At 36.6% G+C, this 274,451-nt stretch overlaps 28 protein-coding genes and 5 long non-coding RNA genes across 49 annotated transcripts; 17 read left to right on the forward strand and 16 right to left on the reverse strand.

Moving 5' to 3' along the window:
* The first annotated feature begins 5,130 nt into the window (after positions 1–5,130).
* Positions 5,131–12,494, forward strand: LOC106175222 (kelch domain-containing protein 10). Its single transcript, XM_087016327.1, has 10 exons — positions 5,131–5,305; positions 6,241–6,383; positions 6,657–6,741; positions 6,893–7,050; positions 7,363–7,505; positions 7,892–7,979; positions 8,178–8,244; positions 8,666–8,713; positions 8,988–9,127; positions 10,026–12,494. Exons 1-10 carry the CDS (start codon positions 5,146–5,148, stop codon positions 10,251–10,253), a joined length of 1,260 nt encoding a protein of 419 aa, XP_086872453.1. The 5' UTR covers positions 5,131–5,145; the 3' UTR covers positions 10,254–12,494.
* Positions 12,207–19,433, reverse strand: LOC106157336 (transmembrane protein 116-like). The gene is made up of 13 exons (XM_087016329.1): positions 19,277–19,433; positions 18,361–18,404; positions 18,032–18,095; positions 17,550–17,684; positions 16,706–16,822; positions 16,399–16,433; positions 16,009–16,107; positions 15,099–15,138; positions 14,836–14,922; positions 14,544–14,595; positions 14,158–14,250; positions 13,647–13,720; positions 12,207–13,513 (listed from the first exon to the last, which is right to left on the reverse strand). Exons 1-13 carry the CDS (start codon positions 19,331–19,333, stop codon positions 13,376–13,378), a joined length of 1,035 nt encoding a protein of 344 aa, XP_086872455.1. The 5' UTR covers positions 19,334–19,433; the 3' UTR covers positions 12,207–13,375.
* Positions 19,434–19,600: 167 nt separating this feature from the next.
* Positions 19,601–23,512, forward strand: LOC106157334 (piercer of microtubule wall 1 protein). Of its 3 annotated transcripts, none has more exons than XM_087016331.1 (5): positions 19,601–19,785; positions 20,252–20,363; positions 20,963–21,034; positions 21,397–21,527; positions 22,939–23,512. In XM_087016331.1, exons 1-5 carry the CDS (start codon positions 19,753–19,755, stop codon positions 23,005–23,007), a joined length of 417 nt encoding a protein of 138 aa, XP_086872457.1. In that variant the 5' UTR covers positions 19,601–19,752; the 3' UTR covers positions 23,008–23,512. The 3 variants fall into 3 exon arrangements, with proteins under 3 accessions (XP_086872457.1, XP_013388414.2, XP_013388415.2); XM_013532960.3 differs by having other exon boundaries at positions 19,602–19,785; positions 20,252–20,303; XM_013532961.3 differs by lacking the exon at positions 20,963–21,034 and having other exon boundaries at positions 19,602–19,785.
* A 315-nt stretch (positions 23,513–23,827) lies between these two features.
* On the reverse strand, positions 23,828–44,910 carry LOC106175215 (TBC1 domain family member 25-like). 2 transcript variants are annotated; one of them, XM_024075918.2, is made up of 5 exons: positions 44,720–44,910; positions 41,746–41,855; positions 29,015–29,163; positions 28,435–28,578; positions 23,828–28,074 (listed from the first exon to the last, which is right to left on the reverse strand). In XM_024075918.2, exons 1-5 carry the CDS (start codon positions 44,771–44,773, stop codon positions 25,985–25,987), a joined length of 2,547 nt encoding a protein of 848 aa, XP_023931686.2. In that variant the 5' UTR covers positions 44,774–44,910; the 3' UTR covers positions 23,828–25,984. The 2 variants fall into 2 exon arrangements, with proteins under 2 accessions (XP_023931686.2, XP_013412566.3); XM_013557112.3 differs by lacking the exons at positions 41,746–41,855; positions 44,720–44,910 and adding an exon at positions 30,304–30,470.
* Positions 30,469–32,245, forward strand: LOC147761171 (uncharacterized). Its single transcript, XR_015335307.1, has 3 exons — positions 30,469–30,882; positions 31,099–31,261; positions 31,786–32,245. It is a non-coding gene; the product is annotated as an uncharacterized LOC147761171 (long non-coding RNA).
* A 3,469-nt stretch (positions 44,911–48,379) lies between the features above and the next one.
* On the reverse strand, positions 48,380–55,911 carry LOC106175220 (F-actin-capping protein subunit alpha-2). The gene is made up of 10 exons (XM_013557117.2): positions 55,756–55,911; positions 53,931–53,994; positions 52,953–53,004; positions 52,358–52,421; positions 51,978–52,048; positions 51,534–51,749; positions 51,283–51,367; positions 51,040–51,111; positions 50,706–50,768; positions 48,380–49,622 (listed from the first exon to the last, which is right to left on the reverse strand). The coding sequence occupies exons 1-10, from the start codon at positions 55,792–55,794 to the stop codon at positions 49,482–49,484; spliced, it is 867 nt and encodes a 288-aa protein (XP_013412571.1). The 5' UTR covers positions 55,795–55,911; the 3' UTR covers positions 48,380–49,481.
* LOC106175195 (nicolin-1) lies at positions 51,369–61,667 on the forward strand. 2 transcript variants are annotated; one of them, XM_087016330.1, is made up of 8 exons: positions 51,369–51,422; positions 56,033–56,197; positions 58,546–58,621; positions 58,865–58,965; positions 59,289–59,402; positions 59,827–59,910; positions 60,381–60,485; positions 60,966–61,667. In XM_087016330.1, the coding sequence occupies exons 1-8, from the start codon at positions 51,384–51,386 to the stop codon at positions 61,005–61,007; spliced, it is 726 nt and encodes a 241-aa protein (XP_086872456.1). In that variant the 5' UTR covers positions 51,369–51,383; the 3' UTR covers positions 61,008–61,667. The 2 variants fall into 2 exon arrangements, with proteins under 2 accessions (XP_086872456.1, XP_013412528.2); XM_013557074.2 differs by lacking the exon at positions 51,369–51,422 and adding an exon at positions 55,821–55,906.
* A 38-nt stretch (positions 61,668–61,705) lies between these two features.
* Positions 61,706–79,858, reverse strand: LOC106156078 (uncharacterized). Of its 4 annotated transcripts, none has more exons than XM_087016324.1 (32): positions 79,408–79,858; positions 76,291–76,397; positions 75,268–75,408; positions 74,734–74,874; positions 74,248–74,403; positions 73,877–74,041; positions 73,520–73,663; positions 73,021–73,152; positions 72,595–72,735; positions 72,144–72,272; positions 71,729–71,851; positions 71,312–71,458; positions 71,035–71,166; positions 70,781–70,912; positions 70,411–70,542; positions 68,816–68,941; positions 68,461–68,598; positions 68,008–68,133; positions 67,726–67,866; positions 67,181–67,321; positions 66,798–66,926; positions 66,403–66,528; positions 65,945–66,067; positions 65,421–65,540; positions 65,013–65,140; positions 64,518–64,758; positions 64,187–64,330; positions 63,868–63,934; positions 63,550–63,593; positions 62,940–63,262; positions 62,591–62,692; positions 61,706–62,166 (listed from the first exon to the last, which is right to left on the reverse strand). In XM_087016324.1, exons 2-32 carry the CDS (start codon positions 76,364–76,366, stop codon positions 62,080–62,082), a joined length of 4,197 nt encoding a protein of 1,398 aa, XP_086872450.1. In that variant the 5' UTR covers positions 76,367–76,397; positions 79,408–79,858; the 3' UTR covers positions 61,706–62,079. The 4 variants fall into 4 exon arrangements, with proteins under 4 accessions (XP_086872450.1, XP_086872452.1, XP_086872448.1 ...); XM_087016326.1 differs by lacking the exon at positions 79,408–79,858 and adding an exon at positions 78,667–78,924; XM_087016322.1 differs by having other exon boundaries at positions 61,707–62,166; positions 75,268–75,411.
* Positions 79,859–80,594: 736 nt separating this feature from the next.
* LOC106156079 (uncharacterized) lies at positions 80,595–90,491 on the forward strand. 3 transcript variants are annotated; one of them, XM_087016254.1, is made up of 14 exons: positions 80,595–81,294; positions 82,539–82,634; positions 83,030–83,173; positions 83,382–83,522; positions 83,999–84,160; positions 84,362–84,526; positions 84,740–84,883; positions 85,124–85,255; positions 86,250–86,396; positions 86,562–86,693; positions 86,845–86,976; positions 87,446–87,577; positions 88,212–88,357; positions 88,627–90,491. In XM_087016254.1, exons 2-13 carry the CDS (start codon positions 82,571–82,573, stop codon positions 88,241–88,243), a joined length of 1,527 nt encoding a protein of 508 aa, XP_086872380.1. In that variant the 5' UTR covers positions 80,595–81,294; positions 82,539–82,570; the 3' UTR covers positions 88,244–88,357; positions 88,627–90,491. The 3 variants fall into 3 exon arrangements, with proteins under 3 accessions (XP_086872380.1, XP_086872381.1, XP_086872379.1); XM_087016255.1 differs by having other exon boundaries at positions 88,212–88,299; XM_087016253.1 differs by lacking the exon at positions 88,627–90,491 and having other exon boundaries at positions 87,446–88,353.
* A 1,007-nt stretch (positions 90,492–91,498) lies between these two features.
* Positions 91,499–96,720, forward strand: LOC147761172 (uncharacterized). The gene is made up of 5 exons (XM_087015202.1): positions 91,499–94,144; positions 94,466–94,609; positions 95,412–95,552; positions 95,928–96,089; positions 96,512–96,720. The coding sequence occupies exons 1-5, from the start codon at positions 94,075–94,077 to the stop codon at positions 96,718–96,720; spliced, it is 726 nt and encodes a 241-aa protein (XP_086871328.1). The 5' UTR covers positions 91,499–94,074.
* A 102-nt stretch (positions 96,721–96,822) lies between these two features.
* LOC106156092 (uncharacterized) lies at positions 96,823–108,175 on the forward strand. Its single transcript, XM_087016348.1, has 26 exons — positions 96,823–96,977; positions 97,214–97,345; positions 97,622–97,762; positions 98,026–98,154; positions 98,429–98,551; positions 98,717–98,863; positions 99,039–99,170; positions 99,294–99,425; positions 99,956–100,087; positions 100,516–100,641; positions 100,853–100,990; positions 101,293–101,418; positions 101,557–101,682; positions 102,114–102,254; positions 102,477–102,605; positions 102,798–102,923; positions 103,247–103,369; positions 103,609–103,728; positions 104,074–104,192; positions 104,630–104,870; positions 105,116–105,259; positions 105,511–105,577; positions 105,826–105,869; positions 106,170–106,492; positions 106,738–106,839; positions 107,086–108,175. Exons 4-26 carry the CDS (start codon positions 98,076–98,078, stop codon positions 107,197–107,199), a joined length of 3,054 nt encoding a protein of 1,017 aa, XP_086872474.1. The 5' UTR covers positions 96,823–96,977; positions 97,214–97,345; positions 97,622–97,762; positions 98,026–98,075; the 3' UTR covers positions 107,200–108,175.
* Positions 108,176–109,363: 1,188 nt separating this feature from the next.
* LOC106156081 (uncharacterized) lies at positions 109,364–110,871 on the forward strand. Its single transcript, XM_013531199.2, has 3 exons — positions 109,364–109,522; positions 110,079–110,235; positions 110,479–110,871. Exons 1-3 carry the CDS (start codon positions 109,403–109,405, stop codon positions 110,775–110,777), a joined length of 576 nt encoding a protein of 191 aa, XP_013386653.2. The 5' UTR covers positions 109,364–109,402; the 3' UTR covers positions 110,778–110,871.
* A 1,043-nt stretch (positions 110,872–111,914) lies between these two features.
* LOC106156086 (sarcoplasmic calcium-binding protein) lies at positions 111,915–115,516 on the forward strand. The gene is made up of 3 exons (XM_013531204.2): positions 111,915–112,392; positions 113,035–113,191; positions 114,403–115,516. The coding sequence occupies exons 1-3, from the start codon at positions 112,309–112,311 to the stop codon at positions 114,819–114,821; spliced, it is 660 nt and encodes a 219-aa protein (XP_013386658.2). The 5' UTR covers positions 111,915–112,308; the 3' UTR covers positions 114,822–115,516.
* A 927-nt stretch (positions 115,517–116,443) lies between these two features.
* Positions 116,444–122,966, forward strand: LOC106156074 (sarcoplasmic calcium-binding protein-like). 3 transcript variants are annotated; one of them, XM_087016274.1, is made up of 5 exons: positions 116,444–116,566; positions 118,004–118,160; positions 118,533–120,484; positions 121,761–121,917; positions 122,053–122,966. In XM_087016274.1, the coding sequence occupies exons 3-5, from the start codon at positions 120,401–120,403 to the stop codon at positions 122,457–122,459; spliced, it is 648 nt and encodes a 215-aa protein (XP_086872400.1). In that variant the 5' UTR covers positions 116,444–116,566; positions 118,004–118,160; positions 118,533–120,400; the 3' UTR covers positions 122,460–122,966. The 3 variants fall into 2 exon arrangements, with proteins under 3 accessions (XP_086872400.1, XP_086872401.1, XP_013386646.2); XM_013531192.3 differs by lacking the exon at positions 121,761–121,917.
* Positions 122,967–128,657: 5,691 nt separating this feature from the next.
* On the forward strand, positions 128,658–139,582 carry LOC106151922 (sarcoplasmic calcium-binding protein-like). The gene is made up of 4 exons (XM_024075794.2): positions 128,658–128,862; positions 135,199–135,314; positions 137,674–137,830; positions 138,160–139,582. Exons 2-4 carry the CDS (start codon positions 135,231–135,233, stop codon positions 138,561–138,563), a joined length of 645 nt encoding a protein of 214 aa, XP_023931562.2. The 5' UTR covers positions 128,658–128,862; positions 135,199–135,230; the 3' UTR covers positions 138,564–139,582.
* A 1,944-nt stretch (positions 139,583–141,526) lies between these two features.
* On the forward strand, positions 141,527–155,118 carry LOC106151921 (sarcoplasmic calcium-binding protein-like). 4 transcript variants are annotated; one of them, XM_087015694.1, is made up of 4 exons: positions 141,527–141,674; positions 142,784–142,896; positions 143,541–143,697; positions 146,663–147,870. In XM_087015694.1, the coding sequence occupies exons 2-4, from the start codon at positions 142,813–142,815 to the stop codon at positions 147,064–147,066; spliced, it is 645 nt and encodes a 214-aa protein (XP_086871820.1). In that variant the 5' UTR covers positions 141,527–141,674; positions 142,784–142,812; the 3' UTR covers positions 147,067–147,870. The 4 variants fall into 4 exon arrangements, with proteins under 4 accessions (XP_086871820.1, XP_086871822.1, XP_086871821.1 ...); XM_087015695.1 differs by lacking the exon at positions 141,527–141,674 and adding an exon at positions 142,001–142,441; XM_087015696.1 differs by lacking the exons at positions 142,784–142,896; positions 143,541–143,697; positions 146,663–147,870 and adding exons at positions 153,260–153,416; positions 153,682–155,100 and having other exon boundaries at positions 141,544–141,674.
* LOC147761173 (sarcoplasmic calcium-binding protein-like) lies at positions 148,887–151,272 on the forward strand. The gene is made up of 3 exons (XM_087015692.1): positions 148,887–149,068; positions 150,054–150,210; positions 150,538–151,272. The coding sequence occupies exons 1-3, from the start codon at positions 148,922–148,924 to the stop codon at positions 150,942–150,944; spliced, it is 711 nt and encodes a 236-aa protein (XP_086871818.1). The 5' UTR covers positions 148,887–148,921; the 3' UTR covers positions 150,945–151,272.
* Positions 155,119–169,082: 13,964 nt separating the features above from the next.
* On the forward strand, positions 169,083–171,167 carry LOC106151920 (sarcoplasmic calcium-binding protein). The gene is made up of 2 exons (XM_013525359.3): positions 169,083–169,519; positions 170,334–171,167. The coding sequence occupies exons 1-2, from the start codon at positions 169,381–169,383 to the stop codon at positions 170,738–170,740; spliced, it is 546 nt and encodes a 181-aa protein (XP_013380813.2). The 5' UTR covers positions 169,083–169,380; the 3' UTR covers positions 170,741–171,167.
* Positions 171,168–177,810: 6,643 nt separating this feature from the next.
* LOC106151919 (sarcoplasmic calcium-binding protein-like) lies at positions 177,811–179,501 on the reverse strand. The gene is made up of 3 exons (XM_087016200.1): positions 179,149–179,501; positions 178,681–178,837; positions 177,811–178,443 (listed from the first exon to the last, which is right to left on the reverse strand). The coding sequence occupies exons 1-3, from the start codon at positions 179,227–179,229 to the stop codon at positions 178,040–178,042; spliced, it is 642 nt and encodes a 213-aa protein (XP_086872326.1). The 5' UTR covers positions 179,230–179,501; the 3' UTR covers positions 177,811–178,039.
* Positions 179,502–179,688: 187 nt separating this feature from the next.
* On the reverse strand, positions 179,689–184,851 carry LOC106151918 (uncharacterized). Of its 2 annotated transcripts, none has more exons than XM_087016342.1 (6): positions 184,582–184,851; positions 182,976–183,165; positions 181,974–182,027; positions 181,629–181,748; positions 180,824–180,943; positions 179,689–180,497 (listed from the first exon to the last, which is right to left on the reverse strand). In XM_087016342.1, the coding sequence occupies exons 1-6, from the start codon at positions 184,647–184,649 to the stop codon at positions 180,441–180,443; spliced, it is 609 nt and encodes a 202-aa protein (XP_086872468.1). In that variant the 5' UTR covers positions 184,650–184,851; the 3' UTR covers positions 179,689–180,440. The 2 variants fall into 2 exon arrangements, with proteins under 2 accessions (XP_086872468.1, XP_086872467.1); XM_087016341.1 differs by lacking the exon at positions 184,582–184,851 and adding an exon at positions 183,475–184,556.
* Positions 184,852–187,274: 2,423 nt separating this feature from the next.
* On the reverse strand, positions 187,275–190,385 carry LOC106151929 (uncharacterized). The gene is made up of 6 exons (XM_013525366.3): positions 190,198–190,385; positions 189,678–189,867; positions 188,978–189,031; positions 188,635–188,754; positions 188,155–188,274; positions 187,275–187,764 (listed from the first exon to the last, which is right to left on the reverse strand). Exons 1-6 carry the CDS (start codon positions 190,263–190,265, stop codon positions 187,714–187,716), a joined length of 603 nt encoding a protein of 200 aa, XP_013380820.2. The 5' UTR covers positions 190,266–190,385; the 3' UTR covers positions 187,275–187,713.
* Positions 190,386–191,274: 889 nt separating this feature from the next.
* LOC106156077 (uncharacterized) lies at positions 191,275–194,837 on the reverse strand. The gene is made up of 6 exons (XM_013531194.3): positions 194,193–194,837; positions 193,609–193,795; positions 193,165–193,218; positions 192,820–192,939; positions 192,265–192,381; positions 191,275–191,922 (listed from the first exon to the last, which is right to left on the reverse strand). Exons 1-6 carry the CDS (start codon positions 194,258–194,260, stop codon positions 191,911–191,913), a joined length of 558 nt encoding a protein of 185 aa, XP_013386648.3. The 5' UTR covers positions 194,261–194,837; the 3' UTR covers positions 191,275–191,910.
* Positions 194,838–194,983: 146 nt separating this feature from the next.
* LOC147761174 (uncharacterized) lies at positions 194,984–200,726 on the reverse strand. The gene is made up of 2 exons (XM_087015688.1): positions 199,350–200,726; positions 194,984–198,909 (listed from the first exon to the last, which is right to left on the reverse strand). Exon 2 carries the CDS (start codon positions 198,626–198,628, stop codon positions 195,362–195,364), a length of 3,267 nt encoding a protein of 1,088 aa, XP_086871814.1. The 5' UTR covers positions 198,629–198,909; positions 199,350–200,726; the 3' UTR covers positions 194,984–195,361.
* Positions 200,727–208,883: 8,157 nt separating this feature from the next.
* Positions 208,884–213,182, reverse strand: LOC106151893 (uncharacterized). The gene is made up of 4 exons (XM_013525331.2): positions 212,886–213,182; positions 212,647–212,709; positions 211,322–211,498; positions 208,884–211,053 (listed from the first exon to the last, which is right to left on the reverse strand). Exons 3-4 carry the CDS (start codon positions 211,478–211,480, stop codon positions 209,392–209,394), a joined length of 1,821 nt encoding a protein of 606 aa, XP_013380785.2. The 5' UTR covers positions 211,481–211,498; positions 212,647–212,709; positions 212,886–213,182; the 3' UTR covers positions 208,884–209,391.
* A 4,435-nt stretch (positions 213,183–217,617) lies between these two features.
* Positions 217,618–219,123, reverse strand: LOC147761175 (uncharacterized). Its single transcript, XM_087016268.1, has 2 exons — positions 218,915–219,123; positions 217,618–218,781 (listed from the first exon to the last, which is right to left on the reverse strand). Exons 1-2 carry the CDS (start codon positions 219,037–219,039, stop codon positions 217,878–217,880), a joined length of 1,029 nt encoding a protein of 342 aa, XP_086872394.1. The 5' UTR covers positions 219,040–219,123; the 3' UTR covers positions 217,618–217,877.
* A 1,683-nt stretch (positions 219,124–220,806) lies between these two features.
* On the reverse strand, positions 220,807–222,729 carry LOC106162164 (uncharacterized). The gene is made up of 3 exons (XM_087015203.1): positions 222,677–222,729; positions 222,314–222,431; positions 220,807–221,946 (listed from the first exon to the last, which is right to left on the reverse strand). Exons 1-3 carry the CDS (start codon positions 222,727–222,729, stop codon positions 220,807–220,809), a joined length of 1,311 nt encoding a protein of 436 aa, XP_086871329.1.
* A 568-nt stretch (positions 222,730–223,297) lies between these two features.
* LOC147761176 (uncharacterized) lies at positions 223,298–225,110 on the forward strand. Its single transcript, XR_015334977.1, has 3 exons — positions 223,298–223,609; positions 224,048–224,103; positions 224,604–225,110. It is a non-coding gene; the product is annotated as an uncharacterized LOC147761176 (long non-coding RNA).
* On the reverse strand, positions 224,816–228,448 carry LOC147761177 (uncharacterized). Its single transcript, XR_015334979.1, has 3 exons — positions 227,986–228,448; positions 226,958–227,087; positions 224,816–226,246 (listed from the first exon to the last, which is right to left on the reverse strand). It is a non-coding gene; the product is annotated as an uncharacterized LOC147761177 (long non-coding RNA).
* Positions 228,449–228,538: 90 nt separating this feature from the next.
* Positions 228,539–230,311, forward strand: LOC147761178 (uncharacterized). Its single transcript, XR_015334976.1, has 3 exons — positions 228,539–228,804; positions 229,243–229,298; positions 229,805–230,311. It is a non-coding gene; the product is annotated as an uncharacterized LOC147761178 (long non-coding RNA).
* Positions 230,017–233,701, reverse strand: LOC147761179 (uncharacterized). The gene is made up of 3 exons (XR_015334978.1): positions 233,186–233,701; positions 232,159–232,288; positions 230,017–231,447 (listed from the first exon to the last, which is right to left on the reverse strand). It is a non-coding gene; the product is annotated as an uncharacterized LOC147761179 (long non-coding RNA).
* A 4,183-nt stretch (positions 233,702–237,884) lies between these two features.
* On the reverse strand, positions 237,885–246,865 carry LOC106151887 (neuronal acetylcholine receptor subunit alpha-9). Of its 2 annotated transcripts, none has more exons than XM_013525324.2 (7): positions 246,154–246,865; positions 242,401–242,552; positions 241,782–241,826; positions 241,308–241,417; positions 240,251–240,786; positions 239,748–239,944; positions 237,885–239,232 (listed from the first exon to the last, which is right to left on the reverse strand). In XM_013525324.2, the coding sequence occupies exons 1-7, from the start codon at positions 246,227–246,229 to the stop codon at positions 238,837–238,839; spliced, it is 1,512 nt and encodes a 503-aa protein (XP_013380778.2). In that variant the 5' UTR covers positions 246,230–246,865; the 3' UTR covers positions 237,885–238,836. The 2 variants fall into 2 exon arrangements, with proteins under 2 accessions (XP_013380778.2, XP_013380777.2); XM_013525323.2 differs by lacking the exon at positions 241,308–241,417 and adding an exon at positions 241,478–241,587 and having other exon boundaries at positions 246,154–246,860.
* A 1,991-nt stretch (positions 246,866–248,856) lies between these two features.
* Positions 248,857–259,310, reverse strand: LOC106157758 (neuronal acetylcholine receptor subunit alpha-9-like). Its single transcript, XM_087016042.1, has 7 exons — positions 258,984–259,310; positions 254,754–254,911; positions 254,405–254,449; positions 251,770–251,879; positions 250,460–250,995; positions 249,783–250,003; positions 248,857–249,481 (listed from the first exon to the last, which is right to left on the reverse strand). The coding sequence occupies exons 1-7, from the start codon at positions 259,051–259,053 to the stop codon at positions 249,047–249,049; spliced, it is 1,575 nt and encodes a 524-aa protein (XP_086872168.1). The 5' UTR covers positions 259,054–259,310; the 3' UTR covers positions 248,857–249,046.
* A 7,733-nt stretch (positions 259,311–267,043) lies between these two features.
* Positions 267,044–270,097, forward strand: LOC112041940 (neuronal acetylcholine receptor subunit alpha-9-like). Its single transcript, XM_024075728.2, has 4 exons — positions 267,044–267,051; positions 267,320–267,855; positions 268,211–268,425; positions 268,690–270,097. Exons 1-4 carry the CDS (start codon positions 267,044–267,046, stop codon positions 269,122–269,124), a joined length of 1,194 nt encoding a protein of 397 aa, XP_023931496.2. The 3' UTR covers positions 269,125–270,097.
* The last annotated feature ends 4,354 nt before the right edge of the window (positions 270,098–274,451 follow it).

Genomic DNA, 274,451 nt, shown 5'->3' on the forward strand with positions numbered 1-274,451 from the left:
GCCTCAAAGTGTTTGGAACATTCATATTTTATCCTCTCACACAATAATAATAATAATAATAATAATAATAATAATAATAATAATAATAATAATAATAATAATAAATAATAATGAATGAATGAATAAATAAATAAATAAATAAATAAATAAATAAATAAATAAATAAATAAATAAAAACAAATCAATAAAAAGCCGTGTCCAGCACAGGGGTCCGTTTAAGTGAGTATATTACGTAATAATCTTGTCATTCAGTTGCCATTCTCTGGCGACGAATATACTGCACGGTGTGTAAAGTGAACAACAAAACAACAAAGGTAACAACATAACTTTACCAGCAGTAATGGTGTGTTGCTTTTATCTTTGTTTTAAATCGATTATTTCACCAACGTATGTGGACCCTAGAAATTGAGCTTCCGTCAAGTAGGCTAATGTTAAGCCTACTTTTAAATAAGTAAAAGATCGGCATTTAAGATGGCTTCTTTAGAGCCGCTCTAAAGGCACGCCTCGAAAAAAGTTCCTCAACTTCTCTCTTGCTCTCTTGTTGTATTGTTACTTGCAAAAACAAAAATCTGGTCTGTTCGTATTGTATTGTATTGTATTTTTCCTCTCTGTGCTTAACTTGCTAGACTTAATCACTATGACAGTGGTGCATCTGATACAATACAATTAATCCATCTATATTTCATAACCGTAAACTCATTTTGCCAGCGTGAGAAGCATTTTAATTTGTTAAAACATTTCCCCTTTGCATAAAGGTCTAGTAGTAGGCCTACTCTGCGTAAAAAGGGAATTTTTCATTTCTGTGTAATTTATTTACACTTTCTGGTGACAAAAAGCATAAAAAGAGTTAATAGTCTTAAGAAGGAATATTAATAAAACGCTTAAAAATCTATTTCCCTCCATCGCGATCATTGTGCGCAGTTGCGACTTTATGCGCATGCGCCAGATTAAAATCTTAAAACAACTTTATTTGCAAATAACATTTTAAGAAAACTAATAACAAAATAAGTGCTATCTAAATTTTATATTAATAGTGAGCAACAGTGTTAGAGTCTATTTTTATATAAAATGTAGGCAGTTAAATTTATAAAGCTTTGCAAATGCAAAATTAATCACGACGAAGGTCTTTCGCTCGTAAAATAACACGGCTGATATATAATAACTGGCGGAAGAATAGTCTGCGTTTATTTCCATTTTTGAAAAATTTTTAGGACCCCCCTTGGCCCATGAGGGGGTAAAACAAAAATAAAGTAATTTACGGACCAAGCTACACACAAGACAAATCGAAGTCAGGCGATGCATGCAACTTTGCCAACGCGAACACTGCTCTGCTTTCCTCTTCGGTCCAGGTTGATGATGACCAACCGGCTTTTTCTTACGTTATGAGTTTGCCCTTTCGCTCTAAAAATACTTAAGTTGTATAAACGTGCTGGCAGAATCACAATTTATTTCTATTTTTGCCCAATTTTTAGCAACCCTTATTCATAATAATTAAAAATAAAAAATTAAAAGAATAAAAAATGAATAAAATAAAATAAAATCCAAATAGTCAATAGTCTTTAGAAGGAATATTATAAAACGCATAAAAATCTATTTCCCTGCATCGCGATCGTTGTGCGCAGTTGCGACTTTATGCGCATGCGCCAGATTAAAATCTTAAAACAACTTTATTTGCAAATAACATTTTAAGAAAACTAATTACAAAATTAAAGCTATCTAAATTTTGAATTAATATTGAGCAACAGTGTTAGAGTTTATTCTTATACAGAATATAGACAGTAAAATTTATAAAGTTTTGCAAATGCAAAATTAATCACAACGAAGGCCTTTCGCTCATAAAATAACACGGCTGATATATAAATACTCGCGGATACATGGGCTTCGTTTATTTCCATTTTTGACCAATTTTTAGACCCCCTCTTGGCCCATGAGGGGGTAAAAAAAAAAAAAGAAAGAAAAGTAGTCCACGGACCAAGCTACACGCAAGACAAATCGAAGTCAGGCGATGTTTGCAACTTTACCAACGCGAACACTGCTCTGCTTTGCTCTTCGGTCCAGGTTGATGATGACCAACCGGCTTTTTCTTCCGTTATGAGTTAGCCCTTTCGCCCTTAAAATACTTAAGCTGATATATAGGTACTGGCAGAATCACAATATTAATTTATTTGTATTTTTGACCAATTTTTAGCAACTCTTATTCATAATAATTAAAAATAAAAAATTTTAAAGAATAAAAAATAATTAAAATAAAATAAAATTCAAATAATCAATAGTCTTTTGAATCAATATTGTTAACAAGATTAAAAAATCAATGAACATTGTTTCTATTTCTGAACATTGTTAAAAAAAATTGCCTGTGTGCACGCGCCATATTAAAATATTGTACATTTATTTGCAAATACCATTTTTAGATAATTTATTACAAAATTATTGCTTTCTAAATTTTTCATCAATATAGGCCAACAGTGTAGGGGTTGAATCTAAAACTTGATTTAAACAAATTAATTTATAAACCTTTGCAAATGCAAAATTAATCATAAGTTATGTCTTGCGCTCGTAAAATAATACGGCTGATGTATAACACTGGCGGAACACAAATCATCATTTATTTCCATTTTTGACCAATTTTTAGACCCCCTTTGCCTCCATTAGGGGGTAAAATGTAAATGAAGTAGTACACGGATCATGTACCCGGATAGTTAGAGCACTAAAGTTAGCTTTCTCACTATATATCTGCACATGTCTGAGATACATAGGCATTGCTGATGTGGTTTATACATGAAATCAAGATCGAGCTAGCAATACCGAAATCTAGACGCAAGAGTAGGATCATGCAATACCTAACTAAGGCTTGTCAAAGTAAAGCGATGTCTTCTTCCTTGCTAACGCAGACATTACTTTCACAGTATCACAGTTAGCGAGTCTCTAAATAATCAGGTCATTCAGTCGCCATCTCTCAAGGTGATAGAAGGTTACAAACCAGTATTAAAAATCCCATTCACTTCCATTGTAACGTTTAATTCTCTGAAAAATACTTTCCATGCTTCAACAAACACAACACTTCAGGTTTAAATACTTCTACTCAAGACCTAAACAATATAAAAAAATCGGGGTACATTAATGGGATAGCCTGCCAGTGACATGACATGGCCCGTAAGGTGCTGCCGCCAGTCGGCCAAAATAAGCACTAAAATGCAGCAGGGGGAGGGCATGTAAAACTGGCACCAGGCAGTAAAATTTCACCCTGATATGAAAAATAACACATCAAATTAAAGGTAAATGAACAAATTTATTTCAAAATTTTCAAATGATCCAAAATTGAAAAATTAACTCATTTTTCTCTTATATGCAAATTTTCTTGCTTCAAACTTAGTAAACAAGGAAGGCCGGGAGTGCCGTATAACCTGAACGCTCGACGCCGAGCTGTATGTGAAATATTGCGAGTGTATTGCCTCGCCTGCGGCTCGACAACACTCGAGTAAATTTCCCGTACAGCACAGCGTCGAGTGTTTTATCTGGCTTAAACCACGGCCTCAAATTGGCTACTGCACCAGTGAGTAACGGGAGCAACAGACCGTGGAACGCACTCGTTCTTACTCTCCATATGATAAAATTTACCTTTATTTGCGAATAATGTTTTCGGGTGTATATTACAAATTTTGTGCTATCTGAATTATACATTAATAAAGAACAACAGTATAAAGGTTGAATCTTGTACGTAGTATTATCAAATTAATTTACAAAGCTTTACAAATACAAAATTAATCATGAGTACAGGGCCGTAGCCTGAGCAAAATGCCAGGGGGCGCAGTAAGCGAACACGAGGGGGCGAAGCCCCCGAGGGGAGGGGGTGTCCCCCTACCAGTGTGGAAAATTCTAAATCCCAGGGGGGGCAGCTGCCCCCCCTGCCCCCCCGGAGGCTACGGCCCTGGAGTATGATCTTTCCTTCATAAAATAACATATTGATACATAGCTGCTGATGGAAACAGTAACGAACTAGAGTCAATAAAATTGTCCAATTTTTTTATCCGTTGGCATTAAACGGGGGACACAGCAGAGATATAGAAAAACGTGGAGTGGACCATGCTTCACGTAAGGTTTGTCAAAATGAGGAGAAATCTCATAAACCCTGCTTTTCTTATGCCGTTCTGTATGAAAATATTCATCTGCTTTTTCACATACAACACGCTTTCTCTAACCCAATGACTGACAGTGGTCAGTTTAATTAAAAAAATAAAAAATAAATAATAATAATAATAATAATGAAATAAAATAAATAAATTGTGTATATACCTGTATCATAACTCATGTTGCCAGGGTCAGAAGTATTACCGTTTCCAATTGCCAGGTGTAGTGAAAGGCTGAAAATACCCACTTCCTCTGCCATCGTTATCTTCCATTAACATTAAACACACACTTTATTGAAATTTTGCTTGCTAACATGCCAATGACACCTGGCGAGTATAATTTAACATTTTTATTATCTTAATCATATATGTATATAGAAAAATATTAAAAAGGGGTAATTTTATTAATAGTGTAAACAAACGAATTTTCAAACCTTTGCAATTGAAAAATTATTCATGAATGAGATACTTTTCGTTCATAAAATAACGTGGTTAATATTTAGCTCCAGTCAACGTGTCTAATTTTGGTCATTATGCTGGTACGTGTAAATCTTGGATTCATCCGAGTATCATACTAGCTTATTTTTATAGCCCCTTTTTTCAGCATGAGGGGGGCATTAAAGTCAACTGACACCTCCTTCTAATGTAATAATCCTGGTTCCGTCCCTGATGTCCATATAGGCCCTTTTCAGTAGATTATCCATTTATTTATTACTTTAGTACAAGTAGGCCTACATCTGTACACTGAGTAGCCTATGACTTGACAAAAAACTACATTTTATAGCTATCGTTTTAAAACTACAGGGCACTTTGCTTACCCAGACTGATATTCTGAAAATAATAGGCCTACGACAAAATACTGTAATAAGAACTCGTATATATGCGTGTCAATTAACTACATAAATCATCAAGGGATCACCACCAAAATGTAACTGATTCTTAAGTAGTCCATTTTTAATTTATCCTGAAAATTTCATTAAAATTCACCCAGAACTTTTTGAGTTAAACTGTTTACTATATGGCAGAGGTAGTGTTACTTATAGCTCGAGAGGACAGCATGTCTTGGGTCTCTCGAGGTACGCTTCTCTGTAGGAGCCAGCCATATAGCAGGATAATGACGGAGTCCACGAAAACCTTGAATTTTTTCAAAATATGTCCCAAAGATATAACCGATGCACGTAAGTTTTCATGTGTATTTCAATTTGGGTACCTTTCGTTCATTACGGATAATTATTGAACGCCTGATTAACCTTGCCGTGACATACCAAGATATTTTTGTCGTCAGCGTCCCAATGTTTACATCTCAGTGTGCTTAAGCCTCCGTTACTGTACACTGGGCGTCTTTTCTGCGTCCTGTAGTATGGTCCCATTTGAGAGTAAAATGATAATAATAATGATAATAATTTACGTGCAGACAACTGGTCGATCATTGAGCATTTATTCTACAAGGAAAGCTCCTTTCAAAGACCACAGCGGTGCCAGTATTCATTGGTCGCACAATGGACGCCGTCCAGAGTAAAGGGAGGTTCACGGCGACAGTGATTCTTCCAGACAAATTCAGCAGAATTCTCTTAACCCCTTACTTGTTTTGTCTTTATTTTTGGAAGTCGATTTTTTCTCTCTATCGACAATAGTGACAGATAGCTAGACTACAAGACACAATACCTTGATAGGAATCGTATCCAATACCAGAATGACAAGGAAAGCATACTAGTATGACATCCGCAGTTTGTCTGTATTACCTCAATTTACCTGTCTTTCCTTGTCCTTCTGTATCATTCTGTTATTTAGTATGACGGCCTTAATTTGGTAGCTACATGTACATGTATATAGTGAGAAATCCTATTGCACATAATTAAATATACTTAGATATAATACTCATGTGTCTTTCTCGGTGTTCGAAATTAATGCCGGACCGTCTGCCCAGGGTCAGCAACTTTAAGAAGGGCCAAGAAGTTTTCCCTCCCGGCAGACATTCAGTCCAGCTACTTTTCAAGATGAATGGACCTTCAGTCCAGCAACTAATTTTCCTTAGAGTCAAACAGTTACACTGGTCTTTCTTATTCTAATACTAAAATATTCTTTATATGTTTTTGATTAATTATTTTTCTAGCATTCACACGGGAATACCTGGCACCTCGTAGCGGGCACCGAGTGGTGGCCGATGACAGCAATCTCTACTGTATAGGAGGCTATAACCCTGCTTTCTGGGAAGTAGAAAACTCAGATGAAACTTATTATCCACTTTTTAGGGAGGTAAGTAAGGTAGTTCAGTGTCAGATATTAGTTATTTAGTACTGAAGAGTATAAGAGGGTTGTTTAACTGTGTTTGAAGTTGAAGCTTGAAATGCATGTTTGCAAGTAATCAAAGATCCCTTAAGATTATGTCTGAAATAAGTGATAAAAGTGATAAAAGTGAAGTGATAAAATGCATTTTTAAGAAAAAATCTCAACTCTGAGTATGTTGTAGATCTCATCTACAAGCTTCATCAGTTTCATGATAATATTGTTTTGTTGTTTAATTTCCAGATCTGGAAATTTAATTTTGCCTCCCAAAAATGGACCAAACTGAAAACACATGGAAGCATGCCCAGGGAAATGGCTTCACATACTGGTGGGTTATAAATATTTTGAGTAGTAGCATCAATTGCTTGAAACTTGGCGTGTATCTTTGGACAGTCACATTATATTTGTTAATTTTAGAAGCAATTTATGTGTTGAACCTTTTTCATATTGCTTAAGATTGCTGTCTTTTACACTTACAGCGTTAATGCCATCCAAGCACTCCATCCTGGTATTTGGCGGCACAGGGATCCCGTTCGGAGATCAAAGTAGCAATCGCCTTCACCATTGTAACCTCAGGACTCTAGAGTGGAGGGAGATTGAGTGCACGGGAGTGCTGCCACAGAGAATATATGGACATGTGAGTTTGGGGGGGGGGGGGGGGGTTGATTGCCAGTGGGGTCACATTAAATATCATGGTTAAGAAAATTTTGCCTGCTGACTTTGATCCAAATACTTGGGTTCATTTCAGGGAGTCAGTCAATTTGGTCAATACTGCATATCTTAGAACAAGGAGAACTAATGTTAAAATGCTTTGGGTATAAATTTTGATCTGGGAATATGAATGTTTGTGGTAAAGACATCCCTACTCCCCCAGTTTGAAATAGCTGGCTACTGGCCTGCTTGATATCTTTATTACATATTTATCAGTTGAATTATTTTTCTTTTTCAGAGTATGATAATAATCCGTGACTATCTGTATGTGTTTGGTGGTACAACAGGTTTTGTATACAACAATGAACTCCATAGGTTAAACCTCCAGAACTTTGTGTGGGAGAAAATAGAATCCGATCAGAAGGTAGAACCTGATGTCAGGTGAGTGTTTGCATGATTATTGTATTGCATTGCATTGTTTAGTATCGTATTATATCGTATCATATTGCTATTGTATTGTATTGTTTTATTTTGTAAATTTTTCAACTTTTTCACTAAATGACAGTCTCATCCCTTTGTTTTGTATTATATTGTATTGTATAAAATAAAATAAAATTACAATTTTTGAATTATGATTGTTACTATTATTGTGATAAAATCCATACTTTCTTATCTATTTGTGACAGTGATTGTAATATTCCAGCAAGACTTCAAAGGCACTCCTAATTTTTAATATTGCAATATGGTACTCAGTTTTTATACAAATGTAAAGTGTAGTTTGTAAGAAATTATTATAATAATCATTATTATGTTCCATGTGACTTCAGATACAGACAAGAAGTAGGAACAGATGGGAGACATCTGATTTTATTTGGAGGAGGAATAGATCCACATATTGCATATGGATTTGAAAAGGTATCTCTTTCCTGTGGCTTTATTAATTTTTGCCCTTTAAGGACTTACATTCTTTGATAACCATAATGGTATTCCAATTTCACTGGATTTCCCTGAAGTCTAAAATGTGATAGAATTTAATGGAAAATGTTAGAGACAATTCTGATGAACTTGTTTCTTTTCAAAGTAATATAAAAAAATCTGTGAATTTTTTTTCAGATGCACATGTTTGATACAGAAGAATTGAAATGGAAATTGCAGCCTACTTATCCAGATAGCACACATGGTATGAAACATATTTTCAATTTCAATTTATGCAATCCAGAAAGTTGTTATTTGAGTTTTTTCTTTATATTTTTTATTAAAATCTATAATCAAGTCAGTGTCTTCAGCTTTCCAGCCCGCTCTATGGAAACTTCAATGGGTTTACCTCATTGAACTTCTAGACTGAAGATAGTCTCTGAATGATGGAAAATGATAATGTTAATTCATTTTATGAATAAAGTTACTAAGATATCCAATCATTAGATAGAAGTGGTAAGTGAAATTCCACTTTCCATCAACCATATGCCTTACTAATGATAATGTTTATTCAACCATTGGATATCCATATATATATAAATTGTTTTACCTTAGACTTGTGGTTAAAATGTTATGCTGATTTTCCAAGTCAAATCCATTTTATTTCTTTTTTCCCCCCACTCCAGGTCACCCTCCAGCCAGAAGATGTCATAGCTGTGTACAGCTGCAGACAGGTAAGACTGGGGTGGGGTGGGGTGGGGGGGGGGGCAGTGGCTTGTCTTGTGTCCTATTACCATCTAGTAGAGACAATGTGAACTAAACCTTTTGAGATAATGAAAATTAAATGACTTCTTAAAATTATAACAAATATTACATCTGTTTAAAGTGTGAATATTTAAAGTTTTTTTCATGAATCACAAAAATGTAGTCATAGATCACATAAGTGTGATAATAGTTGTGTGATAATACATGTAAATGTGACAACTCTTTTAAATTCTCTGTTCACAGATGTGTACATGTGTGGAGGCTATGATTCTCAGACAGTGTTTGGAGATGTGTGGAGGCTGGATACTCTGAAGCTCCAGTGGACCAAGCTGTCAACAGAAATGCCCAAACCAGCTTACTTCCACTCTGCAGCAGTTACACCTGTAAAGAAATCTTTTTATAATCATTTTTCATTATTTTCTTCATTAGCTTGTTTCCCAGACTGTCTTACCTGTAACTGAACTCTTACTTTGCTAAAGTAAATTTTCTGAATCTTAAAGAAGTCTTTGTAAAAATCGTTTCTAATTATTAAAACAATGATTTATTAGCTTGTTTTCCAGTCTGTCTAACCTGTAACTGAACTCTTATGTGCAAAAGTAAACTTCCTGAATCTTTGAGAAATTTTTAACTGGTTATGACCATTTTCATGCATGAAATTTAAAGATGTAACTGTCAGAAAATGCATTTTTACTTTAATTTTTAGTACTTGTTACTGATGATTGAAACTGAATATATGACGTTTCCTAAAATTTAATTTTCATCATTGGTTGGCGAATGGTATAAAGAAAATGATGATAAATTATTTTAATAATATGACAGGAAGGACTGACAATTACCAGGTACAAGGCAATAAAAAACAGCAAATTTGTACACATAGTATTCAACTCTGTTGATTTATTTAGTAGAACTTCCATTTCTATTATTTATGTGAATTCTACATATTTTATTTTATAGTACCCATTTTCATTGAGTTGAGGTGCTGCCTTATTAGGCAGGGTGGCCAGGCCCTGGTTTCACAAAAAACTTAAGTCAGGTCCCCTGGCTAAGAACTAAATCACCAAGGTTACATGGTTAAATGGTCACATCTTACCCTATCAGGAGCAGTGTAACAGCACTCTCATGAAAATCCTAGTCAACTAGGCCAGGGAACTGACTTAAGTTTTTTATTTATTTATTTATTTATTTATTTATTTATTTATTTTATTTTACTATTATTATTTTTTTTTTTTGTGAAACTGGGGCCAGGACTGCATAATTACCTGTATTCAATATCTTTTCCAGTGTGGTCTAATGTGTGTCCAGGGCGGAGTAGTCCACATCAACCACAACGAGCGGACGTCGGAGGTGTATTGTGTATGGCTGAAGATGCCCAGCCTGGCAGAACAGTGCTGGCAGACTATTATCAAGACAATACCTAATATTGACACTATGGACAGAAGTGAACTCCTAGAACTGGGAATTCCTCAGAAATATGTGGACAGGATTGATGGGACTCCCACTGCTGCTTAGTACTGGGAGCCGGGTGAAGGACGAGGGGGCAGAGGCAGGGGAAGGAAAAAAATCATCCTCAAACCAGTAAAATAATTTTGCCATGACTTACTGGTTGTCAGCTTTCTACACCACATTTTCAGCATCAAGATGGAGAAGTCTTGTTTACATAAATTGCAAATGGTTAGGAAGCAGTAATATTTTAAATTATTCAGCCTATTTTTTTACATACATATAATTTACCCACCATCTCTGGACTAGTACTTTCAAACAGTGATTGTGCCAAAAAGTGAGTGGCCAGTAGTGCAGTTCATTGTGTTTGTAATTCTGTTGTTTCATCATAATCACTGTGTTGATTTTGTTTACAAAATAATTAGATTAGATTGAAAATGTACCTTTTAAGATCAACTATAATTTTACGTATAAAACACCCAAAAGGGCACTGATAGGGAGCATTATACCTATTATTGTTGACCTTAAGAGATGCATTTTCAATCTAATTCATGTCTGTTGATGTGTTGTAAACAGTAGAGAAACACTGAACAATAACTCACAATAACTTTCATCATTGCTTCAAAAGTGAAAACATGAAGGGTATATGTTTTAAGTTGGCAATCCTACCAAACAAATGAAAAGGTAGAATATTAAGGTTTTGATAGCCTTGCCCACAGTTTTCTATCCATTGAAGGTATTATGCTACTATTTCCTAATGTCTGATTATTTTCTGACCTGCACCCTCCTTTTCTGGTTCTGTCCCTGGGGAGAAATTAGGCCACATTCAGAACAGTGGACTAACTAGTCCATGGGTCAAATATGGAGACCTACTAAGAAGTTTGCCATCTAATCCGCTTATATACACTGAATAGATTCCCCGTGGGGAGGTATTCAAGTGGGTCGGCCATATTTGATCCTCGGACTAGTTAGTCCACTGTTCTGAATGCAGACTTCATGTTATACCTGTGCAATCAGGCATGTTACGTGGCACACTTTTATCTAGCACAAAGAGGTTGTATTTAACGACCATCACAATAATTTTAGTGTCTTTTGTTTCACCCTTTGTTTACAGATTGTTAAATGTTTACTGTTTGAAACTTGTTGCAAGGTGGTCATCTGCAATACATTACCTAGTGTATCAAAAACAATTTGAAGGTTTTAGTAAAGGCCACATTTAGAAAGTGCCCAATTTTGTTTGGGCCATCCTTCAAAGCTGTTCTCTTATGTGTAGATTAAATGAGAAGTGAACACCATTGACCATTGATAAGAAACTGCATCAAAACTAAATGAGTCAACACTTATTGGTGTTTTGTTTTTAATAATGTGACCTACTAGCTACTGCACCAGTTATAACTTTGAGCTGCAAAATGAGTTATTAACTTCCACAACTGTCCAGTGCCAACAATGTTGCAAAATGGGAAATGACAGCTTGAGATTAATCCTGATTTGATCATTTTTATTATGTTTTACAGTTTGCGACTGGTAAAGGATTTTGAACTAGACAAGTATACTTCTCATATTTGTTTTTGATGATTGGCAAATATGCCATTTGTACCTGTAAATGACCATTTGGTTGATATACGGTAAGGTGTTACAGCAACTTTGTAGCCTTAGCCTTATAACATACCTAATTTTGACTCTCTCATATCAATAGAGTAGACAACCTGCCAAATATACTTAATATTGTGAAAATTATCATATGGGTATTTATTCTTTTAAAGATACTTTTCAGCAGGTAATGAAGTTTTTCACATGCCATTATTTACAGGCAAGTTATTGAACACCTTATTACATTTAGAATATAATGTATTCTTATGGAAATAAGAAATTATGTTTTTGCCAAAACCTTACGTATCTCACTTAATCGGCTCATTTTTCACCTTTCACCACATTTTCTTTCAATCCCTTTCTTCTTTGATTCAGGTAAATTAAGTTCATTTTAAAGACGAGTCCAAAGAGGCAAATATTATGAAACAGCAATTACAAATATTAAATGCATTTATTATTTATATATTTGTATGATAAAAATGGCATCTTTTCACTTGAATGTCATAAGGCCAGAAAAAAGCCATGTCAGAGTACTTACAATGTACATACAGTATCCAGCACAGAGAGACATTAAAATTGGTTATTTGACAATACACATGAAATTCACTACTTTTTACATGAACATAAATTATATAATTCTCGAGAATTCTCTGTATGTCACTAGGCGAACAATGGACAGATCTTTGCAAAAAATTTTTAATAAATATTATGACAGGAAAAATTTAAAAAAAAAAAAAAGTACAGGCGCGCATCTTCTATAGATTGTTAATCTGTTTTTCAAATGCCATATTCATCAATAATTCTGCCTTTTTTTATACAGATCCAGAAACATTTAGCATCTTGCTGAGGGAAAAACATATCTAAACACTAACCAAATCTGTGTATAAAATGTTAAGTGTAATGAAAAATATATGAACTTTCGAGAAAAAATTGTAAATGATATCTCTCTGTATCAAAAGTTGAATACTATCAGTGCATTTTAGAAAATGGATTTCTCTATTCCTTTCAGTTGAATATCATTAAGTCAACACTGGAAGAACCAAGTACCCAAATATATTGCACTCAGCTTTATATGGTTGGATTGCAAATGCTTTCCATTTTAGGATGGAATTCCATCTAGTTTAACATTCTTTGAGATTAACTGAAGGAACTGATATTAAACTAATTTATGACAATCTCACTCCAGTAAATTATAATAAAGAAAAGATGGAATATAAAGTATAAAATTCTATACAAACCAGATGAGAATATAAGTAAGAAATATAAGCAAACCAGTTACCCCAAACAATTGCCTTCCTATAATATGACTAAAAGGCACTGATAACATAGAAAAAAACTAAAAAAATGTTAACTCCAGAATCTTGCAGCATGCCCTCACCCTCTACCTTACACTTGTGCACTGTAGAAGAGACCTAAGACTGGTATTCAAATTCTTTCCTCCCAAAACTGGGTTCTCGAAGTCTGCAAAACCTGATCTCATATCCAGTAACCCGCTGAAAACAATCTCAAATTATGCAACCGGAAGGCGAACACCTTAATAGCATGGCCCACAATAATCACGATACCCTAATAGCTTAGAGATTACATGCCTGCGATCCCCATTACAAACTGACAGAGGAGTAAGAAGTGGAAGGTGCTGCATGCTTTAAAAAAGGCTCGGTGATTGCCCTTTTAAAACCGTCTCTGTTCCAGCCATACACGAGGGAATTAAAGAAACCCTGCAGGGGTGCTGTCAGACCCTGGAACAGAGCAAATAATTAAATATAACAATTTTTTGAACTCTTACAAAATGTACAATACTGTGAATCCTTTCAATAAAGAATTTTAATTAGAAAAAAATATTTTCTCAAAAGATAATTTTCACAGACTTACCTGTAACACATACAGCCAAAAATATTGGTTCATGTCGAACTTGCTGGAGATTGAAAACACACCAAGGACAAGTGCTGGAAATAGAAAAATAAAGACCTGCTCACACAAGACTACATTTAGACCGAATGCTGGACAAGCTTGTGTTATCAAACAGCTAGACCCTATACATCCTAAATCAGCTAAAAGAATGGCTGTTGTCTGAATAGTGAATTAGAGAAACACAACTGCTATGGTTAAAAATGCCTTATAAGCAAACGACAGCAAATTTCTTATCTTTTTACATCAGATCAAAAAGACACCTCAAAACGTAAATGTGCAAAAAAAAAAAAAAAAAAAAAAAAAAAAAAAAAAAAAAAAAATTCGCTAATTTCCCAAACATTATTTACCTCCTAATATCAAGTAAATCTATTAACTCTTACTAAGGTAAAATCTTGAAAATAAAGTCCATCTTGAAAATATCTGAATACAAAAGTAAAATATGGGTAAATGCATCAGTAAATGATCTACTTACAAGGTATCCAACAGAAGAAAAAGACCAGCTGGTACCTCATGGCCTTCACCTTGACCTGTCTCTCCACTTTATGCTGCTGGTAGCTCAGAACACCTGAAAGTCACATAAAGACACAGAAAGCTGTTGTTTGGAAATGGAAAAAAAAAAAAAAAACAGATAAAAATAATAATTATTATTATTATAATTTTTTCTTTTTGAATATGAGGCAGTGAAATCTTCTCTTTATTTCCCTTTTATACTTAAGTCCAAATAATCCTTTGTACATAAATGTGGTTATCAATTTGAGAGAGAGAGAGAGAGAGAGAGAGAGAGAGAGGGGGAGAGGGGGAGGGGGGAGGAACGTGTAAAATGAAGCCCTCAGATATGTGTAAGGGTTTTTTACTCACCTCTTGTCATCTGAATCTTTCTGAATGCTCTGATAATTAAGACATAGATAACCTGGAACATAAATGCTATCTATACTCGGCATCAAATAAAGACAATAAAAAGATACAATAAAGCAACAAATATGAAAACAAACTTTACATGCCAATCAACAGATGGCCAGATGAAATGGAGAACTAAGGATGTGAATAAGTATGTATACATCTATTTAGTTATATAACCTAAGGCATTGGTCAACTCATATTCAAAAACTTCCCCCTCCCCCACCTGAAAACTTTTCAACTGCATACTTACAAAGTTGACCAGCATGGTCAGTGTTAGAGGACCTAAAAATAAATACTTCATAGCTTTCTCCCAACCTTCTACATCTGTTTTCTGGCTCTAGAATATAATAAAAAAATATATCTAAATTAATCACCAAAATCATCACTAACAATTGCATGGGCCGACCATCAAGCTTTACATGTGCATCAATGCCTTTTAAAATTCTTTAAATTTTTTTTTATATATAAAACAGTTTAGCTTTACTTGTATTATAGACCTGAATTTTTACTTACCATGCAAAGGTCATCATTATAGTGGAACAGAGGCAGACACCTTAAACAATCAGAAAAACATTCAAAGAAGTTACGAAAAAAAATCATTACTGGTAAGGGCAGATTAATCGGGTTTTGGGGTTCCTCAGAAGACAACTTTAATGTGTTTTCTAATTGCAAAATGTGTGACTAGATTTTTAAATTGATTTCTAAAGACTGCCATTCTGCATAAATTTGCAAATAGTCCTGTAAGACTTAATATTAGGGTGCCTTCATAATAACTCTATTCTGCTAGCTAGTGCACACTAACTCCACAGGGACTGTTGCTGAACGCATTGCCATTAACACGCCTCTTGTTTCCAACCCACCCGTATAATCACCAGCTTTTCTGTACACTACTCAATGCCAGGAGGAGGAGTGTTAATCTGCTTATTTGTATAGATCACAGTAGTATAAGAGAGCTAAAGGTAATTTGCAAACCAAATTTTCTTTGTATTTCCTAATACTTACACCCTGCCTCCAAGGGCAATTTCAAAGACCAATTACTCTATTGATTTTACCTATATTAAAATGAAAATTCTGATTCATCTAGTCACATGATGATTGCAATACCACCAGCAGTGCCACCTGTAGTGACAGTTCCTTACAGATGTCCTTGGGATGAAGATGAAACATCAGAATCTCTGTAAAAATATCTGGCAGATCTAAGTGAGTATACAGTACTAGAGTTAACAATTTTGCTTTTGATTTAGCCAATACTTACGCCTCACACCCTGTGGCTGGAGGTAAAATTGCTTTTGATTAAGCCAATATACTTACACCTCACACCCTGTGGCTGGAGGTAAAATTGCTTTTGATTAAGCCAATATACTTACACCTCACACCCTGTGGCTGGAGGTAAAATTGCTTTTGATTAAGCCAATATACTTACGCCTCACACCCTGTGGCTGGAGGTAAAATAGAATACCAGTCATCCTCTTCCCTTCTTGTCACTAACATGAATGCAAAGGCAACCAAGAGGGGAACAGCCCTGAGACAGACAGTGTATCAGAATTAGGGCCCACAAAAACAGAGTAATTTCACTTAAAAAGTAGAGAATGTGAGATGAATTCAGAAATAAATCGATTCATTTGCCACAGAGAACAGAGTTCAGACATTTGCACACACTGCCATTGCAACAAAAGCACACATAAAAGATTAATTAATTTAGTAAATCTTAATTCTAACAATGGATAGTGACAATGCATCCTATAATGTAACAGTTATATCTGTTTAAAAAGTGAAATCTTAAAATTACAATAAACAGTAAACAATCACTTACCAAGACATTATGTACAAAGGATGCAGTACGTTACACTGAAAGATTAAATAAAGCCAAATGTAAAGGTAATACAGCAGAATCATTGGTGTCTTTATGTCAATTTAAATATTACTTGAAAATTTATCATGTAAAATGCATTTCAACCTGTATGCCAATACAAATTTTAATAATTTTCAAGACAATTGATATCTATTTAGTCATTTCTCAACCTTCTTCCATGTTCTTCTTATCTTTGTAGTGTACTGAATCCATTATATGGACAAAAAAAAGTTATAAATTAATCTCATATTTCTCATGTGAAACTCACTTTCTTTCTAGCTTTTCTTCCTGTCGAATTTTCCCTAGCACTTAACTCTCGCTTCATCTTGTTATAAACTTCAACCGCATACGTCATAGTCAATAAAAATGTTATTATATAAAAACACTGAAAAGAAAATTAATTTTAGAATTACAATGGGCAAATAACATGCCAAACTTTTTCACAACTTGTTAAAATGGAATTTTCTCCATTTTGGTTTTTATTTATTTTAAAAAGCAAACAACGATGTTTTCATTTCATCTTGACAACAAGCAGTTCTTTTTGCTCAAGGTTTATGATAGCTGAACCATCATGGAAAACCACATGTTGACCTTAGATAAATATGTGCTTTATGTCCAAGTGAACTCTGTTGAAATGTGAGTAAATGTGCTAAGTGTAACTACCCTGAATAAAAACATCTTGAGTAATACAAACAAAGATACTCTTTTACTGTGTTAGGTATGACTGGCTTAAATAAGGCTAAACAGCGGGCAAAGTGTATTTGTGTTAGATGGACAAATATCACATCAAGATGCATTGCAAGAGTATGTTCAGTATACCATGTAGAACATATACATTTCATGAATGAGCCAGGCCAAGAGTTGTGTGAAAATGAGTCTTCACTTAATCCCCCCCCCTTTAAATTAAGTTAATTATTATTATAAGGTGTGAGAGTATGATTCACTTGTGTATCTATGTACTTTTTTACGTTCTCTAAACTGTATCACAGTAAATGAGAACAAACTAAACTGAAACTGAACCTAGGTGAGAATGTGTTTGGTGTGAATGTGTTAGCTGAGAATGTGTTAGGTGTGAATGTTTTTGGTGAGACAGTGTAAAAGCACAATCATACCACGGCAGCACCAACAATATAATGGCAGGCTGACATAACCATTGTATGTTCATGTGTCAGATACATGGTGGCTCCGAGCAGCAGACAAAGAGATGCCAGACAATCTGCCAGAGACAGGTGGAAGATAGGGTATACCTGGGACAATTAGAAAACATAAAATTTGTTTTTAAAAAAATTACTATGAATCCAATATTTCATGTTTCTTTAATCTAAAACATAGAATGTTCAGCCTCAAAAAGGCTGATGTCACATACCTCAGCAACATGCTGCAAATCTTATATATATGGGTAAAACAAACTGGCAAAATGACAAGTGCACCGGGATTATTTTTCAATATTAACAGCTATGACTTTTGCTTAAATAACAGACTATATAAAAACAGCAAAGAACAAAATATAAAATCCTTTTTGTGTTTGTACATCAAAATTCACAATAAACTCAACTATATTGGTTGTTGCTTGAAAAGGTAACGTTTTCATTACCTCTGGTATGCAGATTTTTTTCTTTATTCCTGCATACACAAGAATGGAACCTGCTCCCAGTAAACTGAAAAAAAAAAAATTAGAACACTCTAAAGTGTTAATAAATTTATAGTACCATTCTACTCTTCATTAAGATAAGTCAGTGAAATCAGCTTTAGCATAATCCTATAGTCCTCGAAATTTCATCTATAGTACATGAAACTATGCCATTGTTGCACTAGTCAATTTATCCTTTCATAGGTAAAATTAATGATTTGGTTACATGATCATAACTTTACATGTAATAATAATAATAATCATAATAAAAAAAACCAATAATAATAGCAAACCTGAGTAAGCTCATTGCAAGATCAATACAACCAACCACCTTCATCTAAAATAAATTAAAAAATAAATAAAACATTTTGTTTTATGAATATATCCTGAGGTTTTGTGTAACCCTAAAAATATATATAACTTTAATATTATTTAGTGTCACCCTATCAATTTTATTAGCATTAGTGAGTAGTTCAGATAAACATCTAAAAAGAATCTTGCACAGATGCAAATATTTCATTTGATAATAGATAAAATTTCATTTGAAAATCAAATCTGAAGCCACTTAAACATACTTCTAATTACTGTAAAAATAAAAAATCTTCAAGAAAGTAGGTATGATTTCCACAGGTTAAAAAATTCCAAAAACAAATCAAAACAAAACAAAAAAAACGAACTTTAATTTCCCCACCTTAAATCATCATTGTGTTTTCGTACCCCATCAAAACCACATAATAATCAAAATTAGCTAATTATTCTTTAGTCGCTACGTGCAGATTATAAATACTGATAATATACCCGACATGAAATAAAATTTATTGTATTGTATTGTATAACTCCTAATCTGTGCTTTAGCATTTCTTTCAGCGTGACCTAGTTTGAACCACTTCAAGCTGGGTCATCTAAATCCATTACACTTACGTAAAGGGACAAACCAAGTGTACAGCAAGTCATATTGATATGGTCGGGTCACACCATGTCATTCTCCAAAAGGTGTGCAACTCTCACGTGATTTAATGGCATACAACTTTATCAAAATTTTCTAAAAATCGCCGTGGTCAGCAGCCCCACTTTTATTTCTTTAATTTAATAAATAAATTGACGTTTCTTTCTTTTCTTTGAGTTTGAACCAAGCGCCAGGTGACGTGCATAACTTTTCATAACAGTTTTCTTACAATCGTCACATGCATTTCTTTGCATTTTACTTACGTGTTCCTCTGTGAGCATATAAATGTCCAGGGAGCTGTTTGAAGACATGCTGGCCATTTTGCAAATCGCAAAGCGCCAGAGACAACTCCACCTGTCAAGTCACTCACTGGCCTGCAGCGAAGTGCGCTGAAGGTGCGCGAGAGTACGCGTGACTTTGTTATGATCTCGCACTTACGAGATCAAACAACTTTATTTAAGAGCAAATTTAAAGATTAATATATCTGTATCGGTATAAAAATATCGATAGATTTATTTCAGTAAAATGTGAGCTACTTATATGTGCCTTTTATTGAAAGTATAAGCAGAATTCAAATCATAGGTGGCGCTTTTAACAATTTTGTTTACATAGTAACCATCTTGACAACGAGCGAAATAAATAGCATAAGCAAAGGGAAGGAAGCCATTATTGAGAACTAAACGCTTTGCGTGTGTTATTGTACATTTTAAAATTATTTAACTAGAATTATTTAACTACAATGGCCTCAAACCAAGTCACACAGAACCCACAGGTAAGAAAAGGGTACTAATGAAACTGGTATACATTCTTTGTTACTGAAAAAAATACTTTTCCCATAACCAAGTCATCACATATTTTCGGTATTATTTTATGTTATTTCTAAGCAGAAGTATAATGTAGATGTAGTAAGCCTGACGTGATTTTTTGAAACGCATAAATTGATTAAAGGTATAAATTCATCACCATTGTTATTTATGTTGTCTAGACGAAATCTGATTTAGTCCACAGTGATTTTATCCAGAATATGAAGTATTTTTGTAAATTTGATGCTTGCAAGGTGTTTTAGTGTACAGTAGACAGCCTTTGTACGTGTAGGAGAAACCCTTTGATCCGCCCGTCTAATGAAGAGCTTCAATTGGGCCAAAAGAGGTATTGAATTTTGCTCTTCATAACCCTTTTATTCTTGTTGAACTCATGAATAAATAATTACTGACATTCTTTTTTTTTCGGGATTTTAGGTCGCAGCAGTTGAGGAGGTAGTGGATTTTGCGCCAGGAGGAGTTCCAAAAGGTGCGAAGACCTCTGATTATTATAGGACAAAAAACATTCCAGATAGATTTGAACATCCTGGTAGGAATCCATTTTTATATTTTTGTATAGGACCAATATGTATAAGAAGGCAGCAAAAGTTTTTAAGAGCATTATGACCAGAGGAATTGATTGAAGACTTCTATTGCCAAAGCTGGACAAACATTCTTGTGGATCAATAAGCTCAAATACTAGTATAGCATGAAATCCATGTGTTAAGACTCCTATTGACAATTTTTGATTCACGCAGTGCTACATTAGCAGAGTGTACACATAAAAAAGTCATCAATAGGAGTGCTGCTGCATGAATTTCAAGCTATATTAGTATTGATCACTTGTAGTAATTCCCCTGACCTACTGCATACCATTATTCCTGTCACAGTTGCCAATTATCCACCCTGAGTTCCAAGGGCCATTGCACAGTTGTCTCTCTCTCTACTCTCATGCTGGCATACTGATAGTGGTGAGGTCAGTTTCCAACACTGAAACTCGGGGTACAGTTCTGTGACAAAGGGGGGGAGGGGGGGGGGGGGTCACAAAAAATAATGAACGAAGAAAAAAGTGATACTTTTGCTGCCTGCTTTCTTTATTGGTCCTATTAAAATGAGGTGTCGTCTAATCAAGATGTCTCTTTTTTCCAGAACCATATAATCTGGGCAACCCTGTGTATACATGTAGAAACAATTACCAAATGCCCCAGCCTAGAGAAGATGGTCAGTATTTGGTGTAGAATAAAATGTATTGTGTGATGGGGTAAAAAAGTGACTGGATGTTATGATTTATGTTATTCCACAACTCTTCTACCACTAGGTCTTACAGTACCAAACAAGAGGCTGTATTAAAAAACAAAAAAAAAAAAAACAAAGAATATTTGTAACAGATAAACGATCTATTGGTTGTTATAGTGGAGACATAATACTTATTTTAAATGATACTTTTGAATGTGGAATTATGTGAAGATGTCACATTTTCCTACAACTCAGTATATTAGGACAATAATAGTTTACTTTAGTATTGATATCCAGTTGATATTGACCAGCAGGACTAATTTGTATTATTCTTTTGTTTTTTCTAGAGTGCTTTCAAGGCTATGGAAAACGTGAACATCCCCTTTATAGAACAACAGCAAATAACTATGGAATGCAACCCCCATCTGTACATACCATGCCTACCACTTTCCACTGTAAATCTCAAAAGTTCTCTGAGGTAAGATTATAGCAAAGCATTATTGATTTGATGAAAAATGCAGTGTCATTTTATTGAAAAAAATATTGATATTATACTAAATATGATATACATTTGGTTGCTTTAAAGAGGACAGACTGGAAAGGCTTAGAAATATGTTAGAAAGATGTTAGTTTGCACAAGGCTAAGCTGTAATAGTTTTCTATAATGAACTTTTATTTATTGTATTCAATTTTTTTTTTTTGGAGGGGGGGGGTTCAATTAAAGGGATAATAACTCTTCGTTTTGGCCAAAAAATGAATTTTCCTGGAGTAAACAACAATTTTCCCATACTTACCAATGGTTAATGAATCCATTTTTACATTCAAAGTTAGTCCCTGGTTTTTTTCTATAAAGTATTGTTTTTTGTTAAAATCTCTTAAGAGATTATAACAGAGTATAGCCGTCAATGGCGGTCACGTGGTCTGACGACAAGCTCAAATATAAGAATAATAGCTATAACTGCCGTTGTTGTGGTAAAACAGAATATATTATATTTGTATGAGTTATTCGCAATGCTTTTATTGTGAAATAAAGATCTCATACGAAGAGTTATTATCCCTTTAAGTGAGGCTTACACGAGTGATTTTGCTAAAACAGGCAATCAAATGGATAGATAAAAATACATTCAAACAAAATGCTTTAGTGATTCAGTGGTTCAACAACTGCATCAGTATGCAGTATGTCACATAACATTGCAACATTTTTCTATTGTCAGTATCTTAAAGAGAAACATCATTTTTTAGGCCTTTAAATGAAAAAAAAAATGACAATTTCTAGTCATTTTCAGTAAATTTTTTGCACATTTTGATCATTCAGGGTTTAAGGAGAGATGCATTGTTAATGCCCACTGTAATACAGTAATAGGTATGACAGTAGTGATGTCAGCAGTGTAGAGCACCCTCTCCTGAGGGCGGAGATCTATGCTAGTACCAGGGATTATCCCTGCTTCTCTTGTAACCTGACCCTGAAGTTATCAAAATATGAAAAAAATTACTGCAAATGACTAAAAATGGTCATTTTTCTTATTTTTAAGGCACCAGACACAGTAATCACATCCCAAATACTGTATATTTCAAGCAAGATCTTCATGTTTTCTCTTTCTCTTTTTCTCTTTTGTTAATGCCCACTGTAATACAGAAATAGGTATGACAGTAGTGATGTCAGCAGTGTAGAGCACCCTCTCCTGAGGGCGGAGATCTATGCTAGTACCAGGGATTATCCCTGCTTCTCTTGTAACCTGACCCTGAAGTTATCAAAATATGAAAAAAATTACTGCAAATGACTAAAAATGGTCATTTTTCTTATTTTTAAGGCACCAGACACAGTAATCACATCCCAAATACTGTATATTTCAAGCAAGATCTTTATGTTTTCTCTTTCTCTTTTTCAGCATTTAGGAATCTGCGGCATGTACAGAGATCAAGGTCTAAACACATCTACAGATAAAAGCAAAGTATGAAGCTGCCAAAACAAATAAAGACTGATTCATTTGGAATCTTTTAAACATTATTTTTTATGGACAAGATATGGATTTATTTTAAAAAAGGGACTGGAACTGTTTCACATGGAGATTTCAGTTTGCATCAGTTGAATGATGATGATGGTTTCATGTATGTCAGTCCTCTGCAATGGAACTGTGGTGCAACTCCCAAATTATCAATAACAACAAAACATTTATCATGGAGAAATATCTCTTGAGAGTTGCATGGAAAAACGTGAAGAAGGGAAGGGATTTTTTAAGGAGTAAGGGAGGGAACATTTTACATTCAAATAATAAGCAGTGTTGTCGTGAAAGTCACTTTTTGTGGTGCCTATTCTGCTGCTTCACTTGAAATATTTTATCCATTATCGAATTTTCATTATTGTGGTGTTCAAAGGAATTCTTCTTCATTGTTTACTCATCATGTGGAATTGCCATTGTCATTTTGTTGAAAAAGATAATAAATTTATTCTAAATACTGTAACAGTGTAATTTGCTGCTTTCAAACCAACAACCTTACAAGTTACAGAGAAGCATTAAACACACTTTTTTTTTGTGAATAATATTGAGGTAATATGTGATAACACTTTCAGTGAAGACATCTTCAGGTAGCTTTTAGCATTTATTTCTCTTCCTTTTGGCTGTATCACTAAGGCTCTAATTGAAAGAAAGTTGCCAAATGATTTCATCAGTAAATTAACTAGATATACGCAATACCATTTGGTATAACGCAGTAAGAAAGTCGACTAGATTTTAGCAATCAGAGAAAACAGAATTATAACAAAGCAAAACAGAATGCTTATATTTCTTCAGCTTTTATTTTTTTCCCCAATATTTCATCTCTCTTCAAATATAACAAGTATGCAAATTGCAGTTGGTTGACTCTCTACCTCAGCTGAAACATCTGCACAAAGCATGTGTTGGCAATGCTACAATTAATCAACCTTTGTTTCAAAGTACTGACAGTGACTGTTCTTTGTGAAGCCTACAGAAAAGAACTTTCTATAAGGCCCAGTTCAAAATAGGGGACTAACTAGTCCAAGGGTCAAATAGCTTTGTAATGGGTCGCCATATTTTGCCCTGGGTCTAGTTAGTCCACTGTTCTGAATGGTGCCTAAGACTAGGGAACTGTGGATATCTTTATCAGTTAACCTGCAAAAACCTGCACAGAACGAAAATAAAATGGAAATGAATAAATCCTCTCAATGGTATTCATGACACTTTAAAAATCTATTATAATAAATCATTTTTCTAAAGTATTCTTGTAAGACCTCAGCACTGTAATGTAAACCGACTTGATTTGTAATGGTTTATGGCTAAATATCAACATCTGGTACCTTAAATGATTGATGACACCGTTTCAGTGATGTCACTTTTACTTAATCCACTGATAGCCTAATATTTGGGACTGAATTCATCAAAACCTTTTTGATTTGAAACAGTAGGTCGAAGCCTAACAAAAAATCACTTGCAATATATCACATTATCATTACTCAAAGTGAAAATGAATTCAACACAGAAACAAATTCACTGGTATATTATCAGGATATCACAGTTACAAAGCTTGTAATTTTAATTAGAAGAAGAAGAAAAAAAAAAACAGAGTACAACATTGGTGCTAACATGGAAATTTTGTTTATATTCTAAGTTTAAAAGACAAGTCTGCAAGTGCATCTGATGCTTTGAAAATTACATTTATGACAACTATTAACGGCACCTTCATGAAAAACTATTTCCAGCCAACAGCTTTGATTTGTTTTCCAAACTAACAATCTTTTGGGTTGAAAATTCAATTAATTTTTACTTATCACAGCTAACAGTAGGCAAATCATGGAGACATTCCCACTAAAAATTACTTCACAATCAAATCGGGGCAAAAAAATGTAACCAGAGACCTTTTATCTGAGATGGAATTCTTAATTCACAATCAAAATAGCCAAAACCTAGCTTTGAAATTCACTCAATGTTGCCCAATTGTGACTATTTTTGAGATCAAATTTGTGTACTACACATGTATTTAAGGACAGAACTTTTAACTTCTTAAAAAAATAATAAAATAAATTATATTTTTAGAGCCTTATTTGGGACCATGACCGAGTGAGACAGTAAGGTGAGCAAAAGTGCATTTAAGAAATCAGTAAAAAACCTTTCTATTTGAGAGAAAAGAGAAAATCAAACTTCAACAAATGCCAAATTCAAATTTATGACCATTCACATTGAGCTATGGATCAAGAAAGAGACACGATTGTCAGAATTGTATAATACCAATTACCCCTCTCATTACAGTTTATCTAACATGTGTTCACTCATGCGGTGTAAAATTAACTCAAGACTGATCATCAGCAAGATTTAGATCACATACATTCTTCATGTTCAGACAATTTCTTCAGTTTAACAAAAAGGCACTCATTTCTTTTGCATTTTGCACCATCTTGCTCTAAAAAAAAAGAGCTCATCAACCACGGGCACCACACCTCTACAGAAAAAAAAAATGTACCTAATATTATATTATTATGTACAAAGAAGCTAAAATATGATATTTTCACATATTGGCCATGATTGGTAATGCAGCTACACCTGTATGACCCCTGTAAAAACAAACCTGGGGTAAACATGAGCTATATTTCTCCACAATAATACTGGAGCTACATGTATTTACAATAAGTGGGGTGCATTTTTTAAACCACAATTTCCTCCGTAGAAGAGGGAAAATTTCAATGGCAACACATTACACTACCTCTCCCAAATTACAGTGGTTACTATGTAGGTCACACTATGGCCAACAGCATTTTTCTCGTGTAAACTAGCTCATGTGCACTAAGATTTCTGTAAATCCTGATAATTTTAAAATGCCTCCATTGTGCTCACATACATGTCCACAGGAATTGCACTGTTAATAGGTAGACAATGACAATACAAAAGAGAGCAACACTAACTGCAGCTTTTCATATATATATTACAGACTAGGTCCAAAGTCGGAAACCGATTCTGAGCTCTCCTCAAACCAGTTTTGTTGGGAACGTAGATAAAGTTGATACAGCCCTTGTGCGTGCTTCAGCACCGCCTGTACATTATGCTTTCTCACCATCTTATCAAAATGCATCGCAAGATCGTTATAGTCCATTGCGTTCAGCATGATAGTCTCTTTCTGTTGTTCCAGCAGCGTTAGGCACATAAAAACCAGGAATGGATTGCCGCAGCCAAACTCGCTTGGTGGCGGCAACTCGTGAAGCCTACTGGCACAGTCCACCTGTGTGGTCAAATGGTCAGTACAAGAGGTCAGATCTACTTGGTCAGTAAAACCAGAGTCAAAATAGCCTTTAGTTGGAGTTTCAGGCTGAGAGTGAGACGCCTGGGAATTGTTAATCCCAGAATCGCGTGATGCAAGACTTGTTGTGTCAGCCATTGTTAAATTAAGTGGCGCTGGGAGTTTAATGTCGGGTGGCCTTTGCTGGCGAATCTCACTTCCATTTTGACTTTGGGTGGTTCTCTGACCATCTTTAGGCTGGGTGTTGTTATTGTTGTTAGTATTCTGTTTCTGAGACAAACCACCCTGATGCTGAGCCTCTTCTTTTCCCATCTCATTTAATGTGACAAAAAACACAGAATTTCCTTGGCAATCTCCTTTCCAGATATCACTACAATTAGAAGCAAGGGACACTGACGACGAGTTCCGAGTTCCAATGGATTCAAAACTAGATGACTTATCACCAAAAGTGCTATCATTGCACAGTTTTTGACTATCATTTTCTATGCTGTCATTGCACAGCTCCCGTTTACTGGTGTCAGTATCAGTCAGCTCGTTAGAGGGGAATTCAAAACTGCCACTGTTTTCCTCAGCTTCAGTCACATCTGAATTGCACAATGTACTTCCTGTGGTGGACCCCATTTTTCCCATGTCCACCAGGGACTTGTCAATGCTGGCCGATTTTGCTAGTATGGCCTTGGTGACGGGGTCACTGACAGGGACGTACTCATCAGAGCCCTCTAGGGTTTTGCTCTCATCCAATGGGGTGATGGGTTCCACACAGCGCACTGCGCCCTTTGGAGTCGATGCCTTGGAGTCTGGCCCCAATCTTTGAGGGGATGGGCTCCTTGGATTTTTCCCCGCAACAATGACTTTGGGTGGCGGGTTTGAACTGGATGGCGTTGGATGCAGCCGTCTGTACATGGCACGCAAGCGTGAGTAGGCAGTTTCTTTGCTTCCAAATGGAGATCCTGGAGAAAGCGAGGCAGAGCCAATGGTGAAGCCAGGCCCAGTCAGCTCAAGGTCGATCTCGGGAGGATCAGGGGGGATGGAGCTCCATAGTACCTCCAACATGTAGAGAGCATCATTGAAAGGAAACTCCCTCTTCAGTTCCAGCAGCAGCCAGCGATAGCAGAAGAACAAGTCGTCAGCGTCATGGTGCTTCAAGTAGGCATAAAACTCTGGATCATGTTTCTGGAGAAGTAACGACAAGTGTTGGAATTTTGTGGTCATGACATGGCCATCCATCATGAAGTTGTGTTTCATCCGCCTCATGATCGCACAGAAGCAAAGGTACGCATTTGCCTCGTCCTGTTGAACAAAGAGCAGGGGAGACACAACATCTCCCATACCTTGGCAGTAAGACACTTCTGGGTGAGTGACAGCATAGGTGACTAAAATATTAAACAGAGACACAATGTTTTTGTTATCATCAGCACCAGCAAAGAATTTGTGTGTGCGATCAGTTCGCAAGACGTCGCGTTTGACCATGTTTGTAATGTACTTCAGCTCTTCATTAGTGTTCACATGGTCGCGCCAAAAGTCTCGCAATTTGTAATATTCTTGAGATTTCTTCTTGAGATAGCTCATTCTCTCCTTCCCCGACAAGCCATCTGGGAACACATTCAATAGATGGCGCCACACAACTTTGCGCAAAGATGGCTCCACCCCTCCCTGGTAGACACTAAAGCGGAACTCCTGGGGGTTGAGCAGGCATCCATCAGAGTCCAGAAAGTTCTGTAATTCTTTATCACCCATGGGAGGTTTTACTGGCTTGTAATCATCTTCTCCTCTTCTACCTGAAACAATAAATTATCTTAAGTTATATATCCATACTAAAAATTGGAATATAATCATATCATTAAATGGTTTGCTGAAAGAATCATAAGTTACTGTCACACTAGAAGAATTTCTTCAAATTGCACCCTTTTGATATAAATTTCTTAAAACATCCTTTTACTTCCACAAGCTGACAATTTCCATTATGCCACTAATATCTTAAACCAACTACCTCAACTAGTTTTTCATAAATTATTCAACCATATAAAACATATCAAATATTAAGTATGCTCTTTCTCTCACACACAGTTTACTTGAGAGATAATACCCTCATATTTCATTATCAACACAAGGAAGTCTGCCATGCTACATTGACTTACCAATGACTTTCTGAACATGTGAGACAGTTTTCCCGACATGTGTTGAGATGGAGTCAGACAGGGAGGCCAGAAAAGACTGGCTTGTGCTCGGCGCCTGCATCACCGGTACATCCATGGGAGCAATGATGTCCCAGTCATCGAGACCTAAAAGTGTTCAAGGACAGGACATATTACCAACTTGTTTTGAGTCAAGTTTAGAATAAATAAATAAATTAATGAAAAATTCAAAACTTCATACACAATATTTATATGCTTGTTTTGTGTTCAAGGACAGGACATATTACCAACTTGTTTTGAGTCAAGTTTAGAATAAATAAATAAAATAATGAAAAATTCAAAACTTCATACACAATATTAATATGCTATGTTTGTAAAGACAAAAAAAAAAGAGTTCTCATGACTTTTTTTTTTACCTCGACTTGCTTTGCCAAAACCACAAATGGCAAAGTCCAATTATTTTCCCAGTGCAATAATTCGAATGAGTCTGCCTTTACCTTTAAGGCACCACACTAAAATCCAAACAAAACATCCAGTGGTTTACTATGTAGACACAACTACGACTCCTTTCGTCTGTACATACCATCCTCAAAGGGTTTAAGGTCCACTTTAAGTCTAAGGCATGGTTCTGATGCACAAAGAAAGGCTGCGTCGAGGTCCCAGTCAGACAACAAAGCCAGGTAACAATCTTGTCCTCGCTCATCCTTAGCCAGGTAACTCACTGTGAAGTCACTGCAATGAAAAAGAAAGAAATAAATAATTTGAGTGCTTTTTGTAACCACTTTGTAAAAGTTACTGTTCAGTCACTGCAATGAAAAATTAATAAATAAGTAATTTGAGGGAATTTTTCGTACCCTCTAAAATGAAAGTAATTTTTTGTAACCTCTATAAATGTCACTGTAGAGTCACTGCAATGAAAAAGAATCTGTCTTCATTATCCATTTAAGGAGGTATTTTTTGTCCTAATCTCCAAACAAATCTTTGATTTGCTGATCTTTGAATCACTAACTCACTGTGAAGTCACTGCAGTGAAGAACAAAATTTACTCAGTTTGTTTTTTTTTTTTTAGATTGTATAATTTTTACCAAGCTTTCATATAAAACTTCACCCAGTTAACTCCCCTATTACATCAAGACAAAGCAAAATAAATAAATAAATTAATTAAATCAATTAAAAATATCAACCATTAGATATATTTCTCTACATTTGTTAATCACAACAATTCAACAAGCCATAACAAAGTGCCAATTACTCAAGGACATCCAATATACACACATAGCTAAAATTATGCTGCCAAACAACAAACAGGCAGCAGTCTTTATTATGTCTATGTTGGGAACTTATGTTCATAGCAGGAAAGTGCTTGAGCCAAAAATGAAGTATATTTAAATTTTACACCCCATTTAAATTTTTTTACTTTTAGAATTTGATTCATATTTCTGTCACTTATTTTGTTAGAAATTTCTCTTTATAATCATTCCTAGGCTTATGCAAGTAAAAACTTTTCAAAATGCCCAATGTAATTTACTTTGATTAAATAATACAAAATATATATTTTTTAATTTCCTAATGGATTTAACCACATTCTGAGCATGACTCATGAAATCATCCAAAAATATGTTCAGGAAAGGACCAATATTTAAGTCCAAATACTAAAGATGTCTCCCTTCTTTATTTTTTTTCACCAATTAATCAAGATGTACGATATATCAGTGATTACAAAATAAAACATGAGCTCCACTATTCATTTAATGTCTTCAATTTTAACAAAACTGGTTCCTCTCCGTACCTGGTTTTCAAATAATAAATTGATAAATATAATTACTCATCAAAAAAATTCCAGCAATAACTTTTTATTTATTCCAGCGATACCTTTCATCAGTCTCCACTTGCTGTGAAATCTCTGGAGAAAACAATTCTTTTTCCTTCATACTTCTTCTCCTGAAGGGCTTTCTTTCTCTAAACTTGCTTAGAAAATTTTTGCTAAACCTCATGATGCAGCAGTGATACACAAGTAGCAAACTGCACTGCATGCTATTCACCTCACCATGCCGGCTTTATATATATGCAGGCAGCCGGGAGAGTAAACATAGTACATCAGCAAGTTACATTGAGAACAGGTCAACTCAACTTGTGTCAATTGAGGATAACATCATTCAGGTTAGAGACATTTATTGAACACTGAAGTGCTTGTTTTTTAAAATCATCTTAGCTGATAGGAGTACGTTAAACTTTGAACCTGTTGATTGTTTGTTTCAAGGCTGCTGGAAACCCCTCATTGTAATAAATATGAACCAAGTGAACCAAGAAATTCATGAAGGAAAAGACTTCAGCTGATTCAAAAGGCAATATTCAATAAACTTGTGGTCAAACCAGCTATCGATTTGTCTGTCTACAACTCTCTCCTTTTAACTTTATTTGTAGACAGGATGAGGTATGTCTCAAAATGAGGTATGTCTCAAAATAGAAAAGATTCCTGGGTAACCATCTTCATCCACGTCATATGCTGATAAGGTCATAGGACTGATATACTTTATCTGTTGAAAATCCTTAGCTATACAAAAATCACATTAACTTCCCAAGTAAATCTCTCATTTTTAATCTAAATTTTTTTCTTTGATACTTTCTACAAGGCATATACATGCCTTTTAATGTTCCTATTTATAGTACCAGACTAAAGAAACCAGATTTTCTTCCCTCCAACAACAGAAGAACAAACAATCAACATGTTGACTGCCTACAGCATGACCTTGGATCTTCAAACTACATGGAACAATTGATAATTGTCCACTTCAGAGAATATGCTATTACCCAACCCTATCTTTATGAGGTAACAGCGGTGGCATTGACTTAGGGACCATTCATAATAGGGGACTAACTAGTCCGAGGGTCAAATATGGCCGACCCACTTGAATACTTCCCCATGGGATATCTATTCAGTGTTTATTAGCGGATTAGTTGGCAAGCTTTGTAGTGGGTTGCCATATTTGATCCTCAGGCTGGTTAGTCCCCTATTCTGAATGGGGCCTTATATTACTTCTATATATTACTTCTACTCATCAAGGCCATGTAGTTGAAGAGGGCTAAAAAGGAGTGCAACCACGATAGAATTCTTGCTCTTAAAAACATTTATTGATAAGAAGGGGATCCTACTAACCATCAAATTACTGTAGGCCTATCATATCTATTGCAATTCATGGTGGGCCCACTGGGAGATAAATAAAGTTGATCTTGCAATCAAAAACATTCAAATTAATTTCACTGTAAATGATGGAAATATTGGTTATGCTGCATCATATATTATTGTCAAGTATTATCATGGGTTTTTGGTTTATCTTACGGTTTTAAAATCAGGTGAGATTTTGCAGCTTTTGGAGGAGAGTGGGATCAGAAATAATGGCAGCAAATCAAGTCCGTTGCAGCAATGAATAAAAGACGCCAAAATTTATGCAGAGATTTCAATGCAGCAATGAATAAAAGAGAATTTATGCAGATATTTTTTATTTTGGTTCTTTTCTCCAAAGTTCTATTGATTTATAGTCTATTGCACTAGAGTGTAAATCTACCACATTTTGAGTGTGTCGATCACTTCTTTTCTAAGACAATATGCCCAGTGCAGTGTTTCACCTTTAATTATCACTGGAAAGTTAACCTACCCCACCTCAGGCAGATCCCCATGTATTCTAGTTCGGTACCATGTGAATGCATATCAGTCCTCAACCTTACAAAAACTGGTCATCTACGGTCAGTATAATACCACATACCTTGCTGTCACTGTTACCTAAGGGTCATTGACCACCTTCAGATTAAATTGAAATGAAATGATCTATAATTAGAAAATACCAACCTAAATATCAAAAGTGAACTTGAAACAAATGACATCGGTGATAAAAAGCAGATTGCATGTACATTATCAGTCAATGACCACTCTTGAACTGGTCACTGTGAGAGAAAAATGACAGGGACAATCTCATTTTTCTGACAGTGTTATCTGTTGTGAAGGATACAGATGATGCACTGCTCACCAAACACCCCAAAAACGATCATGACTGGTCATATTGGGTAAACTTCAAATGACATTGTTATTCTTGCAATTATAGTAACCATATATGTTAAAGTGTTTGTCATATACTGAAGCTGTGGTACACAAATGAAAATAAAATTCTGTCAATTCTCTAACAGAACCATCCAGAGTAAAATGGTGAACCTAATTTGCTGTTCATTATAAATCCTAGATAAAGCAAAATTGCACAATTGTTGATTACGTAATGACTGACTGGTCAACTTAGGACAGAATGTTACCTCACATTAGATATGGCATCAATGATAAGTTGGTAAAGATTATAAGGCAATGATAATTTACTGATCATATCGGTTATTGACCAAAAGCTCCGTGTGTAAATGGCCATTTATCAGCAACCTGGGAAGCAATTTTGTTGACTGGTCATTTTAGGACAAAATTATATCATGGATTAGATTTGTCTTGTAGTAGATTTGAAGGTAATGCAGACATGTAGGCAGCGGGTATTTCAGAGGTTAGAGCCTGCAATGATAAGTTATTGTAGATCTGGAAGCAATGTTAAGTTTCTGGATTTATTGTTTCACTGATCAAATTGGTAATTTCTGGACATCACATGGTTTCAAAAGAAAGACTAATTTCACTGTAAATTAGTCAATGGCCTAGTAAATTCTGCTTATGTTATAGCATCTAGTTATATGGAAAAGATGGCGATCACACTTCCCCAGCACATAAGATGGTATCCATAACAATGCAAGTGACAACATTGTTTTATTTTCCAACTTACGTATTAAATGAAAACTAAATATTCTTTCTAAAATCTACCAGAAAAGGACTTTTTGTCATTTTAAATTATCATCATTGGATACAAACCTTATATGGATTTATTATATCTTATCATATTTTCCAAGGCCAGTGAAAAATTATTTCAACTTTCACTGGATTTGTTTATCTGGTAAAATTTATTTTGGGTGAATGTGTAGAATCCAAAATCCACAAGTCTGTAATGCAAAGGCGTTATTCTGTTTACTTAGTCCATCTTGGGAAGGTATAAAATTAACTTTCACAGACCTTGAAAATTGCGATAAGATATGAGCCAATGCCATGCTCGTTTTTAAATATGATTTAAGATAACAGGTAAAAATGACGAAATGTCCACATTCAGAGCATGTGACCACTGGATTCTTATCAAATTGAAGAGGAAAGTGAAAGTAAACATGTACCAACTGCACTATAAAGACAAACAAAGCTGTCGCTGCTGCACAACTTGGCCTGTTACCACCTCCCCATTCAAACTTGTCCCCAAATTTGAGATATATAATAATAATACCAATATGAAAGTCAGTCATTATGAGATGATTTTATCAGTTGTAGTTCTGCTGATCGCTATGTTAAACAAATGTTATCATGTGACTACTGAATGTTGTTTTCAGTGAGTAACTAAATAAATAACTATTTCATCTACACTGGAAATATAGAGACCATTTTGATTACTAAACACCGATTAAAGATCACAAATCATAGTTTCTGAATTTCAAATCAAAATCAACATACCATGGACATGTGACATATTGATCACTCTCACTGGACATGAGGGATTTGTAGAAAGTGAAAACAAACAGCCAAACACAGACATCTACTAGTATCTCCCCAATTTTATCAAAAGATCAATACATTCATGTAACATGAAACACACGTGATGCTTAATCAGCCGCAGTTGGCCTGATCACATTAGCCAGTGAAAACACGCAATATCCAATACAAACTTTTAACTTTATCTCAAATGATGCAATGATACACAACAGCAACATCGTTACATGTATGTGTCATCAAATGCTCTGCACTGGGTTGCATGATTTTGATACTAATCACCCAGGAACCAATCATTTCTTTTGGTTCATATCAATATCTATAAATCAGAGTATGTAAATTAATGGCTTAATATAGCTTATCTTTATCAAATCAGACTGTGAAAACAAAGTTTTCAAAACAAAATTCAAAACGATGCAATGATAGACATCAGCAGTATGCTATCTAACATATTCATCATGCACTTTGAAACAAGTGTTCTGCACAGTGCTGCATGATTTTGATACCAATCGCGTGTTTCAATTCATCAATATCATCAAATTTTGTTCTGATATCCCTCAAGGTTTAGACATAGAAACAAGATAAACTTAACCTTTCAAGTAAAGCTACTTATTAAACTTTGTGTGTCTTCATTCAGTTATATGATAACTTCAACTTCCTTCTTCTACATCGCACTGAGATTCATACTCTGATGTCCCACTGTTCCTTTATTTTATTTATTTTTTTTTTTTGGCAAAACTACAACTTTTTTTATAACAAAATTCCAAGGACTGAAAATGATCTTATGTGGCTCCAGTTTAGTGTTGATTTTTTTTTTGCCTGGGTGCCTATGTGAGAATTGTAAGGATTTAATTATGTATAGTTTGAAATTCTTATTTCAGTATAAATTAGTATAACATTAAGAAGAAATTAGTATAACATTAAGAAGATATAAAATGTGGACAATACTTCAAGGTCAAATTGCTCTTTCATGCCCCCCCCCCCCTTCCGTCTCCCACAGCCAAACACTGGTTTGAGGTCACAATTTACGTTTTGTCAAAATCATCACAACTATAACACACAATGCATGTGACATTGATCATTCTCATTGAACGTGATGAATTTGTAGAAAGTGAAAACAAATATCCCTACACAGACATCTATCACCTTTATCTTTATCAATGGATTAATACTAGTACTTTCATGTACCATGAAGCACACGTGATACCTGATCAGCTGAAGTTGGCCTGTGAAAATTAAACAGTGAAAACGTGTCTGTCATGAAATGATCTGCACTGCTTTGCATGATTTTGATTCCAATCACTTGGGCACCAATCACTTTCACTTATTCATGTCAATATCTATATATATCAGAGTATGTAAATAAATGATTTAATTTAACCCATCTTTATCAAATTGGACAGTGAAAATTAATTTTCCACAACAAAATTCAAAACTAATGCACCGATACGCATCAGCACTATGGTATCAAACAAAAACGATCTGTGCTGTGTTAAATGATTTTGAAACCAACAACCTGGGAACCAATCTCTTTTTCAATTTTATCGTTTCATCTGATCACCATTCAATATACTCCAATGAGAGAGAGAGAATATATATGAACAATCAGTAGACAATATCGCACATCTTCAAGTAATGTCATGACAGTTCATGGATGAGGAACGTGTGTGCGAGCAGATAATTTCAATCTGTTCTCCTTAACTAACCAGTGAAAGTGCACAGAGTCACAGTTTGCCATTTATACCTCAATTCACACCACGGATATAGGACAAGACAGTGACACACGTAGGGATACATGTGCACAAGCGCATGTGCATGGTGATGCAGACGTTTGCACAGCGTTATCCTTTCTTTTTATCTCTTCACCCGACATTCATGTCACGTGAGATCAGATAAGATTATTGTTATTAAAATCGCTTCTATTACACAATCAGGCTTTGTGTGGATGATCCTACATGAAATAAAGATATTCCACAAGGGATATTCTGTAGTAGGAATTATTTGAAGATCAAGTAAATGAACTTTAAACAATTTTTTTAATTCTAAAAGTGGGTGATCAAACATATTGGTCATGTTATTTTTTCACCAGTTTGTCAATGACTCAAGATTTCTTTGTATAGATTATTACATCATTTTATTTATTTATTTATTATTTTTTTTTTTTTAGTGATTTTGGCAGTTAACAATACATTTGGATTGATCCTTGAGGGCAGCTTGCAACATGTTACTGAGTATGATATCCTAACTTAGGAGCTAGACAATGAGATCAATTATTAACTAAAGTCAGGTAACTATATTAAGATTATGACGTCTAGGTCTGTTCTGAGGGAAACAAGATAACACATTACCTTAAACTTAGTAATAAACAGGTACAGGATAGCAATTTTGTGTAGAATCAATATATACATACTCAATTCATTAACTTGTGGTGTTGATATTTACAAGTGGAAAATTACACAATTCCGAGCTTTGAATTAGTTGTAAACATGTAAGCCTTATCAAATGAGATGTCTAGAAATAGGCCCATCCATATGTAATTGCATAATACCGACTGATATGTACTGGCACCAAGACAGAGCTGTATGAGTAATAAAGCTGGACTTGGCAGATAAGATGCATATGTACCAGTCTAGCAGACATTGGAGACAGTCAGCAAATATAGGAACCTTGTACAGTAACGACCTGGAGAATCTGCCTTGACCCACACCACTTCTCTTTTTCTTCTTGTATGAATACAATTTATCCCCCAATCTGTGGCCAATTTTACAAAACCGTCCAAATGAATGATGTTTCGATTTGTGTCTTCCCCTGCTAAATGTATTGCCACCATCAAGTGTTGATAATATAATGAGGTATGTCTCCTTTTAAGTAATTAAAATTACTACCCTCAACCCCCTGCCACCTGTTACTGCCCTTAGGCATTACCTATTGAATCCTCCCTGTTCATTCCCCAGTATTTTTATGTACAATGCACATCTTGTGCAGCTGAGGGACATAAATTATTGTGACATGACATCGGATACTGTGTCGCTGCAGGTAACAGTGCAACCTGTTACTCAATTATACATGTAGTGGATAGGCTACAACAACAAAGCTATCCACAGTCAGGAGAAGAGATCATTTTGAATCAAGGTCTATCAGGGCTATTAACTTTTGTCTAATACCGTACCTCAACATGCTAATCCTCTCTTTTTCAGCTCATTGATAATTACTAGTACTTTTTTTCAGAATTATGAAGCCATGGAAAACATTTTTCCCTAACAGAACCAGTTATATTGCATCCAGGGCTCTAATCAGCGCACTGCTCCTTTCTCATAATAACAGCTACAAAAATATGCAATATTAGGATGCATGTGCCACATCCATCAGGGCATGAAATTACACAGAGCCAGTGCCTTTCTGTCTTCTTGATTGCATATGACCATTGGGAAGAATGAGTTATTAGGTGGTCATTTAACAGTAACCTGCCATCCTTGTAACACAGACAGCAATTGTGACAGTGGGACAGGTGATCGTAGCTGTCATCTTGTACAGGTGGCATCTGTCAACCACAACTCTTCTCTGTTCACTTATATATATATATATATATATATATATATATATATATATATATATATATATATATATATATATATATACAAAGAACACCTGAGCCAAATATTACTCATGTTTTTATAATTAATCTGTGGAATAAATAAATAAATAAATAAATAAAATAGAAATGATAATTACCGCAAGTATATTGGTCTGCTAGTTCAATGGCTGACTTTTCAAGGCATCTTAAAAAGTTTATGACCGTAAGACTTAATCAAACACAGAAAAAAGAATGATGCTGAAACAAGCTTCATCCGTTGGAGAAATACAATATGAAGCCCAACTGTCAAGCATTATCGCTAAAGATTAACAGCAGCTTGATTGCCAAGAAACACACAATATGAGAAACATCTATCAGCCAGACAAATATGGATCCAAAGACCTGAACTCAGACAGGCTCACAGTTTAAAAGTCGATAGGACTCTGAATTACTGAAAAAAAAGGAGACATTCTCATGATACATATTTTAAAGAGACATTCTGTTGTCAATTTTTGAGCTCAAGACAAGGTATTTTGTACAGCAATTAGGATATGGCTGTAGAATATAATATCTACAGCCACAGTGCCAGCTATAAACTAGTAATTGGGAATGATATGATACAAAAAATCAATACAAAAGCGGCATTTGATGATTATGTTACCGTGTAAAAACATGGATCATGTAATCAATGGGTGATATGTACAGGATAACGAGGTTTTCATGTTCTTTCATTCTCAAACGGCAACAGTGGCCTTTCTCAACAAAGAGAACCTGTTAAGTACAGTATACTTCAGCCAAATAGAAACACAAATGTAACTTAATTTTTACGTAATTTTCAAATGTGCTTGAAATTTTCAGGTGTTCAAATTTAGCAAGTCAGACACAATGTTCCTGCCATGGTCATTTTCTCACTGAAAGTTATTAAAACTACAATGGTGATTTCATTTTAAAAACTGCCTTTATATAATGTATTATGAAAATGCTGTATTCAATCATTTTGCTTAATACAGAGAGGTTTTATGAATCTAATACAGGGATGGAATTCAACTACAATGATCCATATAGACCTTTTTCATCTTTTCCGGAAATGGAAATTGCATTGTGGGTAGGGGAGCCCAGCTACGTCGAAACACTTAGAGCGGTGCTAAAAACCATGGCTGGGTTTACGTGCTTTTTGTCCCGCTGCTACAATAACAGTAAGCGAGATCGACACATGAGGTTTAATAAGTTCCCAACAAACCCGTTAGAATGAAAAATATGGTAGAAAGAAAGGAAAATATAGCAGGTTTGGATCAAAAGCAGGGGACCACGTTTGCGCTGAACACTTCGAAGGCGGGAAGAAAAACTATAATATTAGGAGATCAACGGTGCTTTAATAAAAAACAGAAATGCTTAGTTAATCAACGGATATAACGAACTATCGGCAATTAGAACTCGGGGGTAAACAATGTGAGAAAAAAAAAACATTATAAAGATCTGAAGAAAAAATTGAAGAATAGGCCGGCCGGCCCTAAAAATAAAGAAAATACTTCAAGCATGAGATTATGGAAAAAGAAAGTAAAAGCTGTGAAGTTTTACACGGGGATTCTACTTTAAAAAAAATCAAGAATTTTCACGACTTTTTGTGTAACAACAAAGAGGTTTGAAAAGTTTTGTATGTAATATCCTTTTTGTGGGTGTTTTATTGCTAAGTGATCATTTTAAATGTAGTAAGCCTATCACAGGTTTTAGTCTCTCATAACGCTTTGTAGGGTGGGTTCTATTTTTTTAACGTGAGACGTTAATAAAATTTTTATTATTATGTATCCAGTCCCGTATACGTATTACTGATTTGTACAAACTGGGCTCATATTATCAAGATCAACAGAGACATACGAAGAAGAAATTACATCGGCTCTTGTTGAACGCGTTATCGGCAAAATAAAAAGTTATTTATTTCTGAACTCAATGATAAGAGAATTGGAAAATTCAATGGGCATATATTTCCCAAAAAAATGCAGAAAAGCCTTTCTGTAAGCTACACGTACATAATACATGTATGGTAAAGACAAAATGGATAATAAAAATAATCGTATTTGTAAAGTAATACAAATATGCTTAGTATTAAAGTAGGCCTACGTATATTTAACTGTCTTAGATAGTTGAAAAGTATGAAATGTGTGGAAAACACTTTATTTGAATGATTTTATTGTCTTTGATTGAAAACGATGAAAATACGCACGAAAACATTTAAAAATCAAATAATTTGGCCTCTTGCTATAATTTTGTTTTTACCTGACGGTTTTGTTTCAGTTTGACAAAATTTTCATACTTGTCAGACCGAAAGTCTGACATTTTTACCTGTCGTAAATTTTGTACATATACTAGAGTAAGACACGGTAGACTTTGATTATCTTCTGGGAAAGACTCGAATATTCCTGTCTCACCTATTTAACAGTTAAAATTAGAAGGTTTTAATTACAGGGGAAAGGTCGTAGTTGTGGCCGCCCCCCTTACCGAACAATTGAACAAGTAACACCTGATGCCTTATCAGGTACCAAACGATTTAATCAGTTCACCGACGGACGATCTGCGTGTCAGTTTTACCTGTATACACAGTATACAGGTACGAGTCAAACAATGCAGGAAATCTTTTCATTTTATCACTTCAAAAATCTCTTAAGACATCCTTCAAACAAGACATAAAAATCGTAAAGAATTGACACTGCCGGTAAATGAGGTGATATCGCCACTGCTTGCATATATACATGTAATATTGTGAAGACGTAGGCCTACGCACCTGTCCACACTCTTGAAAGCTGTGTACGAGTCTACTGGCCATTTTGATTTTATATATAAAAAAATAACGAGTCTCTTTCGCATATCTTTATTATCGGAAGCATTTAAAAGAACTCTGAAGCGTTAGTTCGTCAACTCTGAAGCGTTAGTTCGTCATCACTATTGAAAGTGCAGCCAAGGCTCGGACGCTTAAGTGAAGTCTAGTTGTACAGCGCATCGTATTTAAACTGAGAAAGAAAACATTTAATTGCTAGATTCTCCGTCCAAATAGCTGTTTCTTGCCTACAGTTTACGCATTTCTGTGCTTCAGCCACCTTTTTAGTTTGACAGAAAGCAATGCACGCTTCATACGGCCTTTTTATATGCGCACCTTGTACATCATTTACACCTAGCATTGCCATGCTGGAAACAGCAGTGTACCACCATGACCCCTGTGGCGCGCGGTTCCTGTCATGCGCACTTCGTATTTCCGCAAAAGATGAAAAAGGTCTATACAGACGCCACCAATGTGCTCATAGTTTGATGCACTTGAGGACTGATGTGGCAAAAATCTAGACCCATCTGAAAATGCATGGGATACTAGTTAATCATTTTTAAAGGTGCCCAAACATCAAAGAGTGCCTTACTCCAAGTATACATCAAGGGTCAACAGGTCAACTGAGGCTGTAGAGCACATTCTTCACCTGAAAATGTCCTCACTGTGCTTCACATGCTGTCAGGCAAAGAGATAAAGAAACAGAGAGATATTACCTTTATTCTTAATTGGCAGCCATAAATAGTGCAGTGCCTTGGATATATGAGTTTGATTGAAAAAAATCTAAATTAAGATTTAGTTGGTCAAACATGAACATTTTTCCAAATGGACATTGTTAACAGAGCAGCTATTTTACCATCACTTTTTAGTCACGTGCAGACATATATCTTTGCCATATCAACATCGACATCGATGCTCTACACATTGTTGTAGAACTCAGAATAAATAACTTCACTTAATGCATGAAGATAAACAAATTGATACACTCCTTAATTACTGATGCTTATCTATGTGCACTGAATTAATTTACACACACAAACATTAGAAAGTGGTATAATTTGTAGATTTATGAACAATTAGTGTAATCTGTGTGCTACTATTATTATCATATTCATCACTGTACATTTTCACCTGCTCCGTCTGGTGTAATATCATGTTTTCAATTTACACAAGAGATGTGAACACAGGCTCTTGCATTCTAGGAGGAGAAGCAGTAACAGTGATGTGGCTGCGGAGCCGGCAGACAATACCAGTCAGGACTAAAACCATAAGTACTGCCAGCGCCGTGCTGGTGGTACAATAATATAATGTCCAACTCACCCTGTGACATCAAACGCTCTCGCGAGGAGACTCTGGAGAACCTCAAATGATGTTATCTGAGGGTCGATGCTGAACTTCTTGTACTCTGGCTGCTTGTAGCCATCACTTTTCTGGAAATAAATGTTGCCACCATAAATATGATTTGTCAGTGTTTTACAAACTATTTCATATCAATCTTTTTATTGAATAATCAAAAGGTGGTAAAATTGAGTATTTCTTAAAGATGAACAATTAAATTGTGGAAACCATTACAGATTCAAACATTTTCTGTGGACATAGCAACAAATGTATCAAATTCAAAGTAAATGTTATCTAAGGGGATTCTTTAGCAGGACAGAAAGATCATGTTGTCAAACATTAGTTGAATCTCAGGGGGACAAGGGACGTCACAGTTTGACAGCCTATTAGTTTCTATTAAGACCTCAAATGAGCTGATAACATTCCTAACACACAATTATTAACCTGAGTGAAATTCCTCAGCTCAATTCCTAACTCTAATACTTTTTTCAAAACTTGATATATCTTTTCCATATTCCAAAATCATTTTGACCAAAGCACTAAATACATGAATGATTTTAATATATTTTAACATAAAATCGTTTTTTTTATATGATCTCAAACTAATTTCAAACATGATAATGATAACCAGATCTGAAAGCCCAAAGACGATTTTTAATTACACTGGTCATGCAGTTTCCTAAATCCAATGTCCTGAATTACAGGTCAGTCCACTTAATGACCAGTCCAGGTTTATCCCCAATAAAACTTTACTACTCTAGCCTAAACACAGTAAGAGATGATATCAGTTTAATCCCCAGTCACTTGTGACCAGTAGTTTGATAAACTGGCCAAAGGCAAATAAACATGTTTATCCCAGTGATTAGACTTGAAATAAGCTGGCGGGTTTCAAGAAGAGTGTCTCCTCCTTGTCGAAGTTATATCTAGGAAGGATTATTATTAATTGAATCAAAACAGATTTTTCCACAGGGAAAAGAGTGACAAAATACCACTGACTTACTGGCTTCAAGCCTACACCTTTAGTTTTTAAAGTAAGAATGGTAGATTCACTGAACTGAAACTTTATCTAAACTGTTATCTTCTAGAAGAGAAATAGTGATCTCATCTGAATTACCTCACAATCTCACCTAACAATTGTGCATTTTGAATTCAACTGAAACTCCAAATAACATCATTTCATTTTAATTAAATGCATAATTAACAATATCAAAGCTCACTGATTTTACATTTAAAACAGATAACTTGCATTACAAAGGCATTTCACAGATGAGCATCACTTGTGTCATTACACATCACCTTAATTGAAATCTTGCCATTCATCAGAGCACCTTTAATCCTTATCAATGCATTTTATCATAATCAACAAAACCCCACCATAATCTCTCTCAAAGATCAACTTGAACCATCGTACCACGATGCACAAAAGCCAAGGCATGTATCAACCCTGCAGGTTAATTATTCATTACAGTTGGTTACAGCAGACAGAGCAACCTGTTGCAACAGTTTACGCCACGTTTAATTTCCACTTCTAAGGTCAGTTGAGAAACATACTAGAATTAAGACTCTTTTGGTTGGAACAATACAGGTGTGCGCACACGATTACACGACTGATCAATGGGTAACTGCATGGACTTTCAGGTGCAACTTATTACTCTTAAGTATATTAAGTAATCTTATTAGTCACTGCCCCAGTGAACTATTTTAAGACACAGGCAAGCTCAGGTACTTAAAATTAGGCTTCCTAGCCAATGCCCCCTTCTGACAATATAATTATATAGGATAGCAGTAGGTGTTGGTACAGAACAAGGGGTTTTCAATAGAGGCCTACAGGGGATAAATTAAAGCTGTGAAGGTAAACAAGTATCACAATAGTTAAATACTGAGAGTTGGTCCCTTTAAATCCATGTGGGTTGGGCTGGCTGAAGACTAGGGGGCTAGCTGTAAACTAACCTGTAAACTAACAACTAAAATATTCAATCAGTGTATTAGGCCTTGCCAGCAAAAACCAACCACTGCAATTTCTCCGAGGCTGAATCTTTTGCCCAAATACATTGAATAAACTGACTTGTCATCTCCCTCCTCACTTTCCCAGATTTTTTTATTTTTTTATTTTTTATCGAATCTCCACACTGATTTTCAATGTTGTGTTGCTTAGAAGCAGAGATGGATAAGGCAAGTGGACTATTTATAACTAAATCAATATCCTGAATCTTGGAACCCACATTCTAGTCCCACTTAGACTCTGAATGATGAATGAAGGATATTAAGTCTCACTTCCTAGTTCAAGCTATCTTGAGAATATATGGTTGAATAATTCAGTCAAACTTCCTACTTGAAAATTACTAAGCACCAAGTCTGAAAGTCTTCAGATAATTAACCCCTCCCCCTCATATAAATATTACCATGAGACGGTCATCAAGTTAATATTTTCCCCTAATTATAAAAAATCACAGTGGGTACAGAATAACATAACAGAAATAATATCTGCCTTCACATGTCAAAGTAATACTGCCAATATGAGGATTATGTCAACGGATTATCATTCTTTTACTTTTTATGTCAATTCACCTGTGTAGGAAAAAATAGCAGACTGAACAACAAATCAAAACAATGTGGGTTACAAAAATGCAAGAAATGATTATTGAGGAAGTATATCATTTTTGCACACGAATCCGATGTTGATTTTAATCACCAATATTTTTTTCATCGAATCAATGACAGTGACAGTGGCAATAATGACATCTAAGTCTCAAAGTAGACAAAAAACAATGAACTTAAGTTGGTCTTTCTAAGCATGTACATTAACAGTCTTGACGCAAAACAGTGCACGTGCCGAAACTTAAAACTGCTCGACATGAAAATGAAATGAAAACAACAGTCCACACATGACTGACGAGCCGTCAAAACAGCTGAATTATACATTAGCCGTTCATTCATTCCACATAAACCTACCCACCTTCACTTTCACTCGTATCACTTCTCTGTTGCTGGATCCTATCATTGGCGTCATCTTTTGGATATCATGGGACCCAGGAAAGCTACACAAGACAACCGGTGTGTTGCCAGCTCTGAAGTGAACTGCAGGATGCTATCGGCACCATCTTCTGACGTCACGAAGACTCGAAGTGAAACTAGGTCAAGCCATCTTGAGTACGCGTGTCTGCACCGTGTCCTCGTGGCACGTGAGGGCAGAGTCCGCTGCGAAGAGGCTGTTAGCCGGTATCTCGCTAGCTTTTGTGCTATCTCGGCAACGAAAAAAGATCTAGAGTACAAAGTGACAAAAAAATTTACATTTTATTTTTCAATTTTAGCATTTGATGCTCTTGATTGTGATTTAGGCCTATTTAGCGTTATTTGTTTCACCAAATAAGCATGTCAAGAGATGTGGGGTTACAAATGAACATTTTCCCCACAGTTCTAATTTTAATTAAAATACGAGGGCCAGGACAAGATGTTGGGACTCACGTTCACTGTGCGAAGGCCCACAGGTAGGCCTACGTACTTTATGCGGCACGAATGCCGCGGAGATCCCTGACTCTATCCAGCACTATCTTGGGTTAAGATTAGATATGCAATATCTTTATTGCCGTTTAAAGCCCTCTTATCAGGTGAACATCAGCACACTTGCAAGGGCGAAATTCTAAGTGGTTAAAACTAACACGAATGATATAAAGACCTTGGAGCAGACTTTACTGAGACTTAGTTCTAATTATTTTTGGAAAAATTATGCAAATGGCGTTTGGATGGTCCATTTCGAGGTTTCAATATCACGATCAGGGAACAGCCCCAAGAAAAGTAAATAGACCTGCAGACCTTTTGCAGAAATATATGTCGAAGAGGGAACCGACTTCACAAACTGTACTGCAGGGCCTTGAATGTGCCATTAGATCACAATGCATTAATCCAATTAATGCAGCATTACCATCTCGCGTGTATCTAGCTTAGCCTTATTCTACGTAGTATTTTAAATTAAAAATTCCCATGTTTTAGACTTAATGCATTTTGATGACTGCAAGGTAGACAATCTAGACACTGGCTTGCCACGATTAAATTTATCACAAATGCTTTTTTCAAAAAGGAATACCAATAAACACATTCATGTCCCCGGATATTGCAGGCTAGCCGAATGTCAGTCACACATGCTTCACTTATGCACCTGTACATATACATCAAGAGTGCGTTTACGTATTACGTAATACATGGTCCATTGGGCTGGATCCAGGGAGCGTACTTCATCACGCGGAGACAGGGGGCTCGACATGAAGGTTTTATAGCGGGGTGTTACATGATATTAACTAACGGCGTCGCTGGGGGGTCTATCTCCATCTAATTACTGCCGTCGCCGTTTTGTCCTTCATCTTGCATTTCATTTCTTATTTAAAGTCACCTGGGATTTACATACTGGCTTTAGATGCAAATCAGGCTAAATTATCTTGCTTGTGCCTACTGATGATATTTCGGCACTCGTCAGAATGTTAGTGCAGAGAAGCCTAAAATATTGCCCGTTGATGTTTGAAGCTTGCATTCTCTTTAAATTACCTGTAGGCAAAATACGAAATGATGAAGAAGACAAAACAACAAGATATGCCAATTAAATAAATAAATAAATAAAATAAGAAATGAATCAATGGATGTCAAAATCACGCGTCACTTTGAGTTCAAACGTAGCGTACAAAACTACCCAATAACGAAAATGTTTCGAATAATTTATAAGCACCCACTTACCACTATGCATTAATTAAATCAATATAATAATTTAGTGCACTTAGTTTCAAATCGAGCATGATGTTTTCCTTCCACTTTCCTTTTCTATTAGCGTTGATATTTTGAAGCAGTCACTATCAACATAAATGCGAATGAAAACAAAATCTTGAACTACGAAACGGCATATACAGTTTCGTTACTTTCCTTGTGGGATATATATGTATTGGGAATCGCTTTCGCTCGTTTTCTATTTGCAAGCTTAAGAGTCCTCACATAATTGAGTCATTCTGTTGATTTTCTTTACACAACATTTCCTAATATGTATTGGTATTTGATGTTTGTGTAAACATTATAAAAATAGTATCTTATAGTAAAACTAGTATTCATGGCCTCGTGTTCCTTTAAAGGCATAATAACTCTTTGTATGAGACCTATATTTCACAATAAAAACCTTGTGAATAACTCATAGAAATATAATATATTCTGTTTTACCACAAAAACAGCAGTTATAGCTTTTATTCTGATATTTGAACTTGTCTTTAGACCACGTGACCTCCATTGATGTCTATACTCTGTTAAAATCTCTTAAGAGATTTTAACAAAAAACCAAACTTTTTAGAAAAAAACCAGGGACTAACTTTGAATGTAAAAATGGATTCATTAACCATTGGTAAGTATGGGAAAATTGTTGTTTACTCCAGGAAAATTCATTTTTTGGCCGAAACGAAGAGTTATTATTGCTTTAAGTCGTGTAACTTTTCGACCGGTAACTAACACCACAAACAAAATTTCGTACAAATATTAATAATATCCTAACTTTCTGACAAGAAAGCATTTAACGGTTGTTTTCATGTAAAACTTTCCATTCAAAAGTGTTATTTTTTCCGCTTGCAATTAAATGAGGTTAGAGACAGACGCTAAAACTGACCGCAAGCCAACAAACACATTTACGACGAAAATTTTCTATATATAAATAGTGTTCATATAAGTGTTGTAACTTTTCGACTGGTAATTAACAACAAAACAAAATTTTCCACAAATACTAACAATTTCCTAACTCGCTGACAATAAAGCCTTTTACGATTGTTTTCAAGTAAAACTTTCCATTCAAATGTGGGTATTTTTCCACTTGCATATAAAATGTTGTTAGAGACGGACGCTAAAGCTGACCCCCCCCCCAACGAACACTTTTTCGAAAAAAAAAAAACTTTTGCAACATACTAAAAGGAGTGAAAAAGTAGCGTATATCGCTATTAAAAGAAGGCACCGAGCAAGCAATTAATCAACTATTCTGTCGCAGTAATTGTATCAGAAGGCGCAGCTGGCATTCGACCCTGGTGTGCATGTCGCTATCAGATATTCGTATGTGTAAACCGGTCGGTGTGGTTTCAAGCATGCCAGATAAAATGACTGACAGGTGTCAAATACAGGTGGACGAAAGCTACACTCGGCAAATGGCTAAAACAATCAGTTTGGACCATCTTTCCTAACGAATTCGGACCGTAACTTTTCAATAAGTTTTCAGATTCGATTATTATGACATAAATTTACTTGTAATCCCTGATAGTATTTCTTTTAAAATGTTCATAGTCTACTCTTTATGTTTCTATGTATGGTTAACACATTTTTTTTTGGTCGCACAAAGAAAAACGGAAAAACAAACCTGTGTGACTGAAACAACCCCATTTAACAGGCAAAATAACTTGCCCATGGCTTATGGGTCATGTATTATCGCATATACGAAAGCATCGTGAGAATTAAGTGCCCGGAAACAGGATTAGAAAGATAGAATTTTTTACAGTTACATGGAGTATTAAAATAAAGAGACTCCTGCCTAAAAACACAACTTTTATGCCGAGCTGCTTGTCTGATTAAAAACCTTTTCTTCTAAAAACAAAACATACACATAAAATGATACTGAATGGAGAATTTTTAATTGGCGATATCTGATAATGAAATCAAGATTCTTCAAAGAAAAAATGATATACTTGGCCCTAATTTTTGCGTTAGTAAAGTACATACAAATAATAGCTACTTTTACTAACTGTTAATTCGTAGAACGACATTTCTAATATCGTAGTATTATAACAGAATGTATAACAATAATTTGCTGAAGATTTTATGAAATTCGCCCATGTTTTCTGATCTCTCTTATATGGATAGTTGGACATCCAAGGTAACACTTCCACAAACATCACTGCATAAGGAAGACCTCTTTTAAAACGAGCAATTCTTTGAAAAATATAATCAGACAATTCTCTTCAAATCCCCCCTCTAGGATAAACTGAACATAGGGCGGTAATAAAAAGTGGCCAATGACGAAGATTATTGGGTGCAGTAACATACATTGTCTCAATGCAACAAATTTTCAAGGAAATGAAGTGTGATCACCTTAAGAAATTGGTAACTAAATCTTTTCCAAGAAACCAATCACATTCACTGTACAGGAATAAACCACCTTTTGAGCAAGGTCTCCAAACCCCACAGTGCATTGCGCTAAAAAGCCTAAAAGCTATATACCACAGAAGTCCCTGACGAAATGATCCAGTCTCAATTGGCAATTTAACACTGATAACATCCTTCCCAAGTTCACTCTATTTTTCAAAAAGCTTGTATATTTACAAATCCTGCGACAGCTGTCCTTGTCTATGTCAAACAAATTACCTGGTGCCATGACAACCTTTCATAGTAACGACAAAATGATCTGAAAAGAAGTGCCAAGCTGGTATTCCAATGCAATCATTTTTCTAATTTTGATTGAATTTCTCTCATGTTAAACCCCCCAAGGTAAAACAAATATGGCATACAATTTTGAGAGGGTAGGTATCAAAAAAGCAAAAACAATCTTGATCAATCCAGGGAATTCTTGAAGTGGTGAGTATCCCAATCACAAAAAGCACTTTTGATCCGTGCCTTTTCATTTCCATAACATAGAAGTAGTGTCTGTAGTTATTATTAATGCTAATAATAATAATATCTGGGGAAAATTCCTATTTAGCTCCTAGGAATCATTGTTATGCATTCTTTAGTTCATTCCCTATTTTGTAACCTAGGATTTTGTTCCAGTCTATCTTGGTGCGTGTTACAGGCAACTGTCGACGTAATGCCTTGAATGTTGTGTCCGACATTGTCAGGTAGTTCTTAGAGATGGCAGTCTGAAAGACAATAGATAAAAGGGTTATGGAGAGAGTTAAAAAATAATTGTAACGAAATCAAATAATTAATTATAATAATAATTTTTCATTAAAAAATTAAATCAAAATAATAAATAAATATATAATAAATTATTTTAAAATTGAATTAAATAGAAATTATTTTTGTGACTGAATTTCAAAGTTTACCCCCCCAAAAAATAAATTTAAAAAAATAAATAAATAAATAAATTCTTACGCTTCATTCACAAAACAGTCATGTTAAAATAAGTAATTCAAAAATGTAAAATCTGAGTTGCAAATTGTTTTATCTCTCCAGAGTAAACGATCTTAACACCAAGATCATAAGCCTTACACACTGCAGTAGCATGTTTGTCTGTCCTGGATTAGATGATGTAAAGCACTTGAACAAACACTGACACAGTAAGTGTGTCTATAACATTTGCTTTGTCTACTTCAAGAGCCAAAACTCAAGGTTATTATTGTCTCAAATTACTGGTGTACTACAAGTCACACACACAAGCTCTACATACTAAAATGTTGGTTGATAAAGGCGTAGCTTGGTAGAGTGTCCATGTATTTGTGTGTGTGTGTGTGTGTGGGGGGGGGGGGGGGGGGAGCAGATCAATGATACTGAAATTTGTTTAGAAAACATAACCATATTATGCAGAATTTGGATAGACCTTAACCCAAATGTTTTCTAACACCCTCCCATAAAAAGAAAATGTGTCTGAGGACAAAAGTAACAATTCGAATAGACATAGGTGATCAGAAAAATTTAATAAATATAGATAAAATATATTATAACATGGATTTTATAACTAAATGTACCATGCAAAGGAGGAGTTAAGTAGAGATAAGACTGAACCTCAGACTAAAACTTCCTGGCAGATCAGTCAACTCTCCTGCACAGTTGTACTAAACTTGAAATAACTAGTTCATGGCCAGTCTAACATATACAGTGAGGATGTGAGCAGTGTGTTAGAGAAGAAAAGACCACAACTGAAAAGGAGTTGCACAACAGAATGACTTTGATTGTGATAGTTGTGATTTGTGAACTGAGCACAAGCCAAACTTGTTCCTTACTTGGTATTCATTCTCTGCCTCTTGTACAATTTGAACAAACTTCTTGGCTGTTTCTTGTTCACTCTGTATTGGTCCAGAATTCAGAAAATAGTAAAACGAAGATTACTATACAAAACACTTTCAAATCACTTACATGATACATATTAAGATTTTATCAAATACAATATCAAAAGATTTTTGACAAAAATGTGATAGATGAACCAACCATTTAAGAAATAAAGATTGATTTTAAATGCCAAATATAAATGAAAACTTTTAAAACAATCTTACTTGGGCTCTAAATTCTGTAAAATGTTCAAATAAATTAAAAATAGGAAAAGAGGAAAAAACTTACGGATGCATTTAGATCATTTTTCACTTCTTTAGAACTCACTAGTTGGACATTACCATCCTCATAATAGTGGACCTGAAAAGGGCAACACAGAAATACATAATGTCTCTGGGAATAATCTACAATGCACTTTACACAAAAACACCTCCATTTAAAAATGACATTTTTGCAAAATTATAATGCCACTGAAATATCTTTTTTTATTATGCAACTGATAATAAAACATGCCTGGTATTTCATATTTACCTGCACTTTGAGAATGCCTGTTATTTCTGAGCTTCCACCAGACTCTGGAAATGTGACAGACCATTGTGAACGCCAGCGGCCATTCCTGCAAGTAGAAAACGATGCCAGTGATGTCGGTACACACAAAATCATATCCACAGGTGATCTCTTTTTTTTCCTTCTCATCTTTTTATTAATTTTCTCCCTGAAAAAAAAAAACGCTATCAGAAGGCTATATACTCCTCCCTTACATTCGCAATATAAAATCTTACCAGAAATTCTTTGGCTGGAATTGGTGGCTTTCTATACAAGCTATAAGTGTGATGTTTCCCCCTGCACTGCTCCCATACACTGTGCAGTGACCGTACTTGTAGTATTCATGGGTATAGGTGGTGAACGCTGTCTCCAGGGCTGCTCGCCAGGGCTCAGCTGTGTGGTCAATGTCCGCGGACTGCAGGTCACTGCCCTCTTTCCTCAAATGATCATACCTGAGATTCAAATGGAAAATGTGATTTATAGATATATGTCTATAGGTTCGATTTATCTTCTCCTTCATTTTTTGTAAATCAGCAATTTCGCTCAAGTCTGAATAGCCTAAAAATCAAAGAATCATCCCATATTTCTTAAAAAAACAATAGTATACATGTCAGTGGAACAGTATTACCATGAGATCACAGGAAAAAGTATCTTGAGAATCAATAGAATCGAGTACTAACCTTAATGACTGTTTTGTTCTTGGTACTAAAAATCTACCCCCACCAAGGTCTCCATGGTCAGTTATTAGCACCTGGGGGATACAGAAAAACATAACAGAATGAGATAGCAAATATTTCTTTTGACACTTGTATCACTTACAGATTAGTTTCAGGACCCATGTAACCATATGGTACATCTTTAAAATTACAATGATTAATCAGTTGATTTATGTCTACTGCATAAAAGTGCAATTTTACAGTGTTTATAAATACAGTAAAACAAGACTGGTCCAATTTATTGTAATGCAATTTAGTTTTACCAAAGTCTAAAAACAGGAAGAGCAGTTTTACTGCCACAAAAAGCTTTACTGCTGTTTAAAAATCAAGTGACATGTCATTACCTGTTCTTCAGAACCATCAACTTTGCATGGAGTGAACTGGTCTTTGTTGTATTGTGCAAAGGCCCTACAGAGATAAAGGAAATAAATGAAACATTACATGATTTGAGCATTGACATACTCATATTCATAAGATAGCCAATTTAAACTGCTGACCAACCTCTCTTTTTTTTTTTTTTTTACATTTTAACAAGTACTGGTAATATAAAACCAATAAAAACATTAATAAGTACCACAGATTGTCTGAGACTATTAATCACACCACCCAAACAACCAATTGATAAGAGTGAGAACAATAAGTTTTCATTACATGTATTTTATGTGTATTTAATGACCGCACAAATATAATCATCACTATCACCAACTTTGGAGATCTAATTGCAATTGTAACAGTGCTGAATTTCCAGATCAAAACATTTCACACATAATTATAAATATTCATGGCCTTTTGGGAAATTGAAAACAAGTGCCTTGAACACAAGTACCCAGATTATATGGTTTTTCTATTGCCAAGGTCATGGGAATTCAATGAGCATAAATTTTAAAGAAGGGCACACTGTGTTGACAGTATTGATAATAGTGATTAAATATCACCTACCCTGATGCCTCCTCCTTCAATAAGTTATCATCATTCAGCAGTATTCTCACATCTGTAATCCACAAAATTTAAATTACTAAAAGCATTACTATATATTTCAGAACACAACCTGGTGTTTTCTAATATAGTGTCTTTACCATGATAGAAATTGAACTATACAGCCATGCCTCTTCAATACATAATGTTTTAATGTGTCTGTATACACCCACATGTAATATTGCAAAACATTATATTGCCATTTGTCTAGTACAACGCAATGACCAGTGTTTTGTGTTTACCCTCTCCAAATTTACTATTAACGCATTGTTTCACAAATGCACACAAATTTTGGTATGGCTATGAAGGACGAATTGCGCCTTAGCAAATTGGACCACAAGAATGTACTGATATGAAGACTGGGTCTGCACCTTACAGACACCATGAAACTGTATATATTGTAACAATACTGACATGCAGTAAACTTAAATTTAAAAAAAAATCTTCATAATACTTTCATTTTGAACTTTTTACTGTAGCAATGCCACTATCAATACCAGTATGCAAGTACAGGTATGTACACAACCCAGATAAGAACATAGGTAAATATAACTCTTCACTTCCTTGATCTAACACGAGTGAGATAATGATCCACATACATGGATTATCCTTCACTAACTTTTGTGAGAAGGATGGGATCTAAGTATTTTACCAAAACTCAGGAAAAAATTATACCTTCTGAAAACAGAAGAGGGCTGCTTTCCCATTACTAGACAATTTCCCATTTAGAATACTGGTGATAAAATTAGCAATATCAGAAAACTCTGCACATGCTTCATTTCAATTAGAAAATGTTCCATCATTTGATGAATTTTTTCCAACTCACTGCCCAGATCACTCCTCCAAGACTTCCCATTAAAACCAATAACCATGCACTTCATTCACTACTTTCATTATTATGCAAGAGCAACATTTCTGCACAAAAAAAGGGGCGATACTCACCGTTAAAAACTTCATTAAATTCTCCTGGAGGTGCGTGGAGGATAAAGTCAGAGGCTATCCGCACCTGAAGAGGCAAAAAACAATTAGTGCAAAATATGAGAAGAAACATAACAAAACATTGGTAGCCAGATTACGATTGTGCTGCAGTCCGTTTTACTGCAGATATTTGTTGATACCTATATTAAGCAACCACATTGAACTTGGACTGCTAATTAGCTTCTTCACATCTGCTGGAAAACATACTGTATGGACAGTGAGAGGTCAGCTGTTTTCTCAAATCACCTGTTGTCAGTAAATAAGTTATAAATAAAACGTGAGTTTAGACTAAAGCAATTCACAATGAGCATCAACAGGCTAACATTAAAAACAAAAAGAAATGTCAGGCAAATATGAAAAATGGCTTGAAACATAAAATGCCAAAATAACATCATTAGCATTTTTCTATCCATCTATTAACAAAAAAAAAAAAAAAAAAAAAAAAAAAAAAAAAAAAAAAAAAAAAAACAGCAAAAAGGAAAAGAAAGAAAGAGAGTCAGAAAGAAAAGCAACAATGAAATAAATGTATTTTTTCAACTTGAATATTTGAACCTTTTCAGAGATATCGTCTGATTTGAAAACTTTCTAAAGTAAGTGCTGTTTGCTTCATGCAAAACTAACTTACATTTTCTCAGCAAAGCACAATTTTGAAATATAAAAGACCAAAACATCATTGATTAATGCATGAAGTATGCTGGTATGATTTTATTGATTTTACAAGTACATTAAACATAACAGCTACATTGCTGGAAATCAATGCCTCATAACTCTATTTCAGCGTCTCAACTAGCTCAATATATAAGGATTGTTTTTTTCAATTTCTGTTTCAGTTACAAAGACAATACACTGTAAAAATAACTATTAGTTGGCGATGTACTCAACATGAGCACCCAACTGTCAGACTGTTCTTTCTTCACGTTAAAGTCGTTGGAAAATGAATGCAGTTTTAAGAGAGGGCTTAAGCTCAAAACGAAGACCCCAAACTGTTAATTTCATATTCACATTGAAATAAATGAATAAATGAAACAATATTCCACAAAATGTAATTTTTAATCTTTTGGGACTGGATGCAAACTTGATAAGATGTTATAAAAAGTGGTCTATAAAAAACAGACATATTATCAACTTCAGGACAAAAATGACTGACAGTCATAAAGATCACTTTTGTCATACAACCACCGCTCCTCACAATGGTAGGAAACTCCCCAACTCTCTTAGACTGCAACATTTGTTCAATATTAATGTACAACAAATAAGTTTGTTTTTCAAACTGTGACAATGCAATACCTTTCATGCATGCAAAGTTGCCAGTCACATAGGCGTGATTCCTATTAATGTGATTCATTACTGCACTGCGGGGCAAATGACAAGTCAATACAATGCTAAGGTAATGATTGTAACCCGAACCTCTTCACAATGACATCATGTGACAAATATCACTCGTTCAATATTAGAAAACAATCAATGCAAAGCACTGTTCATAAATTGCAAAAGAAGAACCTGAATGTTTTTTTAAATAGGTCGGATGTTTTCTTAAAAGTGTCTGTTGTCAGAGAGAACTGTTGCTGCAGTACAGAGATGTACAAATAAAAAATAAATAGGCTATCAAAAAGGCGGAAATGAAAAGTCGAAGCACAACTTCAAACTTAGCCGGTGACCGGCTTCGTTTGATAAGTGCTTGTAGACAAGCTGAGCCAAAATGTGTCTAGAATTTGAAATGGAAACAACGTAAGAAGCCTCTCTGACACTCAGCGACAACATGTTTATCTTTCAATCACCGGAAACTAACCTTTTCTTCATCTGAAATGGGTTCATCATAGTCTGCCATTTTGCTGTCTGTCTGTGTGTCTTTTGCGGTACACGCCTTTCAATGCATTCTGGGATTGAGGTTTATTTCTCAAAATAGCCAACTCCGCATGCACACATTTTACGGATATCAGGTAAAAATTAGTAAAACGTAATTCTAAACATAAATTTCACCAGATTCTTACCATATCTTCAAAATTCAATGTTCTCGTAAAGTTCCAAAAACTAGAGATGTTGCAGACTTCAACTTCCGTTTACAGGTTGACAACATTTTGATCGATGGAGTAAACACCACCATGAACGCTGATCCGAAAAACGGGACCGTGAAGACACCGGTTTATATCAAAGTTGGGGATCCCAAGAAAGAGTTCTTTTCTGGATGCTGCATATTCGATGTTGCATTTCCGAACACGGTGTCAGTGGAGGTACCTAAATGCGACCCCCCCCCCCCATCATGGGCACCTGTAGTTGTTTTCATTTTTAAAAATGACAAGTGACACCCAGTGTGTGTGTGTGTGTAAGTGTGTGTGTCTGGTTGAGGGGTCAGGGGTGTTAAAAGTATGTGAATAAGGTGCACTGTGAAAGACGGTGTTTTACTTAAACATGCATATATTTTAAGCGATGCATGGTTATAATATTTTAAGTATTTTTTAGTGTAGAATTTAAACCAACGGATGAAAACTTCCCTCAGACTGTGATGTTGGCCACTGGTCCAGTAAAATTTTTATGTACAGACACAGATGTGTCTGTACATATTGCCATCACCTGCGTCTGTCGTCGCCGATGGCGATGCCGATGCCGATGCCGATGCCGTGCACTTTCCTTGTAAACACGATAAGTGGAGGGCAGTTTTACTTTTTGGCTTTATATTTACAGAGCTGGTGAATATTCATAAAACGCAGGTCAAGTTCGAAAATCAGCATGATCGGGCCATTATTGTAGAAGTTATGCTGTTTTTTCACTTTTCAGCATATTTTTCACATTTCCTCAGATTTAATTCTTAGGCATGTTAACAGTCTCATTATTAAACTAATAAGATACGTAAAAGTTTTTGTTTGACATTTCCTGCATCTTTACAACATTGTTAGTTGATTTTGTAAAAATGATGGTAAACTTGTTATCATGTATTGTGTAATAAAGTTTCAAAAATGGAAATAAACTCATATCATTGCAGTTTGTCAGATTCAATCATTCACTATGTTCAGAATCTCAGAATGGAAGAAATTGGACATTTAACACTGCTTTATTGATATTTTTCCCATCTCATCAATATTCTTAGTTGATCATATAAAAATGGCAGTAAACTGTTAATTTTGTTTTATGTTAAAAATTGTTAAAAATGGAAAAAAAAACATTTCAGAACAGTGCTGTCTTGTTTACATTTTGGCATTTTCAAGTTGTGACTTTGAAGTTCCATGGGCCTGAAGACCTTTGCTAGTCACATTTTCTGAATATCCATGATACTAATATTTTATTATTAAATATTGATGGTCATTATGCTGTTAAACATTATGTAATATTGCATCAAAATTTGAAAAAAAAAAACTATTTTGGGCACTGCTTCCATGATGACCATTTAAGAAAAACCATGTCACTTACTGTTCTCAAACAGTACAGTAAATATGTACAGATGTGTCAAAAATGTGTCTGTACATATTGCCATCACCTGCGTCTGTCTTCGCCGTCAGCGCCGTCACCGTCGTCACCGTCGTCACCTGCGCCTTGCACTTTAATTGTAAACACGATAAGTGGAAGGCAGTTTTACTTTTGGGCTTTATATTTACAGAGCTGATGAATATTCATAAAATGCAGGTCAAGTTTGAAAATCAGCATGATCGGGCCATTATTGTAGAAGTCATGCTTTTTTTCACTTTTCAGCATATTTCACATATTGGCATTTTCAAGGTGTGACTTTGAAGTTCTACATGCATGCTTGAAGACCCATGCTAGTCACATTTTCTGAAAATCCATGATACGTATATTTTATTATTAAAAATTGACGGTCATTATGCTGTTAACCAATATGTAATATTGCATCAGAATAGAAGAAAACAATTATGGGTGCTGCTGCCATGATGACCATTATGGGAAAATAATGTTACTTATGATTGCCAAATGTTCAAAAAAGAAATGCAGGACTAAAATGCAGCCTGGGTTGGAAAAGTAGTCTAATTGGCTTCTTTTTCTGGAAGTTATACATTTTCAAAGTGTGAACTTGAACTCCCATGGGCCTGAAGCCTTATGCTTGTTACATGTTTTACTTACATTGGTATTACCTGTTGAGCATAATTAAAATTTGATGTTGAATTTGCAGTTTAACATAATGTACTTTTGCATCAGAATTGACAGTAGCCTATTTTGTGCATAGTTATTTCCTGCTTTTTGTCTGTACATTTGACAGCTTTGCTGCCTTGTTTAATGTTTGAATTTAGTGGTCTAAATTGCCATTAGTTTTTTTTCCTATAAGTTAAAACAAAAAAGCTTTCAATTTGAAGTATTTTCCCCCGAAATGTTACTGTCACATGATAATTCTAAACAGAAAAAGAAAACATTTGACAAAATCAGGGTCTTGTTATTACTTATATTAATGCAATAGGGGAAAATGTCCAGTCACACTGAAATTTTTGTTCAAACCAGTGAATACTGATTTAGACCAGTAGATTTTAGGAGACTGGTGGTCTGAATGGCTAGAAGGCTGAAAAGTTAATAGCACAAAGTGGTTCCTACAAGATGTAGATGGCCAGCTAACATATGTTACATATTGCTTTTTCAGATTAATGAATTCAGCTTCAAAAATTACTATGGTCACACGTTGACGGTAATGGCACGGAGGAAAGAAGAGCCAGGCAGTGAGTATACTTCAGTTTTACTAAATCAACAATTATGATAATAGCATTTGATGCCCTATTCATTAACACTGATGTACCTGTATTGTTTTATGTTCGTTGTTGTGTTTGAGGGATGTAGACAAAGTTTAAGTGAAAACTATCTTTGTTGTTAAAATGAGGGGAAACCTGTGCGTACATTATACCAGTTTGTGAACATTTAACAGTGTAATTTACCAGTGCTGTTTTTATTGTTTTTACCAATAGTTGAGCCTAAGTGGAAAACATGTCTAAAGAGAATGAAGCTTATGCCAAATCCACATTTTGAGACTGGAGCTCAAGATTACTTTACTGTCACCAGAAAACAGGTATTTAATAGATGTTTTAACATTAAAAAAAAAAAAAAATTACATTACTTTGATATTTATTTTGTGTATTTTTCTCCCAAAATTTTTATTTTCAAAGTAATTTTTTATAAAGATGACACAAGTCATATTTTCTGCATTCAAATTGTATTTACGTGAAATAACAAGCAATTTTTTCTTTATTGAAGGACATAATTTTACACCTAATGATTTGTGGATGCATAAATTATATTACGTAGTATTTCAAGAGAAATTTTTTTGATGATTGGGCATATTTATCTTGTTGATAGTGCAACAAAGTAATAATATTTTATCTCATCTTCCAGCTTCTGTTTGATCTCACCAATGTGACAGGTCTAAGGTTTATACTGAGACAACCGTCTCCTGTGTGGAAGGAATTTAAACTGGAAGAGCTGACCTTTGTAAAAACTACTTCTGAGGTAGGGTTAATTAATTGGTTAACTATCTGATCAACCGCTTTCAACCTGCCAATCGATTGACTGATTGGGTGATTTCTTTTGATATCTGTGTAGTGAAGAGAAAATGTCTTCATATTGGTTTAAATGTTTTTTCTTTGCCTTTTCTGTCAAACTATTATTTCATTATATTATATTATATTTTATTATATTATATCAGTACAGTGCAGTAAAAATCTCACCCTTTTCATTGTTTTGACATTATATTTTCGATAAATATGAATTTGTAGATTCTCAATAATATTATCTTTCAGTTCTATCATGTTTCACTATGTCCAATTTTATGTAAGTTGCTTTGAGGTATTACATATGTGTAGTGATAGTAATTATGTTTCAGTGTCATAAGAGTTTCTTTTCTGATCTTATCCATGTACATGTATTTTCATAGACTGCTAAGAGTGCGCCATTACCAGCCTGGTTACTGAGGCCTCCAAGGGCCCATGGAGACTACCCAGAGGAAAAAGAAATAAAGGTAAAATATGTGCTGAAAGTAATCATATAGTTATGTCAAGTGAAAGAGTGATATTATTATTGGTAAAAAAAGAATTGTTTTGAAAGAGACTGAAAACTATTTGTACTTATGAGGCATGATATGAGACTGGCATTTAAAATTTGGGACTAATTTAGCTTTTATTTGTGTTTCTTGTAGCCATACATAAAGTCTTTAAAAAAAGTTGAATATTTGCATAAGACAGGTGTTTGGAATTTGAGAGTAATTATGAAAATTATTTGTATTTCAGTTTGCCCCATAATGAAATATTAAAAAAAAGTTGAATATATGCAAAAGACAGGTGTTTGGAATTGAAGAGTAATTAAGAAAATTATTTGTATTTCAGGTATCCCTTCATAAAATCTTAAAAAAAGGTTGAATAATTGCATAATAAAGGTGTTTTAGGAGTTTTGAAATTTAAGAGTATATTACAACAATCATTGATGTTTCAGGGACTTCCTCCCATGGATGACCTGTCCAGTCACTTACAACAGATGTGGGCTATGGTCCAGCAAGCTACGGCTAACCAGACCCAAGTTTCTCTGGGAAGATTTGACGTAAGTGTTCTCATGGACTTCTAATAGAAATTTAGAGAATTTAATCTCATGTGATTGTTGTAAAGTGCTTTTGAGTAGTTGGTTAAAAGGAGGCCCGTGATTTGAACTTGATGATGCATTGTTTTATATTTATTCCAATCTAATCATTGAACTATTCTCTGTGACGTGATGTGAGACCTACAGAGAAATGTCTTAACCAGAATCATTGTATTTTGGTTTGAAATGTTTTTTCTTTGCCTTTACTTACACATTATTTTAATTTTATTATATTATATTATGTCAATACAGATCATTAAAACTTGGTTGACTTCAATTAATGTTTTGATAAATGTGAAATTGTTGATTCAGGATAATATTAAATCTTAAATTAAACTTGTTTTTCCATGTCCAATTTTATATAAGTTGCAGTGCACTGAGATACTATTTTGTGTTCAAGCTCAAAGATATATTAATATTATATATTTTATCATATATTTCCAGGTGGACAACAGTTATGACATTAATCTGTTGTCATATACTTGACCAAGCACCATGCCAGTACTTCTGGTAAATTGTTCTGTGAAGTCGCACAAAGGCAGTCACTGTGAGGAAATATGGTGTGGATAGAAGGGGTGTAGTGTAGTGCATTTCATGACAAAGGGATCATTTTCATGACATCTTGAAGTGACAACAAACCACGGTGACCCTTAGACAACTGCTGGCAGTGAAATTTTTTTACGGAAGGATTTTGTGCTGAATTAAATAAATTAAAGATTATTATAATTATTTAAGATCTTTTAAGTTCAGCAGCTAAATAAACGTATCATGATTGTTTGCATTGTGCATAAGATTATTTTCATTGTGGTGTTGACCAGCTGTGAGTTGGTGACTGTTTGTATTGACAAACATTAAGTAAAGCATTTGCTTTAAATATCAACCTGTCATTGAAGAAGTCAGACCTTGGAAATGTTGATATAGAAGTTGTCTGTTAAACATTCCATTTGTTTTAACATGTTGGACTATCGGCCTGTTGATAGAAAAGATAATTTTTGTCATCTTTTTAGTCATGTTTAGTTTTCTTATTAATAACTGACATGCCTAAGCGTATATCTTCTTAAGCATGATTTATGGTAAACATTACTCTCTGAATTGTGATACTTTTTGTTAAGTTTATAAATACAATAAATCAGAAACTTTGTAAGATGTTCTTGATTTTATTTAAAACTACAAATTTTATACAAATCATAAAATGAATTTTAAAATTGCTAAAACAACACTGTATGCATTGACACTTTATTAATACATGGGAAATGTCAATTTAACTCCTTATCACACAATGAAAAACAAATTACAAAAATAGAGATATATATCAAAATCTCAGTCCAGCTGTGAAGATAAATTGAATTTTTCGTATGTTAAATTACAGGATGTTCGCATTTATAAATAGTCCATCTGAGGTACATGGTACATTGACCCAGTGATAAATTAGCAGGCATTTAGAATTTAAAAACAGTTTAAATTTGGCTGAGGTGCTCGTTAATAGTTCAGAAGCAAATATACCACTTTTTCTATCCCTATCGTTGCGCATCTCGTCTATAACTCGTACATGCAGGGTTCAGAACTGGGTCGCTGAGTGGAAAAACATCTGTTGGGGATCCCTGCCACTGTCACGATATCTTGTCTCCTGATGTGGTTCATCCATCTGAAATTATTACACATCAGTCATACTAAAAATGAGATTATATATATTGAATTAAACTTGACACGAGCAGTGCCCTGTACCTTTGGAGATTAATCAAGGAATAATTATAAAATGAATAGCTATGTATACTGGGTCAGTTGATTTTGTTTGTCCAAGGTTTGTTCATATTTAGTTGTAAAAGGGGGTGTTGGTGTGCTGTTATGGAAAACTTTCAATATTTTGATTTGAAAAGTTGACTTTTTTTGCAGGAAAAAACTCCTTTCCACATTCTTCATTAACTTTATAAATGTCCTGATAAATAAAACAAAAGAAAAATAATCATGAAGATAAAATGATACTAAAAAATAATGAAAAAGCGATAATTAAATATATACGGAAACAATAGGATAAAGAATATAATCAAACGAAGAAAAATTATATGCACCTCGTAATAATTACTCCTGCGCTGGGATGTTGGTCTTTCATCCTTTTCCTCTACAGCGTCATACTTCGATATTGGCTTGATCTTTTTGGCAAAGGCCCAGTCCTAGATTAGACTTTCAGATATCAGTTTTTACATAGATAACTCTTCTATATATATATTAGGCCTACATGTTTTCAATTGAAAATTTCATAGTGAACAAAAGGATTTTTCTCCAATTTAATCTTTTGATAAAGGAGACATTCTAATTTAAACACAGCAAATGCTGTTCAATTTCAAGTAAAGTGTCATGATAATAAATAAATAAATAAATATATAAAAAGAAACAGCCAGACATGGCTTTCCATCTTACTATATCTGGTGCCGCATCCACCGCTCTCTGGATTACAGCCATCCGTGCTTCTGGATCTTCACGTTCGTCTGCTATATCCTGATAGGTCTGTTCTCCGTAGTTGCTAGGATACGTTTTCCTCTCCATTTCCTGGCTGCTTGACGGGGACTCGTCGGGGGTCTGTAGGTTTGTCTCTGATTTAGAGTGAAGCAAGGTCTCCTTATACTTATGAAGACTACGTCTAGTTTTGTGAGTGAGACCGGCGAACACCGCAACGACTAGAACAAGAACAGCCCCCACCGAACCGCCGACCGAAACCGAAGCGAGACGCCATCCTTTCAGAGCTAAAATATCGAAGAAACATATTGAAAATTACTTAAAATCTAATATGAATGAAAATAAGACTACATTTGGTGAAAATCTGCTTATCAAATGTTGAAAATATAATCTTTACAGTATAAAGAGTCGACCAAGGTTAGATATGAGTTACACGTGACTTTTTTTTACTTATATATGTGAAATTTTAATAACTGCAATTTTAAAAAATGTGAAATGTATTGCCGATTCCGTAAACGCGTGTACATTTTTTTCTTAACATGCAAGTAACGATAATACCTGCGTGTACCCTTACCTTGTGGCCCATTGCAGTATGGGCCAGTGAAATCATCTATACACCTGTGGAGGAAATCCAAAGGAATCAGATAAGAAAGAAACAGCAACAACAGAAAAAACAATAATCATATCAATAATGAACACTGGCTGAAAAATTATCGCGCACCGGCATTAATTTTTTTGTTAATAATTTTAAGTTTTAACTTTTACTCAATGGGAGTGCGTACATATTTTGGCTTAGTTATCTGCCCTTCCCCCCAAATCTAAGGACAAAGTGGTGTCTTGTTTTTGTATCAGATATACCAATTAATCCTTGATGTGTCAGTTTGAGTCTCACCTGCACGACGATAGGTTTCCTTTGACTCTCTGACATACTCCTCCGTTCATACAGTCTGGGCATATTTCTAAACAGAATATTGAATAAAATTTGACTTAATAACAACAACGGTTTATTTATTTTTCAGATAAAAAACTACGTTCTCGCGTGCTTCAAGAAACTTACAAATCAATATTTGACATAGGCCTAATTGTATTTCAAACCATTCAAATATTCCAAGGTGGAATACTTCAAATTGAAAGCAATTATCACAGATGTAAATTATAAATATGAAATAGCGATAAAATGTGGCCTTACTTTGAACAAAATGACCACATACCTGTGCAGATACGCCCCTTGTTTTCAACACTGTCATCTTCAAACCCCTCTCTACAGTCACAGGTGTACGTTCCATAAGCCGCTTGATGCTTGCAGTCAGCGTAAGGAGAGCAACTGTGATTACCATTAGCACAGACGTCGAACGCTGAATTAAATTAATGAATGACTTTCTGCACACGAAAACATGCTTTATTTCATAAATTCAATAATCAAACAAACAATTTAAAATTAAATCTCAAAATATTTTAGGACTAAAATGCAGAGGACGCTTAACTGTTCAGCATTCATTGCACATAACATTGCAGGTTTTTGGTGATTTTCAATGAACCCACCTTCAAAACGTTTCTCAGAAATAACTAAGGCATCTTCACTGACTTTCAGTATTTGACTTAGAGACTCCTTCGCAATTGTTTGGTTGAACGCTGTTGTCACTGCGTCTGCCGTTACAATATCACCCGCGTTTGTTTTAAAGTATACTTTATAGTCGCCCTTTATGCTGCCCTTGGACAATTTGACAACTTCACACCTGTCATAGGTATCACGTAGATCGCCACTTTGGTACGCCCTGCTTACCTGGAGTGACACAAATACATGTAGTTATAGCATTTCTTTTTTTACTCATTTAAAAGAAGAAATAATTTTTGAACTGAAATTCATAGTACTATAAGCTCAAATACTGGGTATGCATCAGTTTGATTTACTTCAAAGTAAAAATACAAAATCTTTCAATAATGTTACATCAATGTTCTTACTAATAAAGCAAAAAAAAAAAAGTAGAATCTAAGATGCCCATATAAACCCATATCCCTACAATAAATTGTACTTACTGCTTCGCATATATCATTTGCCATATCTTTGAAGGCCTGGGAGGACGTGTCTTCAAGTGCAGGATTCCATTCCACTGGACCGTCCGGGGTCGTTTCGATGCTGAGGGAGTTTTGAAATATACTTACCCCTGAAAATCATTGTGTGAAAAATCAGAAAAGGGTTATCATCTATACTGAAGTCTTACGCCTAAGAGAAAAAGTGTGCATTTTGTACTGATAAACACATACTGTTATTTACAATACAAATACAGATATTCAATGTATGTATGTATGCAAGTGCTCTGAGAAATATTTAAGAGCATGACGCGCCTATTTTCTGTGATCTTCGGGTATTGAATTTTATAGTAAATGTTTGCGCTTCACATCTATTTCTTAAGTAAAAACGCGTAAGAAACCCAATAGAGATACCATCTTCGCAGTGTTTCCCGGCAAAGTCTTCCGTACACGAGCACATGTAGTTATAGTTAGAGGTCCTCACACATGTTCCATCATTTTTACATGGCTGACGTATACATGGATCTGGTACATCTGGATTAAAAGACATGAAAAAGGCAAAGCTTAATGTACAAGAAGAGGGTAATTTAGCAAAACTCTCCTGTACACGTTTCTTTTTCTGGCATCTTTTATTACACAGCATTTAAGCAGTAATCGAAACAGTAAATATTTTGAATTATTTTTTACTGAATTTATATTTAAATCAGTTGCGACGATGTCCCAATTTCATATTGAACAAGCGGTTGACTTTACACTGAAAACTTCATATTTTCTCAGTTAGCCATAACAAGAAAAAAATTAATGCACAAGCTACCAAGAACCCTTTCATCAAATTCTTTTGAGACAAAATGTGCTTGTAGATAAATAAAAACTAACAAACCCTTTAACATAATCTGGGCATCATTTTAAATGACTTAAAGAAGGAAAGTATGCTTTACCTATATCACAGGTTTCTCCCCGGAACCCTAGTTTACATTGACAACGGCGGTCTCGCTCGTCCACCGCCACGCAAGTGGCTCCATTAGCGCACGTGGGTGGTACCTCACACGGGTTTTCATTCACTAGAATATACATGTTAAAACAAAGTCGGCATAAACAGAGATGTACCAGCAGTAGGAATTGCAGTGAGGAGTATGGACCACAATATTCTTTAGAACAATCTTTAAAGAAAGTCTGTCTAATGCAGTTTGGAGACCATGATAATATTTTTTAGAAATGGATTTCCTTGAATTGCTTAATCTCTCACGCAATTAAAACCAATCGATTTGAAAGAAAAAAATTAAGAAATTTTGGTTAATAAATTCATATGATAAAGAATAATATGCCGAGATGAAAGATAATGCTCTATGACTCTCTTATAATATTTTGCAAACAATATTTTAAGAACAATGCTTACCACAAACCCCAGATTCAATAGGTATCAAGCCAACTTTGCAGGAACATTTATCACCTTTACAAGTCGCATTGGTAGTCTTACACTCAATGACCTTCGAGCATGGTGAGTGAAGAGGTTTCTTCAAGTCTGAATATTATAACAGAATTACTATGATTAATAAGGAAGAGTAGATGATTGCATGTTAAAGCCAGTCTCAGTGGGGCAGACCTTCATATAAAAAAAAAAAATTTCCTGGAAACGTCACCAGAGGGTCAATTCAACGAACACACACACACACACAGAGAGAGAGAGAGAGAGAGAGAGAGAGAGAGAGAGAGAGTTGGGGGTGGGGTGGAGAGAGAGTAAAAAGAATTTGATCTATAGTTAGGAAGGAACTTATAAGAGCGCTAATTTACCGCAATTTCTTGTAGCGTCGTTATAGAAATACTGTTCTTCACAAACGCATCTTGAGCCTACACAGATTGCATTCGGATCAAGACATTGGCTCGCGTTCTGACAGGAACCGTTGATTTGTTGTTTTGGTTCTGCAAGGATACAACAACTTAGAGAATTTTTTACCGTTAAGGCCTCTTCATTCAGTTTGATTTAGGTAAGACGTAATTTTGCTATTACTTAACGAATAATGATAAAAATAAAGATAATTTATAGATTTAGCATACCCAAGCAGACTCAAAGCCCTATAAAATATACTAGTTTTTTTTTTTTTTTTTTTTTTTTTTTTTTTTTTTTTTTTTTTTGAAAATGTTTCATTCTAAAATATTTTTAGGTGGTTGCTTACCACACGTGTTGCTGTCAAATTGGTAATGTCCACCGTCACACTGGCACTTCTCTGTCTCTTCATCACACACAGTGGAGTTGAGTTTACACTGTTCATTTCCTTCGGTGATTTCGCATTGTCCTCCAAGCGCAATCTTTGCCTCTGTGAAAATAATATGAATTACGTATCCTCCAAATATAAAATTAACACTTTATGGTACTGTAGCAGTTAAGGTAGGCTCCTTTTTCTTCAGCAGATTCAGTGTAAATGTACTTGTAAAATATTTTTATAGTCATTGTATTATTACGAACGAATAGGTCCAAGTTCAACATGAAAAAAAAAAAAAAAAAACTCCCACCAGCGGTACACAAAATGTTATTCCTATAATAGTTTAACGAAGGCCTCTTAATTTGTGTCAACTTTTGCATTTACTACAACTGCATGCGCGATCACATATATTACAACTAATGAGTGCTCCATAACCCCCAACCAGGCTGGCCCCTTGAACGAATAAAACAGACGCCTAATACGACTTATTTAACATTGGAATAAGCGTTTCTACTCACTACATCCATTGGCATCAGGGAAGTATTTCTCTGTATCACACTGACATGTGTTGTTGTGGCACACCGATCCATTTGGACGACACTGCTGCTCAGGTAGTGAGAACGTCGCGTTGCAAAACATTCCCAACTCTTTCTTCTCTTCTGAAGATGTTACAAAAGATGAAACTTACCCCATATTTATGGCTGTTGTAAAATTCTCCAGAATATCATTTAGAAAAATAGAAAATACACAAACATATAAATTAAATACAACCATAAAATATATACGCAGAAACGACTTACCACAATGCCTGTTAGTGATATTGAAAAAATAATTGTCATTACATTGACAAGTGCCTTGGCAGAAAGAATTCTGGTCTTTACATTGGTTATCATCGGTACAGTTTTCCCGAATCAGTTTTTTCTCAACTGAAATATAATTTATATAAGTACATTACCGAACGAGCAAGTGTATTATTCAGAGAATTCAAAGCTGTGAAACTGCACTTAAGGAACTGCAGACGCTTATTCACTGCCACTAATTAAAATGGTTAAACATTCTCTGATTGTAACGCATGTCGAATGTATAGTACATGTATTATATCATTCATCACCCTTTCATTTAAATAGGAATTGCACTTTGTGGTACGTGGAAAACGCTGCATAAAGTTATCAGCATTTTATATAAACGAAAAGGCATTTACTCAGAAAATGCATACACTAATTGTGAAAAAGAAAAAAAAAATGCATGCTCACCGCATATCTTTTGTTGCTGGAAATATCCGTTCACGCATTCGCACCGTTTAGTATTGTTATTGCACTTTGCATTGGTCGTGTTACATGTGACAATCTTTGTGCAGGCCTCGCCCAGTGCTGCTTGCTTTCCAGACGACACTTATGGCAAAATTAACTCACGTGAATTATTATGAAATACAAACTTTTATGAAATACAGTATTTGCTTTTATTAAAACAGATATTGACATGGAATGACCTTTGCTAATGATTACCTCGATTATCTTTGTATGTCACAAGTACCACAAATGAGACAATAATTTTGAAAATAAAAGTATACATATATATAGAATAGTAGATTTACGCGTTTTCTCTTACCGCAGATGCCCTCGTCTTCGACGAAGGAACGGTCGCAGGCACATATGTTAGACGTATTACATACGCTGTGTTGTATTCTACATTCCACTGTGTTATTACAGGTGACACCCAAGGGCTTCTTAGATACTGAAATAAAATTTTCAAATCGGTATTGAAGAATACAGTCTGTAAGTGAACGTCATCTCAGGCTCTGTTTTGGCCGCGAGAGGTTCCGTTCTGCTTCCGTACATGAGAAAGCGCCCATTGTGGGGTGATCAAAAGTGCACTTGGTTGGATCTGTTTTGGTTCCGAAATTATATTTTCTGCGGAATGTTAATGGGCATAGTGGAAGTATTGCCTCTACACTCAGGATGATGTATTTAGCTAAATTACATTTGGTAAATAATCCAACCGAATGAACTTTGTTTTGCTGTGCAATTTTAATGTCTGACATGACAAGGAATAGATATATAGGTAAGTTTTGCATAGTCAAACGCTAATTTATGGCGACGGTCTAACACTTAGAAATTTGATTGTAGCCTCGGATTCAATGCTAGCCTACGTGTTTTTAGACAGGCTTCCTTAGCCTCGGATTCAGTGCTACATCTGCCGTGGTCGGACAACTTGCCCAGCCACGGTTTCTTTTAGGTTGGCGCCTCAGCGTTTAATCAAGCGAGCGCTGCTACTCCATCTCACTCTGCTTTTATGCATAGTTTTCTCCAGTGAATACGATTGTCATTACCATTTTACGCCGTTTTTCGTTCTTTGCAACCCCACAAATTGAAATGCGTGCCCCATTTGTTTGGAAAGAATATTTTAAATGTAGATATTTTAGGCGTACACATTACGTCAATATCATTAATCAACACTATTCAGTGTTTATCACTAATCCGTTTCATTTCTTTTCAATAATGGGACCTTCAATAAATGCGGCCGCCATCGGCCAAATTTCAAACATCATACTTGAGTTTGTTCTATTCCTTTAACTGGCATGTCTTATAACTCTTATCGGCTAAGATCGAGAAGACACAAAAAACAATTAAGAAAAATGTTTTATTTCCCGTTGCACAATTCTACAATTCACGGTGCGTAATATACACTTTTATTACATATGCAACAATCCTGCCTATATGATTTTAAAGTATTTTCATTTACTACTATAATTTTCCCACTTTGATTCTGATTAGTTTCATAAAAAAAAAAACACATCTGAAGACACGAGGATAAACCCAAACTTGCATTGTATTGTTCATTGGTTTATTTCTCTGATTTGCCCAATGATCCCCAATTATTATAATTATAATAATCTTCATTTTTACTTTTTATTTTTTCATTTCATTTATTTTTATATTATATATTTATCTTTATGTGCATTTTCACTAGCGTTTTTGCAATAGTGGAACATGTAGCTACAAATCCACTCAAGACAAAATCAATAACACCTGTAGGCGTTATAAGTTTAAAAAAAAATCACGCTATATTTTAAATTCAAATGTATATTCAAATTATCAAGAAACACGATGCATACAATCCAATGTCCTTATAGTTCTAATAGACAAGAATACAATGAAACCTAATAAACTTAAATATTCTCAAATGATCGACTTGTAACTTACCACAAACTTCACTATCTTTTGCGTAAAATGAAGGGTTGCATATGCATCTTCCTCCGCTACACATCGCATTGGGGTCCTTGCACACACCCTGTCTGTTCGATGGGCAAGTTTTGTTGAGATTTACAAGCGGCCCTTCAGGAGATAACCAAATATCGATAAACATATCAATTTAAGTAATCTTAGTACTTAGACGTTTATATAGCAAGTGCAATTAAGCAAGAATTCTCAAGGCATTGGAACAATCTTATCTTAATTCCTTACGTATATTCTATCAAAACCATTGAGAAAAATTAAATTTTAATCCTCACGCACATTTTGTAAACTGTGTATGTGTTGACAAAATAGGACTGTATTCATATAGCCTACTTACTGCACCATAAATAAGGCTCGCTGACTAAGTAGGTGCCGTTCTTGCAATTGCACGTGTTGTTAAAGCATACAGCATTTATATCCAAACACTCTTCTGTCGATTGACACAATTGGTTGAAGTCAACCTTAGGAACTGCAAAATCAATCATTCGAAATTTTACACAATTAAAAAAAAGAGAAAAGTCACAAATGTACCACGTAGAAGTGTAAATTACTAAGATATACACATCGTCTTATTGAGAAACATTTTCTTACCGCAAATATCTTCCCTCCGTGCAAATCCAGTGTTACAAGTACAGTTACCACCGTTACAGGCAGCATTGGTGTCGTTGCATACGTCGAACCCGTGTTCAGAGGTACAATTCTGTCCAACGAGAGATTTGGGCACTAAGTTAAAGAGATCAACATTGCATCAATGAAACATGTTTGGCATAGTCTATAATAAAGTTGAAAACAGAAAATTTCGATGCAATTATTTTGACTAAATTATTGATATTATACATTGAAAACTGGGAAAAGCATATGATCTTACAGCAAGTCCATGGTTTCGTTATATTTGGTTTGTGTTTATAGAAGCCAAGCAGACAACTACAGCTGCCCGCAATGCAGGATGCGTTCGTTGTTCTACATTCTTGTTCTCCGTCTCCATCGCAATGTTTTCCCAGGTCTTTCTTCATTTCTAAAAGATACAAAACCATTAGTGATGTAAAATACAACAATGTTTGTAGTTCAAAGGCGGGTAATGACAAAACGGAGAAAGCCATTAAAACTACGCCCCTTTTCTTACTAGCTGTTAAAAGAAATAAAACAAACTTCCAAAAAGTCCAACTGAATATAGAAATGAAGTTGAGAGTCTAACAGTTTAGATTTGCATTCTGACCGCCAATCTGGAGTTGGTGATACTAGTAATTAGGCGAGAGAGAGAGAGAGAGAGAGAGAGAATACTCACTACAAGAGTCAGTTTCTTTATGGCGGTAAGCCGTGTCATTACATTCACACCTTCCTCCCAAACACCGAGTATTTGGTACACTACTACATGAACTGTCCACAGAGCAAGGCGACCCAATCACGACTTAAATTAAGAAACAATGATTTTAGCATATTAAAAATAGGCTTTTATAAATTATATAAAACTGGGAACTCTTCTTTTAAAATATTGTACAGGTGATCCATACGTACAGGGAATGTTGATCAAATGAGGCCTAACTCAATGTTACAAGAGCATGTTAATTTTGCATGTTGTCACAAGGGAAATTAAAAATAAAATAAAAAATGCTAATCTAAACTTCTATATCTTTTAACATGAATAAAGAAGCAATATCAGGTACTAAAGCTATGTAGAACAGTACCATACATGAACCTACCTTTCTCGCACATCTCCAAGCTGCTGTTGTAGAATCCTGACTGACACTGACAGATATTGGCTTTACACGTGCTATTCCTGATAGTATTACTGCACTTGGCACTGTCATTGCAGTGTGTTCCTAAAGTCACTGTTGGTGAGTAAAAGAAATGAATTTACGAAATAATGTTCGTTCAAGCGGGAAATATATTTCAGTTTTTTGAACGTACAACTGCGATCTTTCAAACTTATAACTTGATAGTCTGAGGGGAATTTGTAATTTATAAAGATGCAATACCTGGGAATCGTATATTTTTTGGTATTTTCACCGAAGAGTTTATATTCACCTTTTACACATTCCTTTAACGTCTCATTAAAAACCCTATCTCGCAAACGCACGTTAGATACTACTGGTCATAGGACATCTTCAGCAAAGTTTACTTTCTTAAGTAAAGCTAGCAAAGGTTGTTTACCTTTTAAACATTCATACAACGTCTCGTTGAAATATCCTTTCTTACAGACGCACGTGTCTGTTTCAAAATCACAGTGGCTATGATTTACAGCTGTTGGACAGAAGCCCACATTGCCAACCACACACGGTGTACCAAGCAGCACTATTAATAAAATTAAAATAAAGTTTTCAATCAAAGTCCAGAATAAACTAAAAGAAAGTAGTGACATTGTTCTAAAACACAACATATATTCAAGCCGTTTCTACGTGGAACCGATACCTTATTCACAATATCTTTAAAATATAAAACACTTTCAAGTTTAGAATATCTAACAGTCTACAGTTTACTTTTAATACGTTTATATCTCTGTAGTAAAAACCGTAAGTAAGTTGCAAAAATTTTTGACAGAGAATGACACAAATAAATCTTTTTAGTCAGAAGAAATACCTTCCTTGCACGCATGCTCCCCTTCCTCAGCGTAGTATCCACGTAGACAAGAGCATTTCTTGTTCTCACAAATGGTGTTGTTCACTCTGCTACAGTCGGTATCATTTTGGCACTCGAGACCAACGACTTGGGCTTAGGTTAAGGGAAGGAAATTTAATACCACATGTGTTTGTGCAATAAGACCATTGTAGGTGATACAATAGGCCTATACGAAGAAAGTAATTGCTTCTCATTCACTGTGTTAAATTATGATCTACCAACGATTTCGGCTAAACTAATGAAAATTGCTATTTAAATACATTAAGGTTTGAGCAATTAGACCACTGTAGGTGATGTAAGATGTAATTTGAAAAAGGTAACTGCCCCGCAATTGCCATGTTAAATAGTTTGTCTACAACAATGACAATCACATTAACAAAAGTAAAATACCATGAAAATTGTAATCAAAACGTCGGAATGTAAAATATAATGCATTTTGGAGTTTCCGAGATATTCTTACCCCTGCTGCAGTTCTTCCCAGCTTCTTTCCCGTAGAAACCTGACTTGCACTGACATCTACCGTTCAGACACCGACTGTCACTAATCGCAGACTGACACAGGAATGTATCAATGGTGTTGTTGCAGAACGTGCCAATCACCGTTTCTAAATGACAATTTGAATTTTATTTAGTGACATATTTTCCAAAAGTTTCAGAATTGGCAAATGAGATTCTGTCGTACAGCTATACTCTCATAATTAATTTTGAAACAGCTGTTTGTTTTATTCACAGCCAGAAAGCACTTGCATAAATTAACAATCTTCTAAGAGTCACAAACGATGTTCATGGTTACAGACGATCAGAGCCGTGTCACTTACCATTTTTGCAGGTTAAAGAACCTGGCGCCCCATAGGATCCATGTGGACACACACATGTGCCCAATTCCCATATACTGGCTCTTTGACATATTAGTTTCACTGAATCTGTGTTATACTGGTTGCATAGATCATTGCCCATGCAACCTTTTAGCCCTACTCCTGCCTCTAGAATACAATGCAATGCAATGAATGATAAAAACTAACATGTCCTCTCATAACACTGCATCACAGCAACCTCAATTAACCCAGAAAAAATGAGTCAATATGTAATACTCAAAAATCTTATATAAAATGAAAATCAAAACATTCGGGTTAGATTACTGATCAATCATGGAACCATCAGTATACATAATGTGGTGATCATAACTTACTTATAATACATTCTCTGTCTCCATTAGTCCCATGATAAGGATATCTACATCTACAGACACCTCGAGACCCGGTTTTCGTACAGTAACTGTATTCTGTTCGTAACTTTTCCCGGCAGAAATCAACAGATGTGCAAGTCATTCCAACTTTTGAACGAGCTAAAATAGAATTATTAAAATGACGACTTAATGTATTAAAATAATCTACAATGTGGTTGTCATTTTCCATTTTGAGTTTTCAGTGTTTATGTGGGTATGGATAATCAGCGGTAATATATTTTCATTTTACTTAATTCGAGAGGAGGACCATTCATTAGGGAATTTTACTCATAATATTGGACGATTCTGAAATCTTGAATTTTACCAAAGAAAAAAGAAAATAAGAAAATAGATAAAAATGCAAAGTAAAAGGGATAATATCAAGTCAAAGTCTTCAATTTACAAATCTTGATTCCACTGTCAGAAAAAATCTCCATAAGAAGCACTTACTATTCTTACAGAGAGAGTCCCTTCCCTCTGTAGCATAAAATCCTTCACTTGCACAGCGGCACCGGAATCCAATACACGCCCATTGAGAGGTGCCGTTCACACAGTCAGTGTCATTTTGACAAAATGTGCCCACCACTTGTTCTGAAATATAAACAGAAACCGCTAATATTTCATCTGGGGAAATAGTCCAGCCGGAGTAATATTTCTTTGAAGAATTCAAAATTTGGGTACTACATTATTCAGACCTTTATTTGTATTTTAGTTTGGTATATAACAGGACCAAAGTACTGTTGTAAGTTCAAATTGTTTTAACATCTTAAAAGATGAAAAGAAGGTAAGTTATTTCAGTGATAACACTCAACACTACTGCGCAAGCTCATATGGCGACATGTACATGTAAATAAGTGCCCTTTTGCTTATCTTAAAAGTAAGTATCGTTCTTTATTTTCTAACGAATTACTATATTTTTAGTTGTAATAATTTGCAAAGGCTACCCTAGCTTTTATATGCTTAAGTACCATAATGGTTATTTACCCTTTTCACAAACTCTAGCATCGTAAGGTGCATAGTAGCCTCTTTCACATCTGCAAAGTCCTTCTAAACAAACGCCGTTGGTGATGTTGCAGTCAAGCTCCGTGCTACAACCCAGCCGTTCCACACCTTTTATAACATCTTCTCCTTGAATAAAAGGGATTTCGTATGTAATAAACCAACATAAATATACTGAGCCAAAATATACAAGAACAAAGAAAAAATATATATATTAAAGAAATTTATTTGTGCACACAATGGACAATAGAAGTGTCTCCCCTACTGAACCAATACTTTGGGGGAGATAAATGACTGTGGAATGATATGCTCCTGGTATCATTTTATTAACATCAAATTTCACACACACACACACACACACACACACACACACACACACAATAATGTAGACCAGGCATTATAACTACTCAAGATCTGCCTACTTTGATTATTGATAACTTGTTTAAAATTTGTTACTCTGATTCAGGGGTGACTTTTCTATTGTCCATTATGTGTATGTAAATGTCTACAATGTATGGCCAGTAATAACAGTAAACATTCCTTAACAACTAAACGTTTTTTTGTGATCTTTACTCTCAATTTGAAATCAATAGTTCCGGTCGTTCCACGTCTTTTATTACGTTTTTCCTTGAATAAAATGGGTTCCGTATGTAATAAATCAACATAAAATACAATATGCTGTAAGCATAATAACTGTTGTGAAAGGATAAAATGTGTGATTGATATCAATATTTTGTTGATTTTTTCAGCGCTAAACTGACTGAATGGAGAAATACAAAGTATAATACCAATAAATGCCGTAGTATAGGAGTATAGGATGCCGTAGTATAGGACAGTAGAGAAGCAAAATGTGAACCATTTAATCAAGCATTTAATCAGAACTAGTCATAGCAACAAAGTGATAAACTCAAAAGCTTCATTTAAAAAAGACATGAATTCCACTCGTTCATAGATTTTAGAAAACGACCGCAAATCCTACAGAAGTAATTTATACATAGGACAACCTACCGTCGCTCTTCACCATGATTATCAAAAAAGTCACACTGATTATCAAAAAAGCTGATATAAACTTGATTGTATTCATGGCAACAAGCGTCTATTGAGTCTTGAGGGCTCTGCAATATAATGAAAGTTAAGAAACTGATATGTAGCTTTGTCACACAATACCATCTGAAATACTGGTTTAATCTACACATATACAACTCGAAAAGGGTTGCCCCTGTCTACATAGACGTATTTCAGAAGAAATGCTTTTATAGAACCTGTAGTACATAAGGTGCGTGTGTGAAGTTATCAAATTGGATTGCAAAAAAACAAAAACAAAACATTTATTATTATACCTGGAGGACCTGAATGTTTGAATACATAGAAACCAACCAAACCATAAAAATTTCTTAGGACAATCTGTCATTTTTTGAAGTTGACGTTTGATAAGGATATCGACTTTTTGATAAAATGACGTTTTTATTAGTACTGCTTAGAGCTATAATACTGCACGCCAAACGCCGGTCTTAAGGTAAACCTGTTTGGATCAAAAATGTTTCATCAGATCTCTAAATCATTTAATCGGTGATTTAATGGCTGAGGCGAGGATCTTTGTAGACTGGTATTCATTGGAAGCAACCCCAACCCCCGCACGCCTTCTGACCTTGGACCTGTTCTCGTTCTGACGTAACATGAGTTGATAACGAGGAGTGTTCCAAGAATTGGCTGGAGCTGCTTTTAATGTGTGCTAATGTCTATGGAAAAGAGTAGGCATCTCTTTACAATGCTTAATATAAGAAAACATATATAGAAAATATCATGTAATGAAGTAGTGGTGAACTGAAAAGAAAAAACAAAAAAAAAACAATAAACCAATAGCCTCTTGTGCGTGCGAATATATCTAAAGATACCAATGAAAATATACTGTATATAAATCAATGTTAGACAGCGTCTACAAACAAGTGGGATTTGATAAGAGGACATATATCAAACATAATGAAATTCCAAGTGCTTGGGAGCAGGGGTACACGCGTTTTTTCCGTTACCTGCCTGGGTGAGAAACGTCTCTACACTAATCATGGCCACGCCAAATCACATTAGCCCACTATTACTGTTTCATTAAGACCCTGATAAGAAGCTCCCCCCTCGCGTATTTGGAACGCATTTTGTTCTTTTGTCATTATAAAAAGGCCAGGTGAATTATTAGTTACTTGAAATACCGCTATCACATCTCGGTCTTAACAGAATGATTTAAGTCAAAGGGCGAATTATCAATGGATTATTTGCACTGCTGCGCAGGCATGTCTTATCTACAAAATTCTGCGTTTTTATAAAAGATGTAATAACCGCAAAATTGCAATGTTATCAATCTTTACGTGAAATGATAATCTGATACTTTTTGACGAAGTTGTTAATAATAAAAGGACCTTCCCCGATATAGATGCCAACGGGGCCTTACATCATCCAAGTCTAACGTTATCGCTTATATTGGGATTAAGCGAGGCAATAGACAGTTACACAACAAGGTATACACGATATAGTCCCTTATCTTGGTGACAGACACATGGGGAAGTGACACGTGGTGAAGATATTACGAATAAAAACAGGAACGAAATGAAACCAAGGGAACGAGACAAGAGCAAATACACCTGTATTTCTTCCCGATCGATCATGAGACCGCTCTGTTGAGTGATAGCAGTAATATTATATTGACATTCATACAAACATGCCTGTTAACTTGATCTTATTTTCGTTTTTAGTTTTTTTTTTTCGAAATACTTTTCGTGTAAAAAAACAGTTCGTTACTAATTGTGAAGAGTAACAGTGTCTGTGGGATAAAAATAATTTTTATGTGGCAATTTATGAATAAAAAGAAAGATCGGGGGAGGGGGGAGAAGGCCAGAGTAAATGCTATAGATACATTAATAAAAATCTAATAAATAATTTTTCATAAATTGTTCTCTACTTGAACCTGAAGCATTTCATCGCTCACATCTTAAATACCGCATCTGAAATGCTTTTTAGTGACCATTTTTTGTACAGAAAATATAAAAAACGCACATGAATGGTTAAGAATTAATTGTAGTTACAAGATGAAAATATTTTCTTACTTTTAAACAACATACATGTTAAAAATGCTTCATCAATAAACCTACCACAACAATGACAAGATGTTTATGCTGGCAAATATAACCGGTGTATGCTTGGCTTGCAAATAGCCACAGTTAGAGTATCCACGATGGACATCACAGTGACCATACATTATAACCAGTAGGTATTTGCCAATGATAATTATGGCAGAACTATCAATTTTATCTTCAATTTTCAAACGGCAAGGATGGGTGATAAACAGTGAATATGGAAATTCAATAAGATTCGATCTACATCTGTGTCACTTACCTTAATCCTAAACCGTAAAAAAATTGATAAAATAATGCAGTCAGTGGCTAGTAGACCTCTTGAGTTGGATGGCAAGACAGAGGCTTTCCCGATAAGACAGAAAAGGCGGCTTTGACAGCGCACGGTTTAAATAGTGCTTACTTATCACAGCGGGAGTCGACGAATGGGGTTTAAATGTTGAATGGCATCCCGATATCTCGGTTACAGCGTGTGATCGAAATCGGGATAAACAATCAGGCTACTTTAAGCACCTTCTGGAATTTAGGATAGCAGAACTATGGCAAAACAAAGCAATTGATTGTCACAATTTGACTTGCATATTTATTATGATTACTATATTTTGATAAATTAGAAATGCTTGTTGTAAAATAATGAATTAAAGATAAAAAGAACAATAGAAATGGGCCCGGGGGATTCCTGCCCTTCCGAGGGCCTCTTTTGCCAGAGTGGTCCGTTTTACGTCCTCTGAAAGGGCCCTTGTCTGCCAGGCCTCTAAATCTTGTATGATGGGCCTTTCACTCTCTCTCTCTCTCTGAGAGGGCCCTAGAATATCAGGCTCCACAAATCTGATATGAGAGGTCTTTCACTTTCTTTTAGTGGACCTCAGCGTTCTGAAATATTTGGGGCCTGCTTGCTCCATGCGAATTATGATTACGGTATTTTGATAAAATAGAAATACCTGTTGTAAAATAATGAATTAAAGATAAAAAGAACAATTGAGATGGGCCCGGGGAATCTTACCCTTAAGAGGGCCTCTTTTGTCGGAGTGCTCCGTTTTACGTCCTCTAAAAGTGCCCTAGTCTGCCAGACCTCCAAATCTTGTATGAGGGACCCTTCAAGTCCTTTGAGAAGGCTCTTGTCTGCCACGCTCCCAAAACATGGTATTTTACTACCCTCTATCAGGGCCGCAGTTATTATTGTGGACATTTTTTTTTGCTGAATCGACATCAGACCAAAATGACTGTCTGTTTATCTAGAGACGTATCTGTGAATATCTGTCGCCCTGGTAGAGGGTAGTAATTTACTTGTAGGCACAAAGTGGTCAGTATTGCGGTGGGTGTGCTGACCATTCACATCTACTGCACCTTATTTACATAACTGAACACTTTTTACGGTCACATCCTTCAGCGTGTGCACTGTGCTGTGGGTCAGTCTTGGTCAGTCTTCAGTAAGTCTCACAGTGATAGTGGCAGAATTTATTGGGAAGAAGCATATAATGGTGGGTGAAATATTTAGGTATATAATTTAATTATTTATATAATGTATTTGTTGGCCATGTTCTAATGATGTAAATGCTAGTTTGGCCATGTAATGACTTTCATTGGTCAAGGATAGTAAGACGAGAATTCTTTAAGTGAACTTGTGGTAATGCATTTCTCTTCAGTTTGGAAGGGAATATATTTCATAACTGAATAATACATGTATCTGTAGATAGCAGAAAAGATGTTTAAAGAAGGAGTTAATTTGTATGCATAACAATTAGTTGTAATTTGTGTTTTTTTGTTTTTAGTTCACGGCAGTGTCCGGCATTTAGGAGAAATAAAGGATTATGCCCGTTGACATGTGTCTTCTTAATTCTGTGGCCCCGATGATCTACATTACTTCCTCTGAGAAGGCCCCAGAATATCGGGTTCTACAAATCTGGTATAAGAGGTCTTTCACTTTGTTTTATTGGACCTCAGTCTTCGGTCTTCCCAAATCAGACATATTAGGGCCCACTTGCGCCATGTGAAAGGGACCCGTCTCGCTAAGGTAAGCTTATATATTGTACGATGAATATGTTAAACAAGTGAAAATGCTCAAAACACAAGAACCCAGCGCTAGAGCAGCATGGCACCTGAGTCAAGAAGCTGCGTTAGGTGTGCGATATTGATATAAAAATTGTTTTGTCTTGCAACGAGGTTTAATTCCACCGTGGTTCTTGTGGACAAGAATTGTCATAAATTTGCTCCTGAAGTCTTGAAGTCACTCTGCCTTGGTAAAACGGGCTTGGCATTATTTTTGGAATGATCTTTTTAAAGCAAGGGTCAGTAAGTCCATAGGTTATATTTTTCCAAGACCCCGGTTCCTGGGGACACGAACCGCTTTCACTCCAGAAAACGGGTGCCCGACAGAGCAATACCCTCCCGAAGGAAGTTAAAGGGGACCTCATACCAGATTAAGGGAACCCGGCAGGCTAGGACTCTCTCGAAGAAGTAAAAGGGAATTAAGGAATTTTGGGCCTGGCAATCGAAGCCTGGAGGCCCCATTACATTTCTTTTTCTTCTTTTATTTTTAATTAAAATATTTTGCTTAAATAGCGTAAGCATTTTACTGCATATTAAAGTTTAAGATTGACAATTACTTTCCTTTGACATTCAAACGTCTCTTGACTTCTTGAATAATAGTTTTGCTATCCTATTTTCCTGATGGAGCTTAAAATAGCCTGGTCTAGTTAATGTCAAATTTGATCATACGCCAAAAACATGATATCAGTATGCCATTCATCATTTAAATAAGGTTCGCGGCCTCCCGCTGTGGCCAGGGAGCAGTATTTAAACCCCAAGTTGTTTAAGTTGCATTATTGTCTGTCAAACAAGACTGGTCGGAAAAAAAACTCACGAGGTGTATCAGCAGTTTAGAATTCAGGTAAGGGATATTGCTGTAGATCTTCTTTTTTTAATTTTCCCAACTTACTTTTTGTCAACCTTTGTTGCTGCATGGTGCACATTATTTGGAGACTCTTTGATAAGAGTCTTTCCTTCTATCATTAGCTAATGGCTAATGTGATAGTTAAGCACATACCGGTAAGCACATACCACAATTTTTATAAATATTACAAACATAAATGTTTCATATTTTGTTAAGCTAAGCAGTTGTTTTCTTCTTTTTACTACATATGATTCGTACAGTGTTATAATCTATGTCTGCATACATATGTGTATTTCGATATTTTCTTAACATGTATTATTAACAAGAAAAATGCTCACAAAGAAGATTCTAAATTGTCAACAAAAGGAACTACATTTTAGATGCGACACGATTTGAACTCACACCTAATGTTCTAGCGGTGGATAGACTGAGATAAATCGAAAGGCGTATGACGACGCCTTATGACAAATTCAAATGCGCTCTACTCCTGTTAAAAACTTTCATATGCAGGGGTGTTTCTCACCTTTAATTTAACCCTTCTTTTCCCTTTATCCCCGGGTTTTTACATTTTAACTGTTACGATAATTTAACCCTATAGATACATAGGCCCCCCTTGGCAAAGCAAATGTCAAACTGCACAATTAATAGAACCATTTTAATGAATGACATTTTTGTGTTAATAAAAAAATAAAAGCAAAAAAGACTATTTTAAATAATAAAGGCATATCGGTATGACACACGGTGCTGTTGGATATTGTTTTTTGTTTATGATCATTAATACTTCTTCGCAATATATGTTTGATGATTTTTATTTATCATTAAGGTCCTTTGGCAATTATCCTAGAGCGGTATTCTACTTTTTTATATTTTTACATTTTACAGTGTAGTTCCGGAGATCTGATGACGCGTTTACCTTAAGCAGAATTAATAAACACAGCAACATCTTATTAAAAATTGACATCTTAATTAAATGTCGTTTCAGCATGATAGATGGTCCTAAGAAATTAGTATAGTTTGGTTTCTATGTGTTCAGACAGCAAAGCCCCCGATATGGTGATAGATGTTCTTCAGCAATCTAATTTATCTCTTAATAACTACGTGCCCGTTACGCAGCAGATTTTATAAAAAAGTTTTAATTTTTATACAAACTTTTCGTATAATTTACCAGGTACAACAACCAGCATTATTAGATGAAATCGTGTAATATTGATATATGTAACTTTACTATCATTTTATTACAGACCTTTTCAAGCTCTCGTTGACGCTTGTTGCCATGGATGCGATACACTATATATTTTTGATAATCTGTGTGAGCTTTCAACATGTGAAGAGTGACGGTATGTTCCCCTATGAATAAAGTACACCAATATTCTTTGCTGTCATTTTTGTAAGTCTTTGAAAGAATGGCATTCATGTACCCTTACTGAAGTTTAGAGACCACCACTGGCGTTGCCATGGCTTAATCTGGTAATTCATAAATTATTTGTTTTTCTTATTTGCAATTTTAAATGGGAAATCAAACAAGGAAATGCATTTACATGGTCAACTTTTCCTTTACTTTTGTGCGTATCTTTATCTCTTTTGATGGCGTAAAAAAAGAAATTAATATCAGCCACTCTACCTATGTACCAAGGTAAATCCATTTGGTGCTTCTATCCACTTGCAACAATTCATTTTTGGTAAATTAAAAATCGTGGGTTCGTACCATATGACCAACACTTTTTTACTCAAGGAGAAGATGTAATCAAAGGCGTGGAACGGCTGGGTTGTAGCACGGAGCTTGACTGCAACATCACCAACGGCGTCTGTTTAGAAGGGCTTTGCAGGTGTGATAGAGGCTACTATGCACCATATGATGCACGAGATTGTGAAAAGGGTAAATAATTTGTAAACCATTGTAAATGGCATTGTAAATGGCATTTTCAATTAGTTGATCAAAACATGTTTGAATAATTTTCCGATAAAACCATTGTTCCATTTCTTACTGTTGCTCGCAATTTAGCAAAACAAATCTATACATGTATATGAGTAATTGATTAATCAATCAAAAGTAAATGTATCTGTGATGCCTGGTTATATTTCAGAACAAGTGGTGGGCACGTTTTGCCAAGATGACACTGACTGTGTGAACGGCACCTCTCAATGGGCGTGTATTGGATTCCGGTGCCGCTGTGCAAGTGAAGGCTTTTATGCTATAGAGGGTAGGGACACCATTTGCAAGAATAGTAAGTGTCTCGATGTTATGGAGATTTTTTCCGGTGTAACAGGAATGCAAGTCTTAGGAATTGAAGTCCGCGCTCCCATATAATGAGTACAACATAGGGTTAGTTGGAGTATTGGGGTTAGTATATGGGACGAAGGTCACCTGTAGAAAGTAATGGGAAGTGGACTACGGTTCCGAGCGGACTTCCATTCCTGTTGCAGCGGCATATAATTTCAGATTTGAAAATTGAAGTTTGCATGAAGACTTTACCTTTATTTATCTTACGAGAAATTCAAGATTCCAAAATTGACCAATATCATGAGTAAAATTTCAATAATGTTCTTCATCTCGAGTTGAAGAAGAGTAATAGATGACTGGTTATTAGCTTTGCTAAAAATCATTCATACATATGTGGGAAAACCAAAGGGGAAAATGAGACATGATTGTCTGTGGTTTTTAGTTTAAAATTTGTCATCGGTCTTACAATTTTATTTGTAGCTCGTCCGAAAGTTGGTATGACTTGCACATCTGACGATTTCTGCCGAGAGAAGTTACAAACAGAATACAGTTACTGTGCTAAGGCCAAGCGTGAGTCTCGTGGTGTGTGCAGGTGTAGGCACCCTTATAGCGGAGCTAATGGAGACAGAAGATGTATTATCAGTAAGTCACAACACTATCTATACTGATGTATGCATGATCAATCCGAAATCTAGTCCGAATATTTTGTTATTCACTTTATATTTGGCTTATTGCGATGTGTATATTGACTCACTGTCTCCGGGTAAATTGTGGTCGCTGTTATACAATGTTTTTGAAATGACATGATAAGTTAGTCTTTTATCATACACTATCTTATTTTAGAGGCTGGAGTAGGGTTATTTGGTTGCTTCGGCAGTGATCAATGCAACCGGATTAATGAAGACTCGGTGAAACTAATATGTCAAAGAGCCAGTATATGGGAATTGGGCACCTGTGTTTGTCCACATGGAACCTATGGGGCGCCAGGGTCTTTAACTTGCAAAAATGGTAAGTGACACGGCTCTGCTCGTCTGTAACCATAAAGACAGTTCGTGCCTCATGGGAGGTTGTTAATTTAGGGACGTTTTGACTATATATCAAACAAACAACTGTTTTAGAATTAATGATGAGAGTATAGCTGTACAACAGGAACTCATATGCCGATTCTGAATCTTTTGGGAAATATATCGGTGACTAAATAAAATGTAAATTGTCATTTAGAAACGGTGATCGGCACGTTCTGCAACAACACTATTGATAAGTTCCTGTGTCAGTCTGCAATCAATGACAGCCAGTGTCTGGACGGTAGATGTCAGTGCATGTTAGGTTTCTACGGAAAAGAAGCTGGGAAAACCTGCACCAACAGTAAGAATATCTTGGAAACCCGGGAATGCGTTATAATTTTCATTCCGACGTTATTATTATGCTTTTCCTGATATTTTGATTGTTTTTAAACGTGAAAGTAAACGTCAATGATGTCGACAAACAGTTCACAATTACACACAGTAAATGTGGGACACTAACCTTTTTTAAAGATTACATCTTACATCACCTGCAGTGGTCTAATTCCCAAAACATAAATTATATAAATTTTCATTACTAAAGCCCAAGTCGTTGGTCTCGAGTGCCAAAAGGATACCGACTGTAGCGGAGTGAACAACACCATTTGTGAGAACGACAGATGCTCTTGTCAACGTGGATACTACGCTGAAGAAGGGGAGCCATCGTGCAAGGAAGGTATTTCTTCTGACCAGATAGATTTGTGTCATTCTCTGTCAGACAACGGACTTAAGGTAACAACGCACTTAAGGTTTTTAGTACAGAGATGTAAACTTATTAAAGTAACTTGGATACTGATAGATCTTCTAAACATGAAAGCGTTTTATCTTTCAAAGATATTGTGAATAAGGTGTCGGTTCCACTAAGAAACGACTTGAACTTAAGTCGTGTTTAAGTATAATGACAATACTTTAATTCATTTCATCAGGACTATGAATGAAACTGTTTTTTTTAAATCTTATTATTGGTTCACCGTGTGTGGTTGGTAATCCAACAACTGTAAACGATAGTCACTGCGATTTTAAAAATAAAACGTGCGTTTGCGAGAAACGTTTTTTTTAATGAGACGCTAAAAGGATGTTTAAAGGGTGAATATAAACTCTTTTATCTTTTATTACTGAGGGGGCCTATAAAAATAACATTTCCTTGTGGGCCTATAATTAACATTTCTTTATGACAACATGCCGCATTCACATGCCATTGTAACGTTGAGTTGGACCTCTTTTGATAAATATCACCTGGAGTGCGTATTACCAATACAATATTATAAAAGAAGCGTTTCAGACTTTAAATATTTTAACAAGGCCTATTTTCGGTATGTTAAAATCATTGTTTCTTAATTTAAGTCGAAATAGGGTCGCCTTGCTCTGCGAACAGTTCATGTTATAGTGTGCCAATTAGTCAGTGTTTGAGAGGAAGGTGTGAATGTAAAGACGCAGCTTGTTCTCTCTCTCTCTCTCTGGCATAATTACGAGTATCACCGACTCCAGGTTGGTTGTAAGAATGGAAAATTAAACTGTTAGACTTCCAACTTCATTTAGGTATTTTATTGGACTTTTTGGAAGTTTTTTGTTCTTTAAGCAGCAAATATGAAAAGGGGCGTTCTTTTTATGACATATCCGTTTTATCATTACCCGCCTTTAAACGACAAAGATTTTTTTGTGTCTTTTAGAGATCAAGAAGGATCTGGAACAACATTGCGATGGAGACGGAGAACAAGAATGTAGAACGCTGAACGCATCCTGCATGGCGGGGATCTGTAGTTGTCTGGTTGGCTTCTATAAACACAAACCGAATATAACCAAACCGTGGACTTGCTGTAAGATCAAATGCTCCTCCCAGTTCTCAATATATAAAAACAATGTTGTTTTAAAAATAACTGCATCGACATTATCTGTTATCAACTTTATTCTCGACCCTTTTGTCTTTTATGGTAACTATTCAAAACATTTTCGTTGATGCCATGTTGTAATTTTCAACTCAGTGCCCAAATCTCTTGTCGGGCAGAACTGTACCTCTGAGCATGGCTTCGACGTATGCAACGACACCAATGCTGCCTGTAACGGCGGCGTATGTACTTGTAACAGTGGATTCGCAAGGAGGGAAGACATTTGTGGTGAGCACAAAACTATGATAAAACATCATTCAATAGGACAATGTGTACATCTGTACATTTGTAACTGTCACTGCTAAGAAATTAATTGGTGACTTGATGTCGTGTTCGATTCTGCTACGTGTTTTTAAATTTTGAATTATTAACTCTACAGTTTCTAAGGTTGACTTCACCCAGTCGTGTCAATCGACAGAAGAGTGTTTGGATATAGACGCTGTATGCATTAACAACACGTGCGACTGCAAGAACGGCACCTACTTGGTCAGTGGTCGATATTTGTACTGCAGTAAGTATATAAATAGAGCCATACTTTGTCACACTCGACGTTTATAGATGTGGATGAGTGTAGATTTGTAAACTGATAAAATTATGAAATGATGAAATTAATATAAATATGATATGTAAGACCCCTGATGTAAAAATAACGACGTAAACAACAATGTCATAAATACGACAGGCTTAATCTGTGTATACAGGGGTACATGTTAAATTGTCCTTGATAATTATTTCACAAGCATTCATACTAGCGAAATGAAATAATTTTCTTACTATCAGAGGTAAACAATATGTGTTGGGCCTATATAGAAAATTGCAAGACGAGACGTTTTATTAGTCATATGTTTCTCAACGGCTTTGGAGAGAGTTAACTTTGAGGTCTAAGAAAAAAATTCAAATTTGCATTTATATTATACATAAAAGTCTAACTAAGGCTGCCTTAATTGATACAGTTATTGATGCTCTGTTATCACCTCTAGGACCGCTAGTGAACCTCAACAAACCCTGCCCATCAAACAGACAGGGTGTGTGCAAGGACCCCAATGCGGTGTGTAGCGGAGGAAGATGCATATGTAAACCTTCATTTTATAGTAAAGATGGTAACGTTTGTGGTAAGTTTCAAGTGGTGTCATTTACATTCATTCTAAGTCACATTATGTTTCCGTTTATAATATTCTTAATTACTAGAATTACAAAGACTACGAAGGGGGGGGGGGGGGGGTTTGATACATTGTGTTTTTGCTATGATTGTTGTTTCGGATAATTTTGTCTTTTTGGTAGTTATGGAAATATTTATGATAACGTACTGAGAAATGAAGGGGTTTTCTACTATTTATGTAAATTTGTTCCATGCCACCTTAGTTCTTTGAACATCTGTGAAATACGTTAAACTTATTACATTGTTCTTATTATGAAACACACGGTGATAATTTGGTATTTTTAAATTTGAATTAAAATTCAATAGGCATACGTTTGTCTCTTTCTGTTTAGTCTTCCGCTCAATTACAGCTAATTTCCAATTTGTATTCTTATACCAACTATGGAATTTTATAGCATTGCTTATTGTTTTATGGTATTTTGATTTTGTTGAAGCAAATGTCATTGTTTTCTAAAGACATTTATGCATGCATTTCATTATTATTAAATCTTAGGCTTGAATATCATACTTCACCTCTTATGTTCAATACTCTATTTGTATAAACCTAATTGCGGTGGTAGAAATTTTCCTTACCTTATAAACTCAAGTATGTGTGGTGTGGTATCGAGTGCCAAAATGATCCCGACTTTAGCAAAGTGAACAAGATTTGTGAGAATAACAAATGCCCTGGTCAAGGTGATTACTACGCTTAAGAAGGAGAGACAGCGTGCAAGAACGGCATTTCCTTAAAAAGGTTTATTTATCTCCCATTCTGTCGATAATGATTACAACAGACTTAGGTGTCTATTACAGAAATTTTAAATAAATTAAGAAAATTTAGAAATGATCAAAAATGAAAGTAAATTATTTTTCCTATATGTTGAGACAGGTATTTCTGACACCTGATGATTCGACGTAGAAATCGCTAAATATTGTGTTGCGATATTATTCATTTCTGTTAATTTACTTCGGATTTTGTTTGAAATAATTAAATAATTAAAATCATTATTTTTTTTTTTACAGTGCTACTATATTCCCCAGGTGCGGTTGGTAATGTAGGCCTCTCTCCAACGCCGTAAACAATAGCCACTGTGATTTCAGAGCAGAAACGTACGGAAGGGTGTGACAGTTAGACTTTGGATGCATGCTTAAATATAAATATCAATTTAATTAGTGCTACATGCTAAATGAGAATATCCTATTACTGTGGAAAGTTTATATGTAGTAGTGAACCTAAATTTGCCTAATGTACTTTTATCACTCTTCACGGAGACCACCAACATCGTTTATATTATATTATATATGGAGAATCTGTGGGTAGTATAAGTTGTGGTGGACCCATTAATAGATAGGGTAAGATGACCATGACGTAACATCCAACGCAACTCGAAACCTTTGTCTCACTGGCCTTATTCACACCTGTGTTAGCTGACCTTTGTAGCAAGTTTATTAGAACATATTTTGTAATATTTAGTTTAAAAATTCATTCGTACATCATAAACAACTATCAAGATAAACACACCTTTTTATAATTTTGATAAAGTTCGTTACATGGTGGTTTTTCGGTCTAAAACATTATTGAAGCTCTTTATCACCTGTCGGTAATTACGGGTGCGTACGGACAGTCCAAAGGTTCTGAAATCCGCACGCCTCTCGTCGCCGACTAACCCCAGTTTGTAAAAGCCACAAGGTGCAGTTCAAACGGCGTAAGACGCGGGCTTGCGGTGAAACGTTGGACCAACACCGGCGACCACTGCTTGCTTTCTGGGTAAATATCATGGACACAAACATTATAATTTGATAACGTCGCGGGAATGATAAAAAAGTTTAGATGTTATGTTAATAATCGTGCAAATTGCAGTGATGCAAAATTTGAAATCCCCTTTGTATGTTTTTCCCTAAGATTAACAAAAGTGTATAATTTGTTAATTTTATCAAAAGTTATAAGAACATTTTAAAAGAACATGCTGGCAACGTTCCTCCGATCAAATATTTAGAATAACGTTCTCTCAACGTTTGCTGATGGTCTAACAAATACATATATAGCCCTCTGGTAACGTTGTCAAAACGTTCTGTGATAGTTGGGAACATTGTTTATGATGATTTAAGGTTTGTTCATACACAGGTCTGAAAAAAAAGCGCATGATTACACCTTATCTTACCGGTCGACCAAATACAATCGCGAAGGGTTATCGTGAAAAATTGATTGAAGATGAACTCTAGTCAATATTTACTCTGCAAGAAGCCCCATGAAACAAGCGTGAGGATTGTGCTCGTCCTCGCTAAGAAAGAATTCAATTTGACTCCACACGAACTCATCACAGCTTATCACACCATTGGCATCTGTTTCAAGCACTTTGAATACATCCGCTGACTTTTCTGTTGAATTTCCATTACCATGGAATAATGCCTTTTTCTACTTTGGGAAGATCAACCATATACCATACTATCCTCCATTAGAGACAGTTCTATCATAAAAGAACTTGACGGCCCGCGGAGAAAACTGTTTTGGTAAAGTTGATAAAATTGCATGCTTTTCAAGACATGTAAAGTGTTCAAGACATGTAAAGTGTTCAATATGATCGTGTCACGTATACAGTCATCGCATTCTTCCTTTTATTTAACATCTTGATTAATTTATGGACAATATGATTTTCAGGTCATATAATACACCATCAATCATGACTTGATCCTGTCATCAGACATTATCGTTTGAGGTCAACCCTACCGTTATTTGTCTGTTTGTGAGGACCTGCCTGTGTCTAAGAGTTATCATATTTGTTATGTGCACCGTGGCTGGCTCACATGTTAGCAAACACAAGAATAGGAAGTTGATCATCATATTGCAGTTATAGTGTGTGTGTGTGTGTGTGTGTGTGTGTGTGTGTGTGTGTGAGAGAGAGAGAGAGAGAGAGTGAGAGTGAGAGAGAGAGGTGGGTAATTGGCTTCATAGACATAAAGGGACGTGTTCAGTTCCAGGTCTAAAACGATATTATAGCACAAAGACTACAAATTCATTCCAAGTGTCTACAGTCTGTTTTTAATGTACGGTTCAATTAGCATCTCGAACAAACTACTGTAACGTAAGACCAGAGGCCCAGAATTCTCTTTCAATATCATATGCAGTTTTGAGTAAGTATTTTGAAATCAATACCACACACCCATTACGCTGCGTTATTTTTGTTTGCAGTAATTTCACTTGAAATCCACATAATCATCGTATGTATCCGAGCTTACATGATCTGGGAAGGTGATCGTTACAAGCCCTAAGAAACTGAAAGGAATCATCACACATCAACTTAAGCCCGTATTGAATATCGTGAGTGTCCTCACTGTTCTGAAATTAATATTGAAAATGAGAGTAATTTTTTATTAGAATGTCAATAACATACTATAGATTAACAAGACTGATGATACGATTTGAAAGCTTTAAGAAGCGAAATAGAGACTTACCCGGCCCTAACAATAGTCGTATTGAACTTCATTACCTCTCAGTCATCACGTCATATTTATGTGCATTTTAAATCTACTTGTATTTAAAATAGGTAGTGTAGAGAGTCTGAAAATGTGTGTTTTCAGTTTAGTGCTCAATAAAGAATAATGGTGCATATGTCAAAGTATGGGAATAAATTACTTTGACCCCATTCCCATACCTAGATCTATCTAGCAGAATCGACCCATCTCCGAGGGGTTTCTCGATAAATTGCTTTTAGCTTAAGAGGCTTAGATGTCTGCTACGCCTCCTGAAGCTGTTAAACGACAATTAATCCTAATAGCTTCAGTAGGCGTGTCAGACATCAGAGCCGCTTAAGTCAATTTAGCGAGAAACCCCTCGGAGATGGGTCGATCCTGCTAGATCGCTCTAGGTATGGGAATGGGGTTTTGCAAAAACATATTCTTGATTCCTTAAATCATACGCTTGCTATCTAACTATCTAATGATGCTTCAAATAGCCTTGTAGCTATTAAATGCCGATTTCGGTCTCACAGAAGGAGTTATGAGTAGGCCCCCTACATCCTTAAAGATTCAAACCCCTTTTGCCTCCCCTCTCCCGTGATAAGGAAGCACTATATAAACCGCACGTAGTCCAAGCTATCTTATCTGCCAAGTCTCTGCTTTGCCATCACATACCGTCAAAGATCACAAGAGAGCTTGCTCTATCGGCCACTTGACTATATAATTATTAACAAGTGTTTTTTCGACAGGAATTAAGGTAAGTGACATAATACAGCTGTAGATCGAAGCTTTTTGAATTTCACAATTAACTATTTCTCATTCATCCTTTCTGTATGTTAGTTGAAGATAAGGTTGATAGCTCTGTCATAGTTATCAATGGCAACTAAACTGCATACTGATTATAATACACATCCACTTCAATTACTCGTAAGTAGCTAGCCGTAGATACGACCATCATCGCAGTGGCTGTTGTAAGAGCTAAGTATATATCGGCAGATTTAGTAGCATAAATATATGTAGTTGAATACAGAGATAGATTTATTAAAATAACGGTAATTAAAAGAGCTTATTTAATAAGTCATACTTTTGTAAAGTGAGCAGTTCTTTCCAAGCTGACTGGGGTTCGAGGGGCGGTAAGCTTTAAAGGTGGACATAATTTACCGTCCCAGAAGTCGAATAGTATGATTCTAACTCTAACGCTCTCAAAAGGACTGAAAATGTAGGAAGAAAAAACTGCTACTCTAGAATAAGAGGAAGTATTTATATTTATGTATTAACAATGCGAAACCCCGATGTCAAATTAATTTCTTCTGGTGGCTTCTATAGAGGGGTCTCCTGATTCTGGGGAAGAAATAAAGATATATTTACTCGTCTCGTTTCCTTGGTTTAATTTCGTTCCTGTTTCTGTTCGTAAAATTTTCACCACGTGTTACTTCTCCGTATGTTTGTCACCTGTATAAGGGGCCATATCGTGTATAGCATGCTGTGCAACTATCTATTGCCTTGCTTAATCTCATGTGCTAGAACGGTAGACTTGAATGAGATAATTAAGTCTCCATTTGTATATACATGTACGTCTCGAAATTCTGTTTTCCGTGTTTGTTTATCAGGGTATCATTTCACACAATGAATGGCAGGTTTTGCGGCATTTTCTACAAGACATGTACTCAACAATAAACAATAAAATCAGCTTTTGTCAGTTCTGGGAACTGTGCTCGTTATCAATTCCTGTTACTTGACACATGTATTAGGGTCCCAGGGCAACTAGAAGGTGATAAACTATTTGAAATGGTATTAGCTTTTAAGGTGTCAGTCATACAGATTGGTTTTTCTATGGTTAAGTTTCTGAGACGCAGTTGGGTTGCTTTCGGCGAGTAAATTAAAAAAAAACTGAATCATTCGTAAATGATATACTCATTGATAAATTGAGTCAGATATCTGACCCAAATCGCGTCACGTTTAAGGCCTTGGTTGTATTTACCATGCAATCTCCGTGCAGTGCACGAAAACTGCCCATGAATCCCTTGTCACGCAGCCTCTGTGCGGTGGCGGGCGGTGACCGTAAAAAAGCATACTTTACGGTGCCTACGTTGCCTCGTCAATTTTTCCAGCTAAATTTTTGACTAATTTAAAAATTTGAAATAGAATATCGTAGGTGGCATTGCACAGTTCCCTTTCTCAACTTGTTCGGTGGACTTGAGGTGATCGTGTCAATGGATGAACCTGTTGTCTCCTTTGGTGGTTTTAGAAGATATAACAACAGTGAAAATGTTTTAAGTTTAGTGTAATTTACTTGCATGAATGTAAAGTTGTGCGTTGCCCTACTCTGACCACATGGGTGCTTAAAACGTTGGGGCCTGCACCTACAGCATATCAATCTTCAAGGAGGCCGCACCGTAAGGATACGGCGATTGAAAGGACTCCGACAAACTATTTTTCCGTATTTGACCGACCCCAAGGTCTCGACGGATATATACATGTATCACGGCACCCGCATGTAATTTTAACTTACTCACTGTGCCCGTAGCCACTTACGATGTCAAAAAGATCACATGGAAAATTGCATGCGATTTCATCGTACGGCGCCCTTGGCAAATGGCAATACAGGCTTTAGATATGAGATATGCATTTTAAAAGTTTACCTATATGTAGCATCAATACACAAAACAACATTTTATAGATAGGCCTACCCAATGTCCTTATCAGATGTCAACGTCCTATATGGCAAATATTTACTTAAAAGCTTTGTACTTAGATAGTCACAAGACCGTAAAAAAGGCAAACTCCTTATGTGTTCTTAAATGCTTTAGCAATTTGATGACTTCAATAATTTACAGTAGATTTTGAAAAGGATTTCTATTGTATGAAAACCAATAGCAAGGTATAACTCTTGTGTATATTTGTGTCATTAATCGTGCCGTCATTGGTCAGTATTTTTAGATGGCAAGAGTGAACCATAGGTATATGTAATTTTATTGCAGATCCTATATATGACTCGCTTTGGCTCATGTTGCCATGGATACGATCAAGTTTATATCAATCGTCTTCCTAATCAGTGTGACCTTTCAACGAGTGAAAAGCGACGGTTTGTTGCCTTTTGAATAAATTCCTATTTCCTGTCGTTTTTAAAATATATGAGAAAATGGCAAAAAATAGATGCTTCGTGTTTTACTCGTCTACAAATGTAAGGTTGGAAATATGCACTAGTCAACTTTCCCAGTCTGTTTCCGTGTATTACCGTTTTTCTCTACTAGGATCAATGAAGCGCTTAAGTAATTAATTCAATAAGATTATTATCAACCACACTTGGTGTTTATTTTATAATTTTACTACATTAAATTTATTTTTGGCATACCATTTTTTCATTTGGACCCTTTATATGTGTTCAACGACTATGTTATTTAAGGAAAAGATGTAATAAGAGGCGTGGAAGTACTGGGTTGTAGCACGAGGTTTGACTGCAACATCACCAACGGCGTTTGTTTAGAAGGACTTTGCAGGTGTGATAGAGGCTACTATGCACCAATTGATGCACGAGTTTGTGAAAAAGGTAATAAATAGCAAGTCAAATGCAACAGAACATTTATCAAATTAGCTCAAGATGTAAAAATAATTTTGAAAATAAAACAATCATGCCGCATAGAGACATACTTAAAAAATGCGAAAGTACAATTACATGTAGGTCAGACCTTGTCGCCATATGAACTTGCTCGGTAATGTAAATACAAGTTGGTAAGCGCAGGAAAATACGTGTTTAAGCAGCATCACACTTAGAATGGCTGGCAGGGTAGGTATCCTTCAGAAAACTTGTCCGACTATACGCGTACAAGCGTATTTTAACCTATAGCGTACATGTAGGTGCAACGTGTATGAACGTACGACTATGGAATAAGAGTGTGTGAGTGGCGAATGTGTGTATGCAGGTTAAAGTAACGTAACGTAGGTGTATTTCATTTGAACTACCTCCTGGATCAGAACCAACCGGTGTTAGAAATGACTATTTCAGTCTTCTCTAGTTTCGTAACCGCTTCACGTCTGCTTTTAATACCTTGACTTTTCACTTAAATACATTTAGCATGTGTATTATATTAATTAAAATGTTACTCAGAAATCAAGTCGGTGGTTTGAACGCACAACAATACTTTCGTCTTCCTATAACTCAGTGAATCAAGAATGAATATATAAAACATAATAATGTTTGAATAAAAAGTGATTAAGTTTTATTGAAATACCATATAATATATTTAAATTTCACATAACTATTGCCCCAGTTTCTTGTAATTTTCATAGCGTAACTCTATTGTCGTACTTGAATTATCCAAAGATACCTGGGATCTCTCGATAAATTATAGAACAAGTGGTGGGCACGTTTTGCCAAGATGACACTGACTGTGTGAACGGCACCTCTCAATGGGCGTGTATTGGATATCGGTGCCGCTGTGCAAGTGAAGGATTTTACGCTACAGAGGGAAGGGACTCCCGCTGCAGGAATAGTAAGTGTGTGTCTCTTATGGGGATTTTTTCTGGCAATGGATTCAATATTTGTTATTTGAAAATTTTGATTTGATATATATATATATATATATATATATATATATATATATATATATATATATATATCCTTTCATTTCCTTTTGTTCCAATAACGTGTAAAATTTACTGTACCGAGATTGGGCGATGTCATGAGTGGGATTGTATTATATAAAGTATGTTAAAATGTTCCTTATCTTCGAAAAAGTTAAACTGATGGTTGACGATCATCAATGCTACATACACATTTGTTGGAAACTCAGGATGGAATTGATAGCTATATAGTAATGTTTTTTTTAGTTTACATTAAGTCATCATTTATAGAATTACATTTCTAGCTCGTCCGAAAGTCGGTATGACTTGCAGCATTGACGAGTTCTGTCAGGAAAAGTTACAAACAGAACACAGTCACTGTCAAAAAGCCGAAAGAGAGTCTCAAGGTGTCTGCAGGTGTACATCACCCTATTATGGAGGCTATGGAGAAAGAAAATGTATTATCAGTAAGTAACCACACTATACACGCTTGGCCAAAAAGGTTGTTCCACCTCCAATTCCATGTATAGATTTTTTCTTCGCACCATTATTCATGATAAATATGGTATCTGGAATGAAAAGCACTATTTTAAGAGGTGTACATCTGTAAGGCGGTCATTTATAAACAAACAAACAAACAAACAAACATAAAAAACTAAAGGAATCAGTAGTAGGACAACCTTTTAACCAAGGTCTTTACTTATGTATGCATTACCAATCTGAGATGTAATCTGAATGTTTTTTATCTAATGTATGAGTAATGTTTGATATTTGGCATATTGGAGTATAATCTATTAATTCACCACCTCTGTTTAATTCTGATAGCTTTCATGCAACGTTTTGACAAGATGATGAAGTAGCTTTTAACATACACTCTAATATATTGTAGATAAGGGGATAGGGATGGTGGGGTGCTTTGGAAGTGAGCTGTGCAACCGGTTCAACACACATCCAGTGAAACTAGTATGTAAAAGAGCCAGTCAATGGGAATTAGGCACCTGTGTTTGTCCACATGGAACCTATGGGCCACCTGGTTTTTACAATTGCAAAAATGGCAAGTTAACCAACTTTATGACTTTTAAAATCCTTTCGGACTAAATCACCAATAAGAATGTTTGAAATAAGTGCCTTAGTGAGTGTCGGAGTGTGGACAAAAATTCAAATGCCATTTCTGAAATTTTAGATATGAATATTGGAATATTGGAATTTAGAAACAGTGGTTGGCACATTCTGCAACAACACCATTGACGAGTCGCTGTGTGAGTCCGCAATCAATGGCAGCCAGTGTCTGGACGGTAGATGTCAGTGCAACTTAGGTTTCTACGGGAAAGAAGGAGGGAAAACCTGTACCAACAGTAAGTATATCTTGACAGCCATTAAATACGATATATTCTACATTTTGAGGCATTTATTTCAATGGTATTTTCACATTGTTTTAATTAATGCCATTGTTTCGTAAAGAGTTGTTGACATACAGTCCCTAAACAGACAAGTAAACGGAATAAGGATACTTTTTTCATACATTTCATCACCTACAATGGTCTACTTGCACAAACTTTTCAGTGATGATAATCATTTTCCTTAATTAAAGCTCAAGTCGTAGGTCTCGAGTGCCGAAATGATACCGACTGTAGCGGAGTGAACAACACCATTTGTGAGAACGACAAATGCTCTTGTCAACGTGGATACTATGCTAAAGAAGGGGACCCTGTATGCAAGAAGGGTATTTCATCTAACTAAAATATTTTAAATTTATCTCCATATCTGCCAATAAGCAGTGGACTTTAATTTGAATATACAGAGTTAAACCAGTAGGCTGGGAGCTGGACTCGGTGTATGTTATAAACTGGAGTGTTTTGTTGACTTACAAATCGTTGAGAATCAGGTGCGATAAATACCTGGATTCCATGTTAAAATTGTAAGTTATGGTCTGCAGTTTTATTGATTTTTTTCATTTATTGGACTTTGGTATGAAAGTGGTATTTTATTTCATTAACAGTGTTGCTTGGTTCCCACTGTGCGGTTGGCAATGCGGGCTTCTGTCCAACAGCTGTTAGTAATAGCCACTGTGATTTTGAAACAGACACGTGCGTCTGTGAAAAAGGTTATTTCAATGAGACGTTGTATGAATGTGTAAAAGGTAAACGACCTTTGTTAACTTTATTCAAGAAATTAAACTTTAATGAAGATGTCCTATGACCAGTAGCATCTAAATATTTTGGGTGTTGTTAAGATTTTTTAAATTTTATCTGGGGACATAGAAACGCAAGATAAATAATGGGAAGCAGATTTTAAAATATAGAGACAGTGTAATTGTGCATTATTTTATCTTTTGTTATCAATGCATACTTCTACATGTAAGTTTCACAACACTTTATTTCCTGATATCCATTTCTGTTATAGTGACCTTAGGAACACACTGCAATGACAGTGCCAAGTGCAGTAATACTATCATGAATAGCACGTGTGATGCCAATATTTGCCAGTGTCAGTCAGGATTCTACAACAGGAGCTTGGAGATGTGTGAGAAAGGTAAGCGTGATGAAGATATACAAAGCTGTACAGTGTCTTTATATTCGCCTGTAAATATAGAGACTATTTTCTACTTGTGACGACACACTATTTGAAATTAAATGATTTGGGTTTCTAATCTGAGGAATGTTCCCCAGGTAGTTCAGGAATAAAGTAGGGTTTTTCAAGGGATGTGTTTTTAAAAGGTGTTAAAAGGTCTACATTCTTTGATGGAAATTAATGTGTTAACGCATTTAAGAAACTTTTAGTGCAGTTTTAAGTTTCTTTATTTCAGTCGTGTTAGGGTCACCTTGCTCCGCTGACGGTACATGTGCTGGTGTACCAAATTCTGAGTGTTTGAGAGGAAGATGCGAATGTGATACGACAGCTTACCGCCACGATGAAACAGACACTTGTAGTGAGTAATTTGCCTTTTACTCTCTGGCATAATAAAGCACTCTAGGTTGCAAGAACGAGAAATACAATATTGAATGATATATATATATATATATATATATATATATATATATATATATATATATATTGTATCGTTTAACAAAATGTATGGTTTTGTTTTATTTAGAGCCCAAGAAGGACCTGGGAGAACATTGCGATGGAGACGGAGAACAAGAATGTAGAACGCCGAACGCATCCTGCATTGCGGGCAGCTGTAGTTGTCTGCTTGGCTTCTATAAACACAAACCAAATGCAACGTCACCGTGGACTTGTTGTAAGATGAAATGCTATCCGCTTTCTTCACGAATATTCATGTATCAACAATTTGGTCAAATCAATGTATCTTTAGTCAGCATACATCTTTAAGATGCTTTTCTTTTCTGGTAGATGACAGTTAAAGAAATAACCTTTTTTTTTTCATTGATGCCATGATGTTATTTTCAATTCAGTGCCCAAATCCCTTGTCGGACAGAACTGCACTTCTGAACACGGCTATGACGTATGCAACGACACCAATGCTGCCTGTAACGGCGGTGTATGTACTTGTAACACAGGGTTTGCAAGGAGGGAGGATATTTGCGGTGAGAAAAAGTCATTCAATAAGTCAGCGTGTATGTCTTAGTAATTTACGAGGTACATTTGTGACTTGTTTTCGTCCTTCTCGTTGTTAAATTGTGTAAAATTTCTAATGATTGATTTTGCAGTTTCTAAGGTTGACTTCAACCAGTCTTGTGAAACGACAGAAGAGTGTTTAGATATAGACGCTGTATGCATTAACAGCACGTGCGATTGCAAGAACGGCACGTACTTGGTCAGCGGTCTACATTTGTACTGCAGTAAGTTTATGTATAAAGTCCTTTTTGTTAACTAAGTAACTTTTTAATGATATGTGCATTAGTGTATGTTTTAAATTAGACATTTAAATTATAAATGTAGTTGTTATAATCAGGCTAAAACATCCCCATGCCATCTGCATACAGACATTCCCCCTTCAGAATGTGGTCAAAAGCGTCTTTAACCCAGCAATGAGTGTTGAAGCTACACGATCTGATGAGCTTTCCTGGAAATGAAAAGAGTATTCCTATTCCAAGAACATTTAGAAAGTAATTATCTGCATATTTGTTTTACAGTTCTGATTTTTATCCACTCCAGTAATAATGGAGATGGAAACTGGATTTTTTTGCGTGATGCTAAAGGCAGAAATTCAAAACCCCAGAAACGGGTTATAAATCTTAATTTTCTCAGCGTTTTTTTATAGAATATACGCTAGGGATTCGAGTTGGACGCCTTTTAATATATAACAGTATAACTTATAGTGATACTGCTTTAATTGATATGATTATTGATGTTTTATTATCTCTTGAAGGGCCGCTTGTGAATCTCAACAAACCGTGCCCATCAAACAGACTTGGTGTGTGCAAAGACACAAATGCGGTGTGTATCGATGGGCGATGCAAATGCCAACTTTCTTTTTACGCAAAAGATGGTAACATATGTGGTAAGTTGCAAATGGTGGCAATATTTGTTTTCTCTGATTATATTTTTCTTTATTACATCTAAAGGGACAAAAGGTGTGTGAAATATTGTATGCATGATGTTATGCGATAATCTGAATGCCCTATGATGTTTTTGGATATATTTTGATAACACAAAGTGAAGTGCTGTGGCAATGCATAGTGCAATGCATTGTACGAATGTAAGTTTGGTTTTATATCACCTTTTTATATAGAGCATATGTCAGATTCTTGGAAACTTATCACATCAAAAATGAGGCCATTATATATTTACTGCAGATGGATTGGTAAGTACTATTGCAATATTGTGAATTTTTGAGGAAAATATGTAAAACATAAAACAAACAAAATAAATAAAATATATAAAAACAGAAAAAAATAAGTAGTTCTACTACTACGAACATTTTTTCAGTATCTAAGAAGCCCTTGGGTGCCACCTGTAAGAACACATTGGAATGTAAAATACAACACAGCGTATGTAATACGTCTAACATATGTGCGTGTGACCGTTCTTTCGTCGAAGACGAGGGCATCTGTGGTAAGAAAAAAAAACGTCTACTATAGTTACACGTCTATTATCAAAATCATTGGCTCAATTGTAGTAGCTGTGACACAAAGAGATAATCGAGTTTAAGAAATCATAAGGAAAAGCTGTTCCATCTCAATATCTGTTTTAATAAAAGCAAACATTTTATATCTATAAAAGCTTGTATTTCATAATAATTCATATGAGTTTAATTTGCCATCAGTGTCGTCTGGAAAGCAAGCAGCACTGGGCGAGGCCTGTACAAGGATAGTTACATGTAACACGACTAATGCGACGTGTAACAACGATACCAAACGGTGCGAATGCGTGAACGGATATTTCCAGCAACAAAATAAATGCGGTAAGCATGCATTTTTTTCACACTAAGTGTATGCATTTACTAAGTAAATGCTTTTTTCATTCATACAAAAGACTATAACTTTATGCAGTGTTTTCCCACGTACCACAAAGTGTAATTCACAAAAGAAAGGGCGATGAATGATATAATACGTTCGAACATGCGTTACAGTCAAAGCATTTTTGACCATTTTAAGTGGCAGTGAATAAGAGTCTGCAGTTCCTACAATGCAGTTTAACAGCGTTGAAATATCTGAATAATACATTTGCTCGTTCGGTAAGGTACTTATATAAATTATATTTCAGTTGAGAAGAAACAGATTCGGGAAAACTGTACCGATGATAACCAATGTAAAGACCAGAATTCTTCCTGCCTTGGCACTTGTCGATGTAATGAATATTATTTTTTCAACATCAGTAGCAGGCATTGTGGTAAGTCGTTTCTGCGTTTATATTTTATGGTTGTATTTAATTAATACTTTAACATTTTCATTTTGCTAAATAATATTCTGGAGAATATTACAACAACCAGAAAATAAAGGGCAGGTTAATCTTTCGTTACATCTTTAGAACAGAAGAAAGGGTTGGAAATGTTTTGCAATGCTGAGCAGCAGTGTCGTCCAAATGGCTCGGTGTGCCATAACAATAAATGTCAATGTGATACAGAGAAATACTTTCCCGATGCCAGTGGATGTGGTGAGTAGAAATCTTATTCCATGCAGTGTTAAATGAGTCGTCAGTTTGGGGGGGGGGGGGGTGTAGGGGGAATATCTAGTACTGTAGATGATATATATATATATATATATATATATATATATATATATATATATATATATATATATATAATAGTGCATGTACTTGTATGTAATAAATGCAAAAACGTATACGGCATTCGTAAAAATATTATAAATGTGCCGGTATGTGTACCGATGATGAGATTTTTTTTATCTTATGATTTAGGACTTATTTATTCTCACTACTACAATGATTGAAAAGAGCATTTTGCATATGTATTATTACGGATCCACCCAAAAGGGCAACCTACAGTAATCGTTACCGTTTACCTCTGAATTAATAGACTGTAATAATTTAACCTTTGAGGGGATATTCTTTACATTGTTCCACAGAGGCAAAGATAGAACTTGGGAAAACATGCGACTTTACAAAAGGAAGTAATCGATGTAAACTCAACTCCACTGTGTGTGATGAAGAGACAGGGAAGTGCCAGTGTGACGGTGGTCATTACCAATATGGCACACACATGTGTGGTAAGAAACGACCTTAGATAAATTTAGATGAAACATTTAAAAAACTTGTATATTTTATATTGCGTTGAATGTGCTTACAGATGGAAAAATCTATAAACCTATTACATTTAAACCGTGCAGTAAAAGTATTACTCATTATAACTTTTACCATTATACATTTTTATTAAGTTGAGTGAAAATGCTTTGATGTGAAAACGGCTATGAGCTGCAGTATAATTACAGAACCGAAACAACAAATCAACGGTACCTGTCGGGACGCGAGCCACTGTATTGATCCGAATGCAATCTGTGTACACTCGCGATGCGCTTGTGAGGAACAATATTTTTATGACGAAACTACAGGAAAGTGCGGTACGTAAGCGCTGTTCTTAGCCTATTCCTCACTAGCCCAATCTCTCTCTTTCTGGGTGGGATATTTTATATTCGTGTGAGTGTGTGTGCGTGCGTGTGTGTGACTTTGAGTGATACAGCGTGTCTTTATCGTTATTTGCTTAAAAATATTGCTTCATAAAAAATGATAGTAATAATAATTATCATTTTTAGACTTAAAGAAACTTCTTGGCTCATCCTGCACCAAGGACATTGCGTGTAAGACTCCCAATGCGACATGTAAAAATGGGAAATGCACCTGCAAAGCAGGCTTGATGCCTATAGTATCTGGAGTTTGTGGTAAGCCTTTTACTTGGATTTTGAATTAAGTAGACGTATCTTTTTTTTGTATAAAATGTTATAGCTATCAGTTTCCATTTCCGTATATTTATTTACAATATTTGAATTTATGAATCAAATCTTGTAATTTTTTTCAAATGGATTGGCTTGTATTGTCGTAGTGATTAACGATTTACAGAAATCCAGTTTTACACAAATGTCATCATAATCACCAAATTGCATTTGACAGACTTTTTGCCAAAATTATTTTCGAAAGAAAACTATGGCCCATGTTCCTGACTTCGATTTCTGCTGCTGGCAGTGTTTCTACATCTGTTTTGTAGTGAATGAAGACCCGTGTGAGGTACCACCCACGTGCGCTAATGGAGCCACTTGCGTGGCGATGGGCGAGCGAGATCGCCGTTGTCAATGTAAACTAGGATTTAAGGGAGAAACATGTGACATAGGTGGATCATTTTCTCACTCTTTCTCAAGTCAATTAAGGAAAAATGAAATCCAGATTATCTTTTAAGTTCTTTTCAGTTTAAAAAATCTGCAAATACATTTTGGCTCAAATGAATTTTGATTTAAAGTTTCTTGGAAGATTGCACGTTTATTTATTCTAGTAATGGCTTACTGAGAGAACATGAAGTTGTCAGTGTTAAGTTAACCCCACGTTCAGTATCAATGACCTTTTTTAATCCAGAGGTACCAGATCCATGTATACGTCAGCCATGTAAAAACGCTGGAACATGTGTGAGGACCTCTAACTATAACTACACGTGCTCGTGTACGGAAGACTTCGCTGGGAGACACTGCGAAGATGGTAGCTGTATTTGGGGTTTTATATGCTTTCTTCCTTTTTATATAGAGAGATGATATAAGCATACATTTGGAATTGGAAATTTACTCAAATTTGGGCAATTTTCTCTTGTTTATATTAAAGATGAAAGAAAAAATGGCTCATTATGGAAAAAAATATGCAACGGTATTGTGCTGTATTTTTGCCTTAGGGGCATAAAGGGGTAAGCATTAAATAGTGTATCTGCAAATGCATGTATGTTGTAAAAAGAGAAGAAGTACAAAATACACCTGTTGCATTTCTCTGCAGAGATGTACTACGTTGAGATAAATGCAATTGCTTGATGATTTTCCACTAAATAATTTTCAGGGGTAAGTATATTTCAAAACTCACTCAGCATCGACACAACAGCAATGAAATGGAAGGCCGAATATGAAAACACGTCTTCCCAGGCCTTCAAAGATGTGGCTGATACTATATGCGGCGCAGTAAGTACAATTTAGAGGTTCCAGATCAAAATGGGAATCTAAAGCTCTATGTATGTTTTCTTTATTAGTGAGCATAAATGATTCTGTGATACTGCTGGCCGCTTGTGCATTTTTAACTAAATAAACCAAAGAAACTGCATCAATTCGAGTATTGGATCGTACTTAAAGTTTCAGTACATCCGAATGACTGTTATCATGTACGTAAAAAGTAGGACTGTTTCTGTCACTCTATAAGTAATATATTATTATATATATTATTATATATATAATATATATATATATATATATATATATATATATATTTTTTTTTTAATCGAAAACCGTAAGTTGTTCAGTAGGCTTTACGACAACTTGAATGAAAAATAAAAAAGGCTAGTAAAAGAAAAAAAATATAAAAAAAACAGATGTAGAAATTTAAAATGGAACTTCATCACTAGGTGGGCAAGGTGTACAAGAAAGGCGATCTACGAGATACCTATGACAGATGTGAAGTTATCAAATTGTCCAAGGGCAGCATAAAGGGCGACTATAAAGTATACTTCAAAACAAACGCGGGTGCTATTGTAACGGAAAATGCAGTGACAACAGCCTTCAACCAAACGATTGTGAAAGAATCTCTAAGTGAATCTTTGCACGTTCATGCGTCTGACTTGGTTTTAGTAGAGGGTGATTTTAAAGGTAGTTTTAAAAATAAAGTTACCGATTTTACTATCCATAAATGCACACAAACGCAAACGTATAGAAACATGAACTTAAGTATTGTATATCGCACAATTGAGCGTTCTCTGCATTTTATTCCTGAAATATATTAAGACAATTAAATTTTTTGTTTCGTTATATAATTTATTAGATATTATATACACGAATTTTCATGTGCATGTATACCTGGCATAAGGATCAATACATTCGCGCATTCAATTCAGCGTTCGACGTCTGTGCTAATGGTAAACACAGTTGCTCTCCATATGCTGACTGCAAGCATCAAGCGACTTATGGAACGTACACCTGTCACTGCAGAGAGGGGTTTGAAGATGACAGTGTTGAACAAAAGGGACGTATTTGTACAGGTATGTGGTCATTTTCTTTGATATATCTCATTATTGTATCGTATTATTTTACCCCAGATGGTATTCATCTGCACGTTTGTATTGCTTTATGTTTCAAGTATTTTCACTAAAATGCTTAAGTTTCCTGAAGCACGGTGGCGCACTGACTCACGGAAATGAGCTTTTTTACGTAAAGTGTAACTAAAACGTTGAGATTTATACATGACTCTGGTCAATATAGAAGCTTATGTTTTATTCGTATTTCTGTTTAGGATTATGCCCAGTCTGTATGAACGGAGGAATTTGTCAGAGAGTCGTAGGGAACCTATCGTCTTGCAGGTGAGACACAAAACGACACGTACGTCAATGAATAATTGGTATATCTGATACAAAAACAAAGCACCGCTTTGTCTTTAGTTTTAATTTGGAGAAGGGGAATATTACTGTTCCATAATGCGCACGCCCTGTTTAGTTGCATGGCAGATCTAGGACTATTTTAATGCAAAGCCCCCCCCCCCCCCCCCGTTCTATAGTTAGAAAAGAAACAGAATATTTTCTAATCTGATTTATTTGGATTTCTCCCACAGGTGCATAGATGATTTCACAGGCCCAAACTGCAATGGACCACAAGGTAAGGACGTGGGTGATATCACTTCTTCTTGCGATTTTAAAAAGAATTACACAAATGGTGGATTATGGGTTGATTGACAGTATTTCAAACTTACTCAATATCACAGCTATTCAAAAACCACCCTCGGGATATATATATATATATATATATATATATATATATATATATATATATATATATAATCCTTGTACTCTCTATATAAATTATCGTTCAGGCACTCAATGAGCAGATGTTTTACCTTACCTTTATTTTGAAGATGTTTGTTTCAGGCTTATTTGTATTATGTCTCTGATTTTCAAGCTCTGAAAGGATGGCGTCTTGCTTCAATTTCGGTCGGCGGTTCGGTGGGGGCTGTTCTTGTTGTAATCGTTGCGGTATTCGCCGGTCTCACTTACAAAACTAGACGTAGTCTTCACAAGTATAAGGAGACCCTGCTTCACTCTAAGTCAGAGACAAACCTAGAGACCCCCGACGAGTCCCCGTCCAGTAGCCATGGGATGGTGAGGGAAACGCTTCCTAGCACACACGGAGAACAAATCTATCATGGTAGAGCAGGCGAACATGAAGACCCGGAGGTACGGATGGCGGTGATACAGAGAGCCGTTGATGCAGCACCAGATATCGTAAGCGAGAGAAGAAAGAATGGCTGTTTCCCTTTTATTTTTATAACCAAGAAACATTTATTTTAAATTAATGAACATGTGCTATCTTTCAGCTATAATGTACGTGTTTTATTCTTATTATCGGAAGTGTTAATGTGGGGAAGTAATCCATGTCCCCTATAAAAAGCACACTCCATGCACATAGAATACCCTTAAAATGTTACATATATCTAAATGAAGCTGATATACGAAAGTCTAATTTATAGAACTGGGCCTTGGCCAAAAGGATCAAGCGAACATCAAAGCGCGATGCTGGGGAGGAACAGTACGAAAGGCTACAATCCCAGCGCACAAGTCATTATTACGAGGTGCATACAATTTACCTTCATTGTTTTATTCATTTTATATATCTTATTTATGTTTTATTTATTCAGTGAGTGATATAATTTTTGATAAAGACAATAGAGAACCGTTAAAACGAATATTTCCTTTCAAAATGTCAATATTCTAGGGGAGCATATAAAATTCTCTTGGTATTGAATTTTTTTCTTAGCAGCGCAACAAAGCCGTTTGTTTAAAAAAAAAAATATAACCGACGCGTTAAATGTTTTCAGATGGGTGAAAAACGCCAAGACACCAGATTCCATAATAGAGGCAGGGCTCCCCAAAATGTGTTTTTCCACACTGAAAACCCTGTATACTCCAGTTATAGAGGAGATGGGCAATAATGAGAAAGAATGAGGATATGGAATATAGTTGATGATATGATTGGATAATATAATATATGTATCTTCTTCATCACAAGTGGGATGACATCCAATATTTGAGATCCAATTGACAAACACACGATGCAGATTGACTGACAGTTGGCAGGTTAAGGCTTTTATTTATGTCCAAATCAAATGATACTGTAACGATTTTATTTTAAGTAATTGGCAATGTTTAAACGGTTATTCGAAATGATTTACAAAATTACAAACTATGGCACGACCAAAATAGTACAGTAATCACTTCAATCAATGACTTTCGTACGACTTTGAAAAAGGTCTTTACATGATACCAAAAAGTTGTTATTATAGCCAAACATTGAAGAAGATATCATTAGTGCTGGATATATATTTATATATACAAAACATAAATGCGGAGAGTCTATCAAGTAACGCTGAAAAACAGAGTAATGATATGAGATTTTGGGATGCAATTATAACTTTAGGGTGCTATGGTTTTAAGTTTTCTAGTTTTTATCTCTCTCTTTCACACATGCACCACTAAAATATTTGATTTTTCTTCTCCTTAAAGCTAATCACAATCTGTGTACATGTAGCACGGAATTCTAAAAAATTCTAAAAAAAGATAAAACACAACTAGGACCACTTCATAACAGCCTCAATCCATGTTATATCAACTGCAGCATCTTGTAGACTAGTTTTGGATTTTAAATTTGGAATTATTGTTTCTGTATTTCGGTGCCAACGAACAACACATCGCAGCTGGACTGCAGATGAAAGTGAATATTGTGCTATAGTTTTATACCGGTGGGCGAAAAGGAATCACGATTAACGTCTACAGTTGGATTGAGATTGTGCTATTCATTTTGTTGATGTGATACTGTATGTTAAGTAAGTTTTAGGTCTTTTCATTTTAATAAAATAAATGAAATGTAAATGCACCAAGTGTTGTTTGAACAAAAATTCATTAAAAACATGTTCTTTTAAAAGGATGTAGCTGTGAATACATGACGGTGATCTCACAATGCAAAAATTTGACGGTTTCAAGGAAATAAAGAGAATGATTTTAGAGTGAAAATAAGCAAGTCCTTACCTCATTCCAGCTACTGTTCCCCAGTAATAAGGGTGCTTTCCCAGAGATTTAGATCGATCTAAAGATTAAGACTTAGATCGACCTAACTCCCTGGGGGTTCACACTAAATTGCAGTCAGCCGAGCGGGCACCATAGTTAATTACCCCCTTACAGCTTTTAGTAGGCGGGACAGACGCTTAAGCCGGCCAAGCTGACAGTAATCTAGGGAGACTCCCCACAGGGATAGATCGATCTAAAAATCTATGGAAATGGGGTGTAAGACAAGGCGATAATTCATATCTAACATGACCTGCGTGACAATTTAAACTGACCAAGTATTCGGCTGTAGATAAATACATGTTGCTTAGATCAGAAGCCCCAAGTGTGACTGGGGGGGGGGGGATATAACATCAGGAGTCTGAATTTTCCTAGACCTTTATTTCTCTCTTATGGTTGCATGCAGAACAGATGTTCCTCGATCTACTGGTCCGCGAATCAAGTATAGTCGATCCAACATGAAAGTAAGATCGCCTAATCCTTTAATGGTCTCTCCGCCTCTCGTACGTCTCCCACGCGTCGTCCCTCGACCGGTCGAATTGAGCCGCAATTTAATTACTGTGCTCTGCAGGGAAGACGCGTGGGGAGGCGTGTAAGAGCCGACACTCTTATAGTTGCGGGTCTCTTGGCTTAACCCATGGTTTGAGATACTGATTGTAAACTCTCCAAACTGAATGAAACATGTTACAGTATAGATTCAGCATGCGTTTGTGCTGCTTGAGACTGGGACTGAAGACATACCTGTATGTTTATATATGTCTGTGGAGACCCCCCCCCCCCGTCTCTCTCTCTCTCACACACACATAACTCGACTGTAATATTAAATTACGCATGGCAACACACATTAGTACACATTAGTATAGATGGACAGTTTTATCACACAGAGACATAAAAGGATGATTAACCCCAAAACGATGGTGTCTGTTGAAAGGATCGTAAATCATAATGGGAGATGTATCACTTTATGTAACGTGGAAATTATGTACTCCTGTTACACCCGTTTTTCTCCATTTTATTGTCATAGCAGACCGTTTAACACACCGTTGTGGCGTAACGAAAAGCCTACATCATATTATGTCATATCATAATACACGAATCGGCGAGACAGCAATGGCGAGAATGATTTTTTCTAAGCGTCTTTTTCAAGGCATGTTTTTTAGAAGTTTCACACATAAAGCGGTTTCTCTGAAAATGGTGAGTGCACATCTAATGATGAATGATACGCTTTTGAAAGAAAGGAGACAGTGAGAATTACTGAGTGCATGTTATTTCCGGAGAAATGATTAAGGTCAGGCCACTAGGGCCCATTCCCAATGAGACTATCATTCTATGTAGTTCGATCCATTTGCAAAAGGGACTCTCGCTAAATGCAATTATATTAACATATTAAAACGCCTCATTTTGTTTCCAACGCACTTGTACAAACACCAGCTCTTCAGTATTCTACTTACGCCAATCTGATTGTATTCAGCGAGACTCCCCGCGGAGGCAGATCGATCTACGTAGAACAATCTTTTCAATGGGAGTGAGCCCCTAGATGCATATCACATACGCAAAAGCAAGTCCCCGTTGTTCTGATATTATTTTCCATAAATCTGTCGCACAGAGTTACTCGGTACTGTAACTTATGTCTATAAGCATAATTTGTCGCCTTGTTCCGTACATACACTATTTTAATTTAAATAAAAAAATATTAAAGTATTAATGAATAAATTAAGAACATCACCACAATGTAGGACTCTTATTTCAGACTCCCCACGACTACCCACCTATAACAGGATCAGAGCATTGGAAAAGAAAACTCCGCACTTTATTCAGAGCTAGAGACGCGGACAAGGATGGGTTTCTCACGAAGAAGGATTTCGAGATGTGTGCACACCGGGTTTCTAGTTACATGGAGCTTAACGGTAAAAAAAAAAATCATCCAAAGATTACATTGTTTGTTAGCTGGTGAAAATATTTCCGATACACGAAGAAGTGATTGGCGTTTAATAGTGCATTGATTGCAAACATGACATGATCAATGTGTACGATATATACATATGAAAATATATCGAGTAGTAATGATCAAAGTTTACTAACCCATCCAAATATAGGAAACTGCACTAATACTGTATCCCGTGTGGTTATGGATTCAATTGTCTTTTCAGAAAGCATGGCAAGAGAGGTCTTGAAAAAGCGGCAATACACTTGGGAAGAACTGTCCCGTGGAGCTAGTGACCCTGACAACCTAGAACTTTCCGAAGACGAGTTTCTCCATCAGTTACACCGTGCAGTTAACGCGTCCCTCCGCGTCGCCGCTCTGGGTCTTGCGATTCCATTGACATCGACGGCGACGGTTTCATCTCCCCAAAGGAACACAAGGCGTTTTTCTATGGTAATGGGCTTTCAGCTGATAAGTCAGGAGATGTCTTCAAAGTGCTTGATACAGATGGCGATGGCATTATAAGCAGAGATGAGTTCGTGCAGGGCCATGTTGACTTCTTTTATAGCGAAGACGAAAACAGCCCCTATGTTTGTTTCATGGGCCCTCTTGTAGAGTAGTAACATTGACCATCAACTGGCCTTAGATGTTTCTGGAATCAATTTTCATGATCACTATTAGTGGTCTGCTTTACTGTATTGTGTTATACAGGCACGCCTATATATGATAAACATGTGGCTTGTTTGATGCAAAAGGGCCTTTTAACATAATCTGTGTAACTTTAAGTATAATGCACATATAACTACATGTTTTGTTAATCTGAATAGCACCAGGTATGATATTGCAACATTTCATTTAAGTCTTTACTGCAACAGAAAAGTAAGTTCGTGCTCAATGACCCTTGTTAGATATCTAAAATAAGCCATATATCTCAGTTTTTTTTACAATGACTTGCATTACAGAAGAAGGGCATAGAATTCTTATATTTTCTCTCATTGCTGTTATATATAACCGCTCTTCATCAATCGACGACCTCACGGTGAGGGGACACTATGTAATGTTTGGACCGTCTAGACCCTCAATTGATATGCTGTGACTGAGTGTGCTGTGAGAGTGCAGTAGCAGATTCTCTTTGTTTGAAAGACACCATCATCATATAAATAATATGATATCTGTCAAATTACTGGCATGAACTTGTTGTATTTCCATTATGGTTTTGGAGTAGAAGTGACAGAGAAAAGATGTTTCACTGTTTGGTTGATTATGTTCAAGCTCAAATGGTGTTTGTACCAAATGTTACTAAAATCCATGTCAACTCCGATCATACGTCGTAAATTAACCCGTCATCCTCTCACCAGAGATGAATAACGCAATAAACATACTGGTAAAATATTCAGCATTTTATTATTTCAAGGTTACTTGAATATGTATACTGAAGGGAGCCCTCTTGTTTGAGCCATTAGTCAACTTAAATGACATACACACACACACATACAGCCTCCGAAAGATGAACAAAGATCCCCGTGTAACGCATGGCCACGTTTTCCCCTGTTATCCCACAAAAACCCTATTAACCTGTTTCAAGTTACCTGAAGTTTCATCAAGTCTGGTATGCGACGTCACCAACACGAAACTCGACCCTGGACTAATGGCATCTAATTGTGTCTGGCAGCGAGGATATGACAAAGTGTCAATCAAGCGCTTTCATCGCAGGGAAGTAAGGTGGTAATTGGTTGCCTTTAGACCTGGAACAAGTTCGTTCTCACAGACAGGATTACATTATAATCCCGCACCTATAATATTTTCTATGTTGGCAGGATGGCGTGATGTCGAATAGTATTTGTAATGGTTCGTATGTTATATAGATACGAGAGCATCCAGGCTTTCATTGAATGTCACCACCAGATTATTTAACATTTTACGAAATCGGTCCTCGTACATGTAATGCTTAATGAGATGACTCACGGTGAGAAAACCCGTTATAAACTCAGTAAAATGAGTTTTAGTTTAAAGCTTACGTTCCAGTTGCAAAAATACCACGGTCGACAAGACACCTATGTCTGGAAAATATTTTACTCAACGTCTCCTGCAAGGCATGTTTTCTCGTGGTATTACACAGCAGGCTATTTCATTGAAAAGGGTAAGTACACACGCTTAAATCAATTCTCAGTAAATAGATTTTACACAATTTAGTATTTTTGTCGAGAAAGAAAAGTGAATGGAACAAAATGGCTCACTTTATTTAAAGTCCTTTTTGCATATCGTTTCTATATATCATCGTATACGCATTGCATTTCGTTGGAATTTTTCAAATGAAATGAGTACAAATGTAAATAAAATTTTATTTTGAAGGAAACTGGATTTACATCCCACCCAATATACATCGCAAATAAAATGTTTCTTTTTGTAAAAATAAACAGTTTATAAAAATGTAGGTTCGCGGTGATAGATTAAAAAAACCTGGTACCTTTAGTGGGTGATTTGAGAGAAAGTAGTCGTGTCTTTGGGAGTGTACGTTAGTATAATATTGAATGTATTATTGGGTGTATGAACATGGTCATTCGTTATGAAGTTTTTTTTCGAGCATTCGGCTCTCGTAGTCATAGATTGCAAAACTAAGCCCCTTATGCAACTTGGTGCTTTGCATCGCGATCAACTTATGTACAAGTCCCAAGATGAGATCGAAGTATCATTGTTTACACACGCACTTTTGGAAAAAATATTCCCATAAATATTGATAAACGCCAAATATAAAATTCAAGAAACTTTGACCATGTTTCAGACTCCTCAAGACTACCCACCTGTGACAGGGACGGAACACTGGAAGAGAAAAATCCGCACTTTATTCAGATCTCTCGATGTGAACGGCGACGGGTATATAACGAGGAAAGCGTATGAGATGAGTGCCCAGCGTGTCAGCAGTTACATGAACCTCGATGGTAATTAACTAAGAGTACATTCCCAGAGATTTAGATCGATCCAGAGATATAGACTTTAGATCGATCTATCCCTGTGGGGAGTCTCACTAGATTACTGTCAGCTTAGCCGGCTTAAGCGTCTGTCCCGCGTACTAAAAGCTGTAAGGGGGTAATTTACTACCGTGCGCGCTTGGCTGACATCAATTAAGCGTGAACCCCCAGGGAGTTAGGTAGATCTAGATGGGTCGATCAAAATCTATGGGAATGCACTCTTATATTTAGATTGACCTAACTCCCTGGGGTTTCACGGTAAATTGCAGTCAGCCGAGCGCGCACCATAGTGCGACCTGGATATTACCCCCTTACAGCTTTTAGCTTTGACAGACGCTTAAGCCGGCTAAGCTGACAGTAATCTAGTGAGATTCCCCACAGGGATAGATCGATCTAAAATCTATGGAAATGGGATCTTACATGTCATGATCCTGATATATTGTCAGTTATATCCTGTAGCCCCATTCAGAATGAGAAGATCCGAATGCTTACTGGTCCACGACTTACATATGTTGGACCTTCATGAAAGATAGATCGCTTAATCCTTGAAAGGTCTCTCCGTCTCTAACACGCCTCCCCACGCGTCCTCCCTGCAGGGGTACAGTAATTAAATTTCGTCTCTATTCGACCAGACGCGTGGGAATGCGTGTGAGAGGCAGAGAGACCATTACAGGATTAAGCGGTCTTCTTTTCATGTAGCATATAATCGGACCAGTTGATGCTCGGATCTTCCATTTTGAATGGCCACATATATATGGAGAACAAAGAGAGCATTCACATCGAGAAGAGCCGAGGTCTAGCAAGGCCGAGACCTAAATATGGAGGGCCTACATGAAAGGAAAACCGCTTAATCCTTTAATGGTCTCTCAATGACATGAAATGAAGGATTACGCGGTTTTCCTTTCATGTACGTCCGACGTATTTAGGTCTCAGCCTTGCTAGATCTCGGCTCTTCTCGATGTGAATGCTCTTGAAGTGTTATGTTGTTGCTTTGCCAAAACAACAAATTAGATTTGTCTAAGTATAATCAATTTGAAAAGTTTTATAGTTCAATTTAACTACAATGAAGGTTTTTTATACGTGTATGTGGCGACATTAATTTGCGTTTAGGACATCAAAACATTATTTGTTTAAATCGCACACTGACTATTATTCTGTACTTTGGGGATTTGTTGTTTCAGAAAACAAGGCAAAAGAGGTAATGGAACACCGTGTAAAAATCTGGGAGGCATATGACAGAGGAACGCATTCGGATGACCACCAGGTGTCCGAAGACGAGTATCTGTCCGAACTGCTGACTGTCATCAATACCACCTTCCGTGAGGCGTTCCTTGCTTTGGCCACTTATGAATTCGACGCTTATGATATGGACGGCGACGGGTTCATCTCCCCAAAGGAGCATGAAGTGTTTTTCTATAGTTGGGGAATTCCCACGGAGCACTCGGCAGGTGCATTTAAGGCAGTTGATATCAACGGCGATGGCTTGATAAGCAGAGAGGAGTTTATTCAAGCGGGGGTTGATTTTTTGTTTGGCGAAGATGAAAACAGCCCCTACAATATTTTCTTAGGGCCACTTGCAAACGTCCCTCTCCCTCAATAGTTACCTTATTTTTTTCATATTGGGAATGAGGGATTTGGTTCAGTAAACAGTTCTTAAACTTCTTTTAAAATAGACACCGAGTCATGTTTGAACCGATGGAGGTTGCATGCCGCCAGGCTTGAGAATGATATACCTTATCGCCATTTTTACTCAAATCTAATAATAATGAGCATTATTTCATAAAGTTGAAATAGCAGTGGCTATTGTTGCTACTACTACTATTCATGGACATGATAATTGTACTTATATATACACTGCCTATATTACATATACGTATTTGGTAATTAGGTAAAGATACACACATCTTACAAAAAGATACACACATCTTACAAAATTTTAATTACACTTGTTTTATATTTATTTCACATGTTTGATTAATGCCAAGCTCTCTCAAGGGGATATGTGGCCTTCTATTTTCATCTATTGTCATCTCTTTTCTCTTATATGGTGATTTTCATATTTTATTAAAATTTATCACATAATCACCACACAGGCATAACAGTGATCTTCGTTACTTTTATGAACAACCTTGTTAGCCTTGCGTTTGGTTTTATCTGTTTTAGCATCACATGGTTTCGGTGATTCTTTGAGCATGCTTTCTGGTATTTGTCTCTTATGTCCAATTGTTTGGTCATGCAACATACATTGTACATTTATTAACAATTTTATTTTAATAGAATCTGTTTTCAAAAGAACTTATATTGAAAAAACGACTTGTTTTTGTTTCATTTGCATGTCTTATGATAAAATATTTTGTGCCTGCAATCATATAAATGTAGAGGAAAGATAAGTTGATATTTGTAACAAAATCAGCAAGCGTTATTTGGTTTGACAATCATCTGTGTATATGGCCTACTCAAAACCCAAAATGTGCAGAAAAAATAAAATAGCAAAGATATGACGTGGATTCGATTTTGAGAAGAAAAAAGGCGCGACACTTTTCAAAAACTGTATGTTTATTTCTCAACTGATTTGTGTAAGGAAGGCCTTAATTATGAGAAAATTGACTTAGTTAAGGAAAATCGATGCCATACTTTTAACTAAGTCTTAATTCGTTACATGTGCATCTGCACAGCTCGATACAAACACTGTTATCCTAGCCGACACCAAGGGAAGACGCAGACGCAAGACGTTCTTAGATAACAAAACTTGGACAGGAACAACAGCCAGCAACTGCGCAGAAACATCACATGGTCGAAAGGCTTGGCGATCCGCTTGGGCCACCTGATTGATCGACCATATATGCCTTTAATTTAAACAAATGATAAATACGGGATACTGCTGCTGTAGCAATGTTTTTTGTCCTAGGGAATACTATAATACATTGACCAAATCACCAGAGAGTGACACAGCAAACCACATGAAGACATTAATTTTAATACACTGCACCAGATGTGCTTGTAGCAATGTGAGGACATATTTAACTTTCAGGTACTATCAACAATCTGCCTTCATACACAGACGTTTTATCACATAGAGATACATTATGCCTGTTGACAGGTAAGCTGAAAGTGGGCGTTGTATTTATAGGACCTGGATATTATATACCCATATCACATCAAGCTTTCTTTTATTGTTATAAAATTATATCAAAAAACATTGTGATTTAGTTTGGCGTACATTTGAGTTGTGAGGCTGCAGCAGACGGTAGCTAGACACCAATGGCGGGAACCATGTTTTCCAAACGTCTTATTCTAGGCGTGTTTTCTCGAGGCTTTTCACAGAAGGCAATTTCTCTGAAAATGGTGAGTGCACATTCTAAAGCCTATACTTAATGATAAATATATAGATATATTTTGGGTAAAACGGAAAAAAATAGATAATACACGCTTTGTTTTCACAGCTCCATGGGATCCACTTGGATATAAATGTTTAAAAGATGTGGACTGCAATGCACTGATTGAACAATACAACACTATGAATGTTTTTACAATATTTGAATTTTAAAGTAAATGAAATTTACATCACAAAATTGCCCAGAAAATAGCCAAGTAAATGCTCGTTTTCGAACTTGAGAAAAGCACTGCACTTAACGTTACACGAGAGATTGATTATACTCGATTATCCTCATATAAAAACCACCGATTTGTAGAAAAAAGTGCATTATAAAATGAACGCCCCACTTTGCAAAAATGGAGCCCCAGATCTACTCGTAGGTCACGTGGTACTGTGACGCAATTTGTCATCATCAGCTGGGCTACACACTGAAAAAATCAAGATACAGGTATGCTGAACGAAATTTGGCGATTAAGACCCCACCGTCGCTTCGCGATATGCCTCCGTGTGTTGCTGTGTGGGGTGGACTAATAAGGGGATGGGGGCAAGGGATCTGGGACCCATATATGTGTTCTTCCCATAGGATCCAGACTTGAAAAAAATGTGGACAGCATAAAAGTTTCACATTAACCAAACACTCGAGTCTTCGCTCTGATCACTTTTTAAAGGGACACGTAAGATCGAAAACCTTAGATTTTACGGATGTTGAGCACTGAAAATGTGAAGCCTGGACTATAACTTGGTGCTATATCTGTAGTGCCGTATTTTTTTCATAAGAAAGTAGTCATAACTTCTGTTTAATGTTGATGATCTTTGCCTGCATGGTAGCATGACACATGCCAACCAATCAACGCTTTAAAAACGCTTTAAAGGGAATCACGTTCTGAAATATATCTTTTGCTAACGGCTGTACAATTATAACCAAGACAATTTGCAAAGTAATAACTTAAAATGGCAAAGCTTTTAATTTTCAAACATGTGTCAATAGAATAACAAATGAAGACATCCATCCTCTTCTTTAAACTTGAAAAAACTTTTAAAAAATAATAAAACTATTTCTTTAATTTTTAAAAATATTTGCATTATATATGTACCTTGGTATTATGATTAAAATAGTTTCTTTTTATGAATTAACCATACTATTCTCGATTTTTGAAATGGAAACCACTTGTAAGGTGCATATTCTTAGTCGGCCTTAGAGGATGTCTCAAAATGGAGCTTAGTTACTGACTGATCAGATTGACGGTTCTCAACTTTGACTCTCATAACTGAGACACAATTTGAAATTATTACTTTCGATGTTTATTTACCTAATTGTCGTAAAACTGAATCACACATAATGTTAACAACTTATTTAAATATAATATATGGTACATGTATGACTAAATCTGCGACACTAATTTCAGACGCCTCATGACTACCCAATTGTAAAAGGATCGGAATACTGGAGGAGAAAATTGCGCACTTTCTTTAAGGCGATGGATGCAACCAGAGACGGATATATAACAAAGGAAGATTATGAATTCAGTGCACATCGTCTGGCAAGTTATATGGGCCTCGATGGTAACTTAATCTTGAAATGTTTTGATGAATAGCGTTATTTCAGTATGAAGAAAGCTAACGGCAATCAATATAAACGGTACATTTAATGTATATTTGACAAAATTAATACTTACCAATAACATATTATGATATTGGAAGACGCCATGGTTGATTGAACTGTATAGTCTCGGGTCTGTAGACGCAATTTCCAAAGGGGGGGGGGGGTTCTTTTTTTGAAAAAGTGGACCTTTTCCCATAAAAACGTCATGTCCCTATATCAAATTTTACCCAGAGTTGACCTTTTCCCAGCAAAAGGGGCGGTTCTTTCGAACCCCCCGAACCCCCCTGGCTACGGGCCTGAGTCTGGACTGTGTTTACACGTATTTCTTTCAGAAACAAAGGCAAAGGAGGTGCTGTGCATAGAAGTGTGGGAAGCATTTAGCAAAGATCCAAAGAATTCTGAAGTGTACAAGATATCCGAAGACGAGTTCATATCCAACTACCTTGATGTCATCAATACCAGTTTCCGTGACGCGCTTGTAGATTTTGCCAGTCGTGAATTCGATGTTTATGATCTTGACGAAGACGGTTTCATATCATCAAAGGAGCACAAAGCGTTTTTCTACAGTTGGAGAATTCCGACGGATTACTCGGCAGACACATTTAAGGCACTGGATACCGATGGCGATGGCTTGATAAGCAGAGATGAATACATCCAAGGCGCGGCTGATTTCATGTTTAGCGAAGATGAAAACAGCCCTTACAAAAATTTCCTGGGACCACTGTTAGAATAGGAAAATCACGAAACTTAGAATCAGAGGTTTAAAACACCCCTGGTATAGTAAACTTGAGGGCAAATGCAAGCTAAAAAAATGCAAGCGAAAACTATTCTCTGAAATGAATTAACATGATTGACCATGCATCTAATGTACAGGAGCACATGGGATGGTGAATATAACACAACAAAAACAAAGTTTGTGCTTTAAAAGTGTTTACTTTTTATTGCACGAATATTAATATATATATATACTTAAAAAAAACTGGGAAAACTATTTTTTAAAAGATTCACATATAACAACGCATTTAATTTACCATAATGGAGATATTACTCTTGCCATCGTCGTCAAAATGTAATTGCTGACCTGAAGCTGACATGTTTTGTATTTTTTAATTTGTACTTTATTTGTGACATTACTACATGTTTTGCACTCATTACAGACATCTCACGATAACCCGATTTTTAAGGGCTCGGAATACTGGATGGAGAAATTCTTTCGGACAAATTTAGGCGCGTTGCCAGCTATATGAACTTAAGTGGTAAGGTTTGGCATGCATTGATGATTGAATTGCGTATTTGCACTATCAAAATAACTTATGGCAGTTAATACAAACGATTATGATCTTGACGGCGACGGTTTATCTCCCCAAAGGATCATGGAGTGATCATGAAAACAATTTGTTATTTTGTCCCAACTGATTCGTGTAAGAAAGGTCTTGATTATGAGAAGCTAAGAAAATCAAAGCCCATAAATCAAAACATATATCGGTACAGCTCCATTCAAAAACTGTTGTTCAAGCATACACCAAGGGAAGACGAAGACACAAACTCCCATGACGTATGTGGATAAAAAACACAAAAAATTGGACAGGAACAACAACCAGCAACTGTGCAGAGACATCACGTGACCGAAGGGCTTGAGGTTCCGTTTGGGTCGAGCGTGATTTTCGTTTAATCAAATTATAAATTCTGGAAGCTGTTGCTAAAGCTATGATTTTTATGCTCATTTCGTCATCTCCATCGTTTGGGCCAAGCACGGCGCCTGATCGATCAACCATTTATGCCTTTTGTTTAGACAAATGGTATATTCTGGAAGCTGTTGCGATAGGAATGTTTTTTGTTTTTGTTCTAAGGGATACTATAATATAGTAAGTCACCAGAGAGTGACACAGCAAACTACATGAAGACATTTATTTTAGTACACTGCATCAGATGTGCCTGTAGCAATGTGAGGTCATATTAAACTTTCAGGTACTATCAACAATCTGCCTTGCTACACAGACATTCCGTCACGTACAGATACATTATGCCTGTTGACAGATAAGGTGAAAAGGATGTTGTATTTATATAACCTGGATATTATATACCCACATCACATCAAGGTTTACCTTTAGTTGTCATAAAATTATGTCAAAAAACCATTGTGGTTTAGTTTGGCGTACATTCGAGTTGTGAGGCTACAGCAGACGACAGCTAGACACCAATGGCGGGAATCACTTTTTCCAAACGTTTTATTCTAAGCGTGTTTTCTCGAGGTTTTACAAAGAAGGCAATTTCACCGAAAATGGTGAGTGCACATTCTAAGGCCTTTACTAAATGAACATATGTATAAACATATATTTTGGGTAAAAGGAAAAATGTAGAGAATTGACTCTTTGATTTCAAAGTGCCATTGGGTCAACTTAGGTATAATTGCATGTGTAAAAGATGTGGACTGCGCTGCACTTATTGAACAAATAGAGCGATGTGATTTTTTACAATGTTTGAATTCTTAAAGTTAATGGAATTTACATCATGTACATGTAAATGATAAAAATGCAAGTGTGATGGGTGCTTTGGATTCAATTTATCTATATTATGCAGTCTGGCGGGAATGGTAGTCTGCTAGGAACCATAGTCCGCAGGGGCGGATCCAGGATTATATGAAGGGGGTCCGGGGATGCGAGATAGACCCCCGGTTGGCGTGGGGTTCGGGACCTGCTGGTATTTTAGAGGGCGGACGGTGTAATTTGATATTGTTTAGAACTATAATTCAGCTAGTCAATATTCTAAATTCAAAAGGGGACGTTTTTCTTCAGAAATCGAAAGGGGGGGGGGGGGGTCAGGACCACCCTGACCACTCATCTAAATCCGCCACCGGTTCGCTCCCTATTACTTTGTACTGGTTACATATTCGATCTATTATACTAACCCCAACACTCCGACTAACTCTGGTATGCAGAAATCATATGGGATTTCCATTCCTAGGACTACCATTTCTGTCACAGCAGCATAGCCCATTAGCGACAAGCATAACATCTGCTTAAAATTGATGATCTTTGTCTGCGTGGTAGCTCGGCTCATATCAACCAACGAATTAAAAATGTTCTCAAGGAAAAATCACGTTATGAAATGTATCTTTTGGATAACCGGATGCCCAAACAAGACCATTTGAAAAGTAATCTCTTAAAATCGTAATTTTTTAATTCTTTGTATCAATAATAGAATAAATAAAGACATCCAATCTCTTCTTGTAAAAAAATCATTTTTTATAAATATTTGCATAATACGTGTACCTTGGCATTATGCTAAAATAGTTTCTTTTTATGAATTAACAAACTATTCACGATTTTTGTAATGGAAACCACTTGTAAGATACCTATACTTAGTCGGACACAGCAGCTACGTTACTGAATGATCAGACTGTCGTTTCTCATCTTGGAATCTCACAACTGAAACATAATTTGAAATTATTTCTGTCAATCTTTATTTACTTTGTGGTCCTAAAACTAAATCACACACAAGGGTAATAATTTATCTTAATCGAATTAATGCAATGACTACATCTGTGACACTTATTTCAGACGCTTCATGACTACCCAAATGTTGAGGGATCGGAATACTGGAGGAGAAAAATGCGCACTTTCTTTAAGGCGATGGATTCAACCAGAGACGGATATATAACAAAGGAAGAATATAAAATGAGTGCCCATCGCCTTGCAAGTTATTTGAACCTCGATGGTAACTTATGAACAGTATGAAGATCGCTAACGGCATAAAAAAAAACGGTATATTTAATAGAATTATTCGCAAAATAAATCCCCAACAATAACATAATATTATCGTGGAAGAGTCCATGGTTTAATTTTTTTTCAGAAAACAAAGCAAAAAAGGTGATGAAACATCGCGTAGATGTGTGGGAAGCGATAGGCAAAGATGCAAAGAATAATGAAGCGTACAAGGTATCCGAAGACGAGTTCATATCCGACCTGCTTGCTGTCATTAACACCACCTACCGTGCATCGTTTCCAGATTTGATCAATCGTGACTTCGACGGTTATGATATTGACGGAGACGGTTTCATCTCCCCAAAGGAGCACGAAGCGTTCTTCTACAGTTGGGGAATTCCGACGGGTTACTCGGCAGATGCATTTAAGGCACTGGATACCGATGGCGATGGCTTGATAACCAGAGATGAATACATCCAAGGGGCGACTGATTTCATGTTTAGCGAAGATGAAAACAGCCCTTACAAAAATTTCCTGGGACCACTGCTAGAATAGGAAAATCATGAAACTTGGCACTGATGGTCGAGTAAGAAGGGTGAAAGTGTCTTATAAAAATTATAGAGTGGGAGAAAAAGTTCATGAATACAAGGGTGCTAAGAATATTGAGGTAGAGAGATCTGTCAGAAGATTGGGTTTATTAATTCCCATTGAAGATATGTAATTGCTCTTAAATAATGATGCGACATTTTACGCAGAAAGCGGCGCACCTATCCAAATAAACGTTGCTCAATTCGTACAGCCCCCGACGAAACTACTAGTATATACATTCATGTATCAAATAACGTGTATAAGTTTGTATAGGATTGACCAAATGTATACAGCGGAAAACCATTGTTCCAAATATGGGCCTTTTTTATAAGAACCGATACGCATCCAGTCGGGGTAGTGGGAATGAGATATTCTTCATAGTCGTAAACTATTCCCTGAAATTAATTAACATGATTGACTATGTATCTGATGTACAGGAGTACATGGGGTAGTGAATAAAACGACAAAAACGAAGATTGTGCTTTAAAAGTGTTCAATTTTATTGCACGAATATTAAGATGAGTACTTCAAAAAGAAAAAAAGAAGTGGAAGACTATCTTTTAAATGACGCAATTAAAACTACGCCTTTCATTATCCCTAACAGAGGTATTATTCTGGGCTTCGTCGTCAAGAACTGATAAAAATACAACTATGCATAGCCGTTAAATGTACATGTAAATGACTGCTTGCTGACCTTAAGCCGACCTGTTGTGTAATTATTAATTTGTACTTTATATATGATATTTCTCAATCATTTGCACGCACGAATACTGGTTGAGAAAATTCAGCACTTTCTTTCCGGCAATGGATGTGCCCAGCGCGTTGCAACTTATACGAACTTAGATGATAACTCATTCTTGGCATGCATTGATGATTGAATTGCGTAATTGGATTATCATAATAGCTCTTGCCAGTCAAACAGTTATGATTTTGACGGAGACGGTTTTATATCCTCAAAGTAGCTTGAAGTGTTTTTCTACAGTTGGGGAATTCCCACAGAGCACTCGGCAGGTGCATTTAAGTCAGTTGTTATCAACGGAGATGGCTTAATAAGCAGAGAATAGTTCATTCAAGCAGGTGTTGATTTTTTGTTTGGCGAAGATGAAAACAGCCCCTACAATATGTTCTTAGAGCCACTTGCAAACGTTGCTCTTTCTCAATAATAAATTAATTTTTTCATAATGGGAATGAGGGATTTGGTTCAATAAGCACTTCTTAAATATTTTAAAGGACACCGAGTCATATGTTTACCGATGGAAATCGCATGTCTCCAGGCTTTAGTATGATATATCCTGTCGCTATGTATACGCAGATATAATGAGCATTATTTTACAAAGTTGTAATGTCAGCGGCTATAGCTGCTTCATCTGTTAATGGTAATGATAACTGTAATTACAATTACTGAATGGTACATTTTTCAAAAATAACCAACACTACCTATATTCCATATACGCATTTAGAAACTTTTTAAAGATACATGTATATGCACCTACATAATTTTAAACACACTTGCCTTAATTTTACCGATTAGATTATTTTTGAAACTTTCCCAAGGGGATATGTGACTTCTATTTTCATCTATTGCCATATTTTTACTCTCCTTCACGTTGAATTTCATATCTCATCATCATGTATTAATCGCGCAACAATAATAATGATATTCATCATTTTTACGCACAACTTTTTATGTTAACCCTGCCTTTGATTTTATCTGTTCTAGCATGGCATGGTTTCGGCGATTCTTTGAGCATGCTTTCTGGTATTTGACTCTTATGTCCAATTGTTTCATCAAGCAACATGCATTGTACATATAGTAGCAATTTTGTTTTAATGGAATCTGTATTCAAAACGCATATTTTCGGGGGCCATATTAAAAACTGATTTAATCCACATGCAGTGTGCAATATAACCGTGTTTTTGGTTTTATTTGCATGTCTAATGATTAAACATTCTGTGTCTGCAACCATACAACTGTATAATAACGAAAGTTCATATCTGTAACAAAATCAATAAATATTATTTGGTTTGACAATCATCTGTGCATATGGCCCACTCGAAAAACCGAAATGAGCAGAAAAATAATGTTTCATAAACGTTTTGTTATGTATGGATGACCTAATGTTCTAATCAGTAATCAGTAATAATCTGATTGGTGTTAAAATGCCTGATTATGAGAAAATGGACTAAGTTAAGGAAAATTAACGCCACACCTTCATCTAAGATTGTCTCAATTTGTAACATACAGCGACACAGCTCCATTCAAACAATGTTATCCAAGCCGTCACCAAGGGAAAACGAAGATGCGTGCGCCCAAAATGTTCTTGGTTAAACAACATCAAAAAGTGGATAGAAACAACGAGCAGAAACTGTGCAGAAACATCACGTGACCGACGGGCTTGGCGTTCCGTCTTGGCCATTGTTCGGGCCAAACTGATCGATCGACCATGTATGCCTTTTGTTTAGACAAATGGTTAATTTTGGAAGCTGCTGCGATAGCAATGTTTTTTGTCCTAGGAAATACTATAACACACCCACCAAGTCACCAGTGTGACTACATAAAGACATTTATTTTAATACACTGCGTCAGATGTGCTTGTAGCAATGTGAGGTCATATGAAACTTTATACACAGACATGCCACCACACCCATATAAATTATGCCTGTTGACTGATAAAGTGAAAACGGGTGTTGCATTTATATGACCTGGATATTATATACCCACATCACATCAATTTTTACCTTTGTTGTTATGAAATTATATCGAAAAGAGCATTGTGGTTTAGTTTGGCGTATATTCGAGTTGTGCAGCTGCAGCAGACGGTAGCTAAACATCAATGGCGGGAATCACTTTTTCCAAACGTCTTATTCTAGGCGTGTTTTCTCGCGGTTTTACACAGAAGGCGATTTCTCTAAAAATGGTAAGTGAACATACAAAAGTCTTTTTTAAATGTACAATTACATAAATTTATTTTGGGTATAAAACTGACCACTTCCCTATTCTGAATGAGGCCTTAAACTATCTTTGTCCTAAAGAGATTGACCTTAAAGCATTGCAATGATCACAATTGAATTTTACTAGTGACACTTAGACGTTAGATTATCATTGCAACTTTTCTTTTTCTTTTCTAGCATAAGAAAACGCACACTTATTACCTTGCGATTAAACCGAGGGCTTAATTGTTTCAGACAAAATGACAAAAGAGATAATCAAGATCCGTCTGAAAGCCTGGAAGGCGATCGTACAAGAAGAGAACGACGCTGAAAGCTCCAAGTTCTCTGAAGACGCCTACCTTTCCAACTTGCTCGCCGCCGTCAATACCGACTTCCGCGAATCAATAGTTGGGTTCCTTAGTGTTGATTTTGATTCCTTGGATCTTGACGGAGACGGTTTCATCTCCCCGAAGGAACACGAAGCGTTTTTTCTCCGGCTTTGGAATTCCGATAAAACATTCTGCGGATACCTTTCAGGTGTTTGATACCGACGGCGATGGCTTGATAACCAGGGAGGAGTTCATTCAAGGAGTGGTGGAGTTCACTTTTAGCGAAGATGAAAACAGCTCTTACAATTGCTTATTTGGGCCACTCATTGACTAAACAATTCTTAATGAACTTTTCAGTGATACAAACAAATGTAAATAAAGTCTGATCTTTCAAAAAACTACTGTGAGGGTTAGCCAGAAAACTTCTTATTTACTGCCTTACATACATTTTTGGGATATAGATAAATCTAATGTTCACTGATTAAATTCTTTATCATTTACACAAATGTCATCTTACTGATGGTGTCAGTTTTTCGAATTTGGACTAAAAAAGAAATGGACATCAGTTTCTCAAAATTCTCTTTGACCTGAGCACTCAAAAGCACCGTTAAACGCAAATTAATGACACAGCTTTGAGTATACTTTATACTTTATCGTTAAAAAGGCAAAATGAAACCTTTGTTCAATGGCGCATTGTAATAAGGCGCTAATAATTCGCTTACAAAACATTTAAACCAAAATGATGGCACGAGATTGAAGCTAATACACTTAATAAAAAGGTGACAATGTTTTATATTTTCGAGGGGGGGGTTATTGTTTTTAATAGGCAGATGCATAATTGAAAAATAAGGTGCAGATAAAACCTCATTTTCGGCACCATAAACCATTGACGGCGACCGTTTCATTTCCCCGAAGGAACACGAAGCGTATTTCTTCGGCTTTGGTATAAAACATTCTGAGGATACTTTTAAGGTGTTGGATACTGACGGTGATGGCTTGATTAGCAGAAATGAGTTGACTCAAGGAGCGGTGGATTTAGCTTTAATCGAAGATAAAAAAGCCCTTACAATTGCTTTTTCGGCCCACTTGTGAAAGAATAAGTGATAAATACAATGACACATGCAACGTCACGGTGTATGATTAGTAAACACAGTATTAAATACGATTTGCATGGAGATGGCATGCCGATGCAAAGATGGACATCAGCAGTAATAATAATAATAATAATAATAATAATAATGATGATGATGATGAAAGTTCAATAATAATAAATTTATTTAAAGTTTATTTTCTGCTTAACATACAGTTTCTTGAATAAATATTATATGAATCTTCAGTGCTTACCGAAATAATTCCTTAGCATATACAAACTGTACACAAATGGCATCATACCAATGACGTTATAAATACACTTTGGGGGTAGAAATTAATAATCGTTTTCTCAAATTTCTCCTTTTCCTGGGCACCCGGGTACACTGTTCCAATGTTAATTTAATGACAGCAGTAAGTACTTCAAAATCTTGCCAGCTATTTATGATAAAAAACTTAGTTCGGATTTTATAGTTAATAAAGCTAAAAATTCCTTTGTATAATGAAAATCTGTCAATCGGGGACAATAACTCCATATCAACAATATTTCAAGTATAAATATTTTGATGCGTCTAGAAAGATCTACATAATAGTTGTTGGACTGTAGTCAACAACTATTATGTAGATCTTTCTAGATGCATCAAAATATTTATACTTCTATTATTACCAAGATCTATACGGAGAATCAACATGAATCCTATCAACCAACGTGACAGCAAGGGATTGGAGCCCACGCACTTGCTGTCGCTTTTGCCAAATAAAAGGGTAATGGTTAGATAATTAAACTAAAAAATAAATGGCAAAGGAATTAAATTACGAACGGCTGGAGAGATTGTGTTTACTCACTGCTGTTTACATGTACTTTTGAATTTTGAGGTAAGAACTTGTGCAGGGATGGAATTACGCCCCGTACCGATTGCCATAGTAGTGCATTTCATCACAAAATAAACAATGTTGAATTGACGACAAAAGCACCGAGGTGCCTATATTTATGCTTAGCAAAGAAAAACATAAACGCCGATATTTAAGAATTCTTAAGGGATGTTTATTGTTTTTAATCCACATGATGGTATAAAAAAATGCACGGAAAACTTATTTGGGATGATCATAAAAACTTCTCAATATCACTAAAAACACAGTTACTAACATATGTAAAAATAAAGAAAAATGTAAAGAACTTTTTAGATTACAGTAAACACAATACGCAATTCCTGTGCTCGTCCTGTTGGTCATCGCGCCGCTCTCCAACTTTCTCTTTTCCGTACTTTCGTTATCCAGTGTCACGGGTTCTGGGCCCCGTAACTCGAAAGCATCGCGTATGGCGAATAGCGATATCACATAGAGGCTACAACGTAAATATGGGGCGAGTATGGGCGAATTATGGAATCGAGACGCTTGCGCTCGGTTGAAATGCACGATGCTTTCGAGTTACGGGGCCCTGAACGTTTCGGTGGGACTCGTAAATATAGTGTACCGGTAATTGGTCATGTACAGCGTCGGGGCTTGGGTAATGAACCGTTTGTAGAGCCGATAAAAACTCGTCGCCGATTCTCACACAAATGGAGTGGATAATTGTTTCGGTTGAAGCTTCGGGCGTTGATGATTGTATCTGAAGTAATGCAAAGATGGACGTCAGCAGATAGAACACAAAACATCAACTGCCATCTAATACAAGCTACAATTATCCTTTGTTAACAAAGGGTAATATCAACACGCAATGCACACTATTTTTTGTTTCCATATGTACTAGCATCTTATAACACGATATTTTGACCCCCTAGCGTTCCTTTTGTTTGCAAACAAAACATGTCACACGCTACATTATCTTGATCTAAAAAGTGACCGCGGTCACCATTGCTGTGCTTTCACAAAGGTCGCCTGCCTGTGACACTGGAACTAACACTGCACTGCAGACAGTGACCACTGCATAAAAGGAGGTGGATATCAGTGTGAGAAAATCCAGTTTAGTGGGCGTCAGTCATACGTACTCATACCTTGGCCAAAAGCACCGTAAGCAAAAGGTAAGTGAATTCTGTCACACTGCACATATATTTGTGAAGTGGCGTTTTCCCGATACAAATGTATCATATTCACTAACCGATCCTGAGGTGACTCTATTATATAATTTCCAATTTCTTCCATACTACATTCAAATTTATCTTCAGTGTTATTCAGCGTTAGATTTTTATGTCTCCTCCAACCGACGAAATTATTTGAACTGAAGATTTAAGTTGAAGATTGGGGATACCTTTTAGCTTAATCGTATCGTGCGCGTTAATAGAATGGATCGAGCGCAAAATAGGGTCAGGCAGTGACGCCGCATGATAAATAAGTATCAACATGTGCCTAAATGGAGACTACCCCTCTATAGGTGAGCGGCAAAACCCCAAAAAGTGCTTTATTTAAGGAGTTTAGTGTCCCCTTTATACACAGACCTGAATTATATATCATTTGAAAGCTCAGAGTCTGCTGGTCAAAGTTAGCCATGATGTGGAAATGGCAATTGCCTGCATAACCATGGAAACGGACAATTTCCAAGATGGCCGCCTGTTTTTTTGCATTTTTTCTAAAAATACAAATCATTGATAAACATACCTAAAACATTGTCTATCATCTAACCTTTACATGTTTTGTGATGAGGGAAGTTATGGGCTTAAAAAAACACCATAGCAGGATTTCAAGATGGCCGCCGTTTTCAAGATGGCCGCCATTGTCTATGAAAAATTGGTCAAATTTTCTCATTTTATTCCAAATCTTTACATATAGAATCAAAACTGTGGTGTCCACAAAATAGTTATTGCATGAATTATACAAAGTAGGTATATTTTCATTTAGTTATGGCATTTGGTTAAATTTGGGGGATGGTAAAGCAGTCAATTTTCAAATATTCAACATGGCCACCATGAAATGCCTATTTCCATGAGGTAGGCTTTTGTGCACTTAAATAATCAAAAAAATTATTTTTATTACCAAGCTCAAAACATATTTTTGCTAGATGCTAGATTTTACATGATGCTTCATACAACTTCTTCAAAATGGCCACCATTTTCAAGATGGCCACCGTTTTCAAAATGGCTACCATCATTTGTGAAAAGTGTTCGAATTTGCTCATTTTATTCCAAATCTTTACATATAAAATCAAAACCATAATGTCCATATGACTATTATGGAATGAATTATACAAAGCAGTCATTAATTTATTACATTATGGTATTTGGTTTCACTTCAGTGATATTTTAGCAGTCATTTCTTAAATATTCAAAATGACTCACTGCCATGAAATGCAAATTTCCGTAACTTGGGATTTGATTCAGCTAAATCATCAAATAAATAATTTTTGTGTCCAAGCTCTCATTCATATTTGTGCTAGATGCTACTTGATGCTTAATACATCTTCAAGATGGCCACCATTTTCAAGATGGCTGCCAAATGATGTTTTTTTTCTCAAAATTGTATTACGCACATCTAAAGGATGAAATTATTCGCAAAGCATTACTACATATATGGTTGTAAAAGAAAAATAATTGTAAGATATGTGCTATTACTGCAACTTTTCACTTATAATAAACAATTTTTGGATTTTCCAATATTTATATGTACTAACACATGTTAAGTCAAGTCAAAGTTAATACTGTGTTTCTTGTTGTGAACCTTTGTGCACGATTGTCACAGTAAAAAGAAATCCCATAGTTTGGAAATATGTAGACAATTTTTTAAAAAATTATTTTTTTTTGATCTATCAAATTTAATGTATTTACCAATACCAAAATGTCTGTCATATTAAAACAGGAACCTATCTGTATTTGAAGTGCATCAGTCCATATAACCCACTGCAAATCCATGATGCATTTCTGCGGTCTACATTTATCAAGTTGACTTCTCAGTAAAGAAAGGAGCACATAAATACACTATTTTGCCGCTTCAATTATCTTCAAAATTTTATCTCAGTACATTTCTAAGTACCCATACTCTCATATATACCTTAAAATGCTTGTGCCTGCATGCGTTATCTACTCACACACACCCACGAACACATATACATGCTAAACCCTTAACATGTTCTTTGTATCTACATTAGTGACCTGTCACTCATGCTCTTTCATCAAAATCATAATCAATTTCAATACATGTCCCCAGAGAATATGGATTCTGACATATCTAGTAGGTACACTGGGTCCTCTGAGCATAGTTTGTCACAAACAATTTGGGCAACATTGCCCTTACTGACACAAGCTGAAATGACCTGCAGCTGACACAAGTGCACCCTGTTCTAACAAAGTTTAAAAGAAGAGCTTGAAGGAGGCAGTCCCAAAACTGAAATTAGGAAATTCCCCTCATCCCCAGGCCTGGGAATCTGAGAAATTTGGCAGCAAATCTTCAGACATACTCTCAGATACATGTTGGTCACCCATAAAACCCACAGCACAAGACTTGTAAAACTCCTACACATTTGACACCTCATACCACATCAACTGTGAAACTTCGCTATTCTTTCTTTGGTACCAAAATAAAAAGCTGAAAATCTGAGAGATATCAAAGCTTTAAATGCCAAAGTAAGCCCTCTTATTGCCATGTTGAATTGTTTTCCACACAACCCTCTGCGCTGAAGTGGATGCTGCATAAACATCAGACTCTACAATGCCTACCAATGGTCAACAAATCTGCAACGGCCCAAATTTTCCCAATAGAAGCAATGAAGCATGACAGTGTATGGGAACCACCCATACAAATGACATGGCAACCAAACTCTTCAGGAAAAGACCAGTTTATTTGTTGGGCTATGGCATATAGCTGTTGGTCGTCCGTTTGTACAGCAAATTGCTGTGCAAGTGAAGCACTCGTACCCCAACACTTCAACATTGTGGTGTAAAATGTGTACATGTCATTAGGTTTAACATCAAGAAGTGGCATATATGCAACTGCAGTAGAGGTCGTTTTCTTCACAGACAGCTGATTGAATCCTGTCCGAAAAGAAATGACCTGCAGGTGCAAAAGCTAAACTTTATTGTTTACAGGTAGGAGATTTCAATGGGACATTCATAAAAGACTCCATGCAATAACTTTAACTTGCATTACATTCTCTTTGTAATAATTGAGCTGTTCTAAAACCTCTCTTCTTGGTGGCTAAGCAAGTGTCTTAGGTTTCTAAAATGGTGTGCATTCCATTGGTGAATTGAATTTATCAGAGAGAGCAAGTGACTTGGACTTCCCAACTTCTAATGGGATTCTTTTACGTACTCACAGGGAGGTGTAGAACTTGCTTTTGAAAAACTACTGGCTCACCATAGCATGGAAGGTGTTTTCCCATCCGTAGTTTCTGCACTAATGTCAATGTTGTCGTCACCCTCATGGATAATATGTTCACCATCACAGCGTGACACAATGTCATGTGGAATGTAGACACTATCTTGCTGCCTTTCTACTTCTAACTCAGCAATGTATGTCATTAATCCTTCTAATATCACCATAGGAGATGCAAAAACCGTGGCTGTGAAAGGTATCTATCAAACTACAAGACCCAAAATCATTGTGCAGCAAGTCCTACTTGTAGAGGTGGAAGAACTTTGCAACAGCTGAACATATGCATTCAGCAATAGCCAGGCATCTTCTGTGTACACCATCAGATGATGGAAACTCACTGCTCGCTGCATTAAATGCATCTAAGTTGGTTAATCCAAAAAACAAACTTTAAAGCAAATCTGGGACAAATAGGCTTAATTTCTGAGACTAATGTCACTTGGTAAGGGTAGTATTCTGAAAGACCTTTTTTTCCTGTGTTTTCAAGATAGAAACTGCTTTGTATACATTGATTAATTGGAAGACAAGTGATCAGCATCTTCTGTCACTGTATCTTATGGATCTAGTGAGATTGATGAGCTCAGGTCTTGTATGATTCTTTGGGCAGCTTTGATAGCATCACCTAAAGAAATCTTACTACAACACATAACAGCTAGTGGACTTCCCTTGTCCGTGTTATACAGGAAAATGAAACAGCATCACCATAATGCTTTGTAGTCTCATTTTGAGCTTTTCACCTCGATAGTTGGACGCCACACTAGAAAGGAGCAGAAATCTCTACCTGTCAAGAAGGCTAGATACTAGTAGTGTAAAAGCTTTATTGTTTGCCATCAGGTCATAATCTATTTCTGCTATCAGTTGATAGACTGCAACATCATATAGATTACCAGATTTCATCGAGGGGTGATAAGTCAGATTGGTTTTGCTAGTACTTATATACCCTGTAAGAGGAAAGACAGGATGCATGATATACAGCATCCCTTGCAATCAAATCATCTTTATCTAAGAACCTAATAAAGTTGTCACCTCATGTTACCTGCCATAGCATTTTGGCGAATCCAAATTGTTATTAACATTCTAAATGTATGGAAAACAATCCAAGAAGCTGTGTCAGCATTTGATATACTGAAAAGAATAGATCCAATGTACGTGGATGATTTGGCATTATAATGATAATGATAAACAATATGCATAGGAGGGTTCCTATATCCCTTTTTCAGTGTATCCATTACTAATTATGCCTAATTATTGTTTGAGTAATCAAAGCTAGTATTTGTGTTCTATTTTTTTTTTAATTTGACATTAAAAAATTAACACATAACCCCGACAATTTCATATCTTGCTGACAAAAGCTTTTTTTAAATGGAATCTGACCTGCATAAGGGGATTATGGAAAAAAAACACAACTACAAGTGAAAACAATATAGATATGATAGAGGTGTCATTGTCATTTTTCTGCTATATTTGGTACCTTATATTTATTTCCTCTTAAATATTACCATAATAAAATCTCTTTATTAAATAGAAAGTATCAAAATATTTAAAATAGTAATTTTAACATTGATAATCCACAAAGGTGCAATACAAAAAATAAGAATGATAATTTAACATGGGCGGCCATATTGGATTTGGCTGTCATTTTGAAGTTAACTGGTAGTTTTTCTTTAATTTGGGAAACACACAGCATTCTTCAAAGCAATGTTAGAAGAGTGATATAATTTGTTGCATGCTGTTTACTTTCATGTGAGAATTTGACTGACAGGAAGTCACCAGCATAAAATGTGTAAATAATGTCATTTCGTTTAAATGACATTTAAATTTGCATTTATCATATTAAAAAAACAATTAAATCTTATAAAACAACATCAATTCAAAGCCAAAAACTTATTTTAAATTTTGGAGGTTTTTTGTTTTTATATTGTATATGATTTTTTTTATTGTATAAATTTTGCCTTTGGAAAATGCTATTTTAGTGAATTTTAACAGGAAAATGGACGCCATCTTGAAAATGGTGGCCATTTTGAAAAGGTTGTATGAAGCATCATGTAGCATCAAGCATCTAGCACTAATATATGTGTGAGTTTGGCATTTAAAGATATTTTGTGATGATTTAGCTGAACTAAAGTCCACATCATGGAAATTTGCATTTCATGGCAGCCATTTTGAATATTTGAAAATTGACTGCTTAAACCTCTCCCAAATTTAACCAAATGCCACAATGTAATGTAATAATAACGACTTTATGTAATCCAGGCAATAAAGGTCATATGAACATTGTGGTTTTGATTTTATATGTAAAGTTTTGGAATAAAATGAGAAAATTTGACCAATATTTCACAAACAATGGCGGCCATCTTGAAAACGGCGGCCATCTTGAAATTCTGGTATGGTGTTTTTTTTAGCCCATAACCTCCTTCATCACAAAACATGTAAAGGTTAGATGATAGACAATGTTTTAGGTATGTTTATCAATGATTAGTATTTTTAGAAAAAATGCAAAAAAACAGGCGGCCATCTTGGAAATTGTCTGTTTCCATGGTTACGCAGGCAATTGCCATTTCCACATCATGGCTAACTTTGACCAGCAGACTCTGAGCTTTCAAATGATATATAATTCAGGTCTGTGTATAAAGGGGACACTAAATCTGAAAATTTTGGCCTTCTGCCGCTCACCTATCTAGGGTAGAACTGAGGGTGTGCAGAATGCGCATGTGCGTAAATAAGCTCTGGAGATTGCTGTCACCATAATATGTCGTTTGACTACGCCAAACTTTTCTATTGTTATTGCTAAAATTTAATGAGTCCATTTCAAGCTTAAGTATACTTTCTAACAAAAAATATTGTAGTCACTTAGAGTTTCAGTTATAAACATTCATGTGTAGCCTTTCCATGCAGATAGTATTTTGCCTGTTAACGAAAACAGTTGTCCGTTGTTATGATAATCTTGCATTTAATTATGTATAACTGCATGCAGCCTTCAAATTTTGTATACATGATATATGGCCATATTTTCATACATTGCTACTCACCTAACATGCTTCAATTTGTATACATTTTAGTTGGGCAGAGTACAGCAGTCGCCTGGGAATTGATGGCGGGGATTCTTTTCTCGAAACGTCTATTAAAAGACGTCTTTTGTCGACGTTTTACACAGAAGGCACTTTTCATAAAAAAGGTGAGCATACAATACACGGAGCACCATACACGAAACGTTGTTGGTGCCTGTCTAATAATCACCTTATGCAAATTAGATATGACTGAGTAATTTTAGTATTTATAATAGTACTTGTATTTTTTAGTTTTATTTCATTGTATGTGCTTGCCTTGCGTTATTGAAAGCATATGTCCTGGTGACGTTTTTAGAACAGTATTAAATTTGCTTTGTCAAATAATTTAAATACAAGAGCTATGGTTAGATAATTAAGATAATAAATAAATGGTCAAGTAATTAAAATACGAACGGGCCGGAGGGATTGTGTTTACTCACTGCTTTTACATGCAATTTTGAATAAAAAACAACTACAACAAAAAAGCACTCCGGAGAGCAGTCCTCCGCCTCAGCAATTCAATTTTCATTATTATTAATTAATCGAATATTATAGTGGCATATTGATGTTTCTACGTGAAGGTCTGTGTTTGCAGTTGTCGGACGAAAATATAGCATTCCGGAATAGAGGTGAATTAGGCACGTAGCAACACCCAAGTCCACCCTGCCTGTAGTTATATTGTGACTGGCATTCCGGAATAGAGGTGAATTAGGCACGTAGCAACACCCAAGTCCACCCTGCCTGTAGTTATATTGTGACTGGCATTCCGGAATAGAGGTGAATTAGGCACGTATCAACACTCAAGTCCACCCTGCCTGTAGTTATATTGTGACTGGCATTCCGGAATAGAGGTGAATTAGGCACGTAGCAACACTCAAGTCCACCCTGCCTGTAGTTATATTGTGACTGGCATTCCGGAATAGAGGTGAATTAGGCACGTAGCAACACTCAAGTCCACCCTGCCTGTACTTACATTGTTGTGAGAATCTCATTATGCCTGAAGTTTGAGAATTAATTATGCTGTTAAAGGAATCGTCCTCATCCGCTTTTGCGCACCTCTGAGCTATTATTTAAACATTATTTAAACATTAAAACAGTGCTTAACTACAGGTATTCTCACAAAGGTCAGTACATGGATGCAATGTTCATTTGTGCGTATATTCTATACACAATACCCGTAGGCAATTTCGACCCCTATATGTTCCTTTTTGTTTGTCAACAATAAAGCACAGGCGCGTACTTCAACATCTTGTTTTTAAAAGTGTCCATTAACTGTCCACAATGGTTGACCGATTGGTGACACTGGAAGTAGCACCATGCTGTAGACACACACAAAGCGTAGCATGGTGGACATAAGTGGAACCCCACAAATATAATTTGTGCAAATTATTTGTAAATAATACATTTTGCTGACTCATTACATCATAGACTTTAGGTTGGAAAGCCTCATTGAATTTTTAATGTAATATTTTTATCCCTAAGGCCATGACATTAAATACATTCAACAATATGTTGCATTAAATCAGTTACAATGATTAGGAAAGTCACTGAAAATCCAGTTTTAATGATATGATAATATCTTTTGTCACACTTTAAAAGGCATATGAAGTATATATATATATATATATATATATATATATATATATATATATATATATATATATATAATGTTCATCTGTGGGATTCAAGTGTGTCTTGATCGTTATTCGGAAAATGGGTGCATTGAGGAGGATGAGTTTTGTTTTGGATGAGGGTGTCGATCCTCTCCCTGGATTCACCCATCCCTTTCTCATAACTGGCTCATACCGTTAACAGTATAAACCACTTTGATAAATAACTGGCTATTGGCCCATAAGGCTACGTGTAGTTTCTGCATCCTGGGGCGCATTCAGAACAGATCATCCGAGGGCTAACTAATCCGCAGACTAAATATGGCGGATCCCTCGTAAAAAACAGCGCCACTTAATCCCCTGATGGTCTCCCCGCCTCCACAAGCGCCATTAAACGAATTAATCCGACATCATGGGTTAATTGCAAGGCTCTTGCAGCGACATGTGGAGGTGGGGAAGACACCAACGAAATAGTCGGCGCTGCTTTTAAGTGGGGTCAGCCATATTGAGTCCGCGGATCTGTAAGTCCGATGATCAGTTTCTTGTTCTGAATGCCCTCTATAACAGCAAGATACCTTGTTAAATGTTGCGTTTCATAAATCCGTTGGTTATGGCTACCATGTCACTTATTTAATGCTGCGTGACATAATACCGTGTTTTTATGGCTGTTACCCTCAATGCCTGTTAGTTTTCATGACACCAGAAGAACCTAATAATCCAACGACAGTAAAAGGTACGCACAGCAATTTTTGAGCAATATTATTGCCTTGAAAAGAAATGGCAGTTTGCAAGTGCTGCTATGGATTTCATTCCATGTATCTTCTAAATTAGGGCAATTTTCTTTCATGTGTTATCCTTTCCATTCATTTTATTTCAGTCTCCTCACGACTACCCGGTTGTTACAGGATCGGAGCACTGGAAAAGAAAAGTCCGCACTTTTTTCAGAGCCCACGATGTAGACCGCGACGGATATCTGACCAAAAGAGATTTTGAAATGACTGCTCATCGTATTGCCGCTTTCATGAATCTTGATGGTAAATACACAAACCCTTGAAATTAATTCAATGTTATCAAATAACGAGTAGCCGAAGTAAATATTTAATTCGCTAGTGTGTTTGGAAATAACTCGCAGCAAGACCTTATAAATATCAATTACATTACAAACATTATATAATTTCACAGCAAATGATGATCGTGTGTTAGATTTAAAGATACACTGTTTTTATGCATTTGTGAAATTACATTACGTGTTAATAACAATTATAAATGTGTGTTTAATTTAATTTTTTGTAAATAGAAATTAATCATTCCCAGTATTTCTTATATTAAAGATCTCGTTTTGCGTTTTCTATGTTTCTTTCAGACAAATCGGCACAGGATTTACTGAAAAATCGTTTGAAAATCTGGGAAGCAATTGTTCAAGGCGGGGACCCTGATAGTTCCAAGGTATCTGAGGAGGTTTATTTTTCTAATCTCCTCGCTTCCCTAAATTCCAACTTTCGCGATTTAGCTGTTGGTTTCGTAAACAATGACTTTGATACAATGGATCTTGACGATGACGGTTTCATCTCCCCGAAGGAACACAGAGCATTTTTCTACGGCTTTGGAATTCCGACAGAGCATTCTGCGGCAGTCTTTGAGGCGTTTGATATTGACCGCGATGGTTTGATAAGCAGAGAGGAGTTCATTCAAGGCGCGGTGGATTTCACTTTTAGTGAAGATGAAAATAGCCCTTACAATTGCTTTTTGGGGCCACTTGTGGAATAAACTATTTTTGGGCCCTTTGCATGGTCCGTAATATTTAACCATGGAGGCCACAACACTTAAACATAAGAGTTATTCACTAGTGTAGTTAAACAAATTGTATATTATAATATTTATATGTATATAAAATTGATTTTACGGGCATTTCTTTTCTTCCATCACCTTCATTTGAGATTAATGATTATAATGGCCATAATCATATAGCAGGCGTTTCTGGCAAAATTGGTCTACACGTACCACATCATATACAGAGGTAGAATTCTTAGTAGAAGCAATGATAGCAACAGTATGTGTATTCACTCAGAATATTAAGTGATGCTTTTTGCACCTATCAAAATGTCGATATATATCTAAAAATCTTTGAAAGTAAGAAAGAAATAAACGGAAGTAATTATATCAATGACAAACGTTACTTTGTGTCTGCAAACGTTATTAAATGATGAATTTACATGATAAGCTAAGTGAGCGTTGCTTTAGAAAGAATGAGCAACTTATTAACATATTGAAATCTTAATATTTGCAATTTAACCTATACCCAATTTAGTCGATTCTAATATGTAAATGTAAAACCCCATTGTTATTGCTTGAATAAATTACCTGTCTATGACTCTTAAGTATATTATTCCAATAAAACTAAAAAAGACGTTTGTGTAAATAATACCAAATAAAGGTTCAAAAATATGATTCATTATAAACAGACAGGCATATCTGAAGACACGTCAAGTAGTATTGTGCCAGTTGTAACGATGATGTTTGTTCGGTGGCTTATGGTGACATTTTACATTTTATTTGTCATCGCTTATGATCTCCAAACAAATGTTGTATAAATAATAATTTAATCATTTTGCCATATTTTGCGGCCCACCTAACAAAATGCAAGGAACAACCGTCAAAGTTTTCAATTAGAATTTTAATTGCAATGAAAGTTTGATGCTTTTTGACAATGTTTCCATACAAGTGTGCACCGTCGCCGAGTCGCCACTCCCATAGGTCCAATAGTCGAACCCTGCAATGTTCTTTCCTGTAACTTTTTTGCTGGAATGCATTCTTCAGGCCGAGAGAACCAAAATTAGCTTGGTTGCTATTTCCGAGACATTGAGCATTTTTCAATATGGCCGTCAATTTATGAGGAAATATAGAAAACGACCAGAAGTCGCCGGGTATACTTCATTAAGTGCTTCTTTGAATGTTTATCCTATCAGGAGAGAACCAGTCCCAGTAGAGTGTGTCAACAATGACGACAGATTTGCCTGGCTACAGTGGCTGACAAAAGGATGTATTTATTCTTGATTTATTGTGCTTTTACAGAAACAATGACAAAACTTGAATGTCTCCTTTTTCTGAGCACCCACAAACACGACACAATTTAGTGACAGCAGATAGTACTTCAAAACCCTGCCAGCGATTTTTCTTAAAAGCCTCAGTTCAGATTTTATCGTAAGTAAAGCAAAATTATACCCTTTAAATGAAAATCTGTAATTAGGTGCTCACAACTTCCTTACAATAATATTTAAACCAACAAGACGGCACGAGATTGAAGCCGATACATTTGCCGTCATGCACCTCTGCCAATCTTTGAGATGACATTTTGTGCAGGGATAGATTTGCAACCCATACCGAATGCTATCTCACCTCAAAACAGAAAGGTTGCATTTGACTATAAACGCCCCCAGGTGCTTATGCTTAGCAACGATATTTTATACTTCTAAGGGGCGTTTATTGTTTTTAATCAGCGTCTTTTTTTAATCTGCATTATTGAGAAATTAAATGCAGATTTAACATTTTTCAATATTTTGATGGTCATAAAACCTGTCAGTACCCGTAAGAACACAATTACCAAGATGTGTAACCATTAAAGAAAATATTAAAAGAGATTTGGATTACAGTAAACATAATAGGCAAGACATTTGCTTGTCCAGACCTGTTGGCAATTCGCCACTGTCCAACAATCTCTCCTCCATCTTTCCATTATCCAGGGTCACGGGATCTGAACGTCCCGGTAGGACCCGTAAATATAGTGTAAATGATCATGTACAGCGACATGGGTACGGTGTTGTAATTAACCTTTTATTCATCCTGATTAAAATACTGGGTGTTGATCTTTACGCGAGATGGAGCAGATAATTGCCTCAGCTTATCCTTCGGACGTTAATGATTGCATCTGTAGGCATGCAAAGATGGGCATCAGCAGCAAGGGTACAGAATGCCAAGTGTATTGCAAAGTATACTCACCTATCTCCACCAAGGGCAATATGAACATGTAATGTGAATTGCTGTCTGTTTCTATGGGCCGTATTAATTTGACCCATAATAGTTTATTTTGAAATTTGTACACAGAACACATCATACACTTAGTCTGTAAGGTGTTTCTCGATATCGTTTCAAACCATTTCCGTTTTCGCCAGTGTACCTTCTGTTTGTATATTATGCTAAAATAAGTTAATACAATTGAAGGGAGTTAACCACACGAAATGTGCCAAATATTTGCGAGCCGTCAGTAAAAAGCATAACTCGTGTCCTTTGGGAAAAATTCATCCCTTTTAACCAATAGGAAGCCCTATGGTGTCAGTAATAAGGCTTCCGGGTAATTTGACCTTGGCGTTTTTGAGGGGCTTGGCTTGGTTGTGTACCAGTACTCACTAGCTCTTCTTGCTTCCCTATGATAGTAACGGCCTAGTTCACAAGAGAGTAGTCGTCAATTTGACTGCTCCTATTGGCTGGCCAATCTAAATGTTCAAATCATGGCATATTGGCAAGGAATATGAAGTTAACGGACCCAAAAGCAATTATTTTGTGACATTTGGAGTTCATAACACTCCCAATATTCTACACTCGCAAAATGGAGGAGCATGCATACTCACTTTTAAACGCATTTTCTGGTCAGATCTTAGGGACTAACTTCATTATCTTGATTTGAAAAGTGTCCAGGCACTGACCACGGTCACCATTGTTGTGCTGTCGCAGAGGTCGCTTGCCTGTGACACTGGTTGTCACACAACACTGCAGACAGTGACCACTGCATATAAGGAGTTGCGCGCTGGACATCTGTGTGAAACAAACGGGCGTCAACCATATACGTACTCATACCTTGGTCAAAAGCACCGTAGGCAAGAGGTAAGTCGAATCTTTCACTGTACGCATATATTATGAAGTGGAATATCTTTCAAATACTAGTAAGTTATATGCGTCCTTTGTGTTGTGTTCGTGCATTTTCCTACCTTCACCCGGTGTGCTCTCCCTGCTTGGAAATTACGGTAAGTACTGCGCACACCAGGTGGAGAGCCCTGCGACTTCCCTGCCTGATCACGGTGAGAAGAACTCAACCACAGCTACCGTGCAGATGTGTACGGTAGGCCTACCAAAGACGAAAAATAATCAGAACTGAGACACAATGCTCAGTGACAGGGGGTGGAAACGCGCTACTTATATGATAATAACCGTCAGCACCGGATATTAGTTTGTGACCTTGAGGGGCAATTAGGCTTGGTCTTTGCGGCACGCGCGAACAGTAGTCGATCTACCACACCTGGGTCTTTTGTTTTTGACAACTGTTCACTCGTCAACGCGGTGCTTGTTCTAGACTACAGACTGATATCTACTAGTACTACCAGTGGCTTCATTAGTAACGTTCCCACAATACATGGTTTTCTGTCTTTGCGTACATACCCTGAATTCGGTTAGCCTCACTGACGAGAACAATGGACGTTTCTTACCCCTCTCTAGGATTACCCCTGACAGTGATCTACAATCTCACTCCGTTAGAACCGTAGAACCAGTGAATACTTTATTTGAAAGAAGGGGTGACTCTACATGTATATACTGAAGTTAAACAGTTTCTAATTTCACCTGCACTGCACTGAAATCAATCCCAGTCTTCGGCGGTAAATGTAGTTTTTGCTCAAATTAAACGTGTCTATTTGAAGCGTTTCTACTTTCAAACAGAAAACTTAAAATGGTATGTTTAAGTAAATCGCGGATGCAGTGTAGTTACTTAGAACTCCAGGTATAAACACACATTTGCAGCCTGTCCATGCAGGTACATGTAGTATTTTGTTACGATAACGATTTTTGTTATGATAAATTATGATAACCTTGCTTGAAATTGTGTGCAACTTCAGGCAACCTTCCATCCAAACGTCGTATACAAAATATTAAACCATTTTCGTACTGTTCTTTTAACAGAAATACAGACGATTTCATGCTTCAATCTGTATACATTGTAGTTGAGCAGAGGACAGCAGGAGCTGCACTGATGGCGGGGATTCTTTTCTCGAAACGTCTATTAAAAGACGTATTTTCTGGGCGTTACACACAGAAGGCACTTTTCGTGAAAATGGTGAGTTATTGTACACAATACATGTAGCCCCACAGAAATAGATAGGTGTATATATAGATGCAATGCACTCAGGCGTATATTCTATACACCATATTGGTAGGCAATTTCTCCCCAAAATGCTCCTTTTTGTTTTTAACCAATAAAGCTCAGACACGTACTGTCATGTTGTTTTTAAAAGTGTTCACTAAGTGACGTAACCTCGATGGCCATGACCATTAACTTAGTGACACGTGAAAGCACACTATGCACACTATAGGCACACACAAATAACCACTTTGATAAATAACTATATATATATATATATATATATATATATTTTTTTTATATCTTTCACAGCAGGGGACCAACTTGTTCAATGTTGCATTTCATAACAGTGTTTGTTATGGCTACCATGCAACTTATTTAAAGCTGTGTGACATAATACTGTTTACTATGGCTGCATGTTACCCTCATCGCCTGTTAGTATTCGTGACACTTGAAAAACCTTTGATGTTAACAATTCAACGACAAAAAGGGACAGTTTTTTTTTACATAATATTATTAACTTGAAAAGAAATGGCTGTTTGCAAGTTGTGATATGGATTTCCTTTTATTGCATATGAAAAGGCCGACTTCTTTCATGCTCTCTATTCCTTTTATTCCAGTCTCCTCACGACTACCCGGTTTTGACAGGATCGGAGCACTGGAAAAGAAAAATCCGCACGTTTTTCAGAGCTCATGATATCGACCGCGACGGCTTTCTGACCAAAAAAGATTTTGAAATGACTGCTCATCGCGTTGCTGATTACATGAACCTTGATGGTAATAACCCCAACCCCTGAAATTAAGTTAAAGGGTTTGCTTCATGCCGTCAGAATGGCCTGAACGGAACATATTCTTCAGAAAACATGCCCAACTAACGATATCTTAATCCAAATACACAAATTAAAAGCTCATTTTGTAAATTTTTGGCTTTAAAAAACGTCCTATTTGCTCGGCCTGGGAGTTAATGAGCTACGTGGTCACGTGGTCCAATGACGACAATCGAGCCACTGGAGAACAGAGCGTGCTTAGCTGTCAAACTGAGCTGCATTGTCTACCTGTAAGATGACTTCTCTATCTGGCTTCTGATAAAAGTTTATACTCATTCAAATCTCTTACCCGAGGGGTCTAAATCCTCGTGAAGCTGTGTAAAACCATTTCCCGTCTAGTCATTTCTTTAACAAGCATTTCATTATGGTTATCCCAAGTTGTATAAAACACTGCATTTGAATGAGTTAAGGGAAATGTTGATTATTGCATATGAAGTCCATGTTATTTTATTAAACCGCTGACACTCCGTCTTGCATACTTTTATTAAACTGAGGTAAACAATGCCCGTTACCTTGACAAGTCCTATCTTAATCATCCATCTAACTGGAACTTCCTTTACCTCTTAATTAGAGGGTTAAATGGCATTCAATTTGTCTTGCTTGTATCGAACGCACTCTCTATCTAAGCTTTACTCCAGTTATCTCAGGTAAAAATCTACCTGTGCGTTAGTTACAAAGCGCAGCTCCCGTAGACCTGGGGGTACTAGATAAAATCTGAACACCAGGTTTATCGAGGAGCTAGAGAAAGAAAGGAAGAATTTTTCCTGCACAACTTCATAGGAATTTTAACACGGACTTGATCCAGCTTAGACCTCCAAACTAACAGGGTGACATGGGCAATTTTCACAAACAAATCATAAAACTATATTTCAGTTAACCGCCTTTAAAATAAATATACCGTTCTGGGTAAATTAAAATAGTTATTAAATCGCAAGAATATTTTTGACTTAAATGATGATTTTATTATTAATGGAAATTAAGCTACTATATGAGGTACATTTGCTGTGATTACGGTACGCTGTCCTTCATGTTTTGCGTAAGTCTACATTTTGCTGTATGTGCTTGTAATCTTTTTAAATATGTGCGTACAATTTTTGCAGGTCTGGTTACCCCCCTGTTATGTGATGAGAGTATTAATTTGGCAATTAGTTCCTTAGCTTATTTGAATAGAATTGCAGTGTAAAATTTTCAACAAGATGTTGGCGAAATAGCCCATTACTCTTTGTAGGTATTTCCCCCGTCAAAGTTTGTCTAAAATTATCTTTCAATCTTTACTCTTTCAAAGACAGTATAAAGTTACCTGACATATTTTCGTGTAAACTTAATGACAAGCCAAGTGTCTCCAGTTCATTCCGTACTCAATTTTACCCAAGCAAATTTTTTTCTTGAGTAGATCTTTATAATAGCACGGTGTTATAAGCTTACAAATTTGCAAAAAAAAAAAAAAAAAAAAAAAAAAAAATTGCGTACTGACGCAGAATTTGCGTTTCAAGTTATAAATAGATCAATCTTTTAAATTATTTAATATTTCAGATGAAATAATCTTCAGAAACAAATCCTCAAAGCATAAACGAATTAGGATAACGAACCATTTTATTATAGCAGTTCCCATTTTTTCTTTAATATAACGCTCTTTTTCCTGTTTTTCCTCAACACGTTTTCTTCCACGGAAGCTTCAAGATACCCTGAGAGCAATTTCTTTTATTAATGTTCGCGACCGTGTTTGAACTTAATTGTTTAAGTATTGATATTTAACGTCATTTACAAATACCAATAAAATAACCCCATGAAATAAATGAGATATATTGAAAAATATGAAAGCCCACCAAGACGAGTTTCATACCTGTTATTACCTGGCTTGGGAATTGCAGCGGTGCATAATTAACAGGTTTGTTGTAAACGAGCTTTTGGTCAACTACAATGCATTTAAAATGCATCAGCAATCAGTAAGTTTGCCAACTGATGACAGTTAATCTGAAAGACTACCAGCTCTTGATATGATCTAAACCACCTGAGGCCAGGCCCGTAGCCAGGGGGGGTTCGGGGGGTTCGAAAGAACCACCCCTTTTGCTGGGAAAAGGTCCACTTTGGGTAAAATTTGTTCTAGGTACATGATGTTTTTATGGAAAAAGGTCCACTTTTTCAGAAAACGAACCCCCCTTTTGAAATTGCTGGCTACGGGCCTGTGAGGTGACCATGATCTAGAGCATCGCAACTATTGTCACCGAAGTTAGTAAGTAAGTCACGGAAGACCGTCACAGACAAAGAAAGATTGTCAACGAGAGCTGCAATTTTGCTGAATCCCACGGCAACACACCGAGGCATAACGAAAATTCCTCAACTCCGTTCTACACAACTTTCCTTAACTTCTCCGTCTGTATGCAACATGCAGCTCAGAGTCTCATAGACCTTTATCGTGATTGTCGTCACAGTACCACGTGACCCAGATCTGTTGCTTCATTTTTGCATATTGAGGTGAGGTTTACTAAAACGCTTTTTTTTCTACTAATAGATTGTTTTTATAATTTTTAAATGGCGGGGATCGATTAAAACATACCTCTAGTGTATAGATTGAGTGCTGTATCTTCAAAATTCGAGAAATGGATTTTTACATGAACATTGTCCTTTAACGTCATGTTAAGAGTATACGAGTAGTTCAATTAAATATACAACTCGCTATTGTTCTGGGGGCAGTTTACCGCAAGAGATAATAAAGTATCAATATTATGACTTATGTTACATTATTTAACAGAAATTAACAGTGTGTTAGATTAACAGCTAAATTGTTTTCATGGCTTTGTGACATTTATTGAATGTAAATATGGGTTTAATTTAATTTATTGCAAATAAAATTGAAATATTCCCAGTATTTCTTATACTAAAATCTAGTTTTGCGTTTTTTATGTTTATTTCAGACAAAGCGGCACAGGATTTACTGAAAAGTCGCTTAAAAATCTGGGAAGGGATTGTTCAAGGCGGGGATCCGGATGACTTCAAAGTTTCTGAGGAAGTTTATTTTTCTCATCTCCTCGCTACCCTAAATACCGAATTTCGCGAAGCAGTTGTTGGATTCGTAAACAATGACTTCGATTCAATGGATCTTGATGGCGACGGCTTCATCTCCCCGAAGGAACACAGAGCATTTTTCTACGGCTTTGGGATTCCGACAGAACATTCTGCGGCAGTCTTTGAGGCGTTTGATACCGACCGCGATGGCTTGATCAGCAGGGAGGAGTTCGTTCAAGGAGCGGTGGATTTCACTTTAAGTGAAGATGAAAACAGTCCTTACAATTGCTTTTTGGGGCCACTTGTGAAATAAACTATTTATGGGCGCTTTAGCTCGTAAGATTTTATCATGGAGGCCACAACACCTATTAAACAAAAGGTTACAGACATACATATTAACACTGTATATAGTAGCTAGCGTCTAAATGTATACATATTTACTTACATCTTAATGTTTCTACAGACGGTTTCCCTTTCTTCCATCACGTTTCTTTGAGATCAGTGGTTAAAAATGGTATTTATTACACATTCATAATAATATCACGGGCGTTTCTTGCAAGTTGAAAATTGGTCTACCACATTATATTCAGAGGCCGAATTCTAAAAACGAAGCAATGATAGCACAGGTTCAATGACAGAAGTAATGACAGTAGTAGTAGTAATATAATTCTGTAATTTTATAGTGTTCTTTTTATTAATTTACTGTATACTTTCTTGAGGTTAGCACATGGCGACAACTATACGAGGTACTTACTGGATATATTTATCCAGATCGGGGATTCTTCAAATAGCTCTGGATTTATTAGGCAGGCACTTTCGGTTAGATCATACTAGATGTATGTTAGACATTTCGTTTGGGCAGTTTTGTTGGAATCGGGATTTTTCATGGCACACTGTAAACAAAAAGGAAATCCCGCTTCTTATGTATGATTGTATATTTGTATTGTTAAGCATGCTTATGTATATTTGAATTGTGAATGCTTTTCAATTGTATGTATGGCAAGGATAAATAAAAATGTATAGTATTGTGCCCACTATTATCTCGCCTTTATAATTCTGCGTAAATGTCATAGGCATATTTTGACACAAGAGTCATGGAATAAACACTTTTGGCGTATTTACTGATCTGTCTCTAGATGTATTTATAAATTTCGCTTTCAGCACTTATAAAATCTTCCCTTATTCAGGCCTTCATTAGAGCACTGGAGCTTGTGGTTTAATATGCTCTGTGGGAACCCAACCTAAAATGCTTTACGAAACTGATTTGTCATCATTTTGAGCCCAGGGAAAAGGGGAAAGAGATGGAAAAAGTATTTCAAGCGCCGGTGCATCGTGACAGAGATCCCTTCATGATAGATAGTCCGCTTTCCTTTCATTTGTCAGGCCTCGCCCTAGATTTTGTCCCACTGAGGTCAGGCTAACTTTTACCATTATTGCAAATGGAGGGCGTACTTGCTGTTACACAGACCTTCAGTTACACGGGTCGTATGCAATTTCAGCTCCAAATGCCATGCTGACAGACAAACTCGATACGACACGAACCACTAATGGAACTCGTATATATTTTCAGGGGCGGATCCATGATTATTTGAAGGGGGTCCACGGATGCAAATCCGACCCCCCCTGGAGGGCCTCGAAAATTTTTGGTAATTTAGAGGGAGAACAGTGCCATTTGGTACGGTTTAGAAATATGACTCAGCTAGTCCAAATTCTAATTTTAAGGTGGAGGGCACTGGTGTGATATTTTCAGAAATTTAGGGGTCTGGACACCCGTGACTCCCCCCCTAAATCCGCCACTGATTTCGAGTGGCAGAGAGACGTCAACACCGGGAGCACAAATCACATATTAAAAACCAATTCACGCCTCGCCATTATACATGTATATATTTTTTGGACCAAGTAAACTATAAATCGCCATGGTGCACGTAGATTTGGTATTCATTAAAGTCAAAGTTGAATTTGAAATTTATTCTTACAGGCACCATGGTTCTCCCATAAAAATGCATTTCAATTCACCCGCATTTCTTCTTTGTGGTTTATTTCTATTTCAAAGTCAGCAAACAGAATAGTTGACCTTGAACTTAGAGCATTCATTAGTGTGGCTGTACGCAAGCGTCTCGATTCCATAACACGCCCATACTCGACCCATGTAATATACTGTAATCTCTATGTGGTATCAATATTCGCAATACGCGATGCTTTCGAGTTACAGAGCCCAGATCACGGCATCAATGGAGAGGATTATTCTTGCCAGTCGTTCCTTACAGGCCACGATTTTTCGGCGTTTTACCCAAAAACCGATCATTTTGAAAAAGGTGAGTGTACATTAACTGACATGACTTTTTTCGCCTAAGGGCAGAAAACGGAGCTCAAATGAAATCGTGATAGCAACAATGACCGCATTCACATCGAGAAGAGCCGAGGCTAAGCAAGGCCGAGACCTAAATATGGCGGACGTGCATGAAAGGAAAACACCCTAATCCTTTAATGGTCTCTCCGCCTCTCACACGCCTCCCCATGCGTCGTCCCTGCTGGGGTACAGTCATTAAATCTCGGCTCCATTCGTCCGGAAGCTACCTGAGAAAAATTAAGTGCGCATGCTCATTGGTCTTGGGTCAGCTGACATTATCTCTGCAGATAGCCGATTCATTGCTGCTCTACGGGCCAATTCATGCCTTTTTTGTCTCTGTTTTGAAAGATAATAGAACAGAAGAGCTTTATTCCTTCGATCGCCTCCAGCTGCCATGCTTTCTTCACCTCGAGTTTAACTGATGGTCTTGCGCACTTAATTTTTTCTCAGGTAGCTTCCAGGCCAATGGAAGCGAGATTTAATGACTGTACCCTCGCTTGGGGAGGCGTGTGAGAGGCGGAGAGACCATAAAAGGATTAGGCGGTTTTCGTTTCATGTACGTCCACCATATTTAGGTCTCGGCCTTGCTGAGCCTCGGCTCTTCTCGATGTAAATGCGGCCAATGATATGCACACACTTATGTACCGGGTATATCACAGCTACGACAATGTATTTATTTTACAGGTAATTATTTTCTTATCATAAAGAAAATGCACCAAAGCGTCAGCACAATCATGATATGTACCTGTAAAAATGTGACATATTCGACGTTTTTTGATAGAATTCAACAGAATGTTTCATCAAAACGAATGTCTTTTTCGTACATTATTTGTTAATCTATTTCATATACGAAGGTTTCAATCGGCGACTATACATAACGCAGAACATACTATACTAATACATATACTGTATTGGATGGCATTCGTCACTGAAGAGTTCATTCATTCCAGTCTCCTCACGACTATCCGGTTGTGACAGGATCAGAGCTTTGGAAAAGCAAAGTCCATACATTCTTCAGAGCCCATGATTTAGACGGTGACGGATATCTGAGCCAAAATGACTTTGAGATGAGTGCTAATCGCATTGCAGATTACTTGAGCCTTGACGGTAACTGTTAAACTGCATTTATAACTAGGCGTTTGTGTTAAGTGATCAATTGCATTTTATTCTCATTGGCAGCCCAATGTGCAACCGTGTAAAACATAAAAATTATATTAGCCTTCACGTTATTTTACAATATCGCTCAGGTGACCGTGTATTATCTCACATCTGAGTGAAGATGGAACGTTAAGCGTACAAAATAAATATTTCAACCGATATTTGTGACATTGAATAACACGTTCACTACTGTTTATGTTTTATGTGTCAAATTTCAACCAAATCTAATATGCGAAGTTATTCTTATTTCGAATCGTTTTTCTTGTTTGTCTTCAGGTATAATGGCAAAAGAATTAAAAAAGAATCGTTTAAAACTCTGGGAAGCCATTGTTAAAAATGGGAAAAACGCTGCTGACTTCAAGGTGTCAGAAGAGGCTTATCTGTCAAGCTTCCTTGCTGCCGTCAATTCCAACTTCCGCGAATCTCTGGTTGACTCAATAAGTTTCGACTTCGATTGCATGGATATTGACGGAGACGGTTTCATCTCCCCAAAGGAACACGAAGCAGTTTTCTTCGGCTGGGGAATCCCGATAAAGCACTCTTCGGATGTCTTTAAGGTGTTGGACGCCGACGGCGATGGCTTGATAAGCAAAGAGGAGTTCATCGAAGGAGCGGTAGATTTCACTTTTAGCGAAGATGAAAACAGTCCTTACAATTGCTTTTTCGGACCACTTGTGAAATAAAACAATCATTCGTGGTCCCTTTGATTCGTAAGGCAAGATTACGTAGACAACAGCGTAAATGTACCCTGCAAAACCAATGGTGCCCTTTCCACTGCCAGCATTTTGATAAAATGCAGGCCTACCCAACTACCAGACTCGGCACATAAGGATCCTGAATTAACCGGTATATCGGACCACACTACCCGTTTTCAAGGTGTGTGTCAGATCGCATTTCGGAGTATCAGTCAGAACACCGACAGGATGAGCCCACGCTTGGATGTCACCTTGATTGGATAGTAAACGGTTGTCGTAAATCGCTATATGATTTTAAAACCGGGTGCATAAATTTGAAAACCACCTAGAACAACCTTAGACTGCCACATTAATGTAATACAATGAAAAAAAAAAAAAAAAAAACACTTTCAAAAGTGGTTAAAGCATTCAAACCGAATGTCGTAAAGTCTCCATATACCCCCATAGAGACAATAAAATAGAGTACTCTAAAGTTAGAGTACAGTCTAAGGTTGTTCTAGGTGGTTTTCAAATTTATGCACCCGGTTTTAAAATCATATAGCGAGTAGGCCTGAAATGTGGACTTTCCATCATACGAAGGAAGGAATTCACCCACCTATATACACAACCTAGAAGTTATCTGCGCCCTTACACATAGGGCTAGTACCATCAAAAGGCAGGGCAAGTATAGAAAAGCAGTGACAATTGTGACATTTGGGACAGTATGTAATTCTCTCACGTTCAATTAAGAATAACGGTTACAGAATCAACATCATGAATTATTTTACCCCTTAGGTACTGGTACACTGTGTGACACTGATTGGCCTACGAGATGATATTTCACGAATATTATACAGAAACTTTTTTTTTTATAAAATAATGCAATGACAACGGTGCGTCAGGACAAAAAGTAATATGATCTGCACCTGAAGTAAAAAAGACTTGTCAATATACCCGCTAACACACGATGTAATTTGTTAAAGAGAAATACACTGTAAATAGATCAAAAACCGTAAAATCACTGACGGCAGACTGTGTAAGTCAAGTTTGGCGTACAAAGGCCTAAAGAGATCCGACCCACACAGACATATAAAGCGCAGACTGCATACCGGTAGCTTGGATATTTTGTTTTCAGACAAATGGAGACAGGTACCTCGTGCGTTTTGGGACTTATCAAATTGTTTCAGACACCGTGACAACGATATGGTGATCTGTTTTTGGCCTTTCTTTTGCCAGGGGAGAGGTGTAGTGAATTGATGATACGCATATTCATATTGTGTCATGTAATATTCACTGTTGCAACAAAGAATCTTATATTCAATGCAATAAAATATTTTTCACCTTAAACTGAAACCGCCCCTCCCATAAAGATAAAGAGTAAGCCGCATTATAGCATGCAAGAACGTCTTTGTGAATATACACAGACATGTTCATGTATACCTTACGTAGCTAGTGAACCCGAAAGTGTCAGTTACTGCATCGACTTTTTCATTTAAAGCCATAAAAAGAACGATTACCCAATTTTTTTATGCAGCTCTGAACACAAAACTATTTGCATTCTGGTATAACTAACTCGCTTTTCTTCCAATACTTAGTTACGGATCCCTAGACAACGGAAGAATGTCGTTGTTACGTTTCTCCAAAAAACTTGTCCAACGTTCGTTTTGGCGTCATTTTTCGCAGCAGACGATTTCCATACAGAAAGTGAGTATTCTTCACCAGACAACAAAAGCTTTATAGTGCATCTTGAAAAAGAAATAACGAGTACGAGTGCAGCAAGATTATTTAGTGAACGACAATTGCTCATCCGAAAAATGGGTTGTAAAGGGGCCAAAGCCCCTCTTTGGAAGTGCACGTCTTCCTTCCCCGAACAGCGTAGAAGTGTATACTTGTAACGCACGCTTTACGTACGCTAAGCAACCAGTCTTAGATGCAGAAAATATTCATCTCACACAGCTGAGTCACTTCGTCAGCGGGCCCTTTGATTTTTATTCTGTGTTATATTTATTCTTTCTTAAATCTAGATAATCCGACCTGCCGACGGAATTTAGTTACAATTAGCAAAGGGTATAGCACTCTTTTCTTCTGTCTGTAATGGTAGACAACATGCAATGAGAGCCCTGATCAACAACTATTTTTTGCAAACTTATGTCACTCTTGCTTCACGGACAATAAAGGGTTACATCTTGTTCATGTATGGTCAGATTTAAACTGTTATATTTGGATTTGTGTTTTTTCTGTTTTTCTCAATAATTTGTGTAAAGAATGTGAGTTGATGTGAATCTTGTTCAAATTAACCTAAAGGTACATCACACGTATTCCAGACCCCTCACGACTATCCTATGGTGAAAGGTTCGGAAATATGGAAAAGAAAATTCAGGACCCTCTTCAGGTCCAATGATGTAGACGGCGACGGATACCTGACAAGGAGAGATTTTGAATTGAGCGCCCATCGCGTTACAGCTTACATGTGCCTTGACGGTAGCACAGCAAAACATTCTATTTTATATTAGTTTTGTTTATTAGAGAGCTGTTGTTTGTGCACACATGAGTCGATCAACTTAGTGTTAACTTGCTACAATATCAAAATGATGAATTATGACCACAACAAAATGTTACGTGATTGTAGCTTAAAGTGACATCAAAACCTTTTCAATTACAATGAATACTTACTAAGGTAATTGGATGAGATGTGCATGTAATCACGCCATTTGTTGAATCTCGCTCTGTTGTTTTATTGTTTCAGAAAACGAAGCAAAAAAGGTATTGAAAAACCGTTTAGACATCTGGGAAGAAATGACGAGAGACATAGGCAAACCGGATGGCTCCAGAGTTTCAGAAGATGAGTATATTTCCAACTTCCTGCAAACCGTTAACACCAGTTACCGTGATTCGGCTGTAAGCTTTGCCTCCACTGACTTCGACTCCATAGATCTTGACGGAGACGGTTTCATCTCCCCAAAGGAGCACGAGGCGTTTTTCTACAGTTGGGGAATTCCCACAGAGCGCTCGGCAGATGTCTTTAAAACACTTGATACAAACGGCGATGGCTTGATAAGCAAAGAGGAGTTCATTCAAGGAGCGATGGATTTCTCATTTACCGAAGATGAAAACAACCCCTACAATAATTTTCTTGGACCACTTGCAAATTAATTGTTTTGATAAATTGAAGTTATTAAAAAATGCAGTGGATTGCAAGTAACGCCCTAACATCAAACGTAAACCTATGTACATATTACAAGCTGTGTGGGAAAACATTTCGACTCAATGCCCCTACTAGTATGTAGAAAAAATTACTTTCATGGCAAGAAGGATGCCCCACCAAAATAGACCTCGTCATTACAGTATGTTTAAAAGCATTAAAACGTGACTCCATTCATGTAATAACAGCACCCGTAACTGTACATAATATGCATCTTATATTGACTTCAGTAAGGCATTTGGCAGTGTTTATAGAAAAAAATTATGCATTCTTATTAAACTTCTAGAACAAAACAAAAGGATGTATTTTTTTGCAAACATACGGTCGATGTATCAACAAGGTAAAGTTCATGGTACATGAAAACTAGCACAAGTATAATTCATTCCGTTCTAAACGTTCAAAGGGGTAAACACAGGCGATGACATTGTCCCCTTTTGGTTTTAAAATCTCCTTATACTTTATTTACTTAGACTTATGAATAATATGCAATTAATTTCTTATACTTATCAAAAATTCACTGCCTGGCATTGTCTTTGCAGACTGTCAGCTGCTACTGTCATAAAGTGCTTCCAGCCTACGATTTAACCCCGTCTAGCAGCTACAGATAAAGGACACATGTACCGGTATCAATAAACCTGTCTAAAATGATTAGTTACAATCAACAGAAAGAGAGAAGTTATTACATAAATAGGAAACTAAAAAAATGTATGCCATGTATGCCATGCCATGATGATAGGAGACCTGTGTATATCTGATGAGCATGTGGAAAATGCCACAGCGGTATTTATAGGTGTGATGCAACATACAGAGACCGCCGGGTAACTCTTAATTTGCACATACAAAGGTACTGTGGCACTGAGTATGCAGATGGTGTATTAGGGGCACTTTTACACAACGTGTCCAAATACCGATCCCTACATTATAATTTGGATGATTTCACGCATGGTAACAATAGAAAGATAAGGAAAAAATGGTCGTGTGTGGAAAACTTCAAAGTCGTACAGCCAAATCACCCAGCGGGCACTCAATGTTGATTCAACATTGAGGATAGGTTGAGATGATGTTGATCCATCAATATTGATAGATCAACAAGATCTCAACATTGAATCAACCTTTTCTTGTCAACCAATTGTCAATGTTGATAGATCAACAGGGTCTCAACATTGATTTTACCTTTCTTTGTCAATCAATTTTCAATGTTGATATATCAACAGGATTTCAACATTGAATCAACCTTTTCTTGTCAACCAATTGTCAATGTTGATAGATCAACAGGGTCTCAACATTGATTTTACCTTTCTTTGTCAATATATTTTCAATGTTGATAGATCAACAGGATTTCAACATTGAATCAACCTTTTCTTGTCAACCAGTTGTCAATGTTGATAGATCAACAGGGTCTCAACATTGATTTTACCTTTCTTTGTCAATCAATTTTCAATGTTGATAGATCAACAGGATTTCAACATTGAATCAACCTTTTCTTGTCAACCAATTGTCAATGTTGATAGATCAACAGGGTCTCAACATTGATTTTACCTTTCTTTGTAAATCAATTTTCAATGTTGATAGATCAACAGGATTTCAACATTGAATCAACCTTTTCTTGTCAACCAATTGTCAATGTTGATAGATCAACAGGGTCTCAACATTGATTTTACCTTTCTTTGTAAATCAATTTTCAATGTTGATAGATCAACAGGATTTCAACATTGAATCAACCTTTTCTTGTCAACCAATTGTCAATGTTGATAGATCAACAGGGTCTCAACATTGATTTTACCTTTCTTTGTAAATCAATTTTCAATGTTGATAGATCAACAAGATTTCAACATTGAATCAACCTTTTCTTGTCAACCAATTGTCAATGTTGATAGATCAACAGGGTCTCAACATTGAATTTACCTTTCTTTGTAAATCAATTTTTAATGTTGATAGATCAACAGGATTTCAACATTGAATCAACCTGTGTTTGTAAACCCTTTGTCAATGTTGACATATCAACTGGATCTCAACAGTGGGCCAACCATAACTTTATAACCCTAATTATAACCTTGATAATAGTTTTAAATGATTATCTCACTAGAGAGGTATGCATAGGGGTAATTACCCCTCATAAAATGCTTGTTTTACCCCTTTTTCATTAAAATTTATTTTGTGAAAAAAGCGATCGTCAGTTTTTTTTAAACTTTCCACAGGTTATCTTTAAGAAAAAGAAAAAAACATACGGTCACCAGCCTTACTTTATGGCAAATTGACAAAATTTTACTCAAGGTTGAAGAAAAAGTTTGAAAAAGCCAAAAATGCCTGTTTTTCTTTAAATTTAAGTTAGCTGTGAGAAAAAAACTAGACTGGTGACCCTTTGTTTTTGTATTCTTAAAATTATCTTAACTACCTGATGTGACGTTATAATTATTTTAGTAAAGCTAATTTGTTGTTTAATTTTTATGAGTAATTACCGTATGTGCCTGCATACTTGTATAATGTAAATGAAGTGCGGGACTGTTATTAAGTGCGAGACTCCGGATAACATGAACTGATGCAACACGTGAGTGTGGACAGTGTATAACACTTTAACAGTACAAAAACTGTACTTTATTAACAGTACTTTGTGAGGCCACACTATCAGGAGGATCGTTCAACAGATAAGGACATGGAAAACGGCGACATTGCGTCTTCAAAACCCCACACTATCAGGAGGATCCTTCAACAGATAAGGACATGGAAAACGGTGACATTGTGTCTTCAAAACCCCACACTATCAGGAGGAACGTTTAACAGAAAAGGACTCGTAAAACTGTGACATTGCGTCTTCAAAACTTAACTGTCTACGAATCTGTTAGAATTTAACTGTATTTGACAAATGTTAAAGTTTATGCAACATGATAGTATTACATGTAGTTAGTTTATGTAGTGTATGTTCATTGTTTGTAATATATTATATTCATAGTTAAGTTAGTTGTTGTTTGTGTTTTTTTTTATGTTTGGGCTGTTTTGGTCCGTAACACTGAGCATCAAACTGGAAAGTTTAAAAAGAATCTGACGACCCATAGATGGATACAGGGGGCGGTCCCGGGGTCTGGACCCCCCCCCTTTTCTTCCGAAATTACCTTTTTTTGTAGGTAATTTTCCTAATTTCCCCCCCTTTTCAGATCTGAGTCTTTTTATTTCAAGAAATGCTTGATATCTTGGAGAACACCTTCAGCCATCAACCAAATTTCAATTAAATATCCTGATAGCCTAATTGATATATCAACGTTAATTCAATTTTCAAATTCAACTTTATTTCAACATTGATTCAACATTGAGGTATCAATCTTGATTTAACATTGATACCTCATGGTTGTTTTAACCTTGATGGTTCAAGGTTGATTCAACCTTGATGGTTCAATGTTGATTCAACTTTCATAGTCAACGTCATATCAACAAAGTTTCAACGTTGACCATCAACTTTGATTCAACTTTGATACCTCAAGGTTGATTCAACCTTGATGGTTCAACGTTGAGTCAACTTTCATAGTCAACGTCAAATCAACATTGTTTCAACGTTGACCGTCAACTTTGATTCAACATTGATAACTCAACGTTGATTCAACCTTGATGGTTCAACGTTGATTCAACTTTCATAGTCAACGTCATGTCAACATAGTTTCAACGTTGACCATCAATGTTGATTCAACCTTGATGGTTCAATGTTGATTCAACCTTGATGGTTCAACGTTGATTCAACTTTCATAGTCAACGTCAAATCAACATAGTTTCAATGTTGACCATCAACGTTGATTCAACATTGATACCTCAAGGTTGATTCAATCTTGATGGTTCAACGTTGAGTCAACTTTCATAGTCAACATCAAATCAACATAGTTTCAACGTTGACCATCAACGTTGATTCAACATTGATACCTCAAGGTTGATTCAACCTTGATGGTTCAACGTTGAGTCAACTTTCATAGTCAACGTCAAATCAACATAGTTTCAACGTTGACCATCAACGTTGATTCAACATTGATACCTCAAGGTTGATTCAACCTTGATGGTTCAACGTTGAGTCAACTTTCATAGTCAACGTCAAATCAACATTGTTTCAACGTTGACCATCAACGTTGATTCAACATTGATTCAAGGTTGATTTGCCCGCTGGGCAATTAATTTATTCTAAACATGCTTCGTTTTGCATTTATACGCTGTACCTGTAGCACATGCATGGATTTAAATAACGTCAACCCATGTTTCGAGTCGCGCTTTGGTGAATTGCATGAAAATAAACTACAGTAGTTATTCTGACTTCAGTAGCTTGAAATGATTATACACCTAAACAAACTTGTCCCTACACCATTCATACGTTGGCCTTGCAGAAACGAAAAAATACTTTGACACAAGGTTGCTTCAATTGTTATCGGAATACCTCAAATGCCTGTTATTTCAACGAACCAGCCAGATAATGTTCTATACACAATAGCTCTCCTGACATTGGGTCAGCCCGTCTGCAACGAAATAATGTTACCATATGATATAGAGGAGACGGTCTATAGAAACTCTGTGAAGCGATATTATGTATCATCAGACGTGCATATAACATTACCTGCCAACGCCTTTATTAATGGCAGCACGTCTTCTTTTATATACAGCCTATGTTGCCTCATGCCCAGCGAACCGATTCCTCGTGTCCCCATTCACCCTGACACCAAAACTCCGCGGATTGCCCTTGAATAAGCCAGGAAATACTGCGCCGTTTTGGTCATTATGTAAAAATTTCCGTTAAAATAATTGTCGATTTCTGTCTTTTTACCCAATTATTCAGTGAAGTCAGGAAACTGTTTTAAGCCTTAATTAAGAAGCCGTATATTGTATTTATGAAGAATGAGAATTTGTATTTGTCGGGGAATTTATAAGCATTGCTAGACTGAATAAGTAACGATCATGATAAACAAATTACCAGCTGTCGAATTGCATGTGAAGAGCAATAGTTTTGTTTTAGAGGGGATCAATGTACTGTCTACTTTAGAGCCCAATGTAAAGTTACAGCTCTTATTATTTATGTAGCCTAATGTTCACACGCAGAACGAGCGTCGGTTTTTCCTCAAAGTTAAAAGTAGAAATAAGTACATATGACTGAAAATTGTCATTTATTAAAATGACGAAATATAATATGATACTAATTTACAAAATGGGAGATAGTAACAACATTAAATAAAATGATCGCACATACATCCCCCATACAATGAGGCAAAAAGTTGACAAAGAGCACAGCAATGACCACAATATACGAAAGAAGCTCACATCCCCGCCAATCCAACAGTAATAAAAATGTATAAGTGATGTCTTCATGAACTGCATTAGGTAGAAAGACGGATAGTCATTTAAGAAATGAAATTGAAATAAAATTATACAATTACACAGTTATACAGGGATCTTCAAATGAAACTGATGAAACAGTTTTTATGGCCTTAGGGACCATTCCTAGACCCTATCATACTAACTGTGGATCGGTCTATTACCAAGGGAATTCTCACTAAATTTCAATCAACTTAAGTAGCTTAGATGTCTGTTACGCCTACTGAAGCTGCTAGGGGGTAATTAATTATCGTTAAGCAGCTTCAGTAGGCGTGTCAGACCCGGTACTAATTTTCCTTGTTATATTATTTTTAAAGGATACAAAATGTAAAACTCGAGACATGTGATATTCTTATAATTCTAAATTAAAATATCTAAAGAACGTGTGTTGAAATTAATTTTATGAAAGAAAGCCTGAAGATACATGTACGTCACGCGTACAGGGTATTCCAGACCCCTCACAACTACTCTATGGTGAAAGGCTAGGGAATATAGAAAAGGAAAGTCAGGAGTCTCTTCAGGTCCAATGATGTAGACGGATACCTGACAAAGAGAGATTTTGAATTGAGCGCCCGTCGCGTTACAGCTTACATGCGCCTTGATGGCACAATAGCAAAACAATTGTAATAGTTTATGTTCACTAGAACAACAATTAATTTGTTTGTATAAGCCGATCAGCTCACAGTGTTATCATTATTAATGTTCAATTATTACCGAAACAAAATTTGAACATAACTGTAGTTTTTTTAAAAATGCAGTTTGACTTTCACGTTTTCTCTGGTTAATCAAAGGAAGTGATAAATAAGCTAAGTGTTTGTTACGTACCGGTAATAACGTAACTGGTTGAATCACACTGTTCAAATGTTTATTTATTATCCATTTATTATAGGCAAAACAGATATTGAAAAACCATTTAGACATCTGGGAGATGCAGCCAAAGGATTAGGCAAGCCAGATGATCAGGGTATCAGAAGAAGAGTATTACTGGGAATGATTAACTCAACTCAGGGGGCTGGTTCAAAGTTTATTCTGACTTCCAAAGCAATAAAATAGTATAAAATAAAAACCCTAAAAGAGATGTACAGCAATATTTACAATACAGTCGAAATAAATAAATTATACTGACAATTAAACATGTTTTTGTTAAATTAAGAAATACTAGTCTTACTATTAATGACAGATTTCACGTATATAGATTTAAACAGCGCTAACTCGTACATACCCCAATGTCCGGGAGGGGGTTGTAAGTGACTAAGACGGGGATAAACTACATGTAGAGGATTCTGTAATCTGAGACTGAAAGAAAAATGAATTAGAGTAGTAGAGAACACTTCTATAGTAAATATGATAGGAAATACGATCAGAAAGAAATTAAATACCAGAGCAACTAACTTACCAACACAAGCCACAAGTCTCAGCCTTTCCACCGTCTCAGTGCTCGAAATTGGCGCGCAAAGATTTTATATAGTGAAAGGTCATGTGATAGAAGATAAGTTGTCAAGAGATGTACAAGTACTTAGCAGTCACGAGAGTCAAGAGATGTGCAAGTACTTAGAAGTCACGACAGTCAACGTAAAAGTATTCAGGGAAGAACCAATTATATGTGTCCAACTTTCGTTAATATTTACAGTCGGTTTCTGGCCCAGTTAACCCAGAACGAGGCTCTCATGAAGGACTAGGGTAAAACATGTTTGATGGCTAAATATATGTAGGGTATAAATGTATGGCCTTTAAGATAGAATTTAGTTTAATATACAGTTGTTCTCTTATAAATATATTTATAAATATATATATAACAATGTCACAGGCACCTCAACCTGTCTATTTATAACATGTTTTCAAGAACTGTTAACTCCAACACGTTTACAGCAACTTATTCATCCTAGTGTTAGCTGACCTTGCAAACAATTCACTTTATTGGAATGTTTTTCTGAATAACAAGTTTAGAAAATTCACTAGTTAACTAAAGACACAAAACAACTGTCACTTTTATTTAAAACCATTTTGTTATTATTTTGATAAATTTAGTTACAGTATTGATAAACAAAGTATCACGTTTTCAATAATTAATATTTTAAATTACAATCCATAACTGCAAGGTTGTGCCATTGACCAAAATACAACGTTGAGTCAACGTCACATTATGACGGTGTTTCGACGTGGCTGGATCAACGTTGATTTGACGTTGAATTTAGGTAAATCAAAGGCAATTCAACGTATCAACCTGTTTTCAACGTTGATCCAACGCAACTATGCCTGCTGGGAAGAGATGTGCAAGTACTTAGAAGTCACGAGAGTCAACGTAAAAGTATTCAGAGAAGACTAGGGTAAAACATTGGATTGCGCCTATTACAAACAATGTTAAATTAGTGAACTTTGATCGTTCATATCAAACAGACCAGAGAACAATTACTTGTGACAACCACTTGGTCATATTCACTGGATTTTTTTTTGCGTTTGTCAATAGGCCCAGGAGGTTTTTCTAGAGCTGCTGGTGATTTTATCAACGATAAAACCAACATTTCCCTACGGGCTCCAATTACAGTTTACTCTGATATTGTTTTTTTTTTATCAAATATATCTCCAGAACCTCCCCATGACAGCGCCTGAATGGGACTTACCTGGATTTCCCCCTTATCATAAGGCCATTACAGGCGATTTAGCTGGCAGAAATAGATCGTATCTATTACTTTCAGGATAAGGTCAGTGTCTCGATCAGTTCCTCAATCACGGACTCTAATTACTGTCATCAGAACTAGCAGGACCAAGCTGACAGTGACAGGCAGGTGCTATAAGCCGGTTTTTTTAATGACAAATGCACGTGGTACATAATCACTGGAATTCTGAAAATGGTGAAAGAATTTAGTGTGTCTAGCTGTACAGCCAACAGTTGTAAAAACCCACAGACAAAATTTTGTCAGCTGCCAACATTACCAGCACGACAACCTGAATGGCTAAGAGCAATCAATCGTGCTCATGTTAATCCAGATGGGAGTATTGAGATAAATAAGATGTGGAACCCTCAAAATTTGTTTATGTGTGCTCAGCCCATTTTGTCAAAGGTACAGTAATAATTAATGTGTTCAATATTTTAAGCAATTTTTTTATATTTATTGTAAGACTGTTATTGAATAAGTATATATTGTAATGTTTTTAAATTAAACAATGTGTATTCAAAATGACTGATGTCGTTTTTCTATGATATGTTTCTGTAATTTTTTGGTTCTTTAGAGAATGGATCACACCCAATAAAGAAATTTGTACAAACCTGTACGGACGGAAACGACTCCCAAGAATTTACTGCAGATTGTGATGCACGAGCTTGTGGAAGATCCACATGAAGGTATAATACTAGTGTTTTTGTCAAAGTAGAAGTAATAGCTGAAAGAGGTCAGAATGTTGACACTTCTGAAAATGCATAATCTTCATCCTTTGTCAGTTTTGATTCCTTGCATTAATATATTGCCATTTCGGATATTTTCTACTCAATTTAATCAAGTTTGAGTACAACGTGCCCCCAACCACAAGACCATTATTGTGAAGTTTGGTATTGGCACAATCATATTATGATTCATCATCAAGTTATTACTTAATAATATGCTACCGGAACAGATAACTTAAATATTTTTTGTGATACTTCAGGCATACAACCAGAGGACAGTGTTCTAAAGACATCAACTAAAACACCATTGGAAATGTCAGAAAGAGAGCAGTTATGAGAAGAGATAAGCTCGTTGAGACATGAAAGAGATGAGGCCCTGTCCTGTATTGCAAGTTTGGAGAAGTTACTTACTTTGACATCACTCAGTATATCTTCTGTTGAAGGCAATGATGAGGCGTGTAAAATGATGACTGGTCTTTCATGGGGTGTATTCATGTACCTTACTACTGCAATGAGTGCCTTGTTCCATCAGTGAAACAAGGTACTTTATCCTTGAAGGAGCAACTATTTGTGACACGTACGTACTTTTGAAATTAAGACACAATCTCACGATTGAATTTTAAGCACATATCAAGGGGATTCCCAAAACAACTATGATTGACATTTTTTGGAAATGGATTGACATGCGCTATTCCTAACTAAGCTTCACAATTGTACCGACAGACAGAGAACATATGTTTAGAACATTACCAGAAGTATTCAAAGATAAATTCCCCCGGTTAACGTCAATTGTGGATTGTTGTAAAATTTTCATAGAGTCACTACAATATCTCTTAGCCCGTGCACAGACTTATAGCAGCTACAAAAAACACACAACGATTCATTTTTTTATTTCCTGTAACCCGAATGGCCACATCAACTTTTTGTCTAAAATTTGGGGTGATAGAGCATCTGATGTGATGATAGTGAGAGAGGTTTCCTCCTTCATGACGAGTTAGCAACACGATGCAGTGCTCAGCTCCTCACACCAGCTTTCACAAAAGGTCATAGACAAATGCCAGGCATTGAACTTGAGGGATCAAGTAAGGTGTCCTCAGTTCGGATCCATATTGACAGAGTGATAGGTCTCCTTAAAAAAAGGTACACTATTTTGAAAGGCACCTTACTCCTGAGATGTGACAAAAGTATTAAAGATGAAAGTATGGATGCTGCAGTATCAAGTGGTGATAAAATAGAGTGTGTGCAGCTTTGGTAAACCTGGGTCCATCCATAGTGTTTAAGTAGTCATGTAACTGTAGGAAAGTGTTAATGATAAATTGTTTTGATATTCAGCTTGTGACAATTAAAGCAGTTGCTAAGTAGGCTCATGTTATAGGAATCCTCAGACGTAACTTTAGATAAAATTTTGAATACAAATTGATTGCTCATCTTATTGTTGCCTGTTGATAGATTATGAAATAAAATGTGTATTCAAAGTTGTAAATTTTTATTGCATTTTTACTATTATTTTCATTTTATAGAGAAAGTACTGTATATAGTGTAACAACCCCAGATTGTGTTAGTTGGGCTCAACCGGAAAAGGTCAGATTGTGTGGGTTGGGTTCAACCGGAAAAGAGAAAGAGAGTGGAGGCCGGGAAGGAGAAAGGAAGGGAGTCACCGTGGAAAGCTAATGTTTCCAGGAATTTATAGACCAAAACATATATAGCCTGGAAATAGAGCAACCCAGCATGGTGACCTTTATGAAATGATTACAAAGATAATGACATTTCTGTGATGGTGAGCTTTATGAAATGATAACAAAGACCATGACATATCAGTGACATTTGTAACACCGGCGCCGGTGTCCACGTCAGTGACCGGTTTATCATTAATGATAACTTTCATGACGAATTATTCAACCTCCCTGGTATATAAAGAGAATGATGTCGACATGCCGCCTCCTCCACCGTCGCTTTCATCGTTTCTAGTACCAGTGCCACCATGAAGATGTTTAAACAAGAAGGACAGCTAACTAGTGTTCCGGATAACTGTGTCAACGTGTCGCCTCCTCCATCATCGTCTTCACCGCTTTTAGTACCAATGCTTCCATGAAGACGTGTGAACGGGAATTAAGTAGGATTGTTACATAGTTTATTTTGTCAAATGACTATGCATTTAGAGACATTGTTGATATATATATTAATAAATTATATTTGAGAGTACATATAAAACTTTATTTTGTCATAACAAATGGGGGCTCGTCCGGGAGTTGAACCCGGGACCTCTCGCATTCCAAGCGAGAATCATACCCCTTAGAAAATCAAATCAATTGTGTCATGTCAACATGATAAAACCATACCATGCAACAATGGAGTGTCAAAACAAAGAAAGAAAGTCAACAGCTTGTAGTATTAATAATGTGCAAGAAGAAAACAGAAACAACATTAAAAACAAAAAGTTAGATGATTACAGTGAGGATGAGGCAGAAAAAGAACGTGGAAAAAAAAGAAGAAAACTATTGCCAGACAAAATTGTGTAATTCAGAAATATTAAATGATCTAGGAATGAAATTGGGTCATTTGCCAAAAAATAAGAAAAGCAATTAGCTGATTTGATTTGTGAGTATAAGTGTATTTTTCCAAATGCACCAGTAAAAACACATGTATTGGCACATGATGTTGTTATCGAAGAAGGAGTTTGACAATACAAACGTACAATTTAGAAATAAGGTACATTAAAGGTAAGGATAACAACATGGCAGATGCATTATCAAGATCAATTTGAACACTATAGATTAATGTATAAAGAGTTGCAGTTATAGTATATCTCAGTATATTTCATGTAGTATAACATGAATGTAGATATAAGTTAACATATATAAGTATACAATATTAATTAATTAAAATATTGTTATATTCATATATATATATATATATATATATATATATATATATATATATATATATATATATATATATATATATATATATGCCTATTTTTTTTAAGGGGGAGGGAATGTAACAACCCCAGATTGTGTTAGTTGGGCTCAACCGGAAAAGGTCAGATTGTGTGGGTTGGGTTCAACCGGAAAAGAGAAAGAGAGTGGAGGCCGGGAAGGAGAAAGGAAGGGAGTCACCGTGGAAAGCTAATGTTTCCAGGAATTTATAGACCAAAACATATATAGCCTGGAAATAGAGCAACCCAGCATGGTGACCTTTATGAAATGATTACAAAGATAATGACATTTCTGTGATGGTGAGCTTTATGAAATGATAACAAAGACCATGACATATCAGTGACATTTGTAACACCGGCGCCGGTGTCCACGTCAGTGACCGGTTTATCATTAATGATAACTTTCATGACGAATTATTCAACCTCCCTGGTATATAAAGAGAATGATGTCGACATGCCGCCTCCTCCACCGTCGCTTTCATCGTTTCTAGTACCAGTGCCACCATGAAGATGTTTAAACAAGAAGGACAGCTAACTAGTGTTCCTGATAACTGTGTCAACGTGTCGCCTCCTCCATCATCGTCTTCACCGCTTTTAGTACCAATGCTTCCATGAAGACGTGTGAACGGGAATTAAGTAGGATTGTTACATAGTTTATTTTGTCAAATGACTATGCATTTAGAGACATTGTTGATATATATTAATAAATTATATTTGAGAGTACATATAAAACTTTATTTTGTCATAACAATAGAAATGATATTAAAACAATAAATTCTGTTTGTGATGGGATAGTATTTTAGCATTTGGTGCATTTCTTTTTTTTTCTTTTTTTTTGTGGATGGGGGGTGTCTACTCTTCAGGTGCATTTAACTAAATTGTTTCAATAATGTAAAAATTATGGATAATAAATCAGTCTTTTTTAGAGATATTTTGAAACAATAGATTTAAACCATGTATATAGGTTGGTGATAGTTGCATTTGAAAGTCAAACTACCAGTGGCTTTTAAAGATGGGTAACAGGACACCCAACTCTTCCATAATGAATATACATCATCATTTATTAATGTGTCATGTGTATAGAGCACCCAGCCTTTCGGGCTTATAAGACACTTGTTGTATACATTTTTCCTGTCTTAAATCAAAAATCTTAACAACAAATTTTGGTGATTGCATCAATTTTTTTTCCATTATATGAATATATTATTGAGAATGAACAACTTGGTAATATTGAGACTAATTATAATCTCATTAAACAAAATGCAGCTACGGGAGGTGGGACAAACTGACAGTCTCACTTATTGGTGTACTCTCACTTTTGTTTATCCACATTATCAAGTTTTCTTATCAAGTTGCCTCCCCAGGTAGAGGTGGGGTAAACAAATAATGTCACTCTTCCAGGTATTCTTTGAGACACTGTCACTTTTAACTGTTTCACCAAACCCTACTTGATCAAGCTTCCTGCCATTGTCAATCTCCAGGTAAAGGGGGGGATAAACAAATAATCTCTCTTGTCCAGGTATCCCTTTGGTTCAAGGGGGGGGGGGGGGGGGGTCTCCTAAAAAATTAAAAACTACATATGAAAGTCCAGAATAGTTAAATATATTTTAATGAGGTAAGCATGCCTGTTAATGTTCACCTTTGATGGTATCAGCAGTGAGTAACCTAAGATACCGTGTAACTCTATTGATTGCAATCAAAATGTAATTATTCCAAGTAAACTTTTCCCAAAGACAACTGCATAGTTACTTTAATGGTAGAGCCTGGAGGTAATCTTTTTAGTAAAAAGTAACATTTGAGTTTATTCATAGGGAAGAGGAGGCAAATCCCAAGGAGGCATCATGTGTTCTCCAAGAAATGCAAGGAACATTACAAATAACACATACACACACATATATACACAAAAAACAACAACAAAAAAGATAGCAAAGAAACAAAGAAAAGGAATTATTATAGTAAAAGAAAATGATGCTGATTAACAACTAAGCAGAATAGTGAAATCAATCAGATGAAATAACCCATCATACGAAGGAAGGAATTCACCCGCCTACATATATACACGATCTAGAAGTTAAGGAAGTATAGAAAGAAATGGGAGTGTGCATGACATTTGGGACAATATGTACCTTTCCTTCTCTCACGATTCTCTCATTAATTAAGATTAATGATTGCAAAATTAACATAATTAATTATTTTACCCCCATTATGTTATGGCGCTGTTCTTGCTAATTAAAGATTGGCCCACGATATTTCACGAATATACAGAAGACATTTTTTTTATAAAAGAATGCAATGATTACAGCACGGAGTGTCGGGATAAAAAGCAATACAGTCAGTAAAACACATTAATATATCCGTGGTTATAAATGACGTAATTATATATAATTGGTTAGAAAGTAATAAATCACTGATGGCAGCCTTTGTGTGTCTTCAAGAGTTTGGCTTACATGTACAAAGGCCAAGGAAGATCCGACCGGTACAGAAAAGCGCAGATTAAAAAGCTTGAATATTTTGATATCTGACAAACTAAGACAGGTACATTGTACGTTTTGGGACTTACCAAATCGTTTCAGACACCGTAACAATGACATGTTAATCTGTTTTGGCCTATAACATTTTTTTTTGTCCGAGGAGAAGTGCAGTGTATTGATGATACTCATATTTGAATTGTGTCACGTTATAGGCCTACTCACAGTTACATCAAAGAATCCTATATTCAATGCCAAAACAATATTTTCTGACCTTAAACTGAAACCGACTCCCTCATAAAGAAAGAGTGAGCCTCATTATAGCATGCAAGCACGTGAATATTCAACGACATGTTCATGTATACATAACCTGTGACCCCAAAAGTGTCAGTTACTGCATCGACTCTTTCATTTAAAGCCATGCAGAACGAACGATTACCCCATATTTTTGATGCAGCTCTGCATACAAAACTATGTATATCCAGTAAACCTAACTCGCCTGTCTTCACAAATGTTAGTTCAGGATCCCTAGACAACGGAAGAATGTCGTTGTTACGTTTTCCCAAACAACTAACCCAAGGTTCGTTTTTGCGCCATTTTTCGAAGCAGACGGTTTCCATTCAGAAGGTGAGCATACATGTATATACACCAGACAACGAAAGCTTTAAAGTGTATCTTGAAAAAGAAATAACGAATACGAATAAAGTAAGATTATTTAGTGAAGGACAATTGCTCATCCTGAAAACGGGGGCAGAAGGGGGCTGAAGCCTCTCCGCTTTTCTTTGGGAGTACACGTCTTCCTGCCAAAAACAGTGTAGCAAATCAAAACAAAAAGAAGCAATTTTCTATTTCTGTATTTCTATATTTGTCGTTGCCGTTGATAAGGATATATGGTATACTTGGAACGTACGCTAAGAGACCATTCCCAGAGACTGTCGTACTAACTTCTGATCGATCTTGTTCCATGTATGGTCAGGTTTACACTGTTAGATTTTGTTTTGTGTCGTTCTTTTTTTTTGTATTTCTCAATAAATGGCGTAAAGAATGTGAGTTGATATGAATCTTGTTCAAGATAACCTAAAGGTACATCACACGCATTTTAGAGCCCTCATGACTACCCTATGGTGAAAGGTTCGGAAATATGGAAAAGAAAATGCAGGACTTTCTTCAGGGCCAATGATGTAGACGGTGACGGATACCTGACAAGGAGAGATTATGAATTGAGCGCCCATCGCGTTACAGCTTACATGTGTCTTGACGGTAGCACAGCAAAACATTCTATTTTATATAAGTTTTTGTTTAATATAGAGCGCATTCTCAACGAATTAAGCCAGGCTTTACAAAGCCGGTGACCTAAAAATGGTGGACGTACATGAAAGAAAAACCGCCTAATCTTTTAATAGTCTCTCCGCCTCCCCACACGTCGTCCCTGCGGGGTACAGTAATTAAATCGCGTCTCCGTTCGCCATGCGGAAGCTACCTGAGAAATATTAAGTGCGCATGCTCATCAGTTAAACTCGTGGTGAAGAAAGCATGGCGGCTGAAGGCGATCGAAGGAAAAAAAGCTCTTCAGTTCTATTATCTTTGAAAACAGAGACGAAAAAGGAATAATTTGGCCCGTAGAGCAGCAATGAATCGACTATCTACGGAGATAATATCACAAGAGATATTCGGAGCCGAGATTTAATTACTGTACCCCGCAGGGACGACGTGTGGGGAGGCGTGTGAGAGGCGGAGAGACTATTAAAAGATTAGGCGGTTTTTCTTTCATGTACGTCCGCCATTTTTAGGTCACCGGCTTTGTAAAGCCTGGCTTAATTCGTTGAGAATGCGCTCATAGAGCTGTTATTTGTGCTCACATTAGTCAATCGACTTAGTGTAAACTTGCTGCAATATCAAAATGATGAATTATGACCACAACAAAATGTTACATGATTGTAGCTTAAAGTGACAAAAAAGTTTACATTATTGAATACTTACCAATTGTAACTATCAATGATATATATATAAGGTCATTGAATGTGATGTAATCACGTCATGAGTTGAATCAAGCTGTGTTGTTTTATTGTTTCAGAAAACGAAGCAAAAAAGGTATTGAAAAACCGTTTAGACATCTGGGAAGGAGTGTCGAGAGGAATAGGCAAACCGGATGGCTCCAGAGTTTCAGAAGATGAGCATATTTCCAACTTCCTTCAAACCGTTAATACCAGTTACCGTGCTTCGGTTGTAAGCTTTGCCTCCAGAGACTTCGACACCATAGATCTTGACGGAGACGGTTTCATCTCCCCAAAGGAGCACGAGGCGTTTTTCTACAGTTGGGGAATTCCCACAGTGCACTCGGCAGATGCTTTTAAAACACTTGATAAAAACGGCGATGGCTTGATAAGCAAAGAGGAGTTCATTCGAGGAGCGTTGGATTACTCATTTACCGAAGATGAAAACAACCCCTACAATAATTTTTTTGGACCAATTGCAAATTAATTGTTTTGATAAATTGAATTTATTCCAAAATGCAATGGATTGCAAATAACGCCCAAACATTTACCGTAAGCCTATCTACATATTACAAGATGTGTGGGAAAACATTTCGACTCAATGCCCTCACTTGTATGTAGAAAAAAATTATATCTATGGCAAGAAGGATGCCCCACATCTCAACCAAAATAGAACTCGACATTATAAGCAGTATGTTTAAAAGGATTAAACAGTGACTTCATTCATGTAATAACAGCACCCGTAACTGTACATACAGCATATGAATCTTATGTTGACTTCAGTAAGGTATTTGGCAGTTTTTAGATAATTACGCATTTTCAAACTTCTAGAACAAAACAAATGGATGTATGTATTTATGCAAACATACGGTTGATGTATCAACAAGGTACAGTTCATGGTGCATGAAAACTAGCACAAGTCTAATTCATTCCGTTCTAAACGGGACTAATGAACTAATGAAATGTGCAGTTATTTTCTTATACTTAGCAAAATTTCACTGCCTGGCATTGTCACTGCAGATTGTCTGATGCTACTGTTATGAAGTGCTTCCAGCCTACGATTTAACAATATCGAAAATATAGATAAAGGCCATCGATAGGTATCAATAAACCTGTCTAAATTGATTAGTTACTACATGTATCAGTAGAAAGAGGAAATTTTTACATAAATAGAAAACCAAAAAAAAAAAAAAAAAAAAAAAACAATGTATGCCATGAATCGATAGGAGACCTGTGTATATCCGATGATCATGTGGAAAATGTCACAGCGGTATTTATAGGTATGATGTAACTCAAACAAACAGAAACCGCCGGTAACTCTAAATTTGTACATATAAAGGTACTGTGGTACTGAGTATGCAGATGGTGCATTAGGGGCCTTTTTCCACAACGTGTCCAAATTCCATCAACCCTTGTCATAATTTGGCTTAAACCGTTACACAAAGAAACGAAAAAAAAAAAAAAAACCAAAAAAACAACCATTTATGAGAAATAAAGCACTGTGGTGAGCTGGAAGTATGCTAACTGCGTGCACTATGAAGTATGACTTGCATATGCAGAAAGAAACCGTGTTGCAACCGCTGCTATGAGTAAAAATAAGTGTTATACGCTATATTTGTTCTGCAAATGTCCTCTGTTTTAAAGATAAATAGCAACGTGTTAATTTGAACTCTGTGCTAGATCTGAAGAGTTAAATTGTATATTAATTTCAGCAACACGTTAATGCTGTAGATATTTATGATATAAACACCATATCATTATTTCAATATGATAATTAATGTGAATTTTAGGCCCTGGTATAAGGTATGTATATAAAACTATCAGTAAGATAGAAAGATATAGAAAAAAGGTTATGTGTGTGGAAATCTGCTAACTCGTGCACCCAGATCAATTAAATTGTTTTGATAATGCATCGTATTGAATTTATACGTTGTAACACAGGCATAGAATAAATAATGTCAACCCATGGTTTGAGTTGTGCACTGATGATTTGTATGAAAATACGTATAGTTACCGGTTATTCTGACTTCAATAGATTTAAAAGTTGATATACTTAAACAAACATGTCCCTACACCATTCATACATTGGTCTTGCAGAAACGAAAAAATACTTTGACACAAGGTTGCTTCAGTTGTTATCGGAATACATCAAATACCAAATACCGAGCCAGCCAGATAACGTTCTATACACAATACAGGTAGCTCTCCTGACATTGGGTCAGCCCGTCTGCAACGAAATAATGTTACCATATGATACAGAAGAGACGGTCTATAGAAACTCTGTGAAGCGATATTATGTATCATCAGACGTGCATATAACATTACCTGTCAACACCTTTATTAATGGCAGCACGTCTTCTTTCATATACAGCCTATGTTGCCTCATGCCCAGCGAACCGATTCCTCGTGACCCCATTCACCTTGACACCAAAACTCTGCGGAAAGCCCTTGTATAAGCCAGGAAACGCTGCGCCGTTTCGGTCAATATGTAAAAATTTCCGTTAAAATAATTGTCGATTTTTATCTTTTTACCCAATTATTCAGTGAAGTCAGGAAACTGCTTTAAGCCTTAATTAAGAAGCCGTATCTTGTATTTATGAAGAACGAGAATTTGTATATGTCGGGGAATTTACAAGCATAGCTAGACTGAGAGAATAACGATCATGATAGACAAATTACCAGCTGTCGAATCGCATGTGAAGAGCAATAGTTTTGTTTTAGAGGGGATGAATGTACTAGCTGTCAACTTAGGACCCAATGTAAAATTGCAGCATAATGAAAAACCATTTAACCATATCAAAAAGGTGAATGGAAATAAATGTGATCATTCGGACAAGTTTTTCAACAAAACAGAATCAAGATAAATAAAACCGACGGTAAAAACAGACTGTAACCTCTGTGTGTCTGCAAATGTTATTAAATAATGGGTATATAGTAAGTTTTTTTTTACGCTTTTTTTATGTGCAGTTATTTAAACGTGCAATTGAGCCGATGTCAAACAACACTTAGTTTGGGATAATGGCATAAAAATATCCAACCCCTACAGAAAAATGCAAACTGCATTTGTAATCTGACAAACGGAGACAGGCACTTTCATGACTGAACAAAGCGCCTATAATCCCGTTCATCTTTTTGGCCTATAACAATAATTTTGACGTGAATTGATGCTACACATATTCAGGTTGTATATATAATACCTTCGAACAAATTTTGAGTGGTGATGCAATGCTTTTCAACCCCGCTGAGAATCGTCACTATCACATCGCGTACAAGGCAAGAGCGGTGTCGCGTCTGATACTGTGAAATGCGTACTGATACACACCTTGAAAACGGGTAGTGTGGTCCAATTTACCGGTGAATTCAGGATCATTCGGTGCCGAGTCTGGTAGTTGGGTAGGCCTGACCCACCTCCAAGAGAAATACCTTGTAGGTATGCGCAGAATAACATGAAAACACGTCTTCATGCCATTTAAAACGACGTGTTATCAAAGACCTTACGTAACCAATGGTCGTGTTGGTTTTAGTAACTGCATCCAGTCTTTCATCTAGAATCATAAAAAGAAAGCATTACCGGTCAGAAAGTTTTCATTTATGATATATCCTGAAATTTGATTTACCTGGTGACTGTTTCGTCTGTTCACTCTGACAGGCTTGGTCACAACTGAATTACCTGTTCAGGTGAAGATGAACAGGTAATTACCTCGGTCTTGATGATGACTTGTTAGTCCCTCTCGCCCCCCCCCCCCCCCCCCCCCGGGGTGGGTTTGAGAATGTCGTCATACACAAGCACACAAGCTGTCCCATGTGTATGACGACATTGGATTGTGCCTTTTACAGACTAGAGGACAATTACTTGTGACAACCACTTGGTCATTCACTTGGGTTTTTAGAGTCAGTCAATGGGCCCCAGGAGGTTTTTCTAGAGCTGCTGGTGATTTTATCAGCGATTAGACCAACATTTTCTCTAACGGGCTGCAATTACAGTTTACTCTGGTATTGTCTTCTTATCAAATATATCTCCAGAACCTCCCCCTGACAGCGCCTGAATGGGACTTACCTGGATTTCCCCCTATCAGAAGACCGTTACAGGTGATTTAGCTCGCAGAAATAGATCGTATCTGTTACTTTAACGATAAGATCAGTGTTTCGATCAGTTCCTCAACCAAGGACTCTAATCATATCTGTCTGTCATCAGAACTAGCAGGGCCAAGCTGACAGTGACAGGCAGGTGCTCTAGGCTGATTTCTTAATTGACAAATGCAAGTGGTACATGATCATTGCAATTCTGAAAATGGTGAAAGGATGTTGTGTGACTGGCAGTACAGCTAACAGTTATAAAAACCCACAGACAAAATTTTGTCAGCTGCCAACATTACCAGCACGACGACTTGAATGGCTAAGAGCAATCAATCGTGCTCATGTTAATCCAGATGGGAGTTTGGCATAAATAAGATGTGGAACCCTACCTCAGTATTTGTTTATGTGAGCTCAGCCCATATTGTCACAGGTACAGTAATAAATGTGTTCAATATTTTAATTTTAATATTTTAATTTTTTTTTATTTATTGTTTCCGTTAAACATAAGACTGCTATTGAATAATGTATATATTCTAATGGTTTTTAATTTAAAAATATGTATTTAAAATGACTTAGTCTTCCTACAGGGGCCAGCGTTAACGATCCAGGGCATCCAGTTTATTGTCCGTCAATTTTTCCACATAAGAAAACTACTCAGAAGGTGCAACGCTTTGAACGTGCAGCCAAAAGATGTTTTACAGAAGGTATACAATCAATGTTCCGTATTGCAAGTTTGGAGGACCTGTCCCGTATTGCAAGTTTGGAGAAGTTACTTACTTTGACACCACTCAGTACATATTCTGTTGAAGGCAATGATGAGGCGTGTAAAATGATGACTGGTCTTTCATGGGGTGTATTCATGTGCCTTACTACTGCAATGAGAGCCTTGTTCCCATCAGTGGAATAAGGTACCGGGTACTTTACCCTTGAAGGAGCAACTGTTTGTGACACGTACTTTTGAAATTAAGACACAATCTCACGTTTGAATTTTTAACACATATTAAAGGGAATTTTCAAAACAACTATGATTGACATTTTTTGGAAATGGATTGACATGCTCTATTCCAAACTAAGCTTCACAATTGTACCGACAGACAGAGAACATATATTTAGAACATTACCAGAAGTATTCAAAGATAAATTCCCCCGGTTAACGTCAATTGTGGATTGTTGTAAAATATTCATAGAGTCACTACAAAATCTCTTAGCCCGTGCACAGACTTATAGCAGCTACAAAAAACACACAACGATTCATTTTTTTATTTCCTGTAACCCGAATGGCCACATCAAATTTTTTGTCTAATTTGGGGTGGTAGAGCATCTGATGTGATGATAGTGAGAGAGGTTTCCTCCTTCATGACGAGTTAGCAACACGATGCAGTGCCCAGCTCCTCACACCAGCTTTCACAAAAGGCCATAGAAAAATGCCAGGCATTGACCTTCAGGGATCAAGTAAGGTGTCCTCAGTTAGGATCCATATTGAAAGACTGATACATGTTGTCCTAAAATAGGTACACTCTTTTGAAAGGCACCTTACTCCTGAGATGTGTCAAAAGTATTAAAGATGAAAGTATGGATGTTGCAGTATCAAGTGGTGATAAAATAGAGTGTGTGCAGCTTTAGTAAACCTGGGTCCATCCATAGTGTTTAAGTAGTCATGTAACTGTAGGAAAGTGTTAGTATGTCTTTTTTGGACCTGAAAATAAATATATAAATAAAATAACGCGCATGCTCTTGTGGGCCTTAGTGGAATATATCTGGCGTATGTATATGTGCACCGTCAACTTTTTTTGAGGGATAAAGACACACAGGCACGTCAGCTCTGTACGGTTATTAGACTCCATAAGCCTAGGTCCCAACCGAACGTACGGGCTGCTACGTGTGGTCTACGGCTAAAAAATGGGGAAAACGTGGGAGTTCGTGCGTGAGGAGCACGTCCATCGTGCGACTTTTGGAGGACGCAAACAGCACGTAGAAACTTTTCGACATGAACAACAGCCGCTACGTGCGATCTAGCTACGTCCTTGCAGGACGCAAGGAACCTAAAAACCGTGCGTCCAAAATGTAGTTGGGACCTAGACTATAACGACAATGTTTCCCTGCAGTTTTCAAAAGTTAATGTACTGTGCAGTCCATTGACCTGTGACAACAGGTATCTGTTATTGCACGTGGTCTTTTATCAATGTCATGGAAAGAACATTTGACCTTAAATTAAGGGCATACTCTCATGCATAAGACTCGAAGAGTAATAGGGGCCTACATCTAAATTGCAAGACCCTAGTAGATGACGTGGCATTCATGGTGGAAATGTTTCTTCACAGACTATTTTTAACACGTAGCGTGTCTGCTTAGTGGCTGATCTCTCCGGTATTAGGTATCTATCCCTCATTATATTTTTTTCTTAAAAAGTCACTACAGTGGTTTGCCAAACTGGGCGAGTTCACGCGTGATAACAATAGGAAGGTCAAGAGAAGACCTTGTTGTTTTTGTGGAGAACTACACTGTACAATGTCGTGCTGCCAAAACAACTAGCTTAAATTAAACGTGTTTATTTACGTTTGCATTTATACATTTCCTGGGTGGGTACACTCCCACTATAACACAAGAATGTACTTGATAATGTCAAACTACGTTTGTAATCGCGTATTGATACTAGTAGTTTGGTTAAAATAACTTAACATGTTGATAATTTTAAACGAACATTCCCAGAGACAATTCAGCGAACCAGCAATTAAAAATACTTCAGCACAAGGTTACTTCTGTGGTTTGTGCGTATAAACGAATACCTCAGATGCATGTCGTTTCACTATACATAATAACTCTCCTAACACTGACTCAGCCCGTATGCAGCGAAACAAGAGTTCCAGTTGATTCAACGGAGACCGTTTATAGAAATCCTGTGTACCATCAGATGTATAACATTACCTGTCAACGTGATAAACTGTCCTCTTTATATTGCAACACATCTTTTTATGTGCAGTATAATTTACTTGATGTATGCAAACCGACTCCTCAAGAATTGAGATTTTGGTGGCCATATCTTGTATTCATGACAATATAAGCCCTTGTATATGCTGGAAATTAATTTACTTTTTCGACTGAATATGTATCGAAAATAGTCAAAATACTAGCCATCGACTTGTATGTGAAGCGCAATAGTTCTTTTGCAAATGGAACTTAAGTACTAGTTAGTGTAAGGGAGCATTCCCATAAAACTATCGAACTAGCTGGATCGATCTAACTCTGAGGGGATTCTCGTTAAACTGCATTTCCTGTAAGCGGCTTTAATATCTGTCACGCCTACTCAGGCTGCGAGGGGGGTTATTAACAAACGCAGTCTAAACCCCAATATAAGGCCACAACTCCTAAATCTTACTTTGTTTTATCTTACTAAAAAAAAAAACCAAATGATGTGCATTTTTCTTTCCTAATCTTTTCTTATATTCATGAAGCACAGGGAGAAAACACGTTTGGTGTGTTAGGAAAATGTTTATTTTTTCTTATTATAATCACACAAGATGCAATGGAAAATCTATGTAACCGCGTCATAAGCTGCTTTTATTGTATCAATGCGTCTAGTCACGTTCATTTCTGAATAAATGCAAGCCCAACTGTATACACACACATGCCTATATGACCACACAAAGTATATATAAAACCCAAATCTCATCTGAAGCGTTAATATATACATGCATCCTGCTTCGTCATTTTAATCAAAAGGACCAAAGAAATCATTGTATCGGCTGTTTTCGTCTTCGCTGAACATGAAATCGGCGTGTGCTTCGATGAACTCCTCTCTGTTAATGAAGCCATCGCCGTCAGTGTCCATGACCTTGAAGACATCCTCCGAGTGTTCTGTCGGGATTCCCCATCCATAGAAAAAAGCCTTGTGCTCTTTTGGGGAGATGACACCGTCGCCATCAACATCAATGGAATCGAATTCACAATTAAATATACCCATAGCGGCTTCACGGAAAGTCGTGTTTAGCCCAGCAATCAATTTAGAGAGAAATTCTTCTTCCGACATCTTGAAATTATCTGGGTCGGGTGCACCACTTGCAAGTACTTCCCAAATGGCAACTCGTGTCTTTAATAGTTCCTTTGCCTGTTTTTCTAAAACAACAAATTGTAATTACTTTAAACTCAGCGAGCAATGGAAATTAATACATAAATTTTTCGAAATAAAAATATTTTCTATCTGAAACTTTAAATATATATATGTTGGGATTGATTCTTTAATAACTTTTATTTTTATATTAATGTACAATTTTATAGCATTATTTTCTCAGAGGCAAATAATCTACCAAAGTTAACGGTAACAAATGACCGAATTTCGTATATGTTTTTTACCATTAAGATTCATATAGGAAGCCGCACGATGTGCGCTCATCTCAAAGTCTTTCTTGGTGTGATAACCGTCACCATCCAAATCTCTAACTCTAAAAAACTTTCGGAATTTTCTTTTCCAATGCTCCGACTCTGTCACCACTGGGTAGTCCTTGGGAGTCTGAAATACACCAATATGCCAGGATCTTATGAAATATTAAGCTTAGCTTTTGTGACCAGGGCAGATGTATGGAATCATCATCATTAACTGCATAAATAATAAATAGTTTAACACTATTTGATATGATTCCCAAACTACAAAAGGCAAGTGATTTTCCAAAAAATACATTCATTTAATACAAGGCAACGTGTTCACTTTTGGAGGTCGTTTTAGACGTCACGTCCAAACATTTCTCCGAGTATCCTGTAGTGTGGTTATCTTAACAAAAATTTAAAAACAGCTGTATTATACCTGTACATATATGTGCTCACCTTTAAATTAATCGCTTTTTGCGTATAACATCGGTTCAGCACGCCGCGTAAAAAAGCACCAGAAAAGATTCGCCCAGCCATTGCTTTTCCTGGCTCTCTCTATGTGCTCCAAGACAGAAAAGAGGGAGTGAAAAACGTCAGCAATGCATGTAAAGGATAAATGTATTCATGCTGAATTAATTACGCTCCTCTTGTAAGGTCATGATCAGACCGTTCAAGGTCAAGTGGCGTCCTAGTCAGGACAGGTCAACTCAGGTCAGGTAGGGTACAGTATTGACATGAAATGCCTATAGCTTGTTGTCGTACTAGTAGATATAATGGGATCGCCCTATAAGCTCCCTTACGCTTCTCACTGAAATTAACATATATTGTAACGTATAGCCGAAACCACAATCAACTAAGGATGCAAGTGGTGAATTCAGGGCTATAGTGAGAGCAGGTGTGTGTGTGTGTGTGTGTGTGTGTGTGTGTGTGTGTTTGACGATGGTAAGGACTTTATCTTACTGATTACGCGAGGTAAGAACTAAACAACTTTCAATGTTCCTTCATATTCTTTATTGCCATTTCCCAACTACCTTATCTACATTTTCTTCCTCTCACTTAAACCTCTTACATTGCTCTTTCTACAACGTCGTTCTCTCTCTTTTAAATTACATTCTATGCTTAAGTACGACAAGGTCATATGGCAATCAACTTAGTTCCTCTACAAAACACTCTCCGCTCCTTATTTACTCGTGGCTGTAAATTACTGACATTACACATAATGCAAGATAAAATTTTTGTCTCGGTAATTTTGAAAGCGCTTTATTTATCCGTTGCATATTCACTTTAAGGACATTTTTCTTCAAATAAAGCTTCACACTATGGTAAACGATAGAAAAAGGTAAACTTGATGCTCTTCATTTGCCATATATAGGTAATTATTATATTTACAATGCATATTGCCCTCTATCAAATTGAGCCCAAATAGCGCGTTTTATAGTGTCATATTGTATGTCTATGCACAGGGCCGCCATTCTCGATTCAGGCTCAAATAATTCTCATTGTCTAACGGGTGCGTGGAAATGTGAGTGGTGGGTGGTCTAATCATCAACGGTCTAAATACCAAAATACTGCGCCGTTTTTTAATCTTACGATTTACATATTTTCTAATTTTAAAACATTCATCTACATGTAAGTTGCGAAGGCAGGGTTGTTGAAAACATTTGCAATCTAATTTCCATTTTTTTCCAATATATTCTGATAAAATTTGAATTGTCTGCCACTAAAAGAAACACTGTCCTTGCTCTGGTCTAGCTACGACAACCCTCCGTCGCCCGTGGCGTTTGGATCGGGGTCTCCACCAATCTCTGTTAAAGCGAAAAAGAGGAAAACGTGACACGTATTTTTTCTAGATTATTACGTTAATGATTTGCGGTTTTTTGGTGGTAACATTTTAAACAACGGTTGTCTATGTTGACGTCTCACTACCATTATCCTTATTCTAATACAGTGTTTATGAACGCTACTAAAAATACCAGGCTGTACGCCTCGTCAATTATTGGACAAAGATTGTCATGAAATGCCTGGAACGGCTTTTTATTTAGTCGGGTCTGCCGCAAAACTGATATAGAGAGTTCTGGAATGGTAATTGATTAGTTATGAAAAAACTAGTACATGTATAGGCCACACTTACCGTTGCGGTGCGGCTGCAGGCGACACTCCAAGTAAACAACGAAGACGCAATGGTGAGCAGCATCTCTAACGCAGCCAAGAACACCATAATGCAGCACATAGCTAATAAAACGATCCATTTCTGTAATAAAAAAGAAACTGTTCTTGTACAATCAGCAAATGCGTAAATATTAAAAAAAAAATGTTTGTTGAAAGAGAAATTATTGTTGAACAACATGGATATTTGGTACATGATAATAATAATGTTTTGGGTTTAAAAACTAACTACGAGAACATTGACATATTAGTCTGTGTGGTTACGGAAATTGTACATGTACTCTACCAATATATGAATTGGGCTTTTTGTGACCCTTGCGCCAGTGTCAATAACAATACCAGTGTGTGTGTGTGTGAGAGAGAGAGAGAGAGAGAGAGAGAAAGAGAGAGAGAGAGAGACACGTAAAGAGAGAGAGAGAGAGAGAGAGAGAGAGAGAGAAAGAGAGAGGGGAAAAGTGAGAAACTAAGATGAGCACACGTACTTGTACAGTAGGATTGGTATTAACATTACAGCTGACAGCTGTCAGATCAAGCACTGTGTGGTTACGGAAATTGTACATGTACTCTACCAATATATGAATTTGGATTTTTTGTGACCCTTGTGCCAATGTCAATAACAATACCAGTGTGTGTGAGAGAATGAGAGTAAGAGAAAGAAAGAGAGAGACACACACACACACACACACAGAGAGAGAGAGAGAGAGAGAGAGAGAGAGAGAGAGAGAGAGAGAGAGAGGTGGAAAGTGAGAAACTAAGATGAGCACACGTACTTGTACAGTAGGATTGGTATAAACATTACAGCTAACAGCTGTCAAATCAAGCATTGAGAATGACAACAGAACCAATGCTGTGACAAAAACAGTTCCAAACGACAAGACGTGTACAACCACCTGAAATTGATAACAAAAAGTCAGTCGCAATTCTTAACTCAGCGCAACAGTATTTTATGGTTACCCAAGTTTTAAACAAAAGGTAGATATTAACTCACATATAGAAATGCATGCACGGCACCAACTGCATTAATCTCAACTGTTATTGTAATTGTTTTTTTTATATGTTATAAATCTTTCTTGATTAAAGTTCATTTTAGAGTGTACTGATAAGGATTTACTAACCAAACTAGATGGATTAGTCCCAGCAACTAGTCCAAGTATGCCAGAAATTATGAACTGGAAAAAGCAATTTAAAAATGTAGCATTTATATTCTTAATAATTAATATTTTGCGATGAATGGAGTCTATTAAATATAATTATTATGCTCGCACGCAACATACACACTTTTTCAAGCTATGCTGTTTATACATATATTAATTCATTCGTCTTTTTATTTTTTGTTTTGAAAAAGTAAAAAAAGTAAAAGTGACACTTGACCTAAAATTGACCTTTTATTGTCCATTGATTGTATTATTATTTTCATTGTTCTTCACACCATTTTGACCTCTTAACCTTTAGATAGTTGCCTAAGTGTTAAGGAAATATACAGGTTTGCTTAATGTGTAATGTATTTAAACATCTCGTAACACAAGCCATAGTATATCGTGGAATGAAGGAGAAATTTTTTTTGTTCAAAACGGTTGTGGACATGTATGGCCTAAAAAGAGTGTAGAGGAAAACTTATAAATAATTTTACAAACTTATAAATAATTTTACTTTCAGACTTTATTTACCACACTGGGATTTTAGAGGATGAAAGCTCGCTTTAACTACCTGCCCCCTATACAATGAATAAAAAATCTTTCAAGTAAAACAAAGCGGCCATACATATTTTACACATTTAAACAACATGAAAGAAAAAATTTTCAAAATGAACAACCCAAACGCAACAGTGATACATGTAATATCTTTGGCCAAATTCGTTTACCTCACTTTTGAGAAAAGAAACTGTGCTGCATCTTCCACTTAGAAATGTCTATGACCATAAATGGTATAAATTTTAATAATTGTATATAATAATAATAATAAGAAGAAGAAGAAGAAGAAGAAGAAGAAGAATTAACACACAGTGCATTGAAATGAATAATGAAAATGAAAACAAATAATAAACATCACGCCGAGAGCGACTTTCTTTTGTGCAGATCAGGTAACTAGTTTTTACTTTTTCTTTTTCTCAAACCTACCACAAACCCGCTCCAGATCCCGGCCCCAGTCCTCTGGTTCCACGTTGATGTGGAGCTGTCACAGTTCGTACTTGTCACATAGCCGTCCGCTTTGAAGTAGTCGGGTAGCTGGATGATGAATGCTACCCCAAGCAAAAGGCACAGCACTCCAAAGACGATGTGGCAAATGTTGAGACACTTAGGTGGTGATCTAATAATAGTAATAATAATAATAATAATCATAATAATAATTGTTAAAATATAAGAATTGAATCCGATTGCTGAATATCATGCAACGTACAGTGTAAATGTGCATGAGTATGTGTTTTGAATTATGGAAAGACTGTTAAAAGTGCTGCAACTGTTATGAATTTGTCCCTCACCCTCAAAAGTTTATTTACCGACACCATGATTTACGTATGTTAGCCATTAGTTTGTGTGTGTTTGTGTATGTGTGTGTGTGAGTGCATGTGCGTCAGAGAGAGAGAGAGAGATGGAGAGAGAGAGAGAGAGACCATACCTCCTCCGCTCGCGTCCAGTGTAAGGTGGCGGGGGTACCAGCGGCACCCTGTCGTCAGTTTCAGACATTTTTCCTAATTATTTAATAGCATAAAAAATCATCTCCTAAAAAACCATGCGAATCAGGTCACATGAGGCATAGTACGTCATTTCATCCCAACAACCAATCCCAAATATATGTGGACCACCTCGTTGTGATGTAAGTGTAGATTATGTCACAGATATATTAAATACTGAGAGCGAGACTAGAATACGGGTAGTGGTTTCTGCTATCAGTTCTAGCGTTATCACCTGTACTGTAGATATAACACGCAATATGCTTTTTGGCAATTAAACAACAACCAGCACGTGCGTTTGAGTAAATCGTAACGTCTGGTCACGTGACATTTGAGGTGTGTTCCAGTTACCAACGTTGCTAGAGGCTGGAGATTGGGTGTAAACGCGCATGCGTGATCAAAGCATAACATTTAGAAAATGTCCTTGGCAACTGCTTCATGCCCGTGGGCATTCAAAGTCCAATTAAAGAATGGAAATTTGCACAAAAACAAAACAAGCCAAACCAGCCAACCAAACGTACAAAATAGCACAACTTCCAGATAAATAACCCCATCATGCAGACAGGTATTATAACAATATTCATCACTTCTTTAAGTTTGAGCACAATTAAAATGACCTTTTAGTTTTCATAAAATGTGTCATATCAGTTTTGCTTATAGCATAATGCATGTGTATTCATATTGTAAATTCTACAGAGAATAATTGGATTTAACACTTAAGATAAAAAAATTATTATTATTATTATTATTATTATTATTATTATTATTATTATTACTAACAGTGTTCGACAGATAAAACAAATGAGAATTGCTAAAGATCAACGAATACCCCCCCCCCTACACTTGTATGAGTATGTGTAATGGATTTTGGGAATACTATTGTAAGTGCTGCAACTGTTATGTCTTTGCCCCTCATTCTCCAAAAAGTTTAGATTATTTAGCGACACCATGGTTAACGTATTCTTGCCAATATCGTGTGTGTGTGTATGTGTGCATGTGTGCGTGAGAGAGAGAGAGAGAGAGAGAGAGAGAGAGAAAGAGAGACTATATACCTCTTCTTCTTGCGTCCGGGGTAGGGGGGTGGGGGAACCAGCAGCACCCTGTCGCCAGTTTCGGACATGTTCCCTTATTATTTGATAGCATAAAAACATCCCCTGAAAAAAACATGCGGATCAGGTCACATGAGAAATAGTACGTCATTTGATCCCAACAACCACTGCCAAATATACACGGTACGTGGACCACCTCGTTGTAATGTAAGTGCAGATTATGTTACAGATATATAAAAATACTGAGATCAAGACTAGAATATGGATGGTGGTTCCTGCTATCATTTCAAGCGTTATCAAATTTTGGACTTCAGCTAAAAACTCGAGTACCATCTGATGCACGTTTGTTAACACGAAATAAGCACCGCTTCTGATAAGACGAATTGGATGAATATAATTTAGATGTCATATCTGTGCGAGTGATAAAGGTTTATTGTTGTTTTAAGTGGCCTACCACCTGTACTGTAGAGATACATTGTAATATTCTTTTTGGCAATTAAACAACAACCAGCACGTGCGTTTGAGTAAATCGTAACGTCTTGTCGTGTGACATTTTAAGAATGTTCCAGTTACTTACATTGCAGAGAGCTTGAGAAACGCGATTACGTGATCAAAGTATAACATTCAGAAAAAAAGTACTTATAATCAGCTCCATGCCCTTGGGAGTTCAAAGTCACGTCTTGAAAATGAAAGTTAAAAAAGAAAAAAAAAATTCTCAAAAAAAAAAAAAAAAAAAAAAAAAAAAAAAAAAAAAAAAAAAAAAAAAAAAAAAGGAATGTGTGAAAGGCAGTAAAAAAGGACTTTTGGGCGAAGGGTGACAATATGCTTTATTTTGAACATAATTGAAAGGACCTACCAGTTTTCCTAGAAATGTGTTATCAGTTTTGCCTATAGTAAAATATATGTGTATTCACATAGTAAATTTTAATGAAAATAATTAGATTAAACACTTTAGATTATTATTATTATTATTATTATTATTATTATTATGAAAGCATATTCCGTACTTAAAACTGTCAGCTGCCTTCTTTATTTATATCAAACTTACTAAAAGAATTTAATATTTTTTGCACCTTTATTCGCATTAAATGTATTAAAAGCTTATCAATATTTTTGCATCTTTATTCATATCAAAACTGGTATACGTACTAAAATAAATTATTTATACTTTTTGCATCCTATTCAAATCAAATGTAGTAAGATACTACAATACAGTATAACATAAAGTCTGTTACTGTAACCGTAAACATACATGTATATACTTTATCCTGCCACGTGATTTTATCAAGTAGATCAATGACAATTATGATGGCTGTTTCGTCTTCACTGGTAGTGGAATCAGGTGAAGTCCTCTTTTCTTGTGACGTCATCGCAGTGCTTTGCAGTTTTGGTTGCCTGATTTTCGTTTGTGTCGATTGGGTGTAGATTTACACAGCTCTCTGCTAATGAAAAACAGAGACCAAAAATTTGACGAGAACGATTTATTGTTAGTCATAACATTTTAAAAAGTTCGCTGGATCTTACCTTATTCTTTGTATATGCGTTTACGCCTATAGTCATTTCAATAAAAATAACAGCAATATTTTGGAATATCGTATGTTTTACTTCTTACACCGGATGGAGGATTCCTCTCATAAATCTTTTAAAATATGAATGAAATGTTCGCAAATAATTATGCTTGAACAACCCAGGTAGATTGCAAGTGTGACTTATACGAAAAAATCGTGAATGATTTACTTGCATGCAAATTCTGGTAGGCGATACTCACCGCTGGGCGGCTGTTCCAGGCGACACATTGCACCAATGAACACACTGTGGTAAACAGCATCTCTATCACAGCCAAAAACACCATACTGCAGCACATAGCTAACACAACGATCCATTGCTGCAAAGAAGAAGGGCCATGACCTTGTAACGTATTTCTTTTTGATCACCCTCCTCCCCCCCCCCAAAAAAGGCAACTCGTTGCTATAAGGCAAATTATGTTTTAAAAAAAAATTTAAAAAAATTATTTGATAATAAACCAAAAACAACATGTTTATGATAAATACTGTACTCTATATACATGCAATGAATCATTTTAGAACTTAACTGTTAAAAAATACACTCCAAAATTTCATAGAACCGTACGTTAACAGTGTTCAAAAATACTGAAGTGCATGAATAAATGTACATGTATTTATAAATAAAGCTTTGTCCAACATACATGTACATGTATACATAAAGCATTGAGCATGTGTGTGTGTATGTGTGTGTGTGTGTGTGTATGTGTGAGAGAGAGAGAGAGAGAGAGAGAGAGAGAGAGAGAGAACGCGATACAGAGACAGAAAAAGAGATGAACCGAGGTTGTTATAAACATTACAACTGACATTAGTCATATTTATTATGAACAGTACCAACAATAGAGCAGATATGGCAAATACAAGAGCAGACGACAACAGGTGCACCACCAACTGCAATTATAAAAGCAGAAATAATTTTTATGGATCACTGAATAATTATAACACGCGTTTAAATAGACAGGTGTTATATTCACCGATGTTAATACTCAGTAGTATCAAGTGCTTTAATTTTTATCCCGCATATTTTCGCTCAAATATACAGACTTAACATTAAATATAGAATATTTTTTCCAAATCATTTTTCATCAAATTTTCCCTATTATACTGACTGATCAATGAAAATAAGGATAAAAATCGTGTTTTAATATCTTTTAATAATATCTTTGATGTCATTGTGACATCAGTTCATTAATTGAATTCGCCTCTGAAGCAAACAAAAATACATTGCCTATTCTAAGTCATACGACAACCATTAAAAGCTATAGTTTGGATCTCCATAGTTTCCAAATAATCGTCTGCAAAAGCGTTACACGCCCACAAAAGTACCCCCATGTCAGTGTCTACTAATAGCAACGGTCGCTGATAAGCCTGACCTCATCTGGCTGCTACCAGGGCTCTCAAACGACAAGCCACTCCTTGGGATAGGTTTTTAGAGTTTAATCAGGAATAACTTTCCATGCGTCGATCAAAACTTGTTCAATGTGGTTCGGTTTTGTTGTAGGACATGTACGTGCTTTCTTAAATATATCCTGATGAAATTTAATTGTCCGCCACAAAATGGCATTGGTGTAGTCTACGACGACCCTGCGTCGTCTGTGGCGTTTGGCTGGGTCTCCACCAATCTCTGTTAAAGCGAAAAAGAGGAAAACGTGTCACATAGTTTTCCATATTATCACGTGAATGATTTGCGGTTTATTGGTGGTAACATTTTAAACAGCTGTTGTCTATATTGACAACCCATTACCTTATCTGTGTACATTACTTATTCTATTACAGTGTTAATGCACGCTACTAAAATACCAGACTGTTCTGTACGTCTCGTCCATCAGTGGACAACGGGTATTTTTCAGCAGCGTTTTCGCAACCCGCTGATTTTCACGAAACGCCTGAAACTGCTTTTTGCTTGTAAGTGAATAAGATATGGTCTGCTGCAAATTTGATATAGAGAGTTCTGGGATTAGTATTTGATTAGTTATGAAAAGAGGTCTAGTATAGTAGTATAGGCCACACTTACCGTTGTGGTGCGGCTGCAGGCGACATGCAAACTCAACAACGAAGACGCAATGGTGAGCAGCATCTCTAACGCAGCCAAGAACACCATTATGCCACACATGGCTAATAAAACGATCCATTTCTGTAATAAAAAGAAACCTTTTTCTTGCACAGTCAGTAAAGCCGAAATGTTTGTTGAAAGAGGAATGAATGTTGAACAACGTGGATATAAGGTACATGATAAATATAATGTTTTTTTTTTTTGTTTAAAAATTAAGTACGAAAGTATTGACACATTAGTCTATGTTGGTTACGGAAATTGTACTCTAACAATATATGAATAGGGCTATTTGTGGCCCATGCACCAATGTCAATACCGATATCAGTGTGTGTGTGTGTGTGTGTGTGTGTGTGTGTGTCAGTCACACACACACACACACACACACACACACAGAGAGAGAGAGAGAGGTGGAGAGTGAGAAAGTGAGAAGAACACACGTACTTGTACAGTAGGATTGGTATAAACATTGCAGCTGACAGATGTCAAATCAAGCATTGAGAGCGACAACAGAACCAATGCTGTGACAAAAACAGTACCAGATGACATTACGTGTACAACCACCTGAAATTGATAACAAAAAATTCAGTTACACTACTTAATTCAATGCATCAGTTATTAAAAGTTAACCACTTTTTAAGTAAAAAGGTAGATATTAACTCACATACAGCAATTCATGCACAGCACCATCTGCATTGATATTTATTGTTTTCTTTATAAGTAATGGTTATAAAATGTGTATTGTTTAAGGTTAATTTATATAGTGTATTACTAAGGGTTTACTTACCAAACAGCACGAATTAGTTCCAGCAACTAATCCAAGTATGCCACAAATTATGAACTGGAAATATATAAAATGCAGCATTTATATTCTGAATGATAATTATTTTGCTAGGAAAGGAATCAATTGAATATTGATATTATTGCAGAACACAACGAGCACCAATTATTTCTTCCTATTCTCTCTGAATATAAATTCAATTCATAGATTCAATTCATTCATTTTCATTTTGCTTTTTATAAAAAAGTAAAATTGATTTTAAAAAATCTTTGACTCACTTATTGACAATCCATTAATTGAATATTAATTAAATTATTAGCATTATTCTTTTGACAATTTTGACTTTTTAACATTAAGATTGTTGCCTTATAGTTTAAGGGAAATATGAATTTACTTAATGTATAATGTTCCACATTTTACTTACTTAATGTACAAGCTCTTTACAATGCATGCAGCGCATTTATTAGAATAAATTAAATTGAAGTGAATGTCAACCTTGGCCTTTTAACAAGCAATAATAATACCCGTTGATCACGACTGGTATTTTCTATGCAAAAACAAATGACAATCATCAAGTCATTTACTTTCTTTTGTGCATCAGGTCAGTTCTTCTGTTTTATTTTTCTCAAACCTATTACAAACCTATCATTAACCTACCACAAACCTACCAAAAATCTACCCTACAGTAAACCTACCACAAACCTACCACAAACCCACTCCAGACTCCGGCCCCAGTCCTCTGATTCCACGTTACAGTGGAGTTAACACAGTTCTTACTTGTCACATAGCCGTCCGCTTTGAAGTACTCGGGTAGCTGGATGATGAATGCTGCCCCAAGCAAAAGGCACAGCACTCCAATGATGAAGTGACAAATGTTGAGACATTTAGATGGTGATCTAATAATAATAATAATAATAATAATAATAATAATAATAATTGTCATTTTTATTATTAGCAGTGTTCGACAGATAAAACATATAAGAATTGCTAAAGATCAACGAACACCCCCCCTCTACATATGAATGGGTATCTGTAATTAATACTGTTGAAAGTGCTGCAACTTATGTCTTTGCCCCACACTCTCCAAAAAGTTTAGATTATTTAGCGACACCATGGTTTACGTATATTTGCCAATAGCATGTGTGTGTATATGTGTGTGTGTGTGTGTGTGTGTGTGTGTGTGTGTGAGAGAGAGAGAGAGAGAGAGAGAGAGAGAGAGAGCATACCTCTTTTTCTCGTGTCCGGGGTAAGGCGGTGGGGGTGCCAAAGGCACCCTTTCGTCAGTTTCGGACATGTTCCCTAATTATTAGATAGCATAAACAAAACTTTCCCCTAAAATCACGCGGATCAGGTCACATGAGAAATAGTACGTCATTCGATCCCAACAACCAATCTCAAATATATGTGGACCACCTCGTTGTAATGTAAGTGCAGATTTTGTTACAGATATAATAAATTGTGAGAGTGAGACTAGAAATTGGATGGTGATGTCTGCTATCAGTTCAAGCGTTATCAATCTTTGAACTTCAACTAAAAACTCGATTACCACATGATGCGAGTTTGTTAACGCAAAATAAGCACCTGACCTCTTCTGATAAGAAGAATTTGATAAGTATAAACTGGATGTCATATCTGTGATGAAGCTATACTGTTGTTCTCAGTGCCCTACCAAATGTACTGTAGATATACAATTGTATTATGCTTTTGGGCAATTAAACAACAACCAGCACGTGCGTTTGAGTAAATCGTAACGTCTGGTCACGTGTCATATGAGGAATGTTCCACTTACTAACATTGTAGAGAGCTAGAGATTAGGTGTAAACGCGCATGTGTGATCAAAGCATAAATGCACTTAGCATTAGTTTCGTGTCCGTGGGCGTTCAAAGTCACACCTTGGAAATGCTAGTTAAAGAAAGGGAAAAAAATGCACAAAAACAAACTAAACCAAACCGAACAAACAAACAAACAAACAAACAAACAAACAAAAAAGCACAACTTCCAGACAAATAATCCCATCATGCAGATTTTTAACTCGACGTGTATTTTAACAATATTTATCACTTCTTTAAGTTTGATCACAATTTAAAGGACCTACTAGTTAAAAGAGAATTGGATTTAACACTTAAAATAAATGTATTATTATTATTATTATTATCATTATTATTATTATTAAAGTATATACCGTGCTTAAAACTGTCTGCTGTCTTCTTTATTTATATCAAACGTACTAAAAGAACTAATAAATACTTTTGTATCTTTATTAATATCAAAAGTACTAAAAGAACCAATGTTTACTTTTTGCATCTTTATTCATATTTATTCATAAATATACTTAAATAACAATACAGTATAGCATAAAGTCTTTCACCATACATGTACATCCTGCTACGTGATTTTAATCAAAACGATCAATGACACAATTACATATATGATGGCTGTTTCGTCTTCACTGGTAATGAAATCAGCGTGAGCTACAGCGAAGTCCTCTCCTCTTGTGACGTCATCGCCGTCAGCGTCCATGACCTTGAAGACATCCTCCGAGTGTTCCGATGGAATTCCACTACCGTAGAGAAACGCCTTGTCTTATTTTGGGGAGATGAAGACGTTGCCATGAACATTTATCAAACCCTTGGACTCGACTTTAAAATATCCACAGAAAACCGACGGAAGGTGGTATTAACGCAAAGGTCAATATACCAAATATCTATGCCATTAAACTTATAAAAATATTCACCTATTTTCTGTTTTACATATCGATATGAGCATGTTATATCTCGGGAGGCCTTGAAGACAGTTGCTGAAAACATTCCCAATCTGATTTACAAGTCTACTAAAGTATGTCCAGATAAACGTCCATTGTCCGTTTCTAAGAAATAAAAAATAAATTTGCTTTGCAGTTTTGGTCGCCTCATTTCCGTCTGCGTCGATTGGGTGTGGATTTACACAGCTCTCTGGTAATGAAAAACGGAGACAAAAAATCTGTAGTGAACGATTCACTGTTAGTCATAACATTTTTAAAAAATTGCTGCATCTAACATTATTATTTGTCGTTTATGTGTTTACGCCTAGTTATTTCAATATAGAGAACCAGAGTCTCTTGGAATATCATATGTTTTGCTTCTTTCACCAGGCTGAGGAATCCTGTAAGCTTCGTTGTCTTAACTCTTAAATTTGGATGAAATGTTAGTAAATAAATTTTGCTTGAACTCTCCAGGTAGATTGCAAGTGTGACTTATATACACAAAATTCGTGAATGATTTATTTGCATGAAAACATTGTTAGGCGATACCTACCGCTGGGCGGCTGTTCCAGGCGACACATTGCACCAATGAACACACAATGGTAAGCAGCATCTCTATCACAGCCAAAAACACCATACTGCAGCACATAGCTAGCAAAACGATCCATTGCTGCAAAGAAGAAGGGCCATGACCTTGTAATGTGTCTTTTTGTTCACCCCCTCCCCCCAAAGCAACTTGTTGTTAAAAGGCGAATAATGTTCAACAATAAAAAACATCTCTCTTTGATAATAAACCAAAAACAACATGTTTATGCTAAATAGTGTATTCCATATATACATGAAATGAATAATCTTTAGAATTTAAAAGCACACTCCAAAATTTCATGAAACCGTACGGTAACAATGTTAAAAATACTGACGCTCGTGAATGAATATATTTGTAAAGAAGACTTTATCCAGCAGGCATGTGTACATATTGTTTTGTGCATGTGTGTGTGTGCTTTAGGTGTGTGTGTGTGTGTGTGTGTGTGAGAGAGAGAGAGAGAGAGAGAGAGAGAGAGAGAGAGAGACGATAAATAAAGAGAGAAAGAGAGATATGCACACGTACTACTACACCCGGGTTGTTATAAACATTGCAACTGGTATCAGTCATATCTATTATGGACAGTACCAACAGCAGAGCAGATATGGCAATAACAATAGCAGACGACAACAGGTGCACCACCAACTGCAATTATAAATCGGTTAAATGTTAATGATTAAATTCATGGAACAGATAGTTAATTAGGCATTTAAATAGGCAGATGTTTTTTCACCGTCACTAGTATCAATTGCTTTAATATATATATATATATCCAGCATATTTTCGCTCAAACATACTTGAAACATATTTGAAAACTATGTTCTTGGGACCTTAACAAGTATGAAATGATATGGATATAGGCCTACTTACTAAAACAGATGGATTAGTCCAAGCAATTAGTCCAAGTATCCCAGAGATTATAAACTGAAAAATTGTAAATGAAAGAAAGTATAGCCCCAATGTTCTTATTCAAAATATAAAATCAATTCAACTTTGTTGTTACCGAAAATGCAGTGAATAAAATTATTTCGGAGTACAATCAACATTTAAATTAGACATATACATTATAGCATGGCAATAACATAAAAGTGTCAAAGGTATAATAGTTATAATTACATAAAAAAGTAATGCTCAGCATGGATTCAAACTGCTCACTGTATAAAGCTGGCAAAGTAAGTAAATGAATATTAAATTAACTATTTACCCAATTAACGAATAAATGAATAAATAATAAATTATATGACAAAAACAGCCATTTTGATATGGACATAATTATCATTTCAGGTTGGTCTTTTTCTTTTTTTTGAAACCTACCAACATCCCACTCCAGACCCCAGCCCCGGTTTTCAGGTTCCATATGACGACGGCCTTGTCGCAGTCTTTAGTTGGCACGTTTTCTTCTTTGAAAAACTCGGGTAACTGGACGAGGAACAAAATTCCAAGTAGAAGACATAGCACTCCAATGACAACGTGGCAAACATTCAGACACTTCGACGAAACCCTAATAATAATAATAATAATAATAATAATAATAATTATTATAATAATAAAATATATCAGACTAAGTAGCATACATGAAGCCCATGCAATTATTCAAAAGGAAATGAGGCACAGTTCATATAATTATCCTTGACAGATAAAAAGACTGTCTGTTAAACTAGCACAACATGCTATGACCTCCCCCCCCTTAGTTAAAAAAATGTTTGGTTAATTTAACGTCACCATTTATGTACGTGCGTCAAGTGTGTCTGTGTGTGTGTGTGTGTGTGTGTGAGAGAGAGAGAGAGAGAGAGAGAGAGAGAGAGAGAAGAAGAAGAACGATGGAGAGAAAGTACAACTTTCGATAATGTCCGTAATGTCTTCTGCGCAATAAAAACAGTTCTGTATGTAACCCTTACCTCGTCTTGTCGCGGCCAGGATAGGGCGGTGGAGGTGCCAGCGGCACCCTGTCGTGAGTTTCGGACATGTTACCAAATTAGTTTAAACTTCAATGTATAAAAACCACCCCGTGATCAAAACCATTCAGTCCAGTTCGTCTTTACGTAAGTGATATGAAAATACATGTATATCACGACTTTTGATCCCTCTCAATGCCAAAAATATAAGGGCAACCTCCTTCTGACGTAAGAGCAGATTAGTTCATAGATAATTTGAACACTGAAAATGACACTTAAATGTGGATGGTAGTTCACACTACATGTTTCACTTCACACGTTATCAATTTTGACCTAAATTAAAACTCGCCATCTCATATGCGTTTGTTTTCACATTTAAGGACCTCATTTGATAAGAATTATAAGATAAATATTTATAAGAACTATGTCTATACACGCGTGAAAAAATGCACGTACACTATAATATTGGTAGTGACTTTGTTCGTCTAAATAGCCTTTCTACGACCAATACGTCCATTTTTGGTCAAATTTTTGAAACCAAAAAGATTGCATTTATGTAACTTCTCTAAACATTTATGTCTATATTGCACATTTGCCTTGTGAAAGCTCTCACATGTACACACGTGATCAATAGGCACACATTTTAAGTTTCGGGGGAAAAACGACTCGTATATATCTAATTACGTTTTATTATTTTTTCTCGATATTTTCAGTTTTACTAACCCTCACTTTTTTCGATCGGTTTTTAACTATGACTTTCACAAGCGCACTTCTTATATATACTTCAATATCAATTGCATCTTAAAAGAATATATTTTATTTGTCTATATTTTCCGGTTGATACCCAATAATGTACACTACTTACAGCTGATTTTAAAGAATAAACAGTTCAGGTAAATGAAAGATCGCCTAGGCATAAGTGACCAATTTTGCTTGATTTTTGCCTTAGGATTCAAATAAATTTATCTAATAATACTCTTAAAGGTAAGATGCAAGAACGACTCAAAAACGGTACGAAAAACACCACGCCAATTACAAAAATTGAGTGATACCACATTGTTGAAAGTGAAATATATTTACCAATATCACCACAATCGTCCGAACTCCATTGGCGGTCCGCCCAAAAGTATCCCTTTGGCCTTGAGGAACAAAGTATCTATTGTCACTAGCCGTTAAACTAACACCCATTTAATGCTTAACAAAATTAGATAGATTAAGGTTATTAGTCCAAGTTGCGGACAAGAAATAGTTCCCCGGTTCCCAGGAAGTTGGTCGTGAACCGGCGCAGGACTAGTTGCCCCTGGGGTTCTAAAGTTCGTTGTTGTGGTTATAGCGTCCGTGTGTTTTTCATTTTCCATAGAATTCCTAAAATTAACAACGGAAGAGTCTTTGTGGATGTTTGTCGTTTTTATACTGATATCGGTGTTACTCTGTTCTCGTGTTGTTGAGTCAGCCAATGAGACAATAGATGGGGTGCTGTCCAAATATCGTTCGTTTGTGGTTTCAAAGTGACCCCTATCATTGGACCCATCCACTGCATTAGCTGCAGTATCAATGGAAAAATCAGCTGAAGGTGTTACATAATCAACAGCTGCTTTTGAATCAAATCGTTGACTGCTTTCCATTAATGTTGTTAGTTTTTCGGTCCTTTTTTCGATGTTTTCCTCTAATTCAGTTGATGCTGTAATTCCTATTGATTGGCCTGAATCGGAAACTCCTGGCAAAATGTCTTCACTGGAAATGGCAGAATTTACCTCTGTGACGGAACTTTGCATGTCTAAAGTTGAATACACTTCAGGTAAAACGGATGTCGTTCTTAATCGTTTTCTGCCCCGCCTTCCACCCCGCCTATTGCCACGCCCCTTCCCATTGCCACGCCTACGTGAACCGGGCCGCGGGCGTCTTGACTTTTGTCGCAAGCTATCAACGGTTGTATTGTAACTAGCTAAAGGAGTTGAATTCTCTGGTATTTCGGATGACAATCTACCTGTGTCTGGTTTGTCCGTGTTTGCATTTTCTGCGTCGATGAATAAATAGTGTGTGGTGGACGATTTGATTGCATCTGACAAATGGGGAGGCTCTGGAGTAAGACCTCGGCTTTCTGCTGCAGTGGGCTCGTTTGTGGACCCTAGCATTCTGACGGCGTCTGTCATCCATTCTTGTGTATTGTCTAAAGCAGCTGTGGTTTCAGTTGGTTGCACACGTGGCTGCTGAGACGTTTGCGCCCGGACATCAAAATAAACATGGGTACCTTTAAAATTATTTTCCGTCATTATTTTGCTTAATGTTACTGACCATGACGGCACTGTTGAATTGGCCTCTGTAAAGGGTAACAGTGACGTTACTGATTCACTGCCGTCTGCCGCAGAGGGCAGCACCGTAGGAGTCTCTCTGTCTTCTGATATTGAAACGTATTCAGCTGTCGTCTGTCGCTGGAAGGGGCTGTCGGTGGTTGACGTTTGGGGCGTAGTGTATGTGCTTTGCGCCATATTTAATGAAGGTGGCGTATTATCAACCTCTGAATTTTCTTCACTGGTAGCAAACCTCGATAGTTCTGTGATATAACCCCTAGTAGTAATCACTTGGTTTTTCTTTTCAAGTATCGTGGGTGAAGTGGTATGTGTGGGTTCAGCCCCGCTGGATACTAAGTGTGTGTTTCTTTCACCAATGTTTCTGTTAGCGGTTACGAAAGAAACATCTGTCACTTTTGTAACTTCATCAGAGGTAAATAAGTTAGCAACGGTTCTGAATTCAGCCGTGCGATCTCGTTTGTTTTGTGTTGTTTGGATTGGAACAAACCGCGTTGTGTGATCGAGGGCAGTTTTTATGTTCGAATATGTAACCCGCTGATCCAGTGAGGAGTCTGTTGAGCTGCTCGTCGCACAAGAAACTGTTTCAGAAACAGTGGCCTCCGTTGTAGAGAACTGAGGTACCACCGGGGTAATCTCTTGACAGAATCGACGAATAAATCTCGCCAGCTCGTACTCGCGTTTTTTACGCGCTGTTTTGCAACTCATGTGCATCAAATCCGACATGATGTACATCTCTCTCGGGTTAGTCAGCCAGTTTAGACTGCAGGAACAGGTTAAAGGGTTCCCGCCTAAATACAGCACTCGCAGGTGCCTTAGACTAGCAAACATTTCGTAACGCGGTAACGTCAGCTTGTTGTGGTCTAAATACAGCCTCTGTAGAGACGATTCCAGTCCACGCAAGGTTTGCTGGGTCAAGGAGTTTACAGCATTACCTGAAAGACTTAATATCATCAGTTGCCGACAGGTCACGAACGCGCCTTCCTCGATGCGATGAATCAAATTTTTATGGAGCCATAGCTCACCTAAGCGCCTTAGACTGGCAAAAATGTTGGAGGGGACCGTTTGAAGTTGATTAAACTGTAGATACAGGTGACCCAGCGTGTATTCCAACCCCGCAAACGCCCCGTCGGCAATGTGGGTAATGTTGTTCCGTTCGAGACGGAGATCTCGCAGCGAGGAGCAGTTCTGAAACGCACCTGTTAGAACCCTTCGGAGGCGGTTCTTGGCTAAGAGCAACCTCTGTAGATTGTGAAGATTACTGAAAACATACGGCTCAACGCGCACAAGCTGGTTGTTCCCCAGGTCTAAGGAAACCAGGGTGGTTTCCAGCCCGGCAAAAGCCCGCGGGGTGACAACTCTCAAAACATTGTCCGAAATTCTAAGCTCCTCCAGCTGTTGACAACCTCGAAATGAGTAATCTTCAATATGTCTTATCCTATTCCCGTCAAGATCTAATTTCAACAAATGCCGTAGGTCACCGAACATTTCCGGGGTGATTTTGTTAAAAAGATTGCCCGCTAATGACAGTTCAAGCAAGGTATCGGAGAGACCATGAAAAGCACCTGCCTGCAGGAATTTAATTTCATTGTTCTCAAGAATTAGTTTGGTAATACTTGTCCTTCTAATCCACCCAGATATCACCGTCTGGATGTGATTGTGTTCTATGTTAAGGGTGTCTAGAGTCAGTCCACTGAACACTGGGAGACTAGTTAGGCTATTATTTCGAAAACTTAAGTGGCGTAGACTATCTGTAATTCCGGAAAACGCGTCGCGACCGACGGCGCTGATTCTGTCATTGGTGAAACTAATCCGTTGCACGTTTTTACGCGACAGACGAATAAAGGCATTGTTTTGCACCTCTTCTATGGCATTATCATGAAATTGGATTTGGTCTAATTGCTCCCCCTCCGACGTAAAACGCGGTATTATGTCGTTGCTGACTCTGGAGCACGTGAGCAGCGTTACGCTGTACGTCGTACGTCGTCCAGACGTGCTGTCCAGAGAAAATTCACTTTTAACTGAACATCCGCAGGTTAGTCGGGACGATGAGTGGACCGGGCATCCTAGCGTCTGTAGCAAATCAGCAAGCACGACAATCCTAAGAATATTGTGAATTAGACTCCTCATTTTCACATGTGGTAACTTGTCACGTACGGGTTCATAGTTAACAGCCAATTAACGCATTTTTTTCTGAAGAGATTTCACATGAAATTCGAAGCGTAGCCAATAGTCATAAAGTTCAAGTGTAAGATACAGATGAAAATAAAGATATCAGATGTTGCCCCTCGGCTCTTCTACCATCAAAGTGGTATACACTTAGAGTGAAACTGCAGGCATAAGCACATGACATAATCAGCTCCTTATGTCCATATACTGTCTCCAATAGCTCTTCTGAATCATCAAGCGCTCTGTGAAAGAACCACAAACATTCCAGTGAGTTAAAAGTATTCTACACCACAGGTTTTTCAGCATCAACTAAGACCTCGTTTGATGCCTTGCGATTTCACTTCCTTTCCTAGCGTGTTATGAACACTAGCACTATTCTTTTCAAATATCTTATTCTGATTAAAGTCAAAAATCAAAAAAGACATATTTCAGAACAAGGCTTCATAGAGCGATATCGAGGGTAAGTCTGTATCGCTTATGTCATTGTTGATAATGCCGATAATAACTCTCTCGCTAGTTTGACAAGTTTAGAGCGCAGGGGTTGTCAAATAACTAGGTTGACGTGTAATCTATACATCCCATTACTCAGCAGGATCATTGTGCTTTGCTGTATCTTAACATCTTAAATGTTCTTTACATCTGATAAAAACTACAAAAAGCACAAGTTTCGCGAATCACTTACCCTTGCTATCAAAACCAAGCTGAATTTTCAGACAACGACCTTATGTCATCGCTTGATCAGTTTATTATATGTTTTGTTGCTGGATCTACGACATTTCCATAGTTAATTTCAGTTATTACCTCTTGCGACGTAAAAAGGGAACCTCCTCCGAAGGTCGCTTTAGGTTGTAATCCATCAATTAAAACGTTGTAAGTTCACTTCCGGTGATCTGTCAAAGTCACTTCACTCTCCGTACATACCTGGTAGCAACCTTTTCTGAACTGCACTAATAATGTATAAACAAAATCCTTAATTGTTCACTCTGCAACTGTAAATTATGGCAGAACTAACGAGCACGCCCGTCTAATTACGGAACCCAATGCACCCTTGCCTATGAATGTTCTTAGTCTCCATCCTATTAATACTTAGTTGTATCGGCATGCCCCAGGTATTATTTAAGGTTCCCTATTACGTCTTGGTTTCTTCTTATTAGCTACATTATATAACAGCACCGCCAGTGGTCTTTTTAACGTCGGTTGTAAGTTGTTTATGCTCGCATTTGTGTTAAACTGAAAGCTCTTGCAGTGAACGTTGAAGCGGCAGTGGCGTTTTCTTCCTGTGATATAGTTCCAGTGAAGGCTAGAAAGTGGTTTAGGCAGTGACAGTAAGCGTAAACTTAAATCGAATTTGTTTATGACATCCTTCGTCTAGGCTCTAGCATCGTTTAAAAGCTGAACCACCTTGGATTTCTCTTACGCCAACAGTGAGCAGAATTTCACACCCAGCTCTCTAGAAAAACAATGTTTGTATTGTGGCTCTGCAAAACCTTGCGTTACACTCTGTGTTGATTTTTCTTTTTCAGTTTTACCTCGTGCGATGTTCACCTCATCTGTTCAATTCTATGTCCAAGTTCACCACGGGTCTGCTCCGTATTAACACGCAGTATCCCCCCAGCCTTTAGTGTGAGGTCTGTCCATCATCTGCCAGCAATATGAAGAATACACTCAGTTCTAATAAAGTTTGTACTCGCCGTAAATTATTCTCTTCTGTCTCTTGCGCTTTTTTTTGCAAATAGTCTGCAGCGAGTTCGCTCGCTTTAAATAAACATGCATTTGCTGTGTCCCCAAATTGTGAAAAGATCGTCTGCTCGGATTCAAATATATTATGATATCGTGTGATCTGTAGGTAAAACCGAGGCAAAGAGAATCCGGGAGGGTTAAAACTCAGTTACTTAAAGCTCACAAGTGGGAAGGAAGTTGATGCAAAACACGGTTAAATTCCTCCAGTCAGTCAAGCAAATGGAAACGCGTTGCTGTAAGGCTACATCCAACGCTCCGAGTTAATGCCAACAAGATGGACGTTTCGCACTGAGTAAACCCCAGAACTTGTTTCTTAAACAAGAGTCATCCGAAGGCTGCAGCATGTTTAGTATACGTACGTTTTCCCCACTTTGATTTAGCAGGAGAGAAACCATGAAAACCGGAGGCGATATTTCTGCCGGGGGCAAAGTTACGTTGAAAAAATAGCCGTTTGCTTATTTGCTACCTTAAGTTAACAAACATAAATTCCATCAATTTGGCGTCTCTCAATTGGCTATCAGGGTCGAAGCTAGAAAAAAACACTTTAATTTGTTGCCAAGCGAATATGATTACTGTCAGAATTCGCCAGCGGTCAACTGGATATCTGAACACACGAACCGATTTATATTTCTGAGCGTTAAACGGACGCTAATCAGCACTGCATTGGGGTTTCTATTTTCATTTTACTTCGGAAGGAGTAGACGCTGCGTTCACGCTGTGTCATAACGAACTCCCCCTTTTTCAACGAAAACATACTCCATTTTACCTCCATCTTTGCTGTAAGTGTAAAACTAGACACAAAAAATATTTATACAAGTATATTCAGTTGCCAGGATTATATTTTCTCTTGCGTAAAAAAAAAAATACAAAAGTCGATCAAACGACATGGTAAACTTTCAATTATTTCTTCGGGCTTTTCCTTTTTAGATAAGAAAAATGTCTTTAGTCAAGCCTCAGAGGCTCTGCATCCTATGAATTCTGGTACACTTAAATTAAATTTACTTTAGAAGAATAGAAAACTGGTGGCGACATTTTATTTGTGTAATTTAGGGCAAAAGATAAAACTATCAATTCACGTGAACCATTGCAATCTGCTAAAAGCAAGGTGGGGTTAACATCTAAAAAGCGTCTCCAAATTTTTGCGCTTATAATTTTAAGGTAAAACAATGAGAACTGGACACCCAAAAAGGGTGTATATTTTACCATTTCCAGCTTGAAGGGTCAGTCAGGTGGTTTACAGACCCGTAGACGATCAGGTATCACTGTAAACGGCGCTAGTAGTCATATGTTGTCAATATCCAAATGAATCATTTATTAAAGGATTTGCATGCACGAGTCCTAACATAAGAGTCTAAACACACATGCACAAACCGAGAGAGAGAGAGAGAGAGAGAGAGAGAGAGAGGGAGGAGGGGAGAGACAGAAGGAGTGAGGGAAATTGAAAGAGACAGCTTACACAACATGGAAAAATTCTGAAAACCAGCAACTGCCACTATTGTTCTCCTTTTTACAACAATGACACTGAGGTATTTACCATAACAACTGTTCGCTCTCCCTTTAAGGGGAAACTAAATCATGCACTTTCTCCAGACATTCCTACTGTTTATTTTCACAAAGCTGCCGAGGAGGTCGGTCTGGTAACAGCAAACTTGCTCAAAACCACAACGCGTGTTCCCTGCTAGTACCCGCATATTAATCTTGACAAGTATAAAGAAGAAAAAACACAGAAAAGGTTAACTTCAATGTGCCGGGTTCGCTACCAAGGTTTCAACAACACAGGATCAAGCATGAGAAACCGACCAAACATTTATTCTTTTCCACCTGAGTTTTTACAGGTACATGTAGTTTGAGTATATGGACAGCCCAAATTAAATGCCCTGAATGTCTTCATGGCAGAATAGTGCATACAGGATTATTTGAAGGGGGGTCCGCGGATGCAAAGCCGACCCTTACCACCGCCCCCCACCCCCTTGGCGTGGGTTTTGGTATTTTAGAGGGCGAACGGTGCCATTCGGTACGGTTTAGAGCTATGATACAGCTAGTCAAAATTCCGATTTTAAGAGGGGACCATTGGTTTGATTTGTTTTCAGACATCGAGTGGGGGAGGGGGGGGTGGGGGGTGGGGGGAGGGCAGGACCCCGCTGGCACCCCCTAATTCCGCCACTGTACATAGATGTGCTCGTAAATGGTTATTTACGTATAAGGACTATCATTGCCTGTCTCAGTCGGTTATGTCTATAATATGTCACAAGAATCAGCTAAACAATGACGATAAGAACAGGATCGAATGATGTCTTTGTAGACTCCACTTGATGCAGTTTTCGGTACATCTTTGCGATTCAAAACATGGTAAAAATCAGTAGAGGTCACCACTTGCACGTCCTCTAAATCAAAGCTATATGTTTATGCAAGGTTTTTCTGGCAGTGATAATTTTTGCCAAAAATTGCACAATAATATCTAAAGAATGCGTCACTAAAACACATGATTATTTTTCTTGAATTACATCAAAAAAGAAGATGGTAATTGATTGCAAGTCTCCTTGTTTTCTTTGGCTTTAAATGCCACGTATGGCTACTTGTAAGAGAGTAGAAGTAAGGGTTGAAATATCTGACGCAACATACAATGCAAATTTTCTCATTGCCTCCAAGATAACCGTGATGCTATTTTAGACAGGTTTTATAATGGGAAACAAAAAGAAACACGTTTTCGTTTTAGAAGTCTGATAGATTCACCTGATATTTATTAACGAAAAAATAAACACCCATTTTACAAAACAATAGCTCTTTTACAGGTATATGGAGATCAAAGTGGAATTATATGCCAATTCAGTGTCCTTCAGTTCACTCTAAATTCATGGGAAACTTAACTTTTGTTAGACATTTACTACACTATAAAGCTGTCAAAGTCTTTCTCAGAAAACGCTCCCGCGTCTGTGTGTTTACTTCCTTGTTATCAAACAGTACACGGCGCACATAAGGCGCCAATCAGAAAACTGCCACTTGAAGCATAAACTGAAGTCTCAGAATTATTTTTTTTTCTAGTATTCCCTTTCTTTTTGTGTGTATTTTCTTTTTCTTGGCTTAAGGTACATGTACAGTACCACTCCAGAAGTGGCATGACTAAGTATTCCAATTTCTTATTCAGATTTGTTATTTTTGTTTTTAACAATGTTTAAAAAAACGCATGGTCTTGCGATAAAAAAGGTTTTATAAGACCTCGTTGTTATTTTCTAAAATCCATCTTTCATAAACCAATATGCAAATACGCCACATCAAGACATTATTTCTAACTTTCATTTATATGTTGACATTTAAAAAAAATGAGTCGCCTTAATGTTGGGTGTCAATCAAGTAATTTGTACGAAAGAGAGAATGAATCAAGTACAATTGTTACAATATTTTGACCCTGTTAAAAACTTAGTCATTGAGTTTCGATCAACAGATATTTCTGTCCTTGGTACAGTTGAAAATCTAGCTTAAACTAACTGCCTCTTATCCTAAGATAAATGTATAGTGAATGAAAAATCCCACTTGTGGACAATGAACTTTGTGTGACATTTTCTTAAATCAAGACTCCATCTTAGAAAATTCCTCACAGGAAGATTTCGATAAGCAGGTAACACCCGGATTAAAGATGAAAACAACTTGTCACGCGATATAAATTAGAATCTATCGGCATCAAAAATTGGAAAATTTAAAACCATCGGTCTTAGACATTAGCCTTTTCCTAAGGTCCGATGTCAACGATTTTAGTTTGCGCAATAAAATGGTATCCATTATTTCCCTGTATAATCCCGTTTAGAAAACTTACGCAATTGTTGTGGATTCATTCCATTTCAATGAAAAGGTTGGCAGTGATTCGTATTGTTACTAGAAAAAGCAACAAACAATAATTGAAAAGGCATTACATTCGATCGCACACTTTATCAATTTGAATCTCGGGTGGGCGCTGTCGGAAAAACAACACGCTATACATGGACTCCTCTGCATGCGAGATGTCGTGTAAGAGATTATGAAATAAACAAATAAAAAATCACAAATTATTAACATTTCCTATTTCCTTTTCTTTCTCTTTATTATTAAATGACGTCCAAGGAAAACGTCAATCTTTAATTTTAACCCCCTAGAGGGCCATGTGTAAGATAAGTGTTCGCATGTTTTACCCTCTTTAAATAAAGTTGTTTATTATTATTATTATTATTATTATTATTATTATTATTATTATTATTATTATTATCTTCATTTTAGATACGTAAGTATTTTCTGTAATGTTTGTGAAAACTGTTATACTATAGGTTAATTTCTTCTATCTCCACATAAGTCCAATGTGTGACAAACAGCTAGATCGCAAAGTACAACATAAGTGCCCTGTAAACATAATAAATCAAATCTTTTTTTACCAAGTTTATGCATTGATAGTTATTATTTTTCTTTTTGCTGTAAACCTGTCAATTTTCTGTCCATTCAAGCATTTATCACTTCATTTAGAGTTTTTCTAGGTGAAAATATTCATGCCGCCCAACATTCACCCTTATCTCCTCTTTTTTAACAAAATCAGCGTGTATTCCGATGTCCACCGTTATAACCCACTGGAATAAAAAAAGGCAAACTAAAGGTAAAGATCACATTTTTTACTTCGTCTTTCCAACTAATGACTAATCACTGTTCAGTTAAGGAAAATGTTTTTGTAGGAAACCGTTACCTGCTGCACACGCTTGCGGTCTGTGTTGACTTAGTTGTTATTTCCCAGGCTAATTCTACGGTGATATGGTTTCAGTTTATTTGTTTTTCGCTTATTCAAAGTGCAGATTCACCGTTGACTGGAAGCGAGGTGTGTTCGTGAGAGATTTCGATATAAATGTTATACACGCGCGCACTTACACTCGTCGATTTTCGATGATGTTGGTAAAGACCCTATGCAGATCTCAAATAGTTTACTTTTAAAATTGTGAGAGAATTTAGTTTAAACACATGCAAAAACACGCGTATATATGCGTGCATATATGCAAATTGACAAAGAGAAACGGAAAGAAAAAGAAGAGAGAGAGAGAGAGAGAGAGAGCGAGAGAGAGAGAGGGTGGGAGCACAAACACAATCAATTGACCGGGGGATATACAGAAGTTCAGGCGACCTCATACTTGTATTATTTGCTTTCTTGAGCATTCGACAGTCTCTTATTTCATTCTTGCCCACGGTAGGCATTTGAGAGGGTTCAATTTCCATCTTTTACGCTGTACCAAATTTGTTAAGAATCTGACTTAGACATGCGTTTTTACCTCAGGGCATAACAGCAACTGCTCCTTGCCCGATTTTGAGATAGTTCATTGACGATAATTTCTTTTTTAGTAAATCCCTGTGTTAAAAATAGACACAAAGCTGAATTAAGTCTTAAGTTTAAGAGAAAAATGTGTTCTGTTTCATTATAGTACTTGTGCACTAACATACATGTACACGTTCATTTACATGGTGTAATTAATATCTTCCGAATTGGGTCTATTTTCGCTGAAGTCTATAACATTCTGCAAAAATAGACCCAATTGCCTCATTTAAGAAAGTAGTATTATTCAATTGGATTCAAAGAATTGAATTAATTTTAGTTTTAAGGCCAAGTCCACTTTCATCTATAGTTATTTAATAAAACTCGCTCGTGACTGAGAAGTCCTGAAACGAGCATAAATGTCTCAATGTAGTGAAAATTCATCCAAAGAAAAAGAAAAAAAAAAGAGAAAAAAAAGAAAACGGTAATGAATAAATTGATATCAACTGAATATAGACATTTAGTTTCTGGTGTTACTTTCTACAATTCTAGAATATTCAGTGTTTGATGTTATTTTCAACAATTGCATTCCATCCACGTTGGCTTTGATGAATATTGCCTCACTTATTTTTACATCGTATTGACCCAATCGGGTCTAATTTGCGGAACATGAATTTCGTTTACGCATTACATAAACACTCGGACCAATGACTGCCGCTGTTCAGGTCGTACGTATAAAATACTGGCATATCGCATGTTCGGTCACTGAAACTTAGTACACCACTATTGGTAATAGATATTGAAAAAAGTTATATACGTAAGATGCAATAAATACAAATTAATTAAATCATAAGTATTGATGCTCAAGGGACAACATACCGCAAGATGACGATCGATATTACAGACAAACGAACTTACATGGAATGCAGCTATGTCAGTGCATTTTTCGTATAGGTTATGACTCTTTATAAAGAAAGCTGTGTTGTGCGATTGCATGATGCACGAGCACTTAATAAATTACCGAGTAAAAAAATGCATCCGTAGGTGTTCGAGCTTGGCCAGTGGAGGGCGAAGACCTTAAGAACTATTCCTATCGATGTTACTTATTACGTGATGCTGTGTCAGTAACAGACTCTACCAGACCCTCTGGGACCTTTTGCATTCTCACGCACTCTTTCCCTTTGTTAGAAACCCCGAGTAAGCTTGTAATTTTTACAAGCGAGCTGGTTTTGTCCGTACGGTTCCAAGATAAACAGACACGATCTTCAGTGTTCTAACCCAAGTCTTTAAAATCGTGTAGGATTCTAAATAGATAAAGATCCCATGCTGGCGAAAGTTCTTTTCAATGGAAAAAGAAACAGATGTAAAATATTTGGTCGTTACTGTTTCACATACATCATTACAAGAGAGTACATTACGTTATCTCTATCCAGGCACCATGACTTTAAAACAGAATTAGATAATTTTCCACGAATAAACAATGATTGTATTTTCAAACTCCCATTAAGATTTTTTTCTATTTTAAGCCCATCGTCAATTTCGTTCACGTTTCCCAAATCATAGCCTGTGCTTTTCGATAAAATGTAAGGCTTGAACCGGTGTGGCGTGACAGAGAGTCCCCCATGAAAGAGAGTTCACTTCCCATTCATTTGTACTGGTAAGCCTCGCCTTCGATTTTGACCCACTTAGGTCAGGCTAACCCTAACCATTATAACTAAATGGAGGGTGGACTTTCTCTTACACGGACCCTCAGGTTCGTTACCAGAAATGTAATCTTTCAAGCCACGTGGCACACCTACTTCAGAGTATTACTATCTTATATTTCTCTGTCTTCATTATTTCCCCTAACGCATTTCCCGATATAAATTTTTGCCACGCTTTGATTGACTATTTAATAGAATATTTATTGACCGGCTTGATGGCTTATTTCTTTTTATCCTTAAATGAATATGAGAGAATTGAAAACAGTCGAAAAGAAAAACACATTTCGGCGGGAATATTACTGTTAGAAGGAGCTACTATAGAACATTTGGGCTCGATAGCTACCCATTTATTTTCAATTCCGAAATATCAGATACATTGAGTTCCTATGGAAAAGCACCCTGCACCAGGACGACAGGAGGCCGACGGACGACGATTATTTCACAAGACATCAACAGATATTTTTTTCTGCAGCTGTCACCACCCAACTGGTCTGGTAAAGAGTACTTGAACTATTGACATCCACAACAATGACAGTTAAGTGTTCTACTCCCTTCGGCAGCCATGTCCAATTAATTTCGACCGAAAGCACTTACGTACACATGTCACATACCTCCTGATATATGTAAAGACTTTAAATAAAACACTATGCTTACCAAGAATTAAAAAAAAGAAAGAATTACAAAGACAAAGACAACAATACCATGTCACTTCCTGATAAATGAAGCAAGTTTTATACTTCGAAGGAATATCGAATCCCTTACAGTGATAAATGAAATGATAAAGCAAGAATGAAACAGCCTCTACAAGTGGTGCCCAGCATTTTGTATATATTAATACCTCGGATCGTTCTCTGTGCTAGCTAGTATATACAGTTATACATGTACTTCCTGTGCCTAGTATCTATAAGTATTTGGGACACAACCACTTAATAAAACACAGAGGGATGAGTCTTGCCGCTCTTTGTCCACTTGAACATCAAAGGCACTACAGATAACGTGCTTTGCTAAAAACCTAAGAGCTCTCATTGTGTCTTATATTGTTCTCTTTGTACTCTTATGTCAAGTTATCCAAAAGATTTATTTGTGTATAAAAGACAAAAAGAATCAAATGTATTTTTTGCCTCCCATAAATCATCCATGATAGCTATGGTTACTTTATTTTATTTTTCTTTCTTTCTTTCTTTGCATGTCTGTTTATTTAATTATTTATAGGGAGAGCACTAGGCAAATGTTATATTTCCACAACAATTGCAATGAACACATCACGCGCCTCTATCGCAATTCTATCGCCCTTTATCTATGTCTGATTGCTCGAGCTCTGTGCAATTTAATATTTAAGTTCAATTAAGTACGATATGATCCATGTTGACTGAAATCTGAATTCCCTGGTTAATACGAATCACCGGAGTAAGTGCTTAGAAAAGATGTTTATAGAAATATCAATATTTCGAGCGATTTGTGGCCCTAATGCTAACCCGTACCCAATAATTGAATTTAGTTGTCACATTGCGTGAGCTGGATTGTATTCATGAGGCATTAGGGTATTTATTTTATCGACTGAATTCTCTGAATGAGGACGCTTACAATGTTTGCTTTCAAAGATTATGCACATATTGTTTTCGATCTTGTTATGATGTAAAATGTACAGCCTTTTCATTCATCCGTTTTATGTACGTTATCTATTGTGTAAAACAACATGTCACTGGAGAAACCAACTGGATCAAAACCAATCGAAACCAATGTGGAATCCCCCCTCATTTAATCAGAATTTGTGCCTTGCTACGTATTATCTTGAAATTTTATCACCGCGCTAAGCCTACAGTAGCGTGAAGCTGTGTGCGTGCGGGCGTGCGGATATGAAACTCATCGTCATCCTGCTTCATATATTTGTACCATCATTCTCAATACGTCACTGATTAAAATAAAATCCCTTCTTCTTTTATAATTATTCAATACAGTATACTAATTAATTAACTAAAATTAATTTCTAAACAATTAGTTTTGATCATTTTGATCATTATAAACTACGTGGACTCTGAGAGGGGAGTTTTTAGAGTCCGTATTTTTAATTCTCTGAAGCAGTGTAAGGGAAGAGACCTGACGTTATCGTCTGCCGCTCTCCACAAATTCTGCTTCTCATGGAAATACTCCAGACATCCAACCACCGCATCACGCTGAGCGCAAATGTCGTCTGCTGTAGTTTCAACGCTCAGGAGGGCGTCTCGCTGAAACTCGATTCTCTCATCGTCAATGGTCACCCAAACTGGAATCGCTGCTACTTTAATTTTATCCTCGTCCAGCAATTTATAATCCGAGACCAAATCCTCGTCTCTCATTGGTTGATCGTCTGACGTTGATAACTGAAGATGGTGAAGAGGACATCGGGTCTTTTCGTGAAGTGTCTGTCGAAATTGACCGACGGTCATAGTCAAGTGGCAATTGATGATTTCGTCACGACCACTGGGGAAAATAACATGGATTTTCTTATTGTGGGATATGTGGACTTTGCGTACCAAACACAGAGGTGTATTTTCCTCGTGTTCCTCGTGCTGGGGCCTTTCTTTCAAATCCTCTGTCGAAACGAACTCTTTAACGATAAAGTGCGTGGTGTTGAGAATGGCCCTGGGTTCAATACGCCGCATTATTTCTTTTAAATCTTTCACGGTGCCAGTTGGATCGCATTCTTGATGTATCAAACCTATGTCCGTCAACAAATCAACTATTACCGGTTTCACATATAACTTATCCGTATTGCAGTTGAAAATAAACCTCGTGTCATCCAAGCATTCAGCATCGCCCGCATTCAGGAGCAACTCCAAATACTTTACAGGAATGTTCTTCCTCTTGCTGATGTTTTCTCTGAGGTCTTTTATCCGGTCACAGGGATAAACTTTGCAAGACATGATTTTTCCACCGGGAAATTCAACACTTACGGTGATTAGTTCTTCTATAATGAAGACACCTTGAGCGTGGGTGTGGATTTCGTCCTGTGCTATTTCGTCTGCATTTACCCAAGTGTCATTAGCTGGCACATGCACAGTCATAGAATCCTGGTCGCATTTTTGTGGGGAAGTAAAATATCGTCTTCGCGCTCGGCGTATATCAAGAGCTTGCTTATCTGGATCAACAGTATTCTGAATGCTTTCAAATAAATGGGTAACGGTAGATAAAGGGCTGCATTTCCAAATTTCTTCTTGAAATTTACCCTCCCGTGAAAACACTTTAGCTGTGGTCGTTATCGGCATAAGTTTTAGACGAGTGTCGCTTTTGATTCCACAGGTCTCAAATGTAGAATCGGACTCTAATATATCTCCTCCATTGTCTGGCTTCTCGAACTTCACATGTTCCTGGTTTATACGCAAGGAAGAAGCCACTATTTCCGCGGCCGATCCCACCGTATCGTGTTGAGGTGAAACGTATAGCTCACAGGTTCTGTCTGGAGTAGCATCGATGGTCAATTTTATCAGTTTTTGCAGGGTGATTTTCGCGGTTTTGGCTCGTCTGCGAGACAATGCGATATCGACATGTTCATCGTTTCCCAGTTCGTCGTGATGGTAGAGGAGTCTCATTTTCTCTACCTCTAAAGTTTCCGAGCCACTGAGCTCGGTCTTGATGTCGGCAATCTTCATGTGAGGTAGTATATCTATTCTGTTCGCACATTCTTCGTCTCTGTCAATAACCATTACCTAAAATAAATTACAAACAATTAATGAATGTACGGGCGACTTAAGAAATCCACGAAAAATCGAATAAAAATGGGTAAAAAGGTGATGAATATCAAATTTTGCCACACTCCTTTCAACAGCGTAAGCTTTCTCTCTCTCTCTCTCTCTCTCTCTCTCTCACACACACACACACACACACACACACATGGAATTATACTGGTAATAAATAAATAAATACATAAATAAATAAATAAAAACAGATAAGAAAAGAAAGCTTTTCAAATCATACCTGTCTTCCAGAAGTGAGCCTGCGCAAAAACGTGTACCCACGTTTCCTGCAGCAGCAGCAGACGATGATCAGTGTCGCCACGACACCGGTGATGACAGCCCCGCTAACTGAGACACCGATGACCAAACCCACGTTGGTGTTTCCGGTACTGTCCGTCATATTTCCTTTCCTCACAATCTGAATTACAAAGAAATGTAGAACAGCATGAATGCGCGTGCGTCAAATCACAGATATTGGTATAAAGCATACATGTACATCCGCGCTGGCGTGTACTCCTTTAGTTCGTTCCCGTCCACAATTATCAGTGCTCAGGTATACGGTCTATTCAACGATGTCTCACCTGGGAGGAATTTGACGTCATGTAGAATAGTCATAGCTATACTGAGGATCATCCTGTTTACTGCCCGAAGTCCTCTGTTAATTCCAATGGGATACTCATACTAGCCGGTCGATTGTGAATTGTTTCATTCGTATAATTATTTAAGTTAAGTTCAGTTTGATATGAAGAATGCTAGCAGTAAAATGCAGGAAAAACAGCGTGTTTAAACCCATACATACAATGTTGGTACAAGTGAAAGCACGTCAATTCGAGACAGAAAACAATTGTTTAGATTGGTTATTGTTTTGTTTGCAGTGCTATGGGTTCTGGGGCGTAGAATCTCAATGATTCCTATTTCAAAAGCTCGATCTTGATTATTAAAACACCAAACTGAAACCCTTGTATTTACATGTATTACCTAAGCATAGGTATGAAAATACATCCAGGTACGTGTGTTATATACAGTAGCATAATACAAAGGAAGTGCCAAGCACAAGTGTCTGTAATTGATATATAACACATGTTTGTTAATGTGCCTAATGATCGGGAAGTTGATGAAAATAACAGCCGTTCTCCTACCGAATAAACAGTGTTGCTCATATACACTCATGACCTTACCATTTACCTGAGAGATATGCACAACATGCTTGTTTTTGCAATATGACTAGATAAAGCTGACACGAAATAATGATAAAAGATACCAGAATGATGTCAGCGCCGTGGCTATATTTTTCATCAAATATTAAATGCTGACAAATTAATAATAATAATAATAATAATAATGTACCTGGGCATCGGTCGAAATGTTGAATCCTAAAATTCCCTCCTCATCAATTAAATGAACATTTTTTTTCAAATGTATATTTCTATGATATTTATTTGCACTGTAGAATAATACGTTCAAGGACAGACATGCTTATATTAGTGCACGCACGTACAGACATAGGCCTACAAGTGCAACAGAGAGAGAGAGAGAGAGAGAGAGAGAGAGAGAATGTACACGTACCTTCAGCCTTCCTCTGATATTATTCTGCTGACACAATCTTCTTAAACAACTTGTACCTCGAAACTGAAATTCGATTACATGTATTGAATTGCACACCAAAATATCCCACAGTATAAACAACACGGACTGTACACAGCAACTCAACACTTTGTTCTATAACTGTACTATAATAATCCAAAGATATGATCGTTGTAAGGCACGGCTAAGTACTTGTTTAATCGATAACTGGGTATGTTTACCTAAATTGGTCGATTCCGATACCTCGCCAGTACACTCTCCCTCCTCTCTGCTTTTGTTTTGCGACATCTGGCTACTGTTGGAAATTCGGGATCGATAAAGTAAGCCTATTCCGTCAACTTTGAGTGCTATGATAGCTTTATAACGGCTCGTATTTGCTCAAAAATCACTAAACAATTAGAAAGAGAATTTTCGATGTGCATTTCAGTATTTTTTCACCCACAGGAGCCTTTTATGTCAATATGCCGGTATTTCAACCGATGCACCGACGCCATTTTGCCACCGCCATCTAGTGCGTGCGCTATGACGTGTCGTTATAACAGCGTAACATTCACGCTATCATTACGTCACGTCACACTTCTCAACACGACTGTTTTATTTTATTAGCATTAAGATCCAGCTTGCTTTGTGTTTTTTTTCTTTTTTCCCCTATTAAAAATTGAAGTAAACATGAAATGGAGAAGCATGGAGGCTCATGCAAGGGCGGATGATGAGTCTTGTAAAAGGTTAATTTGCCAATTACATGCATACATATTGCACGTTCAATTTTGTTTCACTTTCATCTCAATTTATTCCCTAAAATATGGTTCAAAATCGGTTCAGACATTGAAAAGCACTATTTTATTAATATGATCAGAGGTTCAATAAAGAAATGAGTTAGGTAAAAATTCAAATCAAAGAGATTAAAAATGTAAATAGGCCTGGTATTTACATTGACAACTTTGATTTTGGGCTTGAAAATTTATCAGTTGGTGTCAATTCTCATCTCTCATTTCTGAGTAACCTATATTTGATTACGGCAGAGTACATCTCAAGTAACCAGTTTTAGTTTACAAGTCCAAAACGGTAATTGTGTTAGGTGAGATAAGCATGTGATCGTCGAAATCGAAGCACAATGAATCAATTATAGACAACAGGATAGACCAATGAGCTAATTAATTAATTAATTAATTAATTAATTAATTAATTAATTAATTAATTAATTAATGATAAAACACATGTTCGCGAGCTTAAAAGTGTGAGTTCAAAACTTTACGATTTCCCAAGTTTCTTACAGAGTTATGGTGAGTGTCAGGAAAGAAGAAACTAAAGGTTGGAAAGTCGGAAATTACAACCGTGTTTCCCAGGAAAATTTGTGAATTAGACGTTTTTCGGGGAAATATTCCTACAATGTGCATCATGAGTGGATGGTGAGAGAGAAACGGTCGAAAGTGCAGTAAGTTGTGTATCTCAAGACCAAATACCGGGTTACCAATTTATTTAAGGACACATTTTAATCACGTATTTCATATCGTCATTATCATATTATACCCCTGTAGTCATTTTTTCCTTACTGCAATGAATAGGAAAAAAATAAAAAATTAATACATGGAATAGATAGAAAAAAAACTTATGATAAACCACCGAAGACATGAACTTAAGCATGGAATCATAAGCTAATCAACAGCACTGCTTTCCGTTTAACTTATCACTTGTACCCCGGTATTAGTTCTTTGAAAGAGCCAACTGAATATCAATACATGCGCTTCAAATGTACTAAAACATATATTTAACGGAAGAGAGAAAAAAACAGCTTGTTCACTTCGTCCATCAAAACAAGTTCTAGCCATCCGCACTGCTTTTAGCGGTCCTATAAGATGTGCATTTCTTCCCGTGTTGTACATTCCTTGTTTTCACCCTTCTCTTTAATAATATCTACAAAATATTTTCGCATTATATCATATTCATCAAATATAGCTCCAATATGAAAATAATTATCTCGTATCTCTAATATCGGAGCACAATTGGGGTAGAGCTTACAAGACACGCTATCATGGCATAGTGCATGGGAGCTAACATTCGGCCACACTTCTCTATTTAGCAGAGCCGTATCTTCATCAAAACCGTCGCCGTATCCTACCATCATTTCCGACCATGATTTATAGAGGTACTTTTTCAGTGCTTTCGGCTTTGCACCAAACATCCCACCTAAAATGGTTCTATCAGCGTGTGACGGATGGTCTCTTATAACGTGAAAGGGCGCGTCACTTTTCAACCAACTCTCTACCAGATTAACCTCTCGCTGTGACAGGCGACTATCAGCATCGCGTACTATGTAAGCGGATAAGGAAAGATCGTCCCCCGGTAAAAACCTCAAGAGCATCGGGGCAATGTGTGACATGTTTTTTGGAGTTATGACATCAGCACCAAGTCTGCCCAGGTGGTTTATTGTATCGTAACCTGGTCGTGTGTATTTACTCCACTGGCCAACGGTGTAAAACCTTACTGTCCAACTTGGATAAAATATGCGCGCTAACTGAGCGTTCCTGATAGCACCATACGTATAACGAAGGCTGTCTCCATATAAACTAAACGATATCACCATCTTAGGATCTCTTTTTACATTTGCATTATCTATCCACTTTTTAATAAGCTCCTGACTTTTAGCCACTGCCTTTTGTGTTCCAATCTCTCCCATGATGCGCGGCACCGGTAGAGGGCAGTTCGGGTGGTTACATGCAACAATTGACTCGCTAATTGGTACGGATTTTGATCCATAAATCTCCTTAACCCACCATGCTCCAAGATGTCTGACATCGAATAAATACAGCATTCCAAATATATCAAAATGATTCCTGTGAATGAAAGGATAAGGATGTGTTTCGTTCTTGTCGTCGGCTGGAAAAACAACTCCAACGTTGGGTGGGTCTAGGTGGGATAATGCATTGATGTACTTGTCAGTCCATCCCATCCTTTTATATTCAGCATAGGGGTTCATTACATGATAATAATCCTCATTTTTCATAAACGCCAGCCTTGAAATGTCTAACATGGCCACCGTTTTATCTTTACCAGCAGTCAAATCAGTGAACAAAAGTGACACGTTGAATGAAAGCGGACAGTATTCCCAAACTGTTCCCTGAAAGGCCATCTTGAATAAAGATTTATTCCATTCTGGCATTTGCTCTCCTTTGATGACCCCCAAATAGAAGGTGTACACGTAATTGTCTGTGGCCGTTTTACAGAAACTTTTGAGGAAGCTGTCAAAAAACAGAGAACTGCTACGTGCCATTTCTTGGGTCTTGTTTTGAGTTGCTTCAATGAACTCATCAAAGCTGATGACCGTTACAATTGCAACCGATGGGTAAGCTGGTCCTTTCTTGTTGTTCTGCGTGCTTGGCTTCTTAAACATGTCCAGTTGTCCATACTTTAGCAGAATGACTGCACCGCTGACAATCCACAGTACCATCGCAAGAACAACGGGCCTAGGACGACGTGCTCTTCCAACCATCCTGTATTTGATTTTTGTCAAATTCCCAACAAAATCTAAAAATGAATAGATGTAGATGACAAAGATGTAAATCAACAGAAATTATATATAGAAATTCACCGCAAGCGATGTGTTCTCCAAAGGTGTTCCCGTTTCGTCGTCGAACCAACAATATATATATATATATGGATTCTGTCTCACAAATCTGCCCTTAGTCAAAATTCTAGTTGAAGCTTTCCAAGATAAAATCAACAACTGGGATATTCATATTAGGATGTCCGCTTGAAAACAAGCCCCTTTTCTAGCTCAGTCTGCTTGTGTGCGACGTCTATACCCAATTGCAATTGAATTTTCACTAAAACTACTAATTAAGGTACAATATGCCCATCAAAGATACAAATTCCACTTCCACAAGACGTAACTGAGTGCATTATCTGCAAACTAATAGGTAACATGTTATGAACTGAATGTAAAAGACAGAGAATGGTGCATTTGAGTGATACAAGTAGCGCACTGTTCAGAAAAAAAGACTGAAAGGTGCAAACAAAAGATATAAATAAAATTATATAACACCCATGTTATATAATTCAATACCCATGACGTGGAGGGAAAAGCTGAACATTGATTTTCCAATTGAAAAGTGGTAGTTAGTTCATGCTTTGCCCTTTCCGGAAAAAAATGATCATTAACTACTGACATTGCAATTTAGAATTTTACATTGAATGTATTTCACGAATTCGATGCCTTTTAAATATAATATGTTAGAGCATGAGCGATGACCCTGTTATGACCCTAAAGAAACTTATTGCATATTTTCTGGGATTGCACACATGTCCAGGCTATTTGGCCTTGTTTCATTCAGAACCTAAGTACACAGTACTCTGTTAAATTAGAACATTAATCTTGCCCGTTTATTTGGAATCTTGGACGACAGCCCTCTCTTAGGTATTAATCTACTACTTTTTCATATAAAGAAATAATTCACTCTATGTGGACAGAATAAAACTAACCTCTCTGGAATACCGGCAAAAAGTATTTGGAAAAGCAAAAGAAAATAGATTTTTAGTGTTTATACCTCCTGGGTCCTCAAAAAGCAGTTTCATTAAGAGAAAAGGGAAAGTATAGAACAATTGTCGTAGCCAAGGCCTACTAAAATTATTTTATTGAAAAATTATACATGTATTTTAATCAACATTTGTAAGACCTTTTTTCAGTGTGTGAATGTCGTGTGGAACGTGTCTTAGTTGTCTCTCATTGTGTTTAAATGCCCTGTATTATTTTTTCTGTGAAAAAAAAAAAAATATATATATATATAAATACACGGGTAGCTTAGGTTTAATGTAAAAACAGTTGCTCAATATGGTTGTCACCGCCAATATTGTTGTTATAAGTGTCAGCTTTCCTTGAGTTGACAGTTCAGGGGCAGATCAAGGATTTTTTGAAGGGAGGATACGAAGCCGACCCTCCCCCACCCCACCCCCCTTGGCGTGTGGTTCAGGTTAATGTGCAATCATTCTAATCAACGGATCACTAACGGTATATATTGGTAATGATTTGCATTAAAAAATTATACAAAATAGCAAAATTAAACACAACCAGATAAAACTAAACATATACATGTATCTAATGTGTCAAGTACCAGTGCACCATGTAATGTGTCGATGACACCCTGATTAATAATAAGAATAAGAATAGCCCTACGCTTTGTTATTTTCACAGTTTTTCCTTAAAGATAAGAATAGTCCTAATCAGCTTTGACTTTCTTAATCGTGATTAAGTGTGTAACATTTGACAACCGCCACATTCCATCCTCTTCTTGGGAAATGCCATACTTGCTGCCCTCTCTCTGGACGAAGTCCATGCAAAATGACAACACACTATGGTCAAATTTGGACGCGGCATCTGCCCAACCATGGAAGTAGGTTGATAGGACCAATGCTCCGATCTCTGCCAGCGATGGTACCAAGAAATCACTCCTCGCCTCCTCGTGCCTTATCGAAGCTTTAAAGGTTGGAAATGATTCGTTCAGAATATGAGCAATTTCCCCTTGAAGCAGTAAAGAACTTCTAGCATCCGCTACCTTCGTTAGGTTAATGGCTTCATTAGGAAAACAAATCTTAAAACAGTGCACGGAGGTGTTTGTAATGAAAGCGTTTTTCCCGTTATCCATCTCTATTAATATCATACCTCCGGGCTTGAGGATGGAATACAGGGCAAATACAGCTCGCCTGATGTCTTCATTCGGATTAGCGGAATGATCAAACCACTTTGTGAGATGATAGATAGAATGTATAGCAAGTACCCTGTCCTGTAGTTCTTTAGGATACGCGCCAATGGACATCAGATCTTTCACAGACTTCCCGAAGTAATCCTGGAACCGTCCAGAGTACGCCACATCCAGAGTAGCATTATCCAAGTTCTCAATGCATTTCTTGTATTTCTGCAGGGACTCTTCATTGGGTTCTTCCACGCTGACAATGGCATCCTTGTTGAGGTCTCTAAGCCTTTTACAAATGGCTGACATGGGGGTTCCTGTACCTCCCCCAAAATCCATTAGTCGGACCGGTGAAGAAAGTTCTGTAAGCTTTAGACTGTTCATCCGAATGGTTTCGATGTTGTGTGAATCTCTTTTCCTGCTTTCTTCAACTCTGAGAAAAAAAGGCAATTGAGTTGAAATGCTTGCCGGATAAAAAGTTGTCCAAAATGAAAACGGAATTCTGAGCAAATGAACTTCTAGGTTACATGAATTGACTAATTTTAATTAAAATCATGCAGACTCACCCTTTGTTGACGATATCTACACATTTGTGATAAGCTTCAGAGACTGTTAAGGTGCTGAACTCTTCTTCCAATCTAAACCGCATCTCCTTTTCTCCTAGCTCTCTCGCCTGGTATCTGGCTGCCATAGAAAATAATATGTATTTTGTAGGATAACACCTCAAAAACCAGCCTAGTGAAAGAATTTAAAATACTTGATGAAACTTAAGAATTAAAGCAACGTGAGATGCCCGTTTAGAAGCATAAGCTTATGGTTTAACCAAGCCAATACTTGATTATATAACACTGTCTTCTGTGACATATATTTTCTAAAGACCTTGTTTCATTAAATGTAGGCCTACATTTCCATGCGTATAAATGTTTTTTTACGTAATCTGCATTAGAAAACATTATATAACATGTTGTGCGGGTAATGTAACATACTGTATAATGAGGGTTATGAGTTTTAAGATTCATAACAAGGGAGAGTACAGTCATCATCATCATCATCATCATCATTTAGAGCCTATAGTGTTCCACTGTTGGACAAAGGCCTCAGCATGCTTTTTCCATTGTTTCCTATCCTGAGCCTCATATTTCCAGTTTGGCCAAGGTTTCTTCTTCCAAGACTTCCAGTAGTCATCTAATTCATCCCTCCATCGTTTGACCGGCCTTCCTCTTTTTCTTTGTCCATACCTTGGGGTCCATTCTGTAAGCCTGATTGTCCACCTATTGTCCTTCATTCTTTTGACATGTCCTGCCCACCTCCATTTCATTTCTTTAACTGTGAGCAGTACGTCCTTAACTTTGGTCTGTTCACGTAACCATACATTCGTTTTCCGCTCTCTTGGATTGATGTTCAACATAATTCTTTCCATCTTTCTCTGAGCTACTTGAAGCTTGTGTTCCATGGAGGCATTCAGTGCCCAGGTCTCTGAACCATAGGTGATTGCCGGCAGCACACAAGCATTGAACACTTTCTTTTTCAGGCAGGTAGGAAGGTTGCTCTTGAAGATGTCATTGTGTTTCCCATATGCTGCCCATCATGCTTTTATCCTTCGTTGGATTTCTTTCTCCAGTGTTCGATCACTAAGGCTGAACCGTTGCCCAAGGTATATATACTCTTCTACTGCTTCTATCTCTTTGGTGTTGACCTTCACTGTGCAAGGGGTGGTTAGTGGTCCAAACATCACCTTTGTCTTGCTGGTGTTCATCTTTAGCCCACTTTTTGCGCTTTCATCTGCTAACGCCTGTAGCATTTTTTCGAGGTCTTTTGCATCATCTGCTACTATTATGATGTCGTCTGCAAACCTAAGGTGATTGAGCCTGGTACCGTCTATGTTTATGCCCTTGTCCTGCCAGTCTAGATCCCTGAATATACGTTCCAATGCTGCTGTGAACAGTTTAGGAGAGATTGTATCTCCGTGGCGTACACCTTTCTTGATCCTGATCTTATTGGTGGTCTTGTGTAGTTTGACTGTTACAGAGCTATCGGTGTATATGTCTCTGAGGACGTCTACGTATCCATCTTCGATCCCTAGATCTTGCAGGGATGCCAGTATATACTGGGTTTCTACTGAGTCGAAGGCTTTTTCATAATCAAGAAATGCTACACATAGTGGAATGTTATACTCGAGACATTTCGCTTTGAGCTGGTTGACAGTCTGCATATGATCAGTAGTGGTGTACTGGCCTCTGAAACCTGCTTGTTCCTTTGGCTGCGCTTCATCTAGTTGTCTTGTTAGCCTTTCGTTCAATATCTTGGTGTAAATCTTGTACAAATTAGAAAGTAGGCAGATGGGTCTGTAATTCTTGATGTCTTTCCTATTGCCCTTTTTGAACATTATGATCATGTTGGCGTTCTTCCATGCTACAGGAATTTCCTTCAGATGTAAGCACTTTGTGAAGAGCCTGGCTTATTCCTGAGATAGGATATCTCCTCCTGCTTTTACCATTTCTGCTTTGATGTTGTCATTTCCTGCAGCCTTTCCGTACTTCATTTTCTTGACTGCTGACTGTACTTCCCAAGCTGTTATGTCTGGTAGATCGCATGCCTTTGTTGAGATTTCTATTCCCTTGTTGCTGTCATACAACTCTCCATAGAATTCTTCTACTCGTTCTAATATCTGGTCTTGTGTGGTGAGCTCATTTTCATCTTTGTCTAGAAGAGTCAGCATTCTATCCTGCCCTAGTTGAAAGGATCTCTTTGCTCTTTTCATGCTCTTTCCATTTTCGATGATCTCTGCTATCTTCTTCATGTTCTGCTTCCTGATGTCTTCCCTTGCCTTCTTCTTGATGGTCTTATCCAGTTCTGCATATTCGATGTTGTTTCTGATGTCCCTGTTGTTGTTTACCTCCGTTTTCTTCATCATCCGTCTTTTCTTCACGAGAATCCTCGTTTCTGTTGAGAGCTTTGAGTCCTTCATTTTACTGGCCGGTGCGACTTCTGATGCACATTCTAGGATGGTGGTCGTTATTCTATCGTTCATTTCATCTACTCCATCTTCACCTTCTAGCTCTAGTACACTGAATCTGTTCTTTAGGAGGATTTGGAACTCGTCTTTCTTTATGACCAGTTGCTCAATACTAGGTCTCTTTGATGGATTTGACAGGCATTTCTGTCTGTTCTTCCTGACATTGATCCTAATCACTCCCATTACTGCTCTGTGGTCACTGCCCGCATCCAGTCTGTTTAGCACTTTCACATCCGTGAAGATGTTCGGTCTGTTTGTCATGATGTAATCAATTTCGTTTCTTGTACATCCATCTGGGCTTTGCCATGTCCATCTTCTTGATATCTTCTTCTTGTAGACGGTATTCATGATCTTCATGTTATTTGCTGTCGCCCATTCAATCAGTAAGTCTCCTCTATCATTCCTCTCTCCGCTGCCAAATTTCCCTGTGGCACGCTCTTGTTCGTCTGACTTTATCCCGATCTTGGCGTTGAAATCACCCATGACTATGTGGTAGTGGCAGTCTGTTGTCAACTGACGTTGTACTTCTTCATAAAGTTGTTCTACTTCTTCATCTGGTCTGCTTGATGTTGGTGCATATACCTGAATGAGTTTCATTGAGAATCTCTGATTCACTTTGAGCTTGACTGTAGCCAGTAACGCAGTACAGTAACGCATTCAAATTACCACTACCAGTTTCTTACGCAAAACAAATAAAACCCACATGTCTAACAAAAGGTGCAACCTAACCTAATTTTGGAAAAATTATTCTAATGAAATTAGGTTTTGAATAGAAAATAATGTGGCAAATATTTACAATAAACGACCACCAGGAAAACAAATCCCAAAATGGCACAGAGTGTCTCACCACCAGAAGTCTCAAATTAGTCACAAGGACTCTTCATGATGTTCTCCCCCGCTGACTATGGCATCTTTGTTGAGAGCGTGAGGCTTTTCACAAATGACTGACATGGGGGTTACTGTACCTCCCCCAAAATCCATAATTCGGGCTGGTGAAGAAAGTTCTGTTGAATTCAACCTGTTCATAGGAAAAGTAGGGAGAACCTCTTTTCATGCCCTCTTCCACTCTGAAATGTTGGAGGATTAATAGGTTGAATGGCTAGTATAATAAAAAAAGATAAAAGGATAACCAAATACAATAAGGATTTATATTAACAAATGGACTGTTATATTAATAGATGAATTGATTTAATTATTAATGTTGTATTATAGATGAACTGATGTAATTGTGTACATTCACCCTTTGTCAAGGATAATTAAACACCTGTGATAAGCTTCAGAGACAGATAAGGAGCTAAAATCCCCTTCTAACCTACGCCGCATCTCCTGTTTATATTGTTCTTTTCTCTGGTAGCTGGCTGCCATCGGAAATGATTTATCTTGTAAATTTTCAAAAAAAGATGTCTCAAGACGAAGTGTGGACTTTTTGTTGAAATTGTTTCCGTGATTACAAGCTGAATCCGACGAGTGCAGTGCTTAAGCAAAAGGGCAATGTCAGATGACCGCTAAAAGGTCTATTCTAAGGTCACCCCAGTCAATTTTGAAAACATATAAATCTCTCACCGTGACTGTCTGTTCCATTATTCTACTTTGTATAATATACATTTACATGTATTGCATGCCTAAAAAGTTTTATGGTACGTGATCTGCATTGTAATTTATACAGTGAAGTATTTACATTACTTGAGATGGACATATATGTTTATAACCTCAATGTCCTCCAAAGCCTTAGACGTCTCAATTTACAATAAAATATCCCAAAAGGAATTCCATAACACAAAATTAGCCAGTTCTAAATTTTTACATGTTCTTGTGTGCTTTTTCTTCCTTTCCATAAATATACAGTTTCTTTACTATAAAAAGGTCTAAAGCTCGTTTTAACTGTAAACTGGAATTTATATTTGAAAAAGTAAGCTGGTCCGTTTTTATCGATTCATTTAAAGGGACAAAAAATAGGATTAAAAACGCCTTTTTAGTGCATGGATTGCTTCTTTTTTAACTTATCTGAGAACAATTGCTATGGGTAAAGCATAAAATGGCAGGTAAATGGCCTTAATCAATATCGAAAAAAAGAATCATATTCACCGTCCACTTTCGAACCCCGGGCGTCAGCCATCTTGACACAGTTTGAAATAACGCGGCTTCTCGACTCAGATACGAGATGTAAACAATGCAGACAGCATGTCGTTTCGAAGGTGAGCGTGGACGTGAAGGAGAAGAGGAATTGCTCACCGAATCTTTGCAGGTAAGCGAGTTATATTTACCAAAAGTACTTTAAAATGGGAAGATGGCAGTGGAAATCAAAATGTCTGGCAGAGGAAGTTAAAAAGCGTAGATAACTGCTAATAATTATCGTTTCCTCGGGTAACGCAGCCAAATCACTCGCACTGGGTACTGGGTACGTACTACTAGTTATATGAAGCGAGATAGTGCACTTTACCCCTGAGGTGTATAGTTCTGTAAAGCAGGAGGAATACCCTTTTCTGCTCAATGTGGTCATCTACCAGTACTTACAGACTAACCTCACACCATATTCTCGCAGGGGAATCCCATGAGATATACAATGTAACTCGAGTACTAGTGGGGTTAGAGGGTGTTCTTTGTACGGCACGTAACTACGTTAGCTTATTTGTAAATTTAATAATATTGTCAATGAATATGATTATAAGGAATGATTTTTTAGCCTTTCAGAGGAGGAATTGGGTGATACACCCCTTCAAGCACGAGTGAAGAGATCAGGTATGTTAATAATTTTAGCAGTATAACATGGGCGGATCCAGGATTATTTGAAAGGGGGGGGGGGTCCGCGGATGCAAAGCCGACCCCCCCCCCCCCCCCCTAGTTGGCGTGGGGTCCTGGGCCTGCTTAAAACTTTGGTATTTTAGAGGGTGAACAGTGCCATTTGGTACGGTTTAGCACTTTACTGTAGTAAATTAGCTAGTCAAAATTCTAATTCCAAGTGGGGAATATTAGTGTGATTTTTTTACATCAGTTCTTTGAAACCATGTGTGATTATGTTATTTCTTCTTGTGGCCTTTATGATTTAATGCAGCTGCAGATATTTAAATTTAATTTTTTTTTTTTTTTGCCATAATCAGACTTGCTTCTTTATAATAAGCTGGTTATCATGTAGTGATCATGCCCTCTAATTTGTTGATTTTTGTTAAAGTAGATGCTGTTATGATAATATCAATACATTTTTTTCTTTATAACCATTTTATGTAATTTTACTATTACAGTGCCTCAAGTTATGTCTGGAAAACTCATACCAGGAAGCACTCCAATCTTACAATACTGCATCACTTCAATGTCGGTGTGACAAGTTGTGTAAAAGACTGCTACAAAAAATTTGCAGCGATGACCACATGATCCACCACCTTTTACCAAAACCGAGTGAACAGTTTTATATTATAATGCCCATGTACATGTATTTAAAGTGACAAGACTGAGATCAGCGAGAGCCTCAAGGCCTTTATTTTCTGTGCATTGTCAACTCTTCAATAATTTTATAATTTTGTCAAATACATCCAAAGATTCAATTCTAATGCAATACTTGAAAACTTTTTTAGAATATATTTTAATGTCGAACATGTTTTTCTAAGAACTAGCCCTTTAGTAAATTAACATGTACTATCCAACTGTTATTATTAATTAACATACTGTTATGTACAAAGCATAAGCTGCAGTATCAATGAAGCATTAACTGGGTAGAGATTATGAATGAAATAAAAGTTTAAATATTGAAACATCTTTTATTTATATTTGGCAAAAATACAAGAATAAACAAAGTTTGCTACATAAGTTTGGAATTTGGCCAAATCATCTTTATTATTACCTGTCACATGTAATGAATAAGACATACACAGATTCTGTAAGCTAGAATGCATAATTATTTTCATACTCATTAATGCCATCTTCATAAATAATCCTTCTATTCAAGCATTCACAAACTTTCACAGTGTGCAGTACACATTATAGTATGATAACATTTTTGAGAGAGACTTATTAATAGCCAGGCTATCATGTTAAGAGTCTGATGTACATGCAGACCCATGAGGATTGCAGATCAACAAATTATCCCCCTCTCTGTCAGTGTATTGACTCATGTGAGCTGTCTCCATGCAAAGGGATGTGTCATAAGAAAGGACCAACCCAACTTACACAAACATAAATTGTTTCATCAGTAAGATATTCACACATACTTTCCCAAGATGTGCAGGGAATAAATAGAAAGGTATAAATATTTCTTTTAAAAATACAGGCATAGCTTCCCTGCATGAATTCTAAATAATGGCTGAGTGGAGAATTGAATACAGGCACAAGTGTTCACTCAAACCATTTTTGTAGGTCTTAAAAGAAATGACATGCAGTCATTTGCCAAATACAGAATTTTATGCTGTAACAAAGTCACAAAACTGCAACTGGTGATCTTACAAAATCTAACAACACACTGGTTTAAAATCAAGTTGAAATCACAATATGCCACCAGTACCATATTCCATAATACATTTGATGTCATTTAGATTTAAGAAGTAAATGCTGGACCAAAATGGTTTATTCTCAATATCAGGCATATGACTTAGGTTTGGGAGGAAAGACCACCTTGATTTCCAATCTGTCTGCATTATAGCATACATGTAAGTGCTAGATGGTTTGAAGTCAGCAGATTATGCTTTGTCACATTGGCAAGATGAGTTCACTGAATATATCCTGTAAGCAGCACTCGAAAGTCAGGAAAAGTCTCTCACTATCCAACTCGTCCCTGCTTTGGACCCTCAAGAAAAGTTCATCTTTTTTTGGTGGAGAGCCATGGAGTTCCTCTTCCATGTAAAAAAACTCTTCTTCAGGACATCATACTGGCAGTTGCTCATAACCTTTAGGTCTAAAAAAGCAAATCAAAATAATAATAATAATAATTTATTAAGATTGCAACCCAGTGGGTTGAAGTTGTACATAGTGTTAAGAAAATTATAATGAAAATAAAGTGAATATTTGCTTGAATAAAACTGAGTTAAAAGACTGCTAATTGAACTTTAAAATTATTGTACTTAGGATAAAAGACAACATACAATGTAATACTATTGGAAATTTAAAAGTGCATACGGAATAAAAGAGCATCAGAATCTGTCGGTCTTAAATTGTGGCACTTTGTTACTATTGTTTGATCTTAAAAGACGATTGGATTGATCAATAAAGATGTGATTCAGTTTGTCAGAGGATTCAGTTATTTTGTAAAAGAAAGTTTTGCACAAATCTCTTCGTTTATCTAAAGTACACATATGCCAGGTTCAGGGTTTCATCATATTATAGGTCAGGGAAAATAATCTTCAAAGCACGAGTTTGGTCAGTCTCTTAGAGTTTGCATTGCTCTATAGTTAGTCCTGGATGCCACACAGGGCAGGCATATTCTAGAATTGAGTGCACAATACTTTGGTAAAGCTTAGCTCGTTTCAGTTGACGGAGGAAATAGAGTCTTGCATTATGCTTACATTATGTGTCGCCAATTTGGAAAAAAAATTGATAAAAGAGAAATCATGCACCTATATGCCTAATATATGAGGAGGGAATATCAACTTATTAAAATTCTGCTTACTCTAAAGACATGTTTTAGTCCCATGTTGGATCATCAGGATTCTTTAATTCCCTCTTCTTCAGCATCTTCCTCCTCTTCCATCTGCACTTCTTCCAGTTCAGGCATACCATAGGAAAAAGTTACCTTGATACTGCAACCAAAAAAAAAAAAAAAAAGCAACAGTACATAAAATAAGATAATCGAGTTTGAGAAAATTATGTAAAAACATAACTGAAATAAGTATAAAACTCAACTGAAATAAGTATAAATGCCATTTTTCTCAATATGATCACCTTAAATTATCTAGACTGTCATCTTCAACTGCACTAGTATTAACTACAACTTAATTTTGAAGTTTCTTGATCACTTCATATTGGTTTAATCTCCGAAATACTGGTTGGAAGTTAAAATTGTATGATCTAAATTATTACTCTGGACTATTTAATACATTAGAGAGATGTACCAAACATAAACATGCAATATCCCCTTTCTGATTTATTTATTTTTAATGTAAAAAGGAGACAAATTGTCTTTAAAATATAAAATCAAAATACTACTATTTATTTTCACTTATAGTTGACATGCCATTTAACATTGGGTTAAACTTAGATACAATAACAGCTTCTGCACATTCATTTTGGGATATAGATGCCTAAAGAAATAGCATCTTTGTCATATGTCTTAATTACTGTGGTATGCCTAGATGTTAGAGGCACAAGAAATGTGCCCTCGGTAAGTCAAAACTTCGCCCTGGTCATTGTAATGTATATGTAATGAGACTAGTATCTCCCACCATGTCCGTTTTTATTTAAACTTTCTTTGCTCTATAAACTAACCCAAACCCTGTCAGATTCGACATATGAGCAACACTTGCAATTTCTGTCATCGATACCACTCATATTAGTTACAATTTCATGGCATATTTTGACAGACGAGCCTGACAATCGTTAAGATATACAACGAACACACGTAAATAAACATAAATCTCTGTGCTTAATAAATATTTTCACTGGTGTCTTATCTCAAAGATTATTGTAAATGGTACTCACAAATCCAGTAAATACTTCGCGGCCAGGCCATTCTTCGTATCCATGGCCACCCAAGCAGGTTTTCATCTGCCTTCTTCCTCGCCGGTGTTTATTGTTTGCCTGTCGTACATTTGCTGATACACTGTTTTACGCATGTTTTTTGTAAAGGCTGTTTCTTTTTTCTTTTTGTTATCTGTCTTCGCTTCTTCGAAGGACTCCCAGCATAACTGAGCCTCCTGTTTCACGTTGTCCTTTCCCGGCAGCTTGAACTGGTTTTAACTAGGTCGCAATACGAGAATCTCGCGAGATCCGGAAGTCTAGAGAGCTCAATTATGAAAATGGAGGTGGTTGTTGGTAAACCTCCGCTTAAGCGGAGGTTTTCTTTTTATTGTATTTTCCAAAAATGTTACAGAGCGATGGCGAGTGCCGGGAATGATAGATTAAAGGTTGGTAAATCGCGGAAAAGTAGTGTTAACCTCGGGATAAATCAGGATAAATCAATTTTGGCGCGAAAATCCTCTTTTGTGTCCTTTTAAAGGGACAAAAAATAGGATTAAAAACGCCTTTTTAGTGCATGGATTGCTTCTTTTTTAACTTATCTGAGAACAATTGCTATGGGTAAAGCATAAAATGGCAGGTAAATGGCCTTAATCAATATCGAAAAAAAGAATCATATTCACCGTCCACTTTCGAACCCCGGGCGTCAGCCATCTTGACACAGTTTGAAATAACGCGGCTTCTCGACTCAGATACGAGATGTAAACAATGCAGACAGCATGTCGTTTCGAAGGTGAGCGTGGACGTGAAGGAGAAGAGGAATTGCTCACCGAATCTTTGCAGGTAAGCGAGTTATATTTACCAAAAGTACTTTAAAATGGGAAGATGGCAGTGGAAATCAAAATGTCTGGCAGAGGAAGTTAAAAAGCGTAGATAACTGCTAATAATTATCGTTTCCTCGGGTAACGCAGCCAAATCACTCGCACTGGGTACTGGGTACGTACTACTAGTTATATGAAGCGAGATAGTGCACTTTACCCCTGAGGTGTATAGTTCTGTAAAGCAGGAGGAATACCCTTTTCTGCTCAATGTGGTCATCTACCAGTACTTACAGACTAACCTCACACCATATTCTCGCAGGGGAATCCCATGAGATATACAATGTAACTCGAGTACTAGTGGGGTTAGAGGGTGTTCTTTGTACGGCACGTAACTACGTTAGCTTATTTGTAAATTTAATAATATTGTCAATGAATATGATTATAAGGAATGATTTTTTAGCCTTTCAGAGGAGGAATTGGGTGATACACCCCTTCAAGCACGAGTGAAGAGATCAGGTATGTTAATAATTTTAGCAGTATAACATGGGCGGATCCAGGATTATTTGAAAGGGGGGGGGGGGGGTCCGCGGATGCAAAGCCGACCCCCCCCCCCCCCCCCCCCTAGTTGGCGTGGGGTCCTGGGCCTGCTTAAAACTTTGGTATTTTAGAGGGTGAACAGTGCCATTTGGTACGGTTTAGCACTTTACTGTAGTAAATTAGCTAGTCAAAATTCTAATTCCAAGTGGGGAATATTAGTGTGATTTTTTTACATCAGTTCTTTGAAACCATGTGTGATTATGTTATTTCTTCTTGTGGCCTTTATGATTTAATGCAGCTGCAGATATTTAAATTTAATTTTTTTTTTTTTTTGCCATAATCAGACTTGCTTCTTTATAATAAGCTGGTTATCATGTAGTGATCATGCCCTCTAATTTGTTGATTTTTGTTAAAGTAGATGCTGTTATGATAATATCAATACATTTTTTTCTTTATAACCATTTTATGTAATTTTACTATTACAGTGCCTCAAGTTATGTCTGGAAAACTCATACCAGGAAGCACTCCAATCTTACAATACTGCATCACTTCAATGTCGGTGTGACAAGTTGTGTAAAAGACTGCTACAAAAAATTTGCAGCGATGACCACATGATCCACCACCTTTTACCAAAACCGAGTGAACAGTTTTATATTATAATGCCCATGTACATGTATTTAAAGTGACAAGACTGAGATCAGCGAGAGCCTCAAGGCCTTTATTTTCTGTGCATTGTCAACTCTTCAATAATTTTATAATTTTGTCAAATACATCCAAAGATTCAATTCTAATGCAATACTTGAAAACTTTTTTAGAATATATTTTAATGTCGAACATGTTTTTCTAAGAACTAGCCCTTTAGTAAATTAACATGTACTATCCAACTGTTATTATTAATTAACATACTGTTATGTACAAAGCATAAGCTGCAGTATCAATGAAGCATTAACTGGGTAGAGATTATGAATGAAATAAAAGTTTAAATATTGAAACATCTTTTATTTATATTTGGCAAAAATACAAGAATAAACAAAGTTTGCTACATAAGTTTGGAATTTGGCCAAATCATCTTTATTATTACCTGTCACATGTAATGAATAAGACATACACAGATTCTGTAAGCTAGAATGCATAATTATTTTCATACTCATTAATGCCATCTTCATAAATAATCCTTCTATTCAAGCATTCACAAACTTTCACAGTGTGCAGTACACATTATAGTATGATAACATTTTTGAGAGAGACTTATTAATAGCCAGGCTATCATGTTAAGAGTCTGATGTACATGCAGACCCATGAGGATTGCAGATCAACAAATTATCCCCCTCTCTGTCAGTGTATTGACTCATGTGAGCTGTCTCCATGCAAAGGGATGTGTCATAAGAAAGGACCAACCCAACTTACACAAACATAAATTGTTTCATCAGTAAGATATTCACACATACTTTCCCAAGATGTGCAGGGAATAAATAGAAAGGTATAAATATTTCTTTTAAAAATACAGGCATAGCTTCCCTGCATGAATTCTAAATAATGGCTGAGTGGAGAATTGAATACAGGCACAAGTGTTCACTCAAACCATTTTTGTAGGTCTTAAAAGAAATGACATGCAGTCATTTGCCAAATACAGAATTTTATGCTGTAACAAAGTCACAAAACTGCAACTGGTGATCTTACAAAATCTAACAACACACTGGTTTAAAATCAAGTTGAAATCACAATATGCCACCAGTACCATATTCCATAATACATTTGATGTCATTTAGATTTAAGAAGTAAATGCTGGACCAAAATGGTTTATTCTCAATATCAGGCATATGACTTAGGTTTGGGAGGAAAGACCACCTTGATTTCCAATCTGTCTGCATTATAGCATACATGTAAGTGCTAGATGGTTTGAAGTCAGCAGATTATGCTTTGTCACATTGGCAAGATGAGTTCACTGAATATATCCTGTAAGCAGCACTCGAAAGTCAGGAAAAGTCTCTCACTATCCAACTCGTCCCTGCTTTGGACCCTCAAGAAAAGTTCATCTTTTTTTGGTGGAGAGCCATGGAGTTCCTCTTCCATGTAAAAAAACTCTTCTTCAGGACATCATACTGGCAGTTGCTCATAACCTTTAGGTCTAAAAAAGCAAATCAAAATAATAATAATAATAATTTATTAAGATTGCAACCCAGTGGGTTGAAGTTGTACATAGTGTTAAGAAAATTATAATGAAAATAAAGTGAATATTTGCTTGAATAAAACTGAGTTAAAAGACTGCTAATTGAACTTTAAAATTATTGTACTTAGGATAAAAGACAACATACAATGTAATACTATTGGAAATTTAAAAGTGCATACGGAATAAAAGAGCATCAGAATCTGTCGGTCTTAAATTGTGGCACTTTGTTACTATTGTTTGATCTTAAAAGACGATTGGATTGATCAATAAAGATGTGATTCAGTTTGTCAGAGGATTCAGTTATTTTGTAAAAGAAAGTTTTGCACAAATCTCTTCGTTTATCTAAAGTACACATATGCCAGGTTCAGGGTTTCATCATATTATAGGTCAGGGAAAATAATCTTCAAAGCACGAGTTTGGTCAGTCTCTTAGAGTTTGCATTGCTCTATAGTTAGTCCTGGATGCCACACAGGGCAGGCATATTCTAGAATTGAGTGCACAATACTTTGGTAAAGCTTAGCTCGTTTCAGTTGACGGAGGAAATAGAGTCTTGCATTATGCTTACATTATGTGTCGCCAATTTGGAAAAAAAATTGATAAAAGAGAAATCATGCACCTATATGCCTAATATATGAGGAGGGAATATCAACTTATTAAAATTCTGCTTACTCTAAAGACATGTTTTAGTCCCATGTTGGATCATCAGGATTCTTTAATTCCCTCTTCTTCAGCATCTTCCTCCTCTTCCATCTGCACTTCTTCCAGTTCAGGCATACCATAGGAAAAAGTTACCTTGATACTGCAACCAAAAAAAAAAAAAAAAGCAACAGTACATAAAATAAGATAATCGAGTTTGAGAAAATTATGTAAAAACATAACTGAAATAAGTATAAAACTCAACTGAAATAAGTATAAATGCCATTTTTCTCAATATGATCACCTTAAATTATCTAGACTGTCATCTTCAACTGCACTAGTATTAACTACAACTTAATTTTGAAGTTTCTTGATCACTTCATATTGGTTTAATCTCCGAAATACTGGTTGGAAGTTAAAATTGTATGATCTAAATTATTACTCTGGACTATTTAATACATTAGAGAGATGTACCAAACATAAACATGCAATATCCCCTTTCTGATTTATTTATTTTTAATGTAAAAAGGAGACAAATTGTCTTTAAAATATAAAATCAAAATACTACTATTTATTTTCACTTATAGTTGACATGCCATTTAACATTGGGTTAAACTTAGATACAATAACAGCTTCTGCACATTCATTTTGGGATATAGATGCCTAAAGAAATAGCATCTTTGTCATATGTCTTAATTACTGTGGTATGCCTAGATGTTAGAGGCACAAGAAATGTGCCCTCGGTAAGTCAAAACTTCGCCCTGGTCATTGTAATGTATATGTAATGAGACTAGTATCTCCCACCATGTCCGTTTTTATTTAAACTTTCTTTGCTCTATAAACTAACCCAAACCCTGTCAGATTCGACATATGAGCAACACTTGCAATTTCTGTCATCGATACCACTCATATTAGTTACAATTTCATGGCATATTTTGACAGACGAGCCTGACAATCGTTAAGATATACAACGAACACACGTAAATAAACATAAATCTCTGTGCTTAATAAATATTTTCACTGGTGTCTTATCTCAAAGATTATTGTAAATGGTACTCACAAATCCAGTAAATACTTCGCGGCCAGGCCATTCTTCGTATCCATGGCCACCCAAGCAGGTTTTCATCTGCCTTCTTCCTCGCCGGTGTTTATTGTTTGCCTGTCGTACATTTGCTGATACACTGTTTTACGCATGTTTTTTGTAAAGGCTGTTTCTTTTTTCTTTTTGTTATCTGTCTTCGCTTCTTCGAAGGACTCCCAGCATAACTGAGCCTCCTGTTTCACGTTGTCCTTTCCCGGCAGCTTGAACTGGTTTTAACTAGGTCGCAATACGAGAATCTCGCGAGATCCGGAAGTCTAGAGAGCTCAATTATGAAAATGGAGGTGGTTGTTGGTAAACCTCCGCTTAAGCGGAGGTTTTCTTTTTATTGTATTTTCCAAAAATGTTACAGAGCGATGGCGAGTGCCGGGAATGATAGATTAAAGGTTGGTAAATCGCGGAAAAGTAGTGTTAACCTCGGGATAAATCAGGATAAATCAATTTTGGCGCGAAAATCCTCTTTTGTGTCCTTTTAAGCTTCACTACAATAAGCACTATGAAAATATGTTAAATACGTTTACATTATTTGTTTTCACAAAAAGTCATTACACACTGTATCCCAAGTATGAGGTGGTGTCACACTATCCCAAAATTGACATCAGATGGTCGTGCGAGTAATCTGAATTACGCCCTTAGATAGCTCCGAACAGTCACCAATCAAAGCAATTACTAGGTCTACTTCAGTACTCTGTAAAGGTGTCCATGACTATTTATGGGGAGTAATTCCAATATCTGTAAAATATATGTAATGTGTAACAGATGTAATGTTGAGAACGGTAAACGCAGAGAATGACGCTTCTTGTGATGCCAGTAGGACACAAAATAATTGTATAAAGAGTCTAAACAACTACATGTATGCGTGCGTTCACAATGTCGTCCACATTGTCGTACTGGGTAGTTATGTTATAAACGCACTCTATTACCAAATTAGAAGCAAATTAATGTAAAATATTTGCAATCCCAATATATATGTTCTTATTGTATCCTTAAAGGGATAACAGCGGTTCACTTTGGCCAAAAAATGAAATTTCCTGGGGTAAACAACAACTTTCTAAAAATATTTGTAGCGCCCTTTGTTCCAATACGTGTGTTTGTGTGTGTGTTCTCCTTGTATCCTAAAAGGGATAACAACTGTTCATTTTTGTCAAAAATGAACTTTCCTGGGGCTAACAACAATTTTCCCATTTTTGTCAATGGTTAGTGAATCTATTTCTACATTAAAATTTAGTTCCTGTTTCTTTATCTAGAAAACTTGCTTTTTGTAATAATCTCTTAAGAAATCAATACAGACTATAGACATCTATGGAGGTGACATGATCGGATGGCTAGCACAGATTTTACAATAATTGCTTTAACTGCCATTTTTGGTGGTGAAATAGAATATATTGTAGTATCCTTGAGTTGTTTATAATGTTTTTTATTGTTTCATTCTAGAGTTGTTATCCCTTTAAGGTTACTTTTACATCTCCAAAAATCAATTTACAAAGTTTTAAACGGTCATAATAACATACACCATAATTACGAACATTATTGATCTTCCATGAATTTTTACAAATGAAATATATTTCTAAACTGAATGTATTGTTTTGGATTGATCAACATTCCGTTAAAAGCTAACCTAATTATCCTCCTCCTACTCTGCACCCATACAGCATGAACGTAGATAAATGAATAACGATACCCTTTTTTGAATGCTTTAAGACGTACCTAACTCTTTACTTGGCGATGTCTCGGTCTGTCTCTACCCTTCGATCTTACATTAAAATCACTGTTTTCTTTCAAATTTGAATAGGTGCCTTGTTTTGTAAAATCAGCAGGCTGTTTTAAAAGGTCACTGCCCTGGCTTCACAAGTCTAAATGTTAAACTATTGGAAGATGACCTTGAATAATTTGTTATTACACAGCTCACGCACTCACATGCCATTTAAAGTAGCTTAAAGTCTAGGTTAATGTCAGGTAATGTTTGGTTAAGTCCCCTTTACACTGGACGTTGTTCTTTGTACGTCCCTACTAAGATCAAGAAATGTGGTCAGGACTCCCAATGGGTGTGAGCTCCGAATATAAGCTCCCATGCACTTTGCCATGATAGCGTGTCTTGTAAGCTCTACCCCAAAGCAATCAAATCAAATTGCTTGCCTCCCCTGTGCGTCCCCTATGCAACCCACGGAGGCCATTTCGATGTTTGAGCGACCATCAGTTCTAAAATAAGGACATCTCCAGAAAACAAAACGAGTAATTAGGAATAAGGCCACACTTTTTTATTTTTATGGATGACATCCTCTGGGGACCCCAAAATCGGTGAGAGCGGGCGAAAAAAAAAAACAGTAAAAAAAAAAAAAAACTGCTTAAGAAAAGTTATGTTTTCAGTACACAGCTGGAAACACTAATTTACCACAGAAACACGTATCAAACTAACAACATGTCTTTATCCATGCTCTCAAAATATTAAAGCATTGTGAATAGGGCCTACTTCGTAGAAAGGTAAAAAGTCATGAATATATATATATGCTGCATATTACCAAATCTATTTAAGGTTATTTCATGCATTCTGTTGGTATAGCAATCAATAAAACAAATATCAAATAAACAGCGTGTCTTTATTTGTACTCTCAGAAAATTTAAGCATTGTGAACACTTCACAGAATTGTTAAAAAATGAAGCAAAGATAGGCCTATGCTTCCTACTACCAAATCTAAAAAAGGTAATTTCGGTCGATGCCATTTTGTCTACTTCGACTCACACGTAGCAGCCAACTATTGGGTGGCCTGTCCGACCTTCAGTCCACCAAATACCACGACGCTCTTGTCGACCCTTTTTTCGCTACAAAAAAAAAACTGGTAAGCCTATGTGCTGCTTTGGTCAGAGTGTCACTGAAATTTTCCGGGCAATGATCGCTGGCTGCGGCCAGCCTTTCGTATAATTGTAAAAAGGTGATATCTCCATGTCCAATATCAATGGCAAACCAATCCAAAACGCCGCCCCCCGTTCTCTTTATGACTTTAATTGTCGTGTATTTTGAAATTAATGCTAGAGATGAATTTGACGGCAAAGCGGCCATATTTCCACGTGGTGATAATACGCATGCGCAGAAAGCTCATTTTCCGCACTCGGAACTACTCGGATGTCTCCGCAGTCGACAATGACAGCATGGAGCTTGCGGAATTAGCCGAGGATTGCCGATTGCATTTTCCGGCAAATTCAATAACGACGTTTGCGACAACCGACTTCCTTGGGTTTTTTTTTTTTTTTTTTTTTTTTTTTGGAGAACGGATGAAAATCGGTGCGCGCGCAGGATGTCATCCATAAAATTAAAAAAGTGTGGCCTAAACTTCCTTTTCAAACTACAGTTATGCAAGGTCTGAATGGATTGATAATAAGCTAGATGATCATTGTTGTCCTTTTGAAAGGGATGGAAAGGCGCCCTAGACGAGGAGGGCTGACTGACACAACAGAAAGTTTTTAACCATTTAAAAATCCGTTTTCAACAGATGCATTTTGCAAACACTCCGCCAAGAACTGTATCTTGAAAAAAAAAAAAAGAGACAAAATATTCGTTTTGTATTTACCTCCAAAGATAGGTCAGTTCAAAAATTTTAGAAAACATATTGATTGGAGGCTGCTACGAGCCCACTAGTATTTGTTACCCTGAGATGTCCTGTCTCTGGTGAAAAATACACTAGAAAGGCCCCGTTTGGGAGTAAAAATTATAATATTTTAAGTCCTACCACTGGCCGATCATTGTGAATTCATTCTGCAACCAAAGCAATACTTGTGCCTCATTTCTACGACCGGAGCAATGTGTCTGGTGAAATACGAAGGTCGTTAACCTCACTCAATGGGCCACTTTTTCGTAAGTCGCCAGTAAAAGAGCGGAAAGGTCCTTATTCTAAACTTTTTGTCCTTGCCGCACAACGTGTTCCCTCTGTACCAAAAGAAAGGCTTCTGTGATTGTAATAAGGCTAATTTCACCCTGGCCTTTTTGAATGGGATGTGTCGTCTGCTCAGCAGTGCTAACTACTGGTGCTCTCCTAGCGTTCCTTTGCTTAATTTATATAATGGTAACAGTCAAGGTCACAAGAGGATGCGTCAATTTGACTACTCTTATTACCTTGCCATTTCATGGCATTAATAGAAAAAACAGTCCAAGTGTTCAAATCGTGGCATAATAGCAAGGAATATGAAGTTAACGGACCCAAAAGTAATTACTTTGGGGATTTTAGAATTCTTAAAACTTGCAATATTTTACACTCGCAAAAATTGAAAATCATGTTCATTTCCTAACGTATTTTCCGATCAGACCTAAAAGATTATAATGTGGACCGAGCAATTTGAGTTCTGAGCGTTGCAGTCAAAGTTGAAGGAAACAGTGCATTTCATTTTTCCCGATGGGCGGAAAAAAAACCCCAATAACTCCGACATTGTGAGGGGTTAGTTGGGATTATGCATGGACGTAAGTTTAAGTCCACCCTGTAATTTTATACTCAGCACAGGGGTTCAATATACGATAATAATCGTCATTCTTCATAAACAGTAACCGTTTTATTTACATCATATTTATTTCATAGTTTCGAAGACAATTATATATATGTTGATAGGTTTAAATCGTTAAACCGGTGAGAGAGACATTGGGGACACTGGTCAAATAAAGATTAAGGCAACATGAGGTATTTATATTTATTAGAAAAAAAAAACGTTTTTGATTATCCTCATAATACCGTGGTAAACACACTTTATATCCAGGTTACGAGATGATAACAACGTACGAATACTGATTATTTTCCTGCAGACTCATTTGACTTAATTTGCCTTAATTAATTTAATTTAGCCACTGAAAATAAGAGTGTCATTTTTTCAGCTAGGGTATCTGTTTTATAATATGATATGTCCATAAAAAGTGTCTAGATATTTTAATAATATGATAAGATAAAGACATAAAACAACATTTTCCCTAATACTGTAGATTTAAAAACATAGCACCCAACCCAATCCGTATCAATACAAGAGTTTTCAAGAAATAAAACAGGCTCTAACAACCTCCTGACTGCTGCTTTACAAATGGAAAAAAATAATCTTATCTAAAACAAATAAAATCCCATTCAAAAGTCAGGGCTGTCGGCCATATGGAAGAAAAGTTTATATTGCAATAATCCCAACTCACTTGGTTGGTGTATTTTTCAGCGCAGTCGGTCTCGCTTTAATCTCCCACGCGGAATCAATGTGTTGCTCAACAGTTTCCGTCTTCTACTGTCAATATGGCATCACAATAAAAATTGATAAAAGTGATCTTAGTCCATAAAAGAAGCGCAACTGACTTGCGCGTTTACGTCATTTCATTTAAAGTTAGACGCACTTACGACGATCCTTATTACCCGGAAATAGCCCCCATCTTCCAGGGCAATTGTGCAATTGTGTGTAATGGAAAAAGCATGTTGGCCGAACGCCTTACAAGGCACCAGGCCTTGGATGCTTGAATATCACTGCAATTAATAAAATTAAATAACATACAAATCTCGGAAAGTTTATCACCACCAAAAATGACAATTGCGGGCTAACCGCAAACTTTCAATAACTGTGAACAAGACGTAGTGTGTAAACTGAGGCAGTTGAAAGCCTCACGAGCTATACACAGACTCTAACCGCAGATCGTCGATATCTTCATGACAGGCAGGAGTCAACGTAAAGAACAGTACAGTGGCAATCACGGTGACGATCACGTAAGTACCAAAGACCAGTCTGTCAATGACGTAAGCGATCAGTTGCCATTGGGTCTTGGAGCACTCGTCTTCCTTTTGCTTCTGCCCGTCTTCATCGCCGCCCTGAAGCGTGCGCAGTATGTCCTTTAGCAGTTGTGTGCTCTTTAAGAGGTTTTCGTGATCATTGGAATCGTCCTCGGGAAGGCTAAGATCGCTTCTTTCCTGAGTATTGTGGCCGTTCAACCCGTTTTCGCTTTTCTTTTGATACTTCACCGCAGTCACGTTGGCTCCTCGTTCCCAACTATGATGGTGGTCCTAAAATGACCAACGTTTGCCATGTTAACGGGATGCACAATACGTTTGCCCCCGATGAAGGGATTTCGCTTGCTAAGGACATCTCATATGTTTTATGTTATTATAAGGAAAATTAGGTCATACGTGTTTTATGAAGAAAAAAAAAGACCAAACCAAGAGCCACATTTTAAAAAGAACCATAAAGTATATCTTAAAGAATTTTTATACATGTAGTTGACGTTCTATTTTGAGTAAAACAATAAAAGCTGTTTTTATTAGCCCTTTAATTTCATGTCTCAACTATATGGTTTCATATCGTTTGGTTTTAAAATATGTTATTATTATTATTGTTGTTTTTTCTATGTAAACTGTCGCGATTAAATATAGCTTGGGCTTTAAATGATAATTTATGTTAATGTTTTTAACGCTTTGCAGCCCTTAAATATAAATCCCACTTTTCTGACAGTTGTCATCCACTTCTGCAAGTGGCAATGTGGACAGTAAGTCCATGCATTCCAAAAACTAAAACAATTCACCTCCGGTTCCTTTCCTCGAAGCGCCTCCTTTACCGTCTTTTTCTTTCCAATAACGGTGGCAACAAATCCTAAAAACACCTTCTGCATCCAGTAGGGCACGCTCTGGCCACGCTCACCCCTGAAGTGGATGTTGGTGACCATGATACTAGTGATGGTTGAGATACAGAGCAACACCAGCACCGTCACGAGGTAAACACCTAAATAAATAAATAAAAGTATGGATGCAATTATTTAAATTAAAAAGCAATTAAAATGAATGAAGAAAGTAGAAATGTATGAATGAAAAGTGCTACAGCCAGACAAACAACGAAAAAAATCTTGGAAAAGTGGACACTGCATGCCTATAGCGCAGTTATTTTCATGGTGGGAGCGTTGAGGAAAAAAACTAAATGTGTTACACGGAGATGGAGACCACAAGCATGGAGAATCATAGATAAATTGCAGCTTCCAACTGACACAGACTAATTATAAGATATGTATAGGGTTAAAATGAACGGTCTTACTCAAAACGGGGACCACCTCAGACTGCGTAGGTGTCAAATCGGAGACCAGCTGCAGGAACACCATCAGAGCCAAGACGGCCGTCACACCAAAGGACACTTTCTCCCCAGACTCCACCGGTAGATAGAAACTTATGGCGGCCATGGCAAGAACCACGATACACGGCAGTACAAGGTTGAAGATATAGAACAGGGGTTTTCGGCAAACAATCAGATAAAAGGTCACATCTGGGTAGGGCTCTGGGCAGCAGCTGTAGTACTTCACGGTCCTCATGACGGGTACCTTGGCAAGACGCCATTCCCCGTTGGTCACAAAGGATTTCATGTCACCCATTTCGGACATGTTCCGCAGGTCTAACTGGTACCCGTTGAAGTGCCAAGAGCCGAATTTGATGGGGCATCTTTGTGTGTCGTAAGGGAAGTAGTTAATATCCATCAAACAGCTGCTTTTTAGGATGATAGGAGTTCGCCAGGAGACCAAGCCTTCGCTGGTGACGGTGGCAGTGTAGGCTGATAGGTCTCGTTCTTCTTCGCGGACGCTGGAGCCAGTTCAAATGAAAGATTTGAAAGTGCAGTTCTTGTGCTGCCAATGTGAAGACAAATATCTAAAGCCCCCTTTACACTGGGCGGCGTCCTTTCTGCGTTCCGACATACGGCTCCGTTTAAGAGTAAAAAAAAACTTATTAATTACGAGACTCGGGATTTATTCTGCGACCACAGCGATGCCACTTTCATGGTAGCACAAAGGACGCAGAAAGAACGCCGGCCAGTGTAAAGAGGGTTTAAGCTACTTCACTGAAGTGTCGAACGAAAGGTGATGCAATCCGAGCTGCTAAATATTTTAAATTGCACCTACGTAAAAAATTGCATTTCTATTGACAAAAAATAATAGAGGTAAATCTTTACTAATCTTTTATTAATGTACCTATTTTGTGTACATGCTGCATCACTAAGGAATACTATTACCATTCTAGAGTGACATCTCTACGTGTTAATTCATGCATGTATATAAACACACTGAAACAACACATGGTATATACTTCAGTATATACCCACTTACTCGTTATGAATGGTAACGTCGGGTTTCCATATTGACGAAATAGAAACCTCGAAGGAAGAGATGTTATGGTAGTCAGTTGGGTTCCATGTAAGAATCTCATCCACCCATTGCTAAAAAAATGAAATATCATTCCATGTGAATCTAATGTCTCAAATGTTGGATCCACTTACTCGTTATAAATGGTAATGTCTGGTTTCCATATTGACGCAATTGACGCCTCAAAGGAAGAGATGTTATTGTACTCAAGTGGGTTCCATGTAAGGATCTCGTCTACCCATTGCTAAAATATGAAATATTGTTTGATTGAAAACAAATGTGTCGAAACATCCTAAAAGTCATTTTCACATATCGAAGAAAAGCTAGTATGAAAGCATATTTTAACAGTCCAATGGAAGCAAGGGAAAAGGAAAAAGTGGACAAAAGTTAATATGTAATTAACATTTGTATACATCGATGCATATTTCACTCCCATACCTGTCTTAACCAGAGACTGAGGAACAAAATTTGTTCTGCTGCATTCTGAAATAAAAAGCATAATATAATTAATATACATAAACAAAAGGTCATGCCACAATTTTTTTAATTCTTGACGTTTGCAGACAACTACACCTCATTAGTTTGGAGACACTGAAAACTCAACGACAGAGGGTAAAACCGAGACACGTTACATTTATCAGGGTTCTCTGAACCGCAGCCTTCTCCCATTAAAATTAAACAGAATTTATAATTTGTACAAATTTCTAGCTAACTGAAATGCTGGGGACGCAGAAACTGTGTCTTTTTATTAGTTCGCTTTATTAGATTGGCCACAATGCTTGACCCGTTACTACAGTGTAAATAATTTTGGATAGACGTGCGTCAAAGGAAAGAAAACCTCAAACACTATTTTGCCATGCATACCAAGTCGGATCCAGAAGGAACGCAAAGGGTAAACACTTCCGATCTGGTAATATCGGGGTGGAGAGGGGGATATGAGGTTTAAAAATACTTGTGTACGCGTACTATATGTTTGGTAGATCAGTCAGTAAATCAGTCAGTTAGAAAACAGCACAAATCAAACCCCACCCATCCAAACCCCTAATTATATACTCACCAGTTCTATGAGTTGGTTAATACTAATATCGATGCTGACATTGACTGGCGTGTCCATGTCCTTCACTGGCCTGTTACTGCTGTCGTAGGTCTTGAACAACTCACTCTTTAAGTTGATCAGCGTCCCATACGAGCCTGTGCCATTGCTTATACCTACGTTGGAAACGATTAGAAAACATGAATGTCATTTACAACCTATATGGGAAATGAGTTCCCGTCATATGTAGAGTTATTCCTCGTACATGTATCATGCCTGCTTATTTTCATGCACGTTGTATGCGTGCCCGGTTGTGCATTCATGTTGTATGCGTGCCCGGTTGTGTTTGTTTCCCTGTGCGTGCATGCATGTGTCTGGATGAATTCGTTCAATATACTAAGTAAAAGGTAAAATACAAACCATTGTATCGATGCAATTTAATGTACCTGCACGTGTGTATTTGTGCTTTGGAGATGTAAGGTCATTGTGTTTTTCACACACAGCCCTACACGTACATGTATATTTAAGTACTACATGTAGTAAGGGCTAAATCTGTAAATAAACTATGACTCTAAATGAATGTAAATTCAAATAGACCGGGGTGTTTGTGATAATAATATGACAGCAATTTGTGTTTGCAGCAGGATATACTCAATTAGAAACAATTCTGATTGTGTAATTGCAACTTTATCGGAAATTTCAATGTATAATTTACATCTTTCGTTTATTTCTCTTTGAATCATATCTCACAAACGTGATTTGTATTAGTGTACATGTGAGTGTGCGTTTTTGCATGCGAGTTTAACTATGCGTGCATATATGTGTGTGCACGCTTATACCTAAGTTTCTCTCTCTCTCTCTCTCTCTCTCTCTCTCTCTCTCACACACACACACACGTTTACACAAGTCGAGTGTGTGTGTACTTCTGTGTGTGTGTGTGTATGCACCAGCTCGTTCGAGCGTGTCCCTCTACTTCTTTGTGCGTGAGTGAGTTTGTCATGTTGGGGCACGGCACCATTGTGGGTTTATGTCACTGGCGCTACAGCGGTAGACGAAGGAACTTTGTTGGCATTAAAACACAAGAAAGCAACACTGAAAACTGCATTTGCTCGGTTGAAGGTGCGAATAAGAGCAATTTGGTCCGACGGGATATTGCTGTTATATCATATCGCCAGCCCCTCTGACAAGCTGCCGAAAATCCAATTGCATTATTAGGTGAATCATCGGGCAATTGCTTTAATAACACTAAAAAGGCAAAGTTTTTACATTTTCATTTCCCCAAGTGTTGATTTCCGCTGTGATCAGACACTGTATTAATCAATGGTATCGAGATAAATGATAATTTTGCTATCACAATTGCATCACTCTGAAGATAATTATTTTAGAAACACGAAAAACGTTTCAAGTTTTCCGATTGTGGCGGCTGGCAGTTGCTTTTTCATTGCGCACTATTACGAGGGAAATGCCGTTAATTTCCATTTGTTTTTATTGTAATGCTCACGTACGTACCGACTTTTTGGCATTAATTAAATGTATGTCTTCAGTTTTGTCTATACAGGAACAATCCTATTTCATCATAAAACAAGGTGGAAAATTTCATCAAACAATCTTGAACATAAGGTTTGGTTACCCTCTACCAGGGTGACTGATAGATTTTTACGGATATTCACAGATATGTCTCTAGCTAGATAGATTGTCATTTTTAACTGAAGTCAAAATATCCGTAAAAATCTATCAGTCGCCCTGGTAGAGGGTAAGGTTTGGTAGCCTGTGTGTGTGTGCGTGTGGGAGCACGCGCGAGTCTGTAAATGTTGTTTATCTTTGTGCATGTGAATTCGTGAATGTTTAAGCGCATGTCATCACGTGTGATTGCACGCATCTGCTTCTTTGTGCACTATATTCTACATTCATTGGATGAGACCTACATGTATGCTACATGTATGCACACTCTAAATGAGATCGTACATATATCCATTTCGTTAATTTCCTCGTGTTTACTGGAACTTAACGAGTATTGACATAACATCCGTGTTGTTTAGACAGCCTACCAGCATTCCAGGTGCTTTTCCTTAATTTTTCTGTGCATCGTGCCTTTAACTAAATCTAACATATAAACAGCTGCCATCATATTGTTACATATGGAAGCTGAGCAAATTGTTTTGTCGCTTGATTTCCCATCTGAATGTGTGAAATAGTATAGCAAAACATTATCTAAACAAAAAACCCTCCTCGACTGCATCAATATGCGTACATGTAACTGGACTTCTGCTGTGCACTTAAAACTTAGCGGTAAACATAAGTGTACAAAACGATGTCCTCATTTACAATTTTTTTATATAAAATGCGTCTCATTGTGTGTAGTGATGTCGATAAATGGTGCTGATACTACCTACAGTAGGTCGCAGTACACTGTGCACCAGGTCACGTCGGGTCAGGAGAATGTTGCTATGGTGACAAATGATGGTCTGAGTGCATGCACTCTGTACCAGAGGCCAGCTGGGTTAGGAAGTCTTTATTTTTATTTACAAAAATTCCCGCGGAACAGCACAGAAATGTGTTCAGATTAACCAGAAAAAAATAATTGAATGTCTAGTTTAAAAAATTCTCGCCGTGAGACTGATACAGGGAAGCATTCCTTCAGAGCTAAACACCCCTCTTCACCCCCACGGACATTTACCCCCACACCCACCCACCCACCCCTGACCCCCACCTCCGGGGACCACCTTCCCCTAGTTCAAATCCCCTCCACACATGGTATAAATCAGCCAATTTTTTAGGCTTATCTTCATGTTTAGCCCCTTAACTTGACAGAACATGGTAGGTCATAACAGGGACGAAGAGCAGAGGATAAATGCATGGTTGCAGTTTCTTTTTTCATGTTTATCCACACGTGAAATGTCTTGGTTGCTTTTACGTAAGGGAATACAATGTTTTATAAAACGCAATGTAACTTTTTATTAACATGTTAAGACACACGACTCCCTTCCTGTTGTTCAGGAACAAAAAGCAAGAAAAAAAGAATGCCTTTCGAAAAAACTAGATAATACGAATTATGGAATTCGATATGCTACGACGGGAAATTATAAATGATCCGTAGGATATTACTGATAGCAGGTTCAGCTATTAATTTATCTTAGCTAAACCTACAGGTAGTTGGGATAGAGCGTGAATAGTTTTATATTGGTAACTTAATAGTATTGCTATTATAAAAGGAATAATTTAGCTGTTCATCATTTCAGTGTGTACAGTACGTGTACATCTCACTTGAGAACTAAAAGCACCCGCATTAATAAATCACCTAATTAAATGTGCTAGGCCCTATAACTCACACGCGATGTCTGTTTTAAATGCATGGTCATTGCATAGTGTTGCTAGGGCACTAATAACACCTTACTCTTCAAATGGAGATCATTTAATGAGATATCCTCGTTTCTTAACTCAAAATAAGAACAAAGTGTAAAGAAATAATTCCATATGACACTAAGGCACGTTTTGTATAGTACATCCTGATTCAAACTTTTGTGAAAAATTGTCCCCGATTTTCCTGTTTTGGCATCCATTCTTCAGTCACATTCGCGTGGAAGACCATAACATAATGTAAGACACACACGTACATACATATACTAGTATGTAGTTTTACGTCTGTTATGACAGCACGTGCTAAGTATATACAAAAAATGCAAAAGGCATACAGATTCTCCTCACAGATATGTAGAGAAAAATGTAGTAATTAACAATGAGCTCGAGTTAAAAAATAATCAGTGATTCTCTACTTACCAGCAGATACGTACGTCGTCAGGGCAAGCAGCGTCGTCACCGCTATAAAAACGGAGCAAAATAACCTAAAATCCATTCGTCACGGCCGGCTGAACTATTTTATGCGCTGATTTCATCAACACCTCCAGAATATCCCTAATGTCGTCTTTAGCAGCTACACCTGGGTGTGATTATTTTAAATATAGTGTCAAGTTATCAATGACGTCCGCACTGTGCAGTGTATGTGTGGTTGTTCACAATCTACAGAGGTAAGGATATGCGTTCTTGACACGGGCATGCGCAGTTCATCACCCGGAGAGGATGCCGCAGTTGATGAACACTGAAATCGCGTAGCCGGTAAATACTGCAATTATCTCTTTAGGTTCCTCTGCATCGCCGCTTTTTGTCAATTCCCAATCGCTCACGCTGTCCGTCTTTACAATCCAGTAAAACGTGAGATCCGTTCGGATAGAGATAAACTTGCCCGGGGTAAGCTATAAATAGTACTAGGAGCCTAAGTGCGTGCACCAACTGTTTGTTAGTCTAAACCCCAAACATTTAGAGATCTCAGGTCGGCATCGAACCCCAGGTATTACTGAATCATCGGTGAAATAAAACGGCAGACTAGCCACGTCATTCTGGACCAAATTGGGCTGTATCAGCTCCGCGTCTGACCACACAAACACGAGCGTTCTTGTTCATGATATTTCTAAACCTAATTTGTCCCGTTCTAGTGCTAGTGTCGATAGTAAAGAGAACTTATGACACAAATTACTGGGTTAATGATATAAGAATGGCGGGGAGAATGCGCTATTATTGCGCCATAATGCGCACATTTGACAACTCGGGCGAGACGTTTTGAATACTAGTTACTTTAAACTCATTCTGGGTTAGTTTATGCCACATATTGTAACAGAAGCTGAGTTTCAACTGTAAAGCGGGTCTTCGATTCAAAGAGCGGTAATACTTGTACAATGTACTCTCGTTTTTGTCGTATGTTGACGCGAGTAATTACAATTTATATAAACATCCTCAGCGTGCTTGTGGTACATTGTAATTTGTATACAGGAAAAATCAACATTTGTTTTTTGAACGTTTGGGGGATATTAAGGGGGTTAACAATACATTTTAAGCAAAATAATGTTTTTCCCCGTTTCATTTGTGTGTGTGTGTTTGTGTGCGTGTGAGAGACAATGTGTGTGAGAGAGGGGGGATCAATACTTAATACTAATGTTATTATCACTGTTCATTTTCTTCAATTCAATATTACCTTAAAGTCACATTCTGCCCTCTCTCTCTCTCTCTCTCTCTCACCTACATCATTTTCATTTATTCTGTGGAGTAACCTTTCGGTTCATGTAACCCATTAGCAAGGAAAACAAGATCACGGAACTTCCGTGTAGTCTGTGCTGATTGAAATAAAAAAATAATATCATAAAAAAGTTAATATTTTATAATATTTGGTTTTGTTTACGAAGCATGAATATAAATAATGGTATTCTTTTATCGATCTTCTTCTATGCTATATATAACTAATTGTGATGAGCACCTGTTTGGAAATTGGGATAGTTTTAATTCTGTTAAAGCGTTTTATTATTTATTGTATTTAATCACGAAGAAGAAGTTACCAGTATTTACTTATCAGAACGATTATTATTGATGTATCATGCAATTTGCTATATGTAGGTCATATCGTAGGCCTATACGTTAATATATTATTAAAAAAACGATAACTCTTAGGTCATAGATGCAGGTAAAATTTAAAAAAAATTGAAGTAAAAAAGGCTATGCCTAATTGCTTATGAAAAAAGTAGTGTGCATAAAAATGAGTAATAGAATAACTCTCAGCATTCACTGATTCAAGTGTAACAGGAAAGGAAGTCCGCGAGGAACCGTAGTCCGCTTACATTTCTTTGTACAGGTGGCATTCGTCCAATACATGTATACTATCCCCAACACTCCCAACTAGCCCCAACTTGTACTAATCATATGGAGCCCGGACCTCCATTCCTGTTACACCGGACTAAAAGGAAGATGTCATATTTCCTTGACAAAATGTATTCCTTCTATAATTATTGAATATATTATTTAATCTAACACGCGAATATTGGTGCAGGTGTGAAGTTGTAGGGGTGGCTTTCCAGTCTTCCCTTTCCAAAACTAAATGACGGACCAGCCCCTATTACGCTCTTAAGATAATTAAAAAAAGTTACCATACTTGTGGAAAGCCACATGGTCAGTAAAATGAGATGTGTTTATAATGCTTGAATAACTTACAAATCTTGTGAATACGTATATGTAGCTCATCATTATTCTGAGCCCTGGATGTGATATGTGGTGTGTTATCCATGAAAAAAGATAAGTAATCCTTTATCATTTTCTCCCTGCATTTTGACTGAAAACATTCCCCTATTCTACTATGTCTATGGCTTCTCCCTTAGGGCTTTCTGTCATACCAAACTTGACTAAAACACAATATAATGTGCCGTAGCACATGTCTGCTAAAGAGCCAAAAACCTTGAAATGATTTTGAAATCGATAAGCTATAATACATCTAAAATCAAGCATAACTGTAATGAGTTCGAAAAATTAAACAATCATAATGGAAAAATAAAAAAATAGATGTTTAATGAATTAAAAGGATTAAAAGTTATAAGTACCTTAAAAAGGCCGTTTCTGAATACACAGCAATATATATATATATATATATATATATATATATATATATATATATATATATATATATATATATATATATTGTCGTCAGAATTATATCATTATTCCCAAGTATTTTATACCAATATTCAGTACAACTATCCTTCGTCAAACTATTTACACACACACACCTAATACTGGTAAAATAATTCCTATGAACACCTCAGATACGCAAAGTACGGAAATAGGTTCGTATAGATTACTGCGTACTGTATCTGGTTCGCTGAAGTTGATCATCACACGGGGGAGTGTTAGCGAAGAACCAGATAGTCGCCACGGTAGATAATATGAGGAAAGTATACAACACCAGTCTATCTATGACCACGGCTACCATCTCCCATTCCGTTTTCAATCGCTCTGCGGCCTTCTTTTCACGCCCGGTGCAATCCTCGCCCTTTAGGTTGCTTAAAATCTGGCGAAGCACACGCGTGGTGGCAGCGGAATTGGCGGTGGGATTTCCGCTTCCGCCATGAAGGCTCATTTCGTCTTGTGAGCTGTAAGGGTTGCTGTCGCTGAAGTGGGTTGGATATCGTGGTTTTTCACTGTCTCGGATGCTGTAGATGCTGCCGTTCGCTATACTGTCATATATGTCGCCGTTTGATGAAAGCCGTGGTCGTCCATTTCGACTTTCGCTCTGAAATTACAAGTGATATATATTATCTATATGACTATGGTAGTTAATAATATTAAGTCATTCTACAAATATAAACCTTTCAAGAAGTTTCGAGATGTAATTTTATGGTAAAGATTAACTTTTATGTATTTGTTTATTATTTTATTATTATTTTTTTTTGGGGGGGGGGGACTCTCTAAAGATACAAAACAGCTGAAAAAACTAGAGGTGCAGATTGTTGATAAAGACAAATAAAGTAAGCATGGCAAATAATGGAGGAGAAATATGAACTTTAAAGAAAGTATAAGAAGCAGAATCATACATGTATAGGCTCTAATTTGAAAACGTTCTCTGCATCTTCATCAAGCGCCGTTTTGATTGCTTTCCTCTTGCAGACGATTGTGCCTAAAAACCCCAAGACCAGCTTCCTCATCCAGTTGGGCATCTCGTGACCTCGTTCTCCGCTGAAGTGAATGTTGGACACCACGATGCTGCTCATGGTGGATATACACAGTAATAGTAGGACAATGCCCAGGTACATACCTGCAACGGCGGAAAAATATACGGAAAACTGTGTGAAATTATATGGACTTTTTCCTTTTTTCTTCGTAAAATACGGATTCTTTGAAAATAAGAGTTTTCACTTTGAAAATATCAATATGAATTTTTTCAGTTATTTTTTCGATGTAAAAATACTTATAAAGGTATAATTAATGGATTTGATTTTCTGTGTGCACTTGGAAGTATAACGAACTTCTCAGGACAAAGAAATAACTAGGTTTCGACTTAAGTATAGATATGCGTGTGGGCAAATATTACCTCGTGCAAGTTATTTTTTTCTTAATGCTAAAAAATGGAATAATACATAAATAAATTACTGGTACAATTTATTCATATCTTTAAGGGTCACCGGCAAAAATTCTTAAACTGACTGACTAGCTACATGAATTGTGGAATTATTCTCCTTAAAGACATCTAGGATTTGACATCTCAACTTACTTAATACTGGAACCACTTCAGACTGAGTAGGCGTTAAATCCGAAACCAGCTGCAAGAATACCATCATGGCCAACACAGCAGTCACACCAAACGACACTTTCTCTCCGGACTCCACCGGTAGGTAGAAACTCACAGCCGTCATGGACAAAACCACAATACAAGGCAAGATCAGATTGTACAGATAATACAGAGGTTTACGACACATGATCAGATAAAATGTGACGTCAGGGTAAGGTTCCGGGCAGCACCCGTAGACAGTGGAAGTTCGTATGGCGGGAGCAGCCATTAATTGCCACTCTCCATTTGGAACAAACGACGTCTGGTCTCCCGTCGCGCTCTTGTTCCGCAGATCCAGCTGGTAACCATGGAAATGCCAGGAACCAAATTTTACTGGGCAGGCTTGTTTGTCGTATGGGAAGTAGTTGATGTCCATAAGACAGCTGCTCTTCAGGATGAGTGGATACCCCCACGTGACCTTGCCGTCGCTGTGGACCGTGGCGGGAAATCCGCTGACATCTCTCTCCTCCTCTCGTACACTGCAGTATAGAGGATGATTTGAATTCAAAGAATGCATTAACAGATTGGATGAATAATAAAATGAATAAATAGATAAATAAATAAATGGATAAAAAGTAAAATGCTGAATGTTTATTTCAAATAGTAATTATTGATTACACGATGTATTTCACTATGTAGGCTACTTGCATGCCATCACAAACACACACACACACACACACACACACATAATGGAATAATGCCCCCTCCAAATCTAATAATGCAATTCTAATGAAAAGTCAATTTAATATTTTATAAAGCACTTATATGTATTTCTCACTATACGTGTGTACTACCTTGTTTTCCATTTGTGTAATTCACGTAATATTAAAAACAGGCTTATATTTAACCACCTTCAATTACTTCTTCATATGATTTGAACTGTATCGAATACAAGTTTGTATTGAAACGTTACATATTAGTCTACGATATTTCATCATAAATGAGGTTACCTGCAGCATGTGTATGCGCCATTACAATTTTTTATCGTTATTTGATTACATCATGAATCAATTAAAGGTGAAAGATTAGTTTTTTCTTCTCTATTTTTTTCTGTGCATATTTATGTTTATGTGTGTTTGGGCATGCGTATATGCGCGTATATGCGTATATGTGCTCGCCTGCATGTGTGTGAATGTAAACGTGTGTGTTTATATGTGTTTGTGATTGGGTGCGTGTTGTGAGTTAGTACGTGTGTGCGCATGTGTAGGGCCTACTTGCGCCTGCGTGCATGTTGAATGTTTAATCACACATACTCATTATATATAGTAGTGTCCGGATTCCATATGCTATCAATGGCGACATCGAAACTAGTGATGTTGGCGTGCTCGGACACATTCCATGTGAGAATTTCATCTTTCCATTCCTGAGAATAAAGTTGAAAGATTATTAAGGCTCAGTGGTGTTCAGCTGAATTTTCGAAAATTTTGGACAGACTTCATAATGAGAGACACTAGAAGACCTACATCGCTTCAATGGATACGATCGCGGACATACAGACTTGACATTTAATATGGAATATTTCAGTTTCGAAGGTATACCTAGGTAAAAATACGTTCTTTTTTTCAAAAACATCTTATCTCATATAAGATTTGTGAATGTAAAAGTGTGCAGTCAGGTGTGTCACTACCAATTAACTGACTTTCATGCCTATTGCACTGCTACATTATGTAATTTGCAGTGATTTAATTGGGTAGTGTTCCTTTGGGCTGATCAAAGCTTGGCTTAGGCAAAGCTTGGTTTTGTCAAAAAAGTATCCATATTTCGACAACTACTGCATAGAAGAATTTGAAATTTTGCATGCAAGCGGTCAGTTTTGCAGTGCGTAAAATGAGTCAAGTAGTGCATTACAAAGTTGTTAATCTAAGGCAGAATGGCGCGAAAAAGACAAACATAACCAGACAGATCATAGCGCCAAACGGAACGGTCCCCACAGTTTTATAGAGTAATGCCCAGACTGATGTACCTACACAGAGGTCACCCCCAATGTGTCAAAATTTTACCTACAGGGTACAGGACCCACTGTCTATCGGGATACGCTGCTGCAACTAAACAAAAAACATTTAGTCCGTTCAGAACGAGGGGTAAATTGCCACTAAAATGCGTTTTTCAAAGCCCTTAGCGAACACCAAACTGGTTTTAGCAGGTAAGAACACCAAATGACCTCCGAGGTACCCACTGTATACAGCAAAACATCGTCAACTGTTTCTCTCATGAATTGGGGGCCATGAACGATTCTGGGTAGAACACTGAAACTGCGTGACTTTCTTTATTGAGGTCAGATTTCACCTGTACCGCCCAATTAGTCAAAACAGAGTTTACAGATATCCAGAAGAGGCCTACGACGAAGCATATGCCGGGTCTAAAGTGACAAGGGTGATTGACAGCGTCAATATTTGGAGTAGATTCCACATTGGTGCCAAAACACCAATGGTAGTCATCGACGAAAACCTGAACCAGATCAAATAAAGGAATAATCTCGGAACCACTTGACTATCATTTGATAGGGGGCACCTTAGGAACAAGTCTAAGTTGCACGATGAGGTTGATGGTTCACACAGAGCACTTTTAATAGCAGATAACTTACAGAACCAAGGGAATGAGCAGCTACCCTGGTCATCAAAATCGCCACATTTGAACCACATAGACAATATTTCGGTAGACCATTATTCACCAATCAACTGCCTACATGTCCTACAACAAAACTGGACCAGATTGGACAATTTTAGACCGATGCCTGGAATGCTATTCCAGATTGAACTCTAAAAACCTACCCCCAAGAAATGCCTTGCCGCTTGAGAGCGCTGGCAACAGCCACGAAGAGGCCAGGCGTAACAACGAGCATTACTGTGACTAGCAACTGACATGAGGGTCTTTTGTGGAGCGTATTACCCTTTTACAGACGATAATTTGGAAAATATGGAGATCCAAAATATCTCTTTTAATGGGGGTCGTATGACATAGAATAGGCAATGTGTTTTTGTTTGCTTCTCTGGCGAATTCCATTAATGAACTGATGTCACAATGACATCAAAGAGATAATTTAAAGTTATTAAAACACGATATTAATCCTTATTTTCATTTATCAGTCAGCAAAATAGGAAAAAACTGATGAAAAATTATTTCGAAAAAAATATTCCATATTAAATGTCAAGTCTGTATAACAGTGACAATTCATTGATATTTCAGAAACACTGAACCTGTGGCTCATTAACCCTTATTTGACATAGCCATGTCTGATAACCAACATATAAATTATTCTTTTAGCTTTAATTATTTAAAAACATATCAGTACTGAAAACACTGTCGCAGACATTTAATTTATCTCCTAAATCACTTCACAGTGTACTTTTAAAAGCTGCTGGCTTGAGCAACTTCGAGTGGAAATAACAATAACATTGAAATATATTCAACAGAAATGAACTGATTAATTCAAATTAATGGTCAATATAAAAGGTCTTTGATACCATGGATCCACCGGCATTTTACCTAATAATAAGGTTCAACCCTGATACATGTAATACTACAAGAACAAAAAATAAATACCGGTGTGACAGGAATGGCAGTATGCTGGGAACCGGATAGTCTGTGTCCCATTACTTTGTACAGGGGGCATTCGTCCCCTATACTAACGACTTACCCGAATAACCCGGTACTAATCATATGGGACCCGGTGTAACGTGCTAGAGAGCCCCTCATGATGGAGATTCCGCTTCCATTTTATTTGTGAGGTAAGCCTCGCCTTAGAATTTGACCCACTACATTACACCAAGTTAACCCTAACCATTATAACTAAATGAAGGTCAGTTACACGGACTCTCAGTTTTGTAACACCGGGACTTCCATTCCCAGGACTACCATTCCTGTCACACCGGCAATGACTCCAATTACCTGTCTCACCCACAGACTGACGAACAGCGTCTGCTCTGCTGCGTTCTGAAACAACAATTAAAATGCTTTAAAAAGGTCCAGAGGGTTCGTACGACATTCCATGAAATTTTCTTATATTCATTATGTGTTGCACGCAATAAGGCTTTCAAAATTATGTTCTCAGTTTAAACCAATGTAAGTGACTGAAGATACGTGAAATTGTAATCCGTAATTTAAGGACTATAATATATGTAAATAGCAGGGGTATATCTTCTCTTCTGTATTGTGAAATGCAATTGGATTATAACGAAATCGTGAAGAGAGAGAGAGAGAGAGAGAGAGAGAGAGAGAGAGAGAATAAGATCCTTACCAATTCAATAACTTGGTTAACACTTATATCTATTTTCACAGTAACTGTGTGGTTCGGATTTACAACCGGCCTGTTGTCTGCGTCATATTCAGAGAGGAGATTTTTCTTAAGGTTGACCAAAGTTGTATAAGTAAACGAGTGTGCCGAAACTGAGATGACTGAAAAATAAAAAATATAAATGTTAAAAAAACAGTCATGCGTGGGTGCTAACGAGGCAACCGATGGGAACAATTCTTTTAGTGTAATATAAAGTGTATATAGACAGAGGTAGGGGTTGGTATTAGAGGGCTAGTGGATGGGACGTGGGCGAATGAAGTGTCTCGGTCTTGAGCCTGTTTTGGTACAATCCATTATCCATTACTTATGACATAGGTTTTATTACTCTACGCTTTCTCGTCTTGGCCTCCTTTTTTTAAAGTCCCAAAAATGTATATATGACCTTATTCAAATAGACACATCGTACTAGTTAGGTCGATCCAACTCTGAGGGGCATACATCCCCAACCATTGCAATCAGCTTAATTATCTGGGTAATTAACTTTATACTAGCTGCACGAGGAGGTGTGTCATTCTTAAAGCTGATCGCACTTAGTGAGAACCCCCGCAGAGTAAGACCGACCCAAATGGTTCGATGTGTCTACCTGAAAGCTTCCTATAACTGCGAGAACTATTGAGTCTTTTTGTATGTTATGTGATGATCAGGTGAGAAAGAGTGTGAATAGCAATAAGAAATGAACCCGCTTTACTCTAAATATATAGACTCGTAATTGTTAATGCAATTAAGAAGTAGCCCCCTACCCCATCTCGCCCTTTCCCCATTACCAACACTGCAAAAAATAATGTATTGTTATTTTTCAAAGAGCTATAACAATTAACTCTATTGTAACCTAATGCGATGATAGCAACTCATTGATTTCCGCAACATAAAAGCGAAAATGACCCAATGTTTCGCCCACGAAAATTGATTTTGGTAAAATTGCTTCCTAGAGTTGATAAAAAAATAAGAGTCAATAACTTCTGACTGTACAGAAATTAACCTCACTTTCCCACATACATCATAATTTGTTTTGATGAAGTTCTGTAGATTACGAGGTTCCGTTGGTTTATTATCTATGGTTATTCCTTCAGAGAGGCTATTGACCGAACTGTGCTGTAGGTCTGCCCCTGCGAAAATTTGTCTCATTTAACGCTCACTTACGGTTCTCAATCTGTCATAGAACATAATGTTTTCTCTTTTAATGGAAAATGTACTTAATCTGTTCTAGGACATTCTGAAGGACTTCCCCAAAACAGTTCTGGAACTGTTACATTCAATATCAGAACAACATTAGAACTGTAAAAAAAAAAAAATACACCAAATGTTCTAAAAGAGATTGAGAACCGTAAGTGAACGTTAAATAAGACACATTTTTAGCAGGGGTGCTGCCTTTAATACATAAACTACAAAGGCAAAAATGGACTTTTCAAGATATTGTTTTTACAATTGGCTATGAAATGGACCTCTTTCAGTGACTCAAAGCACATATCATACTGGGCAATCCATCCAGTTGCAAAACAGAAACTGTAACTGTTGTTAAGAGGAGGGGGTACAAAACTTAATTGCCACACTTAAAATTCACATTTTCAAACCGTGTTTGTTCTTGAAAGAAATGAGCATCCAATATTTTCAATTAAAATATTCCACGTATCTCGGCAATGATGTCTCTACCAGAGGTGGGTGTGCTTTCCCTAGTAAAATTTTAATTTTAGAATAAATATTTGAGGGCAGTGCAGTCTACAATCTGAATTCTTTGATTTGAATATTTAATAAAAAAAAAAGAAATGCCATTTATTTATTTTACACTTACTGCTTTAATTGGATATTAAAAATAAATTTCCGGTTATACGTGTAATGACGGCGATTGCCAAACCCATAATAACACGTTTACAGCCGCATACATCGACAAATTGCAACACTCAAAAGATATTATATTTACCATGCCAATACAAAAGAATAAGTACATTAGCTGTGAAGTCAACTTTACTGCCGACTTTCGTTCTCCCATGAACCGAAAACGAGTCACATGATGTTGACCTAATTTTACCATGACGTTGCTAACTTTTTCCTTAATTGCAAATAATGGAATTTCTATGTTTCTTTAATGTAATGTTTATCAGCCTGCTATGTGAATACATTTTCCTCTTGTGTCGTCTGACATGTACAGATCTGAAGAAGCCAGCCTTCCTAATTTGGCAGAGAGATTGCACAGGCACCGTTAACACGTGCTTTGTCGCCGAAAGTAGGTTACGCGCGTCGCCTACAGCGAAATGTTAATTTCTGCATACAGCATGATTTTAAAGCCAATTGAAATATTTTAGTGGGATTTATGGCCAAAATAAAAACAGTCCAACAATAAAAAAGCAGTCCAGTTGGCAAATTGGCGACACAGATTGCTTTAAAGTGTGAAAATAAGTTGGAAACGTCGACAAAACCGTAGGAACTGCTAGCCCTGTCTGGCTAGCGGGCTACCGAAAATGTTGAGCTATGGGCAAAGATTTTTTCTCATATATTACACAACGGATGCTCAGATCTAGTGAACAGCTGAAATATGCCATAAGCCATTTGGAATTTCTGATTGTATACACCGCAGAGGCGTGGTTTTAGTGGCTTGCCTTATGATGCAATTTAACCTTAGACCCCATTCCCAGATATTAGATCGATCCAACTAAATCGACCTAACTCCCTGGTGGTTCACGCAAAATAGCTGTCAGACGAAAGTTAATTACCCCCTTTCAGCTTAGTAGTAGTCGGGACGGACATTTAAGCCGGATAATCTGACAGTAATCTAGTGAGACTCCCCACGGGGATAAATCGATCTAAAATCTATGGGAATGCGCCCTTTGTCACATACCAATTGAACATGTCATTTAACCAGCATGGTATACTTGTAGACTGGATGAGTGATTATGACTTGAATAAACACGAGACGACCCATATTGGCCAGTTAATTAATGCTGCTCCGGAACTGCCACCGACTTGAAAGTGGCGGATACAGGATTATTTAAAGGGGGGGGGGGGGGGGGGGGGGCGCGGATGCAAAGCCGAGCCTAACCGCCTACCCTTGGTGTGGGGTTAGGGGGCGGGGAAAATTTTTGGTATTTTAGAGGACGAACAGTTTCATTTGGTACGGTTTAGAACTATGATTCAATTAGTCAAAATTCTAATTTCAAGAGGGGACCACTGGTGTGTTTTTTTTTCAGAAATCGTAGAGAGTTCGCTTCCCACTCATTTGTACGAGTAAGCCTCGCCCTAGATTTTAACCCACTTAGGTCAGGCTAACCCTAACCATTATAACTATATGGAGGGCGGACTTACACGGACCCTCAGTTTCTTTACGCCGGAACCACAATAGTAGGTTTTTTTTTGTCATAAAATGCGATTGAAATTTGCGGCTTGATTGATGGAACACTAAGAACTTTATTTAGATGATTATAACTGTTTTCAGTACATTTAACACAGGTGAGATAAAGTGTCTCTCAGAGGTCATTAACATTACCTGAATTACCCCACAACCAGGTTGAACCATATAGTACAATATGAATATATACAATCCTTTTTTCTAGTTTGTTACTAATATTCATACGCAGAATTTTGTTCTTTAATACACAAAACCGTACCGAGTGGTAAATTCAGCACATATTTCCATATCCAAGTAATTTATCAAAAATTGCAAAATATCTACTCAAAACAGTTGGTGCACCTGTTTACTCTCCAGTGCGGTTATCAAGCCGTTATACTACAATATGTATGCAGGGCACAACCTCATTGCCCTCGCAGTTTAATAATACCTAAATAAAAACCCCGTGCAAATAAATGACTTTAAGATTTAGATCTGTAAAGTAGCAAAAAAAAAAAAAAAATGAAATTTTACCATTTTGCACTTTGTTAATGCTAATTGGCGGACTATGACGTGTTGGAAGGGGTCGGTGCGTGTCCGTGCGTATCTGTGCGCTCATGTGCACATTCACACGTGTTTATGTACTGCAAAGAGCGTCATAAAGACAAGTGAAAAACAATACACAGGCAAACGTCAACGACGAACCCAGTGCTCTACAAAGGCGTTTTACCGTCCCTACATCCACAAAACACCAGATAACGCAGGTAATTTAATGATGCCTTCATCGTTAAGAATGCTCAAATAATGCCATGTTTTAATATTAAAATAGTCAACGCAACAACTGTAAAACTTACCCGAATAAACATCTATAGTAACCACCAACAGGCAAAGGTTCCATGACAAACTGCCTAGTCTTGCATTCATTGCAGCGCCTGTAATATACAAAACAAAGAGCTCGTAATCTCAAATCGATCAATTGTGATGCTTCGCTAGCTATCAACCTGCACTGGTTGCTGGCTTAATGAAAAATGAATTGCTAGCTTCTCGACATTTTCCTGCCTGGAGTGACTTGTTTTTATTCTGTCCCTAGGCGCACTGATACCGCGCAGAATGACTGTTGTTCTGCTCGGAGGAGTCACTACCCCTGCCACATCAGCCAAGACAAACCCATCCCTCACTACCTGCGAGGACCAGTTTGAAAAATGAGATTCATTTTCCAACGCCCATCATCCGCAAGGATATGAATTGTGGAACTCACTTATATCATGCAACTGTTTTGTTTTGGTCGCTGTGTCACCAACTGAACTGGTATACGAGGTGTGAGAGTCGCCAGGGCGGTTGCGAGGGGTGGTGTTGGTCGGTGGTCGCCTAGGGCTGGGGGGGGGGGAGAGAGAGAGAGAGAGAGAGAGAGAGAGAGAGAGAGAGAGAGAGAGAGAGAGAGAGAGAGAGAGAGAGAGAGAGAGAGAGAGAGAGAGAGAGAGAGAGAGAGAAGAGATGACATGACATGACATGCCCCACCTTTCCACCATCATTCAAGTAGTTGATTTTTTCTTGATTTTTTAAGAGTAATAATAATAATAATAATAATAATAATAATAATAATAATAATGTAATGACACACACACACACACACACACACAAACACACACACACGCGCGCGCCAGCATAGTGTTTTGTTGTTTTGTTTGAAGAGAACTACTGAATAATTCCCCCATTTTTAATCTCTTAGGTCAAAAAGGGGCGTATACAGTATATTGGAGCCCCCTTACGTATGAAAAAAATAGAAAAAAAGAGCGTTTATATTGCTGCCTTATGCTTATACTAAAGAACGTCAAAAACCGTCAACTACAGTTATTTATTCTAAATTCTCACACAGATATGTGATATGTGTCATTAAAAAAAAAATTAGGTGACAGCATCATCCATATGTGCCCCCTCCCCTACAGTAAATATCAGGCCCCATCACTAGCTGTGTTGTAAACACTGACATGGATCTTCCCAACTCAAAACCACAGGAATGAATAACTTCACGTTTACTATCTCAGTTATTTTGATGGACCCAAAGTAAAAAAGAAGTTATTCTATTTTTCATAAAGAACAATTCATAAAGGAACCTGCAGTGTGCAGATGTCCCTACATGGGTTCTTCTTATATTACTGATGTCTGCATGTTATCAATAATAATAATAATAATAATAATAATAATAATAAAAATAATAATAATAATAATAATAATAATAATAATAATAATAATAATAATAATAATAATAATAATAATAATAATAATAATAATATTATTATTATTATTATTATTATTATTATTGTTATTATTATTATTATTATTAAGGGTATGCTAGATAGGTTAAATAGCCAATAATGCTATTGAAATGAGTTAGTTAGCCATGCGTGTTGTGTCCCATTAAAACATAATCTTATATATAAACGCCGTGCTAGGTGTGGTTAGGACAAGATTTCAATTGCCTGTACCAAATGTTAGAGAGGGGAAGTTCTCGCGTGACATGAAGAAATAATATGTACTTAAATATGGGGGCAATATATCAAAGGGTTAATGACTTATTTTTAAAAGTCGCAGTATCTACAGAAGTGAAGTAGGCGGAATTTAGGTATCAGATGGTGCTTGTCGGTACATTATTTGATCGAGCTCTATATAGCATATGTCATAAATAAAGTGTATAACAAATAAAGCCATCGGGGTTTAAGCGTGCACGTTTCTTTTCACTTAATAATTTAATATATATCAAACAGAGCTGAAATTAAACCGTATATATCACTTTCTAGGCCGGCATGTACTTAATAGTGATGAAAAACAATTTGGAGAACTAGAGGCTGTCGGGCGGTTCGCAGTATTTAATATGGATACAGCTAAATAGCATGTTTTTAAATATAGGCATGTGCATATAAATATAGAACAAAATTCACCGAAAGCAAATAAACTGAAAATAATAAAACAGAGTAAAATAATTAGATAAATAAGTGTAAGCAGAACACAAATTGAAATGTCATGTAAAATAAGTAAGCCTAAATACACGTATACAGAATACTGTACAGTAGGTAGACGGTACTTTTTCAGAACATTTTTCAAATGATTCTATGTTAGGTAGGCCTATATTTATACACAAGCTGTTGAAATTCGCTATTATTGTTCTTGTTATTGTATGCTGCAATGACACATGAAATACACGAAAAGTATGAGTCAGAGTTCAGTCAAATTTTAACTCAGATGATAACACATATTCAGGGGCGGATCTAGGATTATTTGAAGAGGCGGGGTCCAGGAATGCGAACAGCAGTAAAATAAAACTACCCAAAACAACAGCCAACATTATAACTAGTTTGATTTCAGAGTTATCCTTGACTGGCTGGGAATGCATCTGTTGTGTTAGTTGTTCTACCTTGTGTTGCACCATCTCAACTGGCGCAATGTCTGAAGTCCAGACCCAAAACGCTCAGCTGTCACCTTGGCTGTTTGTTGAATCTCGAAACCACCCAAAACAATCTTTATTTTTGCATACTAGTCTAGTCTACCAAAATAAAAAAAGTTCAAAATCAGTTAAATATTTCTTATCGACTTTATTAAAAATCCCTATAGTCCGCCATACAAACGTTATAATAAGGGCAACTTGTGAAACAAATATACCCTTCACGCGCCTTAAAAGTTCAAAATGAAATAGAGACAGGCGTTAAATCATACTTAAACTCACTCTACATACACTAAACGCCATAGGCTCCATTCATCGTTTGTAAGTCCCTCTTGGACAGAGGTGGAAACCCCAGGACAAACGCTAACGAAGTGATCGTCTCACAGATATTATGCCATTCCTCGGTTTGAATGGGACGCATGGAGCGGGCATTTTGATATGGAACCGTGCCATGCGTGTCATGAGTGCCAAGAATGACTGAAAACGCCCGACATCTTGTTGCACACTTAATTCAAGTATAACATTATTCCTGGGATTACACATCTCACTGAACTTCGACTTTCGATTATCTGGGCATTTTTTGTCTTTTTCATGATTAAATGTGAGTGATTCGTATTTTTTAATGGTAGGCCCCTATCATTATTTGCAATATGCTTTATGTTTAGTTGTTTTCTTACAATATGACGCCCCAATATATATCGCACTCACAAACAAAATTTTCAAGTTTTGTTCCCTTTGAATGGCATTGGAGATTCTTAGTAATTCTGACATGTTTTATGAGTGTTTTTAGTCAGAGTTTCCCTTAAAAAAATGCTCGGTAAATATCCCGATTCTGACACCATGTGTTTAAGTGATACTGACACAAGGCTCCATGTGCTTGCCGAACTATTTTATTATAACATCGAAGTGTCTTTGTTGCCTCTTTGCTGGGGCTACATGATTATGTACTAGTATATGGGCAAAATAAAGTAGTCCTATTCACATTCATTCTGCGCGGTATCAGTTCGCCTAGGGGCAAATAAAAACAAGTCACACCCGACCGGGGAGTGTCGAGAAGCTAGCAATTTATTCTTCATTACGCCAACAACCAGTGCAGGTTGACAGGGAGGCATCACAGATCACGAGTTCTTAGTTTTGTATTATACAGGAATGGCAATGAATGCAGGACTAAGCGGATTGTCATGGAAACTCTGCCTGTTGATGGTTACCATAGATATGAATTCGGGTAAGTATAAGATTTGATGTGTTCAATATTAGCATTATATTCTTTGAGTATTGCTAACGATGAAGGCATCATTAAATCAAATAGTTCGTAATATTAAATATTTTTATAATTTTTGTGACCTGTTGTCTAAAATTATGCCACCAATTTGTCGTCCACAGTATTATTTATAGATTGCCTACTTTGCTCATTTCGTTTCGTAACACTGTATGGATGGACCTTTCACGTCGTTTGAAATCCCAGAATGCGGTGTTCCCTTTCTGGAAGATTTATTCTGGACTTTTTTCTTATTTTCGCCATAAATTCCAATAAAATAGTTCAATTGATTTTTTTAAAACCAGCATTACACTGTGGGTGACCGACTTAAATTGTGGTATAAAGCGCGTGTTAACGAGGCCTGTACATTCTTACTGCCAAATTATGACGGCTGACTTCTTCAGACCTGTCCGACAAAGCAAGAGGAAAATGCCTTCTTCTACATGTAGCAGGCTGATATATCTTACATTAAAGATTTGTAGATATTCCATTATCTATAATTATGGAAAAAGTAAGCAACGTCCTAGTAAAATTAGGTCAACATCAAGTGACTAGAATTCGGTTTATTTGTATATGAAAGTCGGCAGTAAATTTGACGTCACAATTATACGACTCATTCTTTTGTATGACATAAATGCATTTTTAACAAAAAGACGAATATATCTCATGAATCTTATATTATTGCTACCCGGTATATAGTGTTGTTGTTGTCTGCTTTTCCCGCGGTTTTAAGTAGGTCACCAGTGACTATGCAATGTCAGAGAGGGCTCCGTCAGTTAAAATCTCTTAAGAGATTTTAACAAAAAACCGTTCGTTTAGGAAAAAAAAAACCCTGGATTAACTTTGAATGCAGGAATGGGGTCGTTGACCATTGGTAAGTACGGGAAAATTGCCGTTTTTTCCCGGAAAATCCAATTTTTGGCCAAAACGAAGAGTTATTATGATTTTAAACAGATTAATAGAAGTTGCCGTTACCACTGACCTCTTTTTCCTTTTTCTTTTTCACATAATATTTAAATAAGAAAAAAACTCAGATGGTGGACTCCACTGCCCATAAATTTTTATTCTAAAACTGATTTTAGGAGACGCGCCTCCACCTTTCGTAAAGACATCACTGCCGAGAAACGTGAACTATCTTAATTGAAAGTATTCGGCGCCCTAAACATTAAAAACAAGCACGGTTTAAAATGGTTTCTAAGTGTGGCAATTAATTTTTATAACCCCCTACAATAAACAGTTACAATTTCTGTTTTTTTCCACTGCATGGATTGCCCAGTATGCCATGTGCTTTGAGTCACTGAAATGGGTCGTTATCATAGCCATTGTAATATACGCACATTTTTGTAAAAAAAAAAAAAAAAAAAAGATCCCCTTCCCATACCTAGATCGATCTTGCAGGCTCGGCCCATCTCCGAGGGGTTTCTCGCTAAATTACATTCGACTTAAGCGGCTCTGATGTCTGCCACGCCTACTGAAGCTGTTAAGGTGTAGTTAACTATCGTTTAGCAGCTTCAGTGAGCGTGCCAGACATCTAAGCCACTTAAACTGAAAGCAATTTAGCGAGAATCCCCTAGGAGATGGGTCGATCCTGCTAGATCGATCTAGGTATAGAAATGGGGTCTTTGTGGTTTATGAATTGAGGACAGTAGTCCCACAGCTAAGCTGAGGGATAATATGATCTGCTGGTAAAGAGGCTATCTGAAGGAATTGTTATAGATAATTAACAAACGGAGCTTTGTTATATGTACAGAACCTCATCCAAACAAATTGCCATGTACCTGACAAAGTGGGGTTAATTTCTATACAGTCAAAAGCAATTTAATCTATTTTTTATCAACTCTATGAAGCAATTGTATCAAAATCAATTTTCGCATTCGAAATGTTTTGACATTTTCGTTATTATTTTGGTGGAAATCAATGAGTCGCTATCATCGAATTAGGTTACAACTGAGTTAATTGTTATAGCTTTCTGAAAAATAACAAAACATGTTTTGCAGTGGTGGTAATAGGAAGAGGTTAAAGTGGAGTAGGGGGCTAACTCTTACGAGTCTATGTTTTAAGAGTAAATCGGATCCATTAATTATTTCTATTCACCCGCATTCTCACCTGATCATCACAACAGAACATACAAAAACACGCAATTAAACAATTATTGGATTTTAAAAAATGAGGTATTGACGAGAAAGTTTACAGTAATATAATCTCTGTCATAATAGATATCTTGTACCAAAATAGGCTCTAAGACCGAGGCACTTCATTCGGCCACTCATCCACTCGTCCTCTTACACCAACTCCTACCTCTGTCTATATACATTATATTTCACTAAGGGAATTGTTTGAAACAAATAACACCATCGGTTGCCTTTTTAACACTCATTGTTTATTTTTTTTTTTTGAAAAATCCATTTAATTTGTGATTTTTCAGTCTTCTCAGTTTCGGCACACTCGCTTACTTATAGAACTTTGGTCAAGCTTAAAGAAAAGCTCCTCTCTGAATATGACGCAGACAACAGGCCCGTTGTAAATCCGAATCACACAATTACTGTGAAGATAGATATAAGTATTAACCAAGTTATTGAATTGGTAAGGATCATATCCTCTCTCTGTCTCTTTCTCGCTCTCTCTTTAAACCCTATTGTTTTTTCATATACTTTAGAAGATATTCGCCTACTATTCATATATTTATCATTTTTGATTTTAAGGAAGTACGCAAACATTAGAATTAGTATTTCACTATCTTAAGTCATTTACATTTGCAATGATTAAATTGAGAATAAAATAGATTTGCCATTTTAAAGCCTTGTTGCCCCTGCGGCATAGGCTACACAAAATATAAGAATGTTGCACGAGATGTTGTAAGAAGCTTTTGTGATGTGTTTTAAGAGTTTAATTGTTCTCTCAGAACGCTGCAGAGCAGACACTATTCGCAAGTCTATGGGTGAGACAGGTATGTTTGTGTTGTCATTGCCAGTATTTATTATTTTATTCAGTTCATTTATCTTAGCTATTGTTATTGCTGTTTCCCTCGACGTTGCTCAAGCCAACAACTTTTAAAAAATACTGAAGTATTTAAGCAGATGAATTGAATGTCTAGTGCAGTTATTTCAGAACTGAAATGCAAAAGAAAATAATCAAAACCAAATGAACATTTTATATCTTGGATATCATACATGTACGGGACCATGTCAAATAAGGGTTCATGAGCCACATGCATCTGATATATCAATTAATTTTCACTTTTAAACGTAAGCCATTGCATATTTTATAGCACTGCATATCGTACTGTGTCTCCCTTTTTGAAGTCTGTTTTAAATTTCCGAAAATTCAGCTGAACAGCACTGAACCGTAATTGATAAAATTTTCGATTTTATTCTCAGGAATGGAAAGACGAAATTCTTACATGGAATGTGTCCGAGCACGCCAACATCACAAGTTTCGACGTCGCCATTGACAGCATATGGAAACCGGACATTACTATATACAATGAGTATGTGTGTTTAAATATTTAACACACACGCACACGTGCGCACACAAGCACATACACACCAACTCATGTAAACGCAAACAGACACAAACACATAGACACACACGTTTACACTCACACACGGGCAGGCAAGTCCATGCAGACATGCGCACTCACACATAAGCATAGATATAAATGTACACAGGAAAAAAAGAAAAAAAAAACGTATCTTTCACATAAAAGTGATCTATGCTGTTAAACGACATTAATTTTTTTATATACTGAAACCATCCAATTTTCTTCTGGCGTGCGATATAGCATGGCTTTGCATACTATACGTCAGTAGACTAGACTAGACTAGACATCAAATGTTCTGCACAGTGTTGCCTACTTGTTTGAAAAAGTTGAAAAGGCGTATAGACATGCTGGCATGCTGAATGATGAAATGTCATAGAACAATATGTATTCGATACAGTACATGAAGTTGGTTGAAAACAATCAAGTTTTTAATATTACATGAATCATACAAAAGGAAAATAAGGTAATACGCATGGTAAGTGGGGAAAACACTGGATCTTTACTCGATCACTATCATTCAGCGTACGAGATCAGGTTGCAATAAAAGCTATAAATACAATATATAAAATATTAATTTACCTTTTCATTTGCAGTGCATTATTTTGGGAGGACATTTCGTGCAATGTACGTTGGAGAATAGAAAAATGTCCTCCCAAAATTATGCATTGCAATTCAAATGAAAAGGTAAATTAATATTTCATGTATTGTATTTATAGCTTTTATTGCAACAGAGTAAAATACATAGTGACGCACCCCCGTTGAGGGCCTTGCGGTCACTATATATCTTCAGCAAACGGGACCAGAGTAAAATCAAAATCAATAATAACTATTTGATATACACGTTCAACATTTAAAAAAAAAATTTATCCATTTATTTATTTATTTATTATTATTATTATTTTATATTGTAATTAACGGATGCTTTGATGTTAAACCATCCTCTTTATTGCAGTGTACGAGATGAGGGGAGACATGAAGGCGGATTTCCCGCCGCCGTCCACAGTAACGGCAAGGTCACGTGGGACTTTCCACTCATCCTGAAGAGCAGCTGTCTTATGGACATCAACTACTTCCCATACGACAAACAAGCCTGCCCAATCAAGTTTGGTTCCTGGCATTTCCATGGTCACCAGTTGGATCTGCAGAACAAAAGCGCGGCGGGAGACCAGACGTCATTTGTTCCAAACGGAGAGTGGCAATTAATGGCTGCTCCCGCCATACGAACATCCACTGTCTACGGCTGCTGCCCAGAACCTTACAATGACGTCACGTTTTATCTGATCATGTGTCGTAAACCTTTGTATTATATGTACAATCTGATATTGCCTTGTATTGTGGTTTTGTCCATGACGGCTGTGAGTTTCTACCTACCGGTGGAGTCCGGAGAGAAAGTGTCGTTTGGTGTGACTGCCGTGTTGGCCATGATGGTATTCCTACAGCTGGTCTCGGATTTAACGCCTACTCAGTCTGATGTGGTACCAGTTTTAAGTAAGTTGAGAGATGCCTTTAAATAGAATACAATTCCCCAATAGCTAGCCAGTCAGTTTAAGAACTTTGAATATAACCTAGTAACCTTAAGATGATATGGAATACTTATACCAGTAATTTATTTTCTGTTTTTTTAAATTAAGAAAAATGATCTTTAAGTAATATTCACCCACATATAAAATCCATCATCAATTTTCTTTGTAATTTGAAGTTGAAAATAAAGCTGAAAAATATTCACATTTTCCAAATAAAAATTCTTATTGCCAAAGAATGGATATTTCACGAAAATATAGAAGAAAAAGTCCACATATAATTCCAAACAGTATTTCATTTATTTTCCACCATTGTACTGCAGGTATGTACCTGGGCATTGTTCTACTATTACTGTGTTTCTCCACCATGAGCAGCATCGTGGTGTCCAACATTCATTTAAGCGGAGAACAGGGTCACGAGATGCCAAACTGGATGAGGAAGCTGGTCTTGGGGTTTTTAGGCACCATCGCCTGCAAGAGGAAAGCAATCAAAACGGCGCTTGATGAAGATGCGGAGAATTCTATCAAACTAGAGCCTGTGCGTGTATGAGTGTACTTCTTATACTTTCTTCAATGTTCGTATTTTTCTCTTCCAGTATTCGCCATGCTTACTTAGTTCTGCCCCTCTACTTTCTTCAGTTGTTTTCTATCATCAACTATTTGGATCTGTATTAAAATAATAATAATAATATAACAAAGTTAATCTTAGCCATTAAAATACATGGGAGCTCATTAAAACTTTACTTTAGTACAACGTCTTGATCATAGCCAATAAGGTAAGCAATTTTACTTCTAATTTCAGAGCGAAAATCGAAATGGACGACTGCGGCTTTCATCAAACGCCGACATATGTGGCAGCATAGCGAACGGCAGCACCTTCAGCATCCGAGACAGTAGAAAACCACCGTATTTGACCCACTTCAGCGCTAGCATCCCTTGCAACTCTCAAGACGAAATGAGCCTGCATGGCGAAAGCGGAAATCCCACCGCCAATTCCGCTGCCACCACGCTTGTGCTTCGCCAGATTTTAAGCAACCTGAAGGGCGAGGATTGCACCGGGCGGGAAAAGAAAGCCGCAGAGCGCTTGAAAACGGAATGGGAGATGGTAGCCGTGGTCATAGACAGGATAGTGCTGTATACTTTCCTCATATTATCTACCGTGGCAACTATCTGGTTCTTCGCCAACACTCCCCCTTGTGATGGTCAGTTGCAGCGAACCAGATACAGTACGCAGTAAACTATACGAACGTATCTCTATACTTTGCGTATCTGAGGTGTTCATAGAAATTATTTAATACCAGTATTAAGTGGTTAAAGAGTTTGACGAGGGACATTTGCCCAAATAATTGTTGTGAAATCCGTGTGAATAACACAAACAATATAATTCTGACGGCAATTTGTATATGTTTTTTGCATTATTTTTGTAACCATCATCTTTAAAGTACTTCTAACATTTAATCCTAATTTTCATTCAATGTCTATATTTTTGATTATTCGAATTATTATATATTCACTTTGAGAGGTTATCGCAGTTATAGACTTAATCTTTACTGCATTAATCTTTCAAAAAGGAACCTTTTGGTGCATCGTTTTGTAATTCCATCCCATGCTTGATTTCAGATACAGGGATTTTGTAACTAATCTTACTTTAAAATGATTTCGAGACTTTCTGCTTTACAGTAGACATATACTTAGACACATTTTTTTGTGTTTTACTCAAGTTTGATATAAGAGTAGGTCATAAGGGAAAAGCCATATAGACATAATAGACGAGTTGAGGGGAATATTTATAATCAAAATTCATGGAGAAAATGATAGACAGCAAGTTTTATTTTTATTTCGTGGATAAACATCACACATCACATCCAGTTACCAGAAAAATGATGAAAAAAATTTTGAAATTTGAAAATTTGTTTAGGATTATGAACTCATCTCATTTTAGATATATGTTGCATTTTACAACTTTTTTTTAAAACGGAAGACTGGAAAGTCTGAAATCATTAAATGCTGTGAGTGTATTCTATTTTTCATTTTAGGCACACTGCTTTTTCATAAAAATTAAGGCAAAATGTTTTTACTTCATTTTTTTTAATTTTACCAACACTTATTATCTAACAGTAATTGCTGTTTTGATAATGTTTTAATATAACATTTAAATAACATGTAGCAAATTGCATTATGCATCAATAATAAATGTTCTGATAAGTGAATACTGGTTACTTTTTCCCCTTGATTACACTAACAGAAATAGAAGTATCAGAGTTTCCAAACAGGTGCTCATCACAATTAAATAAGAATCAATTCTTTAAAAAATTATTTTAAAATCTCTCTCTCTCTCTCTCTCTCTCTCTCTCTCTCTCTCTCTCTCTCTCTCTCTCTCTCTGTGTGTGTGTGTGTGTGTGTGTGTGTGTGCAAATCACTTCCGACGTTTATATAAATTGTGCAGGGTAACGATTTTCATTTATGTACAACAGAGAATATGTACATACATGTACATATATATATATATATATATATATATATATATATAACAGCTGAAAGATCAGCTTTTGTTAGCAGTGCGGTTTTCTTCTTTATCTCGCTGATATAGTTATCAAAGGAATATTTCTTTAAACCAGAATAAGATCACCTAAATATTTCTTTAAACCAGAATAAGATCACCTAAATATTTCTTTAAACCAGAATAAGATCACCTAAATATTTCTTTAAACCAGAATAAGATCACCTAAATATTTCTTTAAACCAGAATAAGATCACCTAAATATTTCTTTAAACCAGAATAAGATCACCTAAATATGTCTTTAAACCAGAATAAGATCACCTAAATATGTCTTTAAACCAGAATAAGATCACCTAAATATTTCTTTAAACCAGAATAAGATCACCTAAACATGAAATGTTGATCCCAGATCTTCCCAGCCTCTCCTTGTCCATCCAGATCTTCCCAGCCTCTCCTTGTCCATCCAGATCTTCCCAGCCTCTCCTTGTCCATTCAGATCTTCCCAGCCTCTCCTTGTCCATCCAGATCTTCAAAAATGAATTACGTTGACAATACCCAAACACACGCAATTACCGCATGTTACCAATGTATACTGACCCCCCCCCCCCCAATTTAACCCAACATGTTTAAATAAAATAACATTCCTAACCAACTAAGGGTTTGTCCCCAAAACCTACATAAATGAAATCACTAATTATTTACTAGACATTTATAAATACAGGTACAAGAATATAGACCATGTTGTATTATATAAAGCAAGTAGATTTATGTGTATGAGATATAGTAAGAGTAAACAGTAATAATTGTTTAATAATAACAATAATGATAAGTATAGTTTTATCAACTTTATCTACTATACATGTATAATAAATGTATGACATATTTAGACTAGTACGGTATGGTTTAATTACTAACAACAATATCAGTAGGCATAATTAATATATTTCATCAACAATATCTAATATAATTATGAAATATCTAGAATAATACAGTTTGAATTAATAAAAAATAGTAATGAGATGCATGATCATCATTTAAGAAAAATCCAATACGATAAGTATGAAATGTATAGAACTCTATGGTCTAAATAAAATCTTAATAATACCAAGGAGTTATAACTCCTTGATAATACTGATACTAATTATAATCTATACTTTAAATCAATATTGTTTAAACTTGAACTTGTGGTATCCCTAAGTACCACACCTAAACAACTTAGAGAAAGCTGTTCTCATATTTCTGTTCAACGCCCAGTAAATTATGGGATTTGTCATAGAACTAAACGTCATGATCTCGACTGTAATGTTATAGAAAATACCAAATGTTGCAACATCGTGCTGAAAATACTTTTCTAAAAGGAAAATTAACGCAAAAGGGAGATACAGTAGAGTAAAAGTACTCAAAACAACGGCCATCATTATTGCTAGTTTGATTTCAGAGTTGTCCTTGACTGGCTGGGATTGCAGCTGTTGTGTTAGTTGTTCCACCTTGTGTTGTTCCATCTCAACTGGCCCAATGCCCGAATTCCAGGCAAAACGAAGACGTTTCGTCTCAACTTCGGTCGTACATTTTTCTGGGGTCGTTTGCCAAGCCATGGTAGAAGCTGAATGCTTACGACAGAGGTCATGGTGTGATGATGCCACATCTGGTGTTGATGTTGCGATGAGGGACGACCTCCACTGTGGTGCTGACGTTGGATCTGAAAGTGCGGTTAGAGGTGACGTCATATTTGTCGATGATGTATGATCTGACGTAGTATCCTCTTCCGTTCTTACACATAACGTCAAACTACCGTTTAACTTTCTATCTGGCGTTGAACTGGCTCTGGCGGGGGTCAGCTCAAGAGATCTGCGTTCAACTGGCGTCAACAATGACGTCATATGTGAGTCGGCTGTTGAAGCGACTGCTGTATCCAATACTAACTCTGATGATGAATTGGGCTTCTCCGTTTTCATTACAATCGACGTAGAATGCTTTCCTGGCCCCTTGCCTTTCCAGTGCTCACTTTTATTAATGCTAGATTCATCCTCTTTGTCATTTTTAGCAGATGCGGATATTTTGGTGTTGAAATCGCCTTGGTCCCCTACAGCATGACACTGAGAGAGATGCGTCACACCTGCATTGGACTGAGAAACGTGGGTGTTATAATTTGATGGTCCTGGTATGGGCTCCAATTCAAATCCTTTACCGTCGGTCGAAGTTCTTTCGTCACGTGTCGTCTTGTCTCGACTGTTTGGCCTTTTTAAAACAGGGCTTGCGTAGTGTTTTACCTTTCTTCTTTGGTTCCGGTAGAATCGGAAAATAGCAATATACAGTCCTGATCCAACGCATATACAAATGGGCAGATGCGGTACCACAATACTGCGACTGTAATCCGGCTGGACTTTGTACCCTCGGCACTCAAGGTTCGGCTCCCAGCTATTCCAACCAAACATTGGCGGCGAACTGATGACAACGGCGTACAACCAAACGGATACGAGAGCTAGGATGAGTCTTTTACGAGTGATGTATTTCACATGCGTCGTGTAATGGCATATTTTCACGTACCTTTCAATCGCAATGAACAGCTGGTGCAAAAATGAAAGGCCGACCAAAATGGTGCAGACGAACATTTTTACAAGGCAGAAATACCTGTTTTCAGACAGTCGATTTAACTCTGGGACGCTGTACACCAAATATGCTGAGACTATATTATACGGCGAGGCTATCACACCAGTTAGAAAGTCGACGGTGGCCAAACTAACGATGGCGTAATTTGATGGGACACGGACCTCTCGATATTTGAAAAATGTCGCCATCACGACTCCGTTTCCCAGAATGATGCCAATAGCCAATATGGTATCTACGAATATAAATGGAACGCACCCGAATGATTTACAGGAACTGGTCGGCGTGGCTGTGTTGTTTAAGTTTATCTTATGAGACATGTTGAACTGCCACTCCTCTTCACTTTGGTTTGACATCATTTTTTTTAGATGTGCCGTTAAAAGTTAAAACAAATCTCTGCGAAAACGGTTTAGACGTGGTCAAATATCAAATGTCCAATTAAGTCATGGTCGTGATAAGCTGAATTTCTTTTTTATTTGTAGATCCGGAAAATTGTCCATAAAATCCCGTCAACCTCTGTTTTATTCATTCTTCATTCTGTCTCCCTTTTCTCAAGCTGAGAGTTAAGGCGTCTCGAGTATCCGCAACCTTTCGACTGATTATTTCATAGACAAAATATAAATCGCGTGTCTTTGCGTGCCAAGCTCGCCACACGGCTCCAGTTTCAGCGACTTATTAACTGTGGGAAGACATATTATTGCTATGAGACATCAAAAGTTATATAAGGAAGAAATGCAAAATTGGTTATAACTTTGAAATACAATTCACGTGTACCTACATACATTTTGCTTAAAGAAACACCTGTACAGAAAGATGTATAGTGTAAATACCGGTAGTCCGGTAGTATACATGAAATTAAATACTGTGCTGTAATTTATATAAATATTTTGATTTAACAATACAATCTTACCTTCGTACTTATCTACATTTACCCAAAATAAAGCAAGTTATGAATAAAAAAGAAGGTAAGATTTACCTGTTCGCTGCGCAGCGGTTTTAAGTTGAATGATCTATACGCCTACTTTACCTACATTTAATAGGAACAGAGCTATGAGCGCAATCTACAGTGTCTCCCCCTAGGAGAAAAAAATTCCATTCTTATTCGCTCAACTCTAACGAATAGATTTATATTTCTAAATTATCACAAAACACTGCGTAATGAACGCAGTCCGCCCACGTATCAAAATATATAAAGACCCAATTTTTACTAACTGATAACTTCTGGGATAATTATTTCGCTGTCACTGTCCGTCACCCTCCATGCTTTTTAAATAACCCGTCTGGCATACGGCTAATTTATCGGCGGCGGCAGCTCCGATCTCAAGCTACGTCAACCAAAAGCGTTAACGTTTTTGGCAAAAGGTGAAAAAAAGAAAATTTGAAATTTATATATTTATATATAACGATGAATCGAGACTCGAGTCTGACATTATTTACATCAAGTCAATGCACATTGT

The sequence above is a fragment of the Lingula anatina genome, chromosome 6 (genome assembly GCF_051362555.1).
Source record: "Lingula anatina isolate TDL-2025a chromosome 6, LinAna3.0, whole genome shotgun sequence".
Taxonomy (NCBI): Eukaryota; Metazoa; Brachiopoda; class Lingulata; order Lingulida; family Lingulidae; genus Lingula; species Lingula anatina.

What these genes read in the sequence shown, in the direction of transcription:
- LOC106156078 (XM_087016322.1), bottom strand. Translation starts at nt 76,366, where the DNA reads ATGAATACAATCAAGTTTATATCAGCTTTTTTGATAATCAGTGTGACT. An exon ending in TAAAGAAACTGACTCTTGTA is followed by an intron (nt 71,459 to 71,728) that starts GTGAGTATTCTC and finishes TGTATCTTTTAG; the next exon opens with AAATGAAGAAAGACCTGGGA. An exon ending in CAAATGATATATGCGAAGCA is followed by an intron (nt 64,759 to 65,012) that starts GTAAGTACAATT and finishes GTGTCACTCCAG; the next exon opens with GTAAGCAGGGCGTACCAAAG.
- LOC106156077 (XM_013531194.3), bottom strand. Translation starts at nt 194,260, where the DNA reads ATGTCCGAAACTCACGACAGGGTGCCGCTGGCACCTCCACCGCCCTAT. An exon ending in GGACTAATCCATCTGTTTTA is followed by an intron (nt 192,940 to 193,164) that starts GTAAGTAGGCCT and finishes TTATAATTGCAG; the next exon opens with TTGGTGGTGCACCTGTTGTC. An exon ending in ATAACAACCCGGGTGTAGTA is followed by an intron (nt 192,382 to 192,819) that starts GTACGTGTGCAT and finishes TCTTCTTTGCAG; the next exon opens with CAATGGATCGTTTTGCTAGC.
- LOC106151919 (XM_087016200.1), bottom strand. Translation starts at nt 179,229, where the DNA reads ATGGCTGGGCGAATCTTTTCTGGTGCTTTTTTACGCGGCGTGCTGAAC. An exon ending in AAAAAGCGATTAATTTAAAG is followed by an intron (nt 178,838 to 179,148) that starts GTGAGCACATAT and finishes GGTGTATTTCAG; the next exon opens with ACTCCCAAGGACTACCCAGT. An exon ending in TTCCTATATGAATCTTAATG is followed by an intron (nt 178,444 to 178,680) that starts GTAAAAAACATA and finishes TTGTTGTTTTAG; the next exon opens with AAAAACAGGCAAAGGAACTA.
- LOC106162164 (XM_087015203.1), bottom strand. Translation starts at nt 222,729, where the DNA reads ATGGCAGCCAGCTACCAGAGAAAAGAACAATATAAACAGGAGATGCGG. An exon ending in AAACAGGAGATGCGGCGTAG is followed by an intron (nt 222,432 to 222,676) that starts GTTAGAAGGGGA and finishes CCAACATTTCAG; the next exon opens with AGTGGAAGAGGGCATGAAAA. An exon ending in GGAGGTACAGTAACCCCCAT is followed by an intron (nt 221,947 to 222,313) that starts GTCAGTCATTTG and finishes AAACTCATTCAG; the next exon opens with GTATATGCACCAACATCAAG.
- LOC147761175 (XM_087016268.1), bottom strand. Translation starts at nt 219,039, where the DNA reads ATGGCAGCCAGATACCAGGCGAGAGAGCTAGGAGAAAAGGAGATGCGG. An exon ending in GTAGATATCGTCAACAAAGG is followed by an intron (nt 218,782 to 218,914) that starts GTGAGTCTGCAT and finishes TTTTTTTCTCAG; the next exon opens with AGTTGAAGAAAGCAGGAAAA.
- LOC106157336 (XM_087016329.1), bottom strand. Translation starts at nt 19,333, where the DNA reads ATGGCCAGCATGTCTTCAAACAGCTCCCTGGACATTTATATGCTCACA. An exon ending in ATAATGATGACCTTTGCATG is followed by an intron (nt 14,923 to 15,098) that starts GTAAGTAAAAAT and finishes ATTATATTCTAG; the next exon opens with AGCCAGAAAACAGATGTAGA. An exon ending in TTTGGCTGTATGTGTTACAG is followed by an intron (nt 13,514 to 13,646) that starts GTAAGTCTGTGA and finishes GCTCTGTTCCAG; the next exon opens with GGTCTGACAGCACCCCTGCA.
- LOC106157334 (XM_087016331.1), top strand. Translation starts at nt 19,753, where the DNA reads ATGGCCTCAAACCAAGTCACACAGAACCCACAG. An exon ending in AGATAGATTTGAACATCCTG is followed by an intron (nt 20,364 to 20,962) that starts GTAGGAATCCAT and finishes TCTTTTTTCCAG; the next exon opens with AACCATATAATCTGGGCAAC. An exon ending in GCCCCAGCCTAGAGAAGATG is followed by an intron (nt 21,035 to 21,396) that starts GTCAGTATTTGG and finishes TGTTTTTTCTAG; the next exon opens with AGTGCTTTCAAGGCTATGGA.
- LOC112041940 (XM_024075728.2), top strand. An exon ending in TGATGTGGTACCAGTTTTAA is followed by an intron (nt 267,856 to 268,210) that starts GTAAGTTGAGAG and finishes ATTGTACTGCAG; the next exon opens with GTATGTACCTGGGCATTGTT. An exon ending in ATTCTATCAAACTAGAGCCT is followed by an intron (nt 268,426 to 268,689) that starts GTGCGTGTATGA and finishes TTCTAATTTCAG; the next exon opens with AGCGAAAATCGAAATGGACG.
- LOC106157758 (XM_087016042.1), bottom strand. Translation starts at nt 259,053, where the DNA reads ATGAATGCAAGACTAGGCAGTTTGTCATGGAACCTTTGCCTGTTGGTG. An exon ending in TTAACCAAGTTATTGAATTG is followed by an intron (nt 254,450 to 254,753) that starts GTAAGGATCTTA and finishes TTGTTGTTTCAG; the next exon opens with AACGCAGCAGAGCAGACGCT. An exon ending in TCAAATTAGAGCCTATACAT is followed by an intron (nt 249,482 to 249,782) that starts GTATGATTCTGC and finishes TTGTAATTTCAG; the next exon opens with AGCGAAAGTCGAAATGGACG.
- LOC106151887 (XM_013525324.2), bottom strand. Translation starts at nt 246,229, where the DNA reads ATGGATTTTAGGTTATTTTGCTCCGTTTTTATAGCGGTGACGACGCTG. An exon ending in GACGTTACCATTCATAACGA is followed by an intron (nt 240,787 to 241,307) that starts GTAAGTGGGTAT and finishes AACTGGCTCCAG; the next exon opens with CGTCCGCGAAGAAGAACGAG. An exon ending in TGAGGTGGTCCCCGTTTTGA is followed by an intron (nt 239,945 to 240,250) that starts GTAAGACCGTTC and finishes TTATTTATTTAG; the next exon opens with GTGTTTACCTCGTGACGGTG.
- LOC106156079 (XM_087016253.1), top strand. Translation starts at nt 82,571, where the DNA reads ATGGATGCGATACACTATATATTTTTGATAATCTGTGTGAGCTTTCAA. An exon ending in TCAACATGTGAAGAGTGACG is followed by an intron (nt 82,635 to 83,029) that starts GTATGTTCCCCT and finishes TTTTTACTCAAG; the next exon opens with GAGAAGATGTAATCAAAGGC. An exon ending in AAGGAGGGAAGACATTTGTG is followed by an intron (nt 86,694 to 86,844) that starts GTGAGCACAAAA and finishes TTAACTCTACAG; the next exon opens with TTTCTAAGGTTGACTTCACC.
- LOC106151922 (XM_024075794.2), top strand. Translation starts at nt 135,231, where the DNA reads ATGGCGGGGATTCTTTTCTCGAAACGTCTATTAAAAGACGTCTTTTGT. An exon ending in AGGCACTTTTCATAAAAAAG is followed by an intron (nt 135,315 to 137,673) that starts GTGAGCATACAA and finishes ATTTTATTTCAG; the next exon opens with TCTCCTCACGACTACCCGGT. An exon ending in CGCTTTCATGAATCTTGATG is followed by an intron (nt 137,831 to 138,159) that starts GTAAATACACAA and finishes TGTTTCTTTCAG; the next exon opens with ACAAATCGGCACAGGATTTA.
- LOC106156092 (XM_087016348.1), top strand. Translation starts at nt 98,076, where the DNA reads ATGAATAGCACGTGTGATGCCAATATTTGCCAGTGTCAGTCAGGATTC. An exon ending in CGGTCTACATTTGTACTGCA is followed by an intron (nt 99,426 to 99,955) that starts GTAAGTTTATGT and finishes TATCTCTTGAAG; the next exon opens with GGCCGCTTGTGAATCTCAAC. An exon ending in GCACAAGTCATTATTACGAG is followed by an intron (nt 106,840 to 107,085) that starts GTGCATACAATT and finishes AAATGTTTTCAG; the next exon opens with ATGGGTGAAAAACGCCAAGA.
- LOC147761174 (XM_087015688.1), bottom strand. Translation starts at nt 198,628, where the DNA reads ATGAGGAGTCTAATTCACAATATTCTTAGGATTGTCGTGCTTGCTGAT.
- LOC106151920 (XM_013525359.3), top strand. Translation starts at nt 169,381, where the DNA reads ATGGTGAAAGGTTCGGAAATATGGAAAAGAAAATGCAGGACTTTCTTC. An exon ending in AGCTTACATGTGTCTTGACG is followed by an intron (nt 169,520 to 170,333) that starts GTAGCACAGCAA and finishes TTATTGTTTCAG; the next exon opens with AAAACGAAGCAAAAAAGGTA.
- LOC106156074 (XM_087016274.1), top strand. Translation starts at nt 120,401, where the DNA reads ATGGCGGGAATCACTTTTTCCAAACGTTTTATTCTAAGCGTGTTTTCT. An exon ending in AGGCAATTTCACCGAAAATG is followed by an intron (nt 120,485 to 121,760) that starts GTGAGTGCACAT and finishes CACTTATTTCAG; the next exon opens with ACGCTTCATGACTACCCAAA. An exon ending in AAGTTATTTGAACCTCGATG is followed by an intron (nt 121,918 to 122,052) that starts GTAACTTATGAA and finishes ATTTTTTTTCAG; the next exon opens with AAAACAAAGCAAAAAAGGTG.
- LOC106151893 (XM_013525331.2), bottom strand. Translation starts at nt 211,480, where the DNA reads ATGACGGACAGTACCGGAAACACCAACGTGGGTTTGGTCATCGGTGTC. An exon ending in GGCTCACTTCTGGAAGACAG is followed by an intron (nt 211,054 to 211,321) that starts GTATGATTTGAA and finishes AATTTATTTTAG; the next exon opens with GTAATGGTTATTGACAGAGA.
- LOC106151921 (XM_087015693.1), top strand. Translation starts at nt 152,556, where the DNA reads ATGTCGTTGTTACGTTTCTCCAAAAAACTTGTCCAACGTTCGTTTTGG. An exon ending in AGACGATTTCCATACAGAAA is followed by an intron (nt 152,640 to 153,259) that starts GTGAGTATTCTT and finishes CACGTATTCCAG; the next exon opens with ACCCCTCACGACTATCCTAT. An exon ending in AGCTTACATGTGCCTTGACG is followed by an intron (nt 153,417 to 153,681) that starts GTAGCACAGCAA and finishes TTATTGTTTCAG; the next exon opens with AAAACGAAGCAAAAAAGGTA.
- LOC106151918 (XM_087016342.1), bottom strand. Translation starts at nt 184,649, where the DNA reads ATGTCCGAAACTGGCGACAGGGTGCTGCTGGTTCCCCCACCCCCCTAC. An exon ending in GGACTAATCCATCTAGTTTG is followed by an intron (nt 181,749 to 181,973) that starts GTTAGTAAATCC and finishes TATCAATTTCAG; the next exon opens with GTGGTTGTACACGTCTTGTC. An exon ending in CCTGCAGCCGCACCGCAACG is followed by an intron (nt 180,498 to 180,823) that starts GTAAGTGTGGCC and finishes TCGCTTTAACAG; the next exon opens with AGATTGGTGGAGACCCCGAT.
- LOC106175195 (XM_087016330.1), top strand. Translation starts at nt 51,384, where the DNA reads ATGCCAGTGATGTCGGTACACACAAAATCATATCCACAG. An exon ending in CGAACACGGTGTCAGTGGAG is followed by an intron (nt 56,198 to 58,545) that starts GTACCTAAATGC and finishes TTGCTTTTTCAG; the next exon opens with ATTAATGAATTCAGCTTCAA. An exon ending in TTGTAAAAACTACTTCTGAG is followed by an intron (nt 59,403 to 59,826) that starts GTAGGGTTAATT and finishes GTATTTTCATAG; the next exon opens with ACTGCTAAGAGTGCGCCATT.
- LOC106151929 (XM_013525366.3), bottom strand. Translation starts at nt 190,265, where the DNA reads ATGTCCGAAACTGACGAAAGGGTGCCTTTGGCACCCCCACCGCCTTAC. An exon ending in GAACTAATTCGTGCTGTTTG is followed by an intron (nt 188,755 to 188,977) that starts GTAAGTAAACCC and finishes TATCAATTTCAG; the next exon opens with GTGGTTGTACACGTAATGTC. An exon ending in CCTGCAGCCGCACCACAACG is followed by an intron (nt 187,765 to 188,154) that starts GTAAGTGTGGCC and finishes TCGCTTTAACAG; the next exon opens with AGATTGGTGGAGACCCAGCC.
- LOC106156086 (XM_013531204.2), top strand. Translation starts at nt 112,309, where the DNA reads ATGTCTGGAAAATATTTTACTCAACGTCTCCTGCAAGGCATGTTTTCT. An exon ending in AGGCTATTTCATTGAAAAGG is followed by an intron (nt 112,393 to 113,034) that starts GTAAGTACACAC and finishes ACCATGTTTCAG; the next exon opens with ACTCCTCAAGACTACCCACC. An exon ending in CAGTTACATGAACCTCGATG is followed by an intron (nt 113,192 to 114,402) that starts GTAATTAACTAA and finishes TTGTTGTTTCAG; the next exon opens with AAAACAAGGCAAAAGAGGTA.
- LOC106175215 (XM_024075918.2), bottom strand. Translation starts at nt 44,773, where the DNA reads ATGACGCCAATGATAGGATCCAGCAACAGAGAAGTGATACGAGTGAAA. An exon ending in AGAGCGTTTGATGTCACAGG is followed by an intron (nt 29,164 to 41,745) that starts GTGAGTTGGACA and finishes TTTTCATTGCAG; the next exon opens with TGACTTCACAGTGAGTTACC. An exon ending in ACATGTTCAGAAAGTCATTG is followed by an intron (nt 28,075 to 28,434) that starts GTAAGTCAATGT and finishes TTATTGTTTCAG; the next exon opens with GTAGAAGAGGAGAAGATGAT.
- LOC147761173 (XM_087015692.1), top strand. Translation starts at nt 148,922, where the DNA reads ATGTGGTATCAATATTCGCAATACGCGATGCTTTCGAGTTACAGAGCC. An exon ending in AACCGATCATTTTGAAAAAG is followed by an intron (nt 149,069 to 150,053) that starts GTGAGTGTACAT and finishes CATTCATTCCAG; the next exon opens with TCTCCTCACGACTATCCGGT. An exon ending in AGATTACTTGAGCCTTGACG is followed by an intron (nt 150,211 to 150,537) that starts GTAACTGTTAAA and finishes GTTTGTCTTCAG; the next exon opens with GTATAATGGCAAAAGAATTA.
- LOC106175220 (XM_013557117.2), bottom strand. Translation starts at nt 55,794, where the DNA reads ATGGCAGACTATGATGAACCCATTTCAGATGAAGAAAAG. An exon ending in ATTTAATGAAGTTTTTAACG is followed by an intron (nt 53,005 to 53,930) that starts GTGAGTATCGCC and finishes TGTGGATTACAG; the next exon opens with ATGTGAGAATACTGCTGAAT. An exon ending in AGAACAAAACAGTCATTAAG is followed by an intron (nt 51,750 to 51,977) that starts GTTAGTACTCGA and finishes TTTGAATCTCAG; the next exon opens with GTATGATCATTTGAGGAAAG.
- LOC106156081 (XM_013531199.2), top strand. Translation starts at nt 109,403, where the DNA reads ATGTCATATCATAATACACGAATCGGCGAGACAGCAATGGCGAGAATG. An exon ending in AAGCGGTTTCTCTGAAAATG is followed by an intron (nt 109,523 to 110,078) that starts GTGAGTGCACAT and finishes CTCTTATTTCAG; the next exon opens with ACTCCCCACGACTACCCACC. An exon ending in TAGTTACATGGAGCTTAACG is followed by an intron (nt 110,236 to 110,478) that starts GTAAAAAAAAAA and finishes TTGTCTTTTCAG; the next exon opens with AAAGCATGGCAAGAGAGGTC.
- LOC106175222 (XM_087016327.1), top strand. Translation starts at nt 5,146, where the DNA reads ATGGCAGAGGTAGTGTTACTTATAGCTCGAGAGGACAGCATGTCTTGG. An exon ending in GGAAATGGCTTCACATACTG is followed by an intron (nt 6,742 to 6,892) that starts GTGGGTTATAAA and finishes TTACACTTACAG; the next exon opens with CGTTAATGCCATCCAAGCAC. An exon ending in ACTCTGCAGCAGTTACACCT is followed by an intron (nt 9,128 to 10,025) that starts GTAAAGAAATCT and finishes TATCTTTTCCAG; the next exon opens with TGTGGTCTAATGTGTGTCCA.
- LOC147761172 (XM_087015202.1), top strand. Translation starts at nt 94,075, where the DNA reads ATGGATACGATCAAGTTTATATCAATCGTCTTCCTAATCAGTGTGACC. An exon ending in GGACTCCCGCTGCAGGAATA is followed by an intron (nt 95,553 to 95,927) that starts GTAAGTGTGTGT and finishes TTACATTTCTAG; the next exon opens with CTCGTCCGAAAGTCGGTATG. An exon ending in AGAAAGAAAATGTATTATCA is followed by an intron (nt 96,090 to 96,511) that starts GTAAGTAACCAC and finishes AATATATTGTAG; the next exon opens with ATAAGGGGATAGGGATGGTG.